Raw genomic sequence first — 271,103 nt, forward strand, 5'->3', positions numbered from 1 at the left:
CTGTTAGAGGCTCCTCCGGATGACCGCAAATACGACGCACTCAAAACATTCCTGTTGAATCTTTTTGAACTGTCGGAGCTGGAGAAACCAGACCGCCTGCTATCTCTGAACGGTCTTGGGGACAGCAAGCCGTCCGAATTAAAGCAGAGAGTAGCACAGCACTGCGGAGATTTGGAGAAGTCATTCAACTGTGTCCCTCGCGGCATCTTGTGGAGGGTGCTATGGGAGTATGGGATTTGGGACCCTTTGCTAAGGGCTATCCGGTCCCTGTACGACTGGACCAGGAGCTTGGTTCGCATTGCCGGCAGTAAGTCAGTCTTGTTCCCGGTGCATGTTGGACTCCAGCAGGGCTGCCCTTTGTCGCCGGTTCTTTTTATAATTTTTATGGACAGAATTTCTAGGCGCAGCCAGGTGCCGGAGGGTGTCGGGTTTGGGGACCACACGATTTCATCTCTGCTCTTTGCGGATGATGTCGTCGTGCTGGCCCCATCAGACCAGGACCTTCAGCATGCACTGGGACGGTTTGCAGCCGAGTGTGAAGCGGCTGGGATGAGAATCAGCACCTCCAAATCCGAGGCCATGGTTCTCAGTCGGAAAAGGGTGGCTTGCCCACTTCAGGTTGGTGGAGAGTTCCTGCCTCAAGTATCTGGGGGTCTTGTTCACGAGTGAGGGAAGGATGGAACAGGAGATTGACAGATGGATCGGTGCAGCTTCTGCAGTAATACGGTTGCTGTACCGGTCTGTCGTGGTGAAGAAGGAGATGAGCCGCAAGGCGAAGCTCTCGATTTACAGGTCAATCTACGTTCCTACTCTCACCTATGGTCATGAGCTGTGGGTCATGATCGATAGGACAAGATTCCAGATACAGGCGGCCGAAATGAGCTTTCTCCGCAGGGTGGCTGGGCGATCCCTTAGAGATAGGGTGAGAAGCTCGGTCACTCGGGAGGAGCTCAGAGTAGAGCTGCTGCTTCTCCACATCAAGAGGGGCCAGCTGGTGGCTAGGGCATTTTTTCCGGATGCCCCCTGGACACCTTACCGGGAAGGTGTTCCTGGCATGTCCCACCAGGAGGAGACCCCGGGGAAGACCTAGGACACGCTGGAGGGACTATGTCTCCCGGCTGACCTGGGAACGCCTCTGTGTCCTCCCGGAAGAGCTGGAGGAAGTGTCTAGGGAGAGGGAAGTCTGGGCATCCCTTCTTAGACTGCTGCCCCCGCGACCAGGCCCAGGATGAAGCAGAAGAAGATAGATGGATGGATGGAAAAAAACATCATTATAAATCAATAAATAAAAAAAATCAATAAGAAAACATCCAGTCGGAAAAAGGGGGCAACAGACCTGCTTCCTGCTTTGTGATAAAAGAAGAAAGAAAAAATAAGTGACTTTAATTTATTCACATATTCTAGTATATCAGACCAAAAATTGTGCCAGGTATCAATAGTAACAGGTTTAGCCTTATTAAGACGTGCTGTTGTATATTCAAAGGACACTATATTTAAAAGATTGTGAATCCAATATGTTTTTTTACACATAGTTGGTGTGAACCAATTCTATATTATTGCTTTTTTAGCAGATGTGAAACCAGCAAACAACATTTTCTTTTTTTATCAGACCTACGTCAAGATCAGAATCAACATTAAGAAGACATGAACTTGGATTTTCCGCATAGTCAATATGTAATAGAGAGGATAAAGCAGAATTAACATAGGTCCACATAGTAGAAACAATTGGGTATTCCCAAAACATATGGAGAAAGGAACCTGATAATGTACTATTGCAGATATGGCAATTATATTTTTAAACCTCTTATAGGGGGTAATGTATACTCTATGGATAACTTTGAAGTGGATAAGACGGTGTGCCAGATTTTTGGACGTTAAACTGAGATTTGACCACACCCTCTCCCAGTCAGGTGTTATATTGAGACAAGATAATTTGCAATTCCAGATAGATTGAATAGAGAGAGTTTTAGTCTTGTAATCATTGAGCTTGCCATATATACATGAAACAGATGTCCGACCATAAGGGGGTGCAATCAAATCCCACATAGGGTGTTGAGAGACTGGAGAATCCCAAGGAACTCCATATGCCTTGAGAGCAGATCTATGTTGAAAAAAACAAAGTACGAAGATGCTGGTAGCAAGAATTTGGTTCTTAGCGCAAGAAGTGAACAGAGGCCCAAATTATCATACAGATCACCACACGTATTTATGCCCAGTGAGGACCAGGAAGGTTGAACAAATGGACGATTACCGCATAGAAAATTAAAAATGTTCCATAATGGTGTTTTACAACAAAATTTAAAGGGCCCTCCCATCAAATGTTTCAGCCTTTTCCAGATTCTAATAGAATTTGCTACAATAGGACCAAATCTTTGGTTAATAGCTTTCTTTCCTGTACCAGTAAAAAGAATATCTTGTTATCTATGTGGTTTGTCAATGTCAGATTCAGTCACTCTCCACGAGACTGTAGAGTCAGATTCAACCCAAGTATGGAGAGCCTTGATTTGGAATGACCAATAGTATAGTTCAAAATTTGGTACGGCCAATCCCTAAGAGTTTACAGAATGCTGCAGTGTGGCAAGTTCAATTCTAGGTTGTTTACCATTCCATATAAATTTAGAAATTAAAGTTGATACCTCCTTAAAATAGTCAAGGGGCAGAGAGAGTGGTAGCATAAAAAACAAGAAATTAAGTTGAGGCAACAGATTCATCTTAACTGTAGTTATTTCACCTTGGAGGGAAACTTTGAGGTTATTCTATCTTTCAATATCATTTTTGATCTTAGTTAAAATGGTGTAAAAATTGTCTCTGGTTATTTTATCGATGTTTTTATAGATAGTAATGCCCAGATATGTAAAGGAGTCCTTAACAGGGATAAATGAAGGAATATGGGATTTAATTTTAATATCATTGATAGGTATTAGTGCAGATTTGTTCCAGTTAATTTTGTAGCCCGAGAAGCTACCAAAATGATCAAATTCCTTAATTATGCAAGGTGTGTCAATGTTACCCAAATATAAAATTATATCATCAGCATATAACGAGACAACATGGTTGCGTTCATGAATCCTAATTGGTGTTACTTTAAGACGTTCTAATAGCTTGCGCTAGTGGTTCAAGTGATAAGCAAAACAAAAGTGGGGAGAGTGGACATCACTGCCTTGTTCCTCGCTGGAGAGGAAACGAGGGAGATATAATATTGCTAGTCAGTACTGATGCTTCGGGTAAGTGATATAATGTCTTTATCATTGAAATAAAGCGCTCGGCAAAGCCAAAATTTTGTAGAACTGCCCATATATATATATATATATATTCCATTAAAGTCTATCAGAGGCTTTTTCTGCGTCAAGTGAGAAAACAGCACAAGGACTCATGTGAGAGTTTGCAAAGTCAATTACATAGAGAAGTCGGCGCATATTATCAGACGTATCAGCCCTCTGCCCCTTCTGGCAGCCCCACCAGTCGAATATTGTTTCTCCTGCTTCTATCCTCAATATCCGTTATCTTATCCGTAAATTGTTCAAGCTGCTGTTTTAGATTTGTGACAGTACGTCTATCCTCACGTGCATCCACCTGAACTGAATCTATCCGTTCCCGAGTTTGTTTGTTGCGTTAACTAAATTTTCAAATTCTGCTTTTACCGTTTTAACAGAATCATTTGGCCGTTCATATATCTGTATGCAGGTCACGCAACGCAGGGGTCAAGATAGAGTATATTGCTTCTCTTACTGTAGAAGCTACCATTAAATCAAGTTTACGTCGCTGCTCATTCAATGCTAATTCGATACCATTAGCAATTGCAATTGAGTCGAGATCCTCCCTGGAGATGGTTTCTTTGAATTTCTTTTTAATTGGCGATTGTTCATGTTCTCTTTTCCGATCGCCCTTGACTGCTGAAGTATTCATGGTGGGTAATGTAGAGATAAGATCGAAATTTACTTACAGGATTATAGTATATTTGACAAAGCGAGCGGAGCAAACAACGTGCATTGTTGCCGAAGGGTCACGTGATCTCGAATTTGTTCTCAGTGACAGAAGCTTCCAGTGCACATGCAGGCTGAAAAAGTCACAAGGCACAGGTTAAAAAAAAAAAAATGAATATGTGAGAGACGATACACATTTGACAAGGACAATAGTTAGTATTGTCATAATTCTGCTGCATCATGTCATGTTTCTCTTGGCCTAGTGGCGGGATCATGATAGAACCCCATGTATTAATTGGAACTTATGGCTCGCCATACTCTCTCTCCGGTCTCGTCATTGTTCCTGCCCTTTTGTTTCCTTGTAAGTGCATATTATGATTTCATACCCCACAGCTGTCCCCTCCTGATTTGTCCTATTGCTTAATGCCTCTGTGTTTTCTGTCCTGTGCTGGTTTATTTTCCTTCGTTTCATGTGGATGAGTTCCTGTCTCTTTAGAATTCATACTTGTATTCAATGTGTCTCATGTACAGCTGCTTTGTAACAATGAAAATTGTAAAAAGCGCTATATAAATAAAGTTGAGTTGAGTTGAGTTGAGCTGTCTCTGTTAGTCTAGTCTAGTCTAGTCTGGTCTAGTCTAGTTATTTGTATTGAATAGGTAATGTTATCTATAGTCATGTTAGGTGTAGTTAGTCCTTGTTCCTGTGTCCTGTTATAACCTTGTTCATGTTTAACCCCCTCATGGGTTTTGGCTCTGTTTTATTTTATTTTTAAAGTCTTGTTAACCCCCTACCCGCTGTCTGCACCTGGGTCCTCCGTCCTTGCACCTAACCTGTTTCATGACAAGTATATTGTATGTACAAATGTACTACATTCAAATTATACTGTGTTGTATACAAGTTATGCAGGGGAATGTGGATAGCTGAGTATTATATCAATAACATATCTTTAATAAATATGAGTATTTAGTTGTGTATTGCATGTGTTTTTATTGCACAGTTAAACTGTTCATGAGGTAGAGGGTCTTAGGGGAGAAACTTTTCCTATGTCTGGCTGTTTTGGTGCTCAGTGCTCTGTAGATTGAGGAGGGTTGTGCCAGTGATTTGCTCACCAGTCTGGACATATGTTGTTGTTTTTGCAGCTTAGCCGAACCAGACAGTTATGGAAATGTAGAGGATGGATTCAATGACAGCTGAGTAGAACTGTAAGAGCAGCTCCTGTGGCAGGTTGAACTTCCTCAGCTGGCAAAGGAAGTCCAGCCTCTGATAGGCCGTTTTGAGAATAGAGTCAATATGAATGTCCCACTTTAGGTCCTGTGAGATGCTAGTGCCCAGGAACCTGAATGACTCCACTGCGGGCACAGTGCTGGTTATGATAGTGAGTGGGGGAGTGCAGGGGGTGTTTCTCCTAAACTCCACTATCATCTCCACTGTTTAAAGGTGTTTAGCTCCAGGTTGGTATGACTCCAGCCAGCTGCTCAACCTCACTTCTGTAAGCAGATTTGTCACTGTCCTGGATGAGACCAATAACTGTAATAACCAACTGTAATAACCAATAACAAATAGTGTTGTCTGCGAACTTCAGGAGCCTGACAGAGGGGTAAGTAGAGGTCCAGTCGTTGTTGTACAGGGAGAAGAGCAGTGGGGAGAGCACATATCCCCGGGGGGCACCAGTGACGATGGTACAGCTGCTAGATGTGAATTTACCGATTCTAACTAGCTGTTGCCTGTTTGTCAGACAACTGGTGATCTACTGACAGACAGTGCTTGGAACAGAGAGCTGGTTTAGTTTGGTCTGGAGGAGTGTTGGGAAGATGGTGTTTAAGCCTGAACTGAAGTCCACAAACAGGATCCTTGCGTAATTCCCTGATCTGTCCAGATGTTGTCGGGTATAATGTAGTCCCATGCTGACTGCATCATCCACAGACCTGTTTGCTCAGTAGGCAAACTGCAGGGGGTCCAGTAAAGATCCTGTGATGTCTTTCAGGTCAGCCAAGTCTTTCAAACAACTTCATAGCCACAGATGTTAAGGCATGGGCCTGTAATCTTAATATTATATATTATTCTTATTATTGTTTTTAAATATAAGCTCAAAACGAGAAACAATCGAGAATTATATTTACCAAAGGTGCCAATATTAGTAAAGGGCACTGTATGTATCATTTATAATTTGAAGAATATACTATAATATGAAAGCTGAATGTCTAAGTTTGTAGAACATAACACTTTTGCATTACAGGGTTTTTTACAAGAGTGTGCAAGTTCCTTTAGCCCAATTTTGGGTAACTGTCTGCAGCATCCTGTGCTGATCATAGAAGTGGAAGTTATGTGGTTACTGTTGTGTGTAATGTCCTGAGGAAGGAAGCTCATTTGGCTGAAGTCTGTGCATACGTTAAAAATGTGCTGTGCATTTCTGCATCTCCTTATCGGTATGTATAATCTTCAATTGTACAAATTTAAGCTTTGATGCTCCAATGTTAGAAAGTTGATTGCTAAAAAATATTTTTTTTTACAATATTTCTTTACAATATTATTCATCTTTAAAATATTGAAATTAACGCCCAGAGAATGTGTTTTTTCTGTTTCTAAAAAATGAAACAGAATTTTGGATGTGACAAATGTGAGCGATTAGGCTACTTTGTTGGATTTCTGTCAATTCTATCAACAATACGATTGTTCTTCATAAAACATAAAATAGTTATCATGTTTTTATGTGCTTATTTATGAAGAAGATATGCCAGCGGTACTTGCCTGAATATGGAAAATAATGCTTTAAAAATAATAATAATAATAATAATAATAATAAAAAGAATTGCTTTAAGAACCATTAAGATTTGCACTCAATTGCTTATATTTTTTTCGTAGCCAACATTAAATACTGCAGACATATACAATACTATTTTGTTATTATTAACTTTAATTTATGCTAGGTTTAGTTATTTTATTAATGATACATCTCTAACTGAGAAAGCATAATAATTATTACAATAAATAAACAGATTTAACTGATATATTACCTTATATATTATTCTCATATAAATTATGCATAAAACTCACATCTGATATTCTCAACTAGCACGGTCATGGAAATAGCGCAGATGAAGCATGTCATGTTTGAACTCGTTCTTAAACATGTGGGCTTTTGGTAATAAATTAGGTTTCATATTAATTTGACTTTAAGAAATGTTAGCATTTGCACTTCCACTTTTCTACTGACTGTTACTCATAAAACATGATATGACAGGTGTTCACTGCAAAATCTATGGTTGTAGTGACACTAAGCGATCCAAAGTAGGAATTAAAATTTCCCCACCACGAGAAACGCATTTTGGTTGAGTACCTTCTGTATTAACCTTATAATGAACTGACCCAATCTCTATTTGTAAAAATGCAGGTGTCGTACTTGTTCTGAATGTTGTGGCTGAAGAGGCCACAAACCACACAAGCACAGAAAACCAAACGGAAACCTCATCTGCTCCAGTTTCACTGTTTCCAAATGCCACCAAATTGAATGATACTAAACAGAATGTCACGGATGACCTGGAACGTACCACAGCTGAGATTACCACCTTCAGAAATTCTGAAATTCTTCCCAAATCAGGTAGCTAAATTAGACGTAAGTAGCTCTGTGCTTGTTTGCTGCTTAAAGGGGGTATCACAACACCTACAGTACCAACCTGGTAGAATTGTTGATAAAAATTGCTAGTCGCTTTACAAGCTATGCTGCTTTATTCACCATGCATAAACAGGAACCTTTCAATGGAAAAGGGACATCTGGTGATTTTTCTGTCTGCATTGCAAACAGATTTGCCTACTCCTCCTACAGTCTCAGAACATCCTCAAACCATCAATACCACCACAAAACATACCTTGATGATGTCAACAAAAGCCAGCATAACAGGAAAGAAAAATAAAGGTTTGCTATGTTACTCTTGTTTAGACAAAGTCGGGCCGAGTACCAAAACAACCTTGTAGCCAATCAGCATTTAGGTGCACAGTGCACAGGATGGACATTAGTCGAGCCGAGTGCTGACGAAAGATGGGGGTAAGGGTGTGTTTGTTTTTGGTGATATGAACATCAACAACGGCTAAGAGAAATCGGATATCCCACCTTTAAATGATAAGTAAATGATGACAGGCTTGTATATTTTGTGTGAACTATCACTGATGGTAAAGTTGTTGAGGAAACTACTACTTATAATAGTAATAACAGTAATATAATACCTACACTGTAAAAAAATGTTGAGTCAACTTAAAATAATAAGGCAACCGATCACAAGCAGGTTTTTTGAGTTAACTCAGCAAACAGAGACTTAAGTTCACCCAACTTAAAAATGTATGTTGAAGTCATTAGTTGTCACAACATAGCCAAGTTTACCTAGTGAACAAGAGAACAAAATATTTTTTGTTTGCTGAACATATATGGAGATTATATATTTATTACTTAAAAATAAACACATTTATTTGTCTTTTACTACAATTTATTGTGTTTTGGGCCTCAAACTGGCCAATACTTTGATCAAAGACATTTTATTTAAAAAAACTCTAAACACAAGAGATAACAAAGAGTAACAACAATATTTAAGCATAAATTAAGCCAGCAATAACTAAAAAACTAATCTTTAAAAGAATCACAAATCAGAAACACAGAATAGCATGCTGCAATGCATCATGGTAACTTTCAAACTCTTGCAATATTGTTTCTTCAGAATACACTGTTCTGTAAATTGTGCAAACTGTCTGACACATTTTGGCCAAAAAACTTGAGAATCTTAGTCCAGTCAACAAAATATTATTTATTTAACACATGTTTAGGCTAATTTTGATCAGAATATGCAAAACAAGAATTTGACTCTTTAACAAAAACTTCTCAAAGTTCAAGTTGCTTATTGATCTTTTTGGTAGAACATTTTGCAGGTTTGCAAGATTTTTACAGTGAAAACCAAATTTGTTTCATCTTAGAACATAGCATTCGGAGCACTGAAGACAATTTGCACATGTATCTGACTATCCATGCATGGTATTATACATCTTTGCATCTTTATTAATTTTTTAACAGAACCACCAACACAAGAATCAACCAGATCAAACCATGGATCAAGTGAGTTTTTCACCTTATTTTCGATTAATTTATTAATTGAGTTTTATGCTTATTTTTAAAAAATACATAATAATATGCAGACTAGATTGTCTTTCAATTCTCTTTCTTTTTAAACTCTCAACAGCTTACGTAATTATCTTAGTTATTATTATTGTGTGCATCATTGGGGGAACAGCGTTTTGCTGCCTTCAAAAGAAATCCAGGGTAAGAAAAAGGTTTATTTACTCATTTTATCATTTGTTTGTTGTAAAACAGTAAATTTTTATTTATTTCACGCCAAAAATGGGATAGACTGTGCAGGAGTTAAAAAATAGTCACCATTGAAATTGAAGACTCAGGAATAAATTCAGAATTAAAATTCAATAGCCATAATTTATAGCTCTCTGTGCTTTTGATATTGTCAGATGTTTAGATTGAATAAATATTGATTATGATTATGTAATGCAGAGATACTCTGTGGATTTACATCCCAAAAAGGAAGAAGCACAGATTCCGCTCAGCACAGTGGATGGTGAAGTGTTTGACTCTACACCAGTTAAAGGTACATGTCATTTCTAAAACTTTGTTACCACGGGGATTTCTCTTCTTAAACTCATCTTGTGTTACTGTTTCCAAAGATATGCAAACATTTAGTCCTGTTGAGTCCAACATGCCAATAAAAGACCCCAAACCTGTGGTGGCAGCTGAAAAGCCAGATGGAGAGAAAGGTAAGACTTATGTGCTTTCTTCATAACATAGAAAGCAGAAGGAAGTAAATGATTATTAAATGGTTCTAAAATGTAAAGATTTGTGTGAGGAGAAAGCAACTTTTTATACTCTATGAATTCACTTACTAACATGTACTGTAACAACAAACAAATCTGATGCTGTTACTTATAACCTATAAATTACTCAAAATCTGTAAAAACAGCAGGGGCACAAAGTAGCGTAAACTTCATAAGATTTCCAAACTACTTGCAGGACAAGTAGCTAGATGTCAACCCTACACACTTTCATGATTATGTATTGCCACAGTGGCAAATTCATATGCATTTGTACGATTTTATTCTTACATTTCTGTACAATCTGCTCACACACCAAAGATGGTTAGGTTTTGGAGGGTTAGGGGTGGAGCGCTACAATTAAATTTTATTCGTAAATTAAACACATTTGGAAACTTACAAATTCTCATTCTGGTTGTGCTATCCCCCAAAATGCAAGTAAAATATGTCTCAGATTTTTGGACAACCAGTTTGATCCTAAAACCCCTAAAATCAAATCACAAAGTTGTTGAGCTTGCTGCAACGAGAGATCACCACCAGATGGACCTCTAAGACAAAAGAGTAGCTGCAACAGAAGGAGAGAATTTCTCGTTTTATATTATTAAAAAATCTTAAATAATGTAAATAAATGAATTATTATGGTTATTATATTGGCATAAAGAGATTTAACACTTATTGGTTGCACTTTTTTTTAACATTATGTGTAACTATAGTGTACTTCCAGTGTAATTACCTAAGAAAGTACTGGGTAGTATAAGGTAACAACATGGTTTAGGGGTAAGTTCAGGGTTAGTACCAAGTGATTCCCGTATTATGTTATTTACTGTAATAAGTACACAGTATGCACATGGGAAACAGGACTGTGAATATTCTAGAAACCTTCAAAAAGTTATCATGGGAAGATCTTGTGTAAAATATTACATTAAAGGTTCTGGCCTTTGTTCTGATAATCTCAATGGTATAAGCAAGTTTGTGAAGTAAGCTTGCAAAGGCATGTTTCAATGCCTCCAGCACCGAGGAAAAGGTCACATTGACCGCAGGATTCTAGACTTTCCCTAATTATTTACCATCTGGATGACTCATAATAGAAACAAAGGCAACTGTTGCACATCTAGGTTTTTTATTTATTTTTATTTGCTGAATACTTCCTTCTCAGGTTTCTGTTTGAATAGTTCTAATAATAGATATGGACTCATGCACAAAGGCATGGTAAAGTTTTCATTTCTATCAACTTTCATAGGTTTAAGTTTTGAAACTAAACTAATAAACGAATTAACTAATAGCTAATTCTTTATAGTTTGTTAAGAAACATTTGTTGATGAACGTGTGCAAGGACTGACAGACAGAAAATAAAAACTTGAAAATGGAGGGTGTATTTCACTGTGGTGTACTACTTGGTGTTAGTAATGTGCCTTAGAAGTTTTGCAACAGGAAATTGCACTATGTGCACAGTCTAGCAATTTGAGGAAACTTAGAAGTTCCCAAAATAACAACATTATAATAGTTCAAAAATGACCAAAATGGAAGCTATCATTTTATTTACACAAGATTAACTACTAAAATTGTTTCCCCAAAAAATGTAATTTCTTTCATTATTTACTTATTTATTTAAGATATTTTGAAGAATGTTGCTAACCAGCACCCATTCACTTGGCATTGGTTTTGTGTCCATACAATAGAGGTGAATGGGTGCCGACACTGTAAGGTTACCAGCTTCCCTCAAAATATCTTCTTTTTCAAACAGGTTTGAAATGACAAGAGGGTGAGTAAATGATGACTGAATTTTCATTTTTGGGCAAACTATTACTTTCAGTATCAAGACAAATTGATTGCAGCTAATTACAGTATAAACTATGCGGGTTTGTTCTGTGGATTAGGCTTGTAAACATTAGACAAGATAATAAAGTAACCAATGTGTTTAACAGAGAGAAGTGGGGATGTTTGCCTGCAGCAAGCAGAGGAATGACTAAACAGCACAGCATTACTTCCTATGGTCTAAACGTCTGCTTGAATACCCTGTAATCACAGGACTGTTATTTTTCCCACCAAAATCTGCTACCTGTCATTGACAAGCTCTGCAGTCACTAAGGGGTCTTTATTCATTTCCTTGCTAAGCGCTTTACTTACCGCAAACTCCTAAAGGCTGAATCAACCTTACGTGGGAGAGAGTGAGTGAGCAATGAAAGAGCGAAAGAAAATTAACATGGAGGAAAAATAAAACAGAAGTGTGCGTTGCAATGACATAGTTGCTAATGGTTTTATGATATGCCTTTATCTTCTAAGTGCTGACTTTCCAGTCAAGTCTCTTCCAACCACCTGTTTATTCTCTCACTTATAATTTTCGAGAAGATTTATGGCAGTGAAAATGATAGGATCACAAGACACATCCTTAGCTTTGAGAACACAAAGGCCAGACGCCCAGGTGTTTTAGTGTAGTCAAATGTTGCTTAGTGTGTAATATTATTGGGAAGCATGTTTCCAAAAGCTTAAACATTTATAGAGTGCATTAGAACTAAACTAAAAACAACCAAAATCTACACCTCTATTTGTAAATCTTGCAGTCAGAAATAATAACTTGGGCATGTTGACCTATTCCAAATATTTGCAAGCCATCATATTTGACAATAACATCTGTTGTTAAAGAAGAACAATCCAACACCCAGGCCATAGTGATCCCAGAGGACAAAGCAGTGGAGCTGACCATAGTTGATCTGACTGAAGGAGAGATGACCATCTCCACCAAGACATCAATAGAAACACTTGATGAGCCTCCTAATGAAAACAACAATAACAACACAGTGGTTGGTAGGTATAAGTTTCTCTTAGATGTAGTCTACACTAGTGCGTTTTCATTTGAAAACTGAGTTTTTGTTTCATCCATGTACTGCGCATGAGTAAGACCTACAAAACGTCAGCATGTGTAATTTCTGTCAGGCGTTTATTTACTTTCTACATTATTATGTAAATTTTGAAAAGATTTTCAGTTTGGACTTGTTGCAGAAAGTCTGTGTCAGTCTGCAGATTGTTAGTGTGATTCTATCTGAAACTTTCAAAAAGTCTGCAAATGTATGTCTAGTTTAAAAAAATATTTTAGTGTATTCCAGCAATAAGACATGTTGCTGCGGATATGCAACTTAGCTCACGCTCCGCTGCCAAACAATAACTGCGAGTGATTAAATATTCAATCTCCTAAAATGCAATCTAAAGAAAGCAGAAAAAACAGAAAGCAGACGAAACAACTGCGTTACATGATGAAAAGTGCATCATCGTTTTTAAACTCCCCCTCATCCACAATACAATGCGAAAACTGTATTTTCAAATGTAGTTTTCGTTGAGAAAAAGATCATCTTAGTGTGGATGAAAGGCCAAAACGGAGATAAAAAGATGCGTTTTCAATATGGATAGCGTGTTAGGTTTATTATGTAAATTACACTCTTCATCTATGTAAATGCCCAAATGTTGGGTAACACTTTACATTTACAATGGGGTAACACTAGTTAGTTTAACATTAGTTAGCTTATGTAAACCACTTTAACATGAAGTTAATTTCAGTAATCTAACAAACTAAACTAACAACAATGAACAATAGTTTCAACTAACATTGAAAATAATAATAAATGCTGTAAAATAAGGGCTTATTTTTAGGTAATGTTAACAAATATATTAAGTAATGTTAAAAAGACCTTACATAAGGAAGCGTTATGTTTTAATTACCTTAGAATGAGCTTTTTCTATCTACATACACCACAGGTCCCCTTACAGCACATTTCATGAATACGTTATCTCCTTCGGCAAACAAGGGAAAACATGATGACAGTTTAGTTCTGTGCAGCCATCATAGTGCTTTGAAAGGGAGAGGTGGAGTGAGTCGTTGGTTGCAATTCACAACCTCACCGCTGGATGCCGCTAAAATCTCCACATTGCTTCTTTAATAAATAAGACCTTGTCGTAAAATCTTTGCAAATATTTTGTGCAAAATAGTATTACATACATTTAGTAAATGTACTCCTCTGTTTTTGTGTTAAGCGAGAGACATTAAAAAACTGATTCTGATATTCTTTATTTATTTATATCATTAGATTTAATTTGCTGTATTTATTTTGTCAAACTTTGCTGCGTATATGGACTAACCATTTATAAAAGCATAAATCCATCTGTAGCCTTGGTTTACACACCTTAGCATATTAGACAACTGATATATGATAGCAGACTATAACCTATAGTGTTTTCAGGCCTGTTACCATCTTTTAAAAGTTATTTTGTTAATTTTTCTCCTCAATCTCTGTTCACCACTGTCTATTTAGCCATTGACGAAGGACATGAATTCACTGAAATCACTCTTGCCGGCCTATAGAATAAACCCCCTTTTTATCATTTTAAGGTAAGTGTTTTGCAGCAGTCAGACCACACAGACAACACATAAACAACACATAGAGCACTGTTCTATTTTAGATATGTGTCTGTTTAAATTATAAATCATCTAAAGCCTAATGTATACAATGGAAATGTAACTGGGAGTCAGGGGACAAAAGAAGGATCCAACTGATGGATCTAATTGAAGGAGTTTATTAAATCCACAATCCAGATTCCGAAACACCGACAAGTTTCTACTACAAACGACAGACATTAACCATACCAAACAAAAACAACAACACAGGATACACATATACAAGAGACACTAAATAAATATACAGACTAATCAGGGGTAAATGAGACTCAGATGCAAACATGAAACGGAAACAAAACTAACAACAAGCTTGTTTGGTTTAGCAAAGGACTCTCAAGACGGGATCACCATGAGCACATTGGTCCTATATGTCAGCATGCTAATCCCAGGGCTATCGGTGCCGACCATTAAAGGTCATTTTACATCAAAAATGTTAATAATGAAAGTGATTTTTAAAATCACATTAATAATTTTGCAACATTCAAAATGTCACCGAGCAGCCTTAGCAGAGCAAAAACATCAGTTTTCTTGGTACTTGTAACCACTAAATATAGCCCCAGTACATATCTTTCCTACTTTTTAAACAAAACATCAAAGTCCTGAAATAACAATAAACATTTAATATAGGTAGCCTTTATTATTTAAAATCAGCTACAATAAAATGATCAAACCTTTGCAGGTAGATGTCTAATAGAGGGTTTTACTCTCCCATCAAATGAAGTCCACATACTTCAATCACAAATGTCTGCACCAGGTCTCATGTCATCAAATACTCGAGAGATACCTCAGGTTTAATCTTCTCTGTCAGGATGTTTTCTGCACACCTGTGCACAAGCAGATTGAGACCTCATTTCTTTTTGCAGCTCCTAGTAAAATTTGTTTATCAAGTAACAGTTGATGAGAGAGTATCATTATCATTTCAGTACAGCTGTCCTGTGGTATGGACAACAGTAGACTTCATGGTGCTTATATCCTTCCATTTAACATTTTATAGTGTCCCATAGTCATTTTTAGTTGTATATGGGTATTAGCACCGTTAATATATAGCACATACAGTATGTGATGGATACTGGATGGTTAAAAGGGGTCATAAGTGTCTTTGGTGTGTTTTGTGTTGCCCATGCATGTGTGAGACACGTGAAATTGCAAAAATGAAAGTGTTGGAACAAAAGATGCATTCTATCTAAAAGCGAATGCTCACCCAGACCTGCCTGAAACGCCTCGTGTAACCACAACCCCAACAAATCTACATCAGTTCATGGTATGATTTGACTAAGACCGCCAAAATGTATACGCAAGTAAGATGGGCGTACCTGTCAGCACAATTGCGTTGGAGCCTGACGTTTCAAATATGGTAAGATGTGTTACATTTCCGTTACACACTTGCAGTATTCGACCAATCAAAGCACACCTCGTTTTTCAGAGCAATGAGCTAAATAGAAAATAAAAAAAACGCATTTCAGTGAGGCGGGGCAAAGAGGAGATAAAACATGCATGTTATGTGGAAAATACAGCATTTTTTTATCCTCAAATCGTGTATACACATTGCATTATATCAAATATAAACATTAATATAATCTATCTACAATCATGTTTTTTATTATGTTATCACGTTTTTTTATTTTATTGTGTTAGTCAGATGTAATTTTTAAGCTATTACGGCTGAAATCAAAACAAACAAACTGCAGTTTGATTGATATTAATTGGAATTCACAATAAAAAAACATGATTTTTGAAAAAGATTAATATGAATATTCACTTTTGGATCCTGGTTCTTGTTTTGAACTCTTCATATATAATCGCACATATACGTACAGTATATATATGCTGCAGTGCGTCAAAAACGGCTCATGCACCCTTTTGCTAGACATACACAAACAATAATTGCTCATTAACAAAAACAACAGTGCAAGAATTAAAGAGAGGAAGGAGAAAGAAAACGTCTCATTCAATACAGCTGGTTTGGAACTGATGGACCGACTTGAGAAATAAACTTGAAAGAGGTCATGTTCTCCCATCCCCAAAGATAAGAGGTTATGACCATGACTTCTCATAAAGAAGTATAATCAGCCAGAGCGCCAGAGTATTCTTTTTCAATAAGTTGGTATGCTTTCATGTGCTCTTCACCAATTGCTGGAGGCTCCACTTGCAGGTTTTGGACATTTGATAGGGCTCTCATAAATGCTTCAGTTGTACATACTGACATCATGTTTTTCATACTGACATCATGTTTTCATCAGAGAGAGAAAGAGTCTGATAAAAAAGATAACAGTTGGTCATAGACAGGACACATTTTGAGTGTCTTAAAAAGCTTAATCAAGGCCCTGTATGTGGTGTTAAGGCTCTATTTGTTCTACTAAAGAAAACACTCTACACGATTTTAGGAGTGGTCTGCCCAGTATGTTTCAATTACAAAAATAACATATGTCAGTGCTAGAATTACAAAAACAATCTGCCACTTGCCCAAGTATTTGATTTAATTGCAGTGTGTATGTCTGTTACTGTTATACTTACCAGCTTTTTAGCACCTCACCTGGCCAGCTGTAACTTGGGTTGAGAGGAAGAGATACTCAGAGCGGTACCAGATGGTAGCTTCTGGTAAAATTCTAACCCTGCAATTTTTTGTATAAACTTGTCCTTGAAGCAAAGTTGCACATAATTTTAACCACTTACTCAGTAATTGCAACACGAACGGAAACATGCTCTTTCACCATGTTAAAAATGTGTTCTCTAGACATGACGGTTAGGTAATTTTACTGGAATACACAGAGGTTAAATCTAGGCCATTGGCAAAGTTTCGTTGTCATTGATACTTGTTTTCAAATATTAGTCATTTGTTATGTTTCCATGGTTAAATTAAAATATTGTTTCTATAAGATAACACTTGTTGTATCGTAGACATACCATTGCTGTCTGTAGTTCCTGATAAAAAAAGCCAAATTTGGGCAAAGTCATCAAAGAATTGGGTAACTTTTTGGTGTTCAGCTCCAACAATGTTCTCACAGCCTTCCTCATTAGCTTGTCTAAAAGGTGCTGTGTGTACTATTAAGGAGGATCTATTGACAGAAATACACTATAATATACATGACTATGTCTTGAGAGGTGTATAAAGACCTCAAATAATGAAGTATTATGTTTTGTTACTTTAGAATGAGCTATTTCTATCTACATACACTGCGGGTTCACTTGCATGGAATACGCCATGTTGTTTCTACAGTAGACCTAAACAGAGAAACTGTTCTACAGAGCTTTTTGTAAACATGTGATCTCATTCGGCAAAGAAACAAAAAAACGAGACGCCATCTTTGTTCAGTGTTAGCCACCGTAGTGCTTTGAAAGGAAGGTGTGATTGGTGCCACTAAAATCGCCATATTACTCATTTAATAGAGTACAGGAGCAGTTTTTATAATACTGCACTCTAAATACTAAAGTGCATTACCCTAAAAATAGAAGCCACATAAGTATTGATGAGCTGAAACCATTAAGCATTTTGGGTTCAGATAGGTGTGTGGCTTTATTTATAAATATAGCTAATTTATACCCTCTCATATTTCTCCAGCTTCTCCAATTCACCCTCCACAAGACGTCATGAACGTTCCTAATTTTGAGGCCACACCCATGTAGGTCTATCCCACCATGGTCCAGCAACATTATCGGTTTGATTTTTGTCCCTTGCTGTAAATCCTCACACCTTCCTTGTTTGCAGCTATTTTTGCATAACAGGATCAAAGAAATGCTATATGCCTGTGTTGAGCCAATGGATTCTATTCCTCTACAGTTGGGAGGCAGAAAACTTCTCTCGTTCTCACCTGTTGATAAGGCCATGCAACATTTTTTGTTTTGTTTTATACAAAGATTAAAAAGAAAACACAGTCAAAACTAGTAAGTACGGGAATTATTAAAGAAAAAAATCAGACAGTTGCTCCCCCACAACATGATTTTGAAACAAAAAAAATTTATATTAGCATTACAGCACAGTAGCGTTCCAAGCAACATACTATGCGCAGCATTTTTGTGATTTATCTGGTGTGTCTCTTAAAGATCACAGCATTTCTGCAGTCACTCTTTTCTGAGATACAATTTATTTAAGGGACATCCGATCAGCTAACAAAAACTGTAAGCTAAAAAAAGAAAGGCATAATCTTGTCACTGGCTGCTGGGTTATTGTCACCAGTGGCTGTGGAACCTAAAGTTCATCTATATTTTCCCCTACTCCAGCTGTCCTTTTGCGTGAGCTTTTTTTAACCATCCTGCACTACTCATACTTTTAATGATGGATTCTTTCAGCGAGGATACATTTACAAGCAGTAAAGTCATTTATGTGTGGTAATAATTAAACAGCAGCAAACATACATGGAGACTTTAAACAATTGCTGTGATTTTCTTGACACTTCTGTGTCTCGCTCCCTATGTATTTACATAGACAAAACAAATGTCCTTGTTGGAAAGTCTAGTCCTTTTTACTCTGATTTTTTACTGGTGAAGACATTGTTTGGTTAATGTTTACAATGTAGTCCCTAAAGGCAGAGACCTTTTTTAACACAAACAAGGCTGTAATTCTTAAGAACACTACACGCAATTAAACACCCGACAGCTGCTCTGAACAACCAATATGAAGTTTCTTGACCACCACTGAGGTCTAGTCATGTTTGTCTAGACAAACAGAAGTGCCCAGAAGGGGACATTTCACGATGCCTCAGTTCCATATGTTGGAACTTGGTATTTGTGAATTGAAATTGTCAATATTAGAGGCTACATACATGTTTTCTATCAGAAAAACAACTTAAAAAAAAGCCAACTTTCAAGAGCATGATACGTCGTGTCCCACAATAGTAAATCCTATTTAAAAAAACATTAATGCAGAAGCAGTACGATATTAAGTCTTCTGTATGAAAGCCCCTTTTTGTTATAAAAATGTGTGACCTTGGACCAAAAAAAGAGTCATGAGGGTCAATGATTAAATAAGCTGAATAAATAAGCTTTTCATTGATGTACAGTTGGTTATGATAGGACAATATTTGGCCGAGATACATGGCCGAGAAAGTTGTAAGGCACTGTAGCAGGCCGTTGTTAAGAAGAAACTGGTTTGTTTTAACGCTCTCTAATGGCTTTCTCCTGTAATGAGGTTGTGGAGAGAAGATGAAAATAAGAAGCTTAACATACAGTAGGTATCAAACTTGAGTGGGTAATTTCCTTAGAAGCTGAGGGTAGAGGTAATGGACTGGCCAAGCATGTCTCCAGACCTAGACCCTATTTAGCATCTGTGGGGATCCTGAAACGGAAGGTGGATGAGCGCAAGGTTTCTAACATCCACCAGCTCCGTGATGCACAAGAGGGTTAAAGGCCCCATTCCATGCGATCGCATTTTCAACCTTTAGTTAGTGTGTAATGTTTCTTTTAGGGTATAAACAATAACTACAAAATGATAAAGCTCGAAGATCAGTGCTAAGCGAGATAATGTCCTTAACAGAATTCCCTTTTCAAGGAGTAAAGAGAACGGCTGGATCGGACTACAGCCCTCTACTTCTTGGGTTCATGACGTCAGTATTTCGAATGCTTTTAACAACCTCCGCCCAAAGGAATACGCTAAAAATTAGCGAGGCCTTCCTTAGAGGAGAGGAAGAGTCGCTGGAGTAGTGTTCGGTTATCAGAGATTGTAATCATTTAACTGTGCTATGCGCTAAACTACTTTCACTGTCATCACAGTCCTACAGCTGGTAACAAATTCGGCTACACACATTCTAAGATAAACAACGGTTATATAACAGCTTCCATGACTTTAACATCGGCTGTGAAAGCTGTTCTGTGTAATACAAAGATATTGTGTGTGTGCACATACCTCTTAAACACTTCTTTGAAACGTCCTTCAAAGTCCTGCTTGCAAATGTCTCCTGGTCAATTTGCTTGTTTCATTATCCAACTTGGGTCCAATATAAAAAGGTAAAACTAACACTTCTGTTATAAGTGTTGCCATTTCCCTCCCCATAGTAGGAAAACAATGTGATCTCTAACAAAGATTGACGTTTCCACATGCACTAGCAGACCTCCATTACACTTTGATCGATCCGCATGTTTTTAACTGATAAAGTGAAGTTGACGCCATTGTTACTGTTTATTGCCAAAGCCAAAGTTTATAAATACACGTCCACTGAGAGGGTGACCGACCAATCACAACAGTTTAAGAAGCTGGAGCTCGCTGATATGTTATGGGTGGGACATTTTCACACACACTCTAAGCGGGGAACCAATCCCGACAGACAGCGTATCCAATCAGAGTGTTTCGGAAGAAGGGACTTAATATAGACCGGAAGAAATCAGTCATTTTGTTAAAAGAGGGACGGCGTTGAACAATAGACATGAAATATGTGAAATATAAAGCTTTTTTTATTAGAAACATGAACATCGATTGTTAAACTCCCAAAAAACATAATCAAAGCCTCGAAACAGCAAAAGACTGGCTCCTTTAAGACAGTGGACACAGTGATTTAAAAACTTTATACAGCCGTCCAAGTTCAGAAATATATGAAGAGGCACTGAATATACATTCCACTCCCTTCAAGCGCACTCGGAACTCATCGGGAGAGAGAGACTTGTGCTTATTCTGAAATTACAGTCTTAAAGACAAACATTGTTACATGATCTATCTGTTGGTAAAGATGATATAGAGGTAATTGCTGCTGCTTCCTGAGTGGATGTTTCCCTACTTTGTAGATATTAAGCTTTTGTGCGCAGTCTAAAATTGCACTGCGCAGGACATACAATGAATCTGCGCGTCAGCTCACGAGTGCAGCTTGTTCAGCTTTGCCCTCCATCAATTTGCAATCGCGTTACTCCCTGCATTCACGATCGAGTTCCAAAGTTTGGGGCTTCGGGGGAACCGTCGCTTCCAACCTGCAGTACCTGGTTGAGAAGCACTGGGAACAATCATTTCATAAACTGCTACTTCCAATACATTATTAAGCTACAAAGCCGGTTTAACGGATAATAAAGAATTCAAAAGGCAGAACTCAAAATAGGGTCATCCAGTAGCACATTCTCTTAAATTCTTTCTATTACCAGTATGTGTCAGAGCAGCGGCTTTACATGCTCAGCTGTGATCAGGACACTGCTGACAGACAGATACCTTCACCTGCCCGTATCTGCCATGGACATAATAGTCACATTCCACAGACCAGGACTGACAGATCACCCCCCCAGATCAACAACACAGACTCTTTCAACTGCTAGTATAAGACATAACTTCAGAAGGGAATTTTGGCATTCATGCAACAAGGTGGTTGAGGCACAATGTTATGCTATTTGAAAACACTTTCAAGATGCTTTAATCCCCAGAAAAGTCCATAACATTCAGATGCTCTCTGCTTTTAGGGGCTGTTTACAGTTCAATTCTGAAGTTTATTCAGGTGTTGCCGTGCAGTTGTTCTATACATGAGAGGATATGCTGAGGGAGATGAGAGGATAGATGTTTTGATAACTGTACATTACCACAAAATCAAATAATAGTGCCTACCCTTTTTAGTTTGTCAGAAAAAAAAGAGTAAATGTGAATTTTAACAGGAAAATTAGTTTGTTCATATATCCTTGTATGAAGACGCATTTAAATGGCCAAGACTCATTTATATTTATATTAAATGTAAAGGAAACAGTTTAAACCTAAGCTATCCGATCAGAGAAAACACATAAAGTTGCCAGATGTTAAAACCTAAATTACACATAATGTACCAGTCTAACAGAATACACATCAACTTTGTGACCCAAACTCTCCTTCAGTGCTTGACAACGGGGGAGAGGCAACCCTATATTCACGCTTCTTTCACCACTGGCTTTGCCACCTCAGTGTACAGTATTTGGATTTTTTTTCTTTTTGGTGCTGTGTCAGCCACTTTCATAGCTGCTTTATGCCCTATCCTTTGTGATGTTGCTCAGTATTGTATGGGACCTGAACACCCAACCCCCCCCCAAAACAAAAAGAGCATGCAGGCAGAAGCATTGTTTTATACACCATAACACATACTTCTAGTGGATCATTGGATGTCATCTCATGGATGATTTATAGGGATTCTTTTTGTATGTGTCCATACATTAAAATCTTTTTTTCCACCTTTAAGATGAGTTTACAAATCTTCCCCCAACAGGTCTTCTATAATTGGAGGTTCTACTTAAATTTACGAGATTGTGGCTCTAAGATTAGTCATTTGGTTCCTCTTTGTTTAATCCTCAAAGGAATGTGAAGTCTTCCAGCTACCTGCCTTTCTTTCAATAGTTAAAGGGGGGTCATGAGATTTTTATCTCAGTCTCAGTTTACTATGCACCACAGGACCGCCGATATAGACTTGTATGGTTCACTCTTGGTTTTAACCTGTAAAGAGAGTTTGTGTTAAATTAGACAACCAGCTTTCCTGTTTGTGAAAATGAATTGGTTGTTGATCATTAGCTACATTACATGGACCAATGTAATTTGATTAAAAGTTCAATCCGAAATAAAAATGGTTCATATTATCAATTACATTTGGCAGACGCTTTTATCCAAAGCGACTTACATTGCATTGTACTATACATTTATATACATTTCGGATGCCAGTCTCCCTACGATGCTGCGAGCAACATCTAATCTACGTCACGCATCGTTTCTGAGTGCATTCCTGAGGATCAGGACGGTATGCCACTGCCGGCTGGGGAACGTTCAGAAGAGCGAATCGGGGTGTGATCGGCCCGTGAGCACTTGGCTGGCGGGTTTACGTTCGCAGAGGTCCCCACATCGCTAACGCTGCTAACATTGGCGGGCATCGGGGCCTTAGCCACCGACGTCACGGCCCGGGTAGCAACGAAATGGTGGCTGGTTCCCGTAGGAAGACAGCCACCTGTGACCTTTATACCGCAAATTTCATTCGCCAAATTTCATTCGCCTTTTCTATAGTAGTCAGAGTTGATTGGTTCTCAAGGGCGAACCCCATCTGTCGTTCTCAAAACAACGTCGAGAGACCGACAGAAAGGGAACTTGAGCGTTTTTTGAGATGTAAATGTCTCGCGGGTTAAAAGGTTGTTGTAACGCAAGCGTTACTGAACATGAACAGATTAAAATATGACTGAAAATTTATCAATAATGCCTTACACTACCGCGTTACAGCAAAAAGTAAAAGGTTACTGTAATGCATTACTCCTAACACTGTTAATAATGTGGTAAACTGAAAATGTTATAACAATAATCTATCTTCTGTTTTGCAGATCTCTGAACCTGATTTTTAAACCTGTAGCCTATGTAAAGGTATGATGATATAGCCTACTGTAACTTGCAACAAATAATTTTACTCATTATTGTTTTCCCTGTGGAATTTTTTGGAATTATATTATGTCCAAATAGCTGGTGTTTTAAATATATGAAAAGAATACTGATTTCGTTCTTGTGTCTCTTCCCAGCTGTTCTTACACTATACTGGGCTACTGAATTTGAATCATACTCTTATTTTTATACATTGTGTAAAGTCAGCATGGCTTTTTGGATTTGTCATTAAAATAAAGGCCATTATCCCTTAAAAAACAGGGAGATTTCCACAATTTAAACTTTTTGCAATGAAATATATAGTTTGTATTTATACATATTTTGCCATTAACACCACATTGATTGCAGTTAAATCAGTTTTCTTGTGTGCTTATAATTGTATATTAAATTGTTGTAATTACACTTAGACAAGTAAGTTTTTTTTATTTTTTATTAATATTAATGGCATTTGTCATTTAATGTATTTTTAGACAGCTTGGATTAGTGTTTCATATTCTATTTACAGTATGTTGTCTGCATTGTTTTGCTGTATATCTAGTTGTAATTCAAAATTGTAATGTCCTGTTCTGGCTGCTTTGCAATTGTATAATTGTATTCTATACAATAGTAAAACATTAACCGTTATCTGCCAACATGCTTAAAAAATTATTCTTGGCATATAATACATATTTTACTTATAATAAATAACCTGGTAACATTAATACAAATGCATTAATAAGTATGGCACTTCTAGGTAGATGATACATCTAGGTAGATGTATCTATTGCAAACATTCAAAGTTCACCTGGTGTACCTGATGTATGCACACTGAAATAAAACCTCTTTGCTAAAGGACAGGAAGACAGAAATAAGTTGTCATCTCAGATTCTTCTCAAACACCTGCACATCAGAGGCCCCTGACTTAACATCTCCATAAAAACAACGGAAAAAAATCATTTTGATCATTCAACATACTCATGAGCTGAACATGAAATCATGTTCGAGGCAAATGTTGATCAAAAATGAAAAACTGATGTGCAATGAGTTTGGTTCACCTACAGTAACACCGTTTCTACACCTGACACAGCGCGACACGATAAAAGACTAGAACACATTATAATTTAAAATAATTTCTACACAGAATGCGTCGTGACACGACAAACCTATAAAAAACAAGCCGGTGTTATGGCGTTGCACTGGTCACGTCCGGTGTTACAAATACCAAGTTATCATAACTTTATGTACATTCTTTGATACGTAATAAACAATTACATTAAAGTTTAGGGGGGTCTGTGTTTAAGAGAGCAGGAGGAGATGAGGAGAGGTTGCATTACAATGCTGACGTGACCGCTGGAGGAGTGGTAGGCTACCACCACCCCTCTCCCAGCTCACCCTGTGCATGATCTGGAGGGGTAAATTATCCCATGATCCTCTATTTATATATTTTTATATTTACTGCACCGGATAACTGGGATGCTGCAATGTGCAAGAGCAATGTGAAATGTTAGCATCCATTCTGGGAAAGAGTTATACTAAGCCAGAAGGAGCTTCGGGTGATGCAGGCAAACCTGAATAACATAATTGCCATGACTTGTTCCACTGAACCTGCCATGAACTCAACCAAACAATGTTTGTATATAATGTATAAGAACACAAGGTTTTATCTGGCAGTACTGGTTATCAAACTAGGGGACGTGGCAAACTGGATCCAGGGGATGCAGTTTTTGTAGCATATTTTAAAATATAAATTTATCACACATTTTGTGCAAACAAAGATCAGAACATTAAGACCACCAACCAAAGAACTGTTGTTTCTAGCCTTGTATAATTGAAAGTGATGTTGGTTTCATTAAAATTCTAAGTTTAATATTATAAGTGTATATTTTGGTGGGGCACAAAGGGGAAAAACGTTTGAGAACCAATGATCTATATTAATGTAAAACACTATATGAAATCTTGTGTGTAAGTTTTCTAAGGTTATTGTGACCAATTTGTAAAGCATCTCTTTGTATTAAAGCTTGCCTGCTTTGCTTTACAGTGACAGAATTTATATGCAAGTGCTGATAGAGTTGCATGTGGCTGTCAACATTCTTGACAACATTTCAGTTTCATTGGATACATGTAGAGGCCACATGAGTGTATTGACACAGTAGCATGTTCTCTGTTAGTACGCTTGTACTATGAGGTGAAGAGTGCTGGAAGCAGTGTTTGTCATATATGTATCCTGTGATATGATTCTTGGCCACTACTGTGTGCAGGTGGACGGTTATACTGTATGTCTGATAAGGCTGGGAGATGCTCATGTGACATGAGTGACATGAGGCTACTGGACATGGGAATGTCAATAATAAACTTTTTAGTGCTGTGATGGTACAAGCATTGTAAAAAATCTATTTGACAGGTTTAAATGTATAGCATACAGGCTCAGTACAACACTAGACCACTTTTGCAACAAGCTGCGTGGCAGTTATGAGTGCACCATTGGTTATTTTAGCAAACCGACAAAATAGAAACATGCTCATCAAACACCCATGGCATGCTGGGTATCCAGCGTATGCTAACAGGGGTTTTTCACAAGCGTTGCTAAGTGTAGTGTTGTCCCAATCATGTATCAGAATAAACAGAGTGCCCTTTATTTTTGTAAGTGTTATTCAAAGGCATCATACAATTCATTAGCGGAATGCTAGTTTTACAATTTGCATTTTTAAGTAGTGTGTGTATATTTACTCTCAATGAAGATTTATGACATTTGTGTACTCCGAGGGATTTCTGATTTTCAAATGTGCTGAAATGCATCGCTCATATTAAATTAAACAAACTTCTTGGTTTTTAAGAACTTCCTACAGTATCCCTCTGCAACTTGATGTATATGTAAACAGTTCAAATATAGAATAGATTTGAATTAAAATATTGATAAAATATTATATTTATTCTTTCGAAAATGATGATGGATCATGTGATGACCTATTAAAACAGATGTATAGATATACAGAAGTAGCATGAAACATTCATTAAATAACTAATGTTGAGTTTAATTCAGTTTATTGTTTCAGTTTTATTAAACAAGGAAACGTCAGTTATCTGTGAAAATGATGACCAAAACAAAAATGTTATTGGCCATTTAATCGGATAGGTGAGCCATATATCCGTTGGAAACACTGCTCCATAAATGGAAAGAGGGTATTTATATCTAGATGTGACCACAAGGTTTCCATACACAGTATGTATTCTCAAGTATCTTCCCTGATTCTCACTTCAGCTAGGTCATGCTAAGCGGATGTTGTAAAAGAAGAACATGAAACAAAAATTCCAAAAGCCCCCCTTTAAAAAAAAAGCCGGAAATTTAAAAAATATATATAAAATAAGAATAAGAACAAAATAAATATGAGTAATACTCTTTAAAGAATTGATGGATTCATAAAATTGTCGATTTAGATCATGTGTGACATTAAATGATTAAACTCTATATACTCCTGACAGCCATCTGGGATTTCTATCCTTATCTGCTGAACATATTTAAAATATCATCCCCGGTGACTGCAATCGCAAAATATATATTTGGACTCTCTAGAAATAAAATTATATGGGAGGATTTTTTTAGACAGGCAGCAGGACATGACGCTTAGGAACATTTTGAATCAACTCAAACTATGCTGATGGTTGACAAATAAAGTGACATGGGAAATTTGCCTAAATATCTTTCATCAACTTAGCACTGCACATAATTTATGGTTGTTTAATAAAAAGATGAAATATCAAGGACTGAGGACCGGCAACCATTGTTTGTATCAATTTACGTTATACAGGGTCCTTGGGTACCCTCTGTCCACCTGTTTAACCAACTGGAATGAGAATTGTGTTGCTTGACCTTTCAAAAGCCCCATGAGGTGACCCCCCAAGTTACAAGAACATGAACAGACAGTAACTTTAGACCGTTAAAAAGACTTTGGTAGAAAATATCACAACCACTTATAACAATAAACCAAAAAGGAAGTATTAGGGAGAATACATTTGGATACAATTTAAAAAATGCCAAATTGCAACATCCAGGTGACAGATTTCAGAAGCATTTAGACTCTGCCACACCAACAGAAGGCGCTGTTGCTACTCTTCAGGAATATTTAGAGATTTCATTCTTTTTTTAAATAATATTACTAACTTAATGGTTAAATGAATAAACATTGAAAACAGAACATTCTAATAATTTTATTAATTATTAATTATTATTAATTATTAACCATTATTTCTTGACAGATCATTACACATCACAAATCAATGTTGCGTTCAGAATTTGATGAGGATGTGATTCATAAAATATTTATCCTTCTATGTGTATAAGTTCAATTTGAGGTTTTAAGAAAAGATATCTAGATGGGGTTTCCTGGTTATGATCCTAAACCGAATGCTTTCTCACTGAGGCACTGCCTTTGGTGGGTAAGAAGGGAGAAAAGGGCAGGGCTATAGTGAATGCATTGCTTTTGGGGGGATGTCTAATGTGCTGCCTTAAATTAGCCGTGGGAGAGGCTGGACTGAGGGTGGAGCTTTGCTCTGTCACTATCTCCCTTGTTGAGTTTTACCTGCAGAGCTTCAGTAGCTCGGCTGCACTTGTGCCGTGTGTGAGGACAGAAAGAAGGCAACAAGCAGTGAGGAAAAAAACCTGAGCCATCCTAAAAATTTACCTGGACACTGCTGTGCATTTTTACATTATCTTTAAAAAGTGCAGTGCAACTAGCTATGGGTATGGCTGGTTGTCTGCAAAGAGGGAGGCTGAGTACAAGAGCACTTCTGAAGTGCTTCTTTGTATTGTCTTTATTAGGATGTTGTCTCTCTACAACCAATGCAGATACTTTTGACGCAGTTTTTCGTCATAGGCACCGATCTGGACCTACTGCTGAAACAATTTTGGTAGCCAACAACGGGATTAGAGTTCCCTTTGGACGCTCTGTGTATCTGGATCCTGTCAATGACCTTGTTACTGAAGTGCATGCAGGAGACCGCTGTCATATTACAGTCCTGGATAATGACCCACTTGCACAAAGACCTGGAATGCTAACCCCCAAGAAGTTCCCCTGTGCTTTTGGAGCAGAAGAGGTCAAATACACTCACTTCGGTTCCCGGAGCCCTAGCAAGGATCACATAAAACTGCAGCTGAGGTATGACTCCCACACAGACACTGTGGTGGTTCCTTTTGTTCTCGAAGTAGAAGTGGTATTTCAGCAACTGGAGATTCTCACTCGTAACATGCCTCTGGTTGTGGAGAAGCTCAATGGTCTAAGTAACCCGATTGACAAAAAAACCTTAGAGTTCGCTTTTGAAGATGGTGTCACTACATGCAAGGTGACCACGCTAGTTGGTGCGGGCAAGTTTCCCAGGTATGGCACTCTTACTGATAACTCGGTTAATGGGCAGATGATTAATTGTGATGATTTTCTCAAGAAGGGAATTCAGTATAAGCATACTGCCACAACCAATTCTCCCAACAGAGATTACATTCCAATGCTAGTGGAAGTACAAGACAATGATGGTAATGCTATTCAACAAGAGCATTTTCAGATAATGGTTAGAATCAAAGAGGGTACTGAAAATACGCCACCTAAGCCTAGCTTTATATCTATGATGATGATGGAGATTGACCAATTTGTGATGACAGCCATAACTTCAGAAATGCTGGCAGCTGAGGATGTTGAATCAAGATCTGATCAATTAATTTTTAACATAACATCTCCTCTCGGGTATCAACAGGGCTATATTATCAGCACAGATGATCAAAACCAGCCAATCACCTCTTTTTATCAGAGAGACATAAAGGACCTGAAAATAGCCTATAAACCTCCCTCTGAGGATTCAGATGTGGAAAGAATTTTCCAGATTGAATTTAAAATTATTGACACTGATGGAGCTGTGTCTGATATTTTTGCTTTTATGATTGTTGTAAAACCAATGAACACTTTAGCCCCAGTGGTGACCAAAAATACAGGACAGCTGCTTTTTGAGGGACAATCAAGATCTCTATCCAGCTCACAAAATTTAGAGATTAGTGATGAGGACAATCTTGATGATGTGAAGATAACTGTGGTTGATGGCTTAAAACATGGAGAGCTGACTGTGTTAGGGTCTCAAAGAAAGTTTTTCACACCTGCTGATCTGGATGCTGGAGTTGTTGTATACCAGCACGATGGAAGTGATACCTACAGTGACAACATTATATTCAGAATGACAGATGGCAGTAATGAAGTAGAGTTTTTGTTTCCCATCACCATCGCCCCCACCGATGACGAACCTCCCATTATAAACGCCAATACAGGTATTGCTCTTTTTAAAAATGAAGTAATGCAGATCTCCCCCTTCATCCTGAGTGCAACTGACATTGACTCTGAAGACTCAACCATTAAATTTATATTAGAAGAGCCTTATTCACTGATTGGAGAGCTGCTCCTCAAGCAGGCGGAGCCTCCGCAAGACCCATCTGCGTGGAAATTCAGCTCAACAGATGAGATGTTTGAACAGGTGGTGACGGAATGGTTCCAGCAAGATATTCTGGATGGAAAGCTGTTTTATCGTCACAAAGGTCCTCACAGTACAACCACTGTGATTGACCAGTTTGTCTTCAGAGTCCAGGATGACAACGACCCACCAAATCAGTCAGGAGAACACACATTTACCATTAAAATCCATCCAGTGGATGACATACCTCCAGAACTTTACTCTGGCACCACACTACACATGACAGTCAAAGAATACGAGCTGACATTTTTTATGAAGAAATCTCTACGTTACACAGATCTGGACTGTGATGACAGGGACCTTAAGTACACAATCATCAAACCTCCAACTGACACAGATGAAAACAACCCCATTCCTCTTGGTGCCATTGTGTTGACTGACAGGCCTGACATTATAATAAGTGAGTTTACACAAGCTCAGGTCAACCACCATAAAGTGGCATACAAACCCCCGGAGCAAGAGCTTGGTATTACTCCAAAAATGCTCCAGTTTACGTTCACTGTGGAGGACACGGCTAGCAATTCTGTTGATGGAGTTTTTACCATAATTTTACAGCCAGTGGACAACAAACCACCTGTAATTACAAACACTGGTTTCACTGTTCAGGAGCAAAATACGTTTATAATAACCAGAAATGAACTAAATGCCTCTGACCAGGACACAGAGGATGAAAATATTGTATTCACAGTGACCCAGATTCCGAGATTTGGACAGCTGCAGTATTTGGAAATTGACATGTCTAATGGAGAGACTTTTGTGTTGGAGGACATTGAAAACAGTCGACTGGCCTATATTCACAGTGGTGAAGAATCTCTCAGTGATGTCATTAAACTTGACATTAGCGATGGCTTCCATGAGGTGCCTATTGTCATAAAAATCAGCATCAAGCCTGTCGATGATGAAACCCCAACCATTATATTACCTTCTGGTTTGTTTGGAGCTTCCATTGATGTACTTGAGAACGGTGCAACAGAAATCACCAGCAATGTCATTCAGGGTCATGATAAAGACACAGATGACCTCATGCTCACTTTCATAGTAGATGAGCGTCCCAGATTGGGTGAAATAATGGTAAGGGGAGCTCCTGCTGAGCGCTTCACCCAGCATGATATAATAAATGGTGTGGTTGTCTACGTTCACACAAGTGGTGAGATTGGCCCTATCAAAGAGCATGATTCCTTCAACCTCACCATATCTGACATGTCTGACGAATGGGTTGTTGGTGGCAACAAAGTCCAAGGCGTTCGTGTCCATGTCACCATCCTACCTTTAGACAGCATCCCTCCTGTAGTTAGTGTGGGTGACCAGTTTGTAGTAGTAGAGGGTGAAAAGAATGTTATCACATTGGAGCACATTCAAGCTGAGGATATTGACACTGATAATGATGATATCTTGTGCACTATTATTGTTCAGCCCACATCTGGTTATGTGGAGAACATTTCACCAGCTCCAGGGTCTGAAAAATCCAGAGCAGGCACTGCCATCACTGCTTTTACAATTAAAGATGTTGGTCTTAGCCACATCTATTATGTTCAAAGCATTCACAAGGGTGTGGAGCCAGTGGAGGACAGGTTCACTTTCCGCTGCTCTGATGGTATTAACTTTTCAGAAAGGCACCTTTTTCCCATTGTCATCATCCCAGCCAACGATGAAAAGCCAGAGATATTCATCCGTGAGTTTGTCGTGATGGAGGGAATGAGTTTGGTGATTGACACTCCTATTTTAAATGCTGCTGATGCTGACATTCCAGGTGATGAATTATCTTTTGAGATCATTGAAAATCCCAAACATGGAAACATAGTCCAGCAGTTAAGTACTGGCACAGTTCCAGAAGTGAAATTTTCCTTAAAGCAGATCAAGGAGGCATCTAATATAGTTTATGAGCATGATGACTCTGAAACCAAGGAAGACCATTTCAAAATTAGACTAACTGATGGAAAGCATACTGTTGAGGAGAAGGTCATCATAATTGTTATTCCTGTTGATGATGAAACCCCAAGAATGGCGATCAATGATGGTCTTGAAGTAGAAATAGGAGAAACCAAAGTAATTAGCAACAAAGTCCTGAAGGCCACTGATTTGGATTCAGAGGACAAAGAGCTTACTTACGTCCTCCGTTATGGCCCCGGTCAAGGCTATCTCCAGCGAATCACCAAACATGGAGTTGTCACTGGCAATATTAGCATTGAAATGAATTTCACTCAAGATGAACTTGACAAACAGCTGATTCAGTACGTTCACACAGGCCAGGAAGGTATCCGTGACCTACTAAAGTTTGATGTAACAGATGGAATTAACCCGCTAATTGATCGCTACTTCTACATTAATATTGGCAGCATCGATATGGTATTCCCTGATGTTATTAACAAGGGTGTTACCCTCAAAGAGGGAGGTAAGGTCACCCTAACCACAGACCTTCTCAGCACAACTGATATCAACAGTCCAGATGAATATCTAAGTTTCAGCATCACACGAGCACCCAGCAGGGGTCATCTGGAATGTACTGATCTCCCAGGTGTGCCCATCTCCACCTTCTCTCAGCTACAGCTTGCTGGCAACAAAATTTACTACATCCACACATCTGACGATGAAGTGAAGATGGACAGCTTTGAATTTGAGGTGACCGATGGCTACAACCCTGTGTTCCGCACCTTCCGTGTATCCATCACTGATGTCGACAACAAGAAGCCAGTCGTAACGATAAATAAACTAGTACTGAGCGAAGGAGAAAGCAAGCTGATCACACCCTTTGAACTGACAGTGGAGGATCGGGATACACCAGACAACCTGTTAGGATTTATAGTGACTCAGGTGCCAGTTCATGGTCAACTTTTGTTTAACGGAACTCAAGTCATTACAACATTCACCAAGCAGGACCTAAATGAGAATCTCATTACTTATGATCATGATGGCACAGAGACAAATGAAGACAGCTTCTCCTTTACAGTAACTGATGGAACTCATACTGATTTTTATGTTTTCCCCAATACTGTTTATGAAACTCGTAAGCCTCAGACGATGACCATTTATATTAACACAATGGACAATGGAGTGCCTCAAATTGTTATTAACAAAGCAGCACCCACTCTCAGAGTTCTTCATACTGGGCACCTTGGCTTTTTGATTACCAGTAAGGTTCTAAAGGCTGAAGACAGAGACAGTCCAAACAAAGTGCTCAAGTACATTGTGACCAAAACCCCTCTCCATGGCTTTATTATGAATGCAGCGTTGGGCAATGACAGCATCAAATCCTTCTCACAGGGTAAGTGGATTTATGTACATTTTTCTTCAAAAATGTTAGGAAGTACCTATCATCATGTAAAAACCAACCTCTTAAAGTATAGATCTCCATCTTCTTATACATTTGCTTCTTATTTTTTTTCATTAGCTGATATTGATGATATAAAGATTTGTTACGTGCTTCTGGATGGGTCCAACGCCACAAGTGACATATTCTACTTTACAGTGGAAGACAATGGTAAGAATGTTTCTTTCTTGCCCCTCTCATTAACTGAAAGTGTCATGTGTCATTAAAGCTGGTGTTGGAATGCCAAAGCTTTCAGTGTCTCCTTTAAATAAATTGTGCTGCAGGCACGTGTTCATTAGAAGATTCTCCTTTGTAAGAACTTATGAAGTAAATAGAACTTTTAGGAAAAAGTTCAAAAAACCTAAGCCTCAAAGCGAAGGTTTAGAGCCTAGTCAAATCTACAGAGCATCTTTAGAAAATGTATATTATGCAAATATTTGTCTGGTAAAAATACTTCATATAACAAATAAATAAAACATGCTTTAAAGCAGTTTTTTCTAATAAGTTTAACTTGTGTTATAATATTTGTAACTAATTAAATTTAAACTTTGTTAATGCAACCCTAACACTCGATGCAAACAAGACAAAGAGAGGTATTTTTAAACAAAACAAACACATCTTAGTGCATGATATATCTTAGTGAACAAAGTGAAATAACCTTAATCTCAACATTTTATAAAAGAGATGAAGAGTGTGTGCAGTAACTTATCGTGAGTATACTTGGCTGTACTTGAGTAGCTCCGCTTACATTATGAGAAATTGTTTCTATAATGTTGGATAGCCTGGAATTTTCTAAATTCAAAAGGGTTAGTAAGTATCATTAGTTATTATCAGGTCAATGTAAAGTCTTTGTAAGGTCTACCAATGTGTGCAAGAAAGAGATTTGGAAATCCCACATCATCATTACTAACCAATACTTGCAGAGTGTACAAAAACAGACACAAAGAAAACACCAATTTAACAAAGAATAATTTTCTACTTGGATGAGTCTTGGATGAGACATGTTGGTAGAGCCTTGGTGGTCAGCATATAAAAACACTTGGCTGATTTTTTCAGAATATGGATTCAAGACTTTCAGAATCAGAAGAAACGTGAGAAATAACTTACAGTAGATTTTTTTTTTTTTTTAATTTGTTCTTCAAGACTCCTTTTTATTTATTTAAATTTGGTTGGTGATTACTTCATATAATCAGCTAACTCGATTTGTAGATAATCCTAGATCAATATAAAAGAGCAGAGCTTGTTAGTAGTAACTGATGGCACTTTAACTGGAACTGAAACATGCACAGGGGCTGGCACTCCATCACTTTGGCAATATTTCAGCTGGAGCCACTTACTGCTACAGTATAAGAGCCAGCAAAAGATACACATTGTCAGAGTCTAAGCAAGGATGGTAGACACAATAGAGGGAAACATTCAGGTATAGCCTAAGGCAAGACTTAGGTCGTTTTCACACCTGTGGATCGATTGCTTTGTTCCGAAACAGGGAGTTAAATCGCTAAAATGTTGCAATTTATTTTAGTTTGGATCGCATTCACAAGGCAATATTTCCAAACTTTTCTATTACAAGTCACGTGCGATTAAACTCTCCTTCGATTGGACAGAGTGCATCTGTTTATTTTCTGGGATTCCGCTCAAAGATTTTTCCTTTTCTTGCCCTGTTCTGCCCGTTTTACAAATTCCATCACTTATTTTAATATATTGTTGACAGAGTTTCTTTGCCTTCGCACGGCACTGTTCAACCGACCAAATAAAGCCCATTTGTTTTAAGTGCTCGATAAACACTTTATAACTTTCAGTGTTTTTGTGTGTTCTGGAGAGCTGTTCGGCAATGTGTTTGTCTTCTACATTTACATTACATTTAGTCTTTTATCCAAAGCGACTTACAAGTTGGGTAAACAATGGAAGCAATTGGGTCGAACATTAGGACAACAAAAAGCATAAGAGCCATTAAAACATCTCTCACAAACCCTACTACAGTGTACAGAGCCAAGTTTAGTTTATCTAAGTATGCTTTTTTTGATATTGTAGAAAATATATAGAAATCAGAAATGATTGGTCAGGTGCTGGTTGTGCCGGTGGCCATTGCCGTTGCCGGGTAGAACTGGCGGTAGTGCACTACACTGTGATAAATAGTGTTATAAATAATTAAATTAGTTTTTGTGATTACAAGACAGAGGAACAACGAAAGTTGTTAATTTTACAGTGAATAAACTGTACAAACAGTGTCACATTCTATTTTGTCACAATCCATAACTTTTCTTCAGGTTCATGTTTAATGATGTAATATGAAAAAGTTTTACTTTGTCTATGAAACCAACAGGCTGTTCAGGCAATAGTGAGGAAAGAAAGGTACAGGTTTACTTAGTCCAACAGCTGAATACCAACCGGCTTTTTGTCTTTGCATTAAAACAGCAGACTAGTGTGTACTTGCATTCATATTCCTTAAAATACTAACATGTTAATACAAACAAAACACAAAACACAAACACACAGATACACTACACAATGGTTTGCATTTCAGGATACAGAAACACACAAGTCTATGTATAGGCTGAGCTTCCTGGATGATACGAGTGAAGATGAGGTGTGAAGGAGCTGGTGATACGGATACCAGCAGAGTTATGTATTTATAGGTGTGTATGCGTATTTGAGAAGTGCGTGTATGTTTGCGTGTTGCAAGACTTAAGAGAACAATCTACCAGTTCTGTATAGGACACCTGACTGCAGACAATCACAGCTGTGCCACAAACCATAACACACAATTGCAAGAGACATTGATTTCCTCTAACAACAGAAAGTAAATACAAGCAGAAAAACTAAAGAGTGTCCCCAAAACACGTGTACTGTATGTGTGTAACTGCTTTCTTAAGCCACAGAGTCTAAATATGCCATTTATAGTTCAAAGGTTGCATCAAAGCCCTGTTACTGATTCTAAAACATCATGTAAGAACTAACAAAGAACGATGGCTTGGTTTTCTAAAAAGTTGCTAAAGTAGCAAAGAGGCAAGACATGTGAGAGTAACAGACAGAGCACAACTGAGTGTGTATATGGTTGCCCAAGTCTACTATAACACGTCCTGTGAAAAAAATGGCCTTTGGCCTAATGGTTATTGTGGTTACCAGTAGATTTACGCACTCTCAGGTTGTCTCTCATTAAATCTGAGGACTGGATCTGACTGGTTTATTAAAGTAGATGTCAATGTTCATTATAAAATTGTGATACAAAATTCTATCTTGCATTTTTGTTATTTTTTATCAAATTTCATAGGTCTACAGAGTAAAAGCACAGGTAACATAAGCTTTCTTCAACAGGGACCCAAGTAATGTGCACAGTTAAGTTATCATTAATTAGATGGCGGAAGGCATTTCCTCTAAGATTTGTGGCACCAGCCACACTGACCCTGTGAATGAAAGTCAATGCAGACAGGGATGTGTGTTTCAAGGAGCAGAGATCTGTGGACAGATCTGCTTTCAAAGTTTCCTTTATGCCTGACTGTAACCCAAAGCCATCACCAGATATGCCAAACACCCAGGGTCTTCCCCTTTCCTAGTTGTTCTTTCAAAATGTAAAAGATGGAGTAGATCACGCTGCTTGGTCTTGTTTTACTTTACTACAAAAGTGTAAATAAGTATTCATGAACAGTCAGCTTAAGCTTAAACCTATGGACTTGCAAATCAAGAAAATGTAATGAAAAAAGCCATAAATGGATTTTACAACTTTCCACAGTTTAGCAGTTCCTTTGTCATCTTAGATGTCTGCACCTAAGTCACACATAAACACCCAGCAGAAGATTTACTGCTGCGTGGTGCCAGCGGTTTCACCAACCAAACTAAACACTGGAGCCACCTTTCTATTCCCCGACTCTCAGATTTATGGCATTTTGTGAGAGTGTTAGAGGATATGTTGTATGGTTCCTAGGTTATTCTTATCGCTCACAGATGGCAAAGTTCTTCCTGTGCTCTGTGATCTGATCTTTTAGGTAGCCCTGTGGTGCCTCTCCCTATGAGCACTTTCTCTTGATCTCTAACTGCCTGCAATAGACAACATAAGCGACTGGTGTCAAAAAGGATGCGTCTGGACTGCCGTGCCATAATTCATCACCCTGCAGTTTGGGAATCAGATCTCTGGCTACCGTTGATGTCACGTGGACATGTACAGTACCTGCCAGTGTCCAGTTGTCAAATATCCCCCTTGTGGAATGCCAGGAATTACATGAGGCGCCTAACATAGATTTTCAAGCTTGGTACATGTGAGAAGCCATTATTAGATGCAGAGGAAATGGCCAGTGGTCAAGTTGCATTAATGTGACACATATTTTAAAATGAATTTGTATTACCTCTCGCAAAGTATGAAGCATGGTCTTTAATGCCTGGGGTATTTATCGTGGATATGAGATTCATGGTGTATTTAAACTGAAAAATGATGTCATTGTTGTTATATGTGTATATAGTAGGTCAGCTTAGTCTTGAAATATACCTCTGGCAGTGAATGTGGATATCTTCTCAGCAATCCCTCCCATGCCCCAGGCTCTAGACATATATTTTCTGTGTTGACTCGGGGTGCTGAGGTGAAGATCTGTAGTATCATCCAGGACAACTATTTGTGTTCTGTATAATGGAACATTATAACCTGTTTATGAAAAGTTATTTTGCAAAATCAGGTGCTCACAAGAAACCAAACTGAGAACCTAAACAGATTTCTTCGAAGGCCCTATTCAAATTTAGCTGAGCTGTCCTGGTGATGCTCAAGCTGCTGTAACATTGCACTTGGGACTACGTACAATATAAAGGTATTTTTTAATTATTGTTGGCAGTCATGTCCAACACAACCTCAGGGCAAAATCTTAAATATTTTACAAGGTCTCTAATTTTGGCTAATTCATATGAATTCGTACAATCTCATACGCCCATTTTAGTACAATTTCCTTTGCATCAGTGATGTTAGGTTTAGGGGCAGAGTTAGTGGTGGAGCTTCAGTATTGCTTTTTTTCTAGTAATCGTACGTTTTTTAACGATTCACAACGTACAAATTCACATGAATAAGCCATCTGGTAAAATAGCTACAAAATCCTGTGAGATCTTGGTTCTTGGTTCATGTCCAGGTTGAGATGTCAGTTGTGAAGTCAGGAATAAATTATATTCAGGAGTCTTAGTTTTTATTCCTACTCGCTATGCCTTTTTTACTTCTTTTGGCATTATCAAAGGCTTGGCTGACCTGACTAAGTGGGAATGTGACCATTACTTAGCCCTACATTCTTTCTATGTGTGACTGCGGTCATAAATACCTTCAGACATCCCCTGTGATGCCTGAACCCATTAGCACAACTCAATCATGGCCTACTGGACTTTACTGACCCCCTTCCTTGAAAAAAACATATAAAATGAAATACTTTAGAGCATAAAATGATATCCCTATTTCTCATGAATAACATTTAAATGAGAAAAACATTTATATAAATGATTCATGAGAAAACACAATTGTTTGATAAAACATTGTGGTTTCACAGAGAGGCGCTTTTGTGTTGTTTGTTCATTGTAGACAGAAATCCTACTTGAGTGCAGAAAGAAGCCACCCAGACTGCGCCTGCTGTCTGCCTCAGTTGTTGGTCCCAAGCACAGATAAAAGCTGACAAAGGAGAGAACAAGGGAGGGTATGAGTGCGGGGAATGAGGATACAGCTGTCATTCCCCTCTACTGGTGTCTGAAAACCACTAAGAAATGGTGTGAGAAAAGGGGAAAAAGTGCACAGTCAAAAGACTGAGGTGGCATTTATGGTCACTCTTAAAAGCACCTGCCTTCCAAACATAGCAATAAAACTATTTAGGAAATGGCCCAAGGTTACTCTTGACTCTGATGACTCTGATAGTTATCTTAGTGATGATCTCTTTATATGGAACATGACATTAATACTCACTGGGTTATAATGTGTATTAGAACAGTGACCAATGCAACCGAATTATCGGTGTATCAAAGCTCACCAATACACCTGACACATAATCATGATACTATCAGGATGTTTTTAACAAAATGTAGAAAATTCAATTCGAATGACTCCAGAAATAACGATTCAAAAAATTATTCCTAAGCATTTTCCAGTAACACTGAACATAATAAAACTGACTACATTGAGCCTACTGGTAAATTAATAAAAACTGAATAGGCCTGCCACTAGAAAATAAAAATGAACAAAACTAAAATTAAAACCTTAAGAAAGCTAAATCCTTTTTAAAGTAGTAAAAGCACAAGATATCAAACAAAACATTATATGTTTCACAAGGTCACATATTAGCCGCACGACCAATAGGACAAAAATGCGTTTTTTATTATCATAATTTTTATTGCTATACACTTCATATTATTTTTACACCCTTACCTGTATAAACATGTCAAGTTGTTTCTCATGGAATCTTTTAAAGACTAGAAGAACACTGTCAAAAAAAATAGTTCCATTTGCAACAAAGTGTACTTCTCCGGGCCCACCTGACCGCTGGACGCTTAACTGAAAGGGAGCTTTCTGTCTGCATGTTGTACATTTGATAATCCTCTGATACAGCCCCACTAAGCTCAATATCAGCTCATACTCACCCTGGGCAGTTTGCCTGAGAAAATTGTCTCCTGAAGAAAGAGACACTTGGCTGAGTTTCTATAGCCTATAGCTTCCACTCAGCCTTTGACATGCTTTCTTCACAGTGTGAACATTGTAAGGTGTTAACCTTTAACCTTTGTAAGGTATTTAAAACAACAACTTCTTTTCAATACTTTTAAAATTTGTTCAGCTAGTTAGAACATCTAAGTGGTGGTGAAACAGGCCTAAAAGTGTGCCTGAGAATTTCACAATATTCCCACTCTTGTGAAAGCTTATCAAGGAATAAAACATCCAATTTATCGTATAACAAGTATGTGATTAATAACCCTTAAGAATTCCAGGGCATTGAATAAAGGGTAAATTAGTTATATAGAGTCGTAAGGAAGACGATGACTGTGGTACTGCTTTTTAGTTGCTACTGATTCATCCATTAATGTTGTACATTTCTCATAACTGCATTTTTAAACTAAACTTAGACTGTGGAAGCTCCTTACTTTGAAATATAGTGCATTAGAGGAGGGTTGAAATGCTATTTCATGCATTCTGACTTCTTTTCACGGTTAAACGGGCTTTACATGGACAACTTGTTAAAAAACGAGTTGGACGTATGAAGTAGTATTTCTGTGTTTTGTTGGCAATCGCGTACATGCATAATGTGAACAACACAAACTTATAAAGAATCAACAGTTAAAGGGATAATGCGATGATGTATGCGATGATGTATAGTGTGCTCACGCTTTAGTTCCGCCCACTGCACGCCTCCAGGAGCTTGACTGTTTCCGAAAATAACCGTACAGCTGTATCTATCTTTTATAAATGTGATAAAATTAAAGACAGATATGAAGTATGCAATACCACTATATGCCCCGGTTTCACAGACAAGGCTTGGCTTAAGCCCAGACTATGTTTTAATAGAATTAGTCTATTTAGGTTGCTTTAAAAAAAGGCATTAGAAAAAACATTACTGGTGTGCATCTTAAGACAAAACAATTGCACTGATGTATTTTAAGATATGTCAGGGCACGTTTTTTTGTTTTTTGGTACGACAGCTCAAACATTTATTTTAGTCTGGGACTAACCTTAAACTTTGTCTGTGAAACCGGGCATATATGTACTAATGATAAATATGGAGGCAGAAACTGTGTTACCTCCACTTTAATATTTTTATAAAAGGTTTAATATCATTAAAGGTTTAGTAACTGCGCAAGATGATACTATTATTACATTTTTATTGATTCGGCATGAGATTTCTGTGACATTTTTCTAGCGCCCATCTCCGATCAACAGCTCATAATTTGCCTAGACAGATAACCTACCCTTGACCACTAAAAGGTTTAAAAGTCTTGGCATCTGTCATCACAGCGAGGTATCAAGGCCTCTGAAATTCTTCACTTGCCTTTAGATGGCATTAGCTTTAGACCTTTATTCAAAGAATAAGAGAAAATCTCAAGAACAAGTGTCCAGGGATTTTATGGACCATTTTTCTGTCAGGGGATAATGAGAGTCACGGGGTACCAAGGATTATGGAAGGACAGGTTTGAAGATCTTTTTAAAGTCATTATAGTTCTTCATAGTACTTCAGATTTTTTATCCAATTTATTTAATATTTAATTAAACTGTTAAAATATTTAAGACTGGAAAATATGGCATTTGTTTAATCTGGCAACTACGTATTCAATTGAACTGAATTGCTTATTTACTGCCATTTATATAAATGGGGAGGAAATGCAATGCTTAACATGGTTGCTCTTTTAATGTTACTCTTGAATGTTAAAATCTACACAATATTTATTTTGTTTTATTCAGTTCTTATTCAATTCAGGTTTAATATCGATAAACGTCTAGGAGCCTTGGTGTAGTAGATAAAGCTCAATAACAAAAAGTCAGACTGTATTCTCTACCCCTCCCTGCTGTTGCATTCGTGGCTAGTGATCACAGTGGTCATTCAACATCCTTGTGTTATTTTACACCAACCATAATACTCCACAACTACCTTACTACACTACCACAATTATTTTGCTCTGATTTTAAGGTTGTAATGACAAAAAAGGGTGGTGTAGAGTTGGGTAGAACAAAACTCTGCAGGTCAACCAAAACTCAATATCGGTTTTCACTCATTTGGTCGCTCTTTCTCATACATTTCGGAGGTTGAAAAAGGTGAAATCATTAGCTGGAATATCTACAGAATCATGTTTCACAATGGTGTCAAATTTAGACCATTTTCCAATTCATTGTGCTTTACTCTATTTGAAAAAGGTGGTAACAAGTTGAAGCCACAACCGTTTCGCCTAAACTGGGCCTGGATATCTCTGGAGAGGGAATACTACATAGTGGATGAGGATGCTAAATTTCTGGAGGTCACCCTCAAACGAAGGGGATACTTGGGAGAGACATCATTTGTCAGTAAGTATTTTCCAAGGTAGACAAAGGGAGGTTAAACTGAAATGTGTTCAGCAATCTTTTAATGTAAAGAAAGAGAAAAATGTTTGATTAGTTTGATTTGCCTTTAAGCAACAAAAAAGTTTTTCTTGTTTACTCTAAAATCATCTAAAATCAATCAATCAGAGATCAATTGTAATTGAGTGTCCACGGGAAGTTTATTTGCAGCTGTATAAGTTACCGCCTCTGAGTTTGGTATTTTCACAGGCCTTTAACTGTGACTTGCACGGTCTTAAATTATACCATAGCCTTTTCACTGCTGACTTTTAGTAGTCAGCAGACATCTCTAGGCACTATAAAGTAAAGCGCTCACAGCTAGTCCTATTCTTTCTCAAACTACACCGCATATTTTTCATACAATTTTAGTTCATTTATAAATTTTGTCTCTAAGCATTATTTTATTTCAAAAGGCATTGCCACCAAGGACGGCACTGCAAAAGTGGACAAAGACTTCCGAGGCAAAGCTCAGAAACAGGTTCAGTTCAACCCTGGCCAAACCACTGCAACCTGGAGGGTCAAGATATTCACTGATCAAGAGTTTGAAACTTCAGAGATGTTCCAAATCCAGCTCTCTGAACCAGTAATGGCTGTTCTCGAGTTTCCTGATATAGCCACTGTGGAGATTGTGGATCCTGGTGATGGTAAATATATTGTGATGAATTTCTTACTTAATCTTTGTGCAACAAAGTATTCATTACATTGTATGAACTACAGTGGCATTTGCAAACACTTGATGCTAATGATGATTTGCTGTTGCTCGACCCTAAAAATAGCTTTTGCTCAAATATTATTATAACTTATTTGGATTTTTTTTTTTCAGAGTCTACAGTGTTCATCCCTCAGGCAGAATATCGTATTGAAGAGGATATAGGAGAACTGCTAGTCCCGGTCCACAGATCAGGAGATGTCAGCCAGGAACTCATGGTGATATGTTACACTCAACAAGGTGAGATCTATAAATCATCTATTTATACTCTTGTTTAATTTGACCAACTCTTCATCTGATGTTGACATCTATATCTGTAAACCTACAAATACCAACCTGATCTGAATTTCTAACTATTTTACGAGGTGGTCAATTCGTATGTAAATCTCAAAAAACGTGCTAGATTATTATGGAGGGAACAATACTTAAGACCCTCCCATAAACAGGAAGTCATATTAAACATACAAATCGGATCCTATGAATGAATATAAATTAGATACAATTTACATGAGTTTGTGGTAATTATACACTTTTGTACTTTAAAGTCTCCATGTATGAAAGGATATATAAATTTCTGTACAGGCAGCGCAACTGGCACCACCCCCAGCACTGTGCTCTCCTATTCTGACTACATCACAAGACCCGAGGACCACACCAGTGTTCTGCGTTTTGACAAGGATGAAAGGGAAAAGCCATGTCGCATTATAATAATTGATGACTCCCTCTATGAGAAAGAGGAGAGCTTCAACGTGTCACTCAGTATGCCTATGGGTGGCCAAGTGGGAGGCAAGTTCCCCAGTGCCAAAGTTGTCATCTTGGCTGATAGTGAAGATGGTAAGTTGGCTTTCATACAAACATATCGCTGGATTTTATTATGATCATTTTTTGTATATTTTAAAAATGCATTTTTCATTACATAAGTAAATAGACTAATTTATATAAATGTATCCTCTAAACAAATTAAATTAAATGAGTATGCATTTTAAAGATTCTCGAAACTCCTCTGAAAAAACAAAAACTCTGTCATCGTGTAAACCTCTGAAAATGGTTTTGGTGAAAATTGTTATTGTTTCATTTATACATCTTATTTTTTCATTTACCAATGTCCTTCAGAAAATTTAAAAATACTTACATGTTTTTCAGGAAATTAAATATATATTTTTTTACACCGAAACCATTTTCAGAGGTTTACACCCACCTGACTTTAAATGAATGGTGTTGACTTTGTGGGCAGCACTGAATGTTTCTATCTATTCTAATAGTTGTGGATGACTTGATTGTCCTCAATGTAAAAAGATGAATCTCAACATCATACAGTTACTGCTGGACATGAGTCAAATATCCAGAATTGCTGAAAAAGCAAAGATTGTGGAGGACCTGGGTGATTGTTTTGAAGATCAGTGGACAGTATAATGACTCATGACAAACATGAAAACTGTCATTGGTTGTTTAGGTAACATCATACTTTATTTAGAATCAGGTGCATGTAAACTTTTGCCCTGGGCTATTTTGAGAGATTCTGTTATCATTCTTTAGTGTGAACTTTATGTTAACATTTCTTTAGTGAAATCACTTGCAAAGGGCAGGACTAAATTAAAAATAAACCTTCATTTTCAAAAATCCTCTTTTTTCCCCAAAAAGTTTCAGCTTATTCCAGATAAGCACAACTGTACATATGTATATCATTACAGTTGGGACTAAGCCCACATTCATTTCCCTAAACTACCAACATGCCCTTTCATAACCATAGACTGTAAAATGGTATACCTTCATAAAGACAAAAATAGCATTTCCCTTTCCTTTGGTTGCGTTAACATCACACCTGTTCATTCAAAGCAATTATTATTTTTACTACCCATACTTTGACAGGATAGATATCCACATAACAATTCATCCATGTTTTGGTCATGCCACTGTTGTCCTTGACTATGTAGTAACATGATAACCCAAAACAAGTTGAGTGAGTACAATTGAGGCCCTGTGACCTCTGCACCCACCCATAAACCTTGGTATGGGCAATGAAAGAGCTCTGTGAACATCCTGTCCATGCTAGATCAAGATTTGTGTGCATTGCTCAAAGGGGAACAGGGCACTATCCAAACAAAAGGCATAGTTTGCAGTTTGTGAAACTGTTGTTTAATTCAAGAATGTGACCAACACACTCTTTGTACCAAACTAACTTTGCATTTTCATCTTGAAACTAGAAATCTAGAACATTTATGGGTTGTGTCCAGGACAGTGCTTAAGACTAATCCTGGACTAAAATAATTGTTAGAACTGTCTAAACAGTTAAAGGCATGGTGGGTGATCCTGTCCAGAAACATTTTTTGTCATGTTGGCTGGTAATCTCTTTACCTCCTGATAGCAAAAAAATATAGTGGTCAAATAGTATTTGTATAATTATATTTCGTTTGTGAAAGGAGTAGAACCAAAAAAACGTTCTCCCAATCAAAACGTTCTGGCCGAACGCTGTGACTGGTCATGTGTATATTTGCAGCAAACGTATTTTGCATACCCGGTTCACGCAGACATCATACCTCACCAGCGCGCTCACGTTCGTTCACACAGCAATACTGGTAAATTACAGGTAAAGTCATTCAGGTAAATTTATGGTAAATGCTGTTCACACAAGCAAGAGTATTCTGGTAATTTCATAATAATCCTCTATTACTGGTAATTTGGGGGTACTGATTTACCAGAAAGGTTCTGTTCACATACGATCTGTAACTGCAATTTTCTGCCAATTCACCAGTAAAGACTGTGAGTGTAAAACTGGGAGAAAAGCAGACACGCAGCAACAATCGAACTTTCCAGCAAAACCAACAACAAGTAAATCTACAAAACGGAAAGTCAGATTTTGAAAAAGCAGTGACGAAAAAACGTCTGAATCATGAAAGAGGAAAAATTTGAATAAATATCGGTTCAGCTTTTAAACATTGGAGCCAGCTCTGCCATGCAAAGGGCAGATTTTATGCATTCTGTTTTATTATAGTACTGCACAATCAGTACTATATAGTCCTACCTTTCATTGGTTTTAAACACGTACGATAGTTCTGTCAGAGTTTACAGACGGTGTCATTTGCCTGTCAAAGTAGCGCTTTACAGCTTTAACAAATTTAAATAGAAGTTCAGAAACAAATGATAATGCGCTTTCATGCATACTTTTATTGGAAGGGAGACAGAAAATGCACTGATTCTTACCCTTCCGTTTTTTTGACGCAGATGTAACGTTTCTTGCATTGCTTGCTTCCGCTGCTTAAATGTATGTTTTTGTCTGCACGCACCCAGGTTAAAATTGCAATGCGCTGGAGCATCAAAGAGTCCGCGCGGCCTCACAAGTGCATAATATTGTAATATTTCTGTACCCATGCTTTAGATTTTTAACCAAAAGTTGCCTATAAGTAAACCGTAATTACCAGACCCCTTGCAGTTCGGACCCCCAGTTGAAGACCCTTGGCATAAAGGGTAGGATTATAATTTCCATGCTATCAGGCTAAAGTTAGGGCCTTTCCGAATCAACCACTCCACATTTAATGCTCATATTGTAGCTCAGCATCTTGGTAGGTCTGAATAGGCTCAGTAGTATATCTGTGTCTAGTTACAGGGGGATGGGGACTCTGCTGGACAGACTTGTGGTCCGGATGCCAGCCAAAATTAGGATCTTTTTGTTGTGTCTTTGACTTGATTTCTATGGAGATGTCACAACTCTTTCTCTTTGTACGCCTCCTCTTACTAACGGGCTCTACCCCCACCCTGGAAAGCCCTCCGCATTCATAAGTCCTGAGCCACATGAAGCTGATATATCTCTCAGACTCCCCCAAACATACACAAAAGTAAACACTCACCCAAAGGCATCCGGACTGGTGTATTAGACTCAACTGTCTGGTTTTGACACTCAGACAGGAAGCTGGAAATGATGGTACTTGGTAGGTGGTTTCTTGTCACGGGTGTGATGAAAGAGCCAACTCTTCGTCTGAAGCAGTAATGGGAGAGAAAACCTCTGTGTAACTTTAAAAAAAAACATGAGGAAGGTGACTCTAAATGTTGTTGAAACCTCTTTACATTTGTCTAAAGTATATGAAATATGCTATCTTGTTTCCTTCTTAAGTGAAATTTATTGGTAATGAAAGGGTTAAAAAGCACAAAATAATTTTTTAATGAAAGCTAAATTAACTTTCCTCTGGTACAGAGCCATCGTTCTACTTTGGAGAGACGGAGTACACAGTGGATGAGAGTGATGGTTTTGTGGAGGTAAAAGTGTGGAGGACTGGCACTGACCTTTCAAAGACAGCCACCGTTACAGTCCGGTCCAGGAAGAGTGACCCTGTTTCAGCAGAAGGTAAAGAGAGGAGTAAAAAAAACATTAAAATCTTTTGAGCAAAATGTCAATAATTCAGGTGACTCTTATTTTATACCACCCCTCCCCGACCCTATCTCTCGTTCACAGCGGGTCTAGATTATGTGGGAATCAGTCGTAATTTGGATTTTGCTCCAGGAGTGACCGTACAGACTTTCCGTGTCACAATCCTGGATGACTTGGGTCAGCCAGAGCTGGAAGGACCAGAGATGTTTGAGATGGTGCTGCGTATGCCAATGAACGCAGTTCTTGGAGAGCCTAGCAAGACTGTCATTACCATAAATGACAGTGTCACAGACTGTAAGTAATGAAATATCTTTAATTAATGACCTTAAATATGACCTAGCAGTTTTATATGAGAAGAAAATGTGTGTATTAGTGTCGATCAAAATAGAAGTGGCTCTGGTTAACTTTCAATGCTGGGTTTTGTGCGGCCAGTGCCCAAGGTGCAGTTCAGAGAGGTGGAGTACAAGGTGGATGAGGCTGATGGAGAATTAAAGGCAATGGTGTACCGTAGTGGTGATGTCAGTCAGAGGTCCACAGTTCGCTGTTATACTCGCCAGGGATCTGCCCAAGTCATGATGGACTACAATGAGCGACCTAATGCTGATGCCTCTATCATAGAGTTCCTATCAGGTCTAACCCACCCTCTGCTCCATTACGCATCCTTTTATCCACTTCTGGTTTCATGATTTGCTCACTAATCTAAATGCTTACAGGTGAAATTGAGAAGCCGTGTGTTGTTACTTTTGTGGATGACTCCATTCATGAGGAGGATGAGGAGTTCCGCTTAGTTTTGGGTACACCAAAGAGCAAATCACCATATGGTGCTTCAGTAGGTGAACAAAAAGAGACTCTGGTCACCATCACCGATCATAAGGACAGTAAGTATATTTTAGTTTTTACACCTTGAGCAACAAACAAAATCATAAAAACATAAAAGAGCTTCCCTTACTTATGAGTGTGTGTTTTGTCCCCCAGAACCCATCATCAGGTTCGCTGAGATCAAATACAGCATTAAAGAGCCACAGGTTCCTGCCGAGATTGCTATAGTGAAGATCCCTGTCCTGCGTCAGGGTGATACATCCAAGGTTTCTGTGGTGAGAATTCACACCAAGGACGGCTCTGCAACATCAGGAGAGGACTACAATCCTCTTTCTCAAGGTCAGGATGAGTCCCATAAACAACCTAACCAGGATCCCATTCCACAGTGTTTGGAGATATTAATTTACCATGATCAGTTGCACTTAACATCTTGCACAACCGGAATGAAGATTTTGCATTATGACACATTCTGTCACTTTTTTTATGTACAACAGCTAAGAGTACTCCAAGCAGGGTCCTCTTAGTACTTTTGCTTATATGTTCTTTCAGACGTGGAGTTTAAGGAGGGTGAGACAGAGCATATTGTGGAGATTAAGGTGCTTTATGATGGACAAAGAGAGATCCGTGAGGCTTTCACCGTTCACATGAAGCCTGACGAGTATATGGTGGCTGAGACCCAGGTCAGAGACCATCATCTTTATAAATACCCCCCGAGTCGCCACATCACACACTCCTAGACACTCGCCAACGTCCCTCTCTTGCTAAAATAGCCATGTGGCAGCTGCTTCTGTCAGCGAGGGGCAATCACTGTCTCCAGTCTCTTTCAGAGGAGTCTGTGTGATGTAAATGGGTTACCCGACCTAAAAACAGAATTGTGGCTTGAATTTGTACACTGCCCTCTACAGTCAAAACCTTAGAATCCTGTCTTTTCCCTTTTTTGAGATAATATTCTGATGAGATTAGGGGAATGGAAGTCAAGCTAAATTGAATTTGGGTGTTATTTTTTATTTAACACATAGCATCCAACGTTCATATTGATGTTATTCTTTTTGCTGTAAGGATGTTATTTTGTTACGTTTATGGTAGTCTTTTCTTCTTCTACTTTTTATAGATGAACAAGGCTATTGTGTACATTGAAGAGATGAATAGTGTGGCTGATGTCACCTTCCCAGCTGTGCCTCAGGTTGTGTCATTGCTGTTGTACGATGATACGACTCGGGCTAAGGACAACCCCCACCCTCAGACTGGATATCCTGTTGTGTGTGTGACTGTACGTGACACCAATCATTTAGTCAATAAATTACAATAAATTGTTTGTATTTTGTCCTGTTTCTAATTGCCTTGTTTGTGTCCATGTTTCATCAGGCCTGCAACCCCAAATACTTTGACTTTGATAAGACTGGCTCCATTTGCTCAGTAGAAAACATCAATGACACACTGACTCAGTACCGGTGGTTAGTTAGTGCCCCGAGTGGACCAGATGGAGTTACCAGCCCCTTGAGGGAAGTGGACACCAACACCTTCTTCACTAACACCAAGTCTATCGTGCTGGACTCAATCTATTTCCAGGCTGGCTCCCGAGTGCAATGTGCTGCCCGAGCCATAAATGCCAATGGTGACGCCGGGCTAGAGCTCAGCTCACCCATTGCGGTCATCAGCCGAGAGGAGGGTAATGTTGATGTCACCACCACGATGTGGATTACAAAATTTTTGATTATTTTGAGATTATAATGTAAACATTAGGTTTTATTACGCATTTCTTCATGTGATTCTCTGTGTTTTGTAGTGCCGGGTAAAATGAATTGAAACGATAGATAAAAGTGACTCCAAGAAAAAAAGGTAACATGTTTATGTCTACCAACCACAGGTCTCTGTCAACCTCGTATACCTGGCACAGTGGGCGCTGAACCATTCTCAGCTAAAATTCGGTACACTGGCCCCGATGACCCTGACTATCCTAATCTGATCAAACTCACTGTCACTATGCCCCACATGGATGGTAAGCAATTACCACAATCAAAAACAACACAATAAACATCAACCTAAATGTCAAGAAAAGGCCGAGATATTTTATAAATTAAACAACAGATCACATAAATCTCTTTTCTTCTTCCTCAGGCATGCTGCCAGTTATCTCCACGCGTCCGCTGTCCAACTTTGAGCTGACTCTTAGTCCAGATGGGACACGAGTCGGGAACCACCGCTGCTCTAACCTTTTAGATTTTAATGAGATCCAGACAGCACATGGCTTCATTACTGATGGCACCAAGAACCCAGAAATTATTGGCGAAACAGCACCGTACCAGTATAGTGTGGCCATGCGTAGCGCCAATTCCCTTCGCTTCTACCGTAACCTCAACCAGGAGGCATGTCTGTGGGAGTTCAGCAGCTACTTTGACATGTCAGAGCTGTTGAATGATTGTGGGGGATCCATTGGCACAGATGGACAGGTGAGAACTTCAGAGACTAGACAGTTGGAAATGTAAAGATATGCACAGAGTAAAAGATTTTTCATGTTAAGATTATCCTAAAATAGTGTGTGAGGGAGTTTGATACCATATACCCAACATTTATAAACAACCCTTTGGAACAGCATCTACAGTATTATAAAGGCACTCACTTAAAGGGATAGTTCAGCCAAAAACTCCAATTTGTTATTTATTTACTCCCCCTCAGGCCATTTGAGATGTAGTTGACATTTTTTAATTCCAAAAAGTGGCTCCTGGCGATATGTTAGCGTTTCGTGAAGTAACTTGCTCAATATTTTCATAAATTTGAATGTATTTTTTTATAATATTAGCCATACTGTACAGCCTCAACACTCCCTTTGTGGAGGTGGCGCTAAACGTATCAGACAGTGGTATGCCATCTGCCACAAAATACTACAAGACGAAGATTGCGATTGTGTGCAGAGGCTGCACATTACGGCTAATATTATTAAGTTTTAAAGAATATCAAATGATTCGCTTTGCGAAATGTCAACATCTCGCCAGGAGCCAGTTTTTGGAATTATGTGCTTTAGGAACTATTAGAACGCCAGACCCCATATATTCCTATAATATGAAGCAGAGAGGGCTTCGGATTTACCAAACAATCTTCTTTATCGTTCTACTCAAGAAAAAATGTCACCTACATCTCGGATGGCCTGAGGGCGAGTAAATAAACGGCAAATGGAGTTTTTGGGCTGAACTATCCCTTTAATGTAAAAAAATATTTTCACCCTCAAGTTCCAAGGCCATGTGAATTTTCCATATCTGTTAGACACTAAGGAAAGCGGATAAGTGGAGGTTTGATAAAATATGGACAAAACAAGTCTTAGCGGGTAACTAAGATGGAAACAAACAAATTCTAACAAAAATGATCACCTTCATTTGAATAAAGAGAAGCTTGGACATTCAACACATTCATAAATAGTTAGTTTCTTGGTCCATAGACATATGGGTTGTAAAAGACATTAGGGTGAACATATGAAAGGACTTTCATGTTTGAGGTAACTATTTATTGTCGTTTTTAATGTTGTTTCTGTACCCGTTTCTGTAGGTGCTGAATCTTGTTCAGTCCTATGTAACATTACGGGTGCCCCTGTTTGTGTCCTATGTCTTCCACTCTCCTGTTGCGGTTGGGGGCTGGCAACATTTTGACCTGCGATCTGAGCTAAGGCTCACCTTTGTGTATGACACTGCCATTTTATGGCAAGATGGTATTGGAAGCCCACCAGAGGCTGAGCTACAAGGTAGTATACAAATGCCATACTGCAAGTATTGAAATACCAAAGTTAACTACTGATAGTGCACACAAAAACACTGAGGAATAGTTTAATACAGTTAAGACAGGTTAAACACAGCTTTCATTAAATGTCAGTCTTTCTCTACAAATAAATCCAAACAATTGTAAGATCTCTGACATTATGCTTATTTGTGCAATCATTGTATTAAAGGTGCCATGTATCCTACCAGCATGAGAATCAATGATGAAGGTCGTCTTGTAGTCAACTTCAAGACTGAGGCTCGATTCAGGGGGCAGTTTGTCATGTCTCATTCAGGTAACCTAAAATACTTAGACACAGGCCCTCCTGGTAGTCTGTTAGACTTGTCACCCAAAAAAACAGCGTTTACTTTTGGTGATCCTCCATATTTCACAAAAGCAAAACGAAGCTTATTACTGCCATCTTCTGGATGTTTTTATGTTGCCCCTGGTTTGCTTATCTAGTACATTGAGCAGGTCAGTTTAATAAAAGTAAGAAAATAATAAGGGAAGTATGTTTTACACATTTTATGATGCTTTAAACATGATTTAGTGTTTCACTTTTGTGTGTGTGCGTACGTTTGTGCGCGAGTGTGTGATTTTTTTTTGCTGGAATAGGCTAGGAGTGGATGTGGCATGTCTGTTAATTTAAATGTCACTTTAATAATGGAGTAATGGTAATGGACGTGTTACCGGCGCTCTTTTTTTGTCAGCAATATAACGTTACGTGTTCAGACAAATATTTAAGGTGCATATTTCGTCGAAATTGTCTTGCAAATTACCTGATAGACGTAACACCAATACTCCCAGACAGATGTTGTTGAATTCTTGGCCACCAATCCACGACAATAACTTAATCCCACTAAAACAACGTGAAAATATCCTTGTAGGCTAAATTTATCTTTGTGTTTGTCTCACGCATCTTTGAACGTGTTGAACGCGCTTTGTGGCTGCCCGGGATTGTTCGCGCGCGCCTTGAACCTGGGCATCTAATTGTTCGACACACTGATATTTTGGCTAAATGATTAATACTGTAATATGTGTTTTGTGTTCTTTGTACAGTTAACTTGTATAATTTTGTGTACTTTTGATATACTTTTCGTGTTATAATAATTAGCAAAATAATAATAAATGTGATTTTTAAATTAACAATGTGTTCTAGGTACACTAGAATGAAATAATGTGTCTTCAAGTAAAATAATGAATGTCAACAATATGAATGTGTGTCACTTTCAGGAACCACTTTGACCTCCATGATAATGTCAGCTGATCACCCTGGACTCACATTCACCCTCACTCTGGTCCGGACTGAACCAACTTACAACCAGCCCATGCAACAGTGGAGCTTTGTTTCTGACTTCGCCGTAAGTTTATTTCGGTTTATTTATCTTTCACTTTTTAGCATTAAAATGTTTAAAATACATTTTTACGATTTTTACGATTTTAAAAAGACAAAATACTCTATGTCTGTTAGGTAAGGGACTATTCTGGTACCTATACTGTGAAGCTGATTCCTTGCAGTGCTTCACCTAATGGTGAGTTCAGCATTCCTCCCGTCTGTCATCCGCGGGAGCCTCTCACCTTTGACATGGACATTCGCTTCCAGCAGGTTGGTTACAGCCCCCTTATCCTTCCACCACCCTATTTCCATATCCCCAATTTTTATTAAAATTACGACATTAACAAAGTGGTTTTAATTGCTTCAACGTGGATACATTTGCTTTCATCTAACTCATTTTAAATTTAATTATAGTGGTCATTATGCTACTAAGGGTTCATATGGATTTTGGATTGCACATCTTTAAAGAAATCAGCAGAGGATGTAAGAGGGTGACAGTGTTAATAAGCGTTGCGGTGTAAACATCTGATATTTTTGTGGCATTTCTCAGGTGAGTGATCCTGTAGCAGCAGAGTTCAGCTTGAATACACAGATGTTTCTGCTGTCAAAGAAGGAGCTGTGGCTGTCTGATGGTTCCATGGGCTTTGGCGAGGCAACTGACACTGCCTTTGTTGAAGGTGCTGATATTAACAAAATATTTAAGTAAAAACTGGATTGGATGTAGTGTCACTATTATTTCAGTATAGATGCTCACTATTCAAAACCTAATTCATATTGGTTTTCTCTGTAGGTTCTAACATCTATGGTCGTGTGATGGTGGACCCAGTGCAGAATTTGGGTGACTCTTTCTCCTGCGGCATAGAGAAGGTTTTCCTCTGTACAGGCACCGATGGCTACGTCCCCAAGTACAACCCCATCAATAAAGAGTACGGATGTCTAGCTGATGCTCCATCACTGCTTTACAGACTGAAGATCCTGGTATGTGATTCTTTGCTTTTTTCATACTGTATAAACTTACTATCTTACAATTATGTGAAATACAGGATTCTGTCAAACTTTCACAGTTCACAATTGCAGAAAGGCTCCATTTTAGGTACAGTAAATCCCCTTGTTGTTTATCGTCAAATTGAAAACATGTTTGTTTTTTTTACTTAGGACAAAGCCCAGCCAGAAACCCAGGCCACTGCCTTTGGAAATGTACCGTTTGATGCTTTCCTGGCTTTGGATACCCCTGGAGCTCTTTCCTTAGTCCGACAACCTGGATCTGATGGCTTCACCTTGTCATCATCTCCTCTTTTCCAGGTCAGAGACCTTTCTAATAATCAACCCCCATAGTTTCCTTTGTTTGACCTAAATCAACAGATGCATTTTCACATTCTCATTTCATTCTTTAGGTCGCTGCTGGCCGTGAATGGTTCATCCACACCATCTACACGGTCCGTTCTAGAGATAATGCCAACCGTGGTAAAAGAAGCCTTAAGTACCACCATGCATTATCATCCGCCATAGCTGAACCTGGCATACAAAGCCGCAACCGTCGTGCCGTACCTGACCCAGAGGCTTTGGACATCGGTGCTGAGAATAACAAAGGCACCAACATCCAGCACATTGCTTTGGAAAGCTCCAACCGACTGCGGGTGAGCCAGCCATGGGGCCGCGAGACTAACTTGGAGCATCCTCTGGTGGAGGGGAGCCTGAGTAAGGAGCCCGGTTCCGATTTCTCTCTTCCCAACGGTATGTCCACATTGCTGGGGGTGGCTGGGCTCATCCTGCTGGTTTGTCTGGTAATATTGCTGGTGGTTCTATTGATGCGCCGCAAGAGGAAAGAGAAAAAGTATCCAGCGTATTCCACTTCCTCCTGCGCAGCCTACGGCAGAAACACCTCACACGTGAGGAGCAACCGAGATAGCTCTGAGGTGTAAACTGCCCATTGTTTCCTCAAATCATCCTTGTTCATTCAAACATTCACACATAAAGTATAAGGTTGCTCAAAGAAGCATAGCCCATGATGTTGAGGACACATAGATATTCAAGGTGAGGAAACAGTGCCGGCATTTTAAGCCTCACTAAAAATGACACCACCTCATTTGTGGCTTCGGCCAAGTTACAATTGCCATCTTAATTCTGAACTGATCAAATGTTCATCAATTAGGCAATGAAGACATCTTGCCTCGAAAGATGAGTAGTGGCTCTCATATGACCTAGTCAAACAAATGGAGGTTGCTTGTTGAGCTTAGTAATAATATTGTTGTAGTGTGCTCCTATTGGTGGATCTGTGAACCAGAGCTGGCCGCAGTAAACATGTGCTCAGACAAACAGAGGAAATCTGTGCTTCGCTGTTACCTCAGCTTGTATCTAAAAATTTAACATGAGCTTAATTTCATTAGATGAAAAAAAAGTAAACAAATATTTTTTTAATTTCAAAGCAAAAATAAAGGTCACCTCACTTTGGCATGAATAATATATTGGCCAGCAGTGACCGCTACAATTCAGCAATTTAAATTTTGTCAGGAGTATTGAGAGTAGTTGTATTTTTTAAAAGCAGTCTGTTTTATTTATATGTAACAGTTCTTATGCCAGTGTGGGAGATTCATGAGCAATCGAAAAGATGCAGGAACTGGTTTCTTTACACTTTTATGTGTTAAATCTATTTTTATATGCCTCATGAGATTAACTGCTGTGTACAAGAGCACATATCCATGTTCCCACATGATTGTATTGCTTGAAAGGGAGCATCATGTTTATTAATTGAGGCTCGTAAATATTCAGAATGTATTTTTTATAAATTTTCCGGACATATAAAATGAGGTTCAGAATGACATGAAATTGTGTGAACATAGCTGTTCACATCTGGTGTCAAAAGGAGAGAGTTTCATCAAAAGGTTTTAGTAAACCCCTGGTAAAACTAGAAACGATGTCAACCCATACAATTATATCAAATCATTTTGACTAAGGTGCTTTTTCACTTCCAAAATAGCCATAACCTTTTTACTGTTCAAGCATTGTGTAATGCATTCAAATTAAATTGCTTCATATATATATTTTTATTAATAGCAGTGGACAATACACCAATCATTAAATGTTATTCCGTTTCCCAACTTTTATATTTTTTCATGAATACTATATTGTGTAATTGCTGGTTTAGTCACCAGCAGATTCAAAGAAACTACTGACCATTATCCTTGTTGCTATATTTTATCACACCTTTTAATACAAGGTTGGTGTACTTGTAGTTCAAAACTGCCTCACCTGAAATGCACAAGATTTCTCATAGCCAACAGATAATGAATGATAGTTTACCTTACTTTGAATTTTAGTTTTCTTGACGTTGCAGAAAGATACTTGTTTCATAATAAAGTGCCTGTTGAAATGCTTTAAGTATAAATTAGAAATCTTCTTCTCTAACCTGTGATGAGTTTTAATTAAACTTTCAATTCAATAGTTCCTTGGCGTACTTGACATGCAACATGTCTCAAAGTACAATATATCTACACTGGAAAATAAGGTGTGTTTGAAGTTTATACTCACTGGGCGGAAGAAAAAGCTGGGGTATCTTCAACCATAGATATATATAACTAGATGCCGCATTGTCCGCGTCAAAGTCGCCACCCTATTTTGAAAAATCAAAACAATTTGTCTATACTATGTACTGCTATTTCAAATTTACAATGCACGGCAGTATTTGTTTTACTACATCACATACATCATATTTTACTGCTGTAACGGGTATACAGGATACAATAAAGAACTTCTTTCATCTTTTTATCCTCTTAAATTACTGCAGAAAAAGTCATTTCCACAGTGAAAAAACATTTGTTTTTTATAACATGTACCTTAAACTATAATACTTTGGGTGTTTAATTCGATGATAAAAATAAATCTCAGAAACAATCTCTAGGCTACATGTCTGTTTTATTCTTGCCTATTTTAACGTGATTATTTCTTCTGTTGCTTGTCTTGTCTAAAACATATCAATAAACATGTTGCCATCGACTGGATTCTCCCGGCACAAATAACGTATTTCACATTTCCTTATAACAACCATTAATTTGAAAGTAGCTATAATCGAGACACGAATTAACTAAAGACATGGTGAAGTTGTCCTCTGTACGTATATCGTAAACCATTGAAATATGTTAAGAAATGTAAACGTGAATGTGTTTTTTAATTTCGAAAAAGCATAGCTCTCCCATTGGGTTCAATGGGCTTTTAGCCCACTATTGCCCTCACCAATATGGCGACCCTATTGACGTAACGCAGCAGCGGGGCAAAGCGGCCAATGGGGCGTCTAGTATTATTTGCCTGTCTTCAACCATCAATTTTAGTCTTATCTTCAACCATATGGGGTGTAACTAATTGAACTTTAAGTGATACTTCACCATAAAATGAAAAATTCGGTAATGAATTACTCACCCTCAAGATGTTCCAAATCTATTAAATTCCTTTGTTCTGATGAACGAAAAGAAAGATATATGGAAGAATTTTCTTTTTCGTTCTGGGACATCATTGACCAAAGAAGGAAAAATAAAATGCTAGTCAAAGGTGCCCAGCTTTCCTAAATTCTTCAAAATATCCCATTTTGTGTTTAACAGAACAAAAAAAATTATACAGATATGGAACAACTTATAAATGCTTACAGAATATTATTTTTTATACGCAGCTAATATTGTAAAAAAAAGCAAACACCACAATGTCAGCAGAAATCTCCTGAAGTATCATTTTTATTGAGTTCATTTTAAAATGTACATTTCTTTTGGATTCATTAAAAAAAGATAAAAAGCAACTCGTAAAGAAAAAAAGATTTGAGTAGAAGGGAAAAAATACAGGCACAGCTTTGAATCAAAAAAGACATGCTTGAAAAGCCTGTATAGATATATACAACTGAAGTCACCAATGGTATTGCAACACATCAACTGTGTCTTCTTGGCTTAAGAACGGTAGTTAGTAGAGCTAATTTGAGCACACACACACACAGTGAAGTTCTATTTGAATGTATTCTGAATAAATGTATTCCGATATGAGCTAAAAATCACTGACAGGATCGTATATACAACATTCAAAAAAGTTGCAATGGTAAGGCAATTCGTTTCCAAGAGCCGAGGAAATCTGAAATAAATTATCAAAGTGGCGCTAAAATGCATTGATACACCAGTCACAGAAAATGCAAAGTCAAATAAAAATTCCTGAAACTACACGACCGGCTTACTGCTCCTCACCCATAAAGGCATCTTATACAGCACAAAAATATCTTGCATCGTTACGAAATACCAAAGGTTTCAATGAGAACATGTGAATAGCAAGATAGTAGAAAATAAAATCTGTGTTAAACTTTTCAGTGAGTACCTAACCTTGGTGATTCAGTTAATTGATACCATGCTTAAAGAAAAATAAAAAATAAAACAACAAATAAAAACAGAGTTCTCTGTTTAAAATGATCACAGTTCCTGATTCCACCAAATAACATTTCCAAGTTTCTAAGACCACCTCAGACCGTGTAGACTTCTATCCTGCAGAATCCACACTTTAGCCTTAACATACCAGATATTACATACAAATAGAGGACACTTTTATTCATGTACATAACACTTTATACAGTCTGTCTGCTGTCTTGCAAATGTAATTAATCTCTAAAACTGTAGTACATTTGCTGCTCAAGCAGTTCAAAACCTTTTGATTGCACAACTGAATTACAAGTGAGGCCTAAAAAAATGAAACGAATGGAAAAAACCTGGATGTCTACAGTTTTCAGATTATCATGGAACTTTTTAAAAAGAACGGCTTCTAAAAAGCGGTCTTGAAAACCCACCGTGGCAGTTTTGTAAGCATGTAAAACTAAAAGAAAAAACTTCAGTTGTTCAAGTTAGTCAAACAGCCATACTGTATCTTACAGACCTGATGCATCTCAAGCCTGTGGAATAGTGTGCTTTAACACCACAAATGGAGGGGAAGATCTCCAAAATCAGAAACGGTGAAGTGTTGAGCAGTGTGTAGTATGAATAATGCTCCTCTGTTCGCACTATTGTTTATTGGGCTTTTAGCCAGAAAGGCTCAAAATGTCCTTCAGCCCCTATGTGCACATTCCAGTCCATCCTCCTTAAAGTCTGTCAGCTTATACATGAGGTTCCCTCAGATCAGCTCTCCCCTGCAACGGGTGCGGTCGTCAAGCAGGAAGCAGTGTAAACTAGCTGATCTGGGAGCTGAGACCTACACTGCTGTATCTAAAAATCAAAAATGGACGTCGAAAAAGAGGAGGCTGGAGGTTGGGACTACGTGCAGCTTTCTCTGTTCCCAGGCCTAATGCGAGTCCCGATCAAGCGCAAAGTAGGAAAGAGATGGGTGTCATTTGGCCCCTTTGGCAGGGGTGTCTGTTTCCGTCGACTGCCGTCCATCGCTCCACGCTTCACGGGTACTCTTGAGAGCTTGCGTGCGCTGCTGATCTACCACCACGTAATCGACCCGCTCGTCTGACACTGAAATACCAGTCCCGTTACTCTTCGTCTAAAAAGTGGAGATAGGGAAGACAGCAGTAAATATAGAGAAAAACACGTTTCGGTAATAAAAATGGAAATCATCTTATGCCTTATGCCGTGCCTTACCTTTCGAGGAGGAGTTGATTTCCCAGTGTCCAGATCGAGATCCAGGTACTCCACCTGCTTGTCTCCTTTGGGCTTCACCATGGGACTGCCCCCACCATCAGGATTCATGTTCTGAGATTCCAAAACATCAACAAAAGAAACACTCACAAAACTATACAATCATTTAATGATCAATACGGCAGTCAGAATTAGTCACGAAAAGATCTTTACAACTGATATATGAAACTACTGAATGACACTGCTGCTAGTTGATGTGAGTAAACAGACTTAAGGTTTTCTTTAATGTAAAACAAATGGTTGTTGACACAACATTAATAAGACTAAATCATTGAAATATTGAGATTTTAATTGAGAAATGGGCTCATAGATGAATAACGATTACTGCTCATTCTAAAATGATACTATTGGTACAACAAAATTGTTAAAAACATTGTTTACTTTCAACAGTTCCTTTCAAACTCTAGAATTGCTGCCTTTTGCTTGCAGACTTGCATGATTATATTTTTTTTATAATCTCCAAAAAAGTATTTCTCATTCTGCATAATTAACTCAAATCAAGCAAAATTATTACTTGACTGTGAGGAGTAACATCATTGCACTGCTAATAAAAAGCACAAGAAAAAAAATCACAAATCAATACAATCTGATCAATTCACTTTAAACAATCTGGCTCAGGCATTCATCTTTGCTCAAAACCGCTACTAACTTCGAGCCCCTTTGTAATGAACGTGTTTGCACCAATACATTGTCACATGGATGAAGGAATAACATCTATTGTTGTTTTTGCTTTGTTTGCGATCTACGTTGCGTGAAATCACACATCCACCCTGCTCACCTCCTCCAGGTGGTCTAGACCTGACACTTCTCTCTTTATAGGGGTGATGGGAACTGTACAGTAGAAGGACTCCTCTCTACAGAATGGAAAAAAATCATAGAGGAAAAAGGAAACCGATGGCAAAGCAGAGAAAAAAGAAGCGACGAGCAGAATACAGATGAGAGCAAATAAAAAGCAGCCAGATGAAACAGAATGCAGGGACCAACCTGTTAGTTTGGTTAAGTATATAAACACTCTTTGAGATGAAGTTTTTTGACAGACAAATTGTAAGAAAACAAAACAATTCATGCATGAAATAAGAAATTAGAGAAGAAATGCACGGAACAGAAAAGATAGGAGGCCATACATCTGTAGGCTGAAACCATGAAGCCAAAAATGAATGGGAGGACAGACACAGCACAAAAAAAGTGAAGAAAACCCTGGAGAAAAAGGAAAAATGAAGGAAGGGAAAGGAGCGAGGGGTCCTTCTTTTCAGGCTGCTGGATGCCCGATTGATGCTGTTCACCACTTACTGTACATCTAATCCTACAAATCTGCAAAGCTGGCATTTCTTTCCAAGTAAAATACACCCTAAATTGGGTATACCATATAAGGAATTACTAAATATTGCTCTTATTCCGTTTATAGATATAAAAAAAGAATAGTTCTGTTCCTGGATGCTGATCAATATCTTTATTCACATTCACAATGATATACTGAGATGATATATTCCTAGCGCTGTGCATAACCCATACTGTAGCTTCCCTCTGTTTTTGTAGCAAAACAAAATGATTTTGTGTGATGATATTTCGAAAATCAAAATTTGTGTTTATTATGTGGTAATCATTTTATGAAAAGCACTCAAGGATGTGTCATATTGTGAATATAGTCTCAGACGAAGGATTTTCACACACTGACTATATACACAAAATAACATTGCTTCTCGTATGTTACATCTTATAAACCTACACTAACAACAACAAAAAACATCTTCCGTTTCCAATCCTGACTGCACGAATTAAAGTAGAATATACTGTAACTGGAGTGGAACAGTAACTGTGGTGTTGGTTTTACATACTGGTTCATCTGTAGACATATTAGCGTGATGCATGGATACATAATTCTCTTCACAGTCCTCGGAGTCGGTGCTGGATGCAGTGCTATGCCCCGAGTGCGGTCTGGGAGGCATGGGAAACCTAGAGGGGCTGAGCAGCAGGACAACGTTTACACTGCTGCTCATGCACACACACAAACATACACACACACACAACAGCATGACAAACTCTCACTGTCTGGAACTTCTCAGCTGATTGGGGACTGACACTTTAAAACTGTTATATACAGTAGATAAAGCATTCAAGAATACAATTCAACTCTTTCTCTTATCACTACCATTTCTATATGATGGGATGTTAAGACATGACTACAGAAATGCATGAACGATTAGTTATTTAGCCTATGGGGTCTGTTGTGTGGACGCCATGCAGAATCATGCCCAAACGGTGATCTGTTTTAGTTGACACTTACTCCCTGGTGAAGGACCTGGTCACAGGTGAACGGACTGGTGCCGTAAGCTCCTCCCACTCAGGGACAGGCTTGATCTCCAAAGGGGCCGGCTTAACTGCAAGAGAGGCAATTCAATGCACAATGTTCAGAATGTAAGTAATAGTGTGAATACTGAAAGCCCACCCTGATGCATATACAGCACTCATTGTAAAAAAGATCAAATGTATGTAATTTACAGACGTAAGCAAATAAAATGGCTTTCAGACATAACTGATAAAATTACCCTTGAAATTCTATTTTGGGACAGTGTTTTTACCAGGACATAATTTATGAGGATTTAACAAAATCTTATGACTTCACAGGAAGATAAAATTATTGCAGAATTCCATTCAGTTGAAATGAGTCATTTAGACATTGGAGGGCACCAACCGCCACTTCCGCTGCCTGCCAGTCAAAGTGTTTTTGAAACACAGTATCAGATGAACTAAAATAACTCTTAAAAGATGACTGAAAAAGCAAGGCCGCTGTTCCACGAAATACACAATAAGTGATAATCACAAACACATCTTTGCTCCACCCCCCCTCTCTCATATCAACTGCATCTGATTCAGTTTTCGCCGCTGGCATGAAACTCGGCTGAGCTGAGAAGAGCCCAATCTGGCATGCGAGGAGTAGCTGTAACTGGCTGAAACATTCACCAGCTGGTGCCAGTGTGTGAGGGAAGAGAGCACAGACTAGCAATGCATTTCAAAGCCCTAACTGAACTTTTCAGGCAAATAATACGGCCTGAGGAAGTAAAAAAGACAAATCCATAGTTTGACTCCAAAACACAACACATATGGGCCCAGACAGGCCTTGTCTAGCATGTTAAGATCACTTGACCAGTTTTGCTGGCTCTGAGTGTATTATTGCATATGTACTCCTTTGTCCAGTTGCGATCTTTGAAATATCTGGAGAGATCATTTGCTATGTATTCTCCAGCCTCATCTTCCAGAATTATAGAAGACTATATAGAAGCTGCTATGTTTTATGTCACATATTTGTACAAATTTGCTTATTTGTTATAGATGATGTGTTTTGCATTTGTTTGAGTGTTTTTATTCATATCAAAAGGTTAAACAATAAAGTATTTTTCTCACAGACTTCATTACCAATATTAGGGTAGCACTTTATTTTACAGTCCTGAACCTACCCCTAAACCTAAACTTATATCATGTCGTTTCCTTATACTACCCAGTACTTTCTTAGGTACATGTACTGTGAAATAAAGTTCAACCAATATTAGTGTATAACACTGTATAAATACATTTGAATCAATAGACCATGATAACCAGCTAAACCTTAATTCTTTGGTAAACAGGAACAAACATTATGCCTTAACACCAACAGGAGTCAATTACGGTCTAAAAAGACAAATTAGCCTTGGAGATAGGCTCATTTCAATAAAGAACACCTGTGTTTTTTTTATTATGTTCAACCTTCTAAATTCTTAAGCCTGTAATGCTGGATTCACACGAGTGGTGGAATTGCCGCGATGTAGCCGCCTTTAATCCAATGTGGCTGCCGCTGCAGATCTCAAAAAGATTTTTATCTTCAGCTGCGCATGCCGCAAAGAGCCGTGCCCGTGGAAGTTGCGGGATTTTGGATGCATGAGCATTGCTTGCGCCTAGCCTCCGTCAGAGTTTTGCTGCTTACCGCATGTTTCCCTTTGAAAATGAACTGGACAAACGCGACTGAAACCACTATAAGACTGATCATGACAGACAGACCTTTATGCTAATAAACAGAACAGCATTTAGAACTTGTCAATATTTTTACCAGATACTTCAATGTGACCTTCAGGTTCTCGAATTCAGCTGTCCACAGGCAGCCCTTACAATATATGACAAAAATGCAAATCTCCACTGTCGAACTAACACCTCATTTCTCAATTTTTCATGAATCATTACTATTAGTCAAACTTCATGTTTGTCTGTAGGTTCTGCAAATAATTAACCAATCAAAAGTACTGAAAAGAGCTTGCAAAGTGTTTGTGGAGACAATGTTAATCGGTTAGTTTTTCCAATAAACAAGTGTTAGATTCCCTTCACCAGTTATGCACCACCTCCAAGACCCTTTCACATTGAGCGTGATGAAGTGATGCAAAATATTGTTGATGCTCTTCAATCAAAATAATAGATCAAAATAGTGCCAGTCACACCAGACGCCATCAGTCGTGGCACAAAAAAAGTTTTTTCTGTGTCACCTTATGTCACGCTCAGTGTGAAAGATCCTTTACCAATGTCACACTTGAAATCTATATGTATAGGACTCTATATGTCCCCAACAGCTGACCAACCATTCATGAAACAAGTCCGAGTGTCTTCAGAGGGACTGCAATCTATGCACACAGAGAATACAACACACGGACAACAGCATCAGTGGCCTAACTGTAAAATTACATCATCATTGGAGTGCAAATGCAAGTTTGCATCCTCCCAGTGTTTTGTGCATGTGGGTCTCATTTGCATCACTAGTCTATGATTCCTCTCAATGTCCTTTTCAGTCTCAGGCATGAAATGGAGGCCACACTTTTTAATGAAATATTTCAATGGATTTGTTCTTTTACACAATGCGTTATTCACAAAAACGAGCTTGTTGAAGCTAAGGTATTAACAGTGAGAGTAGCATTCTGTCGAGGTACGTACCCTTACGGCGTCTTGAGAATTCACCTACGGTTTGGGAGTCGGTACGCTCGAGACCGACTGCTCTGTTTATTTTAGGGCTTTGACCTAAATTGGTGAGAAAAAGCTTGTTTGTTACATGGCTTTAGCGCATTATTACTCCTCCAAACCTCACACCCATGCAATGTAGAAAAATCACAGCCACCTCCATCACTTTCGTCTTCTCGTTCGCTACACAAACATGTGTTGAGCTGCTACCATGGCAACAACTCTTCATGCATTTACTGTAAGTCATGCGACGAACAAGGTTTCCCCACAAAGACGGACAGGCGAGACATGCACATGGTTAAACAGACAAAACGTGGGTGAGTTTAGCATTCGCACCAACCGACAACACTCCAGTGTGCGGCTCAGCCAACATGGATCAGTCAGAAATATTTGACAAACACAGACTTTTCCTGCTGGTTTACCCATGTAGCAACAACAAAAACGTGCCACACATGAACAGCGACGACTAACAACATGAAACGATACAGACCCTATACACACAGTATTATTTCGAAAGTGTGAAGGACAGTCAGAAAGAGAGAAACCAGAGAACCAACACCAAAATGTGAAAGCTTTAAAAAAAAGCAGCCACTAGTAACATGAGACGCGAGAGTACACAAGCACACACAAAATACCCGACAACTGAAGATAAAACACCACCACACAAGCTGCAGCGAAACAGCAGAAATGACACAAAACTCCACATTAAAAAGTGATGAGTGAAAAGTTAGTATTATGCTTTGCCCATGGTTAAAAAATTGTGGAGTACTGCAGTGGAATTTGAACTAATTTATTTATTCTACTGTATATACATTACATGGCCATTCATATGAGGACACCTGGAAATCATACAGGTTAATTTTGTAACTTTTTATCAGAAGTTGATTGTTGTTTTGCTGTTTTATCAGCTTCCGCGTCTTCTGTAGATGATGGAACGTAGATGTGGGGATCTACTTTTGTTCGTACACAAGAACTTTAGTGAGGTCAGGTACAGATGTCTGGCGATGCTCTAGTTTACTATAATGATGTTTATTAAAGTAAAAAAGCGCTTCTCATTCTTCTAAAATGTTCATGTAAGGTTGAGTGGTTCATTGCACGCACGTTCCAGTAACATACAGTATGTAGCCGAATAAGCCACACCCATTGATTATAAAACGCATCCACATACGTTTGGCCATTTAGTGCATCTTCCTGTGCACGGACATCAGTCGGCTCACATAAAGTAACACATAACTGAAGATGCGAACTGGTTTTGGATGAGCACGGAGTGCCGGTGTCATTAAAGTTTTGATCAATAACACCATCCCAGCTGGCTGCTGATGTTTCTGCCCGCTTGTGCAACTTTCAGCCCGTCCCCCCTTTTCTCTCGGACCAGATTGAAATTCCCCTCGCAGGTCCGGCCATCAAAGGGGTCTTTCACTAAGGCACAATGGGGACAGAGGTGACCGCTCCAGGCTAACAGCACACACAGGCTCCCTCATACCCAGGGCTCCGAGCCTGCGAACAATAGCCGCTTTCATTTGTGAGGTCACATGCCAATGATTAAAAAGCAAAGGCCACCGAAAGAGTGGTGCAGACTAGGTCGCTAAGCAAGATCTCTAATGCGAGTTACGATCTAATATCTAATGACGGACTAGGCACCTTAAGAACTTAAGAAAGTCTGAATATTGTTAGTAGAATGTATGTAAGTACATGGTAACATTTCATGCAAAACAGTTTCATAAGCATGGGCCAGCACCTGTTAGTGAGAAAGGCTGTAATGCAAGCTGATTTTTAAAAGCCCTGAACCCACACAAAGCAAAGCAATTAAATCACACACGCACACACACATCTCTCAAAAAATACAGAACCCTGAAAACTCACCTTTACGGTCAGGTTTGAGGTTTCGGTCGACGGGTGGAGGCTGGCATTCGCCTATATGCATTGGTCTGCGTGGTGGGGTCTTGGGGCTGGAACGAAAGCCCATGTGGGCTGGAGGGGGAACCTGCTTGCCGAGGGAGGGGAACTCCACTGAACCAGGTGTCATGGGCACATAGTTTGGCTCCTGGATGGGTTCGGAAAGGCTGCCCGAGCGGTGATGTGATGAAGGGTGGACGCTCATGGGGACGTAGTTCTCATCCATCTCTTCAGTGCTTCCTACGGGCACCATCCCTTTATTCTTCTACAGACATCAGAGAACATTAGGAAATGATTAGTGGCAAGTTATGGATAGATTTGGTGCTGGACGTGATGTAGCTACAATATACAACAATAGCAAAGGAAACTTACAAAATAGGTATTGAAGCTTTCATTAAAATCGAATGAGCAAGTTTTGTCTGAGGAGAAGGGACGAGGTATATCATAGCAGTCTTGAGATCCATAATCTGTGAAATGCATAAAAAGCAAATATTAAATACAGTAAAATAAATTTGTTTTATCAAAAAGGATTCGAGTTACAGTTTTATAATGGATATTGCCTTAAAGTGCACACTCTCAGCTTTATGTAGAGTGTATTCACATCCAGTTTAGCTGAAGAATTAGGAATTACAGCTCTTTAATATGAAGCTCCCCCCTATATTAAGTTTTATTCACAGGTATGGGCTTTTCCTAAAATAATTTCTTCAGATATGAAGCATGTTAAAGATCTGAAGTTGATTCTATGTGTGGCGTTTGCATTTGGAAGCTTTTGCTGTGAACCCATATCATGGGGTTCAGGGAGATATCCATGTAAGTGAAACAGACCATAGTGAGACTTCAAAAACACAACAAATCCATCAGAAAAATGGCAGGAACATTAAGAGAGGTCAAATTAACAATTTGGGAACATTCTGAGAAAAAAACAAAACAGCGATGAGGTCAGCATACTGGGCGTCCATATGAGATAGAAGTGGTGGTGGGGATAAAGAAAAACATCTTCACAACGAATACAAGGAAAAATACAGAGGGTTCACAACATGTTGCAAAAGCCTCTAGAATAGGATGGGTAGGTTAGACTTCTAATATAGCTCTAAAAAGCATTTTTTTGGAGAGATCAAATTAATTTCAGCCTGCATACAACTAAAAAGAACAAAAGATATGGAGAAGTCTTGAGTCATGAGCAGACAACATCTTCAGTAAAGTAGTGTTTAGGCAGTGTGACTCCATCACTGGTGTTTTTTGGTGATGTAACAGACGACAGAAGCATTCTGATTAATTCTTAACTTTTCTGGACGTTGGGAAGGTGTTTTTCTTCATCACGCCCAGGATTGTTTTGTTGCTGAGCTCAGCGGTATGTTATTTTTTTCTCAGAATGTACCAAATTGTTGAATTGGGCCGCTCTTAATGTTCCTGGCATCTTTCTGATGGATTTGTTGTGTTTTTGAAATGCAAACACCACATGTAGAATCAACTCCAGACCTTTAAAACTCTTCATTTATGAAGAAATGTTTTAAGGAAAAGCCCATACCTGTGAATAAAACAGCTTATGATTCTGTCCAATCACTTTTGGTCCCTTGAAAAAGGGGGAGCTTCATATTAAAGCTGTAATTCCTAAAGCCTTCAGCTAAACTGGACGTGAATACACTCTAAATAAAGCTGAGAGTGTGCACTTTAAGGCAATATCCATTATAAAACTGTAACTCGAATACACTTTGATACACACCTAAAATAACCAAAAATGTGCTTCTGTCAAAATATTTATGGACCTAACTGTAAAACCACCTCACACACCCAATACCATTAAACAACACTAGAGGGAGCCACTCATAACAACCTGCCTCAACTGTACAAACAACTTTCATTTTCAATGATCCAAACAATAAGAGATTTTAAATGAATTCAAGATTTTGGTTGCCCGGGAAACATACTGTAGGTCATATTTAAGTGCTTTTTAATGTACATGTGAATCCTTCTGGCTCATTGAGATGAAAAAAGGATGAAAGTGGACAGTGACAAAACAAAAACACTATGAAACTGCACCATAGCTATTAAATTACATATGTTATATCTTTACTGTATTTTAGCTTTTATCCAAAACTACCTACATGGCCTTCAACCTATACATCCATGTCTTACCAATTCAATCAATCTGTCTTATCGGTATGTGTGTAACCTGGAAATCAAATCTATGCCCCGTTTGCACTGCAAATTAAGTAAATTACATATTTAGGACTGAAACGTTATGTTGAACCTTATTTTCTTGTGATTTTGCAGGATGCATACATATATCTAAATATCTAACTGCAGACTTCTCTAGCTAAACCTCTTCCAAACCTGACTTTCTTTCTGCTGCAGAACACAAAAGAGGATATTTTAAAGAATGTTGGTAACCAAATACAATTGATCCCCATTTACTTATTTTGCATGAGTACAGAATCTCCTAGACAGTTCTCAAAATATCTTCATTTGAGTTGCCCAGAAGAAAGAGTCATATACAGGTCATGAACGACATGAGCATAAATAAGTGATACTTTGAGGTGAACTATCCCTTTAACAATCAAGCTAAAACAGCACAGGTGAGCGAGATTCCCAATCAGCCCATACCCCTACGGAGGCGTGAAGAATCCACTGTACCAATGGTGTTGCTCCTCAGTGCTTTGTTCCCCCCTGAACCAGATGGCACACAGTAATTCCCATCGGTCTCGGACACAGACCGTGGTACTACATAAGTGTCCGTGGGTGACCGTTCGGGAGGAATCAATCCCGCGGTTAGTGAAGGCTTGGGTGGACGAGGAGGTGGTACCACGTCTGTGGCTCCCGAAACAGTCTCCACCCCAGCTGTCCGCGGAATCTGGTAGGTGCTGTTGCTTCCAGGTGTGGGTGGAATATCGTAACTGACCGACAAGGTCCCAAGCTTGTTCTCTATAGAGGGTTTGCGAGCAGGTGTGTTAAACACGTAGAGTTCGCCAAAGTCGCCATCGGGAGCATGTGGGGAGGACGCAGATTTCGGCAGCAGCACAGTGTCCTGAGAGTAACTTCTGGGCAGGTGGTAAAGGCCCTGCGAATCGGCCGACAAAGACTGCCCGCGTAAAGGAGGGGAGTCGTAGAGCCCAGCGCCATGATGGGAAGGAAAGAAGCCATTGACAGAGCCGTGCTTGGTGGAGGAAGCGGATGTGGGCGTGCAATGGGAAGGGAGGTTGTCGTTACAGTCGGGTTCAGAGGAGGTAGACTTAGAACAGTCGCCATGAGCCCTGCGGAGATATCCATGCACATAAAGACTATTAGATAAACAAAACACACAAAACAAATGACACAACCGACAAATTTAAGCTCAACATCATTATCATATAAATGCTGCTTGCAAGTAACTTTGGAAGTTAGGAAATTTCAATACAAATTAGTCTTAAAGGTCCAATGTGCAATTCTTTGCAGAATCTATTGACAGACATGCATATAATACACATAACTATGTCTTCAGAGGTTTAAAAAGACCTGACATAATGAAGCGTTATGTTTTTACTACCTTAGAATTAACTATTTCTATCTATATACACTTTGTATCCCCTTGCATGGAATTCGCCATGTTGTTTGTACAATAGCTCTAAACGGACAAACTGCTCTACAGACAAAAAAGCAAAAACCTGACAACATCTTTCTGCCGTTTCACACAGCACATATTTTTTCCGGCACACATGTTTACAGATGAGAGCATTCTTACTGAACGCGTATGTTTAAGAGAAAAACAATCGCATCACAGGTCAGTCACTCTCTCCTATGGTGAGTTAACCTTTTAGTGACTTTGTATCCTTCAAAGCACAATGGCTTTTGGTTTATAACTTGTACTATGTAGATCTTAAAGAGCATAAAATGGGTGGATATAAAAAATATTAGTTATGCAACCTAATTAAAAAGCGTTTTGATGAAGTTCTGCAAGATATTTTGCTCTTTGATATATTTAAATAACATAATGCGAAATTGAAACTTTGATGCTATGCCATTCATGTATGGATCACAGAATGACTCGAAAGAAGTGGGGCATATCTATAACAAAACAAAACAAACCAGTTATATGCAATTATGGTATATAAAACATAGCTTAACATACAAAATTCAAACAAAATCATCATAATAAAAATCCTACTTTTTAAAAAGAAAACAAATAAGACTCACATTTTTTGTCCTGCCATTTTGAGAGCAAAATAAAGCATGAATGAGCCCTCAAAAAAGCAAAAGTGACCACCTTTTGAGCTTGTTTCTTTTTTTATAATAACTAGTGGAGGCAGATTAACTATCCATTTTTAAATTCATACTGGCAAATTTTACAGTACAAACTGTGAATTTTTAAGGTCTGTGAGTTAGGTGAAATATGCTTGTGAAAAAGTTTGAAAACGATTTAGACGCTTTAGAAATCGATTTTTGATATCTCGATCGCAGTGAGCATGTGTGATTAGATGATTCGATGAGACAGATGAGACAACACTACGTTATCGATCTTTATGTCACAGTCTCCAATATGTGTATGTGATATTTGTAATGGACTCCAGGCTGCCCTCTTCAGGCTTTATAAACTTAATCTCCATCCTGCTGACTGTTCCCTCCAACGTGACGTCTCCACTCTGGGAACCAAGACCCGCCCCATTTTAATTCTGATTGGCTAGTAATGTTGGGTTGGTTGAGAGTGATAGCCATGTTCCTCTCATACCATTGTAAGGCGAACTTATGAACTGGAACTGATATCTAGAAGTAAAAAATTCTGATATTTTTTAAAGTAAAAAAAAAATTCTGCAGTCAAACGCCGCAAGCCGAAGATCCAGCACGGTGCCAGAAAACTGTAAGCCCTGGAAAGGACAATGGGCACACGCTGCTAATGCTCTCCCTACGCACTGCTCACACGTTCTGTGTGAAACAGCAGATCATTTTATTTCAGCCACCATAGTGCTTCAAAAAGGGGGAGGGGTTGAGTGAGCAGTTGGTTCCAATTTAGGACCTCACTGCTAGATGCTGCTAAACTTTATTCACACTGGACCTTTAAACATAAAATACAATTCTGTCACTATTAACATGCCGCTTTAATTATTACCAGTCAAATTGCTGGAAAACTTCATGCAGACTTCAAATCGTATTAAATCCTTGTTAATTCATACCATTTTAATAACAAATTCTCATAACAAAATCTGTTAGCGGCAATCCGTAACCTTTGTCACTATCTCAGATTGAAACATCAAACTGCAGGTTAATTTACATATATAGAAGAAAAAAGTTAAGGATTGCATCTTTAATGTAGTCATTGTGCAAACAGATTTCCAAACAAAACAACACAAGTGTTTGGCTGTGGGCACAAAAGCGTGTGCATATTTGTGTAGTTTAGTATTGTGTTCTTCACACGGGTTCCTTTCACTCACTGACTGTCAGGAGGAGCGCTCCGGGTCTCACACTCCTCCAGGAGCAGGTATTCCTGCTCCTCCTCTCCTACAGCAAGAGGAGCTATTGAACTACACCAGACATAAATAAACAAACAATAAGAACCTCATCTAGGTATCATCAAGGTTTCAGAGACTGCTGTAAACTCCTAATGTTTTAGCAGAAGTGGCTTTTTCATCAAAATCCTGCATTTTCTGTTTTTTGCTGGGAATTTAAAGGGATAGTTCACCTAAAAATGATGTCATCATTTAATCACCCTTTAAACCTGTATGACTTACTTTCTTTCTCAGAACACAAGAAGATATTTTGAAGAAAGTTGGTAACCGAAAAGTGCCAGCAACCATTCTATTGTATGGACACAAAACCAAGGCAAGTGAATGGAGGCCAGTTAGCAACATTCTTAACAAATATCTTATTTTGTTTTCTGCAGATGAAAGTGACTCATTCAGGTTTGAAATTACAAGAAAGTTAGTAAATGATGACAGAAATTTCATTTTTGGGTAAACTATTACTTTAATCTCAAAATGTTTTACATATTTACATGTATTGATGCAAATATTTACTTCATTTGCAAAACGAATATATGCAAACCAAAAGTTGAGATGATTCATTACAAAAGAAAATCCAAGCAAAAAACAGTTGCTTGACATTACAAATCCACCTGAGCTAAAAAACTTAAGAATCAGAACAATAACAGTAGAACTGTGAATGTTTGAAATATAATTTAACAGTCAAAGCTGTTTACCTTTATAATCACATCTGTGATGGTCCTATTGTCACCAAAAAAAGCCCACTCTTCCTTCTCAGTTTACCAACTTCATAAACTACTTACTCATATTAACCAATTATACTATCCCCTTACTCGGCGTCTTACCTGTTCAGCTCAGGTTTCTTGGTCTCACAGTTGACCAGCAACAAGTAGTCTGGAGGGGCATCCTGACTGGAGGAGGACTCCAGGTGTCTGACATTGACGGGCTGGTAGGGTGGGGGCATGCTAGCCAGTGCAGAAGGCCCCACAACTCCCCCCAGGCCTACATTAGGGGCCACATCCACCACCAGACCTCCTGCCACACCTGCTTGGTGAGACACCTTTGTTGGGTCTGGAAAAAAACATGGAGGAGTGAGAACTTAATCGCACACTTTGAGAAAACTACTGATCAAATATGTCCCACTTCTTAAATCATTAATGTGGGGATCAATTACGATTGTCTCGAATACTGCCCTTATATACAGCAAAGTTTTGGTAAATGTAATGAAAATGTTGTGAAGTTCTGCAGTTCAAACAATATGACATGAAACATATTGGTAACATTCTAAAACATGACTTTCATTCATTGATTATACATTTTAACAATTAAATCATTCTATTCATTGTGTGCTTATATGAAATATATGAAAACCCCACTTTTTCTGTGTTTATGTGCTATAATCGGGTCCCCGGTGCATCAAGCAACCCAGAAAAAACGTGAAAAATAAGAACCCAGTAAGTTTGTTTTGGTGTACCTTTCCCTGCAAGCATGTGAGAAATCGAGCTGTTAAGATTTCGCTCCAGTTGTGATTTTATTATAATGTTACCGCCCCTTAATCTACACAATTCCACCGGTGGCGCTGCAGCCATTGTTGTGTCCACAAGCGACAGCGGTGTACGTGAGTGTCGCCATAGCTAAAGTTCGTGGACAACATGAAATATAGTCGCTGCACAGAGTCCTTGACCTCGGAAGAGAGGGCAATACATTTGTTAATCTTTTTAGTGGAAATCCCCCAGAAACCATAAATAAAAACTTGCTTGTTTGCGCGAATCACTTCAAGCTGGAGTGCTTTATCAACCTGAGACAGTACAAGCAGGATTAGCTTCAAAGTTGTTTCTCAAGAGCGATCGAGACCAACTGAACGAGACAAAGCTGCCGATGTGAGTAATATTTATCAACAGTCTGAATTGATGTTCATGTAACGTATATGTAGGAGAATAACATTAGCATATGATAGCGAAGGGAGCTAAATCAGTCACGGGCTAAATAGAACATTCAAAGCCAGTGTTAGACTTACTCTATATTTATATGTTATTTGGCAAATGGGCACTTGGAGTTTAGCTGTATGTTTGTTATTACATTATATGCGTTAATTATGTCCAGCTACGGCAAGCTGTCTGTTTTGCTAATGAACAGGGGCGAACACTGCGGTTAGTTTCGTTTTAAACATCTCAATTCATTCATATTTAGGCTGAAAAATCTGTCACAGCATACTAGTTATCCTCTGACGTTGTGTATAACGTTATCACTTGTCAACGACAAGCGCTAAAATCCACGTAATTCCCAGAATTTTAGGCAAGCATACAGGCACAACCTGAGTGCTGTTTGCTGTGACAGATTTTTTTTGTCTCCTGACAACTGATTTGAGACGTTTAAAATGAAACCAACCGCAGAGGAGTTCAGAAAACATAATTTAGCAAAACCATTGCCATGGTTGTGTTGACACACCGAACGGAAGGGGGGTGGGTGAGGTGTGCTGTAACTCTGTCATTTAAAGAGACATGCACCATAACGGGTTGCTGTGAGCATAGCCGTTTTTGACGAGGCAAAAAGGGTATTGTTTACACAGCCATTGAGTGTTTTTTAGCAAAATATGTTCCTGACATTCCATGAAGACCCTAATAAATCATACCAACTTGTTGAAAGTGCTCAATAACCTTCAAATGTGATATTTAGAGATGACACTTTTTCACTTGCAGCAGAAGAATGCTACTGTGCACAAAGCAAGATCCATATAGCTGACGAACTATCAGTCAGTCAAGAGCAGTCAAGAGCGAAAAAAAAAGACTAGCCTTCAAACAACCCCACTGAACCTAAACCCCTCTGGGATGAAATGAAACACTTGCTGCAAGCCAAACCCCATTACCCCACATCAGATTGTGACCTCCCTGATGCTCTTTTGTCCAAATGGGAACAAATCTCCACATCCATGTTCCAAGATCTAGCGAAAGTCTTTCCAAAATTGTGGAAGCAAAAGGTTAATATTTCTTGTTTTGAAGTGAAATGTTCTGTAATGCAGGGTTTGCGTCTAGGCTTTGTGCAGGCCAGACTACTATTTGTAGTCATTGAAATTCTTGGAATAGCCAAACTCAAGTATTACAAGGTTTTGTCCACATTTGTTTGGCCACAGAGGACTTCAGAGCCAATAGTAGGGGTGCTCCGATCAGGATTTTTGGGGCTGATCACCGATCCTCGATCACTGAAAGCTGTATCGGCCGATAGCGATCACCGATTACAGGAGGTATTTGAAGCTTCCCCAGGACCATTATTTATTAAACTATATTTAACAACAATTTATATCAAGTATTCAAATTAAGAGAAGAGAAAGTCTTTTGAATTAACAAATTAACATAAGTAATTAAAATATTTACATGAAACATAGCAGCCGGTGACACGAGTCCCAGAAAGCCTTTGTCTTCCACAATATATAGTGGCCCTAATCAAAGCAAATTTTTACATCATTATATCTGATAATCTGATATTTCTTTATGCTTCCTACTGTCCTTGCAGTATTGTTGATGCTTTTAAAAATGTCTCTGTTAGTGACAGCTGAGGAGACGTTGCGCTAGACTTTTATTTTAGACTTTTCATTTATTTATTCAACGTTTCTGTTGTCGGACATAAAATAATAATTTAATTACAAGCACATGTTTATGTTCATATGTCCAATCATTAACAATGACAGATGCCTATAAAAGGTGTTTTTTTGTGGTCATATATGTGCTGCTTCTGCCGCTCACTGAACAAAGAAAATGCAGATAGAGACATTTTTCCACTCACTGAAAGCTTTTATTTATCCAAAATGACGCTATTTTATGAGGTAAAAACTCTGTAAAGATGCACCTTGACTCTCTTGCTGACAACATGCGTGTTTAGTAAAACTGACCAGGCATTTGAGAGTAAGCTAATGAAAAGGAAACACACGTCCCTTCGCCTACCTCCTTCCGCTCACAATCACGTTCAGTCCATATTCACGATCACATTCTGTTAACACGAAATGATAAATACAGGAATTACAAATCGCTTTTATTGTAGTCCATCAAACATACGGATTGCCTTCAGATTTTTCCATCACTGGTAAAAAAAAAGTGGTTGACGCGATCTCTGCAGCTGAGTGGCGCTCGAGCTGCTGAACTATCCCGCTCTCTCTAAGTGCTAGCGAACTTTGAAAACTACTCAAACTCCTTTACGTGATTAACCTTCAAATGTCTAATCAGGTTGGTGGTGTAAAAATTATTTTGAGTGCTTCCTCGTTGAATTTGCATAGTATAAACTTTTTAGGTTGCTAATGCATTGTCTTTTTGCACACACCTTGTATAGTTACCAGACCAGTGAAGCCATTTTCATAGCGCGTGAAAAAATTATCTCCCCAATTTTGCTCCTCTTTTGATCGGCTTTTCTGGAATGGCCTTTACAGAGACCGCCGATCATACTTCCCAAAGTGATTACGATCCCCGACAAATCAATCGGAGCACCTCAAGCCAATAGACATGGACCAAAAGGCAATTAACACCCAATTTGATTTTAAATTGTTAATAAGTTGTATTAAACCCCTTTAGCTAAATTACATTGACAATTTGTTGTTCTTTTCTGCCAAAGCTTCTGGCTGCCTTTTACAAAACTGATTCCTCATTTGTTGGGATTGTGTTTGGATAAAACATGTGGAGCGAAGATGTTCATGTTTTTGAGCTTAAAATCATTGTTTTTAAAGCAACAAACCAGGTTAAGGACAGCCACCTACACAGGCCGTGTGAAAGTACAGAAGTACTTAAAGAGGAACCCTGAACACAAGATGCTAATGAAAGCGCCACTAATCCAGTCCTGGCTGAGTCTCAGTTGTGTGTTTGTTTTTGTCCACAGTCTTTTAAAAGAGCTTTTGTACATCTTTGACTTTATTCTCATTTCTATTTCTCTTTGAACAGCCTCCTCTCAAGGTCACAGAAGTGCGGTTATCGAGTTGGTTGTATGTGTTTTTGTACAAATCTCTGCTTTCAGTTATCCGCTGAAACTCACAAACACATAGCTTGCGCGCACACATTGACACCCACACACACCCACTCACTCACTGGGTGCATTTGACTCTCTCAGTCCAGGCGTCTCAAGGCGCAGTCAGGGCCACTTTGTCTCTTTCGGGCTCTTCACTCCTTTCCTCATTCTCTCTCCCCCACCCTCATTGGTGTTTGTCAAGACATGCTGCTGATTCATCCAAACCCTGGAAAATCCCCCCTGCACATTTGTATTGTCAGTTAATTTTGCTTGCTAATAATAGCAGGCCGGTAGGTGTGTCACAACAGACAAATTTAACTGTTGGATACGGCCCGGTACGCTTGGGAAGTCTTGGGAACACATTTCGCATTACAATTTCAACATTCATTTAATTTCAAGCTATGTCTGCACAATTAATATTCACTCATTATGGTTGTCAGTTACAAACTTCCAGTAGTGGCCTACAATAACATAAAGTAGTGCAAATTAGACTTACATTTTAGAACACATTGTAAGTTGTACTATTCAACATTGTCAAATTCACATACACCAAGTTTCAATGATTTATAGACATTATGAAATTCAAATAATAAGACACTGGTGCTTGACTGTAGCTTACAACAATCCAAAAGCCATTTTTCCACTGTTTCCCACAAATGTCATCTACAGTGTTTCCAGAAAATTAAGCAACAAAAATTGAAGGAAATGAAAGCCAGATGTAGTCACAACCCACTACCTCAGCAGTAGCCCAAACACACTAAGCACTTTAGTGGGAACCATCATCAGCATCATTCACCACAGTAAATGCATCATTTACAAACAGTATTCACAAGCATCAGAGATTCAGATGAGATCTAAAAGGAACACAGTAAGTGAGGAAGAGTCAATCCAAGAGGACACCCAGAGAGTGCAAAAAAAAAACTGTGACATGGATTTGTCAGACATTGGACACTTTCAGACAAGTTTAGCTTATTTTAACATGTATATTTAGTTTACATATATCCTGCTTTTAAACATTATTTGTTAAAGTGTCCATCAGTAAACAAAATGTTTTTGTGGTGTATATGTGATTTACCTTCTGAATCGGTAGGGTTGAAGCCACAGATGTCACAGATGCAACGGACCCACTTGTTCATCTCCTCTTCAGTGTCGGCCACCAGGTAGAAAACCCGGTCGATGGTCTTGATGTCGAAGATGAAACTGTGCTCCAGGTCCTTCTTGTTGAAGGTGAGACCGGCGTCCACCTGCTCGCACAGATTCAGATCAATCACACGGATGGGCTTCTTGGTATGGTCATTCTTGTAATACTCCAGCACGTCTGGGTCTCCTGTCAGCCTCCCACTGCGCAGAACAAACCATCGCTTCTTCCATGCCTGAAAGAAGAGACAGCAACCATGAGTCATGTTGTATATAGTGCTGCACGTTCAAACACAGTTAAAATAAGTTCTGTTATCAAATGTTCCTGTTTTTTTGTTTTGATAAATTGATACATTCTGTTTTGTGCTGAAATATTTTGTGTAAATCTGTGTTTAAGACCCAGAAAAATAATTGCAGAATATTTTGTGGCATTTGATCCTGTTGATCCAGCCCCCTGTAGTGGACACTGTGGGTTCTGTCCAGCTCCTTCTGGCCAGACTCCATTCAAAACTCTGCCTGGAGATACTGGCTAAACTCTCTACAGACAAACTGTGGTGTTAAACAGTCCCCCCCATAAACACTCCAAAAGTATGCAGTATGCAAAGCTCTCGGGCTAAAAGAGGTAACTGCCAATTACAGCTTGAAAATATTTTTTCCCATATAAATCTAAGGGAAATTCAAATGCAAAAGTTTCACTTAAACAGTCAACAGCGCTTTATCATTTGGGGTGTGTTGGATGTAAAACATAATGAAAACAGATGAGACAAATGGATTTAAGAAACAAGCAAAAGCATTATAGACAGTCAGACGGTCATTAAAGTCAGATCCAAGACCCCTCCATTCTCAATCACCCTGTCAGGGTTTAGTTTACAGCAGGGGTTCTCTAAGTTTATATTCAAAGGTCCACATCTGAATTCTTGTCAACGTCAAAGGTCTGGTACAATTATTATTAAAAAAATTGCTTATAATAAACATTTAAAACAACTTTCAATTTAAAAAACAAACCAAAATCTATATGAAGAGTTTATTTGGAAAAACAGATAACTCAGTTAATTTTTTTTAAATCATGTTTTTATTGTGTTAGTTAGCTGTATTTCATATTACCACTTAATCAAAAGTATGTATCATCAACAAACTATGCAAATCTCTACAGTCACACTACATCCATTTTCATATGCCCAGGCAGTCTGAAACAGTGACAGAGTTTTGGAAACACCGTTTTGTTCGGTAGGTTGAATGTGCTTCTGTTTTCTACTGGTCGATGGACAGAAAAACCAAGAAAAAGACGAGCTGAGTCCGCAAAGTAAACCAAGGGTTCATGGGGCTGTACTGGCAACATTTTATCTACACGCTTTACCTGAAGAAGTTACCTGAAGTAAACACTACGTCCCGCTCGCATAAGCAGCGCACAAAATGCTCTCTGCCAACAATTAAAAAGAGGCGCGTCTAAGCAATAAATGCATTTTACGTGATCGGTCTGCTGGTTTGTGCGCATGGCGCGCCTGTGTGTACGTGTACACGCGTGACTGCATGCGCGTTTGTTTGGAACTTGGCAGGTCTGGAACAAATTCCCACCCGGTCCAAATCCGGACTGGAATCCGGACTTTGGGAAGGGCTGGTTTATAGTTAACTTTTATATTAGCTTAAAGCTTTCGTAAAGCTTTATATTTTTCGATTCCAAAAGAAATGTTTGTGTTTATATAATATATGTATGTGTTGCACATATAAATATGTATAAATGCAAAAACGTGCATGTTTGTAATATTACTATACAAATAGTAAAATTTATAATATATATTTATGTACATTCATAATGTAAATATTTGTCATTTAAACAAATGTACGTGTGTGAATTTATATAAAGGTTTAAAAATAAATATACATGCTACATAAATATATTAGACTATATAGAAACACACAAAAAAAAGGTATTTGGAGATTGAATCATAGTTAATCGATTACAGTGTTATCTGCATTCCAGGTTTCTTTTTAAATTGAATAGCTAACATTGAGTTGGACTGAAAATATTTTTTGCTTACTATGAATGAATGAATGAATGCACAAGTCCTCCAAAAAGCACCTCAGTAGCCCTTACTACAAAATAACTTAAATATAACTTATGATATACAATAGAGTGATACAAAAGACATGATCAGCACCAATATGTGGCCGTGGATAACGCTCTGCTTACGGAGTCATTGGTACTTGATGGCTTATTGGCATAATTTACCAATCAGAATAGGTTTTTCAAAAGACTGTCAGAAAAAACATTCAACAATGTTGTTTGTTATATAGCCATACAGTTTAAAACCTAATCAGAGCCAAAGGTTCCTAGTACTGCCCCCCCCCAAAAAAACAGTTTTCCTTAGATCGGCTTTAAACTTTAACAGAACACTTGTCATTAACAAGATAACAGGAAAAGACTACAGGCTTCCATCATGTTACTAACCAGACCGCCGGAAATGCTTAATCTGTGTTGTTGTTTATTTTTTACCATCAGGTTTGAAAGACGATTTAACAATGCTGTACTTTACCCCCCTCTCTCCTCTCAGCTGTTTTTCCATCCACAGGGTTCCCTTTGTTAGAGAGCCAAGCTCATACCCTCTGGATATCACCACACAGCACAAGAGGCAACAGCCCCGGCATGCCAAACCAAATACACACACACAAACGCACACAACATGACACTCACAAACTGATCAGCATGATAGACCTGACTGTGTGATGTGACCAAAATTTCCGTGAAGTATCATCACAGCACCATGCCACCCATGAGTTTGGAACATAGTATTTTGTAATAGATACAAAAAATGTAATCCACAGATAGAGTCTGACATCACAAGCTTTACAATCACCAGCATTAGCTCTGTTTGTCTGCTGTGAATAAACCAACACAGAAAGCTCTTAGATGCTAACCGCTGCCTCAAAACAAAGCACTTGCAGCTCAAGTTACACAGATAGTATGTTTACTGGCAGGAGAGAGACCCAGCTAACCTGCTGCACGGATCATCTTACGTCCATACACTGACACAAACAGAACACAAGATCTTCAAGAGAACACCTTAGGAGAACATTCAAGAGAAATCTAGTCATAAAAGAAGAATGCAGAGAAGTGGGGGACTTAACTATCAATAAAATTCCATTTGAAAAAGTCAACTTAAAAAAAAAATTATCTGTACCATAGTGTTCATAATATTGAAACATGAGTATAACTGGACTTTTGAGCCGTAGCATCTGCAGTAAAGGTGTCAAATTTGTTCCATATCGGAGGAAAGTGTTTTTATTTTTGAGCAGAGTGGCCATGCTGAATAAGGCATGAGCGCCACTCTCCAATTTCCAACTTCTACTATCTCTCTCCGTCACTTACACACACAAACTGTGGTATCTCTCCAACACACTCTCCTTTGTTACCAGAGCAAGATTTCCCAATTTCAGACAAAAACCCTCCCACATGACACCCATCCAGCCACCCAACTCAATTCGATCCTACCTTGAGTCCCGGCTCCCGAATGCACAGACACAGAGCGTGTAGTGTTCAGCCACCTGTTGCGATTGTTTCTTCCATTCTGTTTGATGCCAGAAAGCAACGACAGCTCACAAAGCCAAAGACCCTCAGATGAAGACTGATCTTAAGAAGAACAGGATATGCACTATTTTCCAAAAGCCCACAAGACGGACTTGCATCTGAGCACACTTAAAGTCTGAAGTCATTCAAACTGCCCCCAGATGAGGTTAAACAACAACCAAGACTAGTTGAGCTGCACAGTGATCTTCTAGAATGTTCTCCTGAAAGTCCTTCAGTTCTAGAAGGAGAATGTAAAATAAACGTGTCTGTGTACAAGGAGGCAGAGAGAGTAGGGACAGGGTGGGACTAAATTGAAGAGGCCCCTCCAAGTGTGGCAGCTGCTGTCTGCCTCACTCACACGCACACACACACACACAAGTGTGATGCAAACAGAGGCATAGGGCCACAGTGTCACTGTCTTGGCTTGACAGAGACACCATTGAGGCCCAAACTATAGGGGAATGCCAACCGAACTGAATCACTGAGTTGTCAGTCTTTCTGCGTATAATTGACGTAAAACGGGAGCAACGACGACAGAGAGATAGAAAGAAATCATGTAACCCAAAAATGTCATGCTACGCTATACCACAATCTCTTGCTGTGGCTGCAAAAGACAGCACAAGACGCATGTAGTGCGAATGCATTGGTACATAGTTATCTCATACCTTAAATTCCATACGCATTAGCTTGCGCTATATTTCAGATGGAGTGCACAATGAGACCGTTGCTTTCTGGAGCATCTCTGGACATGCACAGTGTTTCAGTCTTCTATCTCAAGAACTCTGAAACCACAAAGACCCTCACAGAGAGCAGACAGCATCAATGTGTCCATTTCCCCTTTTCTTGATTTTTGAGAAATTATGCGAGTATTAGAAAAAGAATGTATTGTTGATATTGTTGAATGTTGTTACAAACATTCTTCAAAATATCTTTGTTTGTGTTAGGTAAGTCATTCAGGTTTGGAATGCCGTCAGGGTGAGTAAATGATGAAAGAATTTCCATTTATAGGTGAACTATTCCTTTAAGTTACAATGTGAGAATGTGCGTGAACCAGAGGCTTGTTTTTCTGGCAAATGAAAGCTCCTGCCAGAGTGGACACTATCCAATTGGAACAAAATGAAAAATGCAGCGTTCCTCACTGGAATTAACGACACGCCCGCATCATCTGCTGGAAAAACAAGTCTCTGGTTCACGCGTGTTCGAGAGATGACCAAAGGACAGCAATGTTAATATTTCTCTTAAACAAACGCATCGAGTCGCTTCAGAAGACCTTTGATAAGACCACGGAGCCGTGTCCAGCAGTTCTTTGATGGATGGATGCACCTTTTGGAGCTTCAAAAAGTCAACACACATTCACTCCCCATTCTACCGCTTTGAAGTAAAATGATACATGTTATTAAAACTCCAACTGCATTATTCTTCAAAAAGAAAACCATATTCAGTTAGGATGCCTTAAGGGTGACCAAAACATGGGGACATTTTGATTAGCTAGTAAAGTATACCTTTAACAAATATTGAATATACTCTTGACTCTTTGAAATAAAATATTATTCTTAGGTGAGTAAAGTTGTCAGCCAAATCCACAACCAACTCTAAAAGTGCAAAACTCTATTGTTCCCACATAAATGCTTCCCACACTGCAAAATGTGTTATAAATACAACTCTATCCAAAATCCTTGAAAAATACCATGATCTCATTTTCAGGACATTTCACCCACTGGTATGTGACAGTTGAGATGATTCAGTATTTGTGAACGTTAGAAGGCAGCACGAGGTATATCGGCGGTCTCTAAGGAGACCAGAGCTGGAGAGCGCGAGAGAACTGACAGTTGGATCATTTGTAAGTGTGAGATCGTTCAGAAATGGAATAACCAGGACATGATTGCGTTTGCATGCCAAAGCCTCTCCATCATGACTTTGCGCTGTGAGTAGTCATATATGAGCTCATAACAAAGGTTTACCTGATAAACAGGTTCATAGGCATGTAAAGGCCACCTGCATTCTATATAATGTACATGAAAAGTGCAAGGCACGTGATAAACTGCTAAAAAAAGCAGCAACAGGAACACAATATTGCATAAAAATACAAACGAAAATTATTTAAAGCAAGTATATTTTTAAGAAATTTTAACACTCTCACGTCCACGTCTACACACATTTAATTCAAAAGGTGTGACTACATTTTTTTATTATAAGTATACTGGTATATTAAGTATATTTGTGGAACTACTTCTTGAGGAGCTAGATCTTAACTATTATGGTTCTTAAACCCTGTGACATGAGGAAACAGCCTTGTGTGTTTGGGTAGAGAGCTAAGTGCATAATAATAGAACTAGCCTGTCCAGACCTGAATAAATGAAGACAGACGCCTCCCCATCGCAGCTTACCGCCTCTCCAAGTCCTCTGCATGACATCATTCCCTTAAGCCTCACTCCCATGAATCTCTTCATGACACAGGTCACTCTGTGTGCAGTATCCATACTTGTCACTGCTAAAATTCATTAACTGGCTTCTGATTGGCAGGACAAATCTGATTTTACACTCATTAAACAGGCCAGTGTACAGTGTACTTTAACATGAGTGGGTAAAATGTGTGACAGTGGCGGTTAGTTTGGTGGTTTGTCAGCGTTCTGTATCTGTACTTGAATCTAGATGTGGGAGATAAAAGGAAGTGTGGGGGTTCAGTTTTGGTCTCAGAGGTGACTTCAAGTATAGAGCATGTGCAAGTATGTGTCGCAGTTCAAGTGCTCTCTCTTAAAGAGGGGTGTGTCGGGATGCCATTCTGCCGAGAACACCCTGTTGGCTACATGTCAGGGCAAAGCCCAGGTTGGGTCACACCTGCCACTTGTCTGTTTACAATCCAACTTGCTCGGCCTCACTTTCTTTATTTTTAGTGACAGTGAGAAACTGCAAAACAGCGTGGATTCCTTCATCTATGACATCACATCAGTTTTGTACTAAAAACAGTTAAGAGTTTCTTCCCAAATTCTTATAATACATAATTACAAAAGTAGGTTAAATCTAAAAGTTTTTTCAATTTATTTTCAACATTTCACTTTTCTTCACATATGCTTTTGGATGCAGTGAACTCGAAGGCTGTTACCCATTTTACTCATTCACTAAAGGGAGTTCACTGGAATAGGAACAATGTTCAATTTGTTTTAAATTCGGTGTTTTTACTGCAGAGTTGTGATAAAAACATTTATACACACTGTTAGAAGTGCTTAGAAAAGCCAAAGACAGCTTGGAAAAAAGCCATCAACATCACAGGCTATTATTAAACTGGTTTAAACAAAAACTCATCTTTTGAATAACATTTGCTTTGCAGAACGGGTCTTTCTTGCTCTGTGATCTCAAATGCATTATACTGGAATAAGTACAATGCAAACAAACTTTGTGTTTGATAGCCTTTTGTTGATCCACAGCATTAATGGTTTTCCTAATGTATCTAGCACTGACCACATGACTCCTATACTTACTTGCACTTTAAAGCATAAGAGGTAAAAAACAGCTGCATTATTCATCTTTAACAGAGAGATGAGAGGAAATAAATAACTAGTTCTGGGTGTGCAAATAAATGTGCATTTGTGCATTCTGTTTAAGGTAGATGTACAATTTTTTATTTTCTTTGCAAATCTGAAAAAAGATCATTTTGTCTACAGTGTCTGTGTCTTTCTTTTACATCAGCTTTACCAATGGATAGTTCTGTCAAAGAATTAATGAAATCAAATGGGGGTCAATGTTGTATGGTTACAAACATTCTTCAGAATATCTTTGTTTGTGTTATGCAAAAGAAAGCCATCCAGGTTTGGAAGGCTTGAGGGCGAGTGAATGATGAATGAATTTCCATTTAGGGGTGAAATATTTCTTTAAGATGCAAAATATATTTGATATATTTGAAAATATGCAAAAGTGAAAATGAAAGGAACCCAGATCATGCGGAGTTGCACAGTGTTGATGCAATTAAAACTGACCAATTTTTTTACCTAAACATTGTAATAATTATTTATTATTAATTAATAGTATTAAACTTTTTAAACTGAAGAAAGACTGTGACCAACATCTTGGATTTCTTGAGGGGAGTTCATTAATTTCAAGTACACAAAAAAAGCACATTTGCTTTGCTTATTTTTCTCCACCTTATTCTAGAAAGGATAGAAAGAGATGTGAGAGAAGCAGAATTTACTTCTCTTTTCCACAGATGTGTTTTTAATCAGTGATTTTGATTATCCTCTTTGTGGCTTTAGCTGAGTGTTAAACTTGAATAACACAGAGAAACAAACTGTTATTAATAACACAATACATATTCATAACACAGCATTTGAGGTACTTTCTATACCACTAGTGGCATCAAAACTAATTGCAAAAAAAATCTTTTCAACATGCAAAATCATCTAATTGCAAAAAAAAACTTTTCAACATGTGCAAGTGGTTGGACAAACTCAAGCCATTAATTGTACCAGCTTAACTTTCTGCCAAGTTGAGCAGTTCAACCAAACAGATTGCAGTTCTTATCGGAATTCAAAATTATTGTGCAATAATTTGGTTTTACTTTGGACACCTGATGATTCCAGAAGCCAAAAACCTGTTAATAACTCTACAATAACTACACAACCGTTTTAAAGATAAATTTGAATTTGTCAGTTTCCAAACTTACAGTTAATCAGAGCAAAACTAATACATATATGCACGGGTACAAATGCTGACAAAATATGTATCTATACAACAATGTCATGTTTGATACTGGCATGAAGCAAATTTAACTAAATTTTACAAAAAAGTGAAACATTAAAATAGCCAGAGCTAAAAGACATCAGTGCAGAATTAGTGACTGATACTAATGCGCAAGTGGCACATCTCCTGTTGCCACAATGGTTCACTGTTGTCATCAAGTCGGCACTTGTGGAAAAGATGAGACGTTTAAATAAACCATATTTACCTCACACCCACGTGTTAGCTTCAAAAGCTAGTGTTCTGAAAGGCTTTGCTGGCCTTGTAGAATGAATAGTAAGCTGGATCAGACATTTCTTATTACAGCAACAACAGCTTCAAATGTCTTTCTTGGTGCATTCTCGCTAGGGCTGGGCAGAATGACGGAATACGCAGTAAATGTAAATAAGTAGGCATCGTTAACTCGGTGCTCTGAAAGTTGGGAGTTATAATGAAAAAACATCTGAATTAATGCACCCATAACAAAGTAACAAATCAAATACAAATACTCTTTTGACCTTCTTTCAGTCTGTAGTTTCTTTACTCGCTCCAGTCCAGCGCTGCAGTGCGTGCAGGGGTGCAGGTATCTGCGCATGCATATTAAAAAAAGGTCATTCTCATGTTTTCAGAAGTCAGAATGTTTTGTAAAGCTGTTAAATTTTTTAATAAAGTTCAACTTTAGGCGAGCCAAGGCGAAACTTCAGTTGAAATGCACGATGATGCTCACAGCATGAGCGCTTTGACTTGACGTGCTTCAAACCCCCGTTTGGGAGATGCGTGTGGAGTCACCAGAAACTTGTAATGCAAAGACGAGTGCAAGAATAAACAAACCTAAAGACAGAGAGTCGCAATACACTAAAAATTTGCATCTAATAGAGAGTAAAGAGCGATGAAGACCTACAGTACATACCCCATGAACACCAGTTTATAACACTAGTCGTACTGTACTCTCATTGTTTGTGCATATATTCATACTTCACTTGTTGTCTATCCGTGCCGGTCCCAGTGCTAAAAAATACCGGACATGAACTAATCCTTGTAAACCAAGTCATATGTCGAAGGGATTAATGTGATGATGTGTTGCTTGCTCGTGCTATAGTTCCATCCCACTCCCTCACTAGTCCCACCTCTAGCGGCTCGTGTTTTTCAGGAAATATTCATACAGCTGTATCTCTCTATTTGATAAATTTGATCAAACTAAATACTCTTTGAAGATAAAACATATCCAATACTTCTGTATAGGCACTCAAGCTTAATATGAGATTGGTTGTTCTAAACCCCAGGTAAACAGAATCATGGGTTATCTGTCTCAAGTTTCACACTGCTTATAATTTACCAGGGGTTAAAGATCCTATTCCCCGAGTTCCATTTTTCAACCTTTAGTTAGTGTGTAATGTTGCTGTTAGAGCATAAACAACACCTGTAAAATGATAAAGCTCAAAGTTCAGTGTCAAGAGAGATTTTGTCTTTAACAGAATTCACTTTTCAAGGACTACACAGAACGGCAGGAATCGAACTACAGCCCTCTACTTCCCGGGTACATGATGTCACTATTCCGACTGCTTTTATCAACATCCGCCCAAAGGATTACACCGAAAAAGGGGCGGGACCTTCCTTAGAGAAGTGGAAGAGCCACTAGAGTGGTGTTTGGTTATCAGAGATTGTAAAGCTACGTGCTAAACTACTTTCACTTTCATCACATTGCTACAGTTGGTAATAAGAATTCAGCTTCACACATTCTAAGATAACCAACAGTCAAACAACAGCTTCCGACTTTACCTTCAGCTGTGAAAGCAGTTCTGTGTAATACACTGATATTGTGTGTGCGCATAGCCTTCCTCTAAAACACTTCTATGAAATGTCTTTTGAAGTCCTGCTTGCAAATGTCTACTGGTCAATCTGATTGTTTTATTATCCAACTCGACTCCAATATAAAAAGGTAAAACTAACGTCTGTTATTAGTGTTGATTAATATAGCCGGTCTGACTCCATTCGGTCCGATGTCATTTCCCTCAGCATAGTAGGAAAAGAATTGCGATCTCTAAAAAATTTTAATTTACACATGCACTAGCAGACCTCCGTTACACTTTCATCGACCCACTTGTTTTTAACTGTTAAAGTAATGTTGACGGCATTGTTACCGTTTATTGCTAAAATTTAATGAACACACGTGCACTGAGAGGGGCAACGAACAATCACAACAGCCTGAGAAGCGGAAGCTCGCTGATATAGTATGGGTGGGACATCATCCCACACACACTAAGCGGGGAACCAATCACAAAAGATCTGGTAAGCTTTACCAATCAGAGTGTTTTGGAAAGAGGGACTTTATATTGACCGGAAAAAATCCAGTCGTTTTGTTAGAAGAAGGACAGCGGAGAACACTAGCCTTCAAATATGTGAAATATAAAGCATTTTCTTTAATTATAAAAACATTAACATCCATTGATAAACACCCCGAAACATAAAGCCTCTAAAACAGCAAAAGAAAGGCTGCTTTAAGAGATAACACTGGGTATTTATAACATGACAATTCAAACTTTACATCACTAAACCCTAAACTTAACATTCTTATTTGCGGTGTAATGATTGGATAAATACTGCAGCGTCAAGCTGAAAATAAAAATAGTGTGTGGTCACGTTAAATAACCCAATACCTTGTTGTTCCGCATTCGAGAAAAAATGACGCCTTGTAAATCCTTTTTGGCTGTTTTAAGCCTGCTAAGACTTTACTTACTCAAAAAAATAAAAAACTCAAAGGATTGTTTACACAGCGCACAGAGTTTCTGTGACTGTGCACAGCTTGTGAAATGAGGTAAGAGCTGTTCAGTTTTTGACTGTTTACCCGGGGTTAAAAGCAGGGTTTATAATGAAGATGACCCAGGGTTAAGCACAGTGTGAAAAGCCATAATGAGGACTAATGGCATTTCTTTCCAATTAATCCAAGAGCAGCCTGGTCAGAATTAGCATCAAATCTGCAGTGAACACAAGGTTTGGCACTTTTGTAACTTTGGCAAACACAGTCGATTTTTAGGGTTAGCCTGTTACAGAATTGAAAAACGAATTAAACAGAACCTTATCATGTCACATCACCTTTAAGCTTGGCTTTAATTTAAATGACACATCTTGCAGTTGTTTACTCTTTGTACGGGCCAAATACATGCCAGTTTAACCGAAAGACAACTTGACCTCAGCACTTTCTCATTTCATGAACAATCTGACCTGAAACCTAAAACCATAGAAAACCAACAATTGACACTCTGTTCTGTTATAGCAGCAAATTCTCTTATTTGCTTTTACTTCTAAAATGTATTGAAATTTTCTACAGTGCATGAATTGACACCTGTAATGACTGTCTACTCTAGTTGTAGTGTGCAGTGTATTATTTATGAAATAAGTTCAGGAAAAAAAACTACTAGGAACATTTACAAAACAATTTTCAGGTCTCCCCTTTAACCGAATGACTACTCAATCCACACATACTGTACATTTTACCCCTTAAATCCAATACAAAATCAGTTATTTTCAACAACATTTTGACCCCATAAATCTGAACTGTTATATGCTGATGTTTGATCAAAATGTAACTGAATAGTGTCTAGAGTTTCTAGAGTCAGCCCTAAGGGTGCAGCGCTTCAACTGAGAAAAACAGCCTGAACCAGGTCGTCCCTAACACAGCATGGCAGCACCACAAGGCTTCTGCATAAACAAGGCACCAAAACTTCGTTCTTTACTAGAAAGTATTCATACTTTTAAGCTTTCACACCAACACAGGAACCCAAAACCCTTCCTGGGTGGACCCGATTTCGAAATATCTCAAAATCAACAATTAGCTTACCTTTCTAACATAGTTTCCGAAGACAGTATAGCTGAGAGGGATGTGTCTGTAATGTGTAGCACGAGTGAGTCTTTATCAAGAATACCAGTCTTTTTACATGGAACTCTGGAGGGACCTCTCCCACCTCTGACTTCCTGTGTACGGGTAATCAGGCCCTCCCAGAACGCCTTGCAAACCATGACCACCAAATCAGAGGGGCTGGGGTGAACCAAAAGCAGAGGAGAAGAAAGGGTGTGCACGCATATAAACAAACATTCTCACTCACTCATGCTGACAGAATACTTCAGAACTTAAAAAAATGAAAATATATTCTTAAACTGTTTGGGAGTGTCACTGAGTCGGAACACTCGACAGTAAAAATAAAAAAGGTAATCTTCTGTATAAATATCTGGCAAATGTTGTCACTGATAACTAAAAGCAGATTCTAAAAACCACAACTATATATACTGCAAATATTTGCATCTCATCAATTCCACATTGGGCCTCATTCATGACATACGATATTTTGTGTAGATCATTCGTAAAGTCGTTTTGATGTAAATTGTCAGATGCATTAAATTGTAATTGTGTAAATTGTTACATTCTGTTTTCTTTTAGACAAACTGCTTTTTGATGCACTATGTATCATAATGATATTTCACGAGTTCTTTTGCCCAGTTGTTTATCATTTTTTACTTTTTTACTTTGAGTAAAACGCAGAGCTCGTCACTATCCATTTTTAAACAGCCATCCAATCTCAATGGAGAAGAGGCAGGACAAACACTACATTGAGCACCCATCATACACAACAATGGAGAAGTTAATATTAATAGTTACTGCATTTTCATTTTAATTAATACTCTTTATAAGAAGACACTAGTTACAAGTAGGTTAACTGTTGCAGACTTTTTAAATCACACCAGCCAACACATCTCCAGAATAACGCACAGTGCCTCCAAAGCATTCTCAGGTACCAGGTATTATTGTTTCAGCTTGCTAAAAATGCTTTGGTGGACACAGTTTAATTGATTAATATATTTGTATGCATATAGCCTATTAGTCTCTTATGCATTTATGCAATATAATATAGCCAAACCAGAGAATGAAGTCCAGAGGATTCCAGCATTTCAAGATACTTCATTTGCGTTGCTGTAATTCATAGACGGGAATTATGCTAATTGTGAATGAGACTGCATGCGTGCCCTGTTTACAAGTGATTGTAATTCATTAAGACGCACACATTTACTATCAAATCTTACGTTTACAAAGTATTTGTGAATCCAGAGGAGAGTTCTCGGGAAGGTCTGTTTTACAGACAAATTCCTCAGAATTTATACATAAATTTATGAATGTTTCATGAACGAGGCCCATTGAGTACTAAAAGTGTGTGTGCTGTAATACTATAATATATCACAAAGCAAATTTTTGCCAGAGGATTCTCAAGCACTCAAGCTCTGGGCCCTGAGCTGCTTAGAAGCCAGTCTAATGTCTTCCAGGCCTCTGTAATCTAATTGAATGAAACACTGACAGACCGTATAAAGCAATCGTATGGAGTTTCAATCAGCTGCACAGAAACATACTTGCTAAATTTACTACCCCACCTACATAACATAAGAAAAAAAAACATACATTATTTTGATGTTTAAAACATTTTCTCTGACTTTGTATATTCAGACGTAACAGATTTCAGTTTCAACTTGTGATGTATGATATGATGTATATCTAATTACTGTTATGCCCCAGATATGTTTTGCATAATCAATGAAGGAGGAGTGACTTTTTCTACAATTAACATTTATTAATTCCCAGGGCTCCAGACTAACTTTTTTCACTATGAGCACAGTGGCTCTCAACTGAAAACTTTAAATGCGCAACCGGAAAATTTAGGGGCAGACACCGTAAACACACAAACTTCTGACTAATCATCGACTGTGACACAGAAGACTCTGGCACCTGCACACTTGCCGCAGGTCGGAAGAACGAGTCAATAGTTGGCTTGCTCATTGTTCACTTCAAACACACGTAGCAGGTTGTGATATCGGTCTCCTTCCCACAGACGTTCACGCTCGCTTGATTATCTCTAGGACCCTTCACACATTAGCCACTTACAGTGGCCATTCCCTATCCTTCTCACACTCATTGGCCTGCCACAGATTCTGGATTTATTTACGTGCCCATTCCACGTTTAACGTGTAACATTTTGTGAACACGCTAAACAGTTCGAATAGTATCAATAGGCTACAGTAAGAGCGACAATACTCTCTTGGCTTAGAATAAATAAAATAAGAATTTAATAAATAAATACGGTAATTCTTATTTTTGAGGAAAAATAAATGAAGCAAGGTCTTGATAAGCTCAGAGAACGTCAAAAAAAAGGTAAATGAAAGATAAATAAGTTAGAAAAAAAAGTTTAACATACAGTAAGTACTACATACACACTATACAGTAAACATATCAATCGAATAATAACTGCAATTGTTATTTACTTCAGTTCCAAGATTGATATTATTGTTCTCAGTTAGTGTTAGCATTACAATTTGAGCAAAGCAATCCTTGGACATTACCAGACGAAATTATTCTTTCTGCACAGATAGAAACACATCCAGGCAAGGATGATCATGTTTACAGCACTGACGTTGCTGGGCAGCCGGAAGCCAGGTCACACGTGAGTAGCTCAAGAAATGTTAGTGTGAAAAGTGAGTCAGACTGTCCAACCTTGAACCATAATACCGCTTTCTCATCTACCATTTCTGAAAAGAGATTTTGACGCAATTTGGCACTTTGCATGTGTTTTGCCTTTCCTACACAGTTCTACAGAATGAGAAAATATTTTCTGGAGGAATGTAAGCTACAACGTAAAATGCAGTCTAGACTGCTGTGCTCTGCTCTCCTGTCCATGGATAAACTTCTGTATGTAGTACATGTTGGAGGAAATCTATCTGTCAGGATGTCAGTTGAGGGAATGGAGAAAGTAAAACAGATATCTAGGCTAGCATATGAGTGGGGATGGGCCTGCTGTACGGCCTTGATTCAAATAACCTTGGGAACGATTCAGGCAGCTGTGCAGAACACACATCCTCAATCATTTTATTTTTTATGAAGCCAAGCCCATAGCAAGGTCATCCAGAGAGCTAGTGTGCTCTGAAACTACCTAAAACTTAGCATTGAAATCTGCTGTAAATACCCTACTGTAGGTACAAGTTAATGTGAAACTGACGTGTCACAGCACAATGATGTTCCAAATGTGGTAAGAGATGTCACATTTCCGTCAGTAGAAGCTTGCAGTAATCAACCAATCACTACGCACTGATTAACTGGCCAATCATAGCACACTTCATTTTTTACAGAGTGATGAGCTTTGTAAAGAATCCGCGCGTTTCAGAGATGTTGGGCAAACATGCACAATATGTGGAAAATACAGCATTTTTTAACCTTAAAGGAACAATACTGTGTTTTTAGGAGGATCTATTGACAGAAATGCAATATATTATACAATACTATTTCTTCATAGGTGTATAGAGTTTCTAATACCTTAGAATGCGCTGTTTATATCTTCATACAGAGCGGAAGTACAAACATTGAATACGCCCCTGTTTTGTACTTTATAATATTAACGCTGGTCGTAGCTGCTACCTGACCTTTATCCTTCTTTTTATACTTAAAATCCACAGACCTTTTATTTTATGTAATAAATAAGACATCGCTCTTTCTACAGTCTTTCTAATGCCAGTATGATCTCTTCCCTGCGTCCACATGAGAACAACATATTTTTGTAATGTGGTGGCCACCGTCGTGTTCGGACTGAGCGATTCGTGGCAAATCCAAAATACAACGCTAGTGGCCGCTCTAAATCAAGAACAGCGCCTTTAAATCATGTATAAACATTGTATAACATCGGAAACAAGAGAAAATATTTGTTTTAGCCGTGTAATATGAACCCTTTAAAGGAACCTATTTAAATTAAAGTAATTAAGGAAAATTCCCTTTTTGTGCACATAAATTTCCCAATCTTTCCTCGATTCACAATAGTAATCTTGTAATAATGGTTTATAATTTGATCTCTCAGGTCGGATTTCATAGGTAGGTTATGTTACTTTGACATAATTGAATATACGCCATATAAAAATGAATCTGCAATTTTTGGTTTTAAACAGATATGACAATAGAGAGGTAAAAGATACATATTGCAGCATTCGTACAAAACTAAAAATTTCCAATAATATTATGATGCGTGTATGCAAAACATAAGAAAGCAAAAGTATGAGTTACTTGTTAAAACTGTAAAGTAAATAGAGTTCCTTCACAAGCATTTAACTTAAATATTGTGTATACATTGCATGAGACATAAACATTCATTTACATCAGAATAACAAAGAAAGTCCCACAAAGTTCTTGGAATTTGTGAATACTACCACAAACCATTGGATTAGGACCATAACATCACACAACCTTCATACACAGTCTATTTAAAAAGGCACTTTGTCAGCAAGAGGAGAAAAACAGAGATCGCAGAGATATGGTTATGGTTAACAACATCTGTGTAACACCAGGAATATCCTATGCAGTCTGAAAAGCAGGGCCAGCTATAAAAATAGCAATCAGTTTACAAAATAGTTGCAACAGTCATAAGGCACGGCCCCTGCTCAGAATAACCCACTTTACATAAAAACCACACACTACAACCTTTTTGCAACTAAAAGCTTGGCACCATCGTTCTTTTTTTGAAGAGTTGTTAGGGTTTTCTCACACGGTGAAAATACTTGCTGGAATGACACAAATGATAAGCTGCCTGAGACGTGGCACAGCCAGGAGATGAAATAAGACATTTCTCTCACCTTGAGTCTGAAGTTGTGGCGAACTTTCCAGTGCAGATCTTCGCCCACTGCTCCGACGCAAGACGTACACAAGATAAAAACAAGGAGAGTCCTGCAACACCTCAGCTCTACAATTCACTCCTGATAATACATGGTCTCACTTCCAGCTTTGTGCATCAGCAGATACATTGTTAACTGTTTCTCTGGAGAGCAGGTTTAACTATGGTCCACAAGTCCCTATGAAACATTCCGACTGGGGCTGTCCTTGGATCTCATGCCGAATAGTTGACCTAGGCGTTTATCTCTTATTCCACACTGCTCTCTCTCCAAATGACAGCTAATGTGACAGATATGCAGGACATGAAGAGAAGCATGTTTTCAAGCCGAGGTCATTCCATATAAATCATTAGGGGAGAGAGAGAGATCAATAGCCCTTAACAGACATCCCAGGGGAACAGCCTGGTTTCATTTCCTCTATTTAGTTGGTTCAGTTTCTTTATCTCTCTCTCCGCTAGAGAGAAATGTAAGCTGAGAGCCAACAGATACACCGATGCAGCGACTGGCACCTAAAAAATCTGCACTGAAATGGGATTCAGGACTGAGTAAAGCATTAACCTAGAAGTGAAACAGAGTGTGGAACAGAAATAAAAATTAGTGAGAGAAGGAAAGAGGGCCTTAATCATTTACAGTTCACCATCACACTCGGCTATGGGCCAACAGATGAGCAACTGGGCAAAAACACACAGATACAAAGTGGAGGTTTCCACTTCGCTGACAATTTCATCTTCCTGGTCATCTGTTCCCAACACACACTATGCGAAAAAGACATCCTGTTTTTCCTCCATTGTCACTCTTTTGCTGGCTGGTCAGGTCTAAGTTTAGATGTTTAATATTGGCAAGGGGATGCCTTCATAAGTCTCTCAACTTTTTATCGCGGGAAAATTAGTTGCAGCAAAAAAAAAAACTCACATTCCAAACTTGTATGACTGATGTATGTCTTGTTTGAAAGACATTGTCAAGCATGCTGGCAACCAGAGAACATCGGCTCCCACTGTCTGCCATTGATTGTATGGATGCAAAACCACTGGAACATTTAAAAAAATCATCTATTGTGATATAGAGAACAAAGGGTGAATAAAAGAGGACTGAGAATTATTATTTTTAAGTGAACTATTCCTTGTCAGATGTCAGAAGTAGAGCAAGACAGACGGTCCTTGAGACATGACAATCTGAGATTTAATTAGGGATGTCAACATTTTTTTTTCAAACAATGAATGTTATCCTAAACACTAACTGTAATTATCATAATCAAGTCTGTGTTTTGCCCTTTGTATTGTGGACTCTTAGTTTGTATGCCTTAGTTCCTGTTTCCCGTCTAGTGTTATAGTTTTTATAATTCTTTAGTTCATTGGTTTTGTGTTTTGATCTGTTTCAGGTGTGTCTTGTTAGCACTCTCGTTACCCTGTGTATTTAAGACTTTGTGTTTCCTTTGTCTGGTGTCTGTCATTGTTAGAGGTTTGGTCAGTCTTGTTTTAAATTGTACAATTGTCTGGATTACCCAGTTATGTTTTGTCCTGTTTACTTTGATTAAATCTTTTATTGCATATGGATCGATGACTTCCCTGCCTTCATCATTACAGAACGACATACTAACAAAATGGATCCACCAGTGTTTTGGTAACCTGCGATCCAATCCATTATGCTCCGCCAGGGCTCCCACTCCCTTGAGAATCATACCCACGACTTTTTGGATCTCGTTCCACAAACCCACTACCCAGATAAAGCACTCATTGTATTGTACCATACATTTACATTTAGGCATTTGGCAGACGCTTTTATCCAAAGCGACTTACATTGCTTTACCCTATACATTTTACATAGGTATTTGCAATCCCCTGGGATCGAACCCACAACCTTGAGTTGTTAAGGTAATGCATTTAGCTACAGGAAAAACCATAAAAACTTGAATGAACCACTTAAATCACAGCTTGCCCCGTTTGATTCTCAATGGAGATTGGTGGACTATGTAGAGCTGGCCCTGACGTTGAGTTTTTTGGGGGGGGGGGGCGGTAAACCTGAGGGTACCGCGCTGATGGCGGCCAGTCCAATCGTCATGGCAGCCAAGCCAGCGTCTCCAGCTGTCATGGCCGCCAAGCCAGAGTCTCCAGCCGTCACGGTCCCAAGTATGGTGGTCCCAAGTCTGGTGGCATCCGTTCCTGAGGAGTTCTCCTTGAAATCAGCTCTGCCAGTTGTGGCTACTGCTCTGTTGTGTTTCTGGGCTGTGCGCTGTTCGTCCACAGTGGCTGCTTCGGAACCCACAGAGTCTTCTGCCTCATCCAGGATGGACGCTTCTGAGTTCCCTGCCAAGTCCAAGATGGACTCTTCAGAGTTCCCTGCCTCAGTCAGAAGGTTGCTTGGCCTTTCCCTTCAGCCCTGCCAGCCACGCCCAGGCTTCCAGCCCAGCCCATGCCTCCCTGTTCCCTTTCAAGGGGGCCTGGCCCTCCATCCCTCCACCAAACGTTGTTAGCCCTCTCGTTACCCTGTGTATTTAAGCCCTTGTGTTTCCTTTGTCTGGTGTCTGTCATTGTTAGGTTTGATTTTAGTTTTGTTTTAAATTGTACACTTGTCTGGATTGTACTTTTTGTTCCGTTTACTTTGATTAAACCTTTTAATGCATATGGATCCTCTGCCTTCATCATACCAGTAATATTGCAGCTAGACACCTGAAAATAAACAAGTTCTGTTTCCCTTTTTAATTAAGTTGTTACCTAATAACTTCTATGTTCTATTATGTCCTGGGCCTTGATATACATTATATTACATTCACAATATAAAACTTTTGTGAACTGCTTTTTTGGTTTAAACGAACAGTAACCACAAAATAAGGCATATTAAAGCGCTTATTTTAAGTATTTCATAAAGAACGATCTCTCATTTCAAAACTTCATGCAATCAACTAGTCTTGTCAAATCATTAATCGTGATTAATAGGAGCGAGAATAAAAGTTTGTGTTAACATATATCTGTGTTTTGTCCATATAAATTTTGTATTATGAACACACGTATACATGTATACATAAATATATATCCAAATCTATAAGGGATGCACCGAAATGAAAATTCTCCGCCGAAGTGGAGTAACGAATACGTTTTTTTGCATTTCTTCTATTTATTTAGGATCTTTTTTTCACTTTTGCATAAACTGTGTCTCTATGAAAGCACATGTGGACGCTAGCTGTGCACACAACGCTTCATTCATCCTGTATATAACAGGCAAGAAATCGTATTACACAATTATTGAATGTTTAAATAAAAACTTTTAGCCAAACTAAATATTGTGGATTAGTGTATAATGACTATCAACTTCACGTCTTCCCTCCCCTAAACCCCTATTCGCTCAACATATGAGCTGTGAATGGGTCTCACAAAGAAATACATCATTAACTAGAATTTATCGTTTATACCACGGGAAGACAAATTCCTGTCGTGTGGAGAATTTCTACCGGTATATCGCAAATTATAGAAAATAGCCCATCCCTAATATTATTTATATATATATATGAGAGGGAGAGAGAGCGATGCATTTATTATATTAACCAATAATTGAAATTATAAATAAACATTTAATAATTTGTATATTTTAATTAAATATGAATGTTTGTATATGTGTTTATATGCACAATAAACAGAAATATATTATGTAAAAACATTTTTTATCTGGATGAGATTAATCACGATTAATCGCTTGTCAGCACCACTATCAACCAAAAGTCCAGATTGAAAATGTTTCATACTCTCAATGCAATTCTAGCACCTTCAACATCTTAACTTGCAAAATACATATCAAATATTAACATATACTGTTAAAAATCATCCAATTCTACATAGAAAACACCCCTCTACACCTACATCACAACGATCCCCTGCTTTCCTTATCTCAGTCACCTAACACTGAAAGCTATACTGAAAAACCAAACACAGAGACTCGGAAGGAGCCAGATAAACACAGATTATGTGATTTGCATCTTTCCCTGCAGTACTGCAGTCCAGAGCTAATGTGATTTGACCATGGCTATATTGGCTAATGGCAGGAGAGATTCCCTTCTCCATTAGCTAGGCTCTAATATGGCTGACCTCAGGAAGCTTGCGAGTTACATAAGAGCGATTTCAAAAAACAAGTCCAACCTCTTCCGATCTCATCCACTTCTGATCATGAGACTACTAAAGGCAGTAAACATGTTGAGGTGCGCGTTAATTTACGCACAAAACCACTCACAAATTAACTCTCATAAAAGTACTGCAGAAAAAGAAGTCCTTTCCATCAAGCTAGCACAAAACATCCCACAATATTAATTCAAAATAAATACTACGACTCTATGGCAAAAACAGGATATCGCCTCGCAGTCCCGGGAACATGTGGCACAAAGAGTCCGAAAGGAATTGATAGCATAACCCACCATTGTGCCCTGCCTTGCATTTACCTTTTGAGGTTGGTTGCTGGTAGTCCCAAGCTTTCTCCAAACTTATCTTGCCGTTGCGATGCTGATGTTCTGAATCGATGGAAGTTCTGTCTCACTCTTGCTCTACAGCAAGTCTGCAATTCCCTACTCCAATAACCCCTGACCTACAGGAAGTAGACACAATAGACTGAAAATAACAAGAGGCCACCTCCTCCCCCTCTCTTCTTTTTCCTCACTCCACTTTCCCTTAGAAGACAACAACACCTCTTTTCTACGTCATGTTACAGGACCATAGAAATACACCTATTGAAAAGAATGTTTAGAGTATCTATAGGCTCAGAAATCTTCTGTGTCATTTAAGTTATGGGATTTATTACTAAGCACTTTGACTATAACCATAAACCTTTTGCATTCGGTTCAACTCCTTTGCCCAAACCAGAGTTCCATTCCATCTACCATCACCTGCCCCCACAGATATTACTGATGTACTAAAGTAACTTTTCACATGAAAAATACTTGAATCTGTCTGCCACATATGTTCTGCAGGACACAACAAGAGAGTTGCTCTTTGAAGGCAATCTATTCTGCAAAAATAAAAAGCACTATTCTCTATTAAGTCTTAATGGAAGCATGCAAAGACATAAACAAACATTGTGAACAGCAGTTCACTTTTCAGACTGCTTTCATACCCATTGCCAACTCTTTAGCAGCTCCCATGAACCAGACGTCGAAAGACCTTTTTCAAGCGAACTTGGTTGCCTCTTGGGATAGCACAATGTCATCCTAGTTACCCAGCATAATCCAATCACAAGTCAGTGCTACCCATAGAAAATCAGATTTAGCCCCAGGCTAGAATTTATTTGGGCCAAATCTAATTGTCCCTATATGCCTAAAGAAGCGAGAGGAACAGGAAATAGAGCTTCGGTGTAGTGGCGGCGATAAGGCAAAAGAGGCCGCATCCCAGAGCATCCTTCACACACTTCTGTTGCACTGATTAGATAAGTCCCAAACAATACCAGCTTTGATGTAGTTCACTCAGTTATTTATGACCGCCATATAACTCACCAGCATAGGAAAGTTCTGAAGGGGTGATTCCATGCATGGTATGCTGTCATGCACTTTGACTTGGTGACTTGGACTTGAGTATTTGTGTCTGTAGGATCACAGAACTGCAGAACTTGATCTTTGGTGGGGTTGTTGCGGTGATTATAAAAAGAAGAAGCCATTCTCTGCTAAAAGAACAAATGCGTATTCTTCCCCTTATATTGCATGTAAAAATATTTTTGGGTGCGTAGGATAAATTGCCTTTATTAACAAAACGAGTAATCACATATATTAACAAATCATTAATTAAGAAACAAATAAGAAGAGAAAACGAATGAAAAACATTTATGTTAAATAAATAAGAAACGAATCCAGGCATTAAAACTGAATTTGATGTACAACACGGAATGCCAAGGAATCCGGCAAATGTATTAATTCCTAACAAGAAATTAGCGCAGAAGCACTAACAGCTAATGTGACAGCTAACAAAATACTCAGATACTGTTTAAATATGTATTCTGCTTGTTTTGTGTGTACTGAACGCATTGTGCTTGTGAAGCTTTCAGAGCCAGCATTTCACTGCACAAGGACACAAACACATAAACAAACACCATTTGTGGCGATCCGTCAAAATAAAAGTTTGGTTGACCTGAACAAGTTTTAATACACACACATTTTACCACACCACCCCCCTTCATTTTTATAATTTGACCACAGAGTATATTGCTTACCCTAGCAAATTGAACTTCATTTAAAAATAGCACTTAAATTTAAGTAGACCTAAAAGCTAAATAAAACATTTTTACCAGTAAGATACTGGTTTATTGACATAATAGTACATTATAAAGGCATCGGTTATTGGTATTGTTATCGGCGAGTACCAGAAAAAAATATTGGTACTCCTACTTTGTCTTTAAAAAATGGTATCGGTGCATCCCTACACACAATATCAGTGAATTACACAGAACTGCTTTCACAGCCGATGTTAAAGTCATGGAAGCTGGTATTTGACCGTCGGTTATCTTAGAATGTGTGTACCTGAATTCTTATTACCAGCTGTAGGACTGTGATGAAAGTGAAAGTAGTGTAGCGCGTAGCTCAGTCAAATGTTTACAATCTCTAATAACCAAACACTACTCCAGCGGCTCTTCCTCTTCTCCAAAAACAACCTCCCCTGTTTTGGGCAGGGGTTATTAAAAGCACTCGGAATAGTGACATCATGTACCCGGGAAGTAGAGGGCTGTAGTCTGAGAAAAGCGTAATCTGTTAAAGACAATATCTCGCTTGGCATTTTACTTTGAGCTGTATCATCTTGCAGGTATTATTTATGCTTTAACAGCAATATTACTCACTAACTAAAGTTGAAAAATGGGATTGCAGGGAATGGGACCATTGAATAAATTGCAAAGCTTTTAAAAAAAATTAGAACAAAATAAAATTAAAACTTAACTTGATAGTGCTTACTGCTTACATGTACTACTGCATGTTCTTTGACAGAAAAGCCTCCACCATCATCTTGTCAGTCAGCGCCTCACTCACCTCAAATGATGAATAAAATCTGACTCCTGCTGTTGATCTTTGCAGCGACACTTGCAGCAGCCACGTTCAGACACACAACTGCAAACTAAACTAAGTGATTTATTAATATAACAATTAAAAATGACGCTGGTGGGTCGGTGCGGTGGTGGACAAGTGATGTAACCGGTAGACAGGTGGACACCGTGTATCACCAGTGACACCGACCTAATCTTGAGAACCTTTAGACACATTCACAAAGCCTTACATGCAAGACCTGTATATAAGTGAGACGTGAACAATGGACAAGGTGAGATTGTAGCCATGTGGTTACATTTTCAACAAAAACAAGACAAAACTTTGATCAGGTTTTGCACAAAGGCATGAAATGCATCCTGGCTAAAAAAAAAGCTATGTTCAAGAATTTCACTATTTTATATTTAATTTAAATAATAAATCAGTTAAAAAAAAATAACCAATAGCATGTCTCCTGTGGTTGTGCACACACATAAATTAAAGTCTTGTTAAACTCAAAGCAGGCTGAGAGAAGTCTTTAAAAAGCATGTTCTCGGCCCATTAGAGGCAGTGACCCCATAAAGTAGAACATTATGTTCATGAGCAGACCAGGAAAAAACATGCCAGTTAGAATACAAAAACAGGCTAGTCTGGACTAGGACCTTAAGGTAGACCTTTTCTATAACACACATTTTGTGTACATAAAAGTGTATATAAATGTGGCAAGGTCAAAATTGGCATCAAAATTATATCAGAGGTTCCCAAACTCTGGGTCATAAGTATGGCGCGCAAAGTCACTTGGATGTTGCGGTGCATTTGCCTAATGATAAAATAAAGGAAAAAAGGTTATTCCAAAGACCAACAATTACATTTGTTTAGCCTATAGTCCAGGTCTTCATTTTATAAACTAATGCACATAATTAAAATAGCAAAGTTTGCTCATGCAGTTACAAAGGTATGTACCAATTATTAGGTAATTAAAAAGGCATTTAAAATATTCTGTTTCCAAGCACTAGCTATGGGATACCAAGAAGTATAGCATGAGCTATAGACCATGTGACCAAGAAGTGGAACAAAGGGGCATGACATCAATAACCTCAGAGATACGCAAACAGGGCAATAATCTCATCTTCATCTCCTCCCATCCTTGCCTCTACCCTCCGATTTCTCCTTTGTTGCATCCAAGGGGGGCGATAGTTACGCTAGCATAAAAAGGTCAGTGGGGTGGCACTTTGCCTGCATGAGTCAACTGCCCTCCTCCCTGCTCCTCTTTCCTCTCTCTCTTACGCTCTCCAAGTCACATGTCTTCGTCAAAGCTGCGTCATTCACATTCTTCTGGCCAGGGCAGCTTCTGTTCACATTACTGAAGCACTACTTAGGTTTGCTCAACTGTCCTCTCAAACAACCCCCCCTTTTTAGCACCGCACACTCTGTGCACAGGGCAACAGGACTCAAATTGACAGAAACACCTCCAAACCTCAGGTGTATGTTTTAAGCTTGTACAAGATTGAAGAGTGAGAGACAGCACTATGTCAGAAGGGACAAACAATTATGAAGCATTAATACACAAGAAAGAGTTGTGTTGCACTGAATTTGGATAGTGATGATGTACAGTACAATAGCACCATTGCGAGTGACAATGAATTTATGCATCAGTATTATGTACAAATTTAAATATATCAAATGACCTGTTCAGGGTTTTTCCTGCATGTCAAAATTGGTCTTCGGTGGTGGCTGACGAACTCTTGAACTGTGTGCCTAATACTGACAATAAATCCAATATTAATGACATTTGATAGTTATATAATGGATTTAAAATTGTATGTCAAAGATATATCTGTCACTCTCACTCCTTTCTTGTCCTCTAAGGGTATTAAAAAGTATATTAATACCCATTAGTATTTGAAGTAACAGTTCTTATTTCTTTCATTTAAATGAATCAGTCCAGGAAAACGGTGGATTGCGAATCGGACATTAGCAAACTACCTGTGTGTTATTAACAGCTGATAGGACAGTGCAAAAGATAGAAGTTAACACGGAAAACACTTAATCGCTGGATTGGATTTGTTTGGTTTGTTTATGTCAGTTGTAAAAGTGTAACCTTTTTTAGAGAAAAGGAAACCTGTTTTTGGGTGCAGTTCATCGAGCTGTAATTCAGGTGAAAGTATTCAACAAATGCGCCAAATGAAACATAAATTCAGCGTTCCGACTTTTTGTCATCATGTCAGTTGCTCTTGATAACTATGTGCGAGGGAGAGATATGCGCATGTTCGACTTCATTCGGCAATGCAAAGACTGATCAGCATCTGATATCAAACTTTTGCCAGAGCGTTTTGAAAGCATACAGAGAATTCATATCCCGCAGTACTTCACGTCATATCCCGAACGTTGTGTCCAGCACAGAATAAAGTCGAATAAACACACACCATAGTTTGGAGACAGAGAGATTGCATAGGCTCTCTGTTTTTTTCAGACAGGGTCGTAAAAAAATCCGTCATAATCGATTTTTACCCATCACTATGGTGCAATGTGATATTATCTGCCAATTAGCATGTTTGTGACGTCATCGCGACGTACATGCATTCTCTGAACTTACTATATTCAATGCCCAATAAAGCCTAAATACATATTTAATGTTTCTGTTTTCAGACATAAAATACTAATTACAGACAAATGTTCATGTCCAGTCAGTAACAAGGACAGGTGCATGTACACGCTGCTTTGTAATCATTCATTTTAATTCCCTTACAAGTAACTTTAAGTTGCTGTTAGCCGCAGAGAGACTTTTTTCTACTCTGTGAAAGTTAAGGTTTATCCAAAACGACGCTACTGACAGAGTTACTGACAGAGAAGACGGCTGGACTTCACACACATTTTCCCACACATTGACTTTACTTGTGCCTCTATATTAATGGCCACCTTAGTATATTTGCGGTCACATTTTGACTGTATCTGTGTTCGATTAAGCTGATTAACAGTGCTTCTAAACAGCTCTTTCCTGATTTGTTTTATGTGAGTGGCGTGTGCGCATCCTCTCTCTTACGTTTGCATGCTCTCTCTTTTTGGGTGAGCTCGGTTTGTGTGTGTGCGCCCGCCCTCGCCGTCTACTAATGTGCATGCACGTATAGTTAGCTCCTTGTTAACAGTGTATTCTCACATATTTCTGGATTTGTGCTGAATTGTCTACACGATATGTGACGCATAATAAAACTATACCTTGCGTTTAAAATTAAAGAAGCGCTCATAATACAGCCACACATTGAGGATCACATGTTGAGTTTAAAAATCAGGAGTTTAGCAGCAGTTTAAGTAAATGCTGGCTGTATTAAGCTTTATTGGGTCACGTTCAGTAACTGTTTTATAGTCGTTTCATGTCTTACAATAGAACAGAAAATATGTAGAATGGCATTCAGTTGAATTAAAATGTAGTATAATGTGACAGATCACAGAGTAGAAAAGAAACAGATGTCAAGTCCAAACGAAAAAACACAACATGATGACGTCATAAATATCCTAATTAGTCTGTGACCTCATCACCACCACACGTCTCTCAAAATCCTGTTGGAAACACGGTCCATGTATTCATATTAAGGAAATATTTACTTGTATTTATTTATATTAACCAATAATAGATATAAATATTTATTTGTTTTTGTATTTTTAAATATATGAGTGCATGTGTATGTGTTTATAAATACAAACTTAATATGCACACTATACAGACCAATATTATGTAATAGGGCTGGGACGATATGGGACGCGACTCACAATAATTATAACTGTCTAGGGCGATTCTGAAATTGCAAAGGCTTCGATTCTGTGTTTTATGCAAAGCTCTTCCGTGAACTATGGCTTTTTGATCAGTAGGAAGAACTGCTCAATCTAAATATCAAGTCACCAACTCTTCAAATATACTTTTTATCATGATAATACCTGAAAAGGTTTGAATAACAGCGACAGAATTTACCCATTGGCATTTCCTAGAACTACATGAGCAAATGTTTCGTCTTCTATGGCTTATATTTGGAGTTTCTGTGTGAGAGCGCCTTCTGGCTTTTGGGTGTTGCAGCATTTTACCGTAATTCGTAGAGAAACCGAGGATAAGAATCGCACAATATATGTTAACACAAACTTTTATTCTGGATGTGATTTATCATGTTTAAACGTTTGACGGCCCTATAATATGGGTTGTTATTGTGTATATTTTTGCTCGGTTTTAAAAGGCTCCAAATTAAGTGTTGCCAGGCAGAAAAACTGTGAGGAATTCCAGTGCTGTTACATGGCTCTAGACTGGGACCAAATGGTCGCATTTTGTGACTATTTTCACTGATCAATATATTATTTTGCAACTGCCACACTGATCAATATATGATTTTTGCATATTATATATTTAATGCGCAGAAATGTTATATTGAGCAAATGCCGCATTCAGTCACAAATTTTTGTCTCCCCTCTTTTAACCTTTCAATTATCTATGAGTGCCCCCGCCCCCAAAGATGTTAAGGGGCGCATTTAATGCTACGACAGAGCAAAGGAGTAAAGCAATGTGCCCCCCGGCTAAGGTACAAAACAGCAAAGATAATGAAATGTGTTTTTGTAAACATGTGAAGCTAATGCAGGAAACATGTGTTTAAACTTTAAGCACAATACTTTAACTACTTAACTGCAAAGCATACAAGATGTTATACATCAAGTCAAACCTATTTACTTTTTAGTCACAATTGAAAAAAATCAAATGTGTTTGCTTTTGTGAAGAATAATAACTAAATGCCTTCAGGTCTTGTGGGTGGTTTGAGATTTGCGTGCAGCAAGGGGTCAGAGCACAAAATACTAGACGGAGTTCTCTTTCACGGATTCTTACTCTGAAACGGATATGTAAATATACAATTACGTAATATTTCCCATATTCACAAGAATCCTTGTAAAGGTAGTCCGTTTTGTGAACAAACAGTTAGGAAACAAAATGTATCATCTGTCTATATGTGCAATGTAAGCATAAAACTTGATGTATATATATAGTTTTAACTGTTTCTCTGAAGGCAATGAGGGTTCAGTCAGTGGAGGAAGAAGGATTGAAAGTGTGATTTGATCGCCACCTCTGCTTTCACGAGCACTATGCAGAATTATATAGAGAAAACAACCACAGCTCTTTTACTAAAAGCTACACCTGCTAAGAAAAAAGCATACATTTTGTGGAATTACTGCCTGTCATTTGAGTTTGTGACAAAATATTTTGCACTGTCTACATAACTGCATAATATAATTAATTAAAACAGAAGTTTTATTGGTTTCATAAAGTACAAGTTTACTTTATAATGCGTTTCATAAAGTACAATTGTTGACATAAACAACATTTGTTGCATTTTGTGTAAAGTTTAAATTTACCCTTTATATTTCATCATTGAGGATTTCTTAAATAAGTCTAGAAATCTCGTCGCATCTCATTCTCATGAACCCAATCTCGTGTCTCGTCTCGTCTGATAAGTGTCTCGTCACACCCCTAGCGCTAGCTCTTAAAGGGGCGGCAGCATAATAAAGATTTCTGGTTATAATGTTCATCAAACAACAAACACTTACTGATATTAAAGGAATTCTTTTCTCTTATACGAGTTGTTCACAACAAATAAAGGAAGAAAGAAGCTTTAAGAAAGATGTGCTTCTAATATGGTTAAGTGTTCAAAGAGAGTTGACATATACAATTGGGGTGCAATGATACACTCAGTTTATGATTCGGTACATATTTCGATCCTGGGTACACGATACAATACACATCTCGATATTTTGAACAAAATTAAAAATTCAAATATCATATATTTTCTAAATATTAACAATTTCAGAAACTCATTTTGTTGCACATACAACTTAATAAAGAATTTTAACATTTTAAGGCTTAACTGAAATTAGAGTTAAGATCAGTGTCAATTTTGACAGCAAATTTTGATTTAGTTTTAGTAATCCCAGTTTAACATAGTTTTAGTTTATTTTAGTCGACGGAATCTATCTGGATTAACTCAAATTAACAAATTTAATTGGTGTAATTAAATCATCCATACAAAGATTGACCTGTTTCGACATAATTTACTTTATATTTTACTTTTATACTGGCATTTAAAACCGTTTGTGCTTCCTCTTTAATGAGTTTTAGGGTGACTCGCCTGCAGTCACGCGTCAAGTTTGCAGTGTTTTACTGGTGATTGTGAAGGAAAATATGATGCTTTGTAAACCACTTGGAGGAACAGATTGTGTCTTGTGCTTCCCCTTCTCTCAGAGACTTTTCTCTCTACCGTATATGTGAGATAAGCACATGTGACGCTCTGGTGCACAGTATGTGGCGTCTTGACCGCTGAACGAATAGAATTAAACATTGTAAAAAATCCCCATCTCTCTACGATGCGCATCGTAACATTTTTGCATTGCAAAATATCCTAATACGAAGTATTGTTACACCCCTAATATACAATAAAAATAATTGAATCATAAACAATGATTGGTATTCATTTCAAAATTATTTATAATACAACACATTTGAATTAAGTTTTAGTGATTTTTTCTTACCTCACTCTCAGTGCCATGCTCTCTCAAATGTTAGTCTAGAGCCCTCTTTTATGATAAATACAAGCACTTTAAGAAAACTGCTTCTTCAATAAGGACCAAAAAATATAATAACAAGAAACAGCTATAAACATTCTTCTTCAAAAAAGTTGCATGTGAAAGACAATGTACTCTGAAATGAGACAAACCAGATACAAATCAGAAAGCTTCATAAATCAGGAAATGTAACCACATTGCTTTCCAACCTAAGCAAACTCATTGTCAGTTTCAACACCTGCAGTTTACAAGCACCTGCTCATTTCAAGATTTCAAAAGAAACTCTGGAGCCACTCACTTGCAGTACAAAGAAACTGTCTTTCTCCAAGTCCGGTAAAATCAAGAAAACATGCAATGATTAAATTCAAGGAATCCATACTGACCTTGAGCACAAAACGGTGGAATGAAACCCAGTCCAAAGTTGGCTAATAATGTGAGGCTTGATAGGTCTGAAGTCAAGATTTGCCAAGCTATCCAGAATTAGGACTGTGAGTGGACAGATGCATCCACAACACATTGGTGATTGACATAGGAAAAAAACAGTGCGTGTACATTGCACGCTCTATACCGAAAGCAATATCTGCCTCTTCCTGCTATATACATGAACAGTATCTATGTTGGCTCAATGCCAGGCTAGAGATATCAAACCACAGCGAGCAGCCCTTCTAATACAATCAGGAAAAAGAGAGAAAGAAAGCACTCTCACAGGACTGCCACTGAGAGCTTTCTCTCGCTCTCACACTCTGGCAGTGAAGTGGGGGAGGACAGTCCAATGTGAACCGGGCCCCGGCAGACTCGCAGTAACCCGAGAAATTTCTACGGGGCGGCAGCGGCATTTCGCGGCTTGATTCCAGGCTGACCCCTCCTACAGTCCAGTACCCCACTGTGATCCAGACTGGGTACAGAGAGAAAATGGGACATCCAAAAGCCAAAAATCCTTTCCTTAAGGGAAAAAGTATTCTTTGTTTGCTGGCTATAGGCCTGTCTAAACAATTGACACAACAGTGGCCAAGGACTTTATGTTGACACATATAAGTACGGTCGTAACAGCAAAAGTTGTTTATAGATGTGACAACCTATATCTAGACATATTTGTCATCCATGACTAATTTCTTCTGCAACGAAATGTGCTCGAAAACATTCAGAATACAAGTCTGTGTTACATAATGTATATCTATGTATACTATGATTATGTGAACTGTGCAAATTAACTTCGTATTAATAATATTCATTAATAATTTTTCACTGATCAATATATTATTTTGCAACTGCCACACTGATCAATATATGATTTTTGCATATTATATATTTAATGCGCAGAAATGTTATATTGAGCAAATGGCGCATTCAGTCACAAATTTTTGTCTCCCCTCTTTTAACCTTTCAATTATCTATGAGTGCCCCCGCCCCCAAAGATGTTAAGGGGCGCATTTAATGCTACGACAGAGCAAAGGAGTAAAGCAATGTGCCCCCCGGCTAAGGTACAAAACAGCAAAGATAATGAAATGTGTTTTTGTAAACATGTGAAGCTAATGCAGGAAACATGTGTTTAAACTTTAAGCACAATACTTTAACTACTTAACTGCAAAGCATACAAGATGTTATACATCAAGTCAAACCTATTTACTTTTTAGTCACAATTGAAAAAAATCAAATGTGTTTGCTTTTGTGAAGAATAATAACTAAATGCCTTCAGGTCTTGTGGGTGGTTTGAGATTTGCGTGCAGCAAGGGGTCAGAGCACAAAATACTAGACGGAGTTCTCTTTCACGGATTCTTACTCTGAAACGGATATGTAAATATACAATTACGTAATATTTCCCATATTCACAAGAATCCTTGTAAAGGTAGTCCGTTTTGTGAACAAACAGTTAGGAAACAAAATGTATCATCTGTCTATATGTGCAATGTAAGCATAAAACTTGATGTATATATATAGTTTTAACTGTTTCTCTGAAGGCAATGAGGGTTCAGTCAGTGGAGGAAGAAGGATTGAAAGTGTGATTTGATCGCCACCTCTGCTTTCACGAGCACTATGCAGAATTATATAGAGAAAACAACCACAGCTCTTTTACTAAAAGCTACACCTGCTAAGAAAAAAGCATACATTTTGTGGAATTACTGCCTGTCATTTGAGTTTGTGACAAAATATTTTGCACTGTCTACATAACTGCATAATATAATTAATTAAAACAGAAGTTTTATTGGTTTCATAAAGTACAAGTTTACTTTATAATGCGTTTCATAAAGTACAATTGTTGACATAAACAACATTTGTTGCATTTTGTGTAAAGTTTAAATTTACCCTTTATATTTCATCATTGAGGATTTCTTAAATAAGTCTAGAAATCTCGTCGCATCTCATTCTCATGAACCCAATCTCGTGTCTCGTCTCGTCTGATAAGTGTCTCGTCACACCCCTAGCGCTAGCTCTTAAAGGGGCGGCAGCATAATAAAGATTTCTGGTTATAATGTTCATCAAACAACAAACACTTACTGATATTAAAGGAATTCTTTTCTCTTATACGAGTTGTTCACAACAAATAAAGGAAGAAAGAAGCTTTAAGAAAGATGTGCTTCTAATATGGTTAAGTGTTCAAAGAGAGTTGACATATACAATTGGGGTGCAATGATACACTCAGTTTATGATTCGGTACATATTTCGATCCTGGGTACACGATACAATACACATCTCGATATTTTGAACAAAATTAAAAATTCAAATATCATATATTTTCTAAATATTAACAATTTCAGAAACTCATTTTGTTGCACATACAACTTAATAAAGAATTTTAACATTTTAAGGCTTAACTGAAATTAGAGTTAAGATCAGTGTCAATTTTGACAGCAAATTTTGATTTAGTTTTAGTAATCCCAGTTTAACATAGTTTTAGTTTATTTTAGTCGACGGAATCTATCTGGATTAACTCAAATTAACAAATTTAATTGGTGTAATTAAATCATCCATACAAAGATTGACCTGTTTCGACATAATTTACTTTATATTTTACTTTTATACTGGCATTTAAAACCGTTTGTGCTTCCTCTTTAATGAGTTTTAGGGTGACTCGCCTGCAGTCACGCGTCAAGTTTGCAGTGTTTTACTGGTGATTGTGAAGGAAAATATGATGCTTTGTAAACCACTTGGAGGAACAGATTGTGTCTTGTGCTTCCCCTTCTCTCAGAGACTTTTCTCTCTACCGTATATGTGAGATAAGCACATGTGACGCTCTGGTGCACAGTATGTGGCGTCTTGACCGCTGAACGAATAGAATTAAACATTGTAAAAAATCCCCATCTCTCTACGATGCGCATCGTAACATTTTTGCATTGCAAAATATCCTAATACGAAGTATTGTTACACCCCTAATATACAATAAAAATAATTGAATCATAAACAATGATTGGTATTCATTTCAAAATTATTTATAATACAACACATTTGAATTAAGTTTTAGTGATTTTTTCTTACCTCACTCTCAGTGCCATGCTCTCTCAAATGTTAGTCTAGAGCCCTCTTTTATGATAAATACAAGCACTTTAAGAAAACTGCTTCTTCAATAAGGACCAAAAAATATAATAACAAGAAACAGCTATAAACATTCTTCTTCAAAAAAGTTGCATGTGAAAGACAATGTACTCTGAAATGAGACAAACCAGATACAAATCAGAAAGCTTCATAAATCAGGAAATGTAACCACATTGCTTTCCAACCTAAGCAAACTCATTGTCAGTTTCAACACCTGCAGTTTACAAGCACCTGCTCATTTCAAGATTTCAAAAGAAACTCTGGAGCCACTCACTTGCAGTACAAAGAAACTGTCTTTCTCCAAGTCCGGTAAAATCAAGAAAACATGCAATGATTAAATTCAAGGAATCCATACTGACCTTGAGCACAAAACGGTGGAATGAAACCCAGTCCAAAGTTGGCTAATAATGTGAGGCTTGATAGGTCTGAAGTCAAGATTTGCCAAGCTATCCAGAATTAGGACTGTGAGTGGACAGATGCATCCACAACACATTGGTGATTGACATAGGAAAAAAACAGTGCGTGTACATTGCACGCTCTATACCGAAAGCAATATCTGCCTCTTCCTGCTATATACATGAACAGTATCTATGTTGGCTCAATGCCAGGCTAGAGATATCAAACCACAGCGAGCAGCCCTTCTAATACAATCAGGAAAAAGAGAGAAAGAAAGCACTCTCACAGGACTGCCACTGAGAGCTTTCTCTCGCTCTCACACTCTGGCAGTGAAGTGGGGGAGGACAGTCCAATGTGAACCGGGCCCCGGCAGACTCGCAGTAACCCGAGAAATTTCTACGGGGCGGCAGCGGCATTTCGCGGCTTGATTCCAGGCTGACCCCTCCTACAGTCCAGTACCCCACTGTGATCCAGACTGGGTACAGAGAGAAAATGGGACATCCAAAAGCCAAAAATCCTTTCCTTAAGGGAAAAAGTATTCTTTGTTTGCTGGCTATAGGCCTGTCTAAACAATTGACACAACAGTGGCCAAGGACTTTATGTTGACACATATAAGTACGGTCGTAACAGCAAAAGTTGTTTATAGATGTGACAACCTATATCTAGACATATTTGTCATCCATGACTAATTTCTTCTGCAACGAAATGTGCTCGAAAACATTCAGAATACAAGTCTGTGTTACATAATGTATATCTATGTATACTATGATTATGTGAACTGTGCAAATTAACTTCGTATTAATAATATTCATTAATAATACAATTATATTTCAACATTTATTGTTTTTTATATGTTATATTTTTCTTAATACAATAGTATCTATTACTATTATGTATCATATATAATAGGGGACAAGCTATGATGTAATGTTCACCAGGCCGTGTGTGTTTCCTATATGAGAAAATTTTGTTATTAGATTTGGAGCATATTATGCCAGTCATTCTGGAGTGTCACTACAACTTCCAAAACTGAGTCTTCAATCTCCTAATTCTCTGTTCTCAAGCACAGGCCCTGCAGCCCACTCATATCACTCTCTATCACATACACCTCCTCTTAATGTAGTTGAGCGCATAACTAGGCTTTATTCCAAACAAAGAAAAGAGAAAACTCTCAATAGCCATCTGTGATCCATCAGCATTGGTAACACAGCAGAACAGGAAATGGTCACCATGCTGCTGTCAGGGACCTCAGAATACAGCCTTCTGTAAAACTGCAGTATAAGAGCCAGAGAGAGAGAGAGAGATAAAGGGGGGTCCTAAGAGGCCACAGCATGGGTCTCTGGGGAAGAAAGATTTCTAGGGTGCCTCCAAAAAGAATTAAAGTGACAGTTCACCCAAAAATGAAAATTCTGTCATAATTTACTCACCCTTACACTGTGTTTACACAGGACACGGCACAATGCAATGTGACAAAAGATATTGGAACCAATCATAATTAAAAAATGTGTGCACACTGGATGCAGCGCTCCAGGGTAGATATAGTTATAGTTAGGAATGCCACAATACTCAATTTAATTGTGAACTGTTTGGTACGACCTCCACGGTTCGATAGTGTAACCGAATTGCGTTTTTGCGTAAAAAAATTCTGTGCACTTAATTACACTGCGAACTTGCTCTGTCCGTGTTTGTCTGTATACTGAGATATATAAACGCATCCCCATGAGTTAAATTTAATAGCGTGTGGTGGTCCGGCAGTGAAGCGAGACTGCCTGCAACACGAGATGCAATGTTCTGTTGAGTATAATGCTGACGAACAGAAGGAGGCTGGCTTTATTGTATGCCTGTTGCACTAAAGTGATACCATCCAAAATTTTTACATGAATGTATTCTAGCACTGCATACCAAAGCAGCACGTTCACATTGCTCTCAGCACATGCAGAAAGAGGCTCCACAGCACCATGCCAAAGTCCGTTTAACAAAAGTCATGCCATCAGGTTTTTTTCCTTCTTAAGTTTTTACTCTTCCTGTCACATAAGCATAAAACAATGAAACAACACTTTAATGTGCCGAAGCCATCAGAACTGAAAACCGTGGGCGAAAAACCGTGTCTCGTATTGAACCGTGGGTTAACTGTATTGTTGCATCCCTAGTTATAGTCATTTCAAACCTATAGAACACAAATATGACCCTGGACAACAAAATCATTCTTATGGGAACATTTTTCGAAATCAATATTTTTACATAATTTAAAAGTTGAATAATTTAGCTTTTTATTGACGTATAGGTTGTTAGGATATGATAATATCTGCCGGAGATACAACTGTTTAAATTTTTGGATTCTCGGGGTGCAAAAGAATCAAAATATTGAGAAAATTGCCTTTGAAGTTGTAAATAAGAGGCACTGTTACTGGTCATCCAATCACAAAAATAAAGTTTTGATATTTAGGGCAGAAAATTTACAAAATATCTTCATGGAACATGATGTTTACTTAAAGGTGAACTGTGTAAGTAACAGAGACCACTATTGGCGTAGTTGGAAATTGCAACCTAAAGCTCCGCCACCATCCTCTCCCTTCTATTAGAGTAGCTACGGTTGCCGTCACAGGACAAAAGGGTTCAATAAATGATAGCGGCCACTATCGGTGGTGTTGATAATTGGAATCTACATCTCACAGGCGAACAACACACTGAAGTTACGGACACAGGACAGAGATGTCGTCGTCTGAGACAGCAGAGAGTAACCTTTGCAAATCAAGTGACGAGGTTTATTTACAAAGAAAAACAAATTAATTAAATTGACTTAATTCATTATTTACTCTAATCGTTATAGTGAAAATTATTGTTACTTGTATAACATTGTGTCAGTGATGTATTCGCTTATTTTGCATAGCATTTTTTGGCACGGTAACTTGGTTCGTAACATACAGCCTATTTAAACCGCTTGCTAATGCTAAAGTAAGGCATCACCCCAATTGATCAATTGTATCTTCTCAAATCTTCGTTGACACTGTATTACTGATAAACTATGCAACGTGGAAGTTTGGATTTTATCCTATCAATTATTAAATTACACATTTGTATGCACAGAAGCTAAGTATTATAATATAATTTACACCCGATGTATGCAAATTATGATTGTAAAAATGATTTCTAACTTGATTTGCACACGGCCATGCAAAAAGGAATTATAGTACAATAACAAAGTGCTAAAAACAAGAAAAACTCACTTGATGCTCATGCTCATCTATTAGCTAAAGCTATCAAACAAACACTTCACTTATATAGCGGAAATTAGACAAACTTACCGGTCCAGCAGAAAGCTTGCAACTTCGGCGTCGCTTAGCAAACCCTTTTCCTGCTTCAGTGCCCTCCATTTGGGAAAAGCCATGCCGATGTTTATTCGGGTTTTCTGCCGTTTTTTGTCTCGACTTCGCCTTGCTGCGTCGTATTTTCTCTTTTTTGAACGAACAGATTGACGCTCTAACGGCTCTTGTGCGGAGTATGTGTGGTCCGCCATTAGCGCAAATTTTGCTTCTTACTGCAACAAAGAACCGTTTATATTTCTACTAAAAAACACGACAAGTAAATGCTGTTATTGTTCTTCCTCTTCTTCTGCTAATCCTTCTATGTAGTCGCTTTGAAGCTGCCCCAAAAAACAGCCGAAGAAGAAGAACATATTCTCGCGCATCCTTCGTTTTACGAAACGCGCTCAGTTTGTCCGTGTAGTGCTACTATAGAAACATGGCTGTGCACATTAATAAATTACATGTAAGGGTGTGCCCGCGGTGTATATACATAAAATGGCTCATTGTAAGGTAATATAAACATTTCGTTTCATTTTGTAAGGTATTTCTTCACCACTCACAACATAGTTTTGTATTATATATTACATTTAGGTGAATAAATCCTTCAAAATCCTACACATTGTACCTTTAAAATCCTAATGATTTTTGGCGTAAAAGAAAGAATTATAATTTTGACCCATTCAATGTATTTTTGGCTTTAATTTAAAATGTTCGTGTGGTACTTAAGACTGATTTTGTGATCCAGGGTCACAAATGAAGATTCTTTGAAGATTGTTGTTAAGTTATTGAGACACTTAAGATCATACAAAGGAACATTCAAAGAATTTGAACAAGAATTAAGTTTAATTTTACAATCTGAGACACTTCATGAATTGGCCAAACATGGGATCTTCTTTTGTGTTAGCAATGAACCTTTAGTTAAATAAAATGAATTATTGATAAAGGCACTCAGCAGTGCAAAAGTTTTTTTTAATACAATTTTTGAACCGTTTTGTGAATACTGGAATGTCCATAAAACAGTTCGGCTTTATGTATTTTGGATATGCTGTCCTGTGCCAAACATTCTTTGGGCAAACCTAAGGGACCATCTTTGGTCATTGGTGTATGTTTATGGGGAGGTACTGTGGTCTTAAAACAGCACCTTCTAAAAATGTTCAAACCTATTCATTAAACAAACTCAAGAATTTAAAATGTCCATTATCTTCTTAAGCTTCTTTACACTTCTTTTACAGCTCCTAATTGCATTAATCAAAATGCATAAAGGTATACAGTCAAACTTTACTGGTGGTGACGAATTCATGGCATCAACTTGAGAACTTAATCAATTTGGCTTGTGATCAAAACTAAGGGCATTCAATTGAATTAAAACATTTATTTAAAGTTTGTATTAAACACTTAATACAAAGCACCCCGCAGGGCACTGCACAGGAGAAGCTTAAAAACCTTTCTTTTATAAACAAATAATATTGTCTTCATTTTTTATTTAGATGCACTGGAAAATTACTTAAGTCAAGGAGACCAGTGGAGGTGTGGGTCTACCCAACATATTTTTAATTAACCAACAAAATCTGTGTATGTACTTTATTTTTAAGCATAAACTGTAGTCAGCAATAATAGAGAACTGGCCATCATATTTTTCTACTGCTGTGTGAATGTACTGCATGATGGGAAAAAAGAAAGCTACGAAAATTTAAGTGTGAGCCTTCCATTTTGAATTCATCTAATCTCTACATGGGAAAGTACAAGACTGAACAAATACCCCCGCACATAAAAGCACACACATCTACTTAAAATCTAAACCTCTGCCAGATGAAAACATGCAAACAGGCTCTGTATTTTTAAATTGAAACTGTTTCTGTCACAATTTAATCGGCGTCCATGCTTGTGCAATTTTGTCACTCTAAATAGAGGCTAAATTGGGATCTGGGAGCAGGACTCAAGTATAACGGAGATGCGCCGCATGGGGCAGAGGCGCGCGAGTATAGAAGGCTGTGTGTCCGCGCGTTGAGTTTTAATCGGTTCCTCCACAACTTTCCTTTACTGAAGTATTTACTTTTAATAGTATGATTTTTTAAATGTAATTGAGTGCTGTATTAAACTTAAAAAGCACACAAAACAAAAATGTGGTCTCTTAAAAGCACAGATACTTACAAAATGTTTAAAAAATAAATCTCTGTTTATTACAAAACTATCACAGTATAAAAGTCTCCAAACTCACTCATGCGCATTGGATGCAGAATGACGAGCTTAATGCACCCGCTTTACTCACGAGCATCCCAGATAGTGATAATCCTGATGTCGCGGGGATCTTTGCTTCCCAAGTTCAAAACAGTTATAACACAAAGAGAAGAGATATGTTATGTGTTTAAATCATGGCACATTGCATCAATCGTAAAGTAAAACAGCAGTAGTGATTATGAAGAATATTGAAAACTTTGGAACGAGTAACGTCCTGACAGTTCCCGGACACACGCATGCTGGATGGAGATTGACAGATGACAGCACCAGTGGAGGTCAGAGTTTTTAAACATGCTATATTGGTTTATTCCTCGCATAAAGCTATCGAAATACATGGCATTGAATACAGTGCATGACAACTTTTATGGTAATTTCCTGATAGTTAGTCCTTCTTGAAGCTTTAGAGTAATATCCACGGGTATCGCAACGGATCGGATTAAAGGGAACCCGTCAGTCCGATACCCGATCCAGCAAAAGACACCCGTATCGGCCCCAATTCCGATCCAGAGTATCAGATCGGTGCATCCCTATCAATGATCAAAATGACTGCAGTGGGCCCTTGAAATAAACAGAACATACGTCTTTAAACACCGATTGAGACACATAGGGTGTCAGTTGGAAATTACATAACTGTGTAGTGGTGCTGGGGGAAGGGACATTCTAGAGAGTATCTGATTGAACAAAAATCTGTGTAGGACAAGACGCGTAAAAGCTTTATTTATTACATTTTAAATGCTTAAATCTTCAAAAGCTTTTCGTTAACTTTTCCCTGTACAACATTATACAGAAGGCTTCAAATCCCAACTTGGATGAAACGCCGCAGAACTCAAATTTTCTCGAGCAACCATGCAAGCTCTATCAAACACTTCACTAGCAATTAAAATGATGAAATGAAAACAATACAAATGCAATTTTTTTTCCAAAAATTTTCCACCAACAAGGAATGCAAATAAAGTTGTGTGTTCTTGTTTCTGCATCAATCAAATGGAGCCCTGGTGAATAAAAAATAAATCTCAAGCTACAAAGCAAAAATAGAAAGGTCGCAGAGTAAAGCCAGCGACTATGTATGGTTGTCTGTGTGTGCGTGCGTTTTAAAGGGGCAGGTCCTCTTCCCAGCTCCCAGACAGAGTCTGCCTTTGGAGGCCCTCTAGAGAGCAGACTGTGTGAATTAGTTACGACAGCTGAGGCCTGTTCCCTCACCACTGGAATCCTAAAACACAAACCATCTTGCCAATAAATTCCCATCAGCCAAGCAACAAATGCTCATTGCTAACGTAGGCTCTCGTGAGAATCAGCACACACCTATGGCACTGGAACTTGCCTGAAACCAACAGATCACCTAATACGACAACATAACTATGGCAAAAGGATGCATTAAAAGTGCCAACATCATACCAGCTGTATCTTGTGAGAACTATGGAGCAACCAGATGGAACGTTGTTGTGTATGGTTTAAGGGTGCTCCGATCAGGATTTTTGGGGCCGATCACCGATCTTTGGAACCGGTTTTGGCCGATACGATCAGCGATTACCGATCACAGCCTTCTATTTTTTATGTATTTATTTAACAATTTTAAAGAACTGTGTATCCATCTTATTTTAAATGTCGGCACTGCCATTCTAAGCGGTTTGTGTTTAGTCTTCCAGTGAACAACTATAGCTAATGGCAGTTGCTTTGCGAATGAGACAAGTGTGCTGTTTTGACTGGCTAGTTAATATTTATTATGGCTTAGTATGTGCAGTTAGAGGTTGCCATAATAGCCTGTACAAATGCAAAAAAATGTCTTCAAAACATTTGTTTTTACCTTAATCCACGCACCGAAACTGCATGTCACGCACCCTATGATCTACATCCATTATTCATTAATTTAGCCAATTAAATGCCCTTTCTACAGGACAATTCACCTTTGAGACTACAATAACTAATAAACCTCGATCAAAGGCAGCCATTTATGGTGAGAGTGACACTAAATGTAGTAAAAATAGAATATATATCATAGATTGTATATAAACTAAACATTTAACAGTGTATATAGCAGTTCAAAACTTAACAGGCTAAAGTAAACCTTCCTGAGAGCGGATCACAGCTGCATAACCAAGTTAACATTTACAGGATTTTACATTTTTCAGCTTGGTGGAGACCTGCGATACAAGAGCATCCAGCCATCCATTCTTCCCTTATTAGTTGTAAAGTTTCAGGAATGTTTGCTCCACTTGACTGGGATTCAAATCTGCTTTAAAAACACGAATTCGTGGTCTATGTCATGTACAAATTTTGACCAACTTTCCCACTGTGTATGTAAGTTACTGGCAGTGTTGGGTAAGTTACTCTGAAAATGTAATTAATTACTAGTTACTCATTACATATTCAATAGTTTAATTACTTTCCAAATAACTCTGTCCAAAAAGTATTTAGTAACTCATTACTAATTACTTTCTATATCCTACATCGACCTTGATTAGTTAAGTGATTCAAGGATAGACATGAAACGGCTTATTTAATTCATTCAAATAAATAATATTATTAACTGACCAAAGTATTACAAATGTGAGCACAGATTTTAAAGTAAGACTTTGAATTTTGATGTCAATTACACTATTGCACACGCATATATTTCACAAATTATTTAGTATAAGTACATCAAAAGTAACTGTAATTAAATTACAGAAAACATATGAGTAATCCCTTACTTTACTTTTTCAAGGGAAAAGTAATTAAAATACAGTAACTAATTACTTAGTAACTAGTTACACCCAACACTGGTTACTGGTAACTTAACATTACGTCTCTGTGCTTTTATAGTTGCGCATCGAAGACCCGTCAACTCCGAGAGAAAATACGAAATAATTGAATATATCTTGTTTTCTATATATATATGGCCACTTCATCCTCTTACTGTGTAATACATCGCGAGTGAAAACTATTCACTATTCAGCGTCACTATTTGAGCATGCTCCGGCGACACCATTTCCATTATTTTCCACTGGCCAGCTCATGAAACGGAAGTCTCAAGACAAAAGGGAAATACGTCACATTATTTACTTCTGCGTTCAAATATAAGGTGGATATTTCATAATGAATTAAGAGATGAAAAGGAAACATAAATTTACAACTTGAAAACAGCATATTCCTCCCCCTTTTTAGAAAGTAAACATAAATGGTAGAAGCAATAGGAACAGTATATACATGTTTAAGAATTATGAAAAACCAACAGAATAAACAAACATGTTAAAACAGCAAAATTTCGGTAATGACAACGCCATGTAAGGCAGGATTGAAATTAGGGATGCACCGATCCGATACTCTGGATCGGAATTGGGGCCAATACGGCTCTTTTTTGCTGGATCGGGTCTCGGACTGACAGGTTCCCTTCAATCCGATCCGTTGCGATACCCGTGGATATTACTCTAAAGCTTCAAAAAGGACTAACTATCATGTAATTAAAATAAAAGTTGTCATGCACTGTATTTATTTGTCATGTATTTCGATAGCTTTATGCGAGGCATAAACCAATATAGCAAAAATAAAATGTCATGCATCATTCATACACAATAACTCCTTTTTTATTTACTTTAGGATGGATGCAATGTACTATGATTGAAACACATAACATATCTCTTCTCTTTAAGCCATAACCGATTTGAACTTGGGAAGCAAAGATCCCCGCGACATCAGGATCATCACTAGGACGCATCATTATATATATCCGGGTTGCTCGTGAGTGAAGCGGGTGCATTAAGCGCATCATTCTGCATCCAATGCGCATGACTTTTAATTATGTAGAATCGAATGTATTAAGCGCATCATTTTGTGTCCAGGATGTGCATGAGCGAGTTTGGAGACTTTTATACTGTGATAGTTTTGTGTAATAAACAGAGATTTATTTGTTAAAAACTTTGTAAGTATCTGTGCTTTATGAGACCACATTTTTGTTTTGTATGTTTTTTTTAAGTTTAATACAGCACTTAATTACATTTAAAAAAATCATACTTTTCTACTTTTAAAAGTAAAAATACTTAAGTAAAGGAAAGTGGTAGATTTTAATGTACTCATTGATCAAAAGTTTAAAAACAACATTTATTTATGGTCTGTAGTGGAGTAAGTATGGTGTGATTCATAAGTATTTTTTGTCCAAAGTACTCTGATAAAGTACAGATATTTTAAAATGTACTTGAAAGTAGACATGCTTAAGAACTATCTACCTCTGGCAATAAAAGATCAAATATGCAACTCTACTTTGAACAAGAAAAACAGTGCTAGTATCGAATCAGATCAAGATCGGTATTGGCCGATACGCAGAATTCAGGTATCGAAATCGGATTGGCAAGGAAAAAGTGGTATCGGTGCATCCCTAGATTGAATGCCATTGATAGTTCCACGTGTCTGCATTTGAGATGATTGACACACTATTAATTAACCATAGCAACGTTCTGCAGGGCTCGACATTGTCCGGGACAAGATAATGTTTTGTAGGGGCAAGTGAGAGAGAATTTGACTTGCCTGACCAGACAAGTAACTTGAAAAAAATAACAGTGCTAGTGAAAAATTGGTCTGTGCTAAGAATACTACGAATAGTTCATTAGACAGAGCTGCGTGTAAAAATAAATGAACGCTTTTAAATATATTAAGTGTAATGTTAAAAAAGTATTAGAAGAATGTGGGTGAACAACCCCCAGATGGTGGAAAGTTAGCAAAAAACAAAGCGTGCACATTTAGAAAATTATATGATTGGTCAGTTTCACTCAACATTTATCTCTTCCATTGATTCACTGTACTGTCAGGCAACGATATGCTATTAGCATGAATGACGGATGAAAATATCGAAGGCAATGTGTAAATGTGAGTGACACAAAGTGAGGTCGTAATTATTTTTTAAAGTGCAGAAATTTCTGACGCAAATTTCGGAATAAATGTGCAATGGCTTTTAAGATTAAAATCTTTTGTTGGTGTAGATAAGTTTATCTTTCCTCTACACAGTTGGCTTCTCTGTCAGGTAGGTGTAGATGTCAGCCCACTGAACAGGAGGTAATCCTGTCAGGTCGTCCCTGGATCCCGTACAGGTTTGCCAGGTTCCTTGCATTAAAGATAACTTTTTCAAAAACAATCTCGGTTAGTGTGAGTGACCTTACATGTTAAAATTTAATAAAAAAAATTCTAGTCATTGTCAAAAGCAAGCAAACAAAACGTGCTACCTAGCATTAGAAATGCTGTCAGTAAGAGCTTTCTGCCTCCAGCTAAACTCCGCCCACAAAAACGCGTCACAATGTTTATTTGAATTGTTCACAACAAATAAAGGAGGAAAGTAGCTTTAAGAAACATGTGCTTTGAATATAAAAAATTCTTGAGAGAGTTTACTTATACAATAAAATGCTTTAACCATTAACAATGACTTGTATTCATTAGATTTTTGAATGTATTAAACACAATTTAATTAAGTTTTAGTGACTTTTTTTCTTTTTTCTAACCTCACTCCATGACTCTGGTGCAACCAAATTAAGTGCTGGTTCCACCAAGATATACATACACCAGTGCCACCTCTCTCAAAAAAAAAAAAATTAGCCTTTTTTTGCTTTTGTATGCCCAGAAGTTTCAGGTTTTATCTATTAAACAACAGTACACACGAGCACTGCCTTTCCCCATGGACCGTTATTACAAACGCACATCCCGCTAAACTCTGTAGATGTTAACTCGGCTGTCAAGTCTCACGGAGATGCATTTTAGTCTATTCACACGCTCGCGCGTATTTCTCAAGCTTATAAATAACTTCAAATAAATGATAGCTTATTGAAATGGTGAACTGCTATTATAACTTAGTTTTAGTCTATTTTGCGAGTGAAACTTGTTTTCCGGCACCATTGAGTCCATAAAACTAGATGCGGAGTAGTGGATGATGAATCCTGTTATTTACACATGCCATCTGGCTGTTCTGCGTGTATTAGTGAATGAACTGCACATTTTAAGTGCTACACGCGTGATGCTCAAGAATTTGTCTGCGTCTGCTCTTTATGAGGACCTGAACACATGAACTTCATATCCAGAGTTGCTCTTTGAGTTTATTTCAAGGATATTTTATTGTTCCAGTGAAGAAACAGAGATACAAAAAATAAGCATCTTTCCACAAACTGCCAAAATAAAAGTCCAGTTTACTCTGTATTTTGTGTGGACAAACATATTACTATTCGATAGTAAAAAAAAAGAAACTAAAACAAATTTAGATTAACTAAATGCATCATGCATAAGCTGAATTTAGTTGTTTATCTTTGAAATTATGCTTTTTAGTTTCTAGTATTAATGTTTCTTATTTATAAATTTGTATTATATTGCATGTTGAATGTAATATGGCGCATATGTGATGTATTAACTTGGTCAACTTTTCAGAGATATTAATGTAGCAATTTCAGCAATACGTTTTTATTATTTCTAAAAAGGGAAAAAAAGGAGTTGTTCATTTTAGGAGATATGTCTTATTTTCTCTTGTATATTTAGTATTTGCTATTTAATAAAGAAAAAGTATTCATTATCCGAATACCCGATGAATCAATGGAAAAATCAGTAGAATACTCGATTACTAAAATAATCGATAATGAGTACAGCATATTAATATTGCAAAAAGTTTTCCTTGTTTGTTACAATAAATAATTGATAACAAAGCCAATACATTTTCAGGGCTCCGCCTCGGGACACAAACGGCCGACCAGTCAGGGTGGGAGCGAGACCGACAAGAAGAGGGGGAGGGGAAGAAAACAAATGAGCAAAAATGTCCACACCAGCACCTACCTAAGCCGATAACCCAGGCCACAAACACTGTTTGTTTCTGCTCTCTGGGAATGTTTGTTTCAGCAGAGTTGCATGGCTACATTTCCCCACCTAAGCAGATTTAATGAATCCTGACGAGAAGAAATAATGTAATGACCAAGTAAAAAAACTATTCTTTTGTTTTTCAGTGCACTTCACTAGAGCTTTAAAATGCAACAACATGCTTAGTAGCAGCGAGTGATGTCAGCACGGCATGGATAATGGCTTTCTGGCTAACTGGCCTTTGTCAATGGTTAGAGCACCTAGTAGCTTGCGAAATTGCATTAAAAGAGAAGGGTGGAGGGTGTCCTTGATCGGTCTGTCCATTTCTTTCTGTTAAGCTCAGATTCCTTAATCATCATTGACACCTATTGCTGGGTAGTATACCACTGTGCGCAAAAATTTCACAATCTCAGAAATAAGCTACTGAAAAACAGAACTGAAAAAGCAAAATCATACATACACATCCCCATTTAGGTAATTGAAATTAATAAACATTTGACTTTTAACTGTAAACATGCATGCAAATTTAATCAATCTGCAGGAACCCTACATGACTAATTATACAAAATAATTGAAAAATAATAATGTGACGAAATATGTAAATATTAATATTCAACTTTAATCCAAACTGCCAGATTCCTGCAAAGTTCTTCTTCCCAATTGCACTTGACTGTTTCGCAAGAAGGGTGCGAAAGAGGAAGTTTGCAAAAATGAGGCCAAATGGAAAATGCAAAGACGCTAAATATTGGTCCTCTGGGACATTTTCTACAAACGCCATTGTGTTGTTTGTGCATCACAAAGTGGATGTTGTAGGAAGACACAATGTACAATCTTTTGATTCCTCCAATCTGATGTCTCATGGACAGACGCTGTTAATAGCATGTCAGTGTAGCAGCCTTGAACTGTGAGGGTTCTTAGCACTGCACTTCAAGCCATCAAGAACATTTCCTTGAAAACAGCTGAGTCAAATGATCTGCTTTGCTCTTGAACTGTTGCCACACTGTAAGGAACAAAACATACTTTTGACCCTAAAATATCTGCTCTTTATTGCTGTATGATTCAAAGCATATTGAAATGAACTTGAAAATGAATTGGATATGTCTACTGGACGTGGCTGGCATTTGACAGTATCAAAATAAGTCTAATAAAAGTTTTGGTTTTCACATTATATGTGTACCGTGTTTAATAATTATATACAAATACATACACGTGCATGTATATATTTAAGAAATATGTAAATGTGTATATACATTTTTATAATTATTGAATATACAAATATATTTTTTCTTAAAATTATGCATGCATGTGTGTGCATTTATATATATTTCATAATTATTATACACCGTAAGCCAACATATATCACGTAACGTCTATTCTGCAAACGATTATTTGCGATTAATCGTTGTGTAGCCCTTATGCAAACTATTCATATTAGTTATTCCAATCAAAGTATTACTAAATGCCAAAAAAAAAAATTGCTTATATACATTGCTCTATCAATTGAAAAAGTGTTTGTGATATAAGATAAAATATGAATTCAATAGCAGTGTTTCTAAGCAGAGCTTCTCTAGATTAAAGAAATCCAATAAAAAAGCATCACATGAGCCTTAAGGACATTTCTAACATGTTTGGTTGAAGCTCGATAGCAGGCAGGGCTGTGAGTGAGTGATTTCATTACAGATTATCAGTGTGTATTACCACTAAAAGGAAGGGAAGACCCTATGGTAAAAGTACAATGGGAGAATGACTGAACGCATTGACTCATCAGGCACAGACAGAATGGATAGTTAAGTGTTCAGTTGTCTTGGCAACTAAGGTAGCAAACAACAGAATTATAGATGATTTGGTGAAAATATTTTTAATATTTAATTGTCCTTGAATAAAGACACAGCTTTAAATATTTTAAGCAGTGAAATGTATTATATATTAGTCATTGTACATACAGTATAATGCCATAAAATGCATATGCATATCTCAAGATGCAAGTCAAATCACAATCTATGCAAACAATCACTTTTGTTTCCGAATAATCACATCACCTGAACAACATTTAGCTCTTATTTCACGTTCAAAGATCCAAACATTGAGCAAACAATCTGTATACTAACAGAGTACAGCATTAGCATGAAGCCAAATTAGGTTGCTAACAACTTTCGCACGAGTAATTACAGTATATAGGTGATGCATGACTCCTGCTACTACAGATCATGTCGCACCTACTCTTCGATTAACATTGATACACTCAATAAACAACCCCAAAATGTTTTCACATAGCACAGGTAGGCGTGTCTCACACATACCATGATGACGAAACAAAAGGGGTTTTGCACAAACAATTATAGTGCCATTACCACACAACGGCTCAAAACGCCAAAGTCCCCGTTCACACACACGCGTATATTTGAAGGGACTGAAACTGATTTTAAAGCTGTTCTTGAGATCTTAGCATTTCTTTAATACACACAAAGCAAAAGCCAAACCCTTGTGCGTCCGGTCGTGGAGTATTGACTGCCCAGCGGTTTTTAGAAAGCAAACTGTACATTTGCATGAATCTTGTGCCAACAGTTCTGCGGTCTGTGTGCATTTGAATACGATTAAAACCGTACTTACATAACGCCGTAACTTTTTTTCAGGTGGAGACTTTCTGAGCCACCCCGAGCACACCACATCTCCTCCGCTCATTTTCTCGCAGCCTTTCAGGAAAAACCCCAATTTATGTTTCGAGTTTCGACCTGCAAAACATCAAAGCAAAGTCCCGAAATGTGAGATGGAAGTTGCGCCGGCGTGTTTGGGGTAAATGTTTCAAAACGATATGAAAATACCGTCACTCCTGGTTTCCCGCACGTCCACACACTGGAAGAGAGCTTTCCGACAGCAACGCGGCTTTAACGAACTCTTCTGGATTGAATCCTCTCGTCCGACGGGCGAAATATTTCAAACACAGTGCACTTAAACTCAACAATATCCGTCTCTTAGTTGAGCCTTCTTTGAGTTTACCCACTTTGCTGGTGTAAGTAATCCACTGTTTTCGTTTTCCCGAGGTGAAATGCAACGAAGCGGCGACAGGCACTCGCCAAGTTCGCCGAAGCGAAAGCTTTCCTTATTTCAAAGTAAAACCAAACAGTTTCCTTAAAAAGATATACAGTTCTCCCATATTTTTCCAAAACATTATGGTCGCGTTGGCGCCGAAGTGCTTTTTGAACTAGAAATCCTCCTCGATCGTCGACCTTCCCTCCAGTTTCGCTCCCCACGGTTCTTCGATGATTGACAAGCATAAACGTCGATACTTTCCCTAAACTCAGCCTCTTCTGGCCTATGGAGGCAGGGAGAAGTCGGACAAGACAGAGACTGAAGAACATTACATCATGGGAAATGTAGTCTTGGAGTTTTGCCCCGTCAGAAGGAAAACACAGGGAAAGTGGCTCGTATTACTCAGTGGTCTGAATCGCTGTAAATAAATCTCTTACACATGTTCCGAATAGAAACGTGTGAGTTTGGTTTAGTCATAATGGACTGTGATAAAAAACGCTTTGTGGAAAGCGACAACGTCTTGAACGCTAACGATCATGTGAATACTACACTTACCAGAAGGCTGATACACTTTTAGCCTGCGGTTATCCCAACCATAAATCAAATCACATCAAAGGGAATTATAAATTACTTTGGTTCATTACTTTTTATCAGTAATTTAAGAAACACTATGTTTTTATTTATAAATAGGGTTTCAAAAATATACGGGGGAATATATAAAATAAATATTCATAATGGGACTCTTTAAAAAGTAAGTAAGTGCCCTTAAAGTATTATTAAGTAATACTGATTATTTAAGTGATAATTACTAGAAATATATCGAAAAAGTTACAGAAAAGCACATTCATGAAACTTTGTGGGATTGGCATCTTGGGAATGTTATTGTAATGCTAAACGACTCAGTTATTTCTTATCGTCGTGCCTACTGACTGATCAGATTTGCAGTGCAAAGAATTGATTTAGTCGGTTAACCATCCTATAATCTTTCGCGTCTGGATTTATGGAAGTGCATTAACATTCCAGTCCACTGGAGGTAGTATGTATGTAAATATGCATTTTTAAGCAAATTTTACTTTAAAGCAAACATTTAAGTAGAAAGTTTAATATCATATTTCCATCATGTAGTTTTTTAAATGCACTGCAACTGTGCTTTTTCACAAAATGAAAATATAATATGACTTAAGTAGCCTGGCAAGGTTCAAGTGCAGGAATAGGCTGCTTTCAATATATAGTTGAACTAAAACAAATCCCGTCATCAGCTATTCACCTGCAGGTGGCTCAAAATCTGTGTATGGGTAGTTGCATTAACCTCATGTGTCCTATGACATGTCAAACATTTTGAAAAAAACTAACATTGAAGATAAATCTCTCTATGCTATTTTATATAACACATATACATTTTTAAAACATAAAATAATATATGATTAACAGTTTGTATTCTTTTTTTCTGTTACAGGACACATTTATGGTTTATTTGTCAATATACAACTCTTTTTGATAACTGTGGAACACAAAAGATTTTGCAAAACGTTTTAGTGGTTCTATGTCCAATGGAAGTCAATAGAGTTCAATGTTGTTTGGTTACCAACCCTCTTTAAATATATTTTGTGTGTGTTCTGCAGAAGAAAGTCATGTTTGGAATGGTATGAGGGTGGGAAAATGATTATGTTATTTAAAAATATTTTAACAGTTATATTAAGAAATTGTAAAACTAGATGTACAGCCCGGTTTACATTTGCTTGGCAGAAACTGCATAATATCAGTAATGTAAATAATCAAACATTAAATACTTCTCCTCTTCACATGTTAGTGGGAGTGGTCTATCAAGGAAATGTGTAGGCCTCAGTTCTTGAATAATTGAGAGTCATTGATTTTACCAAATGGTCTTAGGGACGTTCGTGAGTGGTGCAATACTGCAGCTCACAACATCTTATAAAGCTAATGGCTCAGTGAGTGACTGAAGGTGCCCTCATCCCAAAACCACAAGCCCTGTTTTACTACACTACATATATTGGTTTTCTTCAATTATGGAATGTGCATCTCCAGAAAGTGAACAGTTACACAGAACATAGTGTGTATTCATTTTGAACAGGAAGGTCACAAGCTAATGTGCTTGGCTGGTGGCGCTGTACTGATTTTAACAGAACTTTGAGCTGAAGAAACAGAAGCATTGTGTTAGAGTTCACACAAGGACAGGGGCACAGTGGTTCAAATGGAGGACATTGGAGGATAAGGGGGTTACTAATAGATTGATGACCACAAGGTGACTGACAAAGGACTCCTGCTTTGATAGTAAAAAACAGACATCATTCTTTGTACTATTTCGACCAAATTCCATTATCATGTTCCCAGACAAAACACTTGTTTAAAGGGGTCATATGGTGCGAATACGTGTTTTTCTGTGTCTTTGGTGTGTTATAAGTTGCCCATGCATAAATTAGACACGTAAAATTGCTAAAATTGGAATGTCGGAACAAAAGATGCATTCTATCTAAAAGTGAACGCTCTACCAGAGCTGCCTGAAAACGCCTCGTGTGACTACACACCCACAAATCTATGTCAGCTCGTGGTATAATTTGACTAAAATCCCACAAATGTATACGCAAGTAAGGTGGGCATACCTGTCAGTACAATTGCTTTGGAACCTGATGTTCCAAATATGGTAGGGGCGTCACATTTTCTGGCATATGCTTGCAGAATTCGACCAATCACTACGCACTAGTTAACTGGCCAATCATAGCACACCTCGTTTTTCAGAGCGTTGAGTTTTGTAAAAATCCACAAGTTTCAGAAAGTCAGGGCCAAGAGGAGATACAATGATAATATTCGTGTCATTATGTAAAATGACCCCTTTAAATTCTGCTTTGGTTACCGATGGAAGCTACAGGGTAAGACTGTCTTGAGTGTAGTGTATTTTTCTTCAATTAAAATATTATTAAAACACAACGAACAGTAATTTTACCTATTTGTTACATTTCTAAGCACCAAAGGTGGAATGTATGGTCTTTTGACATTTTGCAGCAGCTAATTAAGAATGAATTAATTAAGAATGAATTACTTATAGACAATATTCATCGAGGAGTCTTTACTAAAAAGCAAAAACAATCATTACATATCGACACTGTACAGCAAGAGCAAAGTTCTTTTCTATCCAGTCAAATGATTCGGTGAAATCTTAAGAATTGAAAGGCACATAAAATCAGCTAAAAATTTAAAAACATTTTCCCTGAATACAATAACTTAAGTGCAATTAAATAATCGCTACAACTACAACTATAATACCAAAACCAGAAGTTAAAGAACTTCCGGTTAAAAATGTATGCACATAGTTTACCGTTTGATCCAAAAATATTACATTTTTACAATTATTCTCTGCCTCATGAAGTGTTGTTTAAAAAAGGAACAAAGGTTCTTAGGTCGAGACCAAAATGACTGTATTCTGTACAAATTTATTGCATGCCTATTTTTGACCTGTAGTACTGGATTCATTAAACATTAAAGAAAAGCAAAAAATGCATGCAAACCACAAAAAAGACAAATCTGATCTGAAGTGGCACCAGATTAGTGTAATTAGGACACAAAATGGAGCCTGATGTTGTCGGTGAGACTGTCTAGTGTTGATGCTTTCTTAGAAGACGAGTCTGCTGATGGTATTGAAGCCTCCACCTCCACCTCCACCTCCACCTGAGGGTCCACAGCTGCCAGGGGGCTCATTGTCATCAGAACCATTGGGCCGAAATGAGCAGGCCGAAGTGGCTTGGAGAGCCCGGGCTCTGGCATTCAGCTCCTGCTCCTGGAAGGAAAGTAACGAATATCCTTTTAAATTGTAATATAAACCACTTGTGCACTGGATAAGAAAAAAGTTGCAGAACCAGATATAAGGGCGAGTCCCCAAAAATGTTTTTCCATCAGACGGTTTTCCTGTTTGCATTCACACCAGCATTAGGTTCTTTTATCAATTTTTTTTAATGCGGCCCTGCAGCGATGTGTCATGCATTCTTACTTCTTTACAATGTTAAACGTGCTGTTTTCTCATGCTCAACATGGTCAACTTGTCAAAAAACGAGTTGGGCGTATTACATAGTATTTCTGTGCTCGATACACTCCAAAGAGGTTTCGGAAAGATTTTTTCGAACATATAAAACTGTTTCGCAACAATGTTTCTTAGTCCCTTATTGGACAATTCTCGTACGGCCACAGGACAGCAGGAGAAGGAGCATGCGCAGAAGTTACTTTCACTTTTGTGCAGTAGAGAGAGGGAGAGAGAGCAAACGTTTGCGAAGTTCAGGTGTTTGTTTGTTCACTCCATTTTGGTGATCAATGTTATATAAATGGTGGATATAATGCTGGATTTGGAGATAGTTTGAAACTGATATATGGAGCTGAAACGGATATTTGGAGCCGTCCCAGCGCTAAAAGATGCCGGACATGAACCGCATGCGGTGAGTGAAACTGATGTCTGTGTTTTGTTGACAATGGGTGCGCATGTGCTTTGTTTGAGGCTCCCCCTCCCACCTGCACGCGCCGTATGTTTTCTGAAACAATCGTACAGCTGTATCTATCTTTTATAAATGTGATCAAACTAAATACTCTTTGAAGATATGAAGTATGCAATACTTATCTATAGGTACTCAAGATTAATATCAGATTGGCAGAAACCCTGTGTGTTACACCCGCTTTAAGAATAAATGTACAAACACAGGATAAATAAAATGAGTTCTAATTTGTCAGCAAAGGTTCAGCCAGACGCTTTGCACTGCCAACACAAGAGGCACTTCCTTCACTTTCTGCATTACTCAGGGCAAAGAACAAAGGAGAGGGACTGTTTGATGGCTGTCACCTTACTTTTTAGAATCAGCATGAATTAACTCTTTCCCTGTCAGCGATTTGAAAAAAATTGCAAGCCCATAACAGCGTTTTTTTTTATAACTTTCACAAAACGTTGATGGCCCCAATTTGTTCTTTTATATGACCTTACAATAATTGCAAACTTGGAGAAAAAACATGGAAAGTCGTAAAATCTCATCAATCACAGGAAAAGTGACAAGTAATATGTTCCCACCTGTAAGAAGAGTTTATTGTCTTTGGTAATAGCATCCATCAGATCTTTCTGTAGGGGTGGCTCTCCATTCAGTCTCAAACCATTAACTAATGCCCCTCCATTGCTTTCTAGTCCGTTAATTTCTTGTTTTCTATAGATCAGAACATAGGCTGTGTCTTTAGGAAAGCGACTTGTGACATTCTGCAATGACTGAAAGTTTGTAAAAGTCACTCGGCTGTCATTAAACAAGAACCAGTCGATTGGCTTGTGGTCGGCACACCCCATTTCTTCTTGTGATAGGCTGGAACCTTCCAGATTGTTAGGACATGGGTGAGCTACATACCCATCGGTACTACTCACATTCCTTCCATATGAGTAGTAGTGACCGCTCTCAGAAGACATACCAGAATGCATTACAACTGAACTTAAAACATACGGCACCGGAAGCATTTCCAAACTGCTTTCGGTACTCTCGCTATTCGCCCTGCTGTCCGTCACACCCTCTTCTTTCTGAGAAGGCTTGAGTTTCTTAGCTAGATTCTCACCACTGTCAGGTGACTCGGATGGTAAAGCTGCATCTGAGGAAGCAGAGCTGGCATGTTGGCACAGAGGCAAGCAAATGTGCATCGGGATGCCAACGTTGTCCATAATCTTGCGACGTACATGGCACGTGGCGTCATAAGAAAACCGTAGCAGAGTCAGAATGAGGTACTCGGGCGCTGACACCACCCGCATGACCTTCTCGGCCCTCTGGAGTGAGCCGCAGTGTTCGCAAAAGTAGCAGTTGTCATTTTCTAGGATTTCTGGTGCAAGGAAATAGTCTACTAAATCTGGCACAGACAAAGTGGGCTCCACCACAGGCCTATCCGTCCTGGTTCCTGCTTCTTTTACAGAACTCTCAGAGCTTTCACTGCCCCCGTTCACTGCCCCTTGGCAAGGCCCAACGTTGGAGGAGCTTTTGTACTCATCAGTGGGTCCCTGTGGCTGGGACATGGAGGGGCAGAAGGCAAGGGAGAGATCTGTAAACGGCTCCTCTTTTTCTGACAGACTTTGGCACTTCAGGCATCGGATGACTGTTGACAGTCTTCCTCCAAACATGCGCTCCACAAAAGTGCGTCTATCTTCTTTGACAACCATGGGATCAGAGCTTGATGGCACGTCAGCAACCGGCTGACCTGCAGCACTGGGAACGGTTTCAGCAGATGGGGAAGCAGGTTCAGGCTGTGGACTGATTACCTGAAGGTCAGAGAGGGTCTTCTCCTCCTCATGCAACCTTGACATGACAGATAAACAGAGGAAAAACCTTGTAAAGACTCTGGTTTACAAACAACTCCCCCTGCTGTTGCAAGTCAAAAAGGGCATTTATTTTGATAAAAAATGCATTGCACTGAACATTCAAATTATTTTTGTAACCATATGATTTACCTGTCCAACAGAAAACGTAAATACTCTGAGCAGTCTTGCTGGGATCCAGCTGTAAACCAGGGCGGTCGAGATGCATCCAAAAAATTCCTTGGTGAATATGCTGCTCTCTGGTGAACAAATACAGTATATCAGGATAGTAGTCAATAATAAACAGACATTAAGGAAAAATCACTCTTATTATTTAATTAACTATGAAATCACTTTCTTATGTGTAAGACATCTACTGTGTGCTTACAATGAATAGAGAACAAAAACACCATTGAACTATTTCATAGAGATGTAAAATGTATTTCTCATCTCACAACAAAGCCCTACTGGATTTGTGTCTACACTAAAAATAAATAATTTTTTTCTGGTTTTAATTAACTATTGGAAGTAATGGAATCATTAATAAAACAGTGTAAACAAACAAGTTTACAACAACCTTTTTTGCATTAAGTGTTAAAATGTGATCAAAAGTTTGATGAATTTTTCTTGATAAGCAAGAAAAAACTGATTTGGATAAGCATCATGATCTGAAGGTATTCTGGAGGGCACCTTAGGACATTTGGAATCAGATCAGGTTAGAAACATGATTTGAAAAGTGACATAAGATATTTACAATAATAAGAAAAAAAAATACATAAAAAACCTACAGTCTCCCATCTGACAGCCTATTTTGCAAACATCATCAAGATAATAATGAATCTGCTTTTGAGTCAAATAAATAATACATTAATAAATACATTTATTAAGCATCTATAACATGTGAGCTAAAAAATGACTTACGTATAAATAAATACATGCATAAATAGATAAAAGAATAAATAAAAACAGAATTAAATAAATAAATACATGCAAAAAGGAAATAATTCAATAAATAAATACATGCAAAAAATAAATAATTAAAAGGATAAATACATTCAGAAATGTATAAATAATTAAGTCAATAAAAAAATGAATACATTAATGCGTAAAAATAGATCTGTTAAAAATATTAACTTTGTACCATTTTGTACTTTTGTATTTATTTCTGTATTTCTACATATATTTTTGTATTTGTAACATTTATTTATTTTTGTATTTCTGTACTCGCATGTTAATGTTAAGTAGGCGTTTCTTCTCAATGCAGGATTGGTTGTTTGCATATAACATCCCATTACTGCGTTTGATGTATGTTTGAGCCATGAAGTGTTTTCTATAGGAAATACACAAACTCAAAATGCCTCTTTTGCGTTGTTAATGGTTGCCTGAATCGATCAAACCATGAAAACCAAAATGCATTTTTATTGTGTGGCAAACGTGTCTGTTCATAAGGGGGAAAATACAAGTATTGAAAAAATGCAGGAAAATTTACATGTAAACCTGTGTCTGCATCGAGAGGAGCAGAGTCATTTAATTGGGACTTTCTGACATGCCTAAACAACGACCAGGGAAACGCAACATTCTGTCAAACCTTCTTTGTAATAAACTCTAGTTTCTGTCAAAAGAACGTGACCTTAATGATAAATCTCTTACTCCATTCTAAGGAAACAGCTCAACATAAGATACCGAAACAAGGACAAGGGAACCCAGATTTCGCTCAAACCTTACGTAATAAACACTAGCAATTATTTAAAGAACATATGCTTATTCCAAGGATGAGATTAATCATTTTCTATTAATTACCATTTATTTATACTTGTCTTCTTTCACCTCCATAAAAAATGGCTCACCATTTCGTTTGAATCCCCCTTTTTATTTATGCAATTAAAACTGATTCATAATGCATTTGTAAATGACTTATTAATCATTAATGAACACATTTATAATTGCTTTATGAAGGGAAACTTAATGCAAAGTGTTTCCAAAATTACTTTAGATATTTATTTTGATCTATTGAACACAAAAGAAGATATTTTGTTCAGTTCTCGGGCACTTTTGACTACCATTGTATTTTTTCATACTATGGTAGTCAATAGGGTCCCAGAACGGTTTCAAGTAATTGTCCAAATATCTTTCTCTGTATGTATCTGAACAAAGAAATGTATACAGGTTTGAAACAACTAGAGAGTGAGTATTTCATTACAGAATTTTCATTTTTGGGTGAACTTTACTTTTAAATACATTTGTATGCTTTCCGAAGCCATGGGTATATGTACAGTATACAGTTAGGTCCATAAATTTTGTACAGAAGCAATTTTTTTGTTATTTTAGCTGTGTATCAAAGTGTATTCGAGTTACAGTTTTATAATGGATATTGCCTTAAAGTGCACACTCTCAGCTTTATTTAGAGTGTATTCACGTCCAGTTTAGCTGAAGGCTTTAGGAATTACAGCTTTAATATGAAGCTCCCCCTTTTTCAAGGGACCAAAAGTAATTGGACAGTTGAATCAAAAGCTGTTTTATTCACAGGTATGGGCTTTTCCTTAAATCATTTCTTCATAAATTAAGCATCATAAAGGTCTGGAGTTGATTCTATGTGTGGCGTTTGCATTTGGAAGCAGTTGCTGTGAACCCATATCATGGGGTTCAGGGAGATATCCATGTAAGTGAAACAGACCATAGTGAGATTTCAAAAACACAACAAATCCAAAAGAAAGATGCCAGACACATTTTGTGAGAGGCCATATCCACAATTTGGCACATTCTGAGAAGAAGAAAAACACAGCGATGAGCTCAGCAACAAAACAATCCTGGGCGTCCATATGAGTTAGAGGTGGATGATGCCATTTTTTCTCTTTATGATAAAGAAAAACACCTTCACAACGTCCAGACAAGTGAAGAAAACTCTCCAAGAGGTAACAATGTCAATGTTTGTCAATCAAAACAATAAAGAGAATACAAGGAAAAATACAGAGGGTTCACATCAAGGTGCAAAAGCCTCAAGAATAGGATGGGTAGGTTAGACTTCTAAAATAGCTGATCAAGCTCTAAAAAATATGATCGATGGATGGATCAAACAAATTGAGATCTACATAAGACTAATAAGAATAAAAGATATGGAGAAGGCTTTTAATATCTCATGATATGAGCAGACAACATCTTCAATAAAAAAGTGTTTAGGCAGTGATTCCATTTCCATGCATTACTTCCTCAGGCACTGGGTCACTGGTATTTTTTGGTGATATAACAGAAGACAGAAGCATCCAGATTAATTCTTCACTTGTCTGGACGTTGTGAAGATGTTTTTCTGTATCATGAAGAGGATTTTGTCATCATCCACCACTTTCTATCGTATATGGATGCCCAGGATTGTTTTGTTGCTGAGCTCAGCGTTGTTTTTTTCTCAGAATGTACCAAATTGGTGATTTGGCCGCTCTCAATGTTCCTGGCATCTTTTACTTATAAGACAATATCCATGATAAAACTGTAAGTAGAATATATTTTGATACACAGCTAAAATAACAAAAAATGTGCTTCGGTCCAAATATGTATGGACCTAACTGTATAAGCAACCTAAATGTCTCATCTTAACTAAGGCCAACTCTTGGTTTAATCTAAGTCCTGTCTTAGTAACTAAATATGCAACAGGATTCACATTTATTTTATGAAGCCTTTGTGTTCTTTTTAGACTAGAGAATTGGCAATGACAATCCACTCTCATTGAAAGTAAAAATCAAAACAATAACTTGTGAATACAAAGTGCTAAAACAAAGAAAGCTACGAGAAGTTATATAACACAAAGAAAAGTAAAAAATATTTAAATATTAGTCCCCATTTGTTGTAAATGCTTGCAAAAACTAATTCTGGGGGGGAATCTCCTTTTCTTTTTTTACATTTATATTTTTGGTATTAAAATATTTTGAGACAATTAACTCTTTCCCCGACCGCCTTTTAAAAACCAGTGGTTTTTAACATTTTCACTTAACTTTGATGGTAATATATGGACAAACAATATACCAAGTGAAAGAACAGAGTCTCTGCTTTTAAACAAAAGAGCCCGTGTTCTTTTTTATCACCCATTTGGCCATGTACAGACTTGACTTATTTTTCGAAGCTGCTAGCGTCTGTTTTACATTCTAATCCTATGCAATAAACCGTGTTTTCAAAAACATTGCCAAGCGTTTTTTTAAATGCCAGCGCCAGCGTCTTTTTCTGCAGCTCAGAGTGTCTTTTGAGGTTGAAAAAAACTTTTCTGAAAAAACACCCTACGCAGCAATCCAATGATAGAGACCTGCATGCAAGGATTGTAATTTGTCGAGAAGGCTCAAGACTCCGCCCAGATTCAGAACAATCATTAGAAACAGATCAAATATATACATTCTAGGTCGAGAGTTTCTGTACTTTTCCAAAGGTGAATAACAGCGCCACCTGCTGTACAACAGTACAAACACAGACTGCTGTAATAACACGTCTATGGCAGGGAAAGAGTTAAGAACAGCTATTTCTGCAACATTCTAAATTACAGACACACAAACTGCACAGAAAATAAACAAACCTGTGTGTGGGCTAAGAAAGCAAAAAGAAGCTGGAGTTTCTTCATAAGGGTGTTGGAGCCATTCAGATGCAGTGACAAAACATGTCGTCTGAAACTTTTAAGGGGATACTGTTAGAGGTGAGATATATCTTTAGGTTGAATAGTTTATTGGAAAATATTTAAATGCCGGAGAATCAGTTATGCATTATGAATTTCACTACATGTAGAAGACTTAAAATCAGCTGGACAAATTACATAAGAGTTAAGATGCAGATCTAAGACAAGAAAATAGATGTCAGACTTACTCTGTAGCCATGAATAAAATCTGGATGATGCTGTTCATGTAGCATGTGTTGCCCATATTCACAAGTCCCGTCTTCCCCGTTTCTGATTTGCCTGTGAGCTTGAGCAAGCCTGAGGCAAATGAGTTGGACTGTGAGGTCCAGGCGCTTTGGCTCAGAACAAATTTAATCTTCTCTTCATTAGGTTTAGGCAGGTCCTAAAAGAGAACCAGATGTTAATAAGGTGTCTTAATCACTTTAAATAAAACAAAGTATGCAAGTTAGCTCATAAAATATCCTGTCTTACTTTAATGGATTCAAGAATGCTGTCATATAGGTCTGGGAAGCCAGAATATTGGTACATCATGCAGTGGATGAGTTCTGCGAACTGCAGCAGGAAGGTTTTGCTGTTTGGAAGGCCATCATTCTTCAAAGATTGCACCAACGTTACTACATGGGGTACTACCTGGTATAAAGGAGAGTAGATCAAATAAGATGCAATTAATGCAACCGCTAGAGAATATTAGTTGCAATCCTAATATAAATTTCATTTTTTGTGAGATTCAATGATCCCATCGATGATGCTTTTTTTGTTCAGGTATATTTTCCCTATTTTTATCCATTAATTTCTACACTACAATAGTAAACATCATGTTCGTTAAAGAAAAAAGGTAAATCACTGGTCAGTTTACCTCCAGACAATATTTTTTTATTTTCTTCTAAAATAAACATCACGTTTAAACCCATGCAATAGATAATTAAAAGCACTTCTGATTTGATTTATATAATGAAACAGCAAATCTTAAGTGAATATAATTAATTTAATGTGAAATAAAACTGTGATACAAATTTTGCATTCAATTCTAAAATTCTCAATTCTCTAGTGGTTTCTGGAGTGATTGAAGTAAATGAATGGTTTATGATGGCCTTACTAAGTGGAAGGCTTCAGGAGAGTGCTGGAAACTAAGCAGCATGTGTGACAGAACCACCAGTGCTCCCTGTCTCACAATGGGGTACCAGAGACGATTAAAGACCTGCAAACAAACATTCATAAACAAACACAGATGAAGAGCTGTACCACTAAACATAAATATAAACTAAACAGCTTTCGAATACAATTTTAAGCTGTCTCATACTCCTCATTTGTATATATTATTTTCTGTGTGCTGTCTGTGGTTCTCTGAATGACCATAAAAGCTTCTACATTAGTAAATATAGACAAACCTGTTCAATTTTAAGCAGTGTGACATCTATGAGAATGGTAAACTTTTGAACAGCCGCAAGTCCCTTCAATAAAGCAATGACCCAGGTGTCCACATGATGGGCCAAAGGCCAGGACAACCAGTCAATCATTCTGAAAGAGAAACGCAGCAAGAGAAAAAGGTCAAAGTGTGTCACATATTAAATAAAAGCCTTACACAACAGAAACACAAAAAAGCTGGCAACATTTTGACCATCACTGAGCATTTAAAATACATCAGGCCATTCATAAAGCAGTTGGATAGAGGGCTTAAACACAAAAGCACTATTCACAGGCTTTTCACAGTGAACACACTGTCTGACCTGCAGAGTGCTTGTGTCATACTGGCATCTTTGACATTCTGGTCAGTAGTCAGGCTTTTGATGAGGACTGTAATCATTTGCAGAGGGATGTGTTGGACCAGGCTTGCCAGGGCAATAGAGGGTTCAAATGAAGGGTCTGCAATAGAATTACATCTTGTTAAAACATGTACAGCTCCTTTAACAGAAACAGTTAGGTCATCATTTTGTGTCCTTAAGTCCTTGTGTACAAAACGCTCCTCAAGGGCAAAGCTTTGACAGTGGGCCTCAGCAGGGGCCAACTCTGAATGTTTTTAATTTGCCCTTGTGAAAATGGTCTCACATTTTGAGTAATATTACTTAATTTCCCATATAAACCTTTAAATTCACTTTAACTTCATACACACTTGAACTTGACATCATATCTGGACTACAACCTTACAATCTAAAAACGTCTGACTAGGAATCTCCACTTGAAATATTATAAAACCATAACATTATCATCATGTAAATTTCACCATAAGAAAAGGAAGTTGCTTGCTGACCTGTAGAGGAGATGATTGCAAACACCTCTTGAAGCGAGGGCAGCAGTGTGGCGGTCTCTGCCTTCCAGATGCCCTGAAGCAGTGTGCTCACCCTGGTCACCTGGGTCACATACTCCCGCAACTCCCGCTCTGCAGAGGCAGAACAGTGGAAATACGCAAAGGTGCGTACAAGCTGCTGACAGAAGAGAACTCCTGACTTTTCTCGTGGAATGCACTGTGGGAAGTCCGTCAGTATGATGGCCAGCTTGGCACAGGTTGCTGGCTCTGGCCGTCCACAGATGATCCGCAGGACCTCTGTCTGTAGCAGAGGTGCCAACTCTAACACGGCCGGGCAACTGATGAGCAGCCGTAGGGAGCTGTGAAGATAGTCCAGGATGGCCGGCTCTCTGTGGTCCAAAGAGCCGTAACCTTGCTGAAGGAGACCAATCACATACTCCTTGCTGAAGAAGCTTGCAAATTCATCACGGTGGTAGCGTGCATAGGCCTCCTGCACTTGGAGACCGACCTGTCGCTGAAAAGCATCCTCGCCCACAAGAATAAGACGGGCAGTGAGCTGGTACAAGGCCTGGCATTGCTCCTCTGTCACCTCTTTTTCTGCAGCCTCCATTACCTTCTTCACTATAGCACGTTTAACCGACACGGGGTGGGAGGAGCTGACGAGTGCCTCCAAAATCTTGTCCATGGTTGCACTGTATGGCACCACAGAAAATGTGAGGCAAGATATTACTACAAAAAGAGAAGGTTTGGCATTAAACACGAGGAACTGATATAAACTTTTAGTAAAAGTTAATAAGTAAAACTAATTTAACAAGTATTTAAAAAAAATGGCACAATTACAACTGCCATTATTGTATCACCCCCTATGCATGTAAACAACGCTTCAAAAAAGATGGTTGATGAAAATAATGAGTGGAAAAAAGATAAAGTAGGCCAGAGTAAAACAGCAACACATTCAACAAACATATTTTCCCTCTTAAGCTATAGCTAAGATTAAAATGAAACGTAACTGCACTGCTAGCTAGCTACCTATGCTAACAGTTAGAGCAACAATGAATACAAACATATGTGGTAGTACGACACAACAAAGAAAATGAATAAATACAAACACTGTTACTGTGTTAAATACGCTTTTAATAGTTAGTCCGATAAAATTCCTACCTAACTGGCTGACTTCGAAATACAACAGGTAACGTCAGCGTTCAAAAGCAGCACTGACTTAGCAAAAACAAATCTCTTCCTTCCCCGACCTTACGTAAACACTGCAACAATCACCGACACTCACCCGACTAGGTCATTCCGTAAATCTGTCAGTGTAGAAGTCACAATAAACACCAAAATTATTTTTCTTGCGAGTTGTTTGATAAACTGCGACCTCTTTCAATCAGCTGTTGAAACTCACATACATACATACATACATACGTCATCTGAATGCGTGTCGACGCTGTCAGGACCCCACAGTCGATTCAATATGGGTCTTGGCCCAAATGGCGCACTTCATGTGGACTTGCGGTCTCGTGGACTTAAACTGCGCTTTCTCGCCAAGTCTACGGCTGATTCGGCTGAATCCGAAATGGCATACTCAATGAGTAGGTGCTCAATTTCTGAAAGAACTTAACGAGGGACATTATGGCCCTGTCCCAAATGGCGCACTCCGGTCTTGTGGAATTCCTCCGAGTCCACACTTGGTGACGTCAGGAAGTGCAGCCCTATAGAACCATTGACATAATAAATACAAACCCTGCGTTCCATTTAGAAGGGCTCATCCCTATGCCCTTAGCCAGGGGTCTTCAAATACTTTTCTTTGAGGGCCAGATTCCAAAAGGACAAACAGGATGCGGGCCAGTTTTTTTCCGTATCCTCATTTTCTTCAGTTATTTTGTTTTTTATTGCGTTTTGTTCCTTTTATAAAAAAATTGTTACTTGTAGACCATTAATTTAAACATGCACACAAATATTGCTTCTAGTATTTAAGCCTTTTCATGATATTAAATAAAAAATGTATTTACTTTTTAATTGTATTTTATATTCCTTAATCCGTTACTTTACCCTAAAATCGCAACTAATTTACCCAGCCACACTCCTCCAATACATCGAAGATGTGGGTGCATTGCTTTTCCAAGATGATATTTGGTTGAATTAATTAAAGTTAAATCAATAAAAGTAAAAGAAACTGAACACTATTATCACATCTTCGGGTGAACTCTAATCGCATTCCTGTGCCCCACGCACTTAAAGGTAAGAGACTTTGTGAAGTGCGAGTTCTGGGGGGAGATGAACAGCTGTTTTTCATAAATATAGCCGTTATACATAATGCATGCAGTAATAAAAACAACGCCGCTTTCCCCTTATCTGAGACAATCGTTCACGTGGTGAACCCTTCCTACAGTTAGCCTACTTTCAAGGGCACAAAACGCATTTTTAGCACACGACCTATCGTATGCGCAAACCGATTGCCAGTGGCTGTGCAATGCATTGCTGATTATAACGTTGTAAAAAACATTACGTTTCTTGGACTGGCCGATCAAATCGCTTTATAAGATGTAAATCATTATGACGTGCTGGAATTACTTTCGTTTTGAATGTAGCAGGGTTTTGGACTTTTAAAGATGTGGCGTCTCAGGACAATATGCATTTAAAACACACCGTTCCTAAAGTCTCTCCACTTATTTGAAAAGTTAATGCGGGCCAGGTAGGTAAATCTGATTAAAGGCCGCATTTGGCCCGCCAGTTGACTAGCTCTTCCCTAATCCCTTCTAATGGTTTACCATCCGGAGTGAAAGCTTTGAAGGGTTAAAGGGTGCAAGGGACTAAAGAACTGTTTCTTGAAGTGCCCTTCTGTGTCATCATCCCGCGCCTATAATGAGGAGGCGTCACCATGTAAAGAATCTGTGCAAAGAATCATGGGAGCGCTAAGTCACCATCAGTTGTCCTTAGAAATCCTTCATTCTTTGAAGTGGCCAGAGTACTTTGGTTTGGACGACCCTTCAGTATGGCGGCCATGATGGTTGTCACTCCGAAGGTCGATATATCCAAGTTGGAACGCAGGGCTAGACGCCGCGTTGGCCGCTTTGCTCCCCAGCTTCGATACGTGAACGACGCCGCCATATTGGTGAGGGCAACAGTGCTTTAAAAGCCCACTGAACCCGATAGGACGGCTGCACGTTTTCGGCTTTATAAGCACAATCACGTTTACATTTCTAAACATATTTCAATGGTTTACGATGTCCATAGAGTAGAACTTCAGTAGGATCATATCTCGATAGTAATGGCCTACTTTAAAGTTAATGGTTGAAATGTTAAATCCTTTTTTGTGCCTGTTATTCGTGAGAGTCCACTAGATGGCAGTGAAATGTTAAAGACAACACGGGCAACAGAATAAATAAATAACCACGGTGCAGTAGTCACGAATAAAACACAAACATGTAGGTTTGTTTCTCAAACAAAACACCCAAGGTAATATATAGTTTAATTTAAGTATTACATAACCGACACTGTTGTTATTTGGGAGAATTGGGACAGAAGCTGCCTGTTTTTATAGTTTTGTATTTAATATGTTGATATGCCACCCGAGCATTATGCATTAGAAAATTATGTTTGTAATGCATTAGTTTGGCATGACGTAAATGCAACTGCTTATCTATATTCATTTATTTGTATACACTATAGTTAATGTGCATAATGTGTTCTTAAAGGTCTCATTAACTGTGCTTGTTTATTGTTTTATACTGTTATATGAGGTCTACTTATGACGTTCGCATCGTTTTTGGATCCAAAAACATCAAAACCAATAAATAATAGGCTATTTTCTACCAAGGTTTTGAGGCCAGCACTGCAAACGCTCGGTTTTAATGGGTGTGCCGCATTGAAGACACTTAGAAGCAGGGCCGGCTCTAGGCATGGGCAGGGGTGGTCTGAGCCCACCTGAATGTCTGCCTTGCCCACCCAATGAGAATCCAAAAATAACACCAAAAAATTCTAGCATTTTCTATTGGCTGAAAGCAACATTTATATAATTACTAAATAAAAGTAAATAATCAACAATAATTATTTTTGTTTTAATCTTCTGTAGTGAATGGCTGTTTTTATATTTATAACATGACATAACATAAATCATTTAACAGGTTACTTCACTCAATAATGAAAATTCTTTCATAATTGAGTCTCATTTTAGGAACAATGACTCAAAAGAAGATATTTTGAAGAATTAAGGCCAGCAAACAGTTCTGGGCGCCCTATGGGAGTCAATGGGAATCAAGATCTGTTTGGTTATAAGCATTCTTCCAAATATCTTTCTCTGTTTTCATCTGAACAAAGACATTTTGACAGATTTGGTGAGTAACTCAAAGGTGAGTAAATGTTAACAGAATTTTCATTTTTGGGTGAACTATCCCTTTAAATCCTGCATGTAATGCAGTCATATATTGCAGTGTTTGTTGAATTCCAACAAAAGTAAACCTCAAGAGTGACGGTCAACAGCGATATGAAGGACTGAGAGCATGATAATAAACTTTTTCTAATACATGTACAAACATTAGTTTTGTGTTGTTTAAAACTAAAATATGAACTTGTTTTGTGCGATGTTTCAGTTTTAAAAAGGCAGATCATATTTTCTGTGGTTTCCTCCAGTTCGTTTTTTATTATTTCTTATTACAAAGCTAATTTTGATATGAAATTTATGAGGAATGTTGTCAGAAGTTCACAGGAATAAACAAAAAATGATAATTTTACTAAAACACATTCTTATAAGAAAAAACGAAAATACTTTTGAAATGGTCTCTACATTTTTTTGCGGCTAAATACTGTGTGAGGTTGGGGTATGTCTGCAAGGATGTCTGCAAGCCCACCCTTCTGCACCTTGCAGGAACCGGGTCTGCTTGGATGTAAACGCCCACCGCTTTGATTGGATAACAATTGGAGCCTTCTGTGAATTTGGTTCAAGACATAACTTTAGGTTACACATAAGCAGCACTATTCACAGTTTTCACACGGCATTAGTATTATCTGAAGACCTTCTGTGATTTATAAATTACTCCCCACATCAGTATTTCATGTAGGGCATTCGCAAGGGAGGATTTAACTCAAATTAACTGACTTATTTCCCAAATGTGATGGCAAGGCTTGGCGTGTAGTTTGTATAGCCTATACTTGTTTTCCATTTAATGATATACCTGTCAGCATTTGAGACCAGTGATGACGAAATGGACACAAGATTACCGCGATCGCGGGTCTCAAATGTTATGAGAGTTTCCATGATAAACAAACAAACGGGAGACTCCCGGTAACATATGGATAACACCCAGCACCCAAATATCAAAACACTTCAAACAGCCTCCATTATTCGCAAACGGTGTATCAAACCTTGAAAAATATGAGCCCACCAAATCACAGAGATGCTGATTCGCACGGGCTTAAACTCACAGAGTGCCACAGGCAACCTGGGCAATTAATACAAATGACAAGAGGTCCCCCAGGTAATACTGATCTCGTGCGAAGAGTCCTCAGGGCACATCAAGATCTCTAACAAAGCAATAGGGATGCATAGTAAAAAAATAGGAGGCGCCGTATAGGGTTTAAATCAAACTGCGCTTATGAATACATATATAAAAGCGTGCATAGACATATGTGACCCTGGACAACAAAACCAGTCTTAGCAAGGGAACATTTTTAGTAATCGCCAAAAAACAGGGTATGGGTAAAAATTACAGATTTTATTTTATGCCAAAAATCATTAGAATATAAGGTAAAGACCATATTCCATGAAAATATTTTATAAATATCCTACCTTACATGTATAAAAACTTTATTTTTGTGAGTGGATTGCCTGCTAGTGCCTCTGATTTAGAACTTCAAAGCCGATTTTCTCAACATTTTGCCTTTTTTGCATCCAAAAAATTCCAGGTTCGTAAACATTTGTTGTTCTGCCAGATATTGTTCTATCCTAACAAACCACATATCAATAGAAAGCGTATTTGCGCTTTGAGATGATGTAAAAATCTCAATTTCTAAAAATTGACCCTTAAGACTGGTTTTGTCGTCCAGGGTCACATATATACATTGCTCACATATACATGTATACTTTTGGATGTTCAAGCAAACACATATGAAAAACCTGTGCGCACTTATGTGAAATTCATACCAATACATCTTAATATAATGCATGCATATACACTTTATTATCTTATACACATAAACTCGACGCGCGCAAACACACCTATACAATACTCGCACATATAAACTCTGCATACATACACATCTATGAAACACTCGCACATACATACAAACTCTGCAACATTAAATTGAACGCGTCTGTTCCTGAAGTCACTGATTCACCTCTTCAGGTGTTTTATCGGAGTTGGTGCTAAACTCGGCAGGAAAGTGGATCTCGCGGCCCAGAGTTGAGAACCACTGACTTAAAGCATATGTTCTTCAAACGTGAGTTGTCCGTGCAAAATAAAAGAGAGCTCCAAAGGCGAACTGTCAGAGCTGATGCCCGAATGGAAATAAGTCAGCAATTGCAAAAAACACTACCAAGGGCACTCTAACTTCAGAAAATGGAAAACCTTAGGGAATCTGTGGTAGAATCTGGCTGTCGAGATGAGGCACCTTCGCCAGGCGTTTAAAAATGTTTTTAATATCTCCTGGAGACAAAGAATGAAGGACCGGAAACATAAAAAAATGAAATTCTCAGTCTCCAGATGATGGTAAACGAAAAAAGAGATGAACCTGATGAGGTAATACAGAAAGTGATGCTTCATCCGAAGGGTGTGATGCTTTGGTCTAAGAAAAGCATAGATATATTCCACCAAAGATGTAAATACGACATTGTTTATCTTGACGCAGCAGGAAGCATTGTGAAGAAACACAGAATAGGTCCTTTTAGCATAGATGAGCTAATGGTCAGAAACCCAAATAAGGGTTCCTCTCCTTTTCCAGCAGCTACCTATGTGACCTGTGACCACACAACCTCATCTATTCTGCATTTTCTCAGTTCTTTCCAAACAGATCATGCCAAGCAATATGGTCACAAAAACATCAGTGTTTTCACATATATGTGATGGATCCATTGTTCTCATGCATGCCATTTCACTCGTCTTCTGCCAAACCAACCTCAATGCCCTGCTCCAAAGTTATTATAGAATGTTGACAGCGAAAGGCACTGCTGAAGACAATGATCTTCCTGTCCTCCACCGCTCTCAGAGTCATGTAATGAAAAATGCTAAATCCCCTTGCAAAACACAGTAAGTAAAATCTTTATAAAAAAAAAGTAGATAACCATATTAATGACAACAATCAATTTATGATGACTTATGATGAATGTTATACTTTTTTTCTCTTTCAGTGCACCAAAGAACTAAAAGCTGGCCATGCATATTTTTTGACTTATGACCACAGCAAGTTCCATTGACGAGTTTGATGAAATGCTCCTGAGCTGTACTTTCATCTTCTCAAGCCCATGCAGCTCTGAAAATGTAGAAAAACACTTCAACAACATTCAGGCTTTGTTGACCACTATTAGAGATTCAGTTATTGATGACAACAGCATAGTTCCTGAGGACCTGGAGGTACACAGTAAACTCATTAAAACATGTCTTTAAAAAATGTATTCTGCTTACCTAGTAAGAATCACTCATGTAAATATCACGTTGATTTTAATATTTTATGACACCTTCAGTTAAATGCCTTTTCAAAGACATTTCATGGAGGTCATAGGCACTGCAACCCTCAACAAGAGCCTAATGTGTACATTCTGAGAGATTCATCTCCTCGTATAAGGCTGCATACTTCTTGCCTCATGCAGCTCTATGGACAAGCATGATGCTGAGTCAGTTACACTTTTTGTCATTCAAAGAGTCAATCAGGGAAAGACTTAAACATATCATTACTTATTCACAATAATTTAGGTGTAAAGTATTACTTCACATGACAAAGAAGTATGTCTGTCAGATTTTTTTGGCCCATTGCCAGGTATGGACCAATAATAGCATATTGAGTCCGTCATCAAAATGCTTGCTTCAAGGCAAATATTAAAATCAAATAATCACATCCTTATTCATTTTGTTTTGCAAAAGGTTTCTGTCTCCTATCCTTTTCTCTGCTTTCACATCAAGCAATTTTGTAATTTAAGCTGTACAGATGTATTGTTGTTCTAAAACCAAGTTGGTTCTTAAACCAAACAAGATGTAAACTTATGTGTTTCACTGTATCTTCAGGGGACCTGGGCAGGCATGGTGAAAGACCCAGATACCAGCTAAACATTTTTTTTTCAAAAATGTAAAAGAAAAAAACCCAGCTGTGGAATAATTTGGATAAGTATATACGATCTAGTGTTTAAATGTTTGAACATATTACTTTAGTCTGTGCTATAGCCCTTTTCTATCAGAATTTCGCGAAAGACAACAAGACTCAAGGAATTATGGAAAAAAGTCAGTGGGACTTGAAGAAAATTCGCTTTAGAGGGAGACAACTTTACTACAAAGACACCCACACTGCACTTCTAAGGGAATTTATTGATACGGAAAGTATCCCACGCCCCAAAGAAAGATGTACATTATTGTTACGGTTTTAGGCACAGAAGAACCCAAATGCAGGGAGCAATACGGTGAACAACAAAACGTACTTTAATAATCAAAGAAAAACCCACAATGGGGAAAAAGCAGGACAAACGCAGTCAAGGAACAAAAACAAAAGACTTCCCACGCGGGGGCAAAAAACTAAACTAAAACAAGAAGTAATGTGCACTACAAGAACAAGGTACTCACAGGGTAAATACCTTTAGCTAGGGAAACACGACGTACAACATGAATCTCTCTGGAGTACATGTAACGAACCAGCACAAGACAATGAAACAAGAGGAAGTCTTATAGGGAGACAAACAGGATAATTAATAGGGGCCAGGTGACACACTAAGGGAAAGCTAACGAGACAGAAAGGGCGGGAAAAGACGAGACTCGAGGAGAGAGTATGGAAGGCCAAAAGGCCGAAAACTTCTCTCCCCACATAAAACAGGGAATTCTGTTTTGGTTCTGCCTCAAGACCAAAAATTAGCCAAACATGATAGGCAGAACCGTGACACATTATAAAACTTAACACGGACAAAACACACACATTTTGTAATTTTAGCTTAAATAAAAAGTCTTTATTTCCAACAAATATATTAAGAAATATGTACAAATGTTGAAGAATGTCACTACCATACAAATAAACGTTTAAATATATAAGAACTCCTACTATATGTTTCATTTTTTAGGAGAATCGTATCCTGAAGGAGAAGTGGAGGGAGCGAAAGCAAAGTAGGAGAGCAGACTGTGTTACCTCTACAACAAGCCATTCCATTTAAAAAAGCAGTGTTAACATAAAGCACATTTGGTACTTTAGTAAAACCACTTTCTAGTTTTCTAGTTATGTCTTTCCCGAAATAAAGCAGGCGTCTACAGCTCGGGGGAGAACCAGCACACCTTCCATTGACAGACAAACATCATCAGTGTCAGCACAGGAATCAAAGACAGAGAGCCAAGACAAAGGTGCTTTGGAGGTGAAGTTGGCTGTACTGTCTTTTCGGGTGTACAATTACACCTCAATGTCAAAACTGTTAATTTTGTTCTGAGACATAATGAAACAATTTGATTGTACCAGCCTTTATGATACCCTACTTAAGTAATACCACATTCTTCAATGACATTTCCAGTTTCTAATGTCTTTCCCGAAATAAAGCAGGTGTCTACAGCTCAGAGGCCAACCGGCACATCTTCTCCTGACAGACAAACACCATCAGTGTCAGAACAGGAACCAGAGACAGAGAGCCAAGAAAAAGAGGCTTTGAAGGTGAACTTGGCTGTACTGTCTTTTGTAGTGTGCACTTGAAATCGCAATAGTTTGACAATTAAAAGTTATGCCAACAATAGATATAATAAATGGAAAAATATGAATAAGCATATAAGGTGGTGAAAAATGTGAGAAAAGAAGAACCACCCACTGGCCCAATGGCGGAGTCCAAGTGGCATGGCTTTCCAGCGCTCTGGGTTGCTACAGTTATCTTTCTTTTAACATTGTGTAATTTATCTGACTCCAAAAGATAAAAAGGAAAACCTTTTTGAATGATATAATTTGTATTTGATTATAATGCGTGATAATAATCCTGCAATTTGGAATCCTGCAATCCTGCCATGGTTTCCCATATACACTTAGACTTACCCTATTTAGATTGGTCAGACAACCCAACATGGGAAAACCAGACATGCGAAGAAGACCAGACAAAGGGATATTGAATGGCTTGTGCCAAGGTGTCCGCACCAAAAGGGCACCATATCCCGGGAAACACAGAACTTCATCCAATACAATGAACTTCCCACAGGGTTTGTATCTCCATCTCAGACAGCTTATAACAATAAATGATGATTACCAACTCACACATTTACATCTGTTCTCTTCCCCCCCTCTCATCTCTCTCCAACTGAACCATATGCATATTTGCTATCATTTGAAATGTCTCAGTGCGATTGGTACAATGGTCTCATATCCACAGCAGTAGAGCAGATCATAACATAGGTTTGAGTTTTTAAAGATATTCTGCTCACTGTTGAGGTTGTGTCTTCATGCAAATGCCCATTTGTGGCCTGATCAGATCCAGGACAGTGTCCTTTACAATGTAAATTGTTGATGTGTGGAGGAAGGGTATTCTGGTCTGGGTATTTAAGGGAAGCTGCCAAAATGTTCTGGGGAATTCTTACTATGATGAACCCCACGGTGCTGTGTGTGTGCCTTCAGATACACAGCACTGTGTTTTTCCGATCACATCTTCTTCTACAGTCAGGTATGCGTCTTAGACTCGTAGACACTAATCTTTGAGGATTTGAGGATTTGATGTTTTGTTTTTGTATTCTCTGAATTGAATTGTAATTGGCAAGAAGCATTTACCTGACTAATAAATTGTCATGTTTGAATTGTTCCGCAGTATTCTGAATTTATAGACACGTTCTTATATTATGTATTCACTATAAGAATTATATTCTATCCCGTTACATCCTTGTTACCGCAAATCCCCGCTCAGGTTAGTAACGGACTAGAATCCTGTCTAGGTGACAAAGACACACCTGCTGAGAATTTTAGAGATCCGGCTAACAACTTGGCATTAGTTTAAGTGTACTTAGATCTTAGATGCTGTTAATGTGAATTACCGTTTAGAACAACACAAGGCTTGTCTGACCAATCTAAATAGGGTAAGTTTCAGACTCTGATTACAATAATAATATTCCAGTTAAGTGTACATGGGAAACCGTGGCATGATTATATAAAGCTGCCATTAGAGAAGGTAAGATTGGTCTATCTATCACTGTGGAGTGGTCATGACCTCTGGCTGAAAATAATTGCTTGTGATTAGGTGTTAATAATCTAGGCTGACCAAAAAAGGTGCGTTTAGCAATGAGTTGCAGGGGGCAGCCACCTAAATGTTACTGGTCTCTTACCTCTGGCAATGACCAAGACTGGCGAGTTTGTGACCGTGAGATCCGCGTATAAACGGCCGGCACGAGACTCCAAGCGGCATGAGAATCGGATGAGTGAATATAGTTTAGAGTAAAGCGGGATAATCAAACATTGCCCAAAATTGGATTATTATTATCACACATAATAATCAAATACAAATAATATCATTCAATGAGGTTTCCTTGTTATCTTTTGGAGTCAGATAAATTACGCAAAGTTAAAATAACGTTAACTGTATCAACCCAGAGCGCTGGAAAGACAGAACGCGCGCATGCCTTCGCCATGCCACTTGGACTCCGCCATTGGACCAGTGGGTGGTTGGTGGATCTTCTGTTCTCACATTTTTCACCACCTTACAATATGGTGCCCTTTTGGTGTGGACACCTTGGCACCAGCCTTACACATGGAAACATTGTGATGTTGTGTAATTTTACTAATAAGCTAAACACAGATTTATGCAATGATAATTTAACTGATATCATCAACAGCCCTAACTAGTTACATGACATCAAATTACATCAAACTCGGCTCAACAGCAATGAAGTGGATGCACCTGGTTTTCACATTTCTCAGCAGTTCCCTCACATAGATGGGTTTCAGTCCAACCTCCTCTATCAGTGGCTTCACCAATGGGGTGTGGTTGGGACACCACAGAAACCATTTGTGTTTAAGTATTGAACATAAATGACAACCACTGGATTACAGCAAGCAACCTTTTCTGTGGACCAAATGAGGTATGAGTATATGACAGCCAGAACACAAACATCACCAAGCAGACAGATCAAAAATGATCCTGGTTGATTCGTCCAAAAGCCCCCCGGTTTAAGATAAAAAATATGCCGTACAAATGCAGAAGTCATCTAGCAGTTGCAGATTTTTTGCATTGGCCTTTGCAACTGTCTTATGTGATGGAGTCAAACCAGAAGAGTGCCAGTTTCAAGAAAGAACAAGAGACAAACACTGTACAGAGCTTTGAAGAACAAAAAGGCTCCAGTATTTACATATCATCCAAAACAAGCAAAACCTGAAAGGGCCAAAGTTCAGGTGGACGTTCACTGTATCTGCAGGCCCCCACCAATGTAGATTGAAAGCACTTGGCTTGAGCATAAACAGTTCTTTATTTTGTTGCAGGTGATTATGGGATTGTAGTGCACTCTTGGAGAAGACTATAACTGAAGACTGGCAAGAATCCAATTTAAGTAACCGACTAAGTTATTCCATGTGGAGAGATGCGACCAGACTGTGTGTGTGCGCGTGTCATTATTTATGTTTGTGTGTATGCGTGTCCGTGTGTGTGTGCATTTCCTTATATCTGGTGTAATACATTTTTTTTGTTGATGGAATGCTGGATTGATTGTTTGAGTTGTAGAGAAATTCTACAAGACAGCATAATGAAGGTTTCTGATGAACAAATTAATACAACAACCACTGCTAATAATAAATAGTATTGGTCATTACTTTGGTGTGCAGTTTTTCAAAAATGAAACAGTGAAAGACACAAAAATCACTTAAATATTCTTATATAGAGAGACCTATTTTTTAAGTTGGGGTGCAATTATAGAAGAATGAAGCAGGTAAACAGCATGAAAACTTCATATAAAAATCCTCCTGAACATGATTCTGAATCAAAATAAAACTTTCCCACTAAATGATTATCCAAGAGCAATATATTGTTTAGCCTGACCTCACACCATCTATGAAAGGCCATGTACCGTTTCCGGACTAAATGCTTTGATGGCATAGGCAAACAACAAAAAATGCGAATATACACTTATTGTTTGCTGTAAAACCACGATCTTAACCTTAATCACCATAATGAAATTCTAGATGTCCAGACAGTGGTTACTTCTTACAATTCGACTTTACGAGATCCTTACCGTACAACCCCGTGTAGACTCGCAATATATTTTTAACCGTGACCGCACTTATCCAAACCGCAGATGTCGTGACTCCTGTCACTCGACCAAGTCAAATTCCATCTCATTTGAAATAAGTTTTTGAATATTCATGTAAATTTCGTTGCATGCATTTGTTTGTTTCCATGGTCTTTTGGAATCTGCTTTTATAAATCAATATGGGGTCATGGGGGTCATGTTAACGATGTTAATGTACACAAATGCTTAGATATACATATAAATACATTTTAGAATTAAATTATTAAACATTTACATCTAAAATAAATAATAATATAAAAATAATATTTAAGTGGAACTCTCCATTTATGTAATCAGCACTGCTTTGGATAAGGAATTTGGTTGTGGGATTTGCATGTTGTGTTTCTACATCAAGTAATAAACTGTTCAGCGCTCATTCATACCAAAACCGCAAAAGCTTACTACAGCAGAGATGAAGTTTGCTCTCACTGGACCTTTTCTTTTTGTCCTTTATGGACTTACAGCAGCTGTAAATATAGTACACATTTTTGTGCCTGAACTATTGACCTGGGATGATGCTCAAACATTTTGTAAAACTTTCCATACAGATATGTCCTACATCACCAGTGAGGAGGATCACCAGATGCTGACCAAAGCTGCAGGGGGACCCTTTTTTCAAGGTTGGATTGGTCTGTATAGGCGGGGTGGAAACCCAAACAACTGGATGTGGTCTTCTACACATGCATATGAGTTCAGTGAATTGGACTATGAAAACCAGGCTGGTTATGACTGTGTGTATGCCACACTGAATTTATGGCAAAATTATTTGTGTACACTTAAACTGAATTTTTTCTGCTATGACAACTTTGAATTGAGGCTCGTGAAAGAAAACCAGACATGGGAAGAAGCCCTTGAGCACTGTAGGTCTTATTACATTGATCTGGTTGGTGCAACATCGGAGGATCAGTTCGACCTTTTAAGTGCTGCAGCCCAAAATTCCATGACAAGCCAAGTGTGGATGGGCCTTCGTTTCCTGACTGAAAAATGGATCTGGGTCAGCGCAAGTTTTAAGTATCTTAACTTCATTGGCTCACTACCGTCCTGTCCAGCAGAACCATACCGCTGTGGAGCCTATAACAAAATCACGGGACAGTTGGAGAACAGAGACTGTGATGAAAAGCTCAACTTCATCTGCTTCTAAGGTCTTCACATATTACAAATAAAGTCAATATTCTTATTTCTTTACTAAATGTATGAAATAATGTTAAGTAACTTCTGTAGATCTACAAATATAATAAGTGTTTTCTTTTCTGTTTTTATATACCTTAATACTTTTTTTTAATATTAATATTGATGCTGAATACATGTACTATCTAATAGTTATTTGAACATTTAAAAATATGTTATATGACAAATTATATAAAACTTTATTTAACTTTCATTCTTGCCTTTTTTCCTTTCTTTCTGTGTATGTTTATCAGAGAATAAATGCTAATGATGTACCAATTCCCTCTTAATTACAATCAATAAAGTACCACAAGAATAGAGTGCCGCAAAGATTATGTATTTTTATAGAACAACCTAGAAATTAGCACTGTTTGTGCCCATCTTGCATGGTTTCTGAGACTTTTATATGAGATGACATTTTGTCACGGAACAAGATGACTGAACCCAAGTAGAAGGGTTAACAAAAATACTTTTATTAATAAAACAAAAACCCACGATGGGGAAAATAGTAAGAAACAATGAATCAAAGTAAAATACTTCCCACAAGGGGTACGAAAACAAACCAGGCAAAACAATGATCTAAATGATAAATCCAAAACACAAGGAGCACGAAGAACAGGAAAGGGGTAATCCACAATACACAACTGGGAGAGCACAGAGGCATATACAAAGTGAAATCATGACAATAATTCAACGAGGAAGAGAGAAACAAAAGGGCACAACTCTGTCCAGGGAGCTAGAAAACTTGTGAATGGAAGGACATAGTCCTGACAACATTTAACTTGCAAAACAAAGGAAGTTTTAGCAACTAGTTACCAACCGCCCAGGTTATAAATATGAGCCCCTCTCGACTACTGCTGGCACGCATTGTGGCATGAAGGAAACAAAGTCTCGTTCCCTCCATCAGGGAACTGAGGTCACAACCGTAACCAAGATGTTACCTTTCTGTCGGTCTCTTGACGTTGTGTTGAACCGACAGATAGGGTTCCTATGGAAAACGCCACGGCACTGTGCCACGTCACAATCTCTAACGAAGCGACGGTGACTGGCCTGGATGTGTCAGACGTGAGCGCTAGCGCGAAATTTTAACCTTCCAGTGGATAGGTAGGGGGTCCCAGGGCTATTGGAAAGGTGGGAAGCCCCTGCCACCGGCCGTCACAGATTGAGGTCTTGAAACTCCAACAGCGAGAAGCAGCCGTAGGGCCACAAGGGAAGTGCTTATATCCTCACTGGGGAAACCCGCTACAGAGACCACTTCCTACTGTAGGGAATTTAGTAGAGACACCAACAAGGTCTCACCGGTAGGGGTGAACTCATGGGAGGAATGTACGGTCTGATGGAAGTACCGCAAGGTATCGGTCCAGCTAGGGAATGTCATGGGTTACCAATGTGGAAACCAATCATGAGGATACGTCAGACGGAACACTAGCTCCCACATAGTTAGAGCTATGTGGTAGATAACTCTGCTGGTACCCGGCCTAAGGGGCAAGGGCTGCTCTGTCCAGCCCGCTCGCAGTATTTGCTTAGGGAACCCATTGGGGGAAGAGGGGAGGCGAAAATAGCACGCTGACCCATCTAGGAGGAGGGAAAGTGCTTTCGCAGGCGTACGCCCTATCGGCCGCCCGTCTTACTTACTTACCGGTCTTATCTGAACCTGCTATTAGCGGGATTCGAACAGCATATCAGTTCGGCAAAGAAAGCAAGGAGGCCATAGCGTTAGTCGCTAGGGCACATCTTGAAGTTGGGAAGTGAGGTTTATTCGCTCAGCTCACACTAACTGGTCTCTGTTACACGTGCATAATATATGATGATGAATGCAAGAAGCTGTTCACATGTCGCGTCTTTTTGCACTCTCGTCTGACACCACTCCGGTCATTTTGCACCCTAGGCAACCGCGTATGCCATGGCCTAGGGGCCAACCCTGTTAATTCTCACAATTTGTTACTCAGCACTCTGCAATACTTGATTCTGATTGGACAGTCGCAGCATTCCAAGGTCTGATATTCCATGATAACAACTGTTATGAAACTTGGTGAGACACGGACAAAGGACCCAAGTGCAGACCCTAGTAACCTTGGTAAGAACAAAGATTCAGGGAGCTTAAGCCTTTTTCTCCGGACTTGCACCAATTTGAAAATTTAAACAAATCTATAAAAATACACAACTGGAACACATTTACTAAAACCAATTGTTGAGCAAGTACACGAAAGAACGGTGTTTAAAACCGTGTCATTACCCTAGCTGGATTCACTGCGGAAAGCTTGAAGCTTGTAATAATGGTTTGTTATTTTCCCCTTTCGGGTCGACTATCCTTAAATGATGTCTTTCGTCTATGCGCAATTTCGTCACGTTCGTACACAGAACGAAGGGGATCCGGCTGCTAGCCAGCGCGTGGATGCGAGTGGTAGGCGATTTATAACGTGAACTCACAACTGCTGGGTAGGATTTCATACAGAGTTTCGTATTATTTAGGGCGGCGTTAATTACTTTTACTTATAAACGCCAAGCAGTATTGACATCTGGGGATTCATCATTTGTGAAAAACAAGAAAGTACGAAAAGATGACAGTTTACTGTCACGGTTCTGCCTCTCTTGGTTGATTAGTTCCTGGTCTTGAGGCAGAACCAAAGCAGAATCCTCTGTTTCATGTGGGGAGAGACGTTTGTTGACCTTTTGGCCTTCCATACTCTCCCCGTGTCTCGTCTGTGTTCCCGCCCTTTCCGTCTCATTAGTTCCCCCTTAGTGTTTTATCTGTTTCACCTGGCCCCTATTAATTACCCTGTATTTGTCTCCCTATTTATACCTCTCATATTTCATTGTCCTGTGCTGGTTCGTTGTATGTAGCCATATACCTCGTCTTTGTCTTGTACCTGGTCCTTGTTAGACAACCCTGAGTCATAGTCTATGTAAGTTTATTGTTTTATTGTCTAGTGTTGTTTTTCCTGGTTTATCTTGTCTAGTCATCCTTCCCTAGTTCGTGCAGATTGTTTTACCCCATCGTGGGCTTTAGTTTTGTTCCTGTTTATTTTGTGTTTAAATAAATCTGTTAACCCCCTACCATCTTGTCTCGTCCTGAGTCCTGCCTGAGATTGGGTTCGTCCACGCAAATCGTGACATTTACAAAGAAACAGGAAATGTGATCGGACTAGTGCGAAAACAAGAATTAATATTGGCAAGGCATTTCAAAGGTGCCGGGAACTCCGTGATCTAAACAGATTGTAAACGGATGAAGACATCGCTTTATTCCTTCTGAACTGGTAAGACATTTCAATTTCTTAATAGATAACACAAAACCGTTGCGCACTGATTGTGTTAATACAGACGGGTACTGTTTCATCGGTTGTTCTTTCTATCTTTATGTTCATTATGCAGACATCTCAACCTGCAAAAAAGCATTTCAGGGAGGTATCCCGAAAGCACAACCCCCTGCCGATCCTGCCCCCCCAACAAAAATGGAGGCCAAGGATAAGAAATTTCACCACAGAACATGACTTTACTTTTATAACGAAATACAGTTGAAATGAACAAGATTGAATAAATTAACTATTTACACACACTGCAAATGTTGGCCTAGGCCTATTTACAACATCCTATGCCTTTTACTTTTCTTGCAAGCTTTCATTGTACTTTGTTGCTGCTTGCTTCGCAGATTTTAGCAACTTTCCAGAAACCTCAACCTCATAGCACTCTGTACTTTTAGATGATGCACAAGCTAATTTCGTTCGCTAATTTTTTAATCCGTCATTTAAAAGACTATTTCTTTAAGCATTTGCATTTCCATTTCCTTATCCGATTTGCTATTCGATTTGCTATTCGATTTGCCAAATCATTTAGCTTTTCCGTGACACTCTGGGGCCTTGCATGCTCAAACAAGGTAAAACAATGCAAATTAGCCGCGGTGAGACAGATGTAACAAGCTCTCTGATTGGCTAGTTCATTTTACGTCATGTTCAGAGGTGTGTCAGATGAGCAATGGAGAAGAGTCTGTTGTTCACTACACGTGTAACCAGCGCGTTATCAGCGCCTGCTTATTCTCTAACACAAATCATAGAAAATGAAACTTATTGTTAGAACAGGTTAGAACATTAATACTGCCCGTGGAAGCAGCAGTGCTGCGGTCATTTTGGCGCCGAGTCTATTTATGATGCGATGCTTACATGGAGTCAACGTGACATAAGTTAAGGTGCTTATGGCCCAAATGCTTATAGATTCACGCGAAATGTAACAGTTTTACCATTAAAGCATGTAACTGATGTCAGCTGTGTTTTAATCCGCCAATATCTACTCTTTATGAAACCGCAAACACACACCATATGCATATAGTAGATGCAGTGCCGGTGTTACAAATTTTGTTACCCGTGATATTTTGTGACCGCAGTAGGCGCTGTTGTCACTGTCGACAATTCTCTACGCAAAGAGCGTAAATTCGGGCGAGGATGCCCTTTTGCTCGTGCGCAGCTTTTTAATCGTGGGCAATAACGCGCTTTGTTCTCGTGCACGTTACTGTGAGCGGGCTATTCGGAAAGTCTGTTAAGAGTGCTGACGTGACGTGAGTGGCTGAAGACGCAGATTGAACTGTACAAATCAGGATCATTTAATTCCTCTACTGATTGCGTTTGGCATTATTGTGATTGCCATGGTAATTGTTTTATAGCCAACATGTAGGTGTGTGTATATATATATATATATTAGTGGTGGGCATAGATTATTTTTTTTAATCTAGATTAATTCCAAAATTAATCTAGATTAAAATGGCTCATTTGAATTCTGCCGAAGGCATTCAGAATATGTGTGCTACCCAAATAATGACTAAAAGTAAGTCTTTGAGAACGGGTTTCTCAAGCCAGGTGGCGCATTAGACCAGGGGCTCATCTCCTGTTTCCAAAATGCATCACAAACTGCTTGAGAAAGCTGTTCTACTATGATAATTGGTGATGAAAATTAAATTGTTCAATAAGATGAACTTGTGTTTACTTCCGCATTAGCTAAGGGATGATTTGCGTTTAGGTGGTACTTGAGACTGGAAGAGCTCCTACAGAACATTTACATTTAGTCATTTAGCAGACGCTTTTATCCAAAGCGATTTACAAAGAGTGAGGGAGCAACAAGCGATATGTCATACAGGAGCCATAATACATTAGATCTCAATACAAAGTTACTGGTTTCAACTAAAGCTAGACCACTACCTGTTGAGAGAAAGTGTTTTTTTTTAAACCAATTCCGCATTGCACAAGGTGCAAACAACCTTAGTCTTGTCGATGTTTCTATTGGGAAGCTTCTTTAAAATTAATATTCCCTGAAGCAAACCCGGCGGCTTCATAGCTGCATCCATGTTAGCACGTCACGTTTGATGCGGTAATTTCACAGTAACGTTATGTTGTGTTCAGACCAAACGCGAATGGCGTGTCAAGCGCGAGTGATTTATATGTTAATGCAAAGAGCCAATAGACCTACTTGCTGCGCGAATCGCGCGAATGAAGCCCTGGTTATGAGATGATGAGGCGGCTTCTGCTTCCGCGAATGACGCGAATCACGCGAGTTGAAAAATCTCGTTCTCGCCCCGTACAGTGCAGTTAAGCTGGTATACATCCGCGCTAAAATATCAAGGTGAAAGTCATCATAGCTTGCGTAGTATAGACCCAGCTCCCAACCCAACTTTGAGAATAGATTAACGGCGACAATTTTTTTTATCGCGCGATAAGAGTCTCACTGCGTTAACGGCGTTAACGCCGTTAACGGCCCACCACTAATATATATATATATATATATATATATAAAAAGTGAATACACACACACATATATATATGTGTGTGAGTGCGTATTACCCTTTACCCAAATAATAGAACAGCAATCACGACAATCTAAACGTTGTCCATTTAAGAAACATGGACATAAATGAGCTTTGTGTTATACATAAATACATAAATACATGCATTATAGGCTATAAAATGTACATAAGAACATAATATTATAAAATGATATGTTTATAATGTACAGAGTAACCTTGTAGTACAGCAGCTCACCATATTTCACTATGCACAGTAACAGGCTAAAAAAATCTTTTAGCTTCCCCTGTTTTACACAGAATATCCTTATTGTTCTTCATATTCACTCTTTTGACATGTAATGCCTTCTGTGTCTTATCCTGAAGAACATTTAGCTGTGATGAGAATAGTGACTGCGGTACAGCAGGTCACCATATCTCACGATGCACAGTAAAGGCCTAAAAAAATCTGTTACCTTCCCCTGTTTTACAATAGAAGAGCTAACTACATTCGTATCATTGGTAGGTAATGTTAATAAACACCTGAGAGAAAAGTACACTAGTGGGCATGGCTATAGGCTTTTCAAATATTCATTATCCCCATAACTTTCTGAAATGAGTGACAAAACATATTGACCTTTTTCATGATATTCTATTTTTTAAGCTTTATTTTTATTAAATACTAAATAATTATTTTTTTATATTCTTCCCATCTCCCCATATCGCTCATGCCAATCATGTGGGGACTCCGTTAGCTAGTTTGCACCAACTGGAAAGCAGATTAACGTGATCGGATCCCTGATATTATATCTGTGCAAAATGGATGGTAACATGCAGCTGGGACTGAAGAACTATCTTTTAAAAGGGGAATATCCCAAAGATGCTGATAAACAGCAGTGTTACATTTTTAAAAGAAGAGCTAACTACATTCGTATCATTGGTAGGTAATGTTAATAAACACCTGAGAGAAAAGTACACTAGTGGGCATGGCTATAGGCTTTTCAAATATTCATTATCCCCATAACTTTCTGAAATGAGTGACAAAACATATTGACCTTTTTCATGATATTCTATTTTTTAAGCTTTATTTTTATTAAATACTAAATAATTATTTTTTTATATTCTTCCCATCTCCCCATATCGCTCATGCCAATCATGTGGGGACTCCGTTAGCTAGCTTGCACCAACTGGAAAGCAGATTAACGTGATCGGATCCCTGATATTATATCTGTGCAAAATGGATGGTAACATGCAGCTGGGACTGAAGAACTATCTTTTAAAAGGGGAATATCCCAAAGATGCTGATAAACAGCAGTGTTACATTTTTAAAAGAAGAGCTAACTACATTCGTATCATTGGTAGGTAATGTTAATAAACACCTGAGAGAAAAGTACACTAGTGGGCATGGCTATAGGCTTTTCAAATATTCATTATCCCCACTATAAATATAGTCTTACTACAGTAACTGTTAAGCATGGTATTTGTGTTTAATTTGTTATAAATCCGCAAAAGCATCGATCGCTATTATTTGAAATTTTTCACCCATGTTGTACATATTTATTATGCATGCATGGCAACAGTTCATGGAAGGACGTTGATAGCATTTATAACAGATTTAAAATAACTTAAACACAAATTCAAAAATATTTTTTAACTAAATTATTACAGTATTGTATTTTTAGTAATGTAACATTTGAAGGTATAAAGTATTCATTTTGTGATGATTTAATCACATGTCTCAGCCAAAAACGGTGTGACTTTAGTGGCGCAAAATTTTGGCTAATCATAATCATAGCTAGCAATGAGGTCAGAGAGGTCCAGATAGTTTTTTAATGCTCATAAATAAATAGAAAAAATAAATTAAACTGTTTTCAAATGTATATAAAACATACTGTCATACACTAAATCGACAACATCTTTAACAATAAATTATTATCAATTACAATGAAGTTAACGAAAGCAAACACAGAACGTTCCCTCTAATATTGGTTCCCATTTGGTTATTTTTGGGGAACCAAAAAAGAACGTGTAAAAAACTTTCCATACAGAAATGGGATAAAGGGAAAGCTAAAAAATAGAATATAATAAAAAAGGTCAATATTTTTTGTCACTCATTTCAGAAAGTTAACCCGTATATTATAAAACAGGGGAAGGTAACAGATTTTTTTAGGCCTTTACTGTGCATTGTGAGATATGGTACCTGCTGTACCACAGTCACTGTTATCATCACAGCTAAATTCTCTTCAGGATAAGACACAGAAGGCATTACATGTCAAAAGAGTGAATATGAAGAACAATAAGGATATTCTGTGTAAAACAGGGGAAGGTAACAGATTTTTTTAGGCCTTTACCGTGCATCGTGAGATATGGTGACCTGCTGTACCACAGTCACTGTTCTCATCACAGCTAAATTCTCTTCAGGATAAGACATAAGGCATTAGATGTAAAAAGAGTGAATATGAAGAACAATAAGGATATTCTGTGTAAAACAGGGGAAGCTAAAAGATTTTTTTAGCCTGTTACCGTGCATAGTGAAATATGGTGAGCTGCTGTACAACAAGGTTACTCTGTACATTATAAACATATCATTTTATAATATTATGTTCTTATGTACATTTTATAGCCTATAATGCATGTATTTATGTATTTATGTATAACACAAAGCTCATTTATGTCCATGTTTCTTAAATGGACAACGTTTAGATTGTCGTGATTGCTGTTCTATTATTTGGGTAAAGGGTAATACTCACACATACATACATACATACATACATACATACATACATACATACATACATACATACATACATACATACATACATACATACATACATACATACATACATACATACATACATACACACACCTACATGTTGGCTATAAAACAATTACCATGGCAATCACAATAATGCCAAACGCAATCAGTAGAGGAATTAAATGATCCTGATTTGTACAGTTCAATCTGCGTCTTCAGGCACTCACATCACGTCATCACTCTTAACAGACTTTCCGAAAAGCCCGCTCACAGTAACGTGCACGAGAACTAAGCGCGTTATTGCACGACATTAAAAAGCTGCGCACGAGCAAAAGGGCATCCTCGCCCGAATTTACGCTCTTTGCGTAGAGAATTGTCGACAGTGACAACAGCGCCTACTGCGGTCACAAAATATCACGGGTAACAGAAAATTTGTAACACCGCCACTGCATCTACTATATGCATATGGTGTGTGTTTGCGGTTTCATAAAGAGTAGATATTGGCGGATTAAAACACAGCTGACATCAGTTACATGCTTTAATGGTAAAACTGTTACATTTCGCGTGAATCTATAAGCATTAGGGCCATAAGCACCTTAACTTATGTCACGTTGACTCCATGTAAGCATCGCATCATAAATAGACTCGGCGCCAAAATGACCGCAGCACTGCTGCTTCCACGGGCAGTATTAATGTTCTAACCTGTTCTAACAATAAGTTTCATTTTCTATGATTTGTGTTAGAGAATAAGCAGGCGCTGATAACGCGCTGGTTACACGTGTAGTGAACAACAGACTCTTCTCTCTTCTCCATTGCTCATCTGACACACCTCTGAACATGACGTAAAATGAACTAGCCAATCAGAGAGCTTGTTACATCTGTCTCACCGCGGCTAATTTGCATTGTTTTACCTTGTTTGAGCATGCAAGGCCCCAGAGTGTCACGGAAATGGTAAATAGAGAGACTAAATGGAAAAGCTAAATGATTTGGCAAATCGAATAGCAAATCGGATAAGGAAATGCAGAGGGGAAATGGAAATGCAAATGCTAAAAGAAATAGTCTTTTAAATGACGGATTAAAACTTTTATTTCTAGTTTAATTTGTAAATCCAATTATTTATTCTTCTTTTTAAATCGCATTTTGAAATAGATTTTAAAATTCCACTATTTATAAAGGAATTCATTAATGCGCTTTAAAATGGTGTATTTATTTCGTGTTTTATGTTGATTTTTAAAAGTCCCTTTTTAAATTGAAGTATTTATTGATGAATTAATATTTAATTTAATAATTATTTTTACAATCACGCTTTTTATTGCCCATTAAAAAATGAAATTAGAAATAAATGGATTAATGCCTATTTTTATTGAAGAATTAGTTATTAAACAATGAAATGCTTTATTACTTTACACATGACTCTCCTGGTCCTCCATAGTTGTTAGCCGACCTGAATAATATGCACATGAAATCAAATGAAACTTGATGAACTCACCTCAACATGTCATCTACAATCATTTAACCCACAATGGGCAATGCTGAAGTCGCTATTGCAAACTGTACAGCGTGCAAGACTGTCATTATTTTTCACTTTTATAAGACAGGGGTACACTTTCGTGTAGTCTTGGGTAAAATGTGTCTTATATTTTCGTTTTTTGGGGCCCTCTCCCTCTGCCATGTCGCTCTTGTTTCTAGATATACTGAACTGAATATATTCAGTTCGGGACTCGATAAGAGATAAAAGCCCGCCCACACTGACAATTGATTGGTTGATTTACCGAAACAGGCCAATCAGGACGCTCTCTGTATTACATGCGCTTCATGAGGCAGACTAGCAGACCCACACGGAAGGTCCCTCGCTCCCTCTCCCTTTCTGCCGTGCGCGCGCTACATGTGTTGAAGCACAGTCTCTGTCTCGCATGCGCGCTCTTGATCACTCGCTCTAGATTCCGGGATATTTTAACTCATTTGCGGGCATCAGGGAGCCGCTATCAATATGCGGGAGACTCCCGGAACTTCCGGGAGACTTGGGATGTCTGATTATGATAAATGTAATTTAAGACCTATTCGAACGGGATTAGTATTATCTGGGACCGAGTGTGATTTAGAAATTATGTTCCCTCCCCTCATCTGTTTTCATGAATATGAATGACGCGAATAAGCACGGTTTTACGGATTTATATCCCGGATATGATGGCAAGGCTTTGCATATAGTATATATGACTTTTTATATAATGATTCATCATCGTGCCTGTCAGCATTTGAGACCCGCGTTCGGGGATCTTCTGTCAGGTTCACTTCACGGGAGTTTCCATGAGAAATAACAAAATGACCCAGTAGGCCTACCCGAAATAATACATGTTATCTGTGTTTATTATGCGCTACTATTGTACAGTGAAGATTCTCATCGCTGCACTGCCAAAGGGCACGACTCAAAACATCAGACTCATCCGCACAGCTAAGCAATGCCGAATCACAACTCACGTGAAGAAATACCTCCGCACATCACCTGCAGTAGTTATAACAAACTGAGATGGCGACAAAGAGGCCAATCCTACGGACTGCCGCTTTAAACTTGTGGTTTCCCGGACAGTGCTTGAGCCTTGTCCCAGACTATCTTATATGATATAGGTATCTTGATGAAACAACTTGCACTGACATATCTTAAAATAATTCAGTGCAGTTTTTTTTGTCTCAAGAAGCACACAGTAATGTTTTTTTTTGTTAAGTATAGTTTTAAAAACGACTTAAGTATTCTTATTTAAATGAGGCCTTGTCCTGACTGAAGCCTCTCCTTTTCTGTGAAACCACCCCAAAGATTTGTAATGCAAACATTCAAGAGCTAGAAGTTTGAATACTGCTTGTCTTGAACTCTCTTCTTTATTTCTTAGAAGAACTTCAACTGTGAAGAAGTTGCTTCAACTGTGACTTTCTTAAATACATGAGTTTACATAAACTGTTCCCTGCTTCCTTGTATTATTTTGCATCATGGGCGTAAATCTAATTTAACAGTAGGGGGGACAAAACATATACAATTTCTCAAGAGCAATTTTTAAAGGTTACACAAATAATACAGTCAAAATTGTACTTACTACGACACTAAGCGACAATATACATTAGGCTTATAGGTTTATCATGCAGATTATAACTGAACAGAAGTCTCACAAACTGTAATACAAGTGAACAATAAAGCTTTTTTCATTTATATATTTTTTGTCTTTGTTGTGAAGACAGGAAACAAATATAAAAACACACTACCCATGATACTACATGTTGACAATGAGAGCAGGCAGTGGGCCAAACCACTGTGGCAGGGGAGGGGGAACTCAACAGTTTTTTAAACTTTAAACACCATTTTCTTCTAATTAAACAATTAGTTTAGGTAACCATAAATATATTCATGACAATAGAGAATGCAAGTTTAATTGATCGAGGGGGGACAACCCTCGGATAGAGGGGGCCATCTCTACTCCGCCCCCCCCTTTCACTTGATTTACATATAATGTGAACACATCACACTTGGAGTCACAACATTTCAGCATTGTGCCTGCATTGATACAGCCACTTACTGGAAGGATGAAGGAATCAGTCAGTCTCCTGCTTGTCCTTTGTGGACTGACAATAGGTTTTATAAGAGATCACATCTTTGTCAACATCCCAAAGAACTGGACTGATGCTCGTGGTTACTGTAGGGAACACTACACAGACCTGTCAACCGTCCAAAGTATAGAAGAACAACAAATACTCAATTTGTTACTTAAGCTAAAAGTATACACAAAATCCACTTGGATCGGCCTGTCAAGGGACATGAAGAACTTAACGAATTTTCTGTGGTCTGATGGGGATTCCTATCCCTTTTCTCAATGGGAACCAGGTCAACCAAATAATGTTAATGGAAATCAACATTGTGTATCCATACTTTACACATGGTATGACAATGATTGTGCTATGTTAAGTCCATTTTTCTGCTACAATAACATTCATCTTATAAAAGAGAAGCTGACCTGGGAGGAAGCTCTGGAGTACTGCAAGGTTCACCACAATGACCTGGCCAGCGTGCCCTCTGATATACAACTGCAGTTAATAAAAACTGGAACACTGGAAGCCAAAACAGACAGTGTGTGGACAGGCTTGCGCTTCTTGGCTGGAGAATGGTTCTGGGTGGATGGAAAGCCTCTGGGGGATCAAGTCACACTTCCAGCGTGCCCAGTTCAGCCCAGACGCTGTGGAGCCCGCAACACAAAAACTGATAAATGGGAGAATAGAGACTGTGAGGAAAAGCCAAACTTTCTCTGCAACTGAACATTAAGTTGGGTAAGGAGCAACAGGACAAAATTTAAGTTATGTTGTAAAAAATGAAGATATTTTTAACCATAATTTAATAAATACTGAAAAAATCATATCGAATGACACATTCACATACGATAATACCCCAAGTTAATTTATGTCAAAGCATCCTAATCTTATGGGAATTGGTAGCTACTTTATGAGGTGGCAAATTTGTATGTTGTAAATGGTACAAAGACCTACCATTACTATAAATAAACAATACTGAAGCCCCGCCTATTACCCCATCCTAAACCTAACGTCACTGGCACAATATATTTTTACCAATGAGATCATACGAATTCATAATCAGCCAAAATATCCTAGTCTTTATACATAATGTTTCTCAAATCGCCTACTTCCCTGGTACTGTAAAGTATATGCCAAAATTGTATGTCAAATAAGTAGGGGATGCCCATGATATAGTGCCGAGATTTTTCAGTATGCGGCAGGTTAATAATGAATTTAGAGGTTAATGGTATTTATATTAAGAAAACACACAAATTAATGTATTGTACAGGGTGGGGTAACAACATCACACACAGTTAATTTTTGGTTGTTTGTTTTGATATGTGAAACTTGAACCTATTACGTTTTAGGTGATTACATTTCCCAGTGCTGTGTTTGAATTGGAATGCTGGACTGGAAGATCAAGACATCTTTAATATTATCTTTTTAAAGGGTCTTGTTTACCTTATAAAAGGGCGCAAATTTATACAAAACCTCAATTCTGTGCTTCTTTATTGGCAGGAATGAAGTGCAACATGGTACATGTAAATTGAGAGAAACAATGGAAGCACTCATAATAGCAAAAGACAAAATGTACAAAAACTGAACACAATTTGCTAAAACACAGACGCTTAGTAGGCCTATAATTCTAACAGAATGCATAGGATAGAAGAGATACTGCCAAATTTGGATAAAAGCGTCTGCCAAATGACTAAATAAAGATAAGAAAGTAGGTGCTTGTTTTATTGCAACAAATGTTGACAAAAGACTTCAGATGTTTCTTGAAAGACCAGACAAAAGAGTAAAAACCATAGAAACCAAAACCAGCAAGCACTCAGAAAAACATGTATACAACACTTTACCAAGAGTGTCATCTGGTGGACGTGACAAACATGATATCTGCAATTGTTTATGTAGAATTATTTGAAAACGTTATGGCTGTTATAAGCTATATGTGATTTGGAATTTTAGGCATGGAAAGATCTGGTTTTGTTTGTTATGTATATTGAACGGATGTCGTAATGTTTATGTAATTAGAGTTATATTGAAAGTAAATCAGGCAGAGAACATGCAGAATATCAGATTTGTTCTCATCAGTGCCCAAAAAAACATTCTTAAACATCTCATAATAGAACTAATATAACTGCATTATGGTTATTTTAACGTTATTTCTAGTGAAGTGTAATGCAAACATGTGCATGTTTAACATTTTTATTGTTGTTTTTTGACTGTAATCCCTAGATAATTAAAAAGAGTTCAAACACAAATAACAAATTTGTCATCATTCACCCTTATGTAGTTCCAAAACCATTATTAGGTTATTTGTCACACTAGGACATGTTCCTTCAATTCTGAATATACCATGAACTAATATTAAAAAATATTGTTCTAATGCATTTAATCGCCAGTGAGTATTAGTCACTAGTATTTCATGACATGCTTTTAATGTATAGCTAATGTGCCATATTTTGGTAAAAACTCATGTAGCCTATTGCATATCATGTACCACATTGTTTAGTCATAGCCCTCCTAGTACTCTCCAGTCATGTCGAATGTCATCCCAGAAACCACCATCCTGCAAAAACCTGCAGTCTTGTCCTCATCAACCTCATGTCAGCCCCAGAGCCAGAACCCATCATCGGAGGTTCTTGGTCCTCATCATCTCATGGAGCACTTGTCCCCTAGCTCCCTTTAATTTCTGACCCTATTATTTTTAATTTCTAAAAATAAATATCACGAAATTTGGAGATACGAGTCTTCTCAAGGAATGCATCGATATTCCTGATGTCTTCATACCGTGTTAACACACATTTGAATCGGCTCGCTGATCATTTAAGGCATCAACACATTCTTACTTACCCTCTTAATTCCTATGGAAGCCGTATATTGGCCTAGTTTTTGTTAATACATAATGACGTGTTATATGTCACGTGCTGTCGTTCATCTAAGGTTCTATTTTATCAAATTTTTAAGACTTGCCAAAGAACAACTATTTTTTCCCGATTATATCGTTTTTCTTGCACTAGATGGCGGTATGACCATCACTTTCACTTTGTTTCACACAAGAACGCTACAAATATTTCCAACTACACAACAGAATAGAGAGATGTACACTTCAGTAAAATGATAGCGATGTGTTATCCACAAGGGGGTGTCTTCATCTGAAATACAAACATTTTCTTCATACTTTTTCTCGTAAGCTTTTGCAAGAAGGTTTGACATTAAACCTCTACGAAGTCATCAGAGCTGGTTAGACACTTTCAATGACAAAAGAGAACAAACCATAAAGAGCATCTGTGAAATACAGCCACAGAGAGAAAGCCAGAAAGAAATGCAGAGAAACTATACAGGTGAAGAGACATGATCCTGTAAGGTGAACATGCATCTAAGGAAGTACAAGAAAAGAGAAACAGAGATGGTGAGTGATGTCATAGAGAAACCTGCAGAAAAACTTCACTTTTGCTCTTTCCCACACACATGATACACAATGCGTACAGCTCTCTGTCCGAACAACAGCTCACAACACCTGATTAAAGACGTTTAATCATGGGCAGTGGTGTTTTACAGATTATCTGTGAGTTGGTTACTTGTATAATACTGCTCAAATCTCTTCATGTCAGTGGAAACACAAATGGTGAGTATAAACTTTATTAAGTTGTCAGTGCGACTGTTGTTAAATGTGATTCCTAGGCATCATTATGTGCTTATAGATACTGTGTTTGCCAAACAAAATATTTATTGTACCGGACATGTTAAAGCATTGTAACTTTGTTTACGTCCAGATTTCTTTCTGTGTGTTCATTGGCATTTGGTCGGATTTAAAACAACAGGAGTAGGCTGCATTTAACCACTAAACTAGGCTATATTTAAAGAACATTGTTCTTTTTTACATATTTTAATTTTTTTCTTAGGGTCTGAGCTCTTGTGCCTCACATCTATCAAAGTACCACGAAACACACATATACGAGCTCCTGTTATGACAGACTTAAAGATAAACTGTACTGTTATTATACACAAATGTCAGGGGAACCCAAAGATCTCATGGTGCAAAATCTATGGAAATGACTGTAAAGCCTTAAATCAATCAAACTACACAGAAACTATGTGGAAGAATAATACACAGCAGGAAGGAATGTTATTCCTGACGTTTCTGAACATCTCAATGGATGATGCAGGTTTATACAGATGTAAAAACCAGAACTCTGTAAGTCATCACATAAATGTCACGGTGACGGGTAAGTAAAAAAATATATTTTAAAAGTAGACATTTTGCAAAATTGTAAAATTCATATTTGTTTTTGCACTACTTGGAGATGTTTTAAATGTATTTTTTAGCACATAAGGAGATTTCAGGTTCTGGGAATCAAAGCAAAACAAGTAAGAAGATGAAAATTGTTATATTAAATTGTTGTTTAAAAAAATTGTGATAATTTTAAATGTTATTTTAGTACGTCTTTGTTCATGTTGATCATGGTGATATCAACAACTTCAATTTTTTTAACTTTAGGTAATGAGACAAATCTAAAGAAGGATCTGCAGTGGCTTTGGCCATATGTGTCTATCTGCGGAGGACTAGTAGGGCTGGTTGTCATAGTAATCACTGTATCTTTCATTATCATCAGATGTCATGGTGAGGGATTTAGAGGTTTTCACTAAACTTAACATTTTGATTTAGATGCAAAAAACTGTATGCATGATACGAATTGATGACCTTCCCAATTTTTTTATAGGGAGGAAGTCAGCGAGAAAAGAAACAACAACTACAATTCAGGTATCTTTTGTTTGAATTTTAATCTGTGTAAATATTTATTGTTAAAAATTAAAACGTGGTAAATGCTTGCTTTTCCCTTTCAAAGTACATGAAAACACAAAGAAGTGATCCGACTACTCCGTCTCGTCCTCATCACAACAGCCACCCTCCCTCAGGCCGACTGACCTCGGCTTATGACACTCCACCTGTCAGAGCAGGATTTCATAGAGACCGTACATCAGATGAAAGAGTCTCAGCCAATATGAAAAAATCAAAAGGTTGCCAGAACAATGTGAGATCCACAGAACAGGAAGAGGAGAATCCGCTTGTGTATGCTTCTTTAAATCACCAGGCTATATCAAGAGGGCCAAGAACAACAGTGCAGCAAGAAACAGAGCCTTCAGAATATGCTGCAATCCGATTTCGGTAATTCCATGAAACATTTACTTAGACACTTTAAAAGGAAGTTCTCAGAATCATGCCTGTTTAAGGAAATCACTAAAACTGACACTCTATCAAGGAAAAGGACTCCTTTGGACATCTCTGTGGCAGTTGCCATTCTCTCATTGGTCTTTAGGATTACAAACGAAATTGAAAATATAAAAAAGTCATCATCATGGGGAAAATTTTCATGTTGTTGACAATGATTTTAGTAAACCACCAGAAAATGAAACCATTTTCTTTTACATTTTAACACTTTTACATTGATTCAAAGCAGTGTGTTATATGAAATGATTTTTCATTTTTATTTATCATTAATTGATTGATTCAAATACTCAAGATTCTTATGATTAAGAATTGAATTAAGCTTTGAAATCATCATATTTTAGATTTATCAGTGATATGTATTAAGGGTTAAAAATACTTCTCAGATTTTGAGTAGCACATTTAATGAATCAGATATGTAATGGTATTCTGTCCACCACTCTTATGGGTACACAGTATAATGTAAACAGTATCTTGGTCATATTTTTTATGTCTAGATGGTAAAAACTGAGAAGCCCACAAGAGCACAACGTGTTTCCTGTATAAAGAGGTGGGTGGGGGGTTGGGGGGACTACAATTTACCAGACATGATGGTGGGATTACATACCACCCACACTGAAGCATAACACATTCGGCCTCCAACTGTTAATGTATTACAGGTTGATGAATCACATACTCCTTTCTATTCATCACTGTACAGTTTGCACGTGTGTTGTGTGAGTCAGTTTATCCAATATTTTTCATTTTCGCACCACACCTGAATGTTTAAACTGCATACGTGTAAATCAGTTTTCTAATGTTAAAGTCCCTGTGAACTGGAAGGTGCGATCATGTCTACTTCCGTATTCTGACGCATTTCCAAGTGAAACGGAATTTCGAAAGAGAAAAATATTGTGGTTTTTCACTGGGATTTGATTGGATGTATTAAAACAAGTCTGTTTGAAGGGAAGGAGTTAACAGATACCTCGCCCAAACCGTCTAATTTACATAATTTAAAATGGATTGTCACTAACTGGACGGAATGCATTTTCAGATTATAATTGAAGATTACGAGGGCACATGAAAAAAAAATAAAGAGAGATAATTTGATAAACTAATTGTAATAAATGCTGCAATATTTGAATAAAAAACAAGAAATGTTATTTTTAATTTCACTGGGACTTTAAAGGGATAGTTCTACCAGAAAGATGCAGGGTCAAGAATGTTTGACAATGAACATTTATTTAACAACTGATCGGCGACAGGGTGCGAATATAGTAAAATATAAAGTTCTTTGGCGTAGGCCCTGTCCATAGCTCGCATCCAGAGGGTCAAGAATTTCTGCACTTCCTGCCTGAAGATGAAGGCAGGACCGCAGCCAACACCCCTGTGGTTAGGGTGGTGGGGAGGATGGGGGTGAATGTAGGCTGCTTCAACTGCGAAAGCAGAGTAAGTGGCGATCTTATACACCCCAAGTGTTAGATGATGATTGGTTAGGTAATGACTGATTAGGTCTATACGTAGTAAGTGATGTAAGATTGAGTCTTCCCGGCAGAACATGCTCTGAAGCTTACATACCACCCAAAAATTAAAATTCTTTGTCCTGCTAAACACAAAGGAAGATATTTGCAAGAATGTCACTAACCAAACACATCTCATCCCCCATTGACTCCCATACTATTTATTTTTCCTACTATGGCAGCTAATAGAGGATGAAATCTGTTTGGTTACTGACATTGTTCCAAATATCTTTGCGTTCAGCAGAACAAAGACATTTTTACAGGTTTGAAACAATCTGAGGGCGAGTAAATGATGACAGATTTTTTCTTTTTCGTGAACTATCCCTTTAAACCAGACTTTACACTGTCATTTTAACATCTCTACTGCCAGACAGACTTCACCTGAGAATAGTGGCTGTGACTCATTCCTTTAAAAAGAAGTTCCATAAAGTATTTTAATCACAGGTTTTACTTTTACACGAGTCAGTTTGGAAACTAGACCCTGATAATTCAAAGTACTAGAAAAACACTTTTTGTTCTAACCACAATTTGCCTGTTCTTTTTATTTGAATAAAAGCAAGACTGTCCTCATGAAAATGACCAGGTGATAAAGCCACATTCTACAAAAAAAAAGGGATTTAAAAGATTTGCATGTTTGTTGAATGCTTTTTGTGAATCATTCTCTGATAAATGGCTGTAATCATTCATTTGAAAATAAAAAAATAATTAAAAACAATTTAACCTTGAGACCTTAACCTTAATCACCTTTAGATTAAGAGATTAAGAGTCTATTTTTGTCAAAATTGAGTTATTCACATATTCTTACAATGTGAGATTTTATTTACATTGTGACGTTTTTTTTCTTTACTTTGGCTACATTTCGGAACTTTTTTGGAAAACAACAATGTTTTATACACAAAGTCAAAAGCAAAATACTTTTCTTCTGCTTTTGTTGATTATTTGTGTGCAAACTGTACACACAGTCTTTTTCCGTTCCTCTCAATTTGGTTCTTTAAAAAGCAAAGGTTAATTCTTGGTTCCTAACACAGGTCTATATACCATTTCACTCTCCTGAGGATCTTTCACTAGTAATGTTTTGTATCAACAAGTTTCATTTCTGCTTTAAGAATGCATTTGGGTGCATTTTTTTTACATGTATATTTGTTTTTTATATATTTGATTACAGAGTTTAAGATGACAGGATGACAATGGGAAGGGTAGACATGAACCAGCATTCCCAAAAGCTCATTCTTTCTTGTTTGTAAAAAGCCTATGCACTGTCGCCGCATCAATATATTTAATCCTACAATGTCTGCTTTTAAGTGTAAAATATCATAGCTAAAGAGCCTACCATCTAACAAAAGAGACACACCACACCGTGATCCTGAATATGTAATTATGTAAAATACTATCAAAGCCATCCTGACAATGAAGAAAAAAGGAATAATTGCAAATAAACAACATTTTGCACAAATCATTTCAGTAAAGTAAGTTTGGTAAAGGGGAGGTATGGAACATCACTAGTAGGCCACTGTGAAATGCGGTGTTCATTATTTCCTTTATGAGTGGGTGTATGAAAACAAAACCAGTGGATACCTCTGATGCAAAAACAGGTATGCTTGCCATTTGCTGTAGTGAATAACGCAAACAAAAACACAGTATGTGACTGACAATACTGTCGCACTTTATTATTTCAGATTAACCTTTTACAATACAAATGTAATACAGCTGTAAAAGGAAAAGGAGGTGAAAATTGACATTTTATAATGAAAGGTGTGTTAAACTTATCAAGAAACAGTGTACTTCCCTGTAGTGGGAAAGTAAGACATACAATATTACTTTATTCCAGTTATTCTTTCTTGAAGAGTGTTTCCTCTGATAAACTCAAACCTCAGTAAAGCTAACAATAATGTTTTTGTCTGCTTATTGACTTTTCTGCTGTAACACAATGACAGAGATGAAACTATCAGATAATACAGGTTTGCTTGGATTTCTGCCTTTTTTTGGAATATACTGTATTTCAATCCAATGTGTGTGGCATATATTAAGACAAGAAAGGAATCTCAAAAATATACACTCCATTATAGATAATGCATCTTATTTAGTACTAAGAGTGATTAAAGTGTTTATGTTGCACTGAATTTCAGTTTTATTAGAAGATGGTGTACTTGTTTGGTCAGGGTGAACATCTGAGCATAGCAGCATTTTCTTTCATCTGTGTTTCAAAAAGAAAGGAAGGAAAGAGGGAAAAGGAGGAATTAGCCGATATTCCATTGAAGCGTTTAAGTAGCATCTATGAGCATCTACACCTGAATTGTGGGACAGGCTGCCAAAACTTCTGGTATAGATAATATACCTTAGGTTGAGACTTGAGAGTTAATGATGGGTTGGGCTGATGAACCCCCCAAATCCCTTTTTATTCCAGTTAAAACCGTTTCCTGTTTCCTGTGACACTCAAAACATCTATGAAAGTAAATCAATTATAAAAAATACCTTTGTTGAGATTTAAAAAAAACATTCAACGTCATGAATGCAACGCTGGAAGGCAAGATCACATGTATAAGCACCTGGCCCAAAGGTAACTTCCGGTCTGTTATTGGTTCTAATATAACTATATATTTTGCATTTAATTAATATTAAACAAACTGGGAAATGATGACTCTACAACATAAACTGGAAGGGAAGGAACTGACATTTGGAAAGGAACTGACATTGTGCGAAAGCTTTAAAAAACAGTGCCATTAGGTCACTTATTTTAGCACTCATCTTGTTTTTGCAGAAGCAGTTTATAACTTTATCATTTATCATTTTGAACCCTCCTAAAACACTCATATTATATAATGTTTCTAAACAATGATTTCCTGTTGCTGATGGCAACTTAAAAGCCATCAGTCATGACATACGATGAGGTTAGGAGGGCTTCTTGCAAAAGACAGGAAGTGGTAACTCCTTAAACTTCCTGTGGTTCTGTAGATAAACGTGGCTGTGTGAAGTCATACTTCACATTTGACTTCAGTTGCACAAGGTTTTTATGCTCCTTTCCTGATATATTTTATCTGACAGTCACCTTGGGACTTTTGATGAGGAGCTGCAGTACATTGTGATGATGGCATTTCTTAAACAACAGGAATCAAACTCGAAATTTTCAGAGCATAAAACTTATTTGTGGGTGGAACTCACTTGTCCGTAACCAAACCAATCTCATCCCCCATTGACCCCCATAGTGTTTATTTCCCCTACTATGGCAGTAAATGGGGATGCGATCAGTTTGGCTACTGACATTCCTCTAAATATCTTCCTTTGTGTTCATCAGGACAAAAACATTTATACAGGTTTGGAACAAACCAGGAGAGAGTCAATGACTGTTCCTTTAAATTCACTGTAAGAGAACCTTGTGTATAACAATGTTTTTGTTGGTGTCTTCTCTGTATATTTTAGCCACAATATTTTATTTAGCTACTGCAACCATGAAATGCCCTTTTCCTATCTAACCTCTCTGATGACCTCTTGATTCTAAAAGAGGATAGTAGGGGAAACAAAATCAGGAAGATGTTGAGTGTGAATAGGCCTCTCTTAACTTTCTTCTGGTTATACATGTAGGTTTGCTGTTCATCGTCTGCTCTGTGAAAGGTTTCGGTGGGCTGGCCAGTTTTTAAAGGGATAGTTAAACAAAAAATCAAAGTTACTTAATCTCTAGTTGTCCCAGACATGTATATATTTCTTTCTTTCATTGAACGCAGAGTATCATGATTCCGCCTAATCGTGTCATGTTTATTCTCCATCTGGTGGCAGAGTCATGGCGAAGGCTTAGGTTTTATGTCGTTCTTTTTCTATACTCTCTCTCTGGTCCTCGTCTCTGTTCCCACCATCTCGTTTCCTCGTTGGCTTTCCTTCAGTGTTTAATCCCCATCACCTTGTTCTTGTAATTATCCTTTGTTAGTCTACCCTTAAATAGTCCTCTTGTTTCATTGTCCTGTGCTAGTTCGTTTTGTAACTTGTGCTGTGTACCATGCCTTGGTCTACGTGCTGTGATTGAAATCTTGTTAACCCTCGGTGTCATTCACCAAGTGTTGTATCAAGTAAGTGTAGTTTAGTGTTTGTATTAAGTGTTTCGCTTCATCTAGTTTAGTTAGTCATTGTGCCTGTGATTTATTATTTCCTTTTAGTCTAGTTTCCCCTATTGTGGGTGTTTTGTTATTCCCTTTTTGTATGTTTAATAAATTCTCATTGTTAACCCCTTCACCGCTGCCTGCAATTGGGTTATTCCCCATCAGATTCATACACCAGAGAAAGATATTTAGACGAATGGCTGGAACCAGATCTTGGACCCCATTGATTACCATAGCAGAAAAAATGACAATTTGACAAAAGTGCCCCAGAACATTTTGCTGTCCTACATTCTTCACAATATCTTTTGTGTTCAACAGAACAAAAAAATATAAAGTAATTTGTCATACTAAAGTGGTAAATGTGGTCCAAGAACTGTTTGGAAGCAATCATTCTTGAGTAAATGGTTGAAAGGATGATCGCTTAAACTCAGTCTGTACTGAAAACCTTACTGGGTGTTTGCATATTTTAAATCATTATTTATCTGATGGTGATAAGAAGGAAGTGAATCATAAATGATCTGCATGTTTTTGTGCCGTCAACCAAATATATAAAAAAATATACAATGTATCAACCAAAGAATAGCCAGAAGCAAATATGAATATAATCTAGCATTTTGCATTTTGTTTTGTTTAAACTATTTTGCAGGCCATGTAAAACAAAGGTCAGATAAATTAAATATTTAGTATTTATACAGTTTTGTCGATTACAGTGAGTCTAACTGAGAAATGTGTATTTAGTAACACCATAGTTTAAAAAGTAGCCTAGAGTTATTGAGGGAAGTAGATTATAGCCTTTATGGTTAATTTAATTCCAGCCATACATAACTGCTTGTTTGGCTCTAGATGTGGGTGGTAGACGATGGTGGTGTGGCCTAGTGGTCAGGGTTGATAACCGTAGGCTTTATTTTTAAACATTGCTGCCTGAGAGGAGGTTCATGAACAGCACTTAAGACACATAACTGTCTCTGTAAATTACTTTGAATAAAAGCCTCAACTCAACTCACCTAGACAGAGGTCGAGGTCTGTTGGTGTGGTTGAACTGAAGTGTGAATAATATAGAAGCAATTGTTGTACAACATGAGTAAACATCCCCTCATCACATACTACAGATGCTCTGAGTGGTCTTATAACATTAAAGAGCCTGACTGGGACAGGAAGTTTTAACCTCTACCACAATCACCTGCAGCTTTTCTAAAATGTTTTTGTGTGCACCTTGCAAACCGTTTTGAAGCAGCATCCATTTAAAACTTATTTTAACCCAGTGCCAGAAAGTTGGTAGTAGACTCTCCAAATTTCTTTTACAAAATTACTGGGTAAGATAACAGGTACAAAGAAAATATTGTACCTGATTTTGTTTACATTACAAGGCACAGTTAAATATTTTGATCAGGTGGAATTGTACCTTCACATTAGCTTTATTGGTGACATTGTATTAATTTACAAAGATAACCACAATTCAAAAGTCTTTAAACCCTCAAGCAATACATTTATTTTGGTAATATTTTACTATAGATCCATTTAGTTACTAGTAGTAAATTATTAGATAATTCAAACTAACAATAAATATGTTTTCAGTCATGGGAGATTTGACAAAATTCATAAAATGAGTAGGTACTTGATAACACGATAAAAACATAAAAACATACATGGGTTGGGAATCGTTGCCAGATGAGGTGGAAAATTTTATGTCGAGAATCGACAATGTTATTTGGGGGAGAATGCAAACTTTCCAATCTACTCTCTTTTCTGTTTTCCGGAAGCCTTCAGACAGAGGAGGGGAAATACTGATTGTGGGTAAGGTTTGTGTGACATTGACCTGCGAATGCATATACTGAATTGAGTTTACAGTACCTCACCCCATACCCTAAAATCACAGCTGCAAAGGCTAATTTTCAAGGATTTTACAAGGTGGCAAAGCAACGCTAAATGGCTATCCTAACCCCGTATCACAGGGGAAAAGTCAAATCATAATATAACATACAAATGAGGTAGTAGTAAATAGGAATTCACACAAATGAGCCACCTTGTAAAAAAAGTATGAAATCCCATCAGATTGCGTTGATATATATATACATACATGTGAAGGATATTGCCTATTAAAATACTTTAGATTGAAAGTTGTGATTACTGACACAAAAAAGGTGGAGATTCGTGTCCATGAACACAAATTAATAGATTGCAGTTTGAGTCACTATCACAAATTCCCTTGAGACTGTGTTGTTTATTCCCAGACATCTACCGTTAAAATTAATAACAGGGTACTGTGAGTCATCAATACCTTACAAATAAATAAGAAATAATTATGTCTAATAAGCATGTATGTTGTTATATTTACAATTGTCTAACACAATTGCATACTTGCATTTCTTGTCTGTATCTTGGTTAAAAGCCACAGAAATAGTTGTATTTCTTGCGGAAGGTTTGTATTTACAAATGAGCTAATCGAATATTTCAAATCAATATTTAGTTTCCAATTATTTACTCACGAGACAATAATTTTTGCATCTGCGTCAGGGACACCATGTCAGATGTATTCTGTGATCTCGATTATGAGAAAAATCATGAGCACGGTTATTATAATGTAAATGTGAAAAATTCACCACTGTAAAGGAAAGGGATGCACTCCGAATCGTTTGAGCTATTTTGTTTATGTAATCATTGAAGGCCAAAATGGATGATAAAGATTAATTAACTATTTATTGCATTGCCCTAATAAAATGATTCATTATTAAACATGAATGTTTATACCTTGGTTATTTCACTCCATTTAAAAGTTTTCCCTTTAAATAAAAATGTTGCCATCATTAATTCGCCTTTATTCACCATCATTTTTCAACCTGAGCAACTCCTCACAGAAAAGAGTCTTTTGAAACACAAAAGAAGATATTTTGAGAAATGCCACAATGGCTTTGTGTCCATAAAATGGTAATAAATTAGGGCCACACGCAGCAACCCTGGGGATGCTCAGGGCTCAGGCCCCCCAGGAAATTCATTAGATAAGATTGGTTTGGTGCGTTCGATTTCTTTTGGCTCTGTGCAGACCTACTTGCGTGTGATATAAAAGCATTAGGAAAATGATTAACTTTACTTTTACATCAAACGCCGGCCTCTCTATGCAATGCCACATGAAGTCAAGCACATTTAAAACAATTAGCAATAAATAATGTAAACAATTTGAAAAGTGGCCATTAATACCTATGTTAGCAGTAAAGATTCCTTGGGACCCATCATACGGGCACAAGGCTTCTCCTATCACTGTTATGCTGACGACACCCAGATCAAAATCTTGTTTAACCCACACGATACCACTGTAGCAGCTCACATTACAGCCTGCCTAAACATATCAGCTTGGATGAAGAGCATCACCTCGAGCTGAACCCTGCCAGGACAGAACTACTCCTGTTTCCGGCACACCCAAGGTACAACACAATCTCATCATCCAACTTGGCAAAACCACAATCACTCCTTCCAAAACAGCCAGGAACCTCGGAGTCATATTTGATGAAAAGCTGTCGTTTAATGATCACATTGCAATGACAATGCGGTCATGCAGATATGCCTTATTCAACATTAGAAATATTAGACCCCATCTCACTGAGCGTGGGCCGCAACTCCTTGTCAAGGCCCTGGTAATATCAAGGTTGGACTACTGCAATGCTCTCCTTCCTGGTCTTCCTTCAAAGGCTATCAAACCACTCCAGCTGGTTCACAACGCAGCAGCACACCTCATCTTCCAACATCCCAAAGGGCTCATGTGACATCCATTTTATCTCTCTCCACTGGATACCGGTTGAAGCCCGTATAAGATTCAAGTCACTAATGCTTGCCTAAAAGACTATCGCTGGATCTGCACCGGCATACTTTCTGACCCTCCTAGACTCCTACACCCCATCAAGATCCCACCCTGCGTTAAGCCAGCCAGCGGCGTCTTGTATTGCCTTCTTATAAGGGCAGTAAATCGCTTTCCCTCTCATTCTCCGTCACAACTTCTTACTGATGGAACATTCTTCTGATCTCAGTCCGGTAAACCACATCTCTCACAACATTCAAAAAACTACTTAAAACCCATCTCTTCTGTGAATACTTGACAGAAACATTTGGAAAAAAAGATGAAATAAAAACGAACCCTCTCTCTCAACAGGTATTGGTCTGGCTTTTTTCCCTGAACTCTCTGTAAGTCGCTTTGGATAAAAGCATCTGCTAAATGATTAAATGTAAATGTAAATGTAATATAAATGTAAAATATTTTTAAAACATAACTTCTAAGAGGATCCCCATCCTGGAGGTATCACGTCAAGAGCAGGCAAGGCCTGTTGACATGCCCGCCTGCACCCACCAGTGTTGTTTGGTTACCAACATTCTCAAGATCAAAACAAATTATTTTTTGTTCTGTTGAAGAAAGAAAGTAATACAGGTTTGGAATGACAGGTGGGTGGGTTAACTATAAACTAAATTAATTTTTTTGATAAACTATCCCTTTTACTACTGTTAACAAATGTAAACATGTATCCATATTATATCAATTCAAAAAGATTGCAGGAAAACTTTTATATCACATAACACCTGTGTATCAAACACATGTTCTGAAATTCGAAGTATGAAATTAATGTAAGCATTAAATTAAGTACAGACATGTGTGGTGCTACTGACCATATCAGTAGGTGAAGTCAGCACCTCTTCAGGCATATACACAGACAAATAAGCAGCACAAGAGCCACACAGCTTGCAGAAATCAGAATGACATATCCGTTTCTAGCTGTTAAAAGAAAGATATCACATGTTATACAACAGTTAAAACATTGGATTTTACTAGGATATTTTTTAGACATAAAAGAAAGGCACTTAGAAAATTATCTTATGCTGTTCATTAAGGACAAAGTGAAAATATCAGATGCAATTTTACTTTACTATTTTAGTCCTGGTTTAACTCACGTTTGTTTAGATAGACAAATATAGGCGACCCAAGGCCCTGATGATGAACTTCGCACTTAAGTTCATCGTCAAGTAGTTCAGCCCGCAGCTGAATGGAACTGACCACCATTGTGGTACCGTCTCCCAGCTGGTAGAATGATGTCACAGAAGGGCCCAGTGTTTGGTTATGACCCTCCACATTCCAAGAGATCTCTGCAGCAGGACGGGACACAGCTGTGCAGTTTGCCTCAACAGTGTCTTGTGATAAAATGATGTAACTGGCTTCAGGTTTGGGTAAGACTGGAAAACACGTTAAAGGCATATTAAAATAACCTTTATTTCCTTTTTTAGTATCAAACAAGAAAAACGTTGTGCCGGTTTTTGTCTATACAATAGCATGTATCGTGTACAATCCCTAATTTAAAAGAGCTAAAAGAGGTGCAACCCCCTTAATGTCCATGTCTAAGCTTTTTTTTTTTGAAAGTGACCTATAGTCAGATATGGTGACCCATACCAAAATGTGACCTCTGCTTTTAACCCTTCCAGTGAGTAGTGGCAAGTGGCGAACACACGTACACCCGGAGCAGTGGGCAGCTATCACTGCAGTGCCTGTGGAGCAAGTATGGGTAAGATACCTTGCTCAAGAGCACCTCAGTCATTAACCGCTGACCGTGAGAATCAAACCAGAAACCTTCTGATCACGAATCCGACTCTCTAATCACTAGGCCACGACTGCCCAGGTTTTACCAGGGTTTAATGCCAAAGCCTATCGATAAACATTTGGGCTTTGCTTTTAAACATCCCGTGTCGACATTATTCTGACCAAGTTTAAATGGAGAGGTCTATTTTATCACTTGAACCACCAGAGTTTGCTGTATACCTAAAACCACCTGTGGGTAAAATTTACCCATGCAAATGACTACAGTTACATATAGTTCATATAGTGGTGAACAGTGATAAGGGACTGGTGATGACGATTAGTACTCTGGTGATTGTGTTGCAGAGATTGCGTTGGGAACCTGGTGATTCTGTGACAGTACCCCCCCTTCACAGTCTGAGAGTTTAAATGCGGAGGTGGTCGACCTCTGCCTCGGGGAGCAGGTCTCTCTGGGTGGGTATTGTGGAAGTTGGTAAGTAGTTCTGGGTCAAGGATATCATCTATTGGGACCAAGGATCATTCCTCGGGCCTGAAGCTCAAACTGTGAAGACCTCTCCAGTCTCCTACAGGGGAGGCACTTCTTCTTCACCAGGTTATGTGGTGAGAGATGGAGAGATGGGTGAGTTATATGGCTGTAATTGTGAAACACGGAAGACGGGATGAATGTGGTGGGGCTGAGGGAGTTGTAACCCGAAGGCTCCCTGACTGATCTCCTTGATAATTTTGAACGGCCCGATGTATCTGTAACTAAACACCTTAAAAGGGGAGGCGAAGTTGAATGTATTAGTGGACAACCAAACCCTTTGTCCCACGAGGTAAGTTGGTGTCTCAGAGCGATTAGCGTCTGCGGTTCGTCTCTGTCGCATTATCACCCCCTGCAGATGATGATGTGCTGAGTCCCAGACCCTTGCACTCTCCTGGAACCAATGTTGAACTGATGCTACCTCCGATTGTTCTTCCATCCAGGGAAACATAGGAGGCTGATAGCCAACTACACTCTGGAATTGGGTTAGACCTGTTGCTTGCTGACGGAGCGAGTTTTGTGCGTACTCGGCCCATGGAAGAAATTGGCTCCAGGAGTTCTGGTTGTTATGAAGAAGGTTTGGAGAAAACGGCTCACCTCCTGAATCTTCTATTCCGTTTGTCCATTGGTCCGAGGGTGATACCCTGAGGAAAAGCTTACGGTCACATCTAAGAGGATTTCCATACTCGAGAAATGAACTGGGGACCTCGGTCAGATACAATGTAATCGGGGATGCCAAAAAAACGGAATACATGTTGGAAGAGGAGTTCTAAGCTTTGCATGGCAGTAGGAAGACCCTTCAGTGGTATTAGGTGGATGGATTTGGAGAAATGGTCGACGATGATTGTATCCTTTGTGAAGATCCTTTGTGAAGTCTACTCCTAGATATGACCATGGGTGGTTTAGGATGGGGAGAGGACAAAGTTTACCAGACGGGAGTCAGTGGGGGGGGGATTTGAGATGGCACATTCCTTGCATCCACTCACAAACCTTCTGACATCCTGAGCCATGTTGGGCCCCCAAAGCGATGTTTCAGCAGTGAGAGGGTTTGATTTGCACCTGAGGTGACCAGTGTCTGCCGAAGTATGTGCCTTGATAATGAGGTTTCCAGTGAGTTGTAGGAACGTACTTGTGGTTAGGTGGACAGCCTGGTGGAGCATTTTGTGATGTGTCGGGAATCGTGTCTTCTTTGCTCCATAGAATTGAATTGACAAAGAGATTATCTAGTGGTACGTTTTCAGAAGATTTTGTTTCTTCCCCGGATGAGTATAGACGGGAGAGGGCATCAGCTTTAAGGTTCTTGTCTCCTGGACTGTAGGTGATAATAAAGTTGAACCTTGTGAAAAAATAGCAAACAGCGGGCTTGACAAGGATTGAGTCGTTTCGCTTCACGTAGATACTGTAGATTCTTGGTATCTGTGAACATAGTGAAGGGATGTCTAAGTTTTGGGGGATTCCCCTGATGCTGGGAAAAGACGGCTCCCACACCTGTTCGGGATGCATGCATCTACTTCCAATGTGAAGGGCTTGGTTGGATCGGGAAGGACGAGGAGAGGTGCTGAACAGAAGAAGTTTTGAGTGCCTGGAAGGCTTGATTCCCTTTCACGAGTCCAGGACGGGGTTTTCGGTTTTCCTCTGAGAAGAGTTGTAAGCACTTGAGTAATGTAACTCTAGTTATGAATGAAGCGGCGGCAAACCCCAGAAATCTCTGTAATTTCTTGAAAGTTGAAGGAACTGGCCAGGCTTTAATGGTTTCCACCTCCCTACCGTACATACTCACACCTTTTGGTGTTCTGAAAGGGTTTTGGTGAAGATGAGTATGTCGTCTATGTTGATTAAAACTGAGTGGTTAAGGAGGTCTCTGAAGATGGAATGGATGAAGACTTGAAAGATCGAAGGGGCGTTAACTAGGCCGTACGGCATGACTAAATATTCAAAATGGCCGGTTGGCATCACAAATGCTGTTTGCCATTCCCATTCACTTATGAAATGCCCATCTGAAGCACAATATAGACACAGCCCCTGGGTCAGCCACTGTCGACGTTCTGAGAAGTGAAATTGGTATACACTTGCATAGCCTCTGGTTCTGGAGAAGATGGATCTGGCTGGCGGTGTTGTGAGGGGTCCTTTAATTCCATCATCACAGGTCAGCATACTATTTTCCGTTCCGATCGACAGTTTAATAAATCGCTCCAGATAGGCGGTAGGCGGTCAGAAGAGCACATTCATTCCAGACACTAGCAGCCAGTAGATACGAAACCTCAAGGAGTAATCCGCAGTAAACATCTTTCCCTGTCTAAAATGATAATGAATGTTACACTCTGTAGAAGATTAACGAGCATTGATGAAGGAAGCCTTTACATTCCTCCGCCAGACTAGAATAGGACGCCGGTTTACCCATGGGACCTGCGACAACGTGTCTTGAGTCGGTGCAGTGACTAGTGCAGTGACTCGTGAGGCGACTAGTTAACTTTTATTTTTGTTTAGTAATAATATGAATAAGAGAACAATACCAATAAACTTGAATTAGCCTAATCATAAAACAAAAATATTTTATTCATTACATCATTGTTTGGATTTTTTCAGGAAGTGGCAGACGTGAATAGATAACACAATAGCGAACAAAAAGCAATGACAAATTGCAAAACAAAAAGTAATAATTAATCCAGTTTAAACATATATGAGTACACCAATACATCTTTATATGAATGTGCAGTGTCTTACAGTCAGCCAACACATTGCTCAATGACAGCACAACAATAAAGTAAATGAATGGGTAAATTTGACCCGGTGGCGCATATAGGTACTTTTCTTCACAAGTCTTCTTCTTTGTTAACAACAGAGGATTGTAAATAACACAATTTTAGTAAAAGTCAATGACTGGGAGACTTGGATATTTTAATTAACATCTGTTATGTACCTTTTACCCTGTGGTGATGGCAATTGGTAGTGCTATGGCTGTGACTTTACATGTCTGTATATGAACTTTATGCTGGTCTTGATCTAAATCACTAACTGCACACAGAAGACATGAGAAACTTCCATTTTCCCCCTTTCTTCAACAAATGTATTGCCTCGCTATGGCAACACCGCTCATGATCAAAAATCTGTTTGATACAATAGCAAGAATCCCCTACTTAGGAATTTTTTTATTTCACCGTATGAACTTCTCAGAAAATCGAACTTTTACATTTTTGTGCAATACACACATAGCCTAATCATAAAACATCAAAACACATCCTTTTTGTGTCTAGTAAAACGGGCAATGCAGAGCATCCTTAACAACAAAAGAAACAAGGGTTTAAACAGCTTTTTGTTCTTGTCAACAAACTTTTGTCTTATAAGTGGTAGCTTCAACTGCAACACAAAAGTGATGTTATGCTGATGGCAAGTTGACATAGGTCATGTCTGCCGCAGACTCCATCAAAGACAGACTATATGACGTAAGTCAGATAAAAAAGAAACAGAACAAGAGTCTTTCCACTGATGATACTGTGTAAGTGTTTTTGGTGAGAAGAGACAGACTGTTTGAGGAATATCAACAGAGAGAAAGCAGACACAGTGGAGCTCTGTTATAGAGGAACAGAGACACAGTAACAGCACTGGCTGTCGTCCCAAACTCGACCCTAAACTACAGTTACAGCCAAGCATTATATAACCACCATCAGTTTTTTCTAATTGTTAACTTTCTGCCTTCAGGGGTTTTACCGTGTTGCTAATACAAAAACTACAATTCAACATGAGATCAATGTGGCACTTATCTCTATTTAATATTTGCTGAAACTGATTTCAAAACCAGTTAAATTCCATTTCCTTTAACATACTTGTATATGTGGTTTACAAAGACTCTCATAAACTATTTCTTTATTGTACCAAATGTAATTTCTTTCCTGTCCCCTAACCTTATAACCTAACCATCAAAGAACACTTTTAGGGGCAGATCACATAGAAAGCGTTTATTGATGTCAGACGCACCTCTTTTGAATTGTTTTCAGTTGGCAGGGAGCGTTTTGCGTGCTCCTTATGCTCATCGGGCACCTCGCTTTTGTCGCTTGCTGTGCCTCGCATTTTTGGCAGAGTGTTCTGAGCGCCTGAAGTTGAAAAAAACTAAACTCTTAGCAGATAAGCTCTTGAGGCCATGCACCTTTTCCCCCCATTGTGAGAGGCATAGTGCACTAATGATATTTTATAGTCCCTAAACAGCATTTGTACACTTAAATACCACTATTTAGTAAATTGTAAATAAATCCCATTAAAAAAAATCAGGAAGCTGGGTCACCATAAATATACCGTACATTTTTATATTTAAAAACATATTTTTTGTTTTTTTATGATTTGACCATTTTTCTGACTATTCCAAAAATAAATAATTCCATTAAATTTCATTTTTTACATTATACACGAAAAATCTGTACAAAATATTTTTTAAATTCTGTGTCTTTTTTCCCCAGTGTATGTTAATTAAGCTTGTTTCTTATAGGACGCTCTTGGGTAGTTCACGCACTGTAGTTGACTTCAGGTTTTACTTTATTTTTGTGGAAGCCAAACTTTAACACAATCTGACCCAAACAAACATTTTCTCCTCTTCACTTTCTCTCTTTCACATTCTTTCAAATACACCCACACACACACATACATTTAAACACTGCAAAAGCAGGATTACAGAGTTGGGGTCTCGTATCGTGTACTGCTGTAAATTACCCAAATAACACTTACGGAAAAAGGCACAGTAGTTTTCCCTCAGAGCACACGTGTGAAATGTGTGAAATGATTTAAACCCACACCAAAACACATGTGATTTGGTGAAAGGTACGCATTTACGTGTGCGTAGGTGCGCAATTACATATAACTTGATGGATGGGTTATGATCAGTTCATAGTTTCACTTCGTGGCATTTCTGGCAAATCTGTATAAATAAGTTGTTTACGGTTTTATCGACTTCCTCATGGTAACAGATATTTTTTCTATTTTGGCAGAATCTTTTTATTTACCACTTGAACAATGTCAACTCATCTGTAAATACATTAAACTCTACATATGCAAATGATTATTCCATTCCATTCCATTTTCTACCGCTTATCCGAACTACCTCGGGTCACAGGGAGCCTGTGCCTATCTCAGGAGTCATCGGGCATCAAGGCAGGATACACCCTGGATGGAGTGCCAACCCATCGCAGGGCACACACACTCACTCACTCATTCACTCACGCACTCACACCCTACGGACAATTTTTCCAGAGATGCCAATCAACCTACCATACATGTCTTTGGAACAGGGGAGGAAACCGGAGTACCCAGAGGAAACCCCCGAGGCACGGGGAGAACATGCAAACTCCACACACACAAGTCGGAAGCGGGAATCGAACCCCCAACCCTGGAGGTGTGAGGCGAACGTGCTAACCACTAAGCCACCGTGCCCCACAAATGATTATATAAATAAAATAATCAAAGGTGTGAAACACTTATGTAAATGAGTATACATTTCTAAAAAAGGGGCGAATAAATATTCATCTGTTCACTCATCATGGAAGTTTATACTTACCATATACAGACAGACAAGCAGTTGCGCTCCTAGAGCCATCTGGATATGTGTGGAACTCGCAGGTGTAACATCCTTCATCCTCTGTCTGAGCCTGGTATATGGAGAGTTGTGTATGGCCGAGGGATGGATTTAGAGATAACCGGTCGTGGAAGGGTGCTTCAATGATAGGCTTGCCATTCTTGTAATAAGAAGCAACAGTAGTGGTGTCCCCCTGCTCAGCTGTTTTTGTCCATAAAACCTGCTGGACTCGCTTATTGAGGATGTACTTGCATGAAAAAGTAACAAGCTTTCCACTCACAGCAGTTTTGTTGCCCATCATCTCCACCTTTGCTAGAGAAAATACAAACAGAAAAAATGACTGAGATTTGTGAAAGTATTAGGAACTTTGTGAGTAATGTGACTCTCTCATAAGGTCATAACATCTTATTTAACCTGTCACAAACAGATTTATCTTGCTACAGACCTGTGGTTTCCTAATAATACGGCGGTTTGTGCATAAAGGTGGTTCTTAACCACGTCCTGTTTGGGCATTACAGTGAATTATATATCCTGTCACGTTTCATCAAGTGTAATGTGACAACTGCTTATAATGGTAATTCATTAGGGGCACATGTCTAACACGTTTTTTTTTTGCTATGATAATTCAGCCAGTTTTCCTTTGCAATTAAAAGTGTGGAAAAGGCATTAAAGCACAGAAAGAATGTTCAACCTGTTTTAGATATTTTTAGAAAGTGTAAAAGTGGTTCACCCCACCCATTAGTGAGACACACGTCCTTCCTTTCTGCTGACCGGACGGGTACACATCAAAAAGACACTGATAACAACCCTCATTGGCTGGCCCAGCTTTGCTGATGGTGATGATGCTGGCGTGAGCATCCTGAGCAGAAACTTCTGCGGTAAGCTCAACTCCTTCCACTTTGGTGGCACGTTCAGGCTTTCTGGGCTGGTAGTGCAATAAAGTTGTATTTGTCATATCTAACCACAGCACCTGTTTTAGAACCTCTCCTGTCTTCATGGTAATATTACATCCCATCATGAAGGGACGTCCAGCTACTGCCTGAAGATGTGATGGTGCGATGACCTTACCTAGATAATACCAATTAGAGAATCACAAGACTTAAAAGAACAGTTTACCCAAAAATGATAATTCTGTCATCATTTACTCACCTTCTTTTCATTTTAAACCAATATGACTTTCTTGCTTCTGCAGAACACAAAAGAAGATATTTTGAAGAATGTTAGTAATTGAACAGTGCTGGCATCCATTCACTTCTATTGTATTCCCAAAACACCAATGCAAGTGAATTGGTGTCATTTAAGAACATTCTTCAAAATATATATATCTTTTGTGTTCTGTGGAAGAAAGTCAAACAGGTTTGAAATGACAGATTTTTATTTTTGGGCACTTTTACCAAAAGACAGAGGTGAAAAACTTTTCTATAATGATGGTTACATTTTTTCATTGTTAAAAGATATTTTACAACATAAACTGTAAGAGACTAAGATGTTACAGAGTAAAGCATAGATAAAAGAGTTAAACAGGTACCATGCAGTCGAGACAGCAACATCAGTGTTGCCCAGAGCTGCAGGAACAGAGCTGCCATAAATCTGCTCATCATAGAACTGACTGCAAGACGATCACTAAAGAAAAATGAGACAATCATATTATGCATTTACAGAATTTAGTAAGAACCAGTCACATGCATTACAGAACAGCTCCACAAACAGGCAATATCTGTATATAAAATATAGAAATACTGTGTATATACACAACCGGTCTAAAGTTTGGATCACTTGACCAAAATTTTTCTCATGCTCTTAAGAATCTTTTAATCTGAAGGTTTAAATGTTTCAATGTTTGTAATTACTTGTATGGAAAAAAATATAATCGTTCTTTGACAAGGGCAGAGTGACCAGGCAAGAGGCGGATGCAGTTTTAATAAGATTTAATAAAATAAAACAAAATTTATCCACAATCTGAGACCAGAGACAAGAAGCAACATGCAACAACTATTGACATTTACATTATGCATTTGGGAGATGTTTTTATCCAAAAGGATTTACATTACATAATCCTATACTTTTGTTTCTAAGTACGTGCAATCCCATTGGATCGAACCCCCCCCCCCCCGTGGAGCAGAGGCGGGCAGGGCTGGAAACCAGTCAGACCCAGGCAGGCCCAGAAGGCCAGTTGTGGATATCTTGGACGAGGCAGGGAGCTCAGAAGCAGCCATCTTGGACGAGGCAGGAAACTCTGTGGGAGCGCACAGTCCACACACAACAGGGCAGCAGCCACCACTGGAAGAGCAGACTTCAGGGCCAGAACCTCAGGATTGGACGCCTCCGGGACCACTGGATTTGGGACCACCGGCCTGGCCATAATGGCTGGAGGCTCTTGGCTGACAGCCATCTTGTGAGCGGGCTCTGGACTGGCGGTCTTCTTGCGAGTCAGCTCCGGGCTGGCCACCATTTATGTGGAGCATGCAGGCCAAAGCAAGTGAACCTAGCTCCTTGGTTATTCAGAGCCTGCAGTTCTACTGCCTCCCCCACAAAAATGTTTAAGGCAGTCATCCACCACCTGTCCACCTCTCCTACAGTGAGAGCCCTTTAGGAACAGGGCAAAGTCCAGAAAATTCACCAAGTTACCCTCGAGGACCATTACGAATGAGATGATCAATAAATGGTTGATTTAATCCGTAGCAAAAAAAATCTATATATGCAAATTCTGGTAAATCTGTAACATGGTCCTCGAGGGTAAGATTACCTTGCATGCTGACAAGATTTACTGCTGGATCCGTTGTCAATTCTGTGACAAAAGGGCAGAGTAACCAGACAAGAAGAAGATCCACATGCAAGATTTAATAAGATTAAAACAGGGTAATCCACGATCAAAGACAAGAGGCAACATGCAACAACTGACAACCAAAAGATGAATCACAAGGGCTTAAAGAAGCCATTCTTTTGCTCTTTTTGAAGCTTTGATTATGTTTAGTGTGATGTTTAACAATGGACATTCATGTTTCTAGTTAACAAAAAAACGCCTTATATTTTATATTTCACATTTTTTAAGTCCATTTTGACTGTTGTCCCTCTTCTAACAAAATAACTGGATTTCTTCCGGTCAAAATAAAATACCTCCTTCCGAAACATTCTGATTGGTAAAGCAGTCCAGATCTGTCTTAAACACTAACTCAAGTTTGAAAATTGGACAAGAAACACCTGGGGGAACGATTAACGCGGAACCATTTAACAAAAAGAAGTACAAAGGATAAAAAAAAATCCCTTAATAAACTGGGGAAACAGAGAACAGATTATGTCACGTTACAACATATTTATTTATTTCTAGAAAACAACGTTTTCATTAAAAATGTATATTTTTTAAACGGAGAAGGCCTGCTTAGACGAAGAATGAATAAAAAGCAGGCAGTACAAGTCCAGCATATATGAAAATTCCTTCAATACTGTTTAAAAAGCATCCCAGGTTGAGACATCAAGAAGCTGGATTATAAAATGCCAAGAGAACGATTTTACAAATTCTAGTCAAAGGGTGATTACTTTGAAGGCACTTAAATAGAACTTAGAGCTCATTTATTTTTTATGCTTGTAGTCACAACATAATTCCCACAGTTTAAACAGTATTTTTCAGTTTTGATGGGTATACCATTATTCTTAAATGTGGAAAAAATATAAATAAACAATTAGTGAGTGATGCCAAACTTTTGACCGGTAGTGTGTATTTATATATATATATATATATACATATATACCCCGTATGTATCTATGAAAACCATTTTGAGAGTAAACAAATCTGAATTGGATTTTTGGTCTGGTATTTTAGTGTAATATTAATAACGGTTCTTCATAAAGTGACACACTACCTTTAGATAGACAGGTTCTAATGTACAGCTCTGGTTTAAATCTGTCATCAATGTCATTTGTCCTAAAAGTCTCTTTAAACTCTTTCAAAAGGGAATTTGATTCATTGTGCTATTTATGACACTGGTAGGAATGGTCCAATCCAACATTTCTGGATTCTGTAGAATACGTTGCTTTGCCATGTGGCAAAAAATAAAATACTTATCACTAAACATCTGCATCCTGCCCGTGTCTGTCACCTTTCTGGTGCTCCAGCAACATTGTGGAATTCTAAATAAGTGGCTGAGGAAATAGCTTGCCCTGCCCCTTCTACAAACTATTCATGGTTAAAATGACTTGTGGCTAAGCATTGCCAGGAAGTCCATAGAAAGTGTGGTGCTTAAGGACGACTTGGGGCCCACATGACAAATACATCCAGGCAGCCACACATCCCTGTTGACCTCAAATTCAATGAGCATTTTGTTGTTTTTGTTGATATTTAACAAAATCTAGCTTCTAGTTTTTTTTGTCATTTCATTTTTAAAGTATTATTTTCAGTTTATTTTAATCCTAAATAGCAAATAATTAAATTGGTGATTCATATTTTAGCAGTTCATACATTCAGTAAAAACATGTTGCCACAATCTTGAATAACATTTAATAATTTAAGAAACTATTAGAAATAGTAAGAATAAACTGCAAACATAAGCAGCCATAGCAGCCAGCTTCTGTGCTAAGATTACAAAGTGCATAAAAACTCTGCTTTCCTTTATAAACTTATAAAGAAAACAGACTCACCTTGCAATGCATGGTTACGTTAATTAGTTATGTTCAAATGAAGATGTTGGGAAATCCAGCGACTCAAAGTAGCTCTGGTATGTGTGTGTTTCGGGATACGGATGAAACTGGAAGTGGGGAAGCAGGAGCAGCCACTCGTGGGAAGCATAACAATAAGTGTTTGGAAAGGGCCCAAGCATGTTCAGGGTAAAGTGTTTTAAGCAAACATCTAGTGACATCTAGTGGGACGAGTGTCTACTAGAACTGTTTAGAAAACAACAATTTGAAAGGATTCCTGCTTATTACATATTATAAAAAAAATACTTGTTATCATTTATGTTACGCCCCTGGTCTAGGGTCAGAGGGGAAACATAAATAAAATATCTCAAAATAGTTTTCACGGTCAAGTTTTTTTTTCTACTGCAAAAATTCAAAGAAACAATCCCTTCAGGAGATTGGTTAGAGACAAAATAATAAGCAAAAGGGGCAGCTAACTAAACCCATTTATCTAAATAACCTCCACAAAGCAAATGAACCTAAAAACAATATAACTTCCTCACAAAAAGAAACAAGAAAAAAGGACTTGTAAAAAAAACTTGTAATTATTTACATACTCCCATATCAAAAAGAAGTATACTTGAAGTTTATTTTTTAAGTATAGTTGAGTAGAGTTCAAGTATATTTTTAGTATAATTTATGTGGTAAGTATACTAATATCAATGGACTACAAGTTTACTTGAAAGTGTACTAAGAAGACGGGCATCTGTATGTGTAGTCCACCACTTTATGCATGAAAGCAGGGTTAGGACAGAACGCAACCTTAGAAAGCCCTGGAGCGAATTGCAAACAAGATGGGCTAACCGATAAAGCATGTCAATCGCATACTCGCTTGTTACCAAAGCTACGAGCAGCGCAGTTTTAAGAGAAAGATAGTTATGCCCAACTCTGTCAGAGAGCCAACACAGACTCCACCAGCTTCACCCACTGCAATCTACAGATCTCACTCACCTGAGTACTGATCACACACCTATCACCAACCACACACCATAAAGTCACACTTCCCCGGTTCACTCACTGTCTGGTCTCAAACCTACTACGAGATTATACCCTACCACATTGTCTCCTGAGGATTCACCAAGGACTTTGGACTCCACTCTACTCTACCTTTGTGTGTGCCTTCGGCTCCTGGCTCTCCTGTTTCCGTCTGCTCCAGTGGACTTAACAATCTACTCCTACATCAGCTAAGACTCATATACTCTCATAGCTCAAGCCCCTTGTCTACCCAGTGTGTTCCCATATTCTGTTTTGGTATTTCAATAAACTCCCTTGTCATAGTACCTATCTCCGTGTCCCGTGTCTGCCTGCTGACAAACTCCTTCCAACGGCTCGAAAGAATGATGACAAAGGGCTTCTAAGACAATGGTTTAATGCCATAACGGAACCATTCGCCTAGGCGCTCGTTGTTTATGAAGCACCCCTTTCATAAACCGGCTCATTAATGTGTGTTGTCCGGACAATTTTTCACCAAAACCCATATACACTTTAATTGTAGATGTAGCGGGTACGACTGCAAGGGGTGTGGCTATAGAAATAAAGGTGCCCGGTAGGAAAGAGTTGGGAGAGGTGTATGTTTCTGGCCAGCACGAATAGAAGGTGACCCACCGACTCTCATGTGGATGTTGTGGTGCATAGTGCGTGTCCTGTGAAACACCCGGGAGGGAATATCGGAAAGCTGTGTGATTTCCGAAGTGGACGGATGTTCATGCCGGATCGGAGGAGTTGTTCGTGACCATGTGCGAGGGTGCACATAGGCGGGTCTCATTGGACTAGGCCAAACCGTTGCTCTTGTTATTTCTTATTTTGTTTAGGGTTTCTTTTGGTTTCTTTTTGTGTGATGACGCTTTTTCTCAGCTTTTTTCAGGCCCAGGTGTGACTGGAGTAATTTTTATTTGTTTGTTTGTTGTTTTATGTCGAGCCTTTCCCACTGCATGGCTGCTGCGAGGACAGAAGGTAAAGCACTGTAGGCAGAGATAAGACCTTAATTATTTGTATGTACAGAGTATCTCACCGGGTTTTTATGTTACATTTAGTCATTTAGCAGATGCTTTTATCCAAAGCGACATACAGGTGGGGTAAGCAATGGAAGAAATTGGGACAGCATAAGTACAACAAAAGAATAAGTGCAATCAAAAAAGAAGACTGGTCTCATATAACCTAACACAGTTTACAGAGCTAAGTTAGTTTTTTTTTTTTTAGAGTAGGGAAGAAATAGAAGTCAGAACTGATCAGTCAGGTGTTGACAGAAGAGATTTGTTTTCATACGTTTTTTAAAGATGGCTACAGAATCTGCAGATCTTGTAGCAGCGGGCAGATCATTCCACATAGGTGAAACCGATCCGGAGAAGGTACGTGAGAGAGATTTTTTACCTTTATGGGATGGCACCACAAGACGTCGTTCGTTTGCAGAGCATAGAGCTCTGGCGGGTACATATGTCTGTATTAGCGAGTGAAGATAAGGGGGTGCCGCACCACTGGTGGTCTTGTAGACCAGGAGCAGAGTCTTGAATTTAATGCGAGCAAATATAGGGAGCCAATGTAGCTTAATGAATAGAGGAGTGACATGTGCTCTTCGGTTCATTAAAGATAACTCTTGCCGAAGCATTCTGGATCATCTGTAGAGGTTTTATTGTGCAAGCTGGAAGTCCACCCAGTAGCGCATTGCAGTAGTCCAGTCTGGACAGGACAAGAGCCTGTACGAGGACTTGCATAGCATGCTCTGATAAGAAGGGTCTAAGTTTCCTAATATTGTAGAGGATGAATCTACAGGACCGGACAGTGCTGGCAAGTGGCAACTTGATCTGTGAAGTTAAGCTGATCATCGATCACCACTCCCAGGTTTCTTGCCTTTCTGGAAGATGTGATGGTCGATGAGCCCAGTTGAATGGAGAGGTTGTGATGAGTCTTTGTGTCGGCCAGGATCACAGTTCTGTTTTTGTAAGGTTCAGCTGCAGATGATGGCCATTTATCCAGAGCGAGATATCGGCTAGGCAAGCTGAGATGTGTGCAGAAAAAGTTGGATCGTCAGTCCGAAAAGACAGGTAGAGTTGTGAATAATCATCCGCATAACAGTGATATGAAAAGCCATGTTTCCAAATGACAGAGCCTAGGGATGTCATCTATACGGAGAATAGCAACGGACCAAGCACTGAGCCCTGATGCACACCTGTGTCGAGATGTTGGCCTCAACTCTCCAGGATATTCTAAATGACCTACCTGAGAGGTAAGACCTGAATCAGTAAAATTTCAACTTTTCTTCTACTTCCGGTGGATTTACAGGACAATTTCGTTTGTGCGCCCTCTGTCGTTTCAAAGAATATCTCAAAGGCGAATGCGTCAAGTATAAACGTCTCGTCCGTTTGGGGAGTTGCGCGCGCGGTCATCGGAGGCTCGCGAAGCGGAGCCAGGCTTGTGTATAAACAGGCCTTAAAACACTTCTATGAATCTTCCACTGAAGTCCGTCTTGCAGTCTCCTTGTCAAACTGCTTGTTTTATTATCCAACTCTGTTATTAGTGATAACCGGTCTGACCAAAGCACGTGCGCACCCATTGTCAACAAAACACAGACATCAGTTTACACCTCATGTGATTCATATGCGGCATCTTTTAGCTTTGGGACAGCTCCATATATTAGTTTTAAACTAGTGGTGGGTATAGATTTTTTTTTAATCTAGATTAATCTAGATTAATTCCAAGATTAATCTAGATTAAAATGGCTCATTTTAATTCTGCCGAAGGCATTCAGAATATGTGTGCTACCCAAATAATGACTAAAAGTAAGTCTTTGAGAACGGGTTTCTCAAGCCAGGTGGCGCATTAGACCAGGGGCTCATCTCCTGTTTCCAAAATGCATCACAAACTGCTTGAGAAAGCTGTTCTACTATGATAATTGGTTATGAAAATTAAATTATGTTCAATAAGATGAACTTGTGTTTAATTCCGCATTAGCTAAGGGATGATTTGCGTTTAGGTGGTACTTGAGACTGGAAGAGCTCCTACATTACATTTACATTTAGTCATTTAGCAGACGCTTTTATCCAAACTGACTTACAAAGAGTGAGGGAGCAACAAGCGATATGTCATACAGGAGCCATAATACATTAGATCTCAATACAAAGTTACTGGTTTCAGCTAAAGCTAGACCACTACCTGTTGAGAGAAAGTTTTTTTTAAACCAATTCCGCATTGCACAAGGTGCAAACAACCTTAGTCTTGTCGATGTTTCTATTGGCAAGCTTCTTAAAAATTAATATTCCCTGAAGCAAACCCGGCAGCTTCATAGCTGCATCCATGTTAGCACGTCACGTTTGATGCGGTAATTTCACAGTAACGTTATGTTGTGTTCAGACCAAACGCGAATGGCGCGTCAAGCGCGAGTGATTTATATGTTAATGCAAAGAGCCAATAGACCTACTTGCTGCGCGAATCGCGCGAATGAAGCCCTGGTTATGAGATGATGAGGCGGCTTCTGCTTCCGCGAATGACGCGAATCACGCGAGTTGAAAAATCTCGTTCTCGCCCCGTACAGTGCAGTTAAGCTGGTATACATCCGCGCTAAAATATCAAGGTGAAAGTCATCATAGCTTGCGTAGTATAGACCCAGCTGCCAACCCAATTTTGAGAATAGATTAACGGCGACATTTTTTTTATCGCGCGATAAGAGTCTCACCGCCGTTAACGGCCCACCACTATTTTAAACGATCTCCAAAATCCAGCGTTATATCAATTGTTTATATAACATTCATCTCCCAAATGCAGTGAATAAACAAACAACTGAACTTCGCGAACGTATGCTCTATCTTTCCTGCTTACAAGTGAAAGTGACGTCTGCGCATGCTCCTCCTCCTGCGGCCGTGCCGCTTGCTTACATTTAGTCATTTAGCAGACGTGGGGAAAGCAATGGAAGCAATTGGGACAGCATAAGTACAACAAAAGCATAAGTGCAATCAAAAAAGAAGACTGCTCTCACATAACCTAACACACTATACATTAATATCCATTGTGAAACACCCAAAAGACGAAATCAAAGCTTCGAAAACAGGGAAAAACCCTGTTGCACACCGTTTCCCGGCGCTCAGAGGTCTCCGTCAAAAACGCGAGGCACCCAGCGCACAGAAGTAGCGTGTAAAACGCTCCCTGCCAACTGACAGACAGACAGACCAGTTTCAATTGTTATTATTTTGTTGAAATTGTTTGGAATTGTAACACCCTCCAAAAGCAATACAAATATATTTGTTTGTTTCCAAAAAAAAGTTTGAAACAAATGATAATTTTCTGAGATCTACACCCCCCTGACTTTACAAATATTGTGTTGGCTTTTTTGAGTGTCAGGGAATGTTCGTATCTTTTGTAATAGTTGTGTATAATACTCAGTTCTCCTCAGTGTTAAAAGAGGAATCTCAACTCTACAGTCACAACTGGACAGAGATCAAATATAAGATGCTGAAAAACAAATATTGTTGAATGTGGATGATCTGGAGGATTTCTCAGAATTTACTTATCATTGAATCATTGCTTAAACAGTTTCCAATTGTTCTCATTATAAGCTTAGTGAACTGTGACTAGAGACATGAGTGTTTAACTTTCTATTCAACTGAAAGAAAAAATGCACAATGTCACTGTTTTTTGTGTTGTTTTATTTATTAATGTAATTTTTTAAACATGCTAAATAATTGACATATGGATCAACAAGCCCTTGAGTAAATCAATTTACTGTAGAGTCCAATTTTATTATGAATGTACGTTTATATTGAAGTAGTGGATAACACTGAATTATGGGGTGGTGTTTTACTGTGAATATTTTAAGTGCAACAATTTTATGTTCTTTTATTACAACAGGCCAATATCGTCACAGATCTGTTTTGCTCGGAAACACTATAAAAAAAAAAAAATCTGGTCTGGAGTTGTACCAATGCTGGCACAGATGAGAAAAACGGATCCGTGCCGCTTTTGGCCCGTTGTGCCACAACGGCCTAATAGACTCATATCTCATATGCTCACATCCGCATTTATGCTCAGGGTGCAAGAAAACATCCGCTGCCCAACCGGAAGCCACTCATCTACCTAGAGCTGTGAACATGAGAGGGGAAGATGAATATTTGTACTTGCTGCTTACATTGAATTTGCCGGATTACAACAAAACAATGTTCGTGAGCATTGTGAGACTGTCAGCTGCCCCCTGTCTAGTAAAATGGAGAAGTACTTTAAACTATACATTTAAAAATACATGGACAGCTTGGATGCTATTAGCATCTAGCATGTGACGTTAAGGCTGGATAACACTGAATGACATCTTTACACCGAGTTTATCAACGATTTTGTATGAATCTGACCAGATATCAATAAAAAAGTTCCTCATAAAGACACATTTGTTTACATTTGTCATATGGCCCTGATATGCAGGTTTGCTGTAAGGAAAAAGACATCGCTTGGCTTTCAAAAGGTATAAATATTGTTTAAATACTGAATCGGTTTTAAAGTTGTTGTGATACAAACTTCACATAATTTAGAAACTTAAATTTGAATGTTTTTAAATAAATGTTCACGTTCTCACTTACCTCCCATTGGTATGTTACAAGTGTGATATTCAAATCATTAATACTAGGTTATATGTATTTTCTCAGCTCCCAGTCAGAATCAGATGACAGAGGAGATCAGGGAGAGGACGACATGTTTCTGAATTATGATTAAGTCAGAGAAGATAAAAAGTTAAGGAGCAGGACACACCAAGAGATATCTGTGACCTTAAGCTTCAAATGTAGTTTACCAAGGATCACAGATAAAGTCGTACTGTTAACCACAAGAAAATGAGAAACGGTTAAGAGGGATAACATACATCTTTTGAAATAGTAGTGAGCATTTTTACTGTGAACTGTGAAATTTCTTCATTCATTTTAATCATTCATTTAAATATTAATATATTTAATATATTCCAATATAAACCCTTATTTAAAACCCAGATTTTGCCCCTCGTTGACTAACATAGAAGTAAAAATACAATGGCAGTCAAAAGTGCCCCAGAACTGATTGCTGTCCTACATTCTTCGAAATGTCTTGAACCATGATCAAAAAAATTATAAAGTAATTGTTCCTACAATTGGAGTGAATGGGGTAAAGATGTTTAGTAATAAGCATTATTCCAACTGGGTTTCAGATCAAAGAAATGTATATATAACTCCAATGTGACTAAAGGATGATAGATTTTTCATTTTTGGATGAAGTATCCCTTTAAAAATACCTGCGGGACATTTCCATATATAACCATAAGGGGGCGCGAGTCTTTTTTCAGCCCTTATATAACATGCCTTGGCAGCGCGGCGCTCTTTTCAGCTGAGTCCGATATCAGGTCACAGCCAGCGCTGTACGTCTCCTGAAAGACCCAAACACAATCCAACAAAATGATCATCTATAAAGACATCATCACCGGTAAGAATGATCATAAACTTATCCTAACACACCAAAACATTTCGTTCCTGCCGATATTTTTGGTGTCTGATGCTGCTTAGTTGTCTTAAGACGCCGGGTTTTCCCGGTCTACTGCGGCCTAACTTACTGCAAAGCTGTTAGCATTGTGGCTAATCACGCTGTGAAGTTATAAAGGAATCTGTTATACTGCTGTCGTCAGCATTATGTTATATAGGTGTGTTCTTTATCAGTTCACGGCAAATAAACGCCTGAATAGTTACGTGTTTTAAACGTTTTTAGAGAAATTGTGCTTTAAAGTTAGTGTTAAAGTGGGTTTAGCAGTGTTTAGTTTAAACGCCGGTCGACCGGTATGCTAGTAGCTAAAAGTTGTGGTGGCTTGTGTGCGTTACAACGCTTGAACACCCCATGAACAATGTCGGTTAAAAGAAAATAAACGAGTTTTTTTGTTAATATACTTTGGTTTACCACTAAAACGGAACATTTCCTTGATGATTTCACAAACAGTTGTAAGATGATGAAATTACAGCTGAACAGGGCGTGTTCGTACTTCAGGCCATTTCGGTGTGCTCATCATCACTCGGCTTTTTAAATCTGTCTGACGAAGTGCCACGTACAAGCCAAACGTCATTTTGTTCTTGCTCTCGCTCCAACTTGTGTTCTTTGTTCACAGGGGATGAGATGTTCTCCGACATCTACAAAATCAAAGAGTCCGAGAATGGGATGATGATTGAAGTAGAAGGAAAGGTATGACTTCTCTCTTTACCAGGCATATGCTTTTTAAATGAAGTCTGGTAAATGGCCCATTAAAAGACGTACGATGATGATAAACTTAGGACACCTTTGAAGGTTACGACCAATGAAACGAAATCGTATACGGAGTATTTGTCTATGATGGGCTGTAGCCAGTAATGTTTTTATTTATTAATTCTCGCACATCCTTTCTATAAACCACATCTGTCTGTAAACAGGGATTTGCTGGTCCTTACAGTAGTTGTAATGTAGTCTAATATGCTTTCATAGGTTGTTGAAGTTTTAAAATAATTTGACAGTTTAGATACTGTAGATTTTCAGATTTTACTGTTCTCTGACCCAAGCAGTTGCATAGGACTAAACATTAAAAGGATCACATCAATTTAAGATTCAGCCGGTGTTGAGTAGATGTTTACCTTTCTTGATGCTTTTGATACTCTAGATGATCAGCAGGTCAGAAGGAGACATAGATGATGCCCTTATTGGTGGAAATGCATCAGCAGAAGTCCAGGATGAGGGCTGTGATTCTGCAACGGTCAGTGGTGTGGATATTATCCTCAACCACAAACTTCAGGAGACATCATATGACAAGAAGTCTTACACAGCACACATCAAGGACTACATGAAGGCGTAAGTGTTGGTCATCTGTCATTCCAGAAGAGAAAAAAATCATTGAAAAATCAGGCAACCATCGGTTAATTTAACTTATGTTGTATCTTGCAACAGACTTTGTGTACTGTAAATATCTTTTAAGGGTGCTTAACTATGCCATTTTAGTAGAGTATCATTTTTTTTTAATAGACCGGGTATATGTGTTAGTGATTTTTTTTACCTAATACTTTTATGCTTTCTTTGACAGAGTGAAAGCTAAACTTCAAGAGATGGCACCTGACCGGGTAGACCCCTTTATGGCTAACGCACCTGCTGAGGTCAAGAAAATTTTAGGCAACATCAAGAACTTTCAGGTAGATTGGCGTAAATACATTTATTTTTATTGTACTTGTGGTGGGAATTTTCTTTTGAACGCACGGTGATGCAAAGTCTTGGTACACCTTTGGAGGTCATGAGCAATGAAACGAATCTAAATGCTGAAGCAGGGGTGTCAAAATTATTATACTTGCGTGAAAGTACAGAAAAGGAGGAAATTTTACCCGAAGTATCTAGTCAAAAATGTACTTAAGTATAATTTACTGTAGTAACTTTTTACTTTCACTTAAGTTTTAAAATGGTAAGAATTAAATGATTATTGTTCAAAGATGTATTCTCCCAATATTAAGTGAATGAACATTGAGTGGGAGACCAAGGATACATTTCATCTTCCATAAATCCTTACTAACACAACTAAAGGAAAATAACTTGCTACGATGTGATGGGGTGTGTCTCAATCAGCTATAGTGGCCATTTTAAGGGCTGTATCATTTGGAAATCCCTGCACTGAAACATTTGTTCGCTAAAGATTCCCACAATGCAACTCAAAAACCAGTGAGTTTTACTATAGTCAGTTCACTGTATAATGAATATTTTTGTGATTATTAAGTACTCTGTTTAAACAATAGTTATATAACATTAATATGTGTTACATAAATACTGTAAAATAAAACAGAACTAAAAATATTCCAAAAGCCAACATCTACAGTATAAATTGAACTGAAAAAAGGTCAACGGGGATCAGAGAGCTTACTAGCCATTATATAAAGCTTGAATCATCAGAATACACATCGGTTTCGGCCGATTACAATTACAAGAAATCTGTACTTGGTATCGGCGGCAGAAATCCTGATCAGAGCACCCCTAGCAACCAGGGTTTTTGCTGGCTCAAAATGAAGTGGCGGTGGTGCCATCCTGATCTTGTACACACACACACACGTAGCCCTACAATACCTTTTAGTGGCTTAACCAAAGTGACTTTGACATATTAAATGTTCTAATAAAATTAGATATGACAATTTTTAATCAAATGAAGCTCTTTTTATAATTTTACAACTAACTTTTCAGCCCACAATAGCCAACTGAATTAACCAGTCTTACTAAATGAGCAAAGCTCATTCACATCTTGCGTTCTCTCTGGTTCACTTTAAATGATTCAATGATCTCTTGTATTCGGTAGTGACTGAAAAGTTCAGTAGTTTAAATTAATCTGTTCAAATGAGCAATTCGTGTGAGAGTCGTTCTGAACGCAATGAGCCTTCATACTGGCAAACTCGCTGTGTACAGTATACGCTGATTCAACGATACAACTGCACAGCTAGACATTACAATGATGTACGTCATGTTAATTTAAAAGAACAAATGCTTTATTTCAATTTATATTTGCATTATATTACATGAACAGAACCAAATCTGCTGTCATCGTATTTGCATTTCCCGAAGATAGATATCATTTTAAGGGTAAATTACACTGCCCATCCAAAAAGAGTCATCACCTAGATTTAACAAAATGGGTAGGAGCCTCCCATTGGATTGGAGGTCTAGGTTCAGCAACGTTATGTGCAAAAAGAATAAGGTCAGCTGACTACCCGAATATACTGAATGACCAGGTTATTCCATTGAAGTTCTGGACATTGCAGAAGCTTATCAAAACGGATGCCACAGTGAATGCTTGTCGTAATCAAACCTAAAGGCAGTCCAACAAATTATTTGTGTGGGTGTTTTGGACGGGCAGTTTATAAAAGAATGGGATGAAATAATGGAGAAGCTGCAGTTAAAGATTTTTTTCTATTGGATGAGTTCTCTGTATTCCAGTTAAAAGAAACTAACTGAAATATCTTTTTAAAGAAACTAGAAAAAATGTGCTGGTTCTGTTGTGTGTGAAAATCTAAAAATTTGAGTTTAGGATTGAAAATATGCTTTTAAGTGAAAAACTAAAGTATGAGATGCGACACCCTGCATGATCTGATTAAAAATGTCTTTCTATAAACACTTAATTTCAGTTTTTCACTGGTGAGTCCATGAATCCAGATGGCATCATCGGTCTCCTTGACTTCCGTGAGGATGGCGTCACACCATACATGCTCTTCTTCAAGGATGGCCTGGAGATTGAGAAATGCGTAAGTTTCTGCATTTTTAATGTTATTCATGTTTTAAAAATGTTAGATTACTTTAGATTTTGATTTTTTTATATACACATTTAAGAAGTACTTTGCATGCAGCATCCACTGATAGACCTGTTGCCACAATCAGGGGCCTTTGGGTTTGCACAAGGATGCAACAGTATTCCTTCTTGTGTCTTTTCGTCATCAGAAAGGTGGCTGAAATTGACAAAATTAAGCAGAACATATTTCATTAACTTTCAGAAGTATGAACTGTTTAACGTTTTACTGCGTTGCACTTTATAGGTTAAATGTCTTTGTTTAATTGTGTGACTTACTGTTGGCATGCAATCAAATGGGTTTTGTCATAAAAGGATATTAATGGGTTTAAGTAATTTACAGTTTGTTTTTAAGCATGTTTTTCTTCTCTTTCTCTTTATAGTAAATTTACCAAGTGTTTTCGGCCTCTGCTTTGTGGATTGGGCCCGTGGATAAACCAGTCATTCCCCTCATCCTTTCCATCAGGACCAGAGGCTCTTTTAACTTCACGAGGCTACTGTTTTCATTTCTTGAATGACGTCCGTTCACACTGAGAAGATGTGATGGTCCCTTCACGAAACTAAAAACAGGACTTTTAGCAAGCCAAACCACAGTGTGAAAATATTGTGGTTAAAAACTGAATTATTTCGGGGTTTTCTTTTATTCGGTCATCTCGGAGTTAAAGTTGACTGCTGGCTTCTCATCTGCTCTGCATGTCAGCTTCTTGTTTCAGCAGATGTACAGTTGTATTCTCCCTCCCCCCTTCCCGTTGAATCACAGGATTGTATAGGATTTCTTGGCACCATTTGTGAAAATAAAGTCAAGCTGCTGGCTAATGAAAATTGTTGCCTTTGTTAACTGTTCATAGTTGTGTGTGGCATAATAAACAAGCAACCTCAATATATGCTTGCCATTGTTTGACTAGAACTGTTGGGTGACATGGTAAAAGCAAACTATATTTGAATAGGTGTGCTAAAGGAGCAGGAGACTTTCTGATCTTCCATGTACAAACTATATTCCTAAAAAATCTGTTTAGTAAGTGCATTCAAATACTGTTTTGTTATCTCAAACCATTAAAATGGTTGTTTGTGCAAATAAGATTAAGAATTAAATGGTGCTTTAATTACAAATTCATAATACTATGGAATAATGTGTGAAACAATGTTTAAAAATGACAGCAGTAGTTAGGTTTTTGAGGAAAAACTAGGTACTAGCGATAATCAGGTGTCATCCACATGATCCCAACTGATCTTAGCGAGTTAATATAGAGGTTTGTAGATCTGTTGATAAAAATAGGCACTATCCAGTAAATGGTATGCTGACAAACTCATTCCATATCTAAATCGTTATTAACAATTATGTGTATAGACCTAGTTTAATGTGGGATAAATTCGAAAAAGTTTAGGGTGTTACATTCATGTACAAGATAAATTCAAATGACAAAAAGGGCTGAAAATAAATTATGTATTAAATGTTTTAAATCCATTTATTTTTTAACACTATATCAAAGTAAAAAATTGGATGCTTAAGATACGTAGAACCTGAAAGCTAGAACATAATTAAAAATGACAAACGCACAACACAATAAGGTGTTAGGCCCTGCAGACAGTGCTTAGGTTACTTTGCTAAAATTTCACTTGGAAATAAAATTAGGATTATAGATCATTGGTTGAGATGAGGAATAAAACCCGTCACACATAAAAAGCTCTTTGTTTTAAAAATCAAATCATGAAAAGAGTTTAAGATATTTCACCCAAAAATGAAAAAATTAAATTCTGTTAATGACTGTTCTCGGACTGTTCCTAACCTGTTTACATGTCTTTGTTCTGCTGAACACAAAGGAAAATTAGTAAGATTGTCAGCAACCATACAGATTTACATTTATGCGTTTGGTAAGCGCTTTTCTCAGAGCAATTTACAGTGCATCCTCTATACATGACTTTTTTTATCAGTGTGTTCCCTGGGATTGAATACATAATGTTTTTAGCGCAATGCTCTACCAACTGAGCTACACATGTGCTGTCAACTGAACTAAACAGATCTCATCCCATTGACTCCCATAGTATTTCCCATACTATGGCATTAAATGGGCAATGAGATCTTTTTTGGATATTGACATTCTTCCAAATATCTTCCTTTGTGTTAAGCAGAACAAAGAAATGTATGCAGGTTTGAAACAACCCGAGGATGAGAAAAGTACAGAATCTTGATTTTTGCGTAAAATATCCCTTTAAATCTGTTCCGTAAAATCAGACATACAGCACAGCACAAATACTTTGTTATAAATACTCATTGTGACATCAGTTTTTGATGGTTTGTAGAAGAGACAGAAGTTATTGCAATTTGGTCATCAAAAGAATGTAAGTCTTCCAGTAAAACAAAAGTTGAAACAATCTCAAAAAAACTTTACAAAAACTTTATTTCAACATCATCAAAACACACAATGTAAAAAGCCTATTTTCTAAGCAGAAAATAACTTTACAGTTATATAACAGCTTGTTCTCTTTAAAACATTAGCATATTTATACATAAAAACATCATTTGAAATTAAACACCATCTTATGATCCTTCTGTAGTTTGTTATAATGTGAATCCAAAAAAGTGAAATTCTTTACATAAACTGCTCAACGCTGTAAAACCCACAAAGGTTTCTGAAATGTCTAAAAACAAACAATGAGCGATATCTAGAAATAATACCATTTTGCAGTTCTTTGGGAAGGTTAAGGTTTTTTATGATAGCCACTAATTTCAATAAATGGGTCCAGGGCTCATTACTGTGCTGTAAAAACGCTCAGTCACTCTTTTCTTCAGCTGGATAGTGCCTGTACTCTGGTTTAAGCTCCCAGGTGTTTTTGTGGGTGCCTTTGACATTGTAGATGCCAATGTCTCGAAGAATCTCCTTCAAGTAAATCTGCAGAATACAAAAGAAATCAACCCTTTTGGCTTCTGCACAACCAACGCTTCAGCACAAAAATAGACACAGAGTACAATATCAGGGGATCAATTATCTAATCTAGTAACAAGCACCTCACAATATTTTATGAAAATATATTATTTAAATTGCCACAGAAGGTCAGATGGATTTTCCAGTACTTGGAGGTTTTTCTTCTGCGGTTTCTTAAGAATGTTTAGAGTATTCATGAATATATTTATTTTTACCCATATTTCATAAAATCTTATCCATTAAAAATGTCTTTTAATTAAATAGTTATTTTAAGAAAAGTGTTAATTTCTACATTACGAACATTTTTATACATCGCTCTATTTCAGTGATATCTGTAAGGTATAGAGACAATTTGTAGGTTATCCCACATAAAAAGTTGTTCAACTCACCACAGGCTGTTTTGTGATATCAACAAGATCCTTAATATTATAATACTGATGCTTCTCAAAGGCGGAAAACAGCATGTCCTGCACCTGCTGTTTATCTGCACGTGCCCTCTTCCCTTCTTCTTTCTTCCTCTTCTCATAGTCCAGCTGTGACAGAGAGGGAGCAAATACAGTGTGATAGTCACATATCACATATATAGACACACATCTGCAAGATTACGGAAAAGCTTGACTTACGTTATAGGTGTGATTAGCCACAGGTTTGTAGTTGGTGGTAACAGCTTTACCAAGCTGTTGGGTGAATCTGAGGGGTTTGGATGACTCCTCAATCTGCAGTCTGTAACAAAAGAAACATGTATTTTAAGTTCTAGCAACATACACATAACGAGAGGTTGTTTAGCATAATGAACTTCTTGTGCATCGAGAGCAAAGGTATCAAAAACAAACTGAGTGTTGGCACCATAGCAGGTGAGATGTACCGATCCTTCCAAACTTCATTGGGCCATGTGCTTTCAATGTTTTGAAAATTGCATTTGCTAGTATATTGGCTACAAAAACTACAGCACACATCACAATGACTTGTTTCTTAAGATGCTTAATAAATATGAGCATTAAATACATTGCATTACAGATAGTCAACAGCAATTATAACTAGTGATAGACTGATATATTTCCGTGGCAGATATATATATTTTTACAAATGGACAAAAAAAATTCTGTTTGGCCGCCGCACAGCACATGAGCATTTTATTCATAAACATGACACCAAGATGTAAAGCAGGCATTTGCCACTTACGCCGGGGCCTCACCAAAATAATTTTTTATTATTATAGTATAATCATTTTATAGTTTAAAGAGTTTTAAACTGTGAGAGACCACAAACATGAGGACAAAAAATCCTATATTTAATCATTTTGCTCCTATATTGTGTGGTGCGCCGTGATGTCAAGAAAGTCCTGACTTTGAAGAAAGGAAATCTAGCAAACTCTCTCAAGATTTTAGATAAGTTTTGTTTTTATTTCACTGTATGTTTATTATACAGTATATGTGTTCAATATAAACAAAAGTGGACATATGACCTATTATGTGATTGTTGAGAAATTATAAAAGCAGCGTCGTCTAAAGCATTTGAGGTGGCACAGCACTAGATACAATGTTATTGTAACTTTCAAATATTGTTGTATTTGTCTTCACAGTAAGTACAAGAAAATATTAATACTGTTTTATAAAAAAGTTGCTCTTCCAATGTTCTTCCAATCCGGTTCATTCACTCTTAACAAACACCACACCACAGGAAAATCTGATAAAAGAATCTGTAGAGCCGTTCAAGATCAAGGGGAGAAAACGGCCCGATTATCTTGTGGTGAGGCCCCGGCTTTAGTAATGTAATATGACCACAATAAAATGGGTTGTGTAAGGTAAATGAGATGCAAAAATTGTATGGTAAGTATCAACAAAATGTGTAAATTGCTATATTTTATTCATATAAAGCCATGTTTAGCTGCCTACAATTCATTTAATGTCATGTATTTTAATGTTTTCAAGTCTGGAATTAACTTGGCACGTAACACAATAATTGTTCATTTAGTTTCACCAACTTTCTGTATGTTTCTCATTTACTCATTTAATTGCATTAGGGTTATATTGGCCTCTTATCGGCCAATAAGCCAAATACTTACTTAATATAGGTATCGACATAGGCCATTAAATAAAAACATATTACAACAGCTTATACAACTGGAGTTTCATTTCATATATGTGACCCTGGACAACAAAACCAGACTTAAGTAGCATGGGCACATTTTTAGTAATCGCCAAAAATACAATGTATGGGTAAATTTTTTATTTTATGCAAAAAATCATTAGGATATTAAGTAAAGATCATGTTCCATGAAGATATTTTATTCATTTCCTACTGTAAACAGTTGTTGTTCCCCAAGATAGTGTCCTATCCTAACAAACCATATATCAATAGAAAGCTTATTTCTTCAGCTTTCAGATGATGTAAACATCTCAATTTCGAAAAACTGGATTTGTCGTCCAGGGACACATATTGTCTTATTTAATTTTATAAAACGGTCAGTTCTGGTCCTTGATTCTGATTGGCTGAGCGGAGTTCTAAGCCGTTATAAAATACCCTGGTAACCCACTGCTTCTTGGGGCATATTGCTTTAAACCACTTCTCTTTATTTCAATAAACACAGTATAGTTTTATGTACAGCTGCTTTGCAACAATGAAAAACTGTGAAAAGTGCCAGCCCTATATAAATAAAATTGCTATGTTAATGTGTGCATAAATGTGCTATAATGTATACAAATTATATTACCTCTTAAGCCTCATGTAGTTTTCACCTACTGCCGGTCTGCATTCAGCTCTCTGTACCACCATTCCTTCCAGTGCAATTTTGTCTTTGTGAGAGAAAAGAGACATTAAGACTTGGTTGTAACTGATCAATCTCTGCTGCAACACACAGTGTATCACTGCTCTCATCATTGCATCTTTAATAAGAAAAATAGTAGTCGGTTCTGCTCAGTATCACTGCTCCAGGCTGTGATGTGTGATTGTTGCACACATGACTACCGTTCATAACTCTCCAATTCTACAGTTTTATTAAGGGTTGCACACGTACTGTTGTTTTGTTGACTGAAATGTTTAAATATCTGTATTAATGGCAATAAAGCAACCACACACAGTGTTTCACACTTAGTTGGCCTTTTGGTCTTTGCCAGCATTTGTTTAAATCAGCCAGCAGACCTGTGCATTTAGTTTAAGGCTTGAACTCCAATCAAGCAAGGAGCGACGTTGAGGACTCACCTGGGCCTGTACCTGTACCTGGGCCGCTGGCCTCAGCATCTGACTGCCCTATAAAAGGGATGGCAACATGAGAACAAGGGGGACATTCACCATAAGATAACGGCAGGCGATGCCTCACGGAAGTTTCTCACAAAGCAGTCAGCGGAAGCACATACACACACACACACACACACACACACAAACAAAAACAGACAATCCATGGAGGTGGGGCAAAAAGTGATGTAATTTCTGTACAATATTTGCTATAATAAAAGTTTATATTAATATTAATATAACGTTTACCAAAATTTGTCATTGAAAATGTTTCTGTTCAGTGAAATCAAATCAAATATTGACCTAAAATGTATTGGAAAAACTTTACTAAAGGAAAAATTTAAATGTTGCCTCAAAAATAAAATTAAATAAGTTTAAAGCACTAAGATTTTTTTTTTTTTTTAAACTAAATCAAAATTGAAATAATCTTATATAGCAACCTAAAAATAACAAAAGCGTTTAACAAAGTTGCCAAATCTAAATTTAATATAAAAAAATGAAAACCCTAAAAATAAAACCAATTTAAAAGATGAATAAATCTAAACTAAAATCAAAACTATAATAACTTTTAAATCCCCCATAGACTACATTACTTACCATCAAAATATGAGGAGTATATCACAAAATAGAAAAAACGCTAAACTTTAAAAGGTATTTATTGGACAAAATTATTTGGAAATATAGGTTTAATATACAAAACTAAAGAACATAGAGATTAAAACATAAACTGAGTACATTTATTATCAGATGTTAATGTTTATCTTGTTTTTTGTTGTGAAAAAGCTATTCTTATGGACAGCCTTAGAAAGCTTTGTTTCAAAACTGGACATCACTTTTGGCCACACACAACAACAAACGGTCAAATTAGATTAATTGAAACGAATGAGTCAATGAATCAGAAACCCATGCTTACCCTAATCCCAACATTCTAGATGGCCCTACTCCACAGCCCACTTAAGATTTTTTTCAAATCAGTGTAGATTCATAAATGTATTATTCACTCTACGAGCAACACGTATATTTTATATATAAAAGTGAACATGTAGGATATAGATGTTTATTTAGAGTAGCAAAAATAATGTCCTTAGCAGTAAAGCTGCAATGCATTTGCATTGTATTTCTTGCATCTTTATCACCATTTTTTTTGGTTCCTTAGCTCTATGTATCCTCAAGATTTTTTTATGCTTGCATCCTTATGATCTGTGCATTTTAGCAGAAACTTTCATCCAAAGTAATATATTTAGTTCACATCTTCCCTGGTAAATCAAACCCATGACCTTAGCATTGCTAAGGCCACGTTCCACCTGTTGAGCTAGAGGACATCAGTGCGCCACTACAAATAAAACAGACAAATCACAAGAATCTAAACTGTTACCTTAAAGGTCAGTCCATTAATCTAATAAGTAATTAACATAGATACTTTAGTACTTGTACCTATAGTGTGCTAACAGTGGACTTGACTAAGAAAGTACTGCTTAGGGTTAGTACCAAGTTATTATATTTACTGTAATAAGTACACAGTATGTACATGGGAAACAGGATTGTAAAATAAGGTGCTAACCAAATATGAATGGGTATTTTTGCACTCAGGTACATTGGAACAATCGTGTCACGGAAAAATTATGTGGATGTCAAGTAAAGTTGCACTAGCACAGACAACACCCAAAGCAAAATCAATTCCATGTAAAATAAACAATCTTTAAGTAGATTTGGCTTCAGTGGAATCAGAAAACAAACTCTGCTACTACCAAAACACACTCACACACTGATTGAGAGGCAGAGATCGGGCAAATTAAAAGACATCTGATCAAAGCTATTATTGCCTTATATCAGATTTCTCTCAAAATAGACAAAAAAAAGCAGCTGTGAAGAAACCAACAAATAATTAACAAAAGAGGAAATAAATTAGAATAGGTAAACAAAGAGTATGTGAAAAGCTGAATTTGCAGAAAGTTTCACAAACTGCATAAAAAGACTTACCAAATGAGCTGTTTAAAAGCAAAATTTAATATCAAGGATAACCATGGCACATTATACTATTATTACTAAATCATTAAAGTTTGTTTAAAAATTAAAATGCAGTCATCATTTACGCTGCAGTTCGCCCTCTTGTCATGTCAAACCTATAAGACTTTCTGTCTTCAGGATCAAAATGACAAGAGGGTTAGTAAATGATGACAGAATTTTCATTTTCGGGTGCTTTACATGCAGTTCAAAACATTTAAATCTATGTTAAGTATACTTTAAAAAGTTTATTCGTCATTTAATTGTTTCAACATATTTACACTTTCGCATTTTTTAACTTGCAGTATATAAATTTGGAAGATCTGGTATCATGCTATGTCATGCATTCTGACTCCTTTAAACTGTTAAACGTGCTGGCTTCTCATGCTTAACATGGTCAAGTTGTTAAAAAGCAAGTTGGACGTATGACGTAGTATTTCTGTACTTAAAGGAACACTCCACTAGTAGCACCGCGTTCAAAAACGATTCAATTGTTTCGATATATTTCCTATTAAAAACTTGATTCTTCTGTACTTATATCGTGTGCTAAGACTGGCGGAAAATGTAAAGTTTCCTTGAGTCACTTAAGTAATCAAGGTTGATATAGGATATAGAAAGTAGTTAGTAACTAGTAATTATTAACATTTCAGAGATATTTACCGAACACTGGTCAGGATGGGCTGCGCTGCAGCTCATTACTTTTGCGATAGTGAAGTTAAGGAGTGTCTGTTTTTTCATGGCATTTCAATGAGGAATGTTATATAAACAGTGGATATAACGCTGGATTTGGAGAACGTTTGAAACTGATAGATGGCAGGGTCCCAGCAGAGGTCGCGTTTACCGACAGTTCTCTGTTATTGACAATGTTTTTTATACCAGTCACGGTAAAATCTGAAGGCCAGTTTGTTATTCCTTTTTTTGTCGAGTTGGTAGTATCCGATAATTTCCTTTCCGTAGGGACCCATACGTTTCCAATTCATAAGGCTACTCATAAACGCCTCGTCCATTCAGGAAAACTGTTAGTCCTTATTGACTTTTTCTTCATATAATAGAAGTCAATAGGGACCAGTGGTAAATGATGACAACATTTTCGATTTGGGGGTTAACTACCTTTAATCATGACTTGACTTAATTTTACATATTGCTTCCTGGAACATACTGCATAGTTATATGTTTTTCTTTTCAGCTGATTTTTCTTTCATGTCTTTCCATTTTTTGTTTTCCACAAAGTTAAGCTTGATATGGATTTGAGATGACACAAGCCTCCGACTTGCCGTAGAGCGCGCAAACCCAGAAAAGGAGGGGCAATGTATATTAGCTAATACGTTTAAATTTTGAGTGATGCGTGACGTTAACTTAACTTCGATCGGTGCGCGACGGCGTATGACGTTAATTTAGCACCAGCCGGCGCTTATTTAACCACTGGCGGCGTTAAGAAATCGGGGTTTTAATATTAATACGGCGATCAAAACCATGCGAAATGTGATCCTGTTGGTTTTCGATAGACCCTCTCGTCGCGTGCTCTCATTCGTCGCGATTACGTCACAAACATGCTAATTTTGTCACCTTGCACCATAGTGAAGGAAAAAGATTATGACAGATTTTTTACGACCCTTTCCGTCTAAATGACGGACAATGAAAAGTTTAGCGCAAACTCTGGGCCCCAGTGCTAAAATATGCCGGACATGAACTGCACGCGGTAGGTCAAATTAAGTCATACCTCTGTGTTTTGTTGGCAATCTGCGTGTACGTGCATAATGTACAAAACACGAAGGGATTAATGTGATGATGTGTTGCTTGCTCGTGCTATAGTTCCATCCCACTCTCCCCACTAGTCCCACCTCTAGCAGCTCCTGTTTTTCCAGAAATAATCGTACAGCTATATCTCTCTTGATCAAACTAAATACTCTCCGAAGATACGACGTATGCAATACTTAGTATAGGCACTCAAGATTTATACGAGATTGCCAGAAACTGCCTGTGATACACGATCTTTACTGTCTTAACTATAAGTATTTTGTGAATTTTATTGTTTGATTTTTGTAATGTGTAACTATTAAGAATAATAATTTGTCTGAATTATTCTGCCCTGCAAAGGCAAATGACAATATCATTTTTGGGTCTAAAATTAGTTATAGATATTTTTGGGCCATTAATTGAATTAAAAATGGAATTTTGGAATCTATTATAAATATTCCCCATAGTAAAATCTTATTTAATAATATTACTATTGATATATTATTAAATATGGGTTACGTATTACAGGTTTACTAACTTAATATAAATTATTTTCATATTATCAATTACTATCTTTGCTATTTACAGTGCACAATGTTTTAAATGCATTAGTTTCAGTCTGCATAATCTCATTTGACAAGCACGTCTAGAACAAAGAAACATTACATTTTGCCAGCTGTTGGTCTTCTTACCTGTAGAACTTTCTGTAAATACAGCCAGAGTCTGTCCACCAACAGTCTGAAGAGTGAATGGATGGTCTCTGGGTGCTCGTACCACAGAAGCTTTCTCCCCTATGCTGTCTATAATGGTCAGGTCCTCATTGAGTGTGAATGAAACCTGTTAATACAATCATAACATAAAACTAATCCGTTTTCAGACTAATAGAAATCCAATGGCAGAGTAAAGTTAAACGTTTCATGAAATTTACCTCCGCTTTGCCCTGATTCCTGTACAAACAGAAACAACGTGTTTGAATGTTACAATGTATATATAAATATATATGCTTGCGAAATGAACTGACATGCATATAAATGGAAACATACTTTGCAATTCGAAGCTTTCCGACCTCTCCTCTCCCTGTTGCTTTTGACCATTGCTGTGATAAATACTTTGGGACCTACGACAAAAAAATCACATTCTGAAAATCTATTTCAATAATTACTCAAACTTTCTCAAAATAATATGCGTTTGTATGTTATTTGTAAATGTTGAAGCCATGCACTGATCTTTTAAACAACATAAAAGGAGTACTAAAACAGAATTATCTGGCAGCATTAGCACTAGCAGTACTCTTCATTGAGCTAACAGCGCTTACTTTCACTAGCCATACACCAGTATTTTGTTTTGCGCCTGTTAAATCCACATCCCCCTTGTCCGACATCGTTGTTATTATAAATTGAGATTTTTAAATGCTTATTTCATGTGGATTGTTTGCTCTTCTTCTATGACGCCACACACTAGCCAGTGTACTGTTCTACCAACAACAGATGCAACAGACTAGAGCCGGTTGTACGGTGACCCATAAGGACCAAAGCCTAGATAAAACGCGTTGTCGTATATAAATCAGGGTTCTGCAATAGTGCTTCGATGAATCAACAAATAATCACGTTATCGAATATAAATCAGATGGTGGTAGAGGTACATTACGTACAGACAAATGTAAACAAAATTCTGTTGCTGTTCACAGTCGATCAGGGACTTTTTCCAGCGGCAAAAAGTTGCATTGATACCGATTAATATATTTTTTTGCGATAATATATTTTTGTTTTTTATACAATAAGATACTCGAGGCTTAATCACTCTGCTTCACATCGTGCTAAACACCTTTCAGCCATGATTTATTCACGGCAAAGCCTCTCATATTCCTATTGCTTAACTCAGGAAAATAAATATAAACATTATAGGATGATTATAGCATAGCATGTCCTAAACATGTCACTCTCTGGTTTAACTGTCCCTTTAAAGTGTCAAATCTTTGTCAAAACTACTGTGGTATCATGTAAATGCACGCGCGTTTGTTTTAGTATCTTTGTGGTGACTTGACGTATTGTTTTTATACACAATGAATGGTATAGACCACTTCGAACCAAAGACATAAATAACGCTGGTACAGACGATTTTACTGTATCGGTATCTTAACACTAGACAAATGTTTAAACAAAATCCAACCAAAAGAAATTGGAAATGCAAAGTGGTCTGAATGTTATAGTAATTAAATGTAATCCGAAATTAAACATTAAAGTACAATCAAATGCTACATTGACATGCTTTACAATTTAAATAACAGTTTTGCTTTTTTCTCACACCTTTACATTTATGTATTTGGCAGACGCTTTTATCCAAAGCGACTTACATTTCATTATCCTACATATTTTACATGGGTATGTGCAATCCCCTTGGATCGAACCCACAACCTTGCGTTGTTATCACAATGCTCTTACCACTGAGCTACAGGAAAGCAAGTAAGAATGGGTTTCAGTGTCACAATACAAGACCTAAGCACAAGCTTTATTTTCTTAAAGTAAACTATAACTTCATATTTCTATTTTTTTATTGGGAGGTGATATGACCCAGACATGACAGATTTGCCAATACTAAAGTATTCATGGAAAATGTACACAACAAGAAAATACAAAATTACAGAATTTAATCACAATTAGATATCGATGAATAAAAAGCTTGTCCACACTCGAGGAAGCATCAGTCTTGCACATTTAAACTGTCAACATGGATAAAATGTTTTGATGATATTTCAAGGATTCCATAGAAATACAAAGTCTTTTAGAAAAAACCCTTCACATTCATGTCACAGGAACATGCGATCTTTGCTGTGAGAGAAGCGTGTATTCAGTTCTTGTGACTTCTTGAGCAAGGCTTTTTTCTGAGCCTCATCAAAGCGATTAACCTGGAGATCCATGTCTCGGTCGAAGGATCTTCTCTCCACAGGCTTTTTAGCATCCTCCTCAGCTTCCCTCTTCATCTTTTTAGTGTGCATATTGATGAGAGATTCACCACGCTTGGACTCCTACACAGAAAAGGAAAATTTGAGATTAAATTGATTATTTAAATTTTAATTTGTATCATTTAATTATCATTTGTATCATTTCCAAATCAATTTTTATCATGTCATTATCCATTTGATCACAGTTATACTTGATACTGCGTGCATCATAATATAGGTGTAGTTTATTTGAAGTGGCTTGCATAAGAATGTTAGGTTGTATATTGGAATATCCTTAACAATGTCAAAAAAATAAAGAATTTACCATCTGTATGACTCTTTGTTCACACAATTGTTTTTGTAATTAATGGCAAAGAATGTTTGAAAATGCAAATTATTTTCTATCAACATACTGAAGAAAAAGATGATAAACATCTTAAAATGTGAATAAAGCACCTAGAATTGTTTCATTTCTATACATAATACATATGTTAATGCCCACAGAGAAGGTCAGAATTCAGTCACTATTGTCTCAGAGCAAAATATTAAAGTTTAAGTCCTGTGGCTACATATTAACAAAATATTTTAGTGCTTATTGCATGGCACTGTGTATATACCTTATAACTCTAACTGGAAATATTTGCAATATCTTTTATCTAAAAAGAACTTACATTATATTTTGAAACTTTTTCAGCCATCTCAAGCTCTTTCTGAGAGAGACGGGGCGTCTCATCTTTGGTTGATTCTCCCTTCTCTTTGGCTTCCAGTCGCTCCTGAGAAAGGCAAACCAGAAAGAAATTTCCAAAAATATCTTCATAGCTCCATTCCACAATCCAGTGTAAACCATAATTGATACTTTCATCACATTATTGTTAACTCACCCTAGCTTTTTGTTCACGATCAGCAGGAGTGTCTGTCCAGATTGAACGGTCTTTATTCTCTGGGCCGGATCTCTTCTTAAAGGTGCGTGCACTCAGGCCCACATGCTGCATCTCAGGAGGCAACTCTGTCATCCAGCTCTCTCTGGCAAGCACTTCTGGGCCAGTCTAACAAACAGTTTATAGATTTGTCAGAATTTATTCCGCTCATTCGTGGCTTAAGGAGTGCGCCAAAAATGAAAATTCTGTCATCATTTATTCACAATCAAGTTGTTCCAAACCTGTATAAATCTATTTGTTCTGTTGAACACAAAGAAACATATCTGGAAGAATATGACAGAATTTTCATTTTATTGTTTGAGTTAATGCTGGAATAGTAAAACGTTTCTTGACGAGCAAAACTGCATTTATTACATAAAAAAATAAAGATATGTTGTATTACATCAACGCCTGTAAGTTTGTCTTTCATCCTTTGAGCTCTTCTTTCAAAATCCAAAGCCACAGAGTCCTGCGTTGCCCCTTTGGCTGGCATGGGTCCGATGACATCATCCTCCCCTTCATCACTGCTTGACAAATCTGGCTTGTAACCTGGGGGTAGGGCTGGTCCTAAAACTCCTCTTGAATCATCATTTCCCCCCTCTTCATCTTCAGCATCTATTTTAAAGCCTGGAGGAAGTGCAGGTCCTAAAACAGATGGCCTGCAGTAAAAAGCACACACAGCATACAGAAAAACTTGACACATATTTTAAAGTTGATGGTGAGTTGCTACAGATGTGTGTGAAAATTAGTGGTGGGCATAGATTAATTTTTTTAATCTAGATTAATCTAGATTAGTTCCAAGATTAATCTAGATTAATCTAGATTAATATGGCTCATTTGAATTCTGCCGAAGGCATTCAGAATATGTGTGCTACCCAAATAATGACTAAAAGTAAGTCTTTGAGAACGGGTTTCTCAAGCCAGGTGGCGCATTAGACCAGGGGCTCATCTCCTGTTTCCAAAATGCATCACAAACTGCTTGAGAAAGCTGTTCTACTATGATAATTGGTGATGAAAATTAAATTATGTTCAATAAAATGAACTTGTGTTTACTTCCGCATTAGCTAAGGGATGATTTGCGTTTAGGTGGTACTTGAGACTGGAAGAGCTCCTACAGTACATTTACATTTAGTCATTTAGCAGACGCTTTTATCCAAAGCGATTTACAAAGAGTGAGGGAGCAACAAGCGATATGTCATACAGGAGCCATAATACATTAGATCTCAATACAAAGCTACTGGTTTCAACTAAAGCTAGACCACTACCTGTTGAGAGAAAGTTTTTTTTTTTAAACCAATTCCGCATTGCACAAGGTGCAAACAACCTTAGTCTTGTCGATGTTTCTATTGGGAAGCTTCTTAAAAATTAATATTCCCTGAAGCAAACCCGGCAGCTTCATAGCTGCATCCATGTTAGCACGTCACGTTTGATGCGGTAATTTCACAGTAACGTTATGTTGTGTTCAGACCAAACGCGAATGGCGTGTCAAGCGCAAAGAGCCAATAGACCTACTTGAATCGCGCGAATGAAGCCCTGGTTATGAGATGATGAGGCGGCTTCTGCTTCCGCGAATGACGCGAATCACGCGAGTTGAAAAATCTCGTTCTCGCCCCGTACAGTGCAGTTAAGCTGGTATACATCCGCGCTAAAATATCAAGGTGAAAGTCATCATAGCTTGTGTAGTATAGACCCAGCTCCCAACCCAACTTTGAGAATACATTAACGGCGACATTTTTTTTATCGCGCGATAAGAGTCTCACTGCGTTAACGGCGTTAACGCCGTTAACGGCCCACCACTAGTGAAAATACATATTTTATAAATAAGTTTTCATGCTCATGTGTATGTTCAACATATTCCAAAATGGGAAATCTTGAAACGATATCAATACATGCAGTTCACATACACATCAATGGAACAATTGCAGTTAACGTTCACGTGATCGATCTTGCTTTTGATATCCTGGAGATAAAACTGGCCCTAACAGCCCTATGGTATCATCATTTTCTCAATCTTCCTCTTGTCCTGTAAATCCAGGAGGGAGTGCAGGTCCAATTAAAGATGGTGTAAAAATGCTGATGCAGAAATTGCTTAAATTATGGTCACGGGGGACAATAAAACTTCACTACCAATTTTGTACTGGAGTCTTTAAGGATTGGATTTGAAAGCATTTTCACACATGGAGACAATTTATGCATCTATGGAAAAATAGCCATTACCCTTCAGGTGACCTGTCTAGATTTTTATATCCTGGGGGAAGAGCTGGACCGAAGAAACCATCATCATCATTGTCCTTTTTAGCTTGCTTTGTACATGTTTCTTCCTTCACAAGGCCCCTTCTGCTGATAAAGTAGTACACAATGTGACAAACAATTCAAATCATAAAATGACTACAATTTCCTAGGCCTTGTGTTGTCAAAAATATTGATATTTCGATATGTGTCGATACTTAAAAAAATCTGAAACATTCCCAATAAGCATGTCTCGACCCATGTATCGATACTAGCAGCGCATTCTCACAATCTCTCTTTTTTTCCGACAATGAGTTGACAAAAGCCAGGTTTTCATTACAGAATTGCGCAAAATGAAGTGATGTTTTTTAAATGTCGATTAAAACAATATCACAGAATTACTGCATTTCCATTAAATGATGTAATGCGATTAAAATGTATTCTGCATCTTGCATCTTTTGAAGCAAAAGGGGTCATATGGCACGAATAAGTGTTTTTCTATTTCTTTGGTGTGTTATAAATTGCCCATGCATGTATAAAACAAGAATAATTGCAAACATTAAAGCATCGAAACAAAGGATGCATTCTATCTTAAAGCGAATGCTCACCCAGACCTGCCTGAAACATCTTGTGTAACCACATCACCCCTACAGATCTACGTCAGTTCGTGGTATATTTTCACCAAGACCCCCCAAATGTATACGCAAGTAAGATGGGTGTACCTGTCAGCACAATTGCTTTGGAATCTGATGTTCCACATATGGTAAGAGGCGTTACATTTTCGTCACACTCTTTCAGTATTCAATCAATCATTACGCATTGGTTAACTGGCCAATCATAGCACACCTCGCTTTTTTTAGAGCGATGAGATTTGTAAAAAAAATCATAGCATTAGTATGTGGAAAATACAGCGTTTTTGAACCTTTAATCGTGTATATACACTGCATTACATCTAAAACTAACGATAATATTCATTTTAGCCTTGTCATATGACCCCTTTAAGACGCTGTGTCAATAAAAAAGATGCGCCTTTTACATGCAGTGCTGCACATCAATGTCAGTTCCAAAAGCAGTGAATCAATCAGAAGAATTTGGAGGTGGGGCAAGCGTTTCTGTTTACAGTACGGAAGTAATATTAAAATAACGCATTAAAGACGCAGTTTTGGATTGACAGCGGCCACTAGCGTTGTATAATAGACTTGCAATGAATCGCTCAGTCCAAACACGACGGTGGCCACCATAGTACAGAAATATGTCATTGTCATAAATGACGCAGGGAAGAGATCGTGCGCGAATTAGCAAGACTGTAGAAAGAGCAATTTCTAAAAGTCCTAACACGTTAGGACCCGCGGCACTAAGGCTTTTAGCAGAGATACTCATAGATATCTATGGAGATACTTTCCAGCAGGGAGACGTTTGATAAGTATGTGTGTACCATTGGTTTTTCTGTTTGTTAGAACCAAGATATGTTGTTGTTCTAATATTAGCTGTGTAAAGGAGCAGTTTTGAGCCTCGTTGTTTATCTGGAACCGTATTAATATTGTACTCGTCCAGATACTGGAGAGCGAGAGCGCATTGGCGCTAAAACTGTAGATAGAGCGCGTTTTACTCTCTTACTCAATGATGAATAAACTTACATTTAATCCGCGAATTCAATGTATGTACGGCCGCTCTCTTTGAAGATCTAAACCGCCTATTCTAAGGAATAAGAAACATAACGGTTCATTATGTAAGGTCTTTATACACATCTGAAGAAATAGTTTTGTTTATTTTATTGCATTTTTGTCAATAGACCCTCCTAAAAAACAGTTTTGTTCCTTTAAAGGACGCTCTCGAATCATGCAGTTGATGTAGAAACGTCCAAATGAAGTACTGTTGTTGCATAATGCAGGTACTGCGGACATGAGAAGAGATATAAAAAAAAAGTTTCTTGCGGCATTTTTAATTACTAAAAAGACAATCGACGGTGATGTCACTGCCGACACCCAGCAAGTCATAAACGTGGTTTTATGCATAGTAACTATGCATGTAAACACGTGAAAACATGTTTCTTTTTAAGCTGTTTTTTGATAGATATCAGTTTATTTTGTGCATGTAAACGCACTCAAAGAGAGACCCGGTTTAACATTGTAAAAGGGAAACTCCAGCCAAAAGTTAAGATTCTGCCATTAATTACTCAACCTCAAATAGTTTAAGCAAATTAAGGGAAATTTCAACCCAAAATTTTAATTCCGTCCTCATTTAATCAATCATGTAATTTCATACCTGTATAAATTACTTGTACTGATGAACAGGTGGATTAAATGATGACAGAATTAACATTTTTGGGTGAACTATCCCTAATTTGCGTTTTGGGGAAAAATGAAGGTCCTACTTGAGGGTGAGTAATTAATGGCAGAAGCTTCATTTTTGGCCAGAGTACCCACTTTAATAACGTTGGTAGTAGATGCTGTCCTAGAACTGAAAATTGCTTACATTCTTCCAAATATTCTTCCAAATTTAAACAGGTTTAAAACAACCTGAGGGGTGAGTAAAATATGACAGAATTTTAATTTTTGGGTGAACTAACCCTTTAATGTTAGAAAGATGGCCAGTGCGGAATCTCCACAACAGCTCTTGCGTTTAAAGTTTGCGTTTCTGTCTCCATGTCCGCGGATCAATGATTAAATGTGAATAAAGCCAATTAAAATGTGTCGAAAGTAGAAAATTCAAAAAATCGAAATTGCAGTATCGTGACAACATTAGGCTTTAAGCAAAAACGGATGCATAAAACAACATAAAAGTTCATACTTTAACGAAGACTTGTTCCTAGATGAGTATTTGGCCCTCTTGAACACAACTTCCTCTTGATCACTGTCCTCACATGAATCGGAGGACTCTGCAGCTTTGTACAGCGGAGGTAAAGCTGGACCTATGACTGGAATTAAGATTTATTTATTTGTTTATCCGTAGTGGTTGTTAATTTGGTTATTATTCAGCCAAAAAACAGCATCTAAAGTTAAAGACAATAGATCTTGTTGATCATGCAAATAAAGGGTGAACTAAAAAAATTGATAGTTCACGTAACGTTATCAGAAAGCACAACGTGTATGTAAACATACTTGCGTCTTCTTCATCTGAATGAACACTTTTGCTTTTTCCCATCATTGGTGGCAAAGCGGGTCCAACTAAATGTTGATTCGACATTACAAAATTTTCGAATCAGAAATAAAAACATGCATTCGTGTAAAAATGAGAAATCTCCTTTGACTTATTGTGCACGATCCAACATTTCCGGTCACAACATAAGCGAAAACATTTCAAAATAAGAGCCTCATTCGGCGAATCCTACAGGTGGCGCATTTTGTTTTACATTAATAATCGTTTTGAATGAGACGCTCTTTAACGCAAACTTCACTTCGTTTAATTGTTGTCATCAGTTGTTGTTTCCATGGGCGGCGGGACGCTTGAAAACAACAATCGGTGAGATACAACTGCCCTCTTTGAATGATAAACGCGTAATTTCAGAATTTAAAGTTTGCTGTTTTACATAAATGATTACCTTATACTGTGTTACACATACAGAAGGTTTACTACCAAATAAATTAAGATATTAACACCCAAAGATGACCTGTCTTCCTGCGTTGGTCCAGATAACTTTAGCGTTATCTTTACTAGGAAATCTCCGGGTTTAATTCTTAATCCAAACGTTAATTCTTTCAGTTAATGTCTCGTGTTCTTGAGCTGATCTCTTGTCCTAACTGAGTTTTTTTAGTCCGGAGTCGGAACTGTCACTTGTTCTTGTTGTGTGATAACGTTACCTTTGCTTTTATATCAGTGCCCGACGTTTAGATTTCTGTGATATGCTGAAAGTTGTTTTTGCAATGAGAATAAATATGTCATTGTTTCTATAGTTACGTCGTCTATCCCATGAGGTCTGGATCGAAATGACTTATCTTGCAAGCTTATATGTTTTGTTGTTTGTGGTCGTTATGGCAAGCCTTATACTTTTTAAATGTTTTGTTGTACCTTTTTTTAAGAAAGCATAATGAAACATAATATTACCGCTTCCTGTGTATGTGTATGTCTATAGCTTCGTCTGAATTCGCTCACTTGTTTACTCATGCACTATTCCCTATATAGCGAATGCTAAATAGTCCACTATAGGGGGAATTTCGGACACTGACGTTATATATCGTGCGTATGACAGTCCTGTCGCGGACATTCGTCATAACGCCTTTATTACACCTGTGTGGCTTCATGGATTGTTTTGTTAAATAGTAAAGTTAATTTTAACATTATGTGTCACGTTTATTGTGGGCTATTAGCTTTTAATAAAGAGAACAAAACAAATGTTTGCTACGTTTATTTACTACATTTCATACGGTTAATAAAATTACCTTATATATTTATAGACACTGCTATATATATATATATATATATATATATATATATATATATAACATTCACTTAATCTGTTTATTCTCAAAAAGTAGAAAATAATTGTCAACAAGAAAAAACACAAATGTATAAACATACATTACTGGCATTAATGGTCACTCTCCTCCAGCTGATTCTAATCAAATGGTTGATTCGCGTAGTATCTTGGAAAATTTGAGTGAGCGAGTGTACATCGGATGTAAACTCAAAATCAGAATGCATTGTGGGTAAAAAGTAGTGTACGAATCATGTAGAGAATGAGTTGTTTACAGGACAATACTACAAAATGTCGGACACCAGATTAAGTGCACTATATAGGAGATAGGGGTTGAATTCAAACACAGCTTATGTCGATGGGATAAATGTCCAACACAATAATTTCTATGTGATTGGAGAGAAAAAATGAAAAATTGTGTTGTGCTTAACGTCTTAAAGATGTGTATTATGTTTTGCATCAGGTGATGTGCTCACATTAAAAGCCTCTTAGAACAATCTGAGTAGAACTGTACACGAAAATGCCACCTAAAAAGCAGAAGGACCCGACAGCAAACATCTCTAGCTCCATTGAGTCTGAGGACATCAGTCTGGAGACAACAGTCCCCACAGAGGATATCTCATCCTCAGATGAAAAAGATGGTGCACAGAAGGTGACAAAACAGCTCCTGGAGAGAAAAGAGCTGCTACATAACCTTCAAAAACTGAAAATAGAGCTGTCACAGAAAAATCTGCTCATAGACAACCTCAAAGTGGACCACCTTACCAAGGTAAATGGTTCACCATAGATGGTTTCAGCTTAACATAAACAAACTTTATTGTGCATGCGCACGTTTGTGACACCCCCCAACTGATTTTCGGTACACATTCACAAACTGTAGATTATTTCTGACAACAATCAAAAGAAGCCGAGAAGAACAGTTACTTGGCTAAACTTGTCTCTACAATATTTTTAATTTAGACTCTGATACCAAGCTCAATCTCTAGATATCTTTAAATACGACTGAACTACAAGCCCATTCAACAAATGGTTTATTTTATTTTTTTACATACAACAAATTTAACAGATCGTTTATTTAATACAATTATTATACCATAAAATAGTAGTACAAATTAATATTGACATAAATTAAATACAATATAAATAGTTATATCATAAGACACTAGCCAAACAAAAACCAGAAGTTAACTGGGGGTCAGGTGCGCACATCTGATGAAATGTTATACAAAGAATTAGTCATCATAATTTTATTCAGTTTACCTGTGGTTAATGTAATGATATTTTTTTTACATTTGTTTGTAGATAGATGAGCTGGAAGAAAGGCTGAACGATGCTCTTCATCAAAAACAAGTGCTTACTTTGCGTCTGGACAGCCAGCTTAAACTACAGCAGGATGAAAACAGGTCAATTTACATGAACAATAAAAAAATCAAAATGCAGCAGATCAATTTGAAATGTGTCTTCTGATCGTGTCCGTTTTGCAGGAAGCAGCAAGCCCTGAGGAAGCAGGAGATGGACACCATCATGCTCAGACAGAAGCAGCTGGAAGAGACGAACCGTCAGCTGTGTGAGCGAGCAGGTGACCTACGCAGGAGCCTGAGGGACCTGGAGCTCTCTGAGGAGAAGTACACTGAACTTAAGGAAGTCCCTGAAGACAAACTCTCCATCCCTGAATATGTGGCAGTAAGCATAGGGTTATGTTCTTGAGCTTTATTTAAAAATAAAGATTGTACTATTTGGTTGTCCCACTAAGTGAACAAGAAACTGAGTTTTGTAATGCATATTTTGTTGATTTAGGTTCGGTTTTATGATGTTGTTAACCCTCTGAGGGCTCTTGTGACTGAGCTGCAGATGAAAAAGACAGACCTGACCGTGGATCTGGAAAGTTACCGCAACCAATTAAAATCAATAATGGAGGTTTGAGAAATAAAAATATATTTTGAATACAATTAATTAGTTGTGTTTGGGGGAAAAGAAATGTTATACACTAATGAGATTTTTACAAATTGGTTACACAGGACAGGTCTTATTTTGTTGAATGGAATTCTTCACTTTGGTTCATATATTCGCTATCACCATTCAACATTTTCATGAAACACATGACTTGAAAGTTATTGAACCATGAGTTTAAAAGGTTTAGTAGTTGTGATATTAATGACCAAATGCCCTTAAAGCAACAGTGTGGAGATTTTAGCGGCATCTAGCAGTGAGGTTGCAAATTGCAACCATCAGGTCACTTCACCCCTTCCCTTTTTGAAGCACTATGGTAGCTCTCACAGAACATAGACTGCGGTTTTGCTCCTTTGCAAATAGTGTATCTACAAACACGCTCTGTAGAGCAGTTTGTCCTTTTAGGGCTTCTGTAGAATTCCTTACAAAGGCACACAGGGTTTATGTAGATAGAAAAGCTCATTCTGAGGTATTAAAAACATAACGCTTCATTATGTATTTTATTTATACATCTTTGAAGACATAATTATGTATATTATTTTATTTTGCATATTTACACAAAATGTATTAAATATTTGCACAATTACTACAAGACTTTTACTTACTACTTTTTGAATGTCTCAATGTTTTGACATCCGTTGCTTCCATACTCTGACCAGAGTTATGAGGAGGAGAGGAGAGCACGTTCTGACCTGGAGATCCGCTGTCAGAGACTCACACTGGAAATTGCTGACACCAAACAATTTATACAGGAAGGAGATTACAAACGAGAGAACTATGACAAAATCAAACGGTGAGGTTACAGCATGCTGACCCAGCCTGATCGCACGGGTATTTGCAACTATTTTACGAAGTGGGCCGATTCGTAATCATTTTTGTTCAGAATGAATAAACTTAGGTTTATTAAAAAAGCAATACTGAAGCCCCTCTCACTAAGATGTATAAAATTAAAGACTGTATAAATCAAGGCTGCTCTTATTATTATTTTTTGTCATTTTGGAGCTTCACGGTCCACTTCACAGTCAAAATGTCAGTATTTTCAGTTTTTGGTGAACTACTCCATTAGTGTTTGGATTAATGCTTGGATGAATGTGTGTGTACACTGTGTACATTGTAAATGTTAAATCCTTAAAAACATGATTTTATATGTGTGCTTTAAAAGACATGAGCTTTGTTATGTTCTTCAGGGAAAGAGATTGGTATGAAACTGAGGTGAGAGAGTTGAGAAAGAAGTTTGAAATATTGGATCTCACACATACTGCTGTGACCAAAGAGAGCGATGATCTAAATAAAGAGGTAATGTTATGTCAATTTATGTCTCCAATGTCAATTCTCTGTCTTACTGAACTCAATTTACCTCCTCTCTCTGTCCTTTTTATCTCAAGGTGGCCACTCTGCAGCAGTCAGTAACATTAATGCAAAAGGATAAAGAATATCTAAACAAGCAGAACATGGAGCTAAATGTACGCTGTGCTCATCAAGAAGACCGTTTGGACAGACTTCACACCCAGCTCGAGGACACTAAGAAGGCCAGGGAAGACGCCTATGAAAAATATGTGGCATCTAGGTATAGAGATTATCACCTTTTGAATCAATATTTAGGGATAGTATGACTTTAGGCATAGTTGGGTTAAAGATCTAGATTTAGGTGGGTCTAAATCTAGATTTAGGTGGGTCTAAATCTAGAAACACATTGTAAAACAGTTGTGTAATGATCTCCTCCCTCCACCAGAGATCACTATAAGACTGATTATGAAAACAAACTCCGTGATGAACTGGAGCGAATTCGGGTGAAGACCAGTCATGAAATAGAGAGCTTGCAAAAGGCATCAAAAGAGATGTACGAGAGAGAAAACAGGTGAGTTCATGCCCTCATCTAATTCATCAGTCTTAAGCAAATACTATTCATTCCATACCGGGAAAAGAAAGCTCTTTTAAAAAAAGGTAACAAAATTATGAACGGTTTCATCGGATGCACGCACGCCTGGTTAACTTCCGTTCCGTGTGTGGTTATAATATAACAATTTGATTTAGATTTCATTTATGTTTATATTGTTATTAGATATTAATATAAATTATAATTAATATAATGCACTGCATAAGTGTATAAGTGATTGTGAACCATTTTCACTTATTTTGGAGTAAATAATAGTGACAACAGGTACATTGGAAAGGAAACAGCAAGGGTAGTTTGAGGAGGACCATCCTTAGAGGGTCTTACAGACCTCCACGTGCTATAAAATATAGGGATGAAAATCCTCAGATCCAATGTCAGATCTTTTACTGGTGTCGTGCAGAGCCCTCCTGGTTCATGATAATGCGCAGCCTGATGTAACCAGAGTCTGCCAGCAGGTTCTGGATGACGAAGGCATTGATGCCATTGACTGGCCCTCATGTTCCCCAGACATAAATCCAGTTGAGAACCTCTGGGATCTCATGTATCCGAAGCCATAGACTGTCCAGCACCATAAACTGTCCAAGAGCTCACTAATGCTGTGATTCAAGCCTGGGAGGACATCCTCCAGGACACCATGTGCCATCTCAACAGGAGTATGCCCAGACATTGTTGGGAGTCCATACAGGCATGTGGGGCCATGCACATTACTGACTTAGTTGAATCAGCCAGTATTTCATTATTTTTACTGTGATATTACTTTAATTCCTGCCCTGAATGTGTTTATGTTTTTTGCTTTCGTTGTGAAGAGTTTTCAAAGTGAAGAATTTTAAAGTGGACATTTTCTTCATTGAGATCAAATATAGTGTTATTAAGGTATTCCCTTATTTTTTTAAAACAGTGTATATTCACATACATGATCAAAATATTAGTTAAATGTATTAATATTAGAAGTTTTTAATGCCGAGATCTAAAATATTTTATTGGCTAGAGATTGTGTTGGCTTTTTCTACAGTACTATATTGTAACGATAAAGATTGGAGTCATTAATGTTAAATGTGTGGAAATCTTTACACAGTGTTATGTTTGTTATTCAATTATATTAATTGATTTAACAAATCTGTCTCTCTGTGGCCAGGGTCAAAATATTTTTATCATTGAGCATATTAATAAAAAAAAAAAACATTTTTATTATATTTATTAGTTGGCTGTATTACTATTATGTCATGAGAATAAAATGTTATCTGACATGAGTCAACTTTTAAAGAAGTTAAACTGTTATGCAATTCTTATGTGCCTTTTGTGCTGTGGAATGGCATTGTCAAAGAACATTTTACCGAAGTAAAGCTCCACCTATAAGAGCAATATTTATCAGTATCAAGTAACAATAGATTATGTTTTCTAACCAGTGGAGAATGGTTTTAGCAACACCAGATTAATGGTTTGATTCCACACAAACTAACTAATACAATAAAAACCCTCAATACACAGTATGCCGCTTTGAAGAAATTAATGTACTTGGATTTAATAAAGTTGACTTGAGACCATTTGTTTTAATTTGCTATATTACGTAATAAATAGATGGAGTTCAATTTTCTCTGGTTATATAGTGTGAAATGGCTGTGCTGCAATGGACATCAGCACTTTCTTAATGCCATAATCTCTTCTGCATAATGCACAGTATTGTTACCCAGCTGAGTATGTATTTGTTATTCTTTCAGAAACCTCCGTGAAACCCGGGATAATGCAGTCATTGAGAAAGAAAGAGCCTTGAATGCAGAGAGAGATGCCCAAACCAAATACGATCAGCTCTTAGATCAGTGAGCTCATACACACCTTTCACATATACATCACAATTACTGGCTGTCATGGGATTCTGATAGCCTTTCATTCACTGTTTGAAAATATGAACAAATACACGTGGAGGATTTCTTAACAACACTCATTGTTCAGAGGAAAGACGCGTGACAGCTGAATGTGTGGGAACCCTTACATTACGGTGCTAGAATAGTAGATGCCACTTTAAATGTTCAGTGGAATTTAAAAACACAATAGCAATTTTATAAATAAACATTTGGAATCGGTGCGTTACGGTATGAATGCACATTACAGTTCAAATGTCACAGTTTGATGCATCACAAAAATACAACTTCAATGAAAACAGAATTTTGTTTTTATTTCAAAAACACAAAGTATATAAAAACGTTGCACTATCGTTGCTCTTGTCTTCGCGTGTGTTTCGTATACATGTGAAAATGACCTTTCTTGTCTGTCTTTTTTGTTTGTTTTCTTGCGTAGTCAAACCTTTCAAGCTTGGCTGGATTCCTCAAAGACCTAATCAAGTAATCTTTGAGTAAACTGTTGACTGACAGGACCATATATTGTCGCTGTAAATAAAAGTGGGTGTACTGATGTTTGGGTGTTACTGTGATGTTAAAGAAAAACAATAGTAAGCACTTGAAACAACATCAGAAGACATGCCTCTTTCACCGTCTCCTGAAAAAAAAGTGCTTTACTTTGTAAATACTGGTTCTTGTCTGAAACAAATACCTTCCACTGACAAATCAAAAGACAATCAAAGCCAAGATTTCAAAGTATGCTGATAGTTATCCTCGTAGTTATAATAGCTGTAATTGTTTTCGGGGCCGAGACATTTTTCGTACAGTAAATGTTCCCACGGTTTTGAGCGAGTGTGTCAGAGATGTTGAACATGCCTTTTGTTAATCATTTTGTATAAATATAAAACACAGCTGATTCCACGTGTTTGCGCTGTGAAGATCAGTGTCTTAACTTGAATGAGAGCAGTATCAGGTTCTGGACAGTGGACTGTGCTAAATGGAAGCGAATAGAAACTAAGGGGTGAATTGTCTAGAGCGAGTACAGTCTGCTTAAAGTCGTTTCTAAGAACATAAAGCAGTGAGTCACTGGCTTGTCTCTGACAGGCTAATGTAGGATTCTAGCCTTTGGTTTTAACAGGACGGGTTAATGCCAATGATGAGAGAAAACATGTTATACTGGCTTGAAAAAAACAGGTATTTGCATTTTGTATTTTGACATGCTATGCTGGTGCCTACAGTCAAATCATTAGCCTAGACAAAATGGCAAGGTCTCAAATTTTTTAGCATGCTACATATAGTTAGTGAAATGGAAACTGTTATTATCTACTACTTAGATCTTTTGCAGTTATACGACTGTTGTTGTAGGTGTGATTTTAGTCATTAAGGATCAAGGAAATGGCTATTGTGCTTTAGTTTGTAATATATGAAGGAGATTATTTAGATATTTATGGTGGCTACTGTGTATTTTTTTCAATATCTAGAGACCCGTGACTGATTTCCATAATATTTAGGGTCACCATTTAACCAAATTTTGGAACAATGCAGATTTTATTATAAGTGATGTACCTGTGCTTTAATCAAAATCTAAAAAATGCAATTCCAGGGTCCTCCATTTACTGGAACTCCTGATGTCAGTTTGACAGCTAAGGTGGGACATCCATTAACTCCTCCCCTCCAACTGTCAGTCTGCTGCCAGTTCCATCTCGAAATTAAACCGCTGCTTTTCTATATACAGTCTATAGGGAGCCGAGGAGGTGACCTATTTTTGTATGCAAAACCCAGAAGCGAGTTAGCATTTTTAGGACTTCCATCACCAATTATCGTCCAATCTTCAACCTACCATTTGTCTCTAAAATCATGGAAAAGTTTGTTGGCACTCAGTTCCTAGCTCACAACCAACACTTTGGTATATTTCAGTCAGATTTCCGCTCGCAACACAGTACCGAAACTGCATTAGTAAGGGTTACAAACAACCTCCTTCTTTCTAGTCATTCTTATTACTCAACCTTAGCTCAGCTTTTGACACTGTATCTCATAATCTACTACTCAAGCGCCTCTCAGAGATTGGAATCTCGGGAGCTGCGTTAGCCTGGTTTTCTTCATTTTGACGGACAGACAATATTACATCACCATGCATAACTACAAATCTCCCACTGTCCCTCTTAAACAGGGTGTGCCACAGGGCTCAGTTCTAGGGCCATTATTATTTATCATTTAAATTATGCCCCTTGGACAAATTATGTCGCCATGGTTTTCAGTATCACTCCTAGGCCGACTTTATTCAGATATATCTATTCACCAGACTGCTACTCTATTGACATTTGTCAATGAGTTAAAAACCTGGTTTATCACCAATTCTCTCAGTTTGAACTTGACAAAAACTGAAGTTTCACTTGTCAGTCCTCAAACTGTAACAAAACATAACTAGCCCCCCTAAAATTGACCTTGAAGCTACATCAATTTACTCTGTCCCTTCATGAGCCCAAAAGATGCTGAATCACTAGTACATGCATTTATTACATCTCGCCTTGACTACAGTGACACTCTTTTTTTGGCTTACCTGCACGTTCCATCTCCCTTTTGCAAAATATTCAGAATACTCCTTCTCGTTTACTTCGATCATCTGTAGGGGAACTTTGTGTTCCTAGATCTCGCCATTCGATCTTTCTCTGTTATGGCTCTGAAAATTTGGAACTCATTGTCCTTCTGTCTTCGGTCAATAACCGCACATAACATTTTTTAGTACAAACTCAATACATATCTGTTTAACCAATATTATCGGTCATCAGCTTTTTCTTCTTAAACTGTTGTGGTTTAATGCTGTATCTGATTGTTTGTTGTACCTTACTATCTGTATTTTTACTATGGTTTGTAACTGCAACCGCATCTCCTGGACATAGCTAATGTCTACTGTCCATCTATGTATTGTTTGATTGCTTATATTGTTTTGTCATTGTGAAGTGCCCTTGACCTTGGGAAAGGTGCTATACAAATTAAACCTTTTTATTATTATTATCACTCCAAAGTATAGGTTTTTTTAAAGGATTTGGGTAAATCGCTCGAAATAAGGTCTGTGGTAAACAAAACCTCTAAATATTTTCACGTTTCATTCTATTACCTAAAACACACCCATTATAACCCACTTGTGATTTTTTAAAGCCTTATTGTGCCTTTAAAACGGCGGTTGCTAACAAGTTGCTAAAAGCGACTGCTTCCTTTGGCGGGGACGTAAGACATCATCGCGCACTTAAGGCTCACAAATGATGCAACATGGGCACAGATTGCTTAAAACGTAGATGTGGGTTCATTCACAGAATAATTATTTACCAGGGAACACATGTTTAAAAAAGTTTGAAAGAAGTGTCGGAGGCTTGGTGGTGGTGATGCTGATATCGAGCAACCTTAAAGTGGTAATATGGTGCGAAAACATGTTTTCTCTGTGTCTTTGGTGTGTTATAAGTTGCCTATGCATGTTTAAGACACGTAAAATTGCAAAAATGGACGCGTCAGAATAAAAGATGCATTCTATCGAAAATGCTCACCCAGACCTGCCTGAAACGCCTCATGTAACCGCACCCCAACAAATCTACGTCAGTTTGGGGTATGATTTGACTTTACCGCCCAAATGTATACCCAAGTAAGGTGGGCATACCTGTCAGTACAATTGCTTCGGATCCTGATGTTACAAATATGGTAGGAAGCGTTACATTTCCATCACGCTTTCAGTATTAGACCAATCACTACACAGTGGTTTGCTGGCCTATCATAGCAAACCTCGCTTTACAGAGCGATGAACTTTGTAAAAAATCTGTGTGTTTCAGAGGGGCTGGGCAAAGAGGAGATACGTTATGTGGAAAATACAGCGTGATAGAACCTTAAATCCTGTATACACATTCAAGGAGTTTTTTTTTTTATAAGCTCTTGGTACATAAAAAACATACATATGACATGAGAACAGGAAGAACAATAAGTAAGTAAAAAATAGGTAGCACTAAGGAAAAGAGAAAGATATTTAAAGGGGCCGCACTCTTAAATCTGCTGCTGTGACTTCCTTCATTAATGTTAATCAAAGAACAAAAGAAAAGAGGATTTTAATGTGTTTAGTAGCTTTAATTCTGTATTAGAATTTAGCATTAAAGACTGTAAAGTGTTTGAAAACTCAATTTAATTTCTGTATATTTCCTACCTGTAAGACATGAGAGCTCCCAGTTATACCGTAATTCAATGTTAAATGGCTATAATTAATGTAAAAATAAAAAATCAGTTTAATGGAGACATCAGTTGCAGTACTAATAGCAGAATATTGCCTTTCATTCATAAAATGATGTTGTTTAAGAAATCTGTTGTTTCTACATTAATTTGGATATTAAATATGAAACTATTAGAATGCAAAAGTATATTTAAAAACATTAATGTTATTTGCGATTAATCATGATTAATCACAGAAAAAATATTATTATTATTATTATCATGATTAATCAGATATTTTTTTTAATCTCACCCAAATACTTTTATCATTTACTTGCTCTCATGTAATTTCTTTCTTTTACTCCATTTGTTTAGATTTCTAATATATATCCAGTATATTTAAAGGTGGTTAAATGAATGTCTAGAAGTGCATATTGTTGTCCCTCCCCTTCCTCTTGAATGGTTAGCCCTTATTTGCCCATGTCAGAGGCTCACCGTGTCACTGAGCTCCAGGCACATGCCTTGCATACTAGCAGATACTCAGTGCACAGTTGTTGGGCATACCCTGCGTTTTTAAACCCCGGGATACAGATTGCTCACATTCACAGAGAAGCTGGATTGAGGGCAAAAATGACAGATGCGCTCTTACCCCTCGCACTTGAGAGGTCGAGTCTATGGTCCGGCAACTCTATTTTGGGCTGGCAAATTGACGTGGGGGAGGGGGGAATAGAGATAAGTGTTGCACAGCGTTGCGTCATGCTGAGAAACCAAATGAAGCTGAATCAAAGTTTTAAGTTGTTGTGTTTTTAGGGTTTCAAAAAAACTAAAGCATGTTTTCATTATGAATTATGTATATATAATTGCATTAGTCCCAGTCTACCACTCCTTACAACAAACTGTTCTAACAGCCTGTGTCCTCACCTTTTTTTTAGAATTTATGCAAACAAATAAACCTAATTGACTTTATACAAATAAATACCCACACAATCTCACTCAACAATCTATGATTGGGAGCTGTAGAATTACATACAATTTGTCACAATTTTTCTCTGTAATGTGTTGGTCATCACAATTATGTAATTTTCTTGCAACGTTGCTTAGATGTAAACAAAAGGGAAATCTTGACCTGCCAGTTTGGCCCCTTCATAGGTGTGGTGACAGTTTCAACCAAAACCCCTGGGGCTCTCTCAATTAAAAAAAAAAGTTTAATACTTCAGCGATCTGTAGCTGAATGCAAACAGATACTCAGTCTGTTCGGGCATGTTGAGATTTGGGGTTTATATATAAAACATTTACTTTCTGCCCCAGGAAATAAACCCTTGCACGTCAGAGGCAGCCACATCTAAGCTTTGATTCCATATAAATTTGGTAATCACTTAATTTAGACTGAGGTGATTCAAGGCAGAGACTGTTGTACAAAAAATAGCATGCAGTGTATAAAGATTCAGCTGTGCTAAATATTTTTCTTTCATTTGTTATAATCATTTGTGGTAAATCTAAAACAAAGTTATGAAATAAATTTCATGTTTCACTTTAATGATTCTTAGCAATAAAATGGGTAAAAGTACAGGTACATCTAAAAAAAATAGAATTAATGGCTTCAAATAATGAAAACCCAAATTCTGTGTCTCAGAAAATTTGAATGTTACATAATATCAAAAAAAATTGTTATTTTAAACAGAAATGTTCTGAAAAGTATGTTCATTTCTTTGCACTTAATATTTGGTTGGGCCTCGTATTGCATGAATTACTGCATGTGGCGTGGCATGGAGGCTATCAGCCTGTGGCACTGCTCTGGTGTAAGGGAAGCCCAGGTTGCTTTGACAGCGGCCTTCAGGTCATTTGCATTGTTGGGTCTGATGTCTCTCATCTTCCTCTGGACAATACCCTATAGATTCTCTGTAGGGTTCAGATCAGGCGGGTTTGCTGGCCAACCAAGCACAGTACCACCATGGTCATTGAACCAGCTTTTGGTACCTTTGGCATTGTGGGCAGGTGCCAAGTCCTGTTGGAAAAATGAAATCAGCATCTCCATAAAGCTTGTCAGCAGAAGGAAGCATGAAGTACTGTAACATTTACTGGTAGATGGCTGCGTTGACTGTGGACTTCAGAAAACATAGTGAACCAAAGTACAATTTTGCATTTCATTTGGAAATCAAGGTCCCAGCGTCTGGGGGAAGAGTGGAGAGGCACAGAATCCATGTTACTTAAACACAGAATTTGGGGTTTTCATTATCTGTAAGTCGTAATCGTCAAAATTTCAAGAAATAAAGGCTTGAAATATTTCACTCTATGTGTAGTGAATCATTTAATAAATGGGATTCACTGAATATTGACCTTTTTCATGATATTCAAATTATTTGAGATGTACCTGTAAATGCGCTTACATTTTCCCTTTCTGTGCTTGTTTCCAGGTTCAGACAGTTGCAGCTGGGTTCAGACAGCAGGGTGGCAGAGCTGGTTAACCTGGTGAAGCTGAAAACCTTTGAGTTGGAGCGTGCTCAGATGGTCCAGGAGGAGACAGCCAGGAACCTCAGCCTCTGTCAAATTGAGTGTGAAAAACACCAGAAAAAACTAGAGGCAAGGCACTAGAAAATAAACAAACATCTTGACCAAATGCATATACCACAGATTATCATGCTGCGTGCACTAGAACATAACCATTGTGTTTTTATTTGGCCTCACTACAAGATACCTTTCTTCTGCCACGTTTTATTGAAAAGTGAAAATATCCCTAGACGTTTAAGTAATTATGCAATTTTTTCTAACATTTGTTATTTGTAAACATTTATCTCATGATATTGCTGCAACAGTTGTGTTGAAAGAGCACCACTTTCTGAACGAAGTAGTTAAAACATATTATATTTTCCTTTTCTTTTTTGACCATATATTTGTAGCGAACCATAACCTAGACCTGCCGCATCCTGTTTTTCTTCATTGTACTTTTAAAAGGAAAAGTCCCAGCACTCTATCATATCATGACTGTTTTTATTTCCCCAATATACACATTCATTCACCCTGAAGTGTATCATCTTCCCAGTGAGTTTTTTGTCTGCAAATTCATTTCTGGATATTCCTGTAATTTTAGTTACATTTTCAGTTTTGACTCCAAATTTGCCATATCTTTATGTGATTCTGAAATATATAAGGTTACTCAGTCTCCTCTAAGCTGCCATATGAACACCAAAGGCTAGACAAAGGTTGAACCCCATCTCACCATATGAAATAATGATTGCACGTATTTGTGTCGATCATAAAACCTTGCAACAGGATGTTATGACACCACCCTTGTTACTCAGTTTGCCTTTGTGTCTTTGTCCTTCTGTTGATCAACTTGTGCAGGTTCTAACAAAAGAGTTTTACGGGCTGCAGTCGTCATCAGAGAAACGCATAACTGAACTCCAAACTCAGAATTCTGAACAGCAGGCACGATTGGAAACGTACGAGCGATTGGAAAAGGAGCTGGATGATGTAACCATGCAGGCTGCAGAAAGTAAGACATGAGTGTAAAACATACTGCAGTCATTGAAATTGAAGAACAAAGATAGTTTTAAACCAAAGACCACATCGGGCTCTGCATTGTGCGCACTGTAGGTTGACAAACAGTTTCCAGGTATACCTATGGGTCCAGCTCACTACGTTTCGCGTTCTGATCCCTTATCGCCATCATCTCGTAAACCATTTCTGTTAACCAGTTTACTTTGATAAAGACAACTCCCTATAGATCATATATATACACTTATATATAGATCAGATGAATGCTTACCAAGAATCTGTGTTATGACGTAAAGCAAAACTGTTTGTGAAACAGTTCTGCTGCTAAACCGTATTTATACAAGACAGTAATTATTTACTAGTACAATAAGTCCCATTATGAGGTCAACATTTGAAGCATGTTAAATACGCTGCTCGTCTGTTTTCTCCACAGCAAAATTGTTTTGCGTGTTTTAAATGCCGAACTAAATCAGAGCTGAAAGTGCTTTCACAAAACACCCTTAGGGCTCTATCCTTAAATAAACCTGTTATTGAATATGATGACACTGAGGTAATGTGAAAGGCCAGTAAAGTTTTTTTATTTGTGAGGTTAACAACAGGTTTTTAAGCATATCACGGTAACAACAGGTTTTTAGTCATATTAGTTAAAATACAGATGAAAAATCATCATTTAGAGATGCATGAAAAGGAAAATAGTGAATGGAAGAAATAAATGAAATGATGATACATCAATAACATGTGCAACAAATGGAGAGCCCAAGTCGACAGTTGAAATTAAACCAAAGTCACCTATATAATGATATAATATTCCCCTAAAAATTCAGTATTTTTTTTACAAGTTTAGTTGAAACGTATTACAGAATGAATGTGTGTCATAAACATAACAAACAGAGATTGATTTACAGACAGTGCTCACAGACATTCTCCAACTACTTAAAAACAGACCAACAACATGAGAAAATGACAACGACAAACCTGAACGAGCTTCTTCTGCAGAACACAAAAGAAGATATTTTTAAGAATTTTGGCAACATTGGCGGTACCCCTTCACTTCTATTGTACAGACACCAACCAAATCAAAGTGAATGGGGTACCACCATTGTTCAGTTACCATCATTTTTCAAAATATCTACTTTCATGTTCTGCAGCAGAAAGAAAGTCATACAGGTTTGAAATGACACGAGGGTGAGTAAATGATGGCAGGTTTTTCATTTTTGGGTGAACTATCCCTTTAAGCTACAGTGTAACCGATCTCCCATATTGTTGTACTATAAATTGTTGCGTTTTGTTCTTATTTAGTCAATCTCTCCTTATGCTTTATTCTTTCCAAAATTGTCTTTAATTTTGGTTAATAATCTCAATTATTTCATTGGTTGTAATGACTTGAAGTCCCTATGCCTCATCTGTATCTTTTTAAGTACCACCTGAAACTTTGGTGTATACAGAAACCTTCCTATGTATCATAAGAAGCTAGAAAAATGTTTATATTTGTAATGGTGCTCTGCCTTCTGGCCATGTTGCTAGCTAGGTGGTCCAGGCATGACACTCTTAATCCTTGTTTTCCCCTTTTCTTTCAGTGGAGAATGAAGATGAGGCAGAGAGGGTTCTGTTTTCGTATGGTTATGGTGCGAACATTCCTACAACGGCTAAGAGAAGACTGAAGCAAAGGTGAAGTGTGATATGGTCACGTGCCTCTGAAAACCAGGAGCTCATCTTTGTGTTTGTCGATGATATTTATGTCTACAAGACCCTAATCATAGGTTTCTGAACGTGTGTTTGTACAGCGTTCACTTGGCACGCCGGATTTTGCAGCTGGAGAAACAGAACACGCTGCTTAGGAGAGACCTGGAGCGGCAGACGACACACACCAGTCAGATCTCTGAAGAGGTGCTGCGTTTCACTCTTTAAATGGGCAGGGAAAAGCATGTAGCTAGAATGTTTTCTGTATAACCCACCCCTTAGGGTTTGTACCTACAAGCATAATTTTGAACTAAATTTACTCATGAAGCGAAAGTGATCTCAGTGGGTTATATTTTGACGACAGTTTTTGACATATGCCCCGAGGTAGGCTAAAGAGCATCTGTATTGAAGGGAGTAACTTCCAAAGCAGACCTTTTACTGTATACGTGCATGTTATGAGCTTGACATGGTGTTAACTAAAGCCCCCCAAACACCACAGTTAGCATGAATATTTGTATTGATATTAAAGGAACATTATGTGATTTTTTGTGGCATCTAGCGGTGGGGTTACGAATTCCAACCAGCGGCTCACTCCACCTCTCCCCCCTCCCTTTCGAAACACTAGGGGGGCTGACAAAGGACTAAGATGTCGTCACGTTTTAACTTCTTTCCCAGAAGCAGATAACATATTTACAAAACACGCTCTGTAGAGCAGTTTGTGCATTTAGGGCTACTGTAGGAACAACATGACGATTGTATGTTGATAGACATCGGAAGACATAGTTATATGTATTATAGTGCATTTCTGTCAATACTGAAGATCCAACAGTTCCAAGAGAACATTAACAAAGATTAATACATTCTCAAAATATATATTGGTCATTGTTAGTGTCATGTTAGTTAATGCATTAACTAATGTAAACAAATGAAACCTTACTGTAAAGTGTTACAAATATAATGTATAGTTCATCCAAACAACCGACCAACAGCAAATCAATATAAAGCTGGTCATTTCAATTCTAAATTAATTGCCTATGGTATTATAATCCTGTGACATTCCGATGCCTAACTGGCTTTCAGTTTTCACTTTCACATAATGTCTCTTTCATTTGCATATGTCTGTATTATAAGTCCATGGTTAAACCCCCACAAAACCACAGTCAACCGTCTTTGCTTAAAATGGCAAGTAACAAAATCCCCCTAGAGTTTGGAGGACACTATCTAACATTTGAACCATTTAGTAAGAAGACTGAGTTGCAGTGTTTACATTCAAACAGGGACATTGACTTTCTGTTTATTTTAATTAACTTTGATGGATTCATATGGTTATATTTCTGTACCCCTGTCGTAGAGTAAATCATTACAGCTAAGTTTTAGATGATCACTTAATGTACATCACTGTGAATAGTGAATTCACATACAAAGCAACAAAAAGATTGTACAATTGCACTGTTACAAGACTTTCCAGTATCAAACGGTTTCAATACATCAGTGCCACTGGCAAACTTCTTATAGTGTTTATAATTGTCCCTGAGTGTATAAAAAAAACATTTGTCACTTTTCTGGCTATACACATCTATAAAAGAAAATGTAATTAGTTCTGTTTTGTAGTATCTTAAAAATATTGAATATGGGAAGTGTAGTGTAAGTGAAGTGTAAAATCAAACAGGAAAAATAACAGTTGAGGTAGGGCTTAAGCCTAAGCCATTAAATTTATGCCATCAGACATCATCAGGGGCAGAATCAGATAATTCGATCTTGATTAAAGATTTTGAAGGCACATAAATAAATAAATAAATATTATAAATTGGGTAATCTTCATAATAAACATTGCAATATTCAATAATAATAAGAATATAAGAAATTAAGAATGTCTAATTTGAGTTCAAGGTTACATACTCCCTTAAATATAACACAAATTTTAACTTCTGCTTTCAGCTGAATGGGAGATAATGCATTGTTCAGTCAAAATGAGCTCTGTTTAGTCAATAGGTTGCTTTGATTGTAATGCAAGTATCCCTGTATAGGAAGGTCCAACTTTTTAAGAGTCAGTAGAATGGAATGGGTACAAAAATGTTATGTTATATCAAGTTATTGAATATTTACTCAATTACAGCTAATCAAAAAAGTCAGAAATAGAGTATGTCAGAACTTTAAATCTACAGCATACTGTGAAAGATGACTTGTGAAGGATGCCACTAAGAGACCATTGACAGCTGGAGCCAGAGGCTGAGATGGGAGAGACTGTAATGGAACAACTGTTGGGTGCTTCCCAGTCAGAGCTTCATGAGCTAGTGGCAAAGGGAGGAAAGTGTTTAAAGGGGTCATGTGGCACTAATACGTGTTTTTCTGTGAATTTGGTGTGTTATAAGTTCCCCATGCATGTATTAGACACGTAAAATTGCAAAAAAATTAAGATTGGAAAAAAGATGCATAAGGTGGGCATACCTGTCAGTACAATTGCATTGGAACCTGATGTTCCAAATATGGTAAGAGGCATTACATTTCCGTCACATGCTTGCAGTATTCGACCAATCACTATGCAATCTGAACATTTCAGGGAGGCGAGGCAAAGAGGAGATACAAATATGAACTTTAAATCGTGTATACACATTGAATAACATCTAAAACAAACTACAATATTCGTTTTAGCCATGTCATATGACTCCTTTAAAGATTTAATGGGAAATCTCCCAAAACTACTCCCCAACCCTATTGTTTGGCTCATGGTGCTACACAGACTGATCGCGTATGTCATTGAAGTACAATAATAGCAATTTAATAGGCATTTAAATGGGTCTCATGGTGGTTAGATGTCATATAGATTTGTTCATAACATGAAGTTAAACAAACCAAACCAGCCATACGTATCCCATAAGTTTCTGTGGATGATGGTCCATTTCTGTGGCTTTGAGCTTGTTTAAGTTGTTAAAGTTTAATGTAAAACAATACCACTGCAGAGGGTGAATACTTCTTTTTATGCAACCAAAGTAAGTTGCCAATTTAAGTTTCTTAAAAATCTACAGAAGCTTCTAGACACTTTAGACCTTGCACTGTGGAGCAGTCAGTTAGACCATGTAATCTGTTTCAGTAGGCGATTAATAGCACTTTAACTGTCACCTAGATAGGAGGATATATTGCCTATAATAAAGAAAAACACTTAGCGTTTAGTAAAAACATGTCAAATTGTATATTACTTGTGATAACACTGTAATTTGCACCGGAACATAGTTAATCAGAGGCACTCCACAATATCAGAATCTTTGACTTTTTGTGTCAGGCTCACCCAAAAACCTATAGATTAGATAGCATTGGGTAGACCATGGAAAGATGGGGAAACCCTGGAACTTATGAGTCACTGTTATCTACACTGATGCAGTCTTAGGATGATATCTTTTCTAGAGGTATACAACTGTAGCCCTACCTCCGGTTCGTAAAATTAACCAGAAGGCAAATCTTCAGACTCACAGAAAGCTTCACACATTCTTTAAAAGTCAAGGCACTAATTTTTGTGCCACAAAGAAAATTTCAGTTAAAGTTTATTTTAAAGAACCATCTTTTTCAATGCTTTTTAGAATCTGAAGAACCTTTCTTTTTAGCAACAAAACCTTTCTTGAAACAGAAAGTGAAACGAATGGTTCTTAGACAAAAAAGGTTCTTCTAAAGCACCTTTAGTTTTAAGAGTATATCTCTTGCTAAAATGTTACCCAGATTACTTTACCAAGTAAAATGATAAATAAAGATTAATTTTTAATACCATACAGGTTGGGGACCAGGAAAAAAGTGATATCTCGTTATTCATAAGGTGTTGGTTGAACATTTTCCTTGAATAAAAGAAATCTGTTGAAGCAGGGAACCTGTTGCTCACTCTTCTCATATTTGTGAAGACTGCTTTTAAAAAACACAAAACAGTTTGGCTATTAAGCTTTTCACCCCACAATAGTTGATTTATTTATTTATTTATGCTTGTTTTATTTTGTCCAACCCCTCTATAAAGCAGAGGGGGAAATACTGCATAGTTTCTTTGATCTGAATGGTTTCAAAGATGATTTAGGAAGGTCAAGGAATTAATCCTGGATTATAACTAACTTTACCTGGAATGGATAACACCTGCATAAAGGATTCCATAATTCTTCTGTAATGCCTAAGCCAAAATTCGATCCCTTCTCTTCTTTTTGTCTGGCTCATAGACCGATCTGACATTAGAGCTTTGCACCTTCTATTTTGTTTTACAGTTGCCAGTCAAAATAATAGTTTCTTGATGTCATACATATGGCACTGACTGAATCACGGTTTCATAGTCAGGTCGGGTCAAGTTTGTAGAGATTCCAAAAATCTACTTAAAACCCATGGGTAATGTCAAATACAGATGAAGTGCTATGTAGCTGATAGAGACCGTCTCTGGGTAAGTAAGGATAAAGTTTTAATAAAGTAGCATCACAAGTCTGTGCTTGTTCTGCCCTCCTACACCACATTTTTACCCTGGCGCACACTGTTCTTGGTGAAATGATTCATGAATGGATGAACAGATCCTCTCAGTTTAAAAGTAATAATGATACATGGTTGGTCATCATGATTATCATTGTCTTAAAAAGAAAGGTGCTGTGAAAAAACGGTTTGGTTGCGTGATCATTTGTTCTGGCACACCGCACTTACAGGGAAGTAAACTAAATTGACCCGAGAAACAAGTAACTTGCCTCCTGTCTAAATAAATACTTCACTTCAGACATAACATCTGAGCTGCAAGGATTTTCTTTTCATTGCTGTTTTAAACATTCATAAAAAGATCATAGTAGACCGTAACTGTCATGCTTGAAGCTCTCACAAAGGCCCTGAATCATCTGCGTGTTGATGTATTGTATTTGGCCCGTGCTTCTGTACCCTGTGTACACACATCACGTTTACCAGACGCGTGTTTTATCTCTTTCACATTCTCACGGTGCGGAATAAAAAAAGCAGGACTGATGCGATTGCTCTTGTTCTTTTGCCGTATCAGACGCACACTCGGGTTATGCCACAGCCAATCCGAGCAGCTGTTGAGCAATGGTAATGAGTGTACTATGAAGGTGGCCTCCACTGTTGGCAAACGGACCTTACCTGTGTCAGACATGACGGATTGATACTTTTTGTGTCTTTCTGAAATTGCTTCGAAAGAAAACCAAGTTTTCTTTACAAAAATTCCTCAGATTGCTCACTTAGCCACCCACACGGCAGCAGCCTCTCGTTGCATGCAGACATCAGGAGCCCCACCCTGCAAATGCAGCACAGACGTTTGCTGCCAAAGATAGTAAGAGCTCACCTGTGAACATGTCCAGATGTCATCTTCTGTTTTATGCACTGAATCTCATCACCTCTTAAAGTCGCTGACTGAAGGCTTTGCTTATAGAGATTTCATTTTTTCTTTTGAATGGCAGATGAAAAATACTTTTCTTTAGATTGTATTGTATAACCTGTTTAGTTTTTTTTCAAGGGATAATGCACAGCCACGACAATGTTTAAGTGTTTAATCATTTGTGTTTAATTGGGTATATAGCCTATATTTAATTTATTTGTAATTATTCAAAGAACCCAGTCGACCTTTTTAGGTGGTTGTTATCTTGGAATAACATATATTGGAATGTTGCAAGTGGCCAATCAGAATCAAGTATTCCAGAGCCCATGTAATAACAGGGTGTGCACACCGGATGCGACAGGCGGGGTACAATACGACAAAACACATTTGAAACGCAATAGAACCCATTATAATTTCAAATTAAATCCACACTGGATGCGGCGCGGTGCGACGCGACAAACCCCTCAAGAACAAGCAGATTGTCATGTTGCATCGTGTCTGGTGTAGACAAGCTATAAGGAACAATAACAGCAACAAACATTGTGCTTTTTTATGCCTAATTGGGAAAATGTAGTTTGTACATTTACGTTAGTAACTACTAACCCCTAAACCAGCCTCTACATAATGATAGCTGACAACCTTAAAGGAACTGTTCACCCAAAAATGAAAATTCTGTAACCAAATAGTTCTTGGACATCATTGATTACCAAAATAGGAAAAATTGCTTTATGAATTTATTTGTTCGGTTGAACACAGGAGACGATATTTTGAGAAATGTAGGAAAGCAAACAGGTCTGCGGCACTTTTGACTACCATTTTTTCCTGCTATACTAGTCCATAGTTGCCAAGAACTGTTTGTTACAAACATTCTTACAAATATCTTTCTCTGTGTTCATCAGAACAAAGACATTTTTACAGATATGGAATAACTCGAGGGTGAGTAAATGATGGCAGAATTGTTATTTTTGGTTGATCTGTCCATGTAAGTTCAAGTAATTTTGTGTGAACTTTCCATTTGAATTATTGTGTCTTCCAGTTGAAGGCGGCTAACAAGCTTCTTCAGCTAGCCCAGCAACCGCACAGCTACCTGATTGAGACCGTAAGGCAGAGAGACACTCAGATCCACGCATTGAAAGAGCGTCTCGCACAGTTAGAAGAGGAAGTAAGGTAAGGCTAAAAACAAACACAAACATCATCATCGCACATGTTTCTGTCACAGCATGATCCAGTCATTAAAACAAAGCTTTTGAAAGGATGTAGACAGAGTCTTTATTGTTGTTCTAACAATGGTTGCAATGGTTCCTGAATACATTTACGTCCGTGTTCATGGCAGATGTGTTCTATGTATAGCACAGGTGGGTATGCATATAGCACAGGTGTGCGTATTTATAATATATGTATTAACAAAAATAATCACAAAAAATGAACAAATAATGGTTCCGATTTAATGGATTTTTCTCAAGCGTTCTCTTCACTAACTAAAAGGTAAAAAACAAACGCAGATTTGTGTGGCAAAAAAAAGTTGTGTTTAGTTGAAAATGATAATAAAAATAATCAGTATTTAAGTGATTCATTTATGATAGATTTTCATACTTTATATGTTAATGATTGTATTAAAACAATCAACAATGGGATTAAAATAGAAACAATAGAGGGTATGCATAAAAGACATTTCATAAACCATTAAATTATGAAGGCGTGGTAAGGTCATTTCTGAGAAAAAGCTTAAAGTTTTATATATATTATACTCGAAAATGTTATTGTTACATAAACTGGGTGAGAAAAAGATAAGTCATTATGTGAAATATCTTCTGTTTAATCTCATTCGAGAGCAAGAGTTATCAACCTGCAGATAAAGGTCAGAAGCCATGCACACCTGACAGCTCTGAGTGTATGTGTCTGTGTCTGTGTGTGTGTGTGTGTGTGCGCGCGCAGCTTTTGTTGGCTAAATCGCATATCAATGACAGGTATAATCTCCCCCCATCCCCCTCTCGCTTAAACTCCTTTTATGCAAACTGTACACACAAGTTAAACTGAGACAGAGGAACGTCTAACACCGGAGACAAACCTAAGTCCTCACTAAAGGAAATAGGAAACATAGTCCAGATCAGCATGACAGGTTCAGCACAGACAGGTGTTGAGGAGTCAGTGAGGTGTATGCCATTTATGCATGGGTCGCTGATTTCACAATGGTTTTATTTGAAGGGTTTTTTATCAGTGTTTGCTTAACTGCTTCTGTCAAGGCCTGTAGTTGTGAGTTCATTCACAGCTTGATGCTCAATTCTGCGTAAATGGACTCTCAGGTTTTACACTTTGAGCTAAATACCTAGAAAAAAACAGAAAAGCCTTTTGACTATGTTTTTCATCACTCATTCAGTGTGTTTGACATACACATTTGTTGTGTTGGAATGCAGTTTTACTCTACGAATGTACTGTACTGACAACTCACCCTGACGTGGGTGAATATTTAACCTTACATGCATATGGATTAGTATTTTATTGTTTTATTGTTTGAATGTATTTGCTATCACTAGCAGACTAGGGCCTAGATTAGACTATATTATTAATTATGTGTGTATGTTAATTTTTCCAGAGCACTGCGAAAAGAAAAGACTGCATTGCTGCAGGTGAAAAATAACATGGCAGCTGATCTGGAAAGGCTCCTGAACCACAGAGAGGTAAGTGATGCGTCGGCAGATTAAAAACCAGCACAATTGCTAATTCACTCTCTTCAGTGGCATCTCATGTGTTTTAGAAAAAATATTGTGATCTACCTAATGCACCCTGTTTTATGTTTTAGCATACTAAACATATAAGGCAATGTTGATTGGAAACAACCTTTTTATTACTTAATAAATATACTCCAATTACACAGTTTATTTCCTTACTTTTTTATCGTTATTCTGAGTCGCTTCCAACCCAACATTTAAATTTGGGTGTGTCATGTATTGTGCATCCCACAGTGATGAATGAATTACAGTTACATTTGTCTTGGGTGGAGACAGTCGTACACATGATTAAGCTGCCATATTTTGAGCCATACATTAAGTGCCGTCTCTGGTTTTCATTTAATGATATGTTTGTTGTATTATGTTAATTACATTACATTAATGTGTCATTCTGCAATTGCAGTGGCATTTCCATGTAAAAAAGAAATCTCATCACCAGTGTTTTAAACATTCCCCACTATGTTAGAGAATTTGTATTGGCTTGCATTGAACTGATTGGCTGAATCTTTTGTCAGTGGTGTGACGGGCTTTTTAACCTAATTAAAGGTTATTAAAACCAGCTATACTTCTGATGTAGTTTATGGTAAATGCGTAAAGCATATAATAACTGGATAGAAATGCTACATATCGCAGGTGTTCGCAGACAATCTGTCTTGACAACCCTTCCCTCCTTTAGACTACTCTACATAAATTCAGCCAAATTGACAGGATTTGTTTGTCGTCATAATTCATAAGTGGCGTCGGAATACAAGATTTGATTGTTTCGTTCTGTATAGTTTATCATAGTACTGTATACGACTACCAGCATTGCGTCTGCAACCCTTCACAACGTTTCAACAGATAAACTAGCATTATTTCCCTCGTCCTTCACAACGGGTTGTCATTGCCAATAGGAGCACAGACGGAGCTTTCAAACAATGCAAAAAGAAAAAAAAACTATTATTTGATTAGGGAATGGTTCGTTGAGATATGGCAACAATACTTCAGCCTTTATGAGGTATCACAAAAGAGTGATAATAGATTAATGCTTGTATCGGATGTGCTTTACAACCCAGTGAGTACTTTGAGCATTAAACTAGCAAATCATTCATTGTGACGATACGACAGCCAGTACAAAACACACTGTTTGTTGACGTTCTTGTTTGTGGAAGTCACTCGCTACTTCCGCATTTCTCAATGACATCACACACATCGTAAAACATGCTAATTTTACTTGTTGGGAAACAACATATATTGACATTGTTTCTTGCCCAAGACAAGAATTTTGAACCTAAAATGGCATATTCTGAAAGCGTTTTTATTGTAACATAAATAATCATGCAGCGAGTTTTAGATAATTTAATACATTTTGATTAAATAAAATTTAAATAATTACCACCATTGATAATAAAAGTATTGAATTCAAAATAAACAATATGAAGAAATTATAAATAATAATAATGTGAATATTTATATTTGTCCAAATTACAGAGCGACACACGATATAAAACACAATAGAAGCTACTAATCCATTGTAGCTTGTTGCATTTCACTGTTCTGGGCAAAAACTCTAAATACCATGGACAAGAAAAATAATTTTTAAAGTTGCTGTGAAAGGTGTCTAGACATGTTTGCCGTACACTAGTTTTTCTTCGATCTGAAGGTATAAGGCATATAAAATATAAAACTCACACATTACACATATTATATTTGGTTATACACAATACCTTTTTTTAATTTACATACATTGTCTATTAAAAGTGTCCATACAAGTTTGAGAGCAAGACACACGCACTAGGTGTGTCCATGTTCATTGTCATCTATCATCCAGCCCTTACATTTTAAACAGCAGTTACAGTACATGTATCCGCACTGTCTAAACAAGTCATCACCCTGTTAAAAGGCCTCTTGGGCAAATGTGGCTCTAGAAACCGATCAATGGATTTGTAGCTTTGTTTCGAATGCCTTAACATTTCACCACAGCCTGATCATCAAGTGTTTGAGGTACACTCGCTAACTAGAAAATCCAGTCTCTCAGGTCAACTGTTTCCCATGCTCAAGTCGTCGGACTAGTCATAACTTTGCAAGAGTGCCTGTGGTTTTCTGACAGACATCTATTAGATTGCCTCATTGTAAGGATCTGATGCGAGACACCAAATCTTCCTGACCCATGTGTTTTGAATGTAGTGTTTTGAAAGGTATGGTATGAACTGCTAAACCGGCAATCGTATTGGTTTTGTTTTGAAAAGGTTAGCTTTATTTGCATTTCTATTGCATCCTCCAAAGGCAGGGCGTAACTGATTAAGCTCTGGTGAAATCTGGAGCTATTTTCAACCAAATACTGCTGGCACACACTGTGCCGACTTCACAACTTCCAGTGGCATGTTGGCAGAAAGCATGCAATCCTTACAGACAGCTGCTCCTCTCTGGCACTTTTTAGCATACCAGGGCATAAGGCCATACAGTGATAAATAGAAATATTGAATGACTCTTATGGATCAGGCTGATTCACATTGACCACTGAACTGCCGTGTAGCAGCAGGAGATGTTTTAGATCGTTCAAAATTTTTTTTATTTGTTTTATATTTTAAATTGTTTTTAACAAGTGAAAATAACATTTTTTTCTGTGCTTATAACTTTTGAGGCATGCCATTGAATATCTGAAACCTTTCCTGAAAGGGTTTATTCTAGAAGATTTTTCACTCAAATTTTGTAAATTTTAAAGCTGTGAAATTAATAAAATATATTGTTCAAATTGTGTAAATGTTAAGTAACAAATTAAGTAAATCTACAAAACTCAAATGTATCTATTAGAATTCAACAAAAATATTAAGTGTATATAAAAATATTTTAATGAAATACTTATTTGTTTAATTAAATAAACTTAAATAATATATGTACATTTTAGAGAAATTAACTGTTGGGTTTTGTCACTGTCACATTTTTTTACACATCACAATATGTCCCATTGAAATAATTTGTTAAAGTTAATATAACTATAAATTTGTTTTGGGATATTTACTAAGGCACATTAATTACTTTTTAGAGTCCATATCTGTCACCTTCCTTTGCTTTTCTTTAAAGAAGAAGATTTACTGTCCATGGTTTTTTCAACATGTTGAAACAAGAAGTTGCTCTTCTCCTGTGATCTTTGAGCATAATTAATTTATTCACTTAAGTCAGGTAAAAACTTGAAGAGATCCATTAACTGCAGCCACAAATGACTAATAAATTGTAGTTAAGACAAGACTGTGGTTGAACGCAAGGTTTTTTAAACAAACATTAACTGATGTATTAATATACAGTTGTCAGCAAGTATTTGAATTGTTTGCAACTCTACAGTACAAAACCAGATAATCTATAGCAAATAATTCCAGATCTTGTCATTACTTTAAGTAGTTTATGTATTTTTTCTTCTATTCAGTGTTGTCAGGCAACCTTACATCCTTACTGTCTTAATGCAATGATGACAACTAAAACAATTATAAGAAATTGGATCATTCTTTTTTTTCTGTTTTAGTAATCTGTGTACACAACTATTCTTCTGTAAACTTTTATCTGTTCTCACAATTCTCCGAACAGAATTACACTAATTATTTCAGAGCAGTGAAAAAAAGCTGTGTTGTTTGAGGGCGTATCCTCCCATTGATTCAGAAGTATTTACAGAAGTAGAGCCTTGTGCTTCGCATAGGTACTTTCAGGGCACAGATTTAAAAAATTAAATACAAATTTGTATGAATTCTTTTAAAACAAAAATAATTTATGCACAAAAGGTCTTGTTTATATGTACAGATGAATTAAAACAAAAAATTTCATGTGTGTGTCGCAATTCAAACATGCAGAAATACACCAAATATTAGGTTGTGTGATCCATCACTGTCCATAGTTTCAAAAGTTAATTCACCTGCCTAAGGTCATAGCACTTCTGGAACAACAAGGCTGCAATCCAATCACTTTAGAAACTTTTGACTTCTAATACCTGTTATCAAGAAGATGTTTTTTGTGGGACGAAGGTTAGATCATTAACCGTGGAGCTAAAACTGATTTGTTCTTACTCTGTTGAAGGAACTGTCTGTGATGAAGCAAGTCTTGATTAGCATGCGCTCACAGCAGCCTGGTGAGCATGTCTCTCTTTCCCTACCTGAGCTTGAGACGGATGGTACAGCGGTTCACAGACAGAGACAATTAAAAAACACAGATGAGGAGCAATATAACCATGGTCCCAAACCCACAGTGTTTGTAAGTTTTACCTGCCTGTCCATGTAGAGAGCCTTTCAAATTCTATTTCTGGACTCACACCATCATAAAAAAGGCACAGAGCTGACACGGGGATGTCACTATTTAAAAAGGTACATATATTTGGTACCAAAGTATCTGTTAAGGCACTAATAGGAACTCTATAGGTACAAAGGTGTGCTTTTGGACAGGTTACTACCCCAGTGACAGCTTTTGTAACTTTTATGTCAATATTTATTTAGCTTGCCACTTAGGTTGCCATTTAGCCTCATACTTCTTTCTAGACCCACACAAACGTTTGACACATTTGTATGAAACTTTTCCTCCAAGCAAATATTTAACTCATTTTTCTTTCTTCTTACAGACCAATAAAGAAGTTCCAGATTGGTACAGAAAACTTAAACGGAAAACCAAATAATAGACTTGTTCAACCTGTTTAAGAGCGTAACATGTCATGCAATCCCTGATGAAAGCATGTTTTAGCTATTAGACGACTTATTACAAAACTAGTTACACAAGTTTGCGTGTCTTTATGTAGCCTTCAAGGACACAGACAATTAATTCTTTTTTTCCCTTGGTATTAAATCGCTTTAATGCAGTTAATGTACATCTGTGTATTTCTTGTACTTTTAGTGTGGGTTGAATTTTACTGTTCATTTCAATTTACATTTCATATACAAACTACTAAAAGAAAAAGATGAGCCCTGTCAAATGAAAAAGTGCTGATTTTGTAAATGTGTCAATTGATTGTAATAAGATCTGGATCCTGCGTTTTGACTCATAAGACGCAAGACATGCTGTTGATAAAAATAGTGGAGTGCGCGCATACCTTGATCACAGCAGCATCGCGCGCTTATTTGTGTCATCTTAATGTTACGCGGCGCGGTCTCGAATGTCCAACAAGAACAGCAATAGAAGATCTACATTTTGTTGATTATGGTTGAGGTGGATTTTTTATTCCCTGCCCTTGATTTTATGCTCTGGATCGTTTACTGTTTATAATAAGGTCTGTTTTTCTCACACAATCAGTTGTTTGCTGAAATTATTTTGACTTAGAGAATGTTAGAGACATTTTGATTATAACCCACAAGCAACTATTTTCCCCAGCTTTACTGAGCGTCGCCCTGTCTTCACGCAGGTAAATGGCTTGACGTGTTTAACGGCAGCACTGTTTTGACGGCTTACTTCAGCTGTTAGAGCAACACGCAGCAGTAGTAAAGGTGTAGTCGTCTCGCTCCCTGATGTCACGCCCCGCCCCGCCCCTTCAGTGCTCATACATATGCCGGGGCTCAGGAACGGAGGAAGGCAAAGCTCGACGTTACTACCGAAAGCACGCTTGCACACGGGTGTCATTCCATGCAACATACTGTACACTCACCCCCTCCTACCCATCGTCTTTCAAAACACATTTTTGCGGACGCTCTTTCCATCGCATCCCCGGGTTTATGGCCGCTACACTTCTTACGATGAGCTCCTCGCTCGCGCCGGGACAGGATGAGTTTCTCTCATTTCTCAAACCCTCACTATCCGACGGCTTTCAGGAGGACTCCTCTCTGTATTCCTTTGAATTCAAGAATCCCGACACCGAAAGGGGCTTATCTGGCGACTACTCTCAGGTAATTGTTCTTTTTATGCTCTGTATGCTGTTCTCGAGAATGTCTATTTGACTGGATGAATTAAGGTTGATATGCACGTTATCCAGTCAGGCCGTTGCAAACGATGGCGCGCGCTCCACACCTGCAGTCCCGTCATCATCGTCTTCTTTAAAGCTCATTGAGTTTAATGTTCGGTATTTTAGAAGGATTCGGTTAACTGGTCGGGATTTCCCCGCGGCTCTAAATGAGGGGAGAGGATGGGCTGGGTCGGATAGACTCATGTCAGTTGCTTGCAGTTGGTGTCTTGGCTACCGAACCGTCAACAACTGACTCTCGCGCACCACACCGAAACTTCCCAGCAACGCCGAGCCTGGATCTGAAAACTTGTGAAAGAGATACATGTCCGGCGAACAGCTGGAAGATCTAAATCCAGAAATAGCTATGCGTAAAGAGCAGTTCAACAGCCCTGGTATTCCGAGTGTGCGAGTTATTTTCTTCCCTCTTGTTTATTGCACAAGTGACTCTATAGAGATAATGAATGAACGGCGATTAATTCAATTCTACCGATTGCGGTTTCACGATAATTGAACGGGGTTCGTTCGGAAAGGCTGATCAATCTTTCCAGCATGCTTCCCACCTGTCAGCAAAGTCTGTTTTGAGCTTGTGGTATGAGCACTGTTTTACAGTCTAAGGAGGAATCTAGCAGAGACGTATTGAAGGAGACTTGATAAATGTTTTACCTCTGACTGCTCGATGCAGCTTTATACGGAAGCGCACACGCTTCATCCTCTCTTGTACCATTTGCGTGATCACAGATCATACGTACAAATAAATAATACGTTACTTATATAGATTTTTATGGTTCTTTGCTGGACATATTTACAGATGTTATGAACTTGATTAGAATTTGATAACACAAAGTTATGACTTTTTTGTGTATTTTTTCTTAGCTCACCTGGAAGTTTAACAAAACAGAGATGTCACAGATGTGTCATGTATTGAGTTTCACCTGCTCCAACATTCTTGTCTCTCTGTGATCCCTGCCTAGCTTGTGCAGAATGGAGACACTATACCGTCTAAATAAACGCTAAAATGTTTGACCATTGAATGTTTTGCATAATGGATTTGTAAAGTAAACCATTTAATGCCTTTCAATAGCCAGTATTTCCCTGAACATGTTGGGTTAGCTGAGTAAGCAGGGCGGTTGGCCAATGTTGCAACAGTAAGTGAATATATATGCATTCCTGCAAGCTTTTCTAAAGTTTTATGTAAACCGTGATTGTGCTCAGCCAACACAAGCAGTCCCAAGAGAACCTGCTAGATTTGCTGACAGAAGCATAGTATGCAATATTCAAGCCGTTGGAGAGTTATCTTTCTGTTTATCACGTTTACCGTTGATGGCATTTACAACTGCAACACAATCTTATGATTCTCTCTTTTACTCCCCAGGCTAAATTAGAGATGGATAAATATCTATCTCCACAACCTGTGGCTCTCCCAGAGCCAAAGAAATCACGGCGAGACAGTGCTTCTGTAGTGGACCACTATTTCGGGGATGACCAAGGTTCCCCATACAGCATCAACATGAATGTCTACCTGCCTGACATCGCGTATTTAAGAACCGGGCTGTGCCGGCCGACACGACATTCAGTCCCCAACCAGATCAAAACTGAACCTGTGACAGTGCGTTTTTCTCATCCAGAGTGCCCGGTAAGCACAAATGGTCCATCTCCGCCAACGTTACCAGAATTCACCAGCATCTTTAATTCGAATTCCAGTCCGGGGTCTGGAATCAACACGGTGGATGACAATAGCTGTGTCTTTATCAAGCAGGAGATGCAAGGTTTTGACATCCCACAGGATGGGCCTCTCTTTCAGCTCCTCAATTCAGAGCTGGATATCCCCCATCAAGCTGTCACAGACTCTCACTCCCACCCTCATGCTCAGTCTATGCACACACAGATGCCCACTTTCCACGACCTGCACTTAGCAGCACAACAGACTTCTGCTAAGCCATACTGTGGCATGCCAGCCACCGGGTACCCTCTCGGCCACGGTCACTTTGTTCACCCCCAGGGTCAGGGCCACTCGCATCTCAAAATGCCTTACCTTCCTCCCTCACCGCCCACTTCAGAACCAGGCAGTCCTGACAGACAGAAGGAACTGCTTCACAATCTGACACCACCGCCATCTTACGCCGCCACTATCGCTTCCAAAATGGCCGTCAGCGCACCCAGTCATCCGACCCCCACCTCAACACGAGGTCCTGCAACCACCGGGTCCATGCCTGTCCGATACAACCGAAGGACAAACCCAGACCTCGAAAAGAGAAGGATACACCACTGTGATTTTCCAGGTATGTATATACCACCCCTTCCCAATAACATCACTGTAGCAAGACTGCTTACTTCAGAAATAAATCTATATTATGCAATTATAAAAAGCAACGGTTTTCATGCCAAGTTCACGTGTACAGTATAATGCCAAGTTCAAAAGAGCTTGCACCTTTTTCTACCATGCATTTTACTCACACGCTCGGATCCACTGTTAAATAATTCAGAGATGGCTAAAGCCTTTTAACCAGGGCTCAAAATGAGTGCCAAAGAGTTGACGTCAGGCTGATTGTTATTGAATCTTGTTGCATCAAATTGACTGGGCAAATTGTAAAACAGACAAGCCTCACAGTGCCATTAATAGTGCATTTACGCTAAGAAGCTGCATGTCTGAAGCGAAGCGCTCCGCAATTTAGAACCCATCACTGCTTTGCCTCACTGAGTGGGGTTTTATAGCTAAAGAGTTGAGATGGGCTTTGGACTCCTAATTGGCAAAGAAAGTAGCCTGAAACCAAAGAACCGGATGTTCTTTTATGTGACTGTTGTGATGAATGAATGAACTGATTCTGATGAAACAATTAAAATCAAACACGAAAATGCTTTTTTCCCTTTAACAATTCTGTCAAATGCAAACTTGTTGTTTTAATATATTTTTTATGTATTTCTTTTTTAGGTTGTAAGAAAGTTTACACCAAGTCGTCCCATCTAAAAGCTCACTTGAGGACACACACTGGTAAGAGTTCTCCAATTAAAAATGGTTTTATTTATGCTCGATAAAGCTGGACCCGTCTCCCATTTTGGCACTTTACTGTCATGTTGCTGGGCAGAAGCGCGTTGTTGGCATGCACATGTGTTCATTCTTGCACTACGACTGAAAGTTATCCTCCGTCGCCCCCTAATATGATGCGCCAAAACCGTGCCCAAATACATGCACACATGCACAACCTTTTCATGCTTTTCCTCTTCAAATATATAAATGATCTCAATGCTATATTTGTAAATATCAGCATTAGTTGTTTGTGCTCTGTCTGTATTCGGAGAAGCAGAATTAGGATGAACATGAGCAAAGAACACACCTCATTTGACCAAGAGGCTCTTCTGTGTGTGTAAATATTCATAAATATTCTTTGCTATGTAATAAGCACTTAATCACTACTTATCAGGCAATCCGATCCGATTAGAATTTTACAGGTATAGATTTATGTCAGCAAATCGAAAAACCTAATCCCTCACACATTGCTTTTAAACCACTTTTATGATAAGATAACACCACCCACCGTTTTCCATAGGACTGCTGTATATAAACTGACTGATCTAAAGTGTGTCAAGAGTGGACATGACAATTCGACTCTAGGTGCTACAGTACGTTTAATCGCAGTTGGTTTTGTTATGTCTGATGCCAATTCCATCTATAGAACAGGGTAGCCAAATTAATGTCAAACAGTGATTTGATACTTAAATTGTTTTTAAACAATTAGATTTGCTTATACAAAATACACCAAAAAAATGTATAAAGTAACAATAGAAAATGTGAAATTAATTAATGTAGGCTTTTGATATTTTTGATGTTGAATGGGCACAATTATTGGTCAATGTTGATTAATAGGTCTGTATTAATATTTCAGTCTATCAATAATGACATTGACCTTGATAACAGCTGGCAAAAACACGAGACTCTGATTTCTCTGTTCTATCCCCACACTCAAATTCATGTTTTTAATATTTTTTACTTATAAATTAACTGTTTTATTAGTTAAATTATACGCACATCTACCACTATATCAGAGTTTAAATAGTTCACCCAAAAATTTTAATTCTGTCATGAATTACTCACTCTCTAGTTGTTCCAAACCTGGATACATTTCTTTGTTTGGTTGAACACAGAGACAAATATTTGGCGAATGCTTGTTACCAAACAGTTCATTTCTATTTCTACAATGGGTGACAATGGGGTCATTGAACTGTTTAGCTATAAGCATTCTTCCAAATATATTTCTATTTGTTTATCAGAACAAATAAAATAATATAGGATTGAAACATTCAAAGGTTAGTTAATGATGACAGAATTACAATTGTTGGGAGAACTATCCCTTTAATAAATGGGGGATTCTCTTTTAATTTTCTTCGACATAGAGAAACCTCACCCTGAACAGATAACCAGAAAAGAGAGGAACCTCAAGCAGACCGCAAATAAGATGAGCTATTTAAACAAGTCACTACAGGATTCCTGTTTGAAGCTTTCGTCATACATGTTAAAGCCCCACGACAGGCACATGTTCTGACGTTTGGTTAGTTAATCGTTTTTGGAAGTGCCGCGCCTACTGCATGAGGTGGAAACAGCTGAACTCACAGTATCATTCTTTATAGTCCACGAGCTTCCGTACTTAAAGACAACAACCATTAGAACGAAAACGTGTTATGTTGTTTGCAGGTGGTGTTCGGCCATGCGGATATTTCAAAGAATAAAATGATATTCCAAGTATTGTGGTTTCAGTGCACGTGCTGACGGGATTATCAGACCGGCCCTGTTTCTGGAAAAAGAAATGAATTTTGTATTGTCTTGGAAAATAGGCCTTAAATCCTTGAGTTAGAAAGACAAACATTGAGTAAGAAGACTGGCGCACTATGGGTTTCATCTTGTCAACACGCATGAACACAACTTTAATCTTAGTGATAGATTAAGTGAATTTTATGTGCTTTATCCACACCTCTTATATATGTTTGTTATGGTTACCACAGCAATTACACTGAGCAGCGTTACACAGATTAATCATTTAGTATTACTAATGTATTAGTAAGCTGGAAACAGGTTAAAAACCTGTTTTAACTGAATGGAAACAGTTTCTGTCTTGTTCTATTCAGTACTGCATTTACCTAACCAGACATGGTACCTTTTGTGTTCTTCAGGTGAGAAGCCATACAGGTGCACATGGGAGGGCTGTGACTGGCGGTTCGCTCGTTCCGATGAACTGACACGTCACTTCAGAAAGCACACGGGAGCCAAACCCTTCCAGTGTGCCGTTTGCAGCCGAAGCTTCTCTCGCTCCGATCATCTCGCTCTGCATATGAAGAGGCACCAGAATTAAACACAGAAGCCCACACACAAGCACACAGACACTAACTGAGAAACACATACTTCTTAATATGCACTTGAAGTAAACTTATATCTTTGTCCATGCCATGACGAACCTTATAATGTTTGGGGGAAATCTTATTCTCGGATTTGACGAAACAAGTTGTCGACGATAAAACATTTTTTTTATATTACCATGAAATCCAAAGTCGTTGCTAGTAGCTGCAAATGCCATAGTTTTCATTTACAGCACCTCATTCATTTTTTAATTCTCTTCGATGCAAATAAGCTGTCTTGTACATGAACCTGCCTGCCTTCTCAGCTTCTGATGTAAAAAAGACTTCAATGGAAGAAATAAGACTGCAGTTACTGAGCGTAGTTTTAAACATTTTAAAACGGAGCTGTAAAATATACAGAATTTGTGAGATCATGTACATACATCTACAAAGCACTAAGCCATCTCCCTTTTTACTTTGCACTTGAATTTGACTGGAAAATATGTATATGTGTGATAAATGCTTTTAATATATATCACTGGAATAGTTACTGTTCAAACAGGACTTTTTGATTCCATCTTCAGGCTGCCTCAGTTGCTGAAGTATTTATAGCTTTGGATGATAATGTGCTGCTACTGAACAGCTATTATTTCTTGAATTATTAAACAATGGTATAGAAAAGAAATGAGAAGTGGACAGGGCTTCAGACAGCTTTGTGATTTGGACAGTCTTCTTTATACATAAGCATGCCGACCCATTTGTTTTCCAATTGTCATTGATGCATAAGCTCATATGAATGTACGAGACCACAGTGACTGTTCTTTTGAAGTAAAGCCTTTGGAACACATTTCATCTTAAAGTGCCTTTTGACATTTGTTTTTATCAGCAGTACACACTAAAACTGCTCTGTTTTTCAAAAAGCGACAGATCATTCGGAGAGTCATCATTATTTCACTATTACAGCAATTCAGGCATTTGACAAAAAAAGAGGGTTTGGTTTTCCCCACGATCTTACTTGTAAAAATATCAATGTATTTATTGCATTGGCCTTGTGAAGTGGAATTTGACAAGTTTTGTGTAATTGAAATGCCTTAATGTAAATACTATGACATTGTAAATATTATTTTAGGTTTATTTTGTTGCTCTATTCTATTTGTGGGTCCTTGCCGTGTGATATTCGGTTTTGATTTTTTTATATATATTTTCATCTAAACTTATTTTGTAGATTTCCAGATTATTTCTCAATTGGTTGTCCTCATAAAAATGTTTTGTCTAATGATTAAAATGAAATCTAATAAAATCAACTTTATACAAACTGAACTTCACTTGCTTGTTTGTGTTTCTAAAAGAAAGAATGTTCTGCTTCATTTCTATAGTTTATATTGACGTAAGCCTAAAGCTTCCTTTTCACTCTTTGTACTATAAATTTGTTTTTATTTGTTGATGTTACCAAGGCCCACGAAAAAACCTTTGCTACTGACGAAAAAGGAAAGATAAAACTGTCCAAGTATATAATTGTTTTCAAGATCATTCCAGCCCATTCAGCAACATTTAAAATCTTCTTATCTGACATTTGTCATCATTAAGAAGCGATTTTAAACAAAACCCCACGCTGTGAGGAAGAAAACTAATGGAAAATCCTTTCAGTGTCAAAGTATTACTCAAAGGATTGAGAGACATTAGCTTGTGTAACAGTGACAACAGTTTACAAGGCCTCAGTGTTAGCTTTTATTATCCAGTGGAACCCAATTAGAATTTTATGAGGTTGCACATGTATTGCAGACTAAAAAGCATTATATATTACTGTTATAGAAAAACAACAGCATTAGTAACCAATAAAATGCTGAAACTGAATATGTTGAAACCTCAAGTATTTTCTGTACTTGGTGTAATTTGATCTTGGACTAAAATAATTCTATATGAACACTATAAAAAACTACATTTATAATAACTATATAAAAATCTGATTTAATGGTTTGTGTAGCATACAGGATGTTCAGGATGAATCCCAAAATCACTGCAAACTTCAGCTTCCAGCCTCGAAAAAACAATCCTGCCAATGACATCGTAATTGTAGATCTCACTACCGGAACAGACAGAATTTCTCTACTTACAGATTCATAGATGATACTGTATCACTTAAACCACACCTTTTCACATTAATTGCTCCTCTAAAAAATTCTCATAGAAATAATAAATATTTTGCATCTGTTTCTCATTTAGTTTATAAAACGAAAATGTCCCAGAGTTTTAGTTTCTGAGAAACTTGCCAGTGTAGATGGACACTGTTGGTGAGTTCACTGTTTGCTTTAAGCGGCATCAGTGGTCTCTCGCAGTGCAACCGAATTACAAGCTGCCAAAACGTTAGGGACCCCTGTGAGCAGAGAAACAATACAGCTTTTGATATGAGATCAGGAAACACCACAAAGGAAAATAAATGCTTCCATTGATTTTAAAGAGAAGGGGAATTTCTCCCCCTCTTCTACATATGTTCTTAGTTTGATCCCTCGGACAAACCTCAGCCTCTGGACATAATGAATTTCAGATGTCCAAGACAAAAGCAAACAATGAAAGCTCCGCTGGACCCAATCAGGAGGTTCTTGGAGGTTCCTCCTGAGAATTGTTACTCCTACAAGTCTTCTTCTCCCCTCTCTCTCCTCCACGTTTTTCTTCCTCTCCTGCCTCCCCCTTTCCGTAGCCTACATGGAGGTTTGAAACCCCCAGGGTGAACATTATTGCTCTAATGCATAGGGCCCCTCCGCTTTCAAACCTCAAAACATCACAAGCTGCACTTTCTCATAACTTTTCTGAGTCTGATCAATACAAATTAGTATTTTTTTTGGTGTAAACAAAATGATGAGATATACTGAATGGATAGTGAATGGTAGAAAGGGAAAACACAATCTGGCTGATAACCCGAGAGTCATCACGTTGACAGTTTACCCCAACACTAATATCTAATGTGTGCTGAAATGGTGTTTCTTTTCCAAAACTGTGCAGGTGGGAATTATTTTGTTTGGAAAGAGAATTGCATAGCTTTTCCTCTATGAAATATATAAGGAATATCAGAGGTGGGAAGTGGTTGAGTAATTTACTTTTTCAAAAAGATATTTCAATACCTTATAAATAGCATATTATACTTTTTTCTCCACTACATTTCATAAATACATTTTTACTTGTTATTCTACCTTTAATACTTTGATTAAAAGTACATTAAAAGTGTACTTTCGTACTTTTCCTCAAGAACAAAATTAGTCAAATTGTAATGTACTGGTAAAATTGTTATGTACTAAGTCTTAAATGTAAAAAATAGACATGTATTTATTCAATGTAGTGGAGTAGAAGGTATGCTGGATTCTAATGTAGTAAAGTAAAAAAAATTCTAAAGGAAAAACACTGATAAAACACTGATATTTTGAAAATGTACTTGATAGGAAAAATACTTTTACTTTTTATAGTTAACATTCTTCAAAATATCAAACCGGTCATACAGGTTTGAAATGACAAAAGGCGTAAATAATGACAGAATTTTAATTTATGCCTGAAACGCAACTTCCCACCTCTGAGGAAAATGTTTTATTTTGTAAGCAAAATTTGAGGACAAGACATGTCAACCAAACAACCAAATTCAGGTTGACTTTTAGACCAGTGAAGTGAAGATTATATGGGCCTATAAGTAGAGCAATAAGGTTCAAGCAGTCAAGGTCACAGTTTTTTGGCAGAAACATCAGCCTGATTCACAGCACCCCACATATAACCCAACATATTCACTTTTACCTCGTTCCTCAAGTGCAGTTCAGCTGGAAGGGGGTGAAATGCTTGAAAAATAAACCTATCGCCGCTTTGGATAAAAGCGTCTGCTAAATTACTAAATGTAAAAATGTTCTATTCTCAGAGGGAGTTTGTTGGACACTGGTAAAATCAGCCAAATGTCTGTTGTTTAAGGAGATTTAAATGCATTTCCAGTCTTGGGTAATTTTAAAAATAGCCTAGTGCACATTATAACTGGCTGAATACCTAACTTTAGAAAACATCTCTTTTTGGAACATACTGCAGCAATATTGTTAAGCGTTCAAGTGCACCTTATATTCACACTGAGTGTGAAAGGAACTACCTCACTGAAGAGATTAAAAACAATTAATGTCACATCTGGGCTTCTGGCTGCAGGCCTATACAACATGCTGCTTTTGGTGCAATTTTTCCAGTGTAGCTTTACAGACCACCCACACAGAAAGGAGGACCTGTTCCCAACACACTGTGGAAACATAATAAGCTTTGAATGAACACATGGGAGCTTGAGCTTATGGTTCTAATCATGTTCCTAATACCTTAATGACAGTGGTTTCGAATGGGTACTTTCCCCTCTTAAACATCAACAGTGCTGCTCCGGGAGGGGGGGTTAGTGGGCGTGAGTCGCTTATGACAGTTGTTTGCCATAGCTGAAGACAAACTTAAGCTTACAAGACAGCTTGGACGCCGGTACCATCTACGTGTTAAACAGAGGGTGATTCACTGGTCTGCGTCCGTGATTCAGCCACTCGGTACTCTCACACCTCAGTGTGAGGAAAACAAAGTGCCAGACGCGACCAAGACACTGCAAGTTTCCCCAAGACACAGAGAGGCGATATCATGACCTTATGTACTAAAACTGTTAAAATAGCTTGCATGGGAACATTTCATTACCTCAGTCGTTCGACTGTGTCATTGCGGAAACACGTCCACATGTGGCTACCACTGTATTCATTCTGACCCACTGTTTATCAAATACACTTCAATCAGTGTTATGTATAGGAATGGAGCTTTTAAGAGTGTTACAATCCTACTTTCGATCTGAAGACAACGGAGAATAAAAAAATATTTTGCATAGTTAACAATTCAAGGACTCCCCGTGACCCGAGGTAGTTCGGATAAGCGATAGAAAATGGAATGGAAAAAAAAAAATGGAACAATTCAAGGAATCTTGAATGTAGCTGTGGATTATTAAAAAAATCATTTATAATAATTAAATTATTACATTCATTGTTCATTTATGATAGTATAAATTCATTTGGAAGATACATTGGGTTAAAAGTAAAATATTTGTAAACCATACATGCACTTAATGTATAAAGCAACATGTGGTATAAGGAGTATCTTTGTAAGGCAAATTTTTAAAAAGGTTTAGGATTTTTTTACATTTTTAGATTTTTACTGTATTGTTATGCATCATTACTGTATCACAACTGAAGAGTTTATTTACAAAAAGTAATTATTACTTTACAAAAACAACCTAACTGTAGTGTATTGATTAATAATACTTGAAATGCACAATAAAACACATGTTTTTTGAAAATCTGTTTTTGCAAATGTACTTTTCAAAAGTAAATTATTAATTAACATTCCTCTAAATGAAATTAATAACAGTATTAATTAAATGAATTATTTTTGATTTAACTGTTTAGCTGTTAGTTACAATTTAATTTAAATGATCTCACCTACTTTTCAAACCCTTTTTGATTTTATTACAAAAAATAAAAATCCATTGTGTTGTGCTGTTTGCGTCGCATATTTTTTGTCATACAAAACTCTATTAATAATTATTCAACCATCCTCCTATATTGATTTCTATAGGGTTTTGCTCAAAGTACACAGTAATAGGTTACCATTTTATCTGTTAATATTTCTGTGAATATAAAACTAAGGTTAAGACCCTTTTAAGTGTTCTTGTGCTTAACCCCATTGCAAATGAGCACTCCTCTTCACAACTGAAAAAAGTCAAGACATGAATGAGAGTATTTATTGATTTACTATCTGCTGTCACACACACAAACACACGCACACACACACACCATAAAACTGACGGATTTACTCATTGGCCACTTATCAAATGTAGAACACGCTGTCACACAGAACATGAGACCACCTCCTTCTGTAAATAGACCACTCGCTATCCTGTTCTCAGCTGCACTCAAGATAAATGATTAATGGTGGTGATTCAGATTTTAAATGAGTTTTGGGTAAAAGGCTAGTTTATTCCCCGCCCCCCAAAGAAAATCCTGACTGTCATGTCATTCCAAATCAATATGAATTTGTTTTCTGCAGAAAACAAAAGATATTTTGAAGAAACAACCCCATTGACTCCCATTGTATGGACACAAAGTATTTCTCAAAATATACTTTCTGTGTTTCACAGACAAAAGAGTAATAGGTTAATAGGACAGGTTTTGAGACAAAATGAATAATGACCGTTTTTTTAGATTGAACAAATTAAGTTTCTTTATAAATGGCATTGAAATCAAAAAATCATATACGAACACATCAGGAACTTTTTCAATACGCACTGATGTTTCTGAATGAGACGACATTACATTTTCAGGATGTTTACATATTTTGCAGCTTTCAATTTCACAATAAATAATTAAAAATACACACATTTCTAACACATATCATGTTCGTGTTGTAGGCCTACAATCTCAAAAATAAAGGTGCTTTACGATGCCATAGAAGAACCTTTTTGTTCTATATGGGTCCACAAAGAACCTTTAACATCCGAAGAACCATTCTGTTTCACAAAAGGTTCTTTTTTGCAAAAAAGTTTTTTTAGATTACAGTATAAAAAGGTAAGAAAAAGATGGTTCTTTAAAGATCCTTTGCCTGAATGGTTCTTTGTGAATCCAAAGATGGTTCTTCTATGGCATCGCTGTGAAGAACGCTTTAAGCACCTTTATCTTTATAGTGTACTGTGACATTTCTACGAAAAACAAAAGTGTTCCAGTTTGATGCATCAGGTTTTAAATCATTAAAAACAAACCACCTGCACTATCATAAAAAATGTTTACCTTAAAAATGTTTACCTTTAGTCTACAAAAAAGGATGAACCTGCTGTACCTTAATGGGATAGGACATGTTTTTTTTACCTTTAAAGGGTACAGCAGGTATACTTTTTCAGGGTACTTACAGATCTGCTTTATATTAAGTTTTCATGTTGTAATGTTGTTATTTCATAAGAGAAATGTCCTAGGTTATATTATTGTTGGGATCTTTTTCTTTAAGCAGTACAGTGATGTACAGAAAAGTGATGTAATTCTACAAGACCAGATTGTTTATTTGCTATGGATGCACAAAAAAGCATTAGCAGGGGGACACTGTTTTGTGTTTGGGGTCAGAAAGAAAATCCTTCATCAAGTTCTCTAGCAATATGACAGTTTGAAGTGCACAATCATGCACAATAGACAAGCAAATGGCAAGCAAATGTCACGCAAACAGGAGCAAAATTCTCTAAATAGGTCATACCTGACCAGACTCATGAGAGTTAGTTCAGACAATCTGTCATTCAGGTTAAAAATAAATAAAACGCTCATTGTCTTAAATAGCAAAGTTCTATTAATGGCTAATCCTCACCTGCATGCTATACAATGATTGGCAGCAACCCAAGCTTCCATGACAACAGATAATTGAAGCTAATGGATTCTCCTAATGTGTATATTCACTCTATATAAGCTCTCTGTAAGGTGAGCACGATCACTGTCGGCTAGTGAGCGCACACCTGTCACAAAGCACACATGCACTAACAGCAAATGTGAAAGCAGCTCTCTTTCATTCTTTCGGTTTCAAAACTTGGGTGATGCTTTACAGGTAATATGTGTTTTGTGATGTCGGCAGGTTGGAATGGGTTCTTCCAGTGAATGTCAGTGACCCTGCCACAGGGCAGCAGAGAACTCCCTCAGGTCAATTTCTTGGTTCTTTCAACCTCAAATGAAACAGACCAGGTGTAGCTGCTTGTATCTTAAAGAATTTGGAATTTCTGTGCATGTGGGGGTGTGCCGTGTATTTAACTCTGTGAAACACAGATGACTGCAGATTACCATAAAGTGTTTATATGAAGTATAAAGGGACAGGCAATATTTACTTTACGCTATATTTACTTTCTGAGGAATTTGTATTTCTAGTAAGCATTTATTAAGCATAAAAATCAAACAGTTCACCCAAGTCTTAACTGCCCATGTGTGTTCATTTTTAAAATTGTATTAAACGTATTTGCCATGTACATAAAACAGGACAAATTTTAATGCTGTTAACAATTATTTTTGTAATTTTATCAGAATGAGAGCAGGTCGAGGACTGGGTATATCGTGGCACCCAAACATTTATTATTTATAATAATAAATAAGTAATGAGTTTTATTGAAAAAATAATTATATATATATATATATATATATATATATACGTATAGGCCTATACACATTATATTTTTACAATATTCATTTCATACTGATAAAATAAAATAAGAGGAATTCCAGCTGTAATTATTTTAGGTATTTTTTTATTAATTTTTTTTCACACCACATTTCTTGGCATTCTGCTTCTATAGTGCAAATGCACAATGATACATTTAATAAATCATTTTTGACACAAGATTTAATTGAATAGGATTTTGAATAGGGAGGTGAAACACTAAACTGACATGTGAAATCACACTGATGAGGCACAAACAATGCGCTCGAAGACGTTTACACCATTTACTGGTCAAGCCTGTCCATTAGCATATGCGGAAATCTGATTCCAATTTCCACTAAACCCAACCGTAACACCAACAATCCGCAAGCTGAGTTTGAGTGGGTAGAGATGTAAGAAGGGTCTGTTTAACTTTAATCCCAAAGTATTTCTTTTCTGTTAGTTTATAGTATGCATATATATCTCAGAGGTGGCGATGCGATTTGGTGCGCGGGCGGACAGCCATTCCAAAACTTTCCCGGAGAATTGATCATCCCCCACACTCTTCTCCTGGGGGCTCCCTAATATGATCTGACCGTTCTTATTTTCCCATGCACTCACAAGCTTGCATTTTTTGCACATGCTACACACGTGGATGAGCACAAACACCCACTTGCACGCTCACAGAAATAGTCTACCTGTCTAAATGATGGATCAAATGTCTCCAAATCTTGTCCGATCTCTTTCTTTCTCAGTCTGTCAAATCTTTATTGTCTGCATTCATTCTCCACAGTCTTGATGGAACGCAGCATTCAAAACTCCCATTTCTAATGGTACATAAGGGACTTTAGACACAATAGCTTAGAAAAAACACCAAACAGAATTATGCTACTGACCCCTAAACCCTCACCTCCCGCCCGCACACACATTGCTGACCTGTGTGGGATGAAGCTCCTTAGCTCATTCCGCGGAAGAAAGACTACAGATGTTCCTCAATCACTTCCATCAGGATCACTGGGCAGATCAAGCTTAATGTTCAGTTCTAGACTTCATGATGAGACCAACTTTGTGATCTTTCTTTTATATTTGGCTTACCAGAGATGCTGGATGTGTTAGCCTTTATTTTTCATTCAAATTCTTAACACACTCCTCAGAATTAATCAAAACCCTGTAGGCAGATATTACTGCAGATTTATCCCATCTGTTGTATCACAAGTAAACATGCACTTTCAGAAGTATCAGAAGTATTCAGATTATTCACTTCTTCTGTCAGGGCTCAGTTTGACCCTAGCAAATACATACACTGTACACAATAAAGCAAAATAAATACAAACCAGCTGTAATAAAATCTTACCGTGTTAAACTTAATTGCACTTTAAACAAAATAAAATTGGAGGATGCTTGCGGAATGTTTTATGTCAAGAATGTTTTGAAATAATGTATCCCAAAATCCGAAAATTCTATCACCATTTGCTCACATTCATGTCATGACATCTTTTTTCTCTATAACACAAATGAAAATTATTTAACGTATATCAATCTGGGTGGATTCAATACAATGGCACTGATTCTGGTTTGTAGTGACTCACCACAATAACTTTAAATCAAAGTAACTAGACAGTCATGAAGGTTCTAACTGATACTTCAAGGTATTAGAATGGCTATTAAAATGAAAATAAGAATTAAAGTGACATATCATCCAAA

The 271,103-nt window shown here is 37.8% G+C and overlaps 12 protein-coding genes and 2 non-coding genes across 41 annotated transcripts; 9 read left to right on the forward strand and 5 right to left on the reverse strand.

The window, feature by feature from the left end:
- The first annotated feature begins 6,213 nt into the window (after positions 1-6,213).
- si:dkey-27h10.2 (uncharacterized) lies at positions 6,214-24,344 on the forward strand. 6 transcript variants are annotated; one of them, XR_008905571.1, is made up of 11 exons: positions 6,214-6,350; positions 7,316-7,522; positions 7,727-7,837; positions 8,981-9,022; positions 9,147-9,226; positions 9,470-9,563; positions 9,640-9,729; positions 12,427-12,588; positions 14,088-14,164; positions 23,456-23,495; positions 23,648-24,344. XR_008905571.1 is itself a non-coding variant. In XM_056739714.1 (10 exons), exons 1-9 carry the CDS (start codon positions 6,320-6,322, stop codon positions 14,135-14,137), a joined length of 867 nt encoding a protein of 288 aa, XP_056595692.1. In that variant the 5' UTR covers positions 6,214-6,319; the 3' UTR covers positions 14,138-14,164; positions 23,456-24,344. The 6 variants fall into 6 exon arrangements, 5 of the variants coding, with proteins under 5 accessions (XP_056595692.1, XP_056595726.1, XP_056595708.1 ...); XM_056739714.1 differs by having other exon boundaries at positions 23,456-24,344; XM_056739748.1 differs by lacking the exon at positions 14,088-14,164.
- Positions 24,345-28,229: 3,885 nt separating this feature from the next.
- Positions 28,230-57,192, forward strand: frem3 (Fras1 related extracellular matrix 3). Its single transcript, XM_056730884.1, has 24 exons — positions 28,230-33,255; positions 33,382-33,471; positions 42,146-42,292; positions 42,739-42,969; positions 43,149-43,274; positions 43,617-43,868; positions 47,224-47,373; positions 47,482-47,691; positions 47,830-48,027; positions 48,111-48,275; positions 48,373-48,555; positions 48,766-48,896; positions 49,328-49,486; positions 49,582-49,885; positions 50,084-50,215; positions 50,335-50,666; positions 51,757-51,949; positions 52,154-52,258; positions 53,197-53,324; positions 53,435-53,569; positions 53,850-53,976; positions 54,090-54,277; positions 54,455-54,601; positions 54,694-57,192. Exons 1-24 carry the CDS (start codon positions 28,230-28,232, stop codon positions 55,219-55,221), a joined length of 9,387 nt encoding a protein of 3,128 aa, XP_056586862.1. The 3' UTR covers positions 55,222-57,192.
- An 800-nt stretch (positions 57,193-57,992) lies between these two features.
- gab1 (GRB2-associated binding protein 1) lies at positions 57,993-128,715 on the reverse strand. Of its 16 annotated transcripts, none has more exons than XM_056765547.1 (14): positions 128,013-128,715; positions 127,801-127,922; positions 78,334-78,631; positions 73,118-73,343; positions 72,225-72,314; positions 69,457-70,073; positions 67,195-67,289; positions 66,790-67,087; positions 64,903-64,986; positions 64,554-64,595; positions 62,237-62,330; positions 61,788-61,941; positions 59,896-60,006; positions 57,993-59,797 (listed from the first exon to the last, which is right to left on the reverse strand). In XM_056765547.1, exons 2-14 carry the CDS (start codon positions 127,870-127,872, stop codon positions 59,639-59,641), a joined length of 2,340 nt encoding a protein of 779 aa, XP_056621525.1. In that variant the 5' UTR covers positions 127,873-127,922; positions 128,013-128,715; the 3' UTR covers positions 57,993-59,638. The 16 variants fall into 16 exon arrangements, with proteins under 16 accessions (XP_056621525.1, XP_056621508.1, XP_056621517.1 ...); XM_056765530.1 differs by having other exon boundaries at positions 69,427-70,073; positions 128,013-128,713; XM_056765539.1 differs by having other exon boundaries at positions 61,788-61,914; positions 69,427-70,073; positions 128,013-128,711.
- A 2,581-nt stretch (positions 128,716-131,296) lies between these two features.
- Positions 131,297-143,303, reverse strand: usp38 (ubiquitin specific peptidase 38). 4 transcript variants are annotated; one of them, XM_056734357.1, is made up of 11 exons: positions 142,849-143,303; positions 141,430-142,155; positions 140,909-141,044; positions 140,570-140,699; positions 140,278-140,379; positions 139,653-139,811; positions 139,370-139,563; positions 139,086-139,179; positions 134,687-134,793; positions 133,283-134,534; positions 131,297-132,013 (listed from the first exon to the last, which is right to left on the reverse strand). In XM_056734357.1, exons 2-11 carry the CDS (start codon positions 142,109-142,111, stop codon positions 131,849-131,851), a joined length of 3,021 nt encoding a protein of 1,006 aa, XP_056590335.1. In that variant the 5' UTR covers positions 142,112-142,155; positions 142,849-143,303; the 3' UTR covers positions 131,297-131,848. The 4 variants fall into 4 exon arrangements, with proteins under 4 accessions (XP_056590335.1, XP_056590319.1, XP_056590310.1 ...); XM_056734341.1 differs by lacking the exon at positions 142,849-143,303 and adding an exon at positions 142,712-142,833 and having other exon boundaries at positions 141,430-142,118; XM_056734332.1 differs by lacking the exon at positions 142,849-143,303 and adding an exon at positions 142,712-142,833.
- A 24,193-nt stretch (positions 143,304-167,496) lies between these two features.
- Positions 167,497-168,826, forward strand: LOC130438529 (CD209 antigen-like protein E). Its single transcript, XM_056770469.1, has one exon. It carries the CDS (start codon positions 168,101-168,103, stop codon positions 168,824-168,826), a length of 726 nt encoding a protein of 241 aa, XP_056626447.1. The 5' UTR covers positions 167,497-168,100.
- A 2,408-nt stretch (positions 168,827-171,234) lies between these two features.
- On the forward strand, positions 171,235-174,457 carry LOC130407835 (B- and T-lymphocyte attenuator-like). Its single transcript, XM_056731127.1, has 6 exons — positions 171,235-171,713; positions 171,991-172,314; positions 172,415-172,456; positions 172,587-172,709; positions 172,810-172,850; positions 172,936-174,457. The coding sequence occupies exons 1-6, from the start codon at positions 171,626-171,628 to the stop codon at positions 173,257-173,259; spliced, it is 942 nt and encodes a 313-aa protein (XP_056587105.1). The 5' UTR covers positions 171,235-171,625; the 3' UTR covers positions 173,260-174,457.
- Positions 174,458-176,456: 1,999 nt separating this feature from the next.
- On the reverse strand, positions 176,457-195,291 carry LOC130407824 (OX-2 membrane glycoprotein-like). 2 transcript variants are annotated; one of them, XM_056731106.1, is made up of 7 exons: positions 195,190-195,291; positions 192,083-192,177; positions 191,290-191,622; positions 190,537-190,866; positions 183,835-184,113; positions 183,553-183,658; positions 176,457-177,008 (listed from the first exon to the last, which is right to left on the reverse strand). In XM_056731106.1, exons 2-6 carry the CDS (start codon positions 192,153-192,155, stop codon positions 183,570-183,572), a joined length of 1,104 nt encoding a protein of 367 aa, XP_056587084.1. In that variant the 5' UTR covers positions 192,156-192,177; positions 195,190-195,291; the 3' UTR covers positions 176,457-177,008; positions 183,553-183,569. The 2 variants fall into 2 exon arrangements, with proteins under 2 accessions (XP_056587084.1, XP_056587093.1); XM_056731115.1 differs by lacking the exon at positions 195,190-195,291 and adding an exon at positions 193,301-193,328.
- Positions 195,292-202,505: 7,214 nt separating this feature from the next.
- tpt1 (tumor protein, translationally-controlled 1) lies at positions 202,506-207,370 on the forward strand. Its single transcript, XM_056738767.1, has 6 exons — positions 202,506-202,650; positions 203,321-203,394; positions 203,843-204,030; positions 204,260-204,365; positions 206,331-206,447; positions 206,872-207,370. The coding sequence occupies exons 1-6, from the start codon at positions 202,623-202,625 to the stop codon at positions 206,872-206,874; spliced, it is 516 nt and encodes a 171-aa protein (XP_056594745.1). The 5' UTR covers positions 202,506-202,622; the 3' UTR covers positions 206,875-207,370.
- On the forward strand, positions 203,463-203,533 carry LOC130414657 (small nucleolar RNA SNORD58). The gene has a single exon (XR_008905638.1). It is a non-coding gene; the product is annotated as a small nucleolar RNA SNORD58 (small nucleolar RNA).
- LOC130414677 (small nucleolar RNA SNORA31) lies at positions 206,547-206,678 on the forward strand. Its single transcript, XR_008905642.1, has one exon. It is a non-coding gene; the product is annotated as a small nucleolar RNA SNORA31 (small nucleolar RNA).
- A 1,493-nt stretch (positions 207,371-208,863) lies between the features above and the next one.
- Positions 208,864-217,893, reverse strand: gtf2f2a (general transcription factor IIF, polypeptide 2a). Of its 2 annotated transcripts, XM_056732271.1 has the most exons (9): positions 217,703-217,893; positions 217,431-217,504; positions 217,316-217,334; positions 217,080-217,224; positions 212,614-212,661; positions 212,126-212,207; positions 210,036-210,135; positions 209,802-209,945; positions 208,864-209,379 (listed from the first exon to the last, which is right to left on the reverse strand). In XM_056732271.1, the coding sequence occupies exons 1-9, from the start codon at positions 217,766-217,768 to the stop codon at positions 209,260-209,262; spliced, it is 798 nt and encodes a 265-aa protein (XP_056588249.1). In that variant the 5' UTR covers positions 217,769-217,893; the 3' UTR covers positions 208,864-209,259. The 2 variants fall into 2 exon arrangements, with proteins under 2 accessions (XP_056588249.1, XP_056588258.1); XM_056732280.1 differs by lacking the exon at positions 212,614-212,661.
- A 1,027-nt stretch (positions 217,894-218,920) lies between these two features.
- On the reverse strand, positions 218,921-225,769 carry gpalpp1 (GPALPP motifs containing 1). Of its 3 annotated transcripts, none has more exons than XM_056772535.1 (7): positions 225,576-225,769; positions 225,265-225,391; positions 222,463-222,582; positions 220,649-220,904; positions 220,210-220,374; positions 220,000-220,101; positions 218,921-219,412 (listed from the first exon to the last, which is right to left on the reverse strand). In XM_056772535.1, exons 1-7 carry the CDS (start codon positions 225,658-225,660, stop codon positions 219,194-219,196), a joined length of 1,074 nt encoding a protein of 357 aa, XP_056628513.1. In that variant the 5' UTR covers positions 225,661-225,769; the 3' UTR covers positions 218,921-219,193. The 3 variants fall into 3 exon arrangements, with proteins under 3 accessions (XP_056628513.1, XP_056628505.1, XP_056628522.1); XM_056772527.1 differs by having other exon boundaries at positions 222,463-222,585; XM_056772544.1 differs by lacking the exon at positions 222,463-222,582.
- Positions 225,770-225,802: 33 nt separating this feature from the next.
- On the forward strand, positions 225,803-254,807 carry pibf1 (progesterone immunomodulatory binding factor 1). Its single transcript, XM_056772501.1, has 18 exons — positions 225,803-225,936; positions 227,352-227,657; positions 228,191-228,291; positions 228,373-228,571; positions 228,686-228,805; positions 229,498-229,631; positions 230,026-230,134; positions 230,224-230,405; positions 230,571-230,696; positions 232,454-232,552; positions 239,173-239,338; positions 240,101-240,251; positions 241,831-241,921; positions 242,038-242,140; positions 248,302-248,432; positions 249,859-249,943; positions 254,039-254,212; positions 254,574-254,807. Exons 2-18 carry the CDS (start codon positions 227,409-227,411, stop codon positions 254,625-254,627), a joined length of 2,274 nt encoding a protein of 757 aa, XP_056628479.1. The 5' UTR covers positions 225,803-225,936; positions 227,352-227,408; the 3' UTR covers positions 254,628-254,807.
- A 139-nt stretch (positions 254,808-254,946) lies between these two features.
- klf5a (Kruppel like factor 5a) lies at positions 254,947-262,526 on the forward strand. Its single transcript, XM_056772515.1, has 4 exons — positions 254,947-255,825; positions 257,254-258,160; positions 258,811-258,870; positions 261,045-262,526. Exons 1-4 carry the CDS (start codon positions 255,451-255,453, stop codon positions 261,221-261,223), a joined length of 1,521 nt encoding a protein of 506 aa, XP_056628493.1. The 5' UTR covers positions 254,947-255,450; the 3' UTR covers positions 261,224-262,526.
- The last annotated feature ends 8,577 nt before the right edge of the window (positions 262,527-271,103 follow it).

This window comes from Triplophysa dalaica, chromosome 2 (assembly GCF_015846415.1).
Source record: "Triplophysa dalaica isolate WHDGS20190420 chromosome 2, ASM1584641v1, whole genome shotgun sequence".
Classification (NCBI taxonomy): domain Eukaryota; kingdom Metazoa; phylum Chordata; class Actinopteri; order Cypriniformes; family Nemacheilidae; genus Triplophysa; species Triplophysa dalaica.

Bases quoted from the DNA above. Each gene is read 5' to 3' on its own strand.
- gpalpp1 (XM_056772527.1), bottom strand. From the start codon at position 225,660: ATGTCGAATCAACATTTAGTTGGACCCGCTTTGCCACCAATGATGGGA. The intron at 220,905-222,462 runs GTAATGGCTATT...TTTTTACTGCAG, and splicing joins CTAGACAGGTCACCTGAAGG to GCCATCTGTTTTAGGACCTG. The intron at 219,413-219,999 runs GTAAGTTCTTTT...TTTTCTGTGTAG, and splicing joins AAAAAGTTTCAAAATATAAT to GAGTCCAAGCGTGGTGAATC.
- pibf1 (XM_056772501.1), top strand. From the start codon at position 227,409: ATGCCACCTAAAAAGCAGAAGGACCCGACAGCAAACATCTCTAGCTCC. The intron at 230,697-232,453 runs GTGAGTTCATGC...TTATTCTTTCAG, and splicing joins ATGTACGAGAGAGAAAACAG to AAACCTCCGTGAAACCCGGG. The intron at 242,141-248,301 runs GTGCTGCGTTTC...TGTGTCTTCCAG, and splicing joins CCAGTCAGATCTCTGAAGAG to TTGAAGGCGGCTAACAAGCT.
- LOC130407835 (XM_056731127.1), top strand. From the start codon at position 171,626: ATGGGCAGTGGTGTTTTACAGATTATCTGTGAGTTGGTTACTTGTATA. The intron at 171,714-171,990 runs GTGAGTATAAAC...TTTTTTTCTTAG, and splicing joins TGTCAGTGGAAACACAAATG to GGTCTGAGCTCTTGTGCCTC. The intron at 172,710-172,809 runs GTGAGGGATTTA...ATTTTTTTATAG, and splicing joins CATTATCATCAGATGTCATG to GGAGGAAGTCAGCGAGAAAA.
- tpt1 (XM_056738767.1), top strand. From the start codon at position 202,623: ATGATCATCTATAAAGACATCATCACCG. The intron at 203,395-203,842 runs GTATGACTTCTC...TTGATACTCTAG, and splicing joins TGATTGAAGTAGAAGGAAAG to ATGATCAGCAGGTCAGAAGG. The intron at 204,366-206,330 runs GTAGATTGGCGT...ACTTAATTTCAG, and splicing joins GCAACATCAAGAACTTTCAG to TTTTTCACTGGTGAGTCCAT.
- frem3 (XM_056730884.1), top strand. From the start codon at position 28,230: ATGGCTGGTTGTCTGCAAAGAGGGAGGCTGAGTACAAGAGCACTTCTG. The intron at 33,256-33,381 runs GTAAGTGGATTT...TTTTTTCATTAG, and splicing joins CATCAAATCCTTCTCACAGG to CTGATATTGATGATATAAAG. The intron at 47,374-47,481 runs GTAAAGAGAGGA...TCTCGTTCACAG, and splicing joins TGACCCTGTTTCAGCAGAAG to CGGGTCTAGATTATGTGGGA.
- usp38 (XM_056734357.1), bottom strand. From the start codon at position 142,111: ATGGACAAGATTTTGGAGGCACTCGTCAGCTCCTCCCACCCCGTGTCG. The intron at 140,380-140,569 runs GTTTGTCTATAT...GTTTGTTTGCAG, and splicing joins CACTGCTTAAAATTGAACAG to GTCTTTAATCGTCTCTGGTA. The intron at 132,014-133,282 runs GTGGGAACATAT...CTTTCCTTCCAG, and splicing joins ACAATAAACTCTTCTTACAG to GAGCAGGAGCTGAATGCCAG.
- gtf2f2a (XM_056732271.1), bottom strand. From the start codon at position 217,768: ATGTCGGACAAGGGGGATGTGGATTTAACAGGCGCAAAACAAAATACT. The intron at 212,208-212,613 runs GTGAGTCCTCAA...TCTCTCACAAAG, and splicing joins AGGTACAGGTACAGGCCCAG to ACAAAATTGCACTGGAAGGA. The intron at 209,946-210,035 runs GTAAGTCAAGCT...TCTCTGTCACAG, and splicing joins TGGCTAATCACACCTATAAC to CTGGACTATGAGAAGAGGAA.
- klf5a (XM_056772515.1), top strand. From the start codon at position 255,451: ATGTCACGCCCCGCCCCGCCCCTTCAGTGCTCATACATATGCCGGGGC. The intron at 258,161-258,810 runs GTATGTATATAC...TTTCTTTTTTAG, and splicing joins ACACCACTGTGATTTTCCAG to GTTGTAAGAAAGTTTACACC. The intron at 258,871-261,044 runs GTAAGAGTTCTC...TGTGTTCTTCAG, and splicing joins TCACTTGAGGACACACACTG to GTGAGAAGCCATACAGGTGC.
- si:dkey-27h10.2 (XM_056739714.1), top strand. From the start codon at position 6,320: ATGTGCTGTGCATTTCTGCATCTCCTTATCG. The intron at 9,227-9,469 runs GTAAGAAAAAGG...TATGTAATGCAG, and splicing joins GCCTTCAAAAGAAATCCAGG to AGATACTCTGTGGATTTACA. The intron at 12,589-14,087 runs GTAGGTATAAGT...CTGTCTATTTAG, and splicing joins CAATAACAACACAGTGGTTG to CCATTGACGAAGGACATGAA.
- LOC130438529 (XM_056770469.1), top strand. From the start codon at position 168,101: ATGAAGGAATCAGTCAGTCTCCTGCTTGTCCTTTGTGGACTGACAATA.
- gab1 (XM_056765530.1), bottom strand. From the start codon at position 127,872: ATGAGCGGAGGAGATGTGGTGTGCTCGGGGTGGCTCAGAAAGTCTCCA. The intron at 73,344-78,333 runs GTAAATCACATA...GTTTTTTTCCAG, and splicing joins CAACCCTACCGATTCAGAAG to ACCCAACAAAGGTGTCTCAC. The intron at 72,315-73,117 runs GTAAGACGCCGA...TGTCTGGTGTAG, and splicing joins AAGAAACCTGAGCTGAACAG to TTCAATAGCTCCTCTTGCTG.
- LOC130407824 (XM_056731106.1), bottom strand. From the start codon at position 192,155: ATGATGAGCAGATTTATGGCAGCTCTGTTCCTGCAGCTCTGGGCAACA. The intron at 184,114-190,536 runs GTAAGTATAAAC...CGTGTTTTCCAG, and splicing joins TGCTTGTCTGTCTGTATATG to TCTTACCCAAACCTGAAGCC. The intron at 183,659-183,834 runs GTGAGTTAAACC...TTCTTTTAACAG, and splicing joins ATTTGTCTATCTAAACAAAC to CTAGAAACGGATATGTCATT.